General features: G+C 41.9%; 4 protein-coding genes, 1 long non-coding RNA gene and 1 pseudogene across 20 annotated transcripts; 2 read left to right on the top strand and 4 right to left on the bottom strand.

Moving 5' to 3' along the window:
- Positions 1 to 20051: 20051 nt before the first annotated feature.
- Positions 20052 to 122948, top strand: GLRA1 (glycine receptor alpha 1). 2 transcript variants are annotated; one of them, XM_005558329.5, is made up of 9 exons: positions 20052 to 20999; positions 53457 to 53584; positions 59100 to 59167; positions 85460 to 85683; positions 89076 to 89158; positions 90277 to 90414; positions 93893 to 94107; positions 116092 to 116238; positions 122212 to 122948. In XM_005558329.5, the coding sequence occupies exons 1-9, from the start codon at positions 20944 to 20946 to the stop codon at positions 122500 to 122502; spliced, it is 1350 nt and encodes a 449-aa protein (XP_005558386.1). In that variant the 5' UTR covers positions 20052 to 20943; the 3' UTR covers positions 122503 to 122948. The 2 variants fall into 2 exon arrangements, with proteins under 2 accessions (XP_005558386.1, XP_005558385.1); XM_005558328.5 differs by having other exon boundaries at positions 122188 to 122619.
- Positions 23742 to 129105, bottom strand: LOC141407091 (uncharacterized). 3 transcript variants are annotated; one of them, XR_012414299.1, is made up of 8 exons: positions 128991 to 129105; positions 128595 to 128709; positions 87566 to 87753; positions 41184 to 41226; positions 38374 to 38427; positions 33062 to 33100; positions 26279 to 26312; positions 23742 to 24845 (listed from the first exon to the last, which is right to left on the bottom strand). It is a non-coding gene; the product is annotated as an uncharacterized lncRNA (long non-coding RNA). The 3 variants fall into 3 exon arrangements; XR_012414300.1 differs by lacking the exons at positions 23742 to 24845; positions 26279 to 26312; positions 33062 to 33100; positions 38374 to 38427; positions 41184 to 41226 and adding exons at positions 77686 to 77754; positions 120033 to 120165; XR_012414301.1 differs by lacking the exons at positions 23742 to 24845; positions 26279 to 26312; positions 33062 to 33100; positions 38374 to 38427; positions 41184 to 41226 and adding an exon at positions 77686 to 77754.
- LOC102119761 (histone H2B type 1-K-like) lies at positions 45637 to 46507 on the bottom strand. Its single transcript, XM_005558327.4, has one exon. It carries the CDS (start codon positions 46444 to 46446, stop codon positions 46066 to 46068), a length of 381 nt encoding a protein of 126 aa, XP_005558384.3. The 5' UTR covers positions 46447 to 46507; the 3' UTR covers positions 45637 to 46065.
- Positions 94590 to 96563, bottom strand: LOC102120400 (glutamine synthetase-like; annotated as a pseudogene).
- Positions 129106 to 133791: 4686 nt separating the features above from the next.
- Positions 133792 to 174050, bottom strand: G3BP1 (G3BP stress granule assembly factor 1). Of its 10 annotated transcripts, none has more exons than XM_073994626.1 (13): positions 173972 to 174050; positions 158687 to 158830; positions 155037 to 155355; positions 154631 to 154712; positions 153999 to 154172; positions 150808 to 150898; positions 149475 to 149571; positions 147640 to 147841; positions 145794 to 145895; positions 145102 to 145213; positions 144751 to 144879; positions 144219 to 144328; positions 133792 to 141263 (listed from the first exon to the last, which is right to left on the bottom strand). In XM_073994626.1, exons 3-13 carry the CDS (start codon positions 155324 to 155326, stop codon positions 141057 to 141059), a joined length of 1596 nt encoding a protein of 531 aa, XP_073850727.1. In that variant the 5' UTR covers positions 155327 to 155355; positions 158687 to 158830; positions 173972 to 174050; the 3' UTR covers positions 133792 to 141056. The 10 variants fall into 10 exon arrangements, with proteins under 10 accessions (XP_073850727.1, XP_073850729.1, XP_065403057.1 ...); XM_073994628.1 differs by having other exon boundaries at positions 155041 to 155355; XM_065546985.1 differs by having other exon boundaries at positions 158687 to 158799.
- An 18871-nt stretch (positions 174051 to 192921) lies between these two features.
- On the top strand, positions 192922 to 222133 carry ATOX1 (antioxidant 1 copper chaperone). 4 transcript variants are annotated; one of them, XM_073994625.1, is made up of 4 exons: positions 192922 to 193008; positions 199377 to 199449; positions 205062 to 205232; positions 221799 to 222133. In XM_073994625.1, exons 1-3 carry the CDS (start codon positions 193003 to 193005, stop codon positions 205184 to 205186), a joined length of 204 nt encoding a protein of 67 aa, XP_073850726.1. In that variant the 5' UTR covers positions 192922 to 193002; the 3' UTR covers positions 205187 to 205232; positions 221799 to 222133. The 4 variants fall into 4 exon arrangements, with proteins under 4 accessions (XP_073850726.1, XP_045250360.1, XP_005558380.1 ...); XM_045394425.1 differs by having other exon boundaries at positions 199374 to 199449; XM_005558323.3 differs by lacking the exon at positions 221799 to 222133 and adding an exon at positions 208539 to 208678.
- The last annotated feature ends 29124 nt before the right edge of the window (positions 222134 to 251257 follow it).

Here is a 251257-nt window from a genome sequence, read left to right as displayed (position 1 = left end):
AGGAAACTAAGGCCAAAGAGTTAACCAACTTGGCTAAAGTCATACAGCTCACAAGGGACCAAATAGACACTTGAAAACATACTATCTGCCTCTGAAGATCCCTTAATCTCAACACCAAGCACTCCTCTTATCTCTAACAACCTGTTATTTACCTTTTCCCACCAGGGGTACCACTTTATGTTACCATAGCATCTATAAAACACAATTGGTTTGTGAGTGATGAGGTAGAATAGACACCTATGGGGAGAGAGATAAGGTGTGTAGAGGTGAACAGTAAAGCAGGATGACTGGTTTTCAGATGAACTCTTATGAACTCTTTTCTCTGCAATTGCCATGGTACCTGGCTTACAGCGTGTTAAGTGAATGAACACCTGGAAAGAAGAGACCCAAGAAATTACCAGATTGTAGATCCTGAGGAATCAAAAGAAACTTAATGACTGAAGGAATTGGGAAGCTGAGGCAGGACAAACAATGAAATGGAACAGGACCAAAGCTGAGCTTCATGTGAGAAGAGCTGGTTTTAACCCATCTTGCTCACTTGTCTCACTGTTGAACAGTAGGCAAACCCTAGCCTCAGGTCTCTCATTGCTAAAACAGGACACCAAAGACTTGACCTTCCAAGCTTGTTGGAACACTAAGAGACTCCAAGATTTCTGAAAGTGCTTTTTAAAAAGTTAAAAAGGCAAATTTTGAGGATGATATTTTAAATGTATTTCTTATAGAACTAAAACTGTGACATGGTAAAAAGTACCACATCAATTGTTCAAGAAGCAGGATTTGCGTCCTAGCTTTCCTTCCCTGGGCTAGTTTGCTTCCTGAGCAAACTCCTTAACCTCCTGGAGTCTTTTTCCCTATCTATAAGGCCAGGGACGTGAACATTAACTCCTCAGGGTTGGCCTGAGTGCTAAATATGAAGATGGATACAGTAGCTCATTCTATGTCTATGTTATCATATCTGGGATTGTCTGCAACTGTGTTTTGTTAATTTGTTAAGTTTATTCTATAAATAATAAATCCTTCCCTATTGCTCTCCTAACAGAAGACAGCATGATTTACCATAAATGGTCCAAACTTTAGGATCAGATAGAACTCCCTTGGGATCTCAACTCTAATCCTTCCTAGCTGGGTGCAGGCAAGTTACTGCCCCTCTGTGTCTCTTCATCTTTAAAGCAAAAATGATAACACTACCTCATTTCTCTTTTTTAAAATGGAGATGATATTAAGTGCACAAAACATATATTTATTAAGTATCGATCATGTGTAATAATTTCTTATCAAGGAGCTTATATAAAGAAAGAATTTATGTAAGTTTTTGATTAAGTTTTGTTCTATTGATAGTGAACCTCAAACCTTATAGAACGAAGAATTACTCTGGGAGCAACTTGGCTCTCCATCAAGGGTTGTGCTGGGGACTTGAGATCTTTCCTTGCCATTCTCTAAATGACCAAAAGACAAGAATGGATTTTCTATTCCCAGGAAACATGTTTTGTTGATGCACTAATAACCCAGCCACTGGAAATTCAGGTCAGGGATTTGGGGGAAAAACAGAAGCAACTACTATCAGCCTTTGGGGAACCCAATGTTAAACTCAAGCTTTTAAAACAGCTTCTGAAATCTAAAAGAAAACTGCCTTTAATGAGTGCCGGCAACCAGGATCCCAGAAGAGATTGGAGAAACGATATTGTGTTTTTATCTGCATTGTTGGCTTTGGAAAGTGGCCGGAGGCCTCAAAGGCTCAGATCGCCAGTCTCACAGTCAGCTGTCAACTATATGCTCAGAGGCACGAGCTCTAAGGTCTCTGGGGGACCTCCCTGACCTTTTCTGCCTGAAGCCTAAGATGCTACCAGGAAGGAAGGATTTTGGCAGCCCCAAGGAAGTGCAGGACACAGACAGAGTTTAGGGATCCTGGTAGGAGAGGAAGAGTAGACGTAGAGCCTCAGTAGTAACAACAGTTGAGTCATAATATAATAACAACTAGTAGTAATAACAATTGAGTACTTCCTCTGTGCCAGGCACTATGTTAAGTGTTCCTTGCGCATGACTACACAACATCCCAGTAGTGGTACTGTTACCATCATTTTACAGATAAGGAAAATAAAGTTTGGAGATGTTCAGTAACTTTGTCAAGGTCATACATTAGTAAGTAAGAAATCCAGAACTTTAATTCCAGAGCCCACATTCTTAGTCACTATGCACCACTGCCTATATGTTTATTAAATGAGTGAGGATTTACCTCTTGAGTATAAGTTTTGCTTCCATGAGCAAGCAAAAGCCAATTATACTGTAGATCTCTTAAATACTACTGTCTAAGTAGAAAGGGACCTGGAAGTTTGATCCGTCCTAAGATATTGAATCTCCTCTGAACTCTTCTTACCAAGTGATCACTCAATACTTGCTTTCATACATTTAATGACACAGACTTTAACTATCCTAGAAGATATCCCCTTCACCTTTCAACAGCTTTGGCTATAGGAATTCCTATATTAAGCTGAAATGTCTACCCACTGGTCATATATATCTGCCCTTTGGATGGCACATAACAAATTTAATCCTTCTTCACATAGCAGCCCTCTAAGTACTCTGGAAACAATCATTCTGGTCCCTTGAAATATATTACCTCTACCTTCCTCCACTAACCCCACCCCCCCAATAAAGAATTAAGGCATTTACTTACTTGTTCATGCTCTGAATAAACAATTATGAATCGCTCATGGTAGGTTTATCTGAGTATCTACCTAGTTATTCTAGGAGAGAAAATAAAAATACACACAAATGATTACATTATAAGGTAGAAACTTATAAAACTGTAAGGATACTGGAAAGAGTGCTATGCAAGTTCAGAAGATAGTGTTTTTTTAGCTGGGTGATATGTGCAGATGATATAGAAGAGATGCTGTTTGGGCTGTCTCTTAAAGTATGAGATATACATATTTTAGACATGGAGTGTTGCTATGTTCCCTAGGCTGGTTTCAAACTCCTGGCCTCAAGCAATCCTCAATCCTCCCACCTCAGCCTCTCAAAGTGCTGGGATTATAGGCATGAGCCACCATGCCTGGCCAAGCATTAGAAATATTACTGATCATCTGTTGTAGCAAATAACTGGATAATCATAGGGTTATGAGATGCTGTAATAATATGAGAGCACTGACCTTGGAGCGGATCTGCTATACTGTTGCTATATCTCACTGCCCCTCATTTTTCTCATCTGTAAAATAAAACTTGTAACATCTGTCCTGACCATCCCTGAGGTGCCATAAGGATGAAGTGCAAGATGACGATGAAAGGGAATTGCTACCAGGTGTGCAGGGAATTGTTAAACCCTGTTTTCCTAGGCTTGAAGATTAACCTGACACTTACACGACTTGGTGAGAGCTGGGGAATCAGAAGACACATGTTTGGTGAGAGCCTTCCAATCCAGCACAAGCAGAGGAAGAAGAAAAACAAATGCCAGAGCCAAGCAACATGGCCTAAGTGTGAGCCAAGACAACCAAATAACAGCCCCAGTTCCTCGGCACCATTTCATTCAGAATAATCCTATAAGACGTGATCAAAGAAAGGATCAACAGCTCAAACATATTACCAGCTACCTAAGCATTTAGAGGAGAAGGCCCACTGAGAGATTAAGACACTTAGGACATGTCTGAGAGGTTTTCCTGCAGTTACAGCTTCACTAATTGATATCCAAGCATCAGCAACTCTTCCATCTGGCTCGTTATTACCGCCACCTAACAAATAAGAGCTTGATCTCATCCAGAGTCAAGGGCCCAAAGCAGAGAGCTGGGGGAGGGGCATGGTGAGGTTTTTTTTTCAAGGTCATGCAAGACACCCTTTCACCTCTAATCAGGCTACACAGATACACTCTCGGGTTTGTACAAGTCACATGTCCACATAGTCAATCAACCATCAACAGGCATTTCTGAAGTACTGTATGAATCACAGCTATCTTGGGTGTAAGGGTGAGACAAATCCAACTAAAACTAGCTTAAGCACAAAATAAATTAATTGGTGCATTAAATCAAAAAGGCCAGATGAGATTGTGGTTTGAGGCTGACTGGATGTAGGCTCTGAAACAATCAAACAATATTATCTAGCATCTATTAATACCTCTCTCCAACTCCCAATTCTGAGTGCCTCAGTATTGGCTTTATCCTTTTTGTTTTGTTTACAGTGGGTGGGGGTATGGTTTATGAATAGTGGGCTCCCCTACTTACATCCTCAAAGTGGTAAGTCTTAAAAGAAAAATAAAGTGAACCTTTTTCCAACAAAAGACTCAGAATTAACTGTGATTGGATAGTTTCAGGTCACATGTTTATTCCTGAGCAATAAACATGTTTATTGGGTGTTTAGGGGGTGGAGTATATCGACTGAGCAGTCCTGTATTAGGCATGGGAGATCTTTGGCTAATCCTACCAACAGAGGATGAAAGAGGGGTGCTGTTCACGGAAAATCCAGATACTATTATCAGAAGAATGACAAGTGTATGCTAGGAGAAAAAAAAAAAAGCAAAACAAAAATCCAGATGTCAATTCTCAAAACTCTTGTGGTGGAAACCCAAAAAGGAAATCCACAATAAGATCATATTTTGTTATCAAGAAAATTATTCTTTAATTGAGAGGATTTGCCCCATGTAAAATTAATAGAAAACCTAATTATAACTAATGATCTAAAATGTACAATACAGATCAAAAGTCTAAAAACAATGATGTTAAGGATTAAAAGTGCAGGCTTGAGGTTAAGTCTTTTTTAAATTTTTTTTTATTTTTTATTATTATTATACTTTAAGTTCTAGGGTACATGTGCATAACGTGCAGGTTTGTTACATATGTATACTTGTGCCATGTTGCTGTGCTGCACCCATCAACTCGTCAGCATCCATCAACTCGTCATTTACATCAGGTAAAACTCCCAATGCAATCCCTCCCCCCGCCCCCTCCCCATGATAGGCCCCGGTGTGTGATGTCCCCCTTCCCGAGTCCAAGTGATCTCATTGTTCAGTTCCCACCTATGAGTGAGAACATGCGGTGTTTGGTTTTCTGTTCTTGTGATAGTTTGCTAAGAATGATGGTTTCCAGCTGCATCCATGTCCCTACAAAGGACACAAACTCATCCTTTTTGATGGCTGCATAGTATTCCATGGTGTATATCTGCCACATTTTCTTAATCCAGTCTGTCACTGATGTACATTTGGGTTGATTCCAAGTCTTTGCTATTGTGAATAGTGCAGCAATAAACATACATGTGCATGTGTCTTTATAGCACCATGATTTATAATCCTTTGGGTATATACCCAGTAATGGGATGGCTGGGTCATATGGTACATCTAGTTCTAGATCCTTGAGGAATCGCCATACTGTTTTCCATAATGGTTGAACTAGTTTATAATCCCACCAACAGTGTAAAAGTGTTCCTATTTCTCCACATCCTCTCCAGCACCTGTTGTTTCCTGACTTTTTAATGATCGCCATTCTAACTGGTGTGAGATGGTATCTCATTGTGGTTTTGATTTGCATTTCTCTGATGGCCAGTGATGATGAGCATTTTTTCATGTGTCTGTTGGCTGTATGAATGTCTTCTTTTGAGAAATGTCTGTTCATATCCTTTGCCCACTTTTTGATGGGGTTGTTTGTTTTTTTCTTGTAAATTTGTTTCAGTTCTTTGTAGGTTCTGGATATTAGCCCTTTGTCAGATGAGTAGATTGCAAAAATTTTCTCCCATTCTGTAGGTTGCCTGTTCACTCTGATGGTAGTTTCTTTTGCTGTGCAGAAGCTCTTTAGTTTAATGAGATCCCATGTGTCAATTTTGGCTTTTGCTGCCGTTGCTTTTGGTGTTTTAGACATGAAGTCTTTGCCCATGCCTATGTCCTGAATGGTACTACCTAGGTTTTCCTCTAGGGTTTTTATGGTATTAGGTCTAACATTTAAGTCTCTAATCCATCTTGAATTAATTTTTGTATAAGGAGTAAGGAAAGGATCTAGTTTCAGCTTTCTACTTATGGCTAGCCAATTTTCCCAGCACCATTTATTAAATAGGGAATCCTTTCCCCATTTCTTGTTTCTCTCAGGTTTGTCAAAGATCAGATGGCTGTAGATGTGTGGTATTATTTCTGAGGACTCTGTTCTGTTCCATTGGTCTATATCTCTGTTTTGGTACCAGTACCATGCTGTTTTGGTTACTGTAGCCTTGTAGTATAGTTTGAAGTCAGGTAGCGTGATGCCTCCAGCTTTGTTCTTTTGACTTAGGATTGTCTTGGAGATGCGGGCTCTATTTTGGTTCCATATGAACTTTAAAGCAGTTTTTTCCAATTCTGTGAAGAAACTCATTGGCAGCTTGATGGGGATGGCATTGAATCTATAAATTACCTTGGGCAGTATGGCCATTTTCACGATATTGATTCTTCCTATCCATGAGCATGGTATGTTCTTCCATTTGTTTGTGTCCTCTTTGATTTCACTGAGCAGTGGTTTGTAGTTCTCCTTGAAGAGGTCCTTTACATCCCTTGTCAGTTGGATTCCTAGGTATTTTATTCTCTTTGAAGCAATTGTGAATGGAAGTTCATTCCTGATTTGGCTCTCTGTTTGTCTGTTACTGGTGTATAAGAATGCTTGTGATTTTTGCACATTAATTTTGTATCCTGAGACTTTGCTGAAGTTGCTTATCAGCTTAAGGAGATTTTGGGCTGAGACAATGGGGTTTTCTAAATATACAATCATGTCATCTGCAAACAGGGACAATTTGACTTCTTCTTTTCCTAACTGAATACCCTTGATTTCTTTCTCTTGCCTAATTGCCCTAGCCAGAACTTCCAACACTATGTTGAATAGGAGTGGTGAGAGAGGGCATCCCTGTCTTGTGCCGGTTTTCAAAGGGAATTTTTCCAGTTTTTGCCCATTCAGTATGATATTGGCTGTGGGTCTGTCATAAATAGCTCTTATTATTTTGAGGTACGTTCCATCAATACCGAATTTATTGAGCGTTTTTAGCATGAAGGGCTGTTGAATTTTGTCAAAAGCCTTTTCTGCATCCATTGAGATAATCATGTGGTTCTTGTCTTTGGTTCTGTTTATATGCTGGATTATGTTTATTGATTTGCGAATGTTGAACCAGCCTTGCATCCCAGGGATGAAGCCCACTTGATCATGGTGGATAAGCTTTTTGATGTGCTTCTGAATCCGGTTTGCCAGTATTTTATTGAGGATTTTTGCATCAATGTTCATCAGGGATATTGGTCTAAAATTCTCTTTTTTTGTTGTGTCTCTGCCAGGCTTTGGTATGAGGATGATGTTGGCCTCCTAAAATGAGTTAGGGAGGATTCCCTCTTTTTCTATTGATTGGAATAGTTTCAGAAGGAATGGTACCAGCTCCTCCTTGTACCTCTGGTAGAATTCAGCTGGGAATCCATCTGGTCCTGGACTTTTTTTGGTTGGTAGGCTATTAATTATTGCCTCAATTTCAGAGCCTGCTATTGGTCTATTCAGGGATTCAACTTCTTCCTGGTTTAGTCTTGGAAGAGTGTAAGTGTCCAGGAAATTATCCATTTCTTCTAGATTTTCTAGTTTATTTGCGTAGAGGTGTTTATAGTATTCTCTGATGGTAGTTTGTATTTCTGTGGGGTCGGTGGTGATATCCCCTTTATCATTTTTAATTGCGTCGATTTGATTCTTCTCTCTTTTCTTCTTTATTAGTCTTGCTAGCGGTCTGTCAATTTTGTTAATCTTTTCAAAAAACCAACTCCTGGATTCATTGATTTTTTGGAGGTTTTTTTGTGTCTCTATCTCCTTCAGTTCTGCTCTGATCTTAGTTATTTCTTGCCTTCTGCTAGCTTTTGAATATGTTTGCTCTTGTTTCTCTAGTTCTTTTAATTGTGATGTTAGAGTGTCAATTTTAGATCTTTCCTGCTTTCTCTTGTGGGCATTTAGTGCTATAAATTTCCCTCTACACACTGCTTTAAATGTGTCCCAGAGATTCTGGTATGTTGTATCTTTGTTCTCATTGGTTTCAAAGAACATCTTTATTTCTGCCTTCATTTCGTTATGTACCCAGTAGTCATTCAGGAGCAGGTTGTTCAGTTTCCATGTAGTTGAGCGGTTTTGATTAAGTTTCTTAGTCCTGAGTTCTAGTTTGATTGCACTGTGGTCTGAGAGACAGTTTGTTATAATTTCTGTTCTTGTACATTTGCTGAGGAGTGCTTTACTTCCAATTATGTGGTCAATTTTGGAATAAGTGCGATGTGGTGCTGAGAAGAATGTATATTCTGTTGATTTGGGGTGGAGAGTTCTATAGATGTCTATCAGGTCTGCTTGCTGCAGAGATGAGTTCAATTCCTGGATATCCTTGTTAACTTTCTGTCTCGTTGATCTGTCTAATGTTGACAGTGGAATGTTGAAGTCTCCCATTATTATTGTATGGGAGTCTAAGTCTCTTTGTAAGTCTCTAAGGACTTGTTTTATGAATCTGGGTGCTCCTGTATTGGGTGCATATATATTTAGGATAGTTAGCTCTTCCTGTTGAATTGATCCCTTTACCATTATGTAATGGCCTTCTTTGTCTCTTTTGATCCTTGATGGTTTAAAGTCTGTTTTATCAGAGACTAGTATTGCAACCCCCACTTTTTTTTGTTCTCCATTTGCTTGGTAAATCTTCCTCCATTCCTTTATTTTGAGCCTATGTATGTCTCTGCGTGTGAGATGGGTCTCCTGAATACAGCAGACTGATGGGTCTTGACTCTTTATCCAATTTGCCAGTCTGTGTCTTTTAATTGGAGCATTTAGTCCATTTACATTTAAGGTTAAGATTGTTATGTGTGAACTTGATCCTGCCATTATGATATTAACTGGTTATTTTGCTCGTTAGTTGATGCAGTTTCTTCCTAGCCTCGATGGTCTTTACATTTTGGCATGCTTTTGCAATGGCTGGTACCGGTTGTTCCTTTCCACGTTTAGTGCTTCCTTCAGAGTCTCTTGTAAGGCAGGCCTAGTGGTGACAAAATCTCTAAGCATTTGCTTATCTGTAAAGGATTTTATTTCTCCTTCACTTATGAAACTTAGTTTGGCTGGATATGAAATTCTGGGTTTAAAATTCTTTTCTTTAAGAATGTTGAATATTGGCCCCCACTCTCTTCTGGCTTGGAGAGTTTCTGCCGAGAGATCTGCTGTTAGTCCTATGGGCTTCCCTTTGTGGGTAACCCAACCTTTCTCTCTGGCTGCCCTTAAGATTTTTTCCTTCATTTCAACTTTGGTGAATCTGGCAATTATGTGTCTTGGAGTTGCTCTTCTCGAGGAGTATCTTTGTGGCGTTCTCTGTATTTCCTGGATTTGAATCCTGGCCTGCCCTACTAGGTTGGGGAAGTTCTCCTGGATGATATCCTGAAGAGTGTTTTCCAACTTGGTTCCATTTTCCCCCTCACTTTCAGGCACCCCAATCAGACGTAGATTTGGTCTTTTTACATAATCTCATACTTCTTGCAGGCTTTGTTCATTTCTTTTTCTTTTTTTTTTTCTTTTGGTTTCTCTTCTTGCTTCATTTCGTTCATGTGATCCTCAATCACTGATACTCTTTCTTCCAGTTGATCGAGTCGGTTACCGAAGCTTGTGCATTTGTCACGTATTTCTCGTGTCATGGTTTTCATCTCTTTCATTTCGTTTATGACCTTCTCTGCATTAATTATTCTAGCCATCAATTCTTCCACTTTTTTTTCAAGATTTTTAGTTTCTTTGCGCTGGGTACGTAATTCCTCCTTTAGCTCTGAGAAGTTTGATGGACTGAAGCCTTCTTCTCTCATCTCGTCAAAGTCATTCCCCGTCAAGCTTTGATCCGTTGCTGGCGATGAGCTGCGCTCCTTTGCTGGGGGAGATGTGCTCTTATTTTTTGAATTTCCAGCTTTTCTGCCCTGCTTTTTCCCCATCTTTGTGGTTTTATCTGCCTCTGGTCTTTGATGATGATGGTGACGTACTGATGGGGTTTTGGTGTAGGTGTCCTTCCTGTTTGATAGTTTTCCTTCTAACATTCAGGACCCTCAGCTGTAGGTCTGTTGGAGCTTGCTTGAGGTCCACTCCAGACCCTGTTTGCCTGGGTGTCAGCAGCAGAGGCTGCAGAAGATAGAATATTGCTGAACAGCGAGTGTACCTGTCTGATTCTTGCTTTGGAGGCTTCCTCTCAGGGGTGTACTCCACCCTGTGAGGTGTGGGGTGTCAGACTGCCCCTAGTGGAGGATGTCTCCCAGTTAGGCTACTCAGGGGTCAGGGACCCACTTGAGCAGGCAGTCTGTCCCTTCTCAGATCTCAACCTCCGTGTTGGGAGATCCACTGCGCTCTTCAAAGCTGTCAGACAGAGTCGTTTGCGTCTGCAGAGGTTTCTGCTGCTTTTGTTGTTGTTTAGCTGTGCCCTGTCCCCAGAGGTGGAGTCTACAGAGACAGGCAGGTTTCCTTGAGCTGCTGTGAGCTCCACCCAGTTCGAGTTTCCCAGCGGCTTTGTTTACCTACTTAAGCCTCAGCAATGGCGGGCGCCCCTCCCCCAGCCTCGCTGCTGCCTTGGGGTTGATTGCAGACTGCTGTGCTAGCAATGAGGGAGGCTCCGTGGGCATGGGACCCTCCCGGCCAGGAGTGGGATATAATCTCCTGGTGTGCCTGTTTGCTTAAAGCACAGTACTGGGGTGGGAGTTACCCGATTTTCCAGGTGTTGTGTGTCTCAGTTCCCCTGGCTAGGAAAAGGGATTCCCTTTTCCCTTGCACTTCCCAGGTGAGGCGATGCCTTGCCCTGCTTCAGCTCTCGCTGGTCGGGCTGCAGCAGCTGACCAGCACCGATCGTCTGGCACTCCCTAGTGAGATGAACCCAGTACCTCAGTTGAAAATGCAGAAATCACCGGTCTTCTGTGTCGCTCGCGCTGGGAGTTGGAGACTGGAGCTGTTCCTATTCGGCCATCTTGCTCCGCCCCCCCCAAGGTTAAGTCTTAATACCACCAGTTACCTGCTGTAACTGAACAAGACAATCTCTCTCTGTGCCTAAAGCATTATTCCTCTATAAACTGGGGACAATAATAGACTCTACTCCATAGAGTTATTGTGATAATTTCATGAGAGAGTGTATCAGAAGCATGAAATACAGTGCAACTCACAGTGTAAATAAATCTTGTAAAATTTTATTCATTCATTAATGCTTACTATGTGCCAAGAACTACTACAGACACTAGTAATAGATTGGGGAAGAAGAAAGTCCCTGTTACTGTGCTGCTTATATTCTAAAATGAAAAAGTAAATACATAAATGAACAAAAATTAGGTAAGGATGATTGCTGTAAAGAAAAATTAAGCAGAATGAATAGTAGTGATGGGGAAAGTACTTCAGGAAGAAGAGTAAGAGGTTTTATCGAGGAGGTATCATTTTAACTGAGATCTGAATGACAAGAAGAACCAACTGTGTGAATATCTGTATCTGTAGCTTGGAAACAAGAATGAACAAAAGTCTATGGCTTGGTAAGAGATGGGGAGAATGGCAGGAAGTGTCGTCAGAGAGGGGGGTCAGGGCTGAACATATAAATCCTATGGGCAACTGTATTTCATTCTAAGTATAAAGACAATTCAATGCAAACACTAACTGTGTGAAGAATGAACTCTGGGTTGGATGTAAAACTAGAAGTGACAGCTAGAGAAAAAAAATTCTTGATGGAAGAAAAAGAATAGAAAGTAATAGCTGATCCCTGAAGAAAGCATAAGGTGAGACAGGCAAAAAGACCAAAAGTGAGCCAGTTGAGGGAATCCATGGGTATAGTGCAGAGTAATGGGGACCTTCCAGTGTCTCCTCATTGCCTCCTGGTTATGAAGGAGTAGTTTGGCTCTGACAAACATTGAGAACAACTATAACAATCGCATCAAAAATGAAATCAGATGTTTGAAGGCAATGGGGAGCAACCATAACTTGAAGAGCCACAGAGAAGGAAAATACATCAAAGTGGATCCTAAATTGGTGCTTTCTTCACTCAGGACATTTTCTGACCTCAGTACAGAGCAAAAGGGCAAAACAGAAAGCAGTGGCCTAGATCTCACAGCAGTTTCACTGGGATGGAAGACAAAAAATTAATTAAATGCAGCCAAAAATTGAGGAGCCAATATCCCCCCGCAAAACACACACAGACACACACACACACACACACACACACACACACACAGAAAAAGTGAGCTCAACATTCTGCATGCAATTCCTCATAATGCATTTGCCAAATTCTCAGCTGCACATACACGTTGTCAGAGGCCGAGGAGCCAAGCAAACATAGCTAATAACCTCCTCTAGGAGGTGGAGCTAATTTGCCTCTCCTTGAGTGTGAGCTGGACTTAATGGCTCAACCTCCAAAAGAACAGAATATGGGAATAGAAAAAACGTAACTTTGTTTATAGTAGAGAAACCTGGCAAACATACTACCTAAACCAAATGATCAAGTTTATCATCAATAGTGATAAGTTATGTTGATGTCAAGAATCCCCACAATATCACTTCATCTCTGTGATAGTCTTCCAAAAACTCATAACCTCAGTCTAGTCAAAAGAAAATCATCAGACAAAACCAAATTCAAAATTGAGTGTCATTCTATGAAATACCTGACCAGCACTCTTCAAAACTCTGAAGGTCATGAAAAACAAGGAAAGACTGATAATCTGTCACCATTTTTAGGAAGCCAAAGAGAAACAATGACTAAATGTAATGTGGTACCCTGCCTTTATTTGATCTTAAGACAGTAAGAAAAACAATAAGAAAAAAACTGTCCCAATATCGATTTTTTAATTTTGGCTAATGTACCACATTATATAAGATGTTAACATTAGGAGAAATTGGGTGAAGGATATATAAGAACTTTTCTGTACATCTAAAAATAAAACAAAATGAATGACAGTGATGGGAGGGATATTTCAGGGAGGAAGGTCAGAGACAGCTTCATTACAAGACATAATAAACATATTTTTTAAAAAGCAACTTCTAAGGATTGAAAAGCTTAGCAATGATTTTGGCAGTCTCACAGAGTTGAGGGAACAGAAATCGGAAGTCAGGGCCCACCAAAGAGAAAGGCAGAGAATTGGCTTTCAATTAAGACCCTAATAGGCTATGCTCATGGAATAAGGTAAATCAGAAAGAGACATCCTCAGGAAGCCTGAAACACAACTTAAAATCATCTTAATCCATGATTAAATCAAGGTGATCTGTCCATACTCTCTCTGCCAACCCAAAGGAAATTTAATCTTTCCCAGAAGATGACATGATCCAGTGCCACTATAATTTTTCATATACAATGTAAGGCAGTCACTCAAAAAATACCAACTATATCAGTAAACAGATACAAATGAACAAAATCTATGATAAAAAATCAAGCAATAGAAACATACCAATAGATGACCCATATTTTAGAATTACCAGACAGGAAATTTAATCAGGATTAATGCACTCCAGAAAATTGGTAAAAGATGAGGAATGTCACCAGAGAACAAGAATCCATTTTAAAGAGAAAAGAAAAGAAGAAGCAAGTGGTAACACTAGAGCTGGAAATTAAAACAATTGAAATTAATATTTAATTAATTTAATAATTAAAATTAATTTAACAAGTGTAAAATCAGATCAAACACAGCAAAAGAGAAGATTGGTAGAAAAAGTAGAGAAGATCGAGATTGGTGCAGAGAGAAGAAAAGAGAATAAAAAATGCAGAAAAGTGCATTAACAGCATACAAGACACAAGGAAAAAGCCTAACATATGTGCAATTGGAGTTCTAAGTGGAGAGGAGAGAATAAAGAAAAAGCAATAATGAAATGATGATTAGTGATGAAATACATCAAGGCATAAATTCAAAAAAGCTCTATAAGCCCCAAGTAAGATTTTGTAAAGAAAATCAAACGTAGGTATAGCACATAAAACTCATAAAAACCAAAGACATAAAAATCCTTAAAACCACCAGGGGGAAAAAATGAATAATTATCTTAAAAGGATCAAAAATAAGACTTACTGCTGACTTTTCAAAGATACGATGCCAGCCAGAAAACAATGGGATAACATTATTCAACAGTATACTTCTAAATACCTCTAAAATGAAAGAATAAAGCAGAGTGGATACCAGAAAATATTTTGAACTGAATAATATTGAAAATATATCTTATCACAATTTGTGGAATGCAGCTGAAACAAAGGTCAGAAAAAAAGATATATGAAAATAAGGAAGGTTGAAACTTAATTATCTAAGCATCCATCTCAAGAAGTCAGAAAAAGATAACCAAATTAAACCCCCAAAAAATGCATAAGTTGAGAGCAAAATAAATGGAATAGAAAACAAATTTATAATATAGAAAAGAATTTCTAAGTTGGTTACATGAAGTGACCAATACAATGGCTAATGACCTAGAAAAAGATAATCAATAAAAAAGGAAAAGTACACATTACCAATATAACAAAAAAGAATACATCACTGCAGATTCTGTAGACTAACAAAATAGGAGGATTATAAAAAATTTTATACAAATGTAAATTTTAAATAAAATGGACAAATGCCTACAAAAATACAACTTACTAAAACCAATACATGAACAAGTACAATCAGAATAGTTCTATATATATTAAATAAATTGCCTTAAAATATAAACCCTCCACTAAGAAATTTCCAGATGGCTTCACCAATGAACACTCCCAAACATTGAAAGAAGAAATAGCACAACTTTGCGTGGATGTTTGTAAAGAATAGAAAAGAAAAAACATTCACAACTTGAGGATGCCACCATAGTCTTTATACCAAAACCTGAAAAAGACATTTTTAAAAAAGGAAAGTTACAAGTCAATCCCCCCTCAAGAACAAAGATTATTTACTCCATTTAGTCATAAGCAAGCAAAATGAAAGTAACAGAAATCAGAATAATATTAATAGATATCTTTGGCAGATAATGACCGGGAGGAGATAAGAGGCAGGCCTCTAGAGTCCTCATAATGTTCTATGTGAGTGCTCATTTTGTAAATAATTTATCAAAATGTATGTATTTATGTGTATTTCAATATTAAAGGGTTTTTAAATATGCAGTACAGGAATCTCCTTTATCACCTCCTTCCTTCCAATGACACTGATTATGCTTTTCTTGTGCTACCATTTTCCAAAGTTCCTAACACACAGACAGTACTTAATAAATATTTATTTTAAAATGAATGAACAAATCTTTATTTAGACATGCAAAACTTCAGCACAGTGTCAGACACACAACCAGTGTTCAAGATATATGTGTTTTTTAAATAAATGAACAAGGCTTTGAGTGAATGAACAAACTCAGTAAAAGTGTGTCCTGTGTCAAGCCTTCTTAATCACAAAAGTCTTTGTGGACACAGTAGGAGATGAGAGACCCAATGAGAAAAATCTGACTGGGCTGGATGCAATGGCTCACACCGTAATCCCAACACTTCTGGAGGCCAAGGCAGGCAGATCACCTGAGGTCAGGAATTCGAGACTAGCCTGGCCAACATGTTGAAATCCCATCTCTACTAAAAATACAAAATTAGCCAGGCAAGGCGATGCACATCTATAATCCCAGCTACTTGGAGGCAGGAGAATCGCCTGAACCTTGTAGGTGGAGGTTGCAGTGAGCAGAGACCACGCCACTGCACTCCAGCCTGGGAAACAAGAGCGAAACTCCATCTCAGAAAAAAAAAAGAGAGAAAGAAAGAAAAACTAACTGAATAAAGATAAAATAACATGTAAGGGCAGATGAGAAGAAAGTAGAAAAAAGAGGCAGAGATAGTTTGAGAGAAAGATGGAAATGAAGCACAGGGAGATCGCTAAAAGTCTCTTACGAACAGTAAGCTGTTAGAGCACCAAGTACAAGTATAGGCTTGACTACAAAAGAAAACTGGGGAGTCTCTGGTCTCTGAGCAGGTCAGCTTTGATATGAAGCATTTTTCATCACAGATCGTACCTCCTCTTCTTTTATTTTAGGTCTCACAGAAAAAAAGGTAGGGAACCATGACCTGAAAGATTAAGAGTCCTCCAATCTAGATTCAGTTTTGTTGTGATATCTTAAGCCAGTCATTCCCCTTTCCTGGACCCTGAGTAGCTAGTAAAATGGGAGGAAAGGTCTCTTCGTATTTTATGCATCTATTCTTTACAACTAAAATTCTTCTGGTGTCACTGAGATCCCCTAAGTAGTTCTGGGGTCCCTTCTTTAAAGCATAAAGAACAGATAATTGCTTTGCAAAAAAAAAAGTAACAAGAGCACTCTGGATTAGGATTAGAAACAGCTGGCAGCAAGCCTCTAATTCTTTGGAGAAAAGACTCTTCCACAGTACCATTTTCAGGCCTTTATTCATCATACTACAACACAATTAGGTAAGCTGCTCAGTTGTTCCAAATATCTCTCTTTGCAAAGTATCATTCAGGTCTATCAAAGCAGTGTTGAAACATACAGCACTCTCCTCTGTGAATGTCATTATGGACAGAGGCTTGGCATTATATTAATTACATTAGCTGGCTCAGGACAACATAATCTCACCTGATTAACAATATTCCTTACTCTCTTTCTCCTGTATTTGTGTCCTCTGTCTGAATTTTTTTGTTCTTTTGTTTATTCACTCATTTATCCTTGCAATAAATATTTACTGAGCCCCTCGTATGTGCCAGACACTATATTATTTAGTATCTGATACCGATATGTGATATATATCAGTATATGTCAGTAACAAAAACAGGTAAAGTCTCTTCCCTCACAGACTTTCCTTTCTTTCTGCATGCCCTTTATCTTAGCTGAAATAAACAAAAAAAATAGTTGAAACACCCTTTAGCTATAATTAGGGTACTTGTGTTCTTGTCCCAGCTGTGCTATGAGTCTAAGGGGTAAGTCTATTAACCTCTCTGTATATAATTTTCCTCTTCTGTACACGAAAGTGTTGAACAAGACTATCCTAAGGAATTTCTCACGTGGACGTTTTCAGTAGCTCCTAACTAGTCTCTCTGCTTTCATTTTGCTCCTGCCATCCCTGAAATCTTTTCTTGGAGGTAGTACCTGCTCTAGTCCCCAACTTCCTCTCTAATCTCATCTTCTACCACTATTCCCTGCACTCACTCTGTCCAGGCACACTGGTCTCCATGCTGTTTCTTGTACACTGCAAATATACTCCCCTCTTGGGGCTTTTGCATTTGCTTTTCCCACTTCTTAGAAAGCTTTCCTTACCTCCACCGTCCCCCAAGGTTCACATGACTCATTCCTTCACTTCCTTCAATTACATAAATGCCTTTTCAGGAGCCATTCTCTGATCTGATCACCTTACATAAAATAGCACCTCCATGCCACTCTCTGACCTGCCTTTTTCTTTTTAATTCTTATGACTACCTAACTCACCATATATTTCCTTGTTTGTCTTCTGTCTCCCTCCAACAGAAGATGCATAACATTAGAATAGGGCTTTTGGCTTGTTTTGTTCCCTGCTATATCCCCAGTGCCAAAAATAGTACCAGATACACAGCAAATGCTCAATAAACATTTGTTGAATGAATAACATAATGAACCTTTTCTAGTAATAAAATAAGTTTCACTATGTGTCAAAATTTATTCATACTTAGTAGGGTTCAAATCCAGCTACTAGGACCTATAAGACACCAGTCAAGTATTAGAACTACACTGGAGTCAGACAACACAGAAAAGTTACCAATAGAAATGAATCATTAGCTGAAGCCAATCCATTCCATTCCTTGAAGATTTTTGTTTCATAGCATGGTAAGCTACAATAAGATTAGACTTAAATATTTATTCCATGCAGTTTCTTGCAATGAGAAAAGTGTCATTACTACCCTCATTTCACTTAGGCCTGGAGAAGTTTAGTCATTTATCCAACCTATCCAACCTTTTGAGGAAGAGATAAAATAAGGACATAAATCCCTGACTGCCAAGCCCACAGTTATTTATTTTCAATAGTGACCTATACAAGAACAAAAAGATCTGTCCTGGCATAAATATGTGATGTGTGTGATGTGTAGGGTAAAAAGTGTAGATTAACTAACCTGAAGGACTCTTCCCACTGAACTTCTGAAGTAACTGCATATTCCAAAAGTTTATCTTATTTACAGTTTATTTTATACACTATCAGTATATACTGTACTGTTTCTCTTATATACTGTCATATCCCCAATACTTGGCACATGCTCCTTTCATATGTGCTGATTAAATGAAAGTATCAGCCTCATAGTAAACAGAGGCCTATTAACAAACAGGTGCCCCTCAACCACCCCAGGTAATAATTACTCTCACTTCCTGCACAGGCCACAGCCTTGGAGCCACTCACACTCATGAACAGCCACACATGCACAGCACCCCTTGAAGGAAAAGAAAAACAGATTTCCACATGCTGCATCACACCTGGCTTTGCAGGTATTTCATAGTCAGATGAGGGACAAGGACAAAATTGCCAGCTTACAGCTTGTTTCAGTATTTCTAGGAGCACCACAAAGACACACATAGATACATACACATCTATGTGTATGTGGAGAAAGACCCATTTACAAACACAAATGTACAAATACACATAGGCATATCAAAATCACTTCAGAATTAGGCATGATACAAATCATAAATAAATTTATATATACAGTAACATACAAGCTGGTTTTGCCCAAGCATACTCACAAATGTACAAAAACACATACACAAAGATAATATTTACCTCAAGGTCTGACTGTGAAAAGTAAATGAGATTATATGAATTCACAGTAGCTCTTGACACACAGAAACCATGCTAATAAAGGTTAGCTCTTGATTATATATATAAAAATACATATATTATTTATTATATTTAAATTTGTATCCAACTCATATTAATATACACCTTCAAAACAAAATTTCCTTTTCAGTCACTACTCAGAATATCATGGAAATTCTAGATTGTGGGAGCCAATAACAGAACCGGTAGTGTGGGATGTGCTATTGTAGTGCAGGGGGAGGGGAGGGAAAATCCTGCTGGTAGGAGGCTAGTAAACAAGACTTTCCAGAAGTTTTTGCTTGGGAGAAGGCCTAGCCCTGGAGGGAACTGAGCTGATGAGTACTCTTGGGAGACCAACCAAAGGAGTTTCTAACGTTATTGGATAAGGAGAAGGGGTTGTCCTCTCTCAGTAGCCTTGGGAGGGAGAGTCCCCAGAGTGCCAGTGAGTTCAAATCAGCCAGAAAATCCTTTAAAGTATTTATCCTATAGTCCCATAGCTTGGAGAAAATCTGATTAACTCCATCTCCCCAGATGGGCTTTAGAGTGAAATGTATAGCTGGCTTCTAAGATTCAAATAAGGTGGGAAAACAGCGGAAGAAAAAACAGGGAATGTGAGTCATAACACAATCTCTGTGTGTACAACTTGGCTCTGCCATCAATTTGGAGCAAGCCACAGCTCTGTGAGGCTCACTTTCCCCAGCAAATAAAAGGCAAATAAAACTGTCTCCTGTCCAGTTGGAATAAGGTGTTTTTATTCCCTCTCAAAAGGGTGCCAGCCACAACACCTCCCACTCAGCCCTGGAAACTGCTCAAAGAATTTCTCTCGTATTTCCCTGCTGCGGTGACCCTTGAGGGGGTCTTTATCCACCAGACTTCTTTTTGGATATTCCTCCTTTCTTTCTGCGGCCAAATATTATAACTTCAGAGCTCTTTTTAAAAAATCAGGGATCTGCTTCAACTCTTCCTTTTTAAAAGGATAAATTGAGCCCAGAGCACGTCTTAACTAGGAACCATGTGTTTTACTCACATGCAACTGAATTCTTTAAAAATCAAGGCAACCTTTTGAGAGACCTAGAGTGATTAATTCCATAACCTCTCTTACCCTACCGCTTACACGGAAAGAAGCTTGGGGGTAGGAGGGGGATTGCGCAGATCTCGTCCAGCACTCCAAGCGTTAAATTCAACCCGGAGTCTAACAGGCTATTGGCCGAATACCGGGAGAAGATCTGGTTTTCGTAGCCGCGGGCCAATGAACACCTCGAGTGGGAGGGTTTGAAGATACTAAGGAGTTTCCCCCCTTTTTTTATCCTCTCAACCCCCTCCCATCGGCTGTCTCCGCTCCCATCCCCCACGCCTCCAGTTTGTTAAATTAATGCAGTAAGAAAGTCTGAAGATCTGTAGGAGCCTTGACCAAGGAAAGATGAGCGAGCTCAGAAAACCGAGATGCATCTGAGACATTGGGCTCCTGAGCCCCGCGGGGTAGCCATGGACCCCGGTAGCCCCTGAAACTTGCCCCGGGCTCTCTGACGCCTGCGGCCCCAAGCAATGGGACACCTTTTCTGCAGTGATCATAACTTATTCGGCGGGGACCGGGGACCAGGAAACAGGAATAGCAAGGCGACAGCAGAATAGCACCGAGGCAGGGGAATGAGATTCCGAGACTGGATTGCGATGCGCCAGCCTGGCATACTCTCCGAGATTTAACTGAAGGCAGCACCGTCAACCGCTTTCCCCTCGCCTCTAACCCCCTCAGCCGGCCCAGAGCCATACAGCTCTGTTCTCTTTACCCAAGATGCTCGCCCAATCCAACGGTCCGAGGCCAACGTTCTGATCTCCACAGAAGATTTTTTTCCTTGCATGGAGCTGGCCGTTTAAACAGAAAAACAGGGGTAAAAAAAAAAAAAAAAAAAAAAAAAGGAAATATACCCACCCCCAAACGTGCCTCCCCAGCGCCGCAGGGAGCCAACAGACACGCTGGAGTTTAACAAACAGCAATACTCTTCGCGCTCCTGAAAAGCAGGGCTGGACGCTCTCCGTGGTGCTGAAACGCCTCGCAGCAGCCGCTGTCCGTGGTATCCACAGCCCCCTCGCTCCGACTTCCCCTGGGGCTCTCCCTCCGAGCCCCTGTTCCCCGCCTCCCCTTAACATCTGGATTATTTTTTTCAATAGCGCTTTCTGGTTTTGTAAGTGCCAATTTGAAACATTTTTGCCCCCATAACTCGTGGACTACAAAGCACAAGGACCTGAAAAATGTACAGCTTCAATACTCTTCGACTCTACCTTTGGGAGACCATTGTATTCTTCAGGTATGCAATTTTCTACTGACCACATCGCTGTGATGGAAATGGGGGGAAAGAGTACAGAGGCTACCTTTGTCCGTGGTCCCATCATTTTGGGGAAGAGGGGTGCTGTATTCCACTGCAATCGGGTCCTTCCATCCCCCGTCTCCCTTCTCCCCCCTCCCGCCCCCCCGCCACCTCCCCCCACCCCCGCCCGCAGGGTGTCTGGCTTGTGCGTGGAGGTCTGAGACAGTCGCTGTTCTGGCAGCTGTTTGCCTGTTTCTTACGGTTTGTTTGTCCTTCTGTCTGCTACACCCCCCACCATTGGTCCCCAGCCCCACTGCATGTTGGCTTTCACTCGGCTGAGGACTTTAAGGGGAAGCTTTAGGAGTTACTCAGTTTAATTAGGACTGCATTCTCCCTAACCGCAGTGCCGAAAACCTCAGCTTTCCCGTCTGGGAGCCAAGTGACAACTAGTGGTGACGGGGAAGGTTGCACTCAAACTCGCTGGACACAGAGCATTTCATTTTCTCTCCTTTTTTGCTGTTGTTTTCTTTCTCTGCGAGGAGGGAGGGAGGTTACTAAGGCTGAGTGCTTGGAAACAATAGTATTATAACCTCAGTGTGTAAAGCCCTGAACTTGGGTGCAGAGTGGATCTATTCAGGAACATACTGGGAAACATTTCCCTTTTGAAACTTTGACTGCCTCTTTCCCCAACCCACCTTTCCAAACTCTGTTAGCTGCAGATCCTGAACTCATGAGCAATCCTCATTTGTTTTGTTCTTTAATTTGTGCTTATATTTGACTCAACAGCTGAGTTCTCCCATCCACTGTCTCTCAGGTTAAAATTTTCTGCCTGAAGGCTTGGCATTCTTATGTTAGTAGAAGTGAAAAGTGAAAAATCACCTCTTCAAGAAGGATTGAAACAGACAGTCCTTTTGTAAGTGGGTGAATCATACCACCTTCAGAGATGGCTATGAAAAATTCCACTTATATGAATTGAAAAAAATTATTCTTCTTCCATGACGTGCAGGGATCATTAATCTTCCTCATTTTAGATGCCTGCCTCTCATATTTTACTGTGGCATTGGATTAACAGTCATTTGAAAAACCCACTCCAAATTGTTTTTAAAAACAAGTGGTCACCAAATATTATCCTCTCCCAACATAAAACAGCAAATAATTTTTGTTTTATTACACTTCATAGGAATTGCTGGTTTGAGTAATCTCTTGGCTGGTTTATTAAATGAATGACACCTCCCCTTAAATAGTAAGTTTCTGTATTTCAGCCTCTTTTCATGTCTTTCTCCTGAGATGAAGAAAAGGCATGCCCCCTTCTCTGAGACACCCAATGCTAAAGCTTCTAATCTCCAGTTCAAATAATTATTTTGTAGGCCACAGAGTCCTGACCACAGATCAGAATGCAAATAGTCAGAGAGTCAGATAGAATGAAAAAGTACAACAATCCAGGACCTTACGAAACGTATCAAAATGTGGTTACTTTATGGGGGAAAGGGCAGGAAGTATTCTATTAATAATATCAGATCCTTTCTCCCCTGCCTATTTAATAGAACTACAAAATGTATGGAGGTTGGGTACTTTGTAACATTTGTATGCAAATTGATTCTCTGTTTGGTTTACAGGAGACAGAACTGAATCAGAGAGATTAAAGAGCAAATTAATAGAACCAAGCACATCTTTCTCCCCACACACACTCTCTTTTTTTCTTGATGAACAGTATACAGTGCTTGATTTTCCTCTCCCAGACATTGTCTTTCACAAAAGGGAGACTCAGTCTAAAAGGTCTGCATTGTAGTCATTTTGATAAGGTTATGAATCCACTGTGTTAATTCTTCAACTAAGCTGGTGGTGGCCTATCAGCAAGCATCATTCTACATCTCTTTCCCCTACGTGTGTGAATGCACACATGAGCTACAATGGATGTGAAATATAATTCCATGTGTTTATAAGGAAAGAAGAGTTATAACTGTGGAGAGCTGGAAAGGTGGGTGGCACCACTGCACTTTTAAAATATAGGAATGGCTACTTCATTAGAGGAGTAAATGTTGATTTTTGAAACATATTACAGATAATAATTGAACTCAGGAAATTCAGCAATTTTTCAGAGAGATTTTTTAAAAAGTCATGAGGAAGTAAAGTGAGTAGCTTGTATTTGTTCAATTGGTATTTTCATTTCTAACTCACTCATTTTTAAAATTCCAGGCGAAAATACAGAAGCATTATAATGTGAGGACTTACTAGAATGTATGTGGGGGTAAATGGAGGCTGGCAGCTCTCTAGCAGGTTCCATTTGAATAACCCCTTCTTCCCCAGGGGATAGATGGTGTGTTGGAAGGCCAATCCAATCATCTCAGGCTCTCAGGTACTCCTTAGAATAAGTGATGCCAGCTGCTCACCTTGTTGGGGAAATCGGGGACTAGGAAAGGCTCTCAATAATAGACATGCTGCATCAGCACATAATCAGTGAAACGGCAATAACAACAGCAAAACAAAACAAAAACAAAAACAAAAATCAAGTGAGTGAGGCAGAAATCCCATATGGTACCAACACAGAGGAGGAACTAAGGTCTTAGAAAGGGAGACATGGGGTCCTGGAAGACAAAAAACATTGCATGCTCATCAACTGTGTCTTCATAAGTAAGATCGGGCGATTTGGCTGTAGTTCCTGATCTGATATTTTTTAAACTTATGATTCTAAAATTCTGTAATTGGCATTCTGAGAGTCAATAACCTAAATATTTTCCCTTATTTTCAGTTAAGAATGGGGCCGTATATCCAGACTGGTCAAAAATAATAGGCAAATTTTTTTAATGGTAGAAGCACATTTCTTTCAAATGTCCTTTCAAGCCAAAGGGAACTTGGCTTTGATCCCCAGAGCCCTTACAGAGGCTTATGGCTGGGGTAGGCCCAGTATGACCCCAAAATTCTCTTGCCTTCTGAGCAACTCAAACAGACCCATGTTTCTCAAGCTCTGCACTACTGGCACTTTGAACTGGATAATTATTTGTTATGGAAGTTGTCCTGGGCATTGTTGGATGTTTAGCAGCATCCCTGCTGCTAGTAGCACTACCTCCCTGAGTCATGACCATCAAAAAATGTCTCCAGACATTGCCAAATATACATCGTGGGCAGAGGGGAGACAAAATTGTCCAAGGTTTCAAACCACAGTACAGAATGACCAAATTTTTAATCAGCTGCTCCAATGTACTAATTATAATGGGGAGGAAAGTCTAGCTTCCTTGAGAAAATGCCCCCCATGAAATACACAAAGCACCCTGATGAAACAAAAAGGGACCTAGCATGTGCTTGAGAAGGGAATAAAGGCAGGGAGATGAACCAGATCTAATCCCTGGGTGGTTTTCCCAAAAGATGAGCAACTTTTCTTTAATGTGCTACTTCCCTCTTCCATCCCAGTAGGTGCTTCCTTGCACTGGATTTTGTACTGAATATGCCACTCAGCTGCTAACAAAGGTCATCAAAACCTTGAAGGGAAAATGTTTCTATCCACATTAGGATCAAAAGGAAAATGACAAATACATTGTTTCATATCTCAGTCCTAAAGAAAAAACCTACCCAGTTGAAAGGTGAATGGGTTTTTCCTTGAGGTAGCCCCTGTGGCTTCTCCATCTCCAGGCTTGTCAAGAAGGGCAGATGACTGTCTTGATTTTTCCTTTCTGGAAAGACAGCTGTACTCTACCTTGAATCTTACCTGCTGCATTTTGGCACTGCAGAACTTGTCTAGGAGTTTCTGACATGGCCCAAGGACTTTTCCCCAACGAATGAAGTCCCTTGGGCAAGTTTGTATAAGCATCGAATTGCCAATTAGTCTACTCCCTTTATGGGCTTAGGAACCTTAAAAAACAAAAAAGAAAATGTTGTGATTTTGCTCCTGAAGGACAGGTGGGACAGGGACCCTAGGCTGGTAAGTGGAGTTATGAATCAGCACATGACTTCTGTATATTTGCCAAACTGGTAATGACCTAAGCAGAGGATATTTAGGAAATTGTTTTCTTTAGATTGCCTTATGAAAGAGGTTACGGCCATGTCCATGGTGCAGTGGAAAGAGAAGTTGGGCTATAAATTGAGAACTCCTGCCTCTAGAGTCAGCTTTGCTTCCATCCCACAGCATGGGCATAACAAGTCTCTCCCTCTAATGGGGACTCAATTTTCTTACCAATCAACTCAAATGACTGAATCTGACACTTCTACGCTCTCTCCAGCCCCTGATAAGATCTTTATCAAAGGCAGGGGTCCATACCCACAAAGCTTCAGGATGAATTGACAGGTGGTGACGCTGCCTTCATTTCTTCACTAGGAACTTGTTTATCATGTGCTTATGTGTTCAGTCTAAAACTAAGCACTCTGCAGGGACAGATGCCACAGTCCCTGTCCTTGCAGAAAGGGGAGACACTGCTCCCTTTAAAGGTGCATTAAAATCATTTTTTCATTCTTCAGAGGACCCACAGAGCTCCCCTCCAGGCAGCCTGTGTGTGCGTCCTGCGACAGCATCACATTTATGTGGGCGTCATTAACTTTATTTCCTTCATCAGCTGGCAGAAGCCAGCATGATTTTTAAGATGGATGGCACTGTCTCCCTGCCTGGCCATCTTGAAACTATTCTGCAGGTTTGCGTTAAACAAAGAGGCTTTGGCCTAAAGGGAAGGAGACCTAGGATCCAGAATTTAGCTAGTGGCATGACCTTGAGAGGGTTCTAAGACCTTCCTGGCTCTCAGTTTCCTCAGCTGTAAAATGAAGAGATTCGGCCAATCGCGTTCTAAAATCACTTTTAGCTGTGCCAGTTTAGGATATCTTCTCCCAATCTCTTCCATGATAGCACAGCTTTCGTTACAGCTATTGCAGTATATTTCAGCTATTATAAGAAATAGCCACATCAAGGTATAGTCAGGCTCAAAGGTCTGAAAGAATTGAGGACCTCACTAAGCAATTCACTTTTTGGAGAATTATCCTGACCCAGACACGATTATTGACAGATCCTATACATATGTCAGTTTCCGCGGGAAATGTTTATTGTGATGAGAAAACATGAGGCCTGATCGCTATACTCACAGATCTGAAAAATGGTGTGAGAAAGAGAGACCAAACATTTCTGTACTTTTTATCAATGATTCTGTTTGGCTCTTTTTCCCCTCACAAAGCCTATGTTTTTTGTTTTTGTTTTTGTTTTTTCAAAAAAAAATTTGTTTACCAGATACCATTCATCATTAACATATTTTTCCCATCTTTATTAATCAAAGGCATATGTAACTGCCAGAAATACTCAATACCTTGGGATAAGCAATGTTGCCACACTGAGTTGACCTAAGAAAAAACAAAAGTAAAGATCTGTGATTATTTTTAGTTAATCCAGAGAGCCTTGTCAGAAGTAAATATGCAATTTGTTAGAGCCTTTGAAATGTTTAAAATGCACTCTGAGTCCTCATTACTATTTCATGAATCTCCTATGTACCCAGGGACCCCATATTGGGAAACATTAGATTTGATTTATTCTATGTAGCTCCAAGAGAAAAATCAGAGTAAACTCATAGATTTTTTTTTGAAAGCACACATACAAATTCGGACTAAATATAAATCAGAACTTTCTGGTAGCTCTTTCAAATGGTACTGTGGGCTGCCTCAGTGGTAGTGATGGTATCTGTCAGTGGAAGTGTGCAAGGAGAGCCTGGACGTCCACCTCCCAGGAAAGACATAGAAGGAATTCAAGCTTCTTTTGCAAATTGAGATTTGTAATTTGCTGCAGAAGAGTGAATGAAATGCAAGTCAGAGACAATCCTTCGCAATTCTATATTCCCTCCTTTCCTGATTCCCAAATTGCCATCTAATCTTTGTAAGCTCTTCGAATCATGACATGAATACCCACTAACGGGGATATGTTTCTCCTTAAAATTGGATTGGATAATTAATAAATTGGACAAAGAACATATAAACACCATGCAACAAAGAATTATTGGAAGGAAATCACCTTGGTTATGTAAAAGCCTGGTTTTAAGAAATGAGAAGAGCCTCAGAATAAGCCAGAAAAAAACTACCAGAAAGTGCACTTGCCAACGGACAAGGCCACAGGCACCAATGGTGTTCACAGGACTGACGGCCTCTCAGCCTTGAACTCCAGCTGTCTCCCTGAACCAACTCTCCGTAAAGCCTAACACACAAAATGAAAATGCCATACAGCCAGCCAGCAAATTCATTCAGAAAGCACATTAGAAGGGAACAATGCCCAGAGATGCTGGGGAGAGGGGCTTATCCACACAGTGCCTATGTTTTGTAATGCAAGCTCTTATGAGGAGTACTGAGGCACCAAACTTTTGAAACTCCTTTCAAAGGATCCCTTTGTGGTTTTCTGAAGTGGATATTGTCCAAGCCTCCTGAGGCTAATTCAGTGCAATTAGATTACCACTCTCTGCCTTTGAATTGGGCTGGTTTTCAGTGTCCATTGCTAAATTAGTTTACCATCTTAACGGAGCTGCCGACAATCATTAATCCCAGCCGTGAAATGGGCAGCAGCTCTGGGCAGCATGCTCTCTTGCCTCATATTCTAGGCAACCCACAGGCACATGGAGAACAAGCCTCTGCTTCCTTTCTCACAAGTACATTCCCAGCTCTTCCAACCGTTCACCCTCAGAGATTCGTGTTTTCCTTCAGAGTGTCTTGAGTATCAGCAGAATCATGGAATCTTGGGGTAGATTCTTAGCTTTAGAATTCAACGGCTGTCAAAGTTAGCTGTGAGGTGCTTGTCAAAAAGACAGATTCTCAAACATTTGTTAAGAGGACAGATCTCATAGTAAGTATTCTTACTGCAAATAACAACAACAATATTAATAAACATATAAAAGAGCAAGAAGAAACCTTTGGGGGTGATGGATAGGTTTATGGCATAGATTATGGTGATGGTTTCATGAGCATATACTTGTCTCTAAACTCATCAAGTCCTAAATATGCACAGCTTTTTTATGTCAATCACACCTCAATAAGGTGGTTTTAAAAATTAAATTAAATAAAATACAGCTTCTCAAAATCAAACTACTGAAACAGAATCTCTCAGAATGCGGACCCAGAAACCCATAATGTCAACAAGAGTCTCTAATTCAGTGCTTTTCAAACTTCAGTGTCCAGGATCACCTGAGGATCTCCTAAGATGCAGATTCTGGCTCAGGAGTTCTGGGATAGGCCTGAGTGTCTGCATTTCTAAAGCGTCCAGAAGATTGATGCTGCTGCTTCCTTGGATCAAAGGTTTGCACAGCAAGGCTCTAGATCATTCTGACAGAGAACCCCTGACATAGATCAACCCTTTTATTTTGCAGATGTGGAGGGGATAAATAACTGCCTCAAGTTTATAGAGTGGGTAAGCTCCCAAAGCCATACGTAATCTCCAAACTTACTCCCCTACATGTCATCTATAGAGTCCATACACCCTACCTCTGCCACCACACTTTCTTTCCTTCAGTCCTCACACTCTGTCCTTTCTCATAAACACATTCACCCTTCCAGAGGGTTTCTCAGGGAGCTATCCCCAAACTGGTGGCCTGGTCTCTGAAGTCCTGGTGCACCAAAAGCTCTCATTCACACCGCTGGGAACTCTATGTGACACTAGATAAAGAGAAGGGGCACCCGGGCAATGAGTTTTAAATCCTGGCCCTGGGACACAGCAATGAGTGTGTCAGGATTGATAAAGGAGGTGAATCAAGATGGTCAGAAGGAGAGGGTATGTGGTTTCTTCCTCCAAAGATGATCTCACTTACTAGTCTTCCTGTGTACATTGAACTCTCAACTTTGTAAAGCTAGAGGCTTGCTTAGGACTCCCAGATGTTCACAGACCACTGCCACATTCCATCACCTGTCTGACCTCAGGACCATGATCTTCATTTTTCTCTATCCCTTTAACCTGTCAGCCTTTCTGCAAATCATGTTAGTATTTTATACGCCAAATAGAGTAACTACTATGATCTTCAGCCTTTTGAGAGCTGCGTGTTTATTGCTGTGTGCTCAGTTCTGCAACATTCGCCAGCTCCAGAGGAATGCGGCAAGGCTGCTGCAACCCTGGCTGCCAGGCAGATTTGCAGTACTGTCTTATAAAAAGCACTTCACAGGTTATAGCATGTTTTATATCCACGATCTCATATAAGCTGCCCAATCACCTTAAAAATTAGATACAGGACAATGGTTAGTAACTCCATTTTAGAGCTGAGAAAACTGAGGCTTAAAGAAAACAGGTGGTTTGCCTTTTGGTAACAGCAGGTAACCATGCTGTGATTCTCAGAGTAAAACCAGGATTCAAACACATATCTCCTTGCGCCTCACTCACCATACCGATATACAGAGATAGACAGATAGACAGAGATACATTCATGTAGCCCCTTTGAGCTGGTACAGCTGTCAGCCTAATAACCCTCTCCTTCTACCAGTGGATAACAGGGGTGGAAAGAAGCCTAGAAAAAAGAGCTGGAAATTTTTCACTGGCCTTTTGTTTGACAGAGCCTTATTCTTCCTACTCTTGGCCAGATAGGCATTTATTTCTCTGTCCTTGATCATGTTTAATTGTACAATGCATGCATACATTACCTTTTTAAGAAATTATAATACTACACCAAAGCCTGAGGTCCCCTTTGATAATGACCTCTAGGTCTCTTTCAACTGTTATCCTTTTTGATAATTTTTTATTCATACATATTATATATACATTATGTACACACATGTATATAACCATTAAAATATACAATCATTTCACGGAATCATATTTTCTATGCAATTTGCAGTTTGTTTTGTTCACATATTAACATGTCTTGGGAAGCCTTACTTGTTGAAGCATACAGTTCTACTTCATTCTTTTAACCACCACAGAGCATTTTATGTTATGGATGTCCCGTTGTTTTCTAGCCATCCCTTATTGATGGACACTTACACTTTTTCTAATTTTCCCACTGCAATCAGTGCTGCAATAATTACAGTGTACCTACAACTTTATGAACACATGTGGTATTTCTCCAGGTACATAATAAGAACTAGGAATGAAGTTGCTGGGGTACAGAGAAAATGCACCTTATATGTTAACAGATAACTGCAAACAGATATTCCTTTCTTCCTGAACCTTCCCTTCTGCCTTCCCTCATGATGCCCCATCTCAGCCCCAACTGCAATAACTCATTAAAAATAATCATTAGCATTTACCGAGTGTTTATTGAATGCTAGAGACTAAGCTAATAACATCATATGCCCTATCTCATAATTCTCAAAAAAATACTATTACGTTCTATTATAAAAAGTACTATTCTATCCCCATTTTACAGGAGACAAGACTGATACATAAACAGGTTATGTAACTTGCCAAAGGTAAGACAACTAGTAAAAGGCAGAGCTAGGATTCAAAATTGGGCGTGACTGTAGAAAACACTCCTTTCACCATTACCCTGCCACTATTACTCTAAGAAAGAACCAGGGAGGAGGAAGGAGGAGACTAGACTGGATGAGAGAGATGAAAGATATGAATTTGCCTCTCTAGAAAATCAAGAGCTAATCTCTTGCAGGTGGTTCTGGATAGTTAAAAAGTTATTAACATGCATCTGTAAGTAGATACAAGCTTTCAATCTCTATCCTTGACACACAAGAGAAATTGCACTAGCTCCCACCCCCATCATAAGGTGTGTGGTTAGAGCTCTGTCAAGGGGTAGAGATGGTCAGCCACTGAAGGTCCTTTCTCCTTTGTCCCACCTGCCTTGTGACCAAGATCATTTCATTGAGAAAGCTAGCCAGGATGGTGGGGGAGAATTTCTGACTGAGTCAGGAGGTCAAGAAGAAGGGCAGCATAGTCTCTGGCCCAGGAAAAGAATTTTTTAAAATCTTGGTCCCTTTTACTCAGACCAAAGACATTTTTAGCTGTGTTCTCTAACCCCCAGACAGAGAGGACTTTCCCCAGTCTCCCTTATCTTCTGTATGTGCTCAGCCTCATGCACTAAAGGTCTCACCACATGCCCCAGATGTATCACTCCCAAAGCAGACCTTCAAAGCAGGCTTTTCATAACATCTTTAAGCCAGGAAACTACATCCAGCCCAGACGAGGCAGGGGGAGCAGAAAGGGCCAGCCCTCCGTAATAGCCATTGGCATCACTCCTGACATGGCTTGTGGGAAACCCAGGCAATGCAGTCTCAGACATCTGTTTTCAATAGCTCTCTGGGTGACACCAGAGACATTTTCTAATGTGTCCCTACCAGCCTTATTGCTACTAGAGAAAAAGAATACAGTAGAAATAAAGTCCCCTACTACCAACTCTTAAAATAGACCTGCTGGTTTGTCATTTTGTTTTCCTTTATTTTGTTTTATACACTATAAAATGTATTTGTTGTAAAATATTAAACAGCATAAGGAGATGTGTTTGAAACTAAAATACACGTAAATCTTACTTCCTAGGATAAATCACTTAACAGCTTGATATTCATCCTCCTAAATGGTTTTAATAACATAACAATAACAAAAACATGAGTGCTTCCTATGTGCCTGACACCTTTCTAAGAGCTGGATAGAACTTAACCCATGTAACCTTCAGAACATTCCTATAAATCATATACTATTATTCATTTCATTGTACAGATGAGGTTAAATCATTTTCCTAGGATCACCCAGCTTGGAAGTGTCAGTGTGGGATTGGAATCCAGGAAGTGTGGCTTCAGATATCCCTTAGCTGCTGTGCTACCTTAGTAAGCTGCTTCTGTTTTACAAAAAATGGGATTATTCTAAACACCATATTTGGCAACTTCTCTTTTATCGCTCAGGAATACCTTGTCAGTGTGCATATGGATCTACCTCATGCATTTTTGCAGTTGTGCTGCCCTTCTCTTGAAAATGCCAGGTTTTAATATAATATGAAACTCTCAGCTTGCCGCACACAGCACCCACTGCTATTTCCAACTCCTTTATTTCACACAAACTGAATTCCAACCCAAAATGGATTTCTCATTGTTCATAAGCAGCACATCCATAAGTCTCATCTCTGTATTGTAACTCATGTTCTGCCCTATACTCTCCATAAATCTGGTAAAGCTCCCCCCTCACTCTGCCTTAAAAGATACACCAACCAGCTCTAGGTTCAAACTCATCTGATTTTGAATCCTGCCTATGTTACTTCCTTGCTGTATAGTCTTGGCAGTTTGCTCAATCTTCCTGAGCCTCAAGTTCCTCATCTTAAAAACTGAGAATAACAACTTCACTGATAGATACACGAAGTCCCACTTCAAACACATTTTCCTATCAGAGCACAATCCCTTAACAAATGGTAATTTCCTCTCCTCTCTGAGATGCTATCCATGCCTTAAAACCTATGTCTGGCGTCATTTCCTCCATGAATTGTCCCTGGATTGCGTCTATGCCTAGCCCCAACTGGGCATGGACTCTCCTTCCTAAATCCTCTTGGAAATATAGGCATTATCCTTAGCACTCAGTTTGTTTAAAGTGACCTTACATACATTTGGGTGCCCTTCTAGCTTTCCTGTTGGATTGTAAGCCCCTCAAAGATTAGCTCTTAATGAATTTCTTGATGCATATGAAAAGCAAACAAGAAGAAAAGGAAAACATCCCCTGGTGCTTTCCAGAGTTTTCAGCTAACTCCACTACCCCCTTATAGATGTCATCCCAGGGGTTTATGTATATCAGACACTCAGTGTTTGTTAAATCAAATTGCTTTGTCCCCATGTGTCTGTTCCCATCCTCCTTCTATTGGCTCTGCAGAAGCCCAGGACCTGAAAGATTCCAAACAACCAACCCTAAAGCACTGCTGTATCTCACCATGACCCCTTTCTGCTCCAAGAAATGAGTCACAGTGAGAGTGTGAGCTAGATATGGCCGCGCAGCTCTGGCTCCATAGTTGTTGCAGTGAGTTGCTTGTTCAACCTTACCCTTGCTCTCTGACAGGGCATGTCCAAACTCTGGGCCTCTCGAAACATCTGAGCCATTATAAACAAGGCTGCTCTTCACCATCACCAAGTCCTGTGGAGAAGCCCCTTCCATAAGACAAGGAAACCTTTCTAAAATAATTTTAAACATGAAGAAAGTATGGACTTACCTCAGTTAAAGGTAGTTTCCTCAATGTGACCTAAAACATCTAGTAGGAAAAAAGAAAAGAAAAACAGTCTTCACAGGAGCCAAGTAAAAGACTGCATCACGCCTAGAGAGAGGGTGCCTTGAATAAATGTATTGAATATGTCTTGGAGTGTAAAAAGCTATGCCTACTGAAAAAAGGAGGTGATACGGCCTAGTAAAAAATGTAATGCCTTATGCTGCCCAAAATTGGACAGCCTAGATATTACAGCAAGATTTTCCTTCCGCTGCAAATTCTGCTCTAACTTTGTAACTAGTCTCAGCTTTTCCATGCCTAAAATGAGATGGAACTATGTAAAGACTATGGGTCTTTCCAGTTGTCATTATCTAATTCTTAAATTAAGTTGGCATATTGAAGGCCCAGCAGTTAAAAACTCTAGCTTGGGAATCAATTATACATATTCCAAAATCCTAGTTATACTACTTGCTATGTGTATGCCTTGGAGCAAGATTATTTTTAAAATTGCTAAGTCTCAGTTTTCCTCATCTGTTAAATGGGAATTATAATTATCTCTTCCGGACAGATTATCATACATATTAAAAGGGAGAAGGCATATAGATAGTTGGCATTGCATATGGCACACAGCAACTGTACAAAGCAGGAAAACCACTATTACTATAATTAAAGTAAGATAGGTGCAAAGTGTTGCGGGAGCCTACGAAAGAGCCTGGTTAACTCTGTCTGGAGGTGGGAAACAGTATAAATTGAAGACATTTCACAGGACTCAGGATAATTAAACTGGGCCATAAAGAATGACTAATTTACCAGGTAGGCAAAGAGTATCAGGAGAGTGAAGCAAACAAAGGAAAAAGGCTTGCAGAACAGTCAAGCTGAATGCTGTTGAGCTCAAGGCCACTGGGTAGGCCAGGCATCCACCCTGTTAAGTTGGCTCATCCCATTCCTGCTCTACCCTATTCTCTCCCAATGGCCTTTCTATCAATTAGAAGTCCAGCTGAGAGAGGATAATTTGTTCATTATCCAAAAAATATTTATTAATTCCTACAATAACCAGGAGTTGTTCTAAGTTCTGGGGATAGATACATTGAGGAACAGAAGATTCATGGTCCCTGCTCTAACACACCTTAACTTCTAGTGGGGGGTACAAACAAATAACTAGTGGGGGGTACAAACAAATAGACAAATTGGAAAACTATAGAATTGCAGGACCTAGTAAGTGCTTTAAACCCAATAAAGCAGGAGAGGGTGACAGAGAACAGTCTACTATCAAATCCACCCTCAGGACACCTACACTTTCATACATCTCCATTATCTCCCTTAAGCCTTATATAATAGGAGATGGGCAGGTTGTAGAGGACTGTTTCTTCTTCTAGTTGAGGAAATTGAAACCCTGAGGGGAAAAATGATTCATTCAAAGTCACACAGCCAGTTAGTATCATGGGCAGGCAACCTCATTCCATGCAGAAAAGTCAAAAATGGCCAGGATGAATGATTACGAGAAGTGGAGAGAGAAGGGAAGGCAAATAGCAAAACCGTTTGTATAGCAGGATCCCATTTTTATTTTTTTATATGTATTAATGTTCTCTTATGGGGAAGAAATCTACAGAAATGGACTGAAAACTGATTATAGTTGTTATTATCTCTTGAGAATGAGACCATGGGGAACTTTTATTTCCTGCATTAAATATTCCTGTAATACTTGAATGTTTTACAACAATATATATTACTTTTGAAAAGCTGGAAAATATATTTTTTAATAAAAGAGGATTCCAGAGAGCATGGGCATTCAATCAAACTTAGTGCCCACCTTAACAAAAGGCAACCTGTACCAGGTAGGAAAGAAAGACATGTGGAGTCACCCAAACCAGTGCCGTGTCGATTGTGCTTTCTCTAAGTAAAAACCAGCCTAGAGGCTGAAACTATTTGGTGTATTTAGAAGAATTTTCTGAACAAATGGAAGTTGCTGTTCCCACAGAAGTAATTGTGCTGGAAGCAAAATGTCACTGGAAAATGGAAGGCTAGAGTTATATTATAGAATTAGGTGCTCAGAACAACGTGATTGATGGTACATACTCTCATCAGGGTGACTGGAGCCCTACACAATTCACTGTGCAATTTCATAAAATACTCATGACAAAAAAAAAAGTTAGAGATGGAAAGAATTATATGTCCCAATTCCTTTAGTTCTCAGGGAGGAACTGTGGCCAGAGGGAAAGGGACTTGTCCAAAGTCAACAGTAAATTAATGTCCAGCCTAGACAAGAACTGAGAATTCCAAGTCTCTTATCACCAAGACAACTTTCCCTAAAATCAAATCAGAGTTACACCAACAGTGTACAAGATACACTATAATGGTACAGGATAATGTTCTCTTATTTTATTTTACTAGGGACCAGAACTTACCAATTCCATTATGATATTGATAACATTTAAGACTAAAAATCAAACTAAAAATAAATTAAATAACAGTACATAAATTGGGCAAAACTCGTGATATGATATGCAAGTGATTTTGGTTTGGAGAATACAGCACTCTGTCGTCACATCTTAAACACTACCTGGGAGAAAATGGAAAGTATCAGAAGGACTTCTTAAACTGGGTCAGTTCTGAGCAAGGCCTAACTTTACTCTTAAGTTCCAAACAGCTTCTTCTCAGGGTAAGTCATGGACATGGGCTACAATTTGAATTCAAATAGTTGTAGAAAAGATGGTGCCTTTGGTTAAAAAGTGGACACATTCAGGAGGCAGAGCACAGCTGAGATCAGGTCACCCTTTGTGTAATTTGCCAAGTCTTTGAGCTATGTTCATAATTTTCTTTTCTCTCCTTATTTATTAGAATGACATCTGTGACTCTCAACCCTTCTCCTTAAGGACAGAAATCCCTCTAAATAATAATATTTATAATTAATAATACTAGCAGATATGAATAACATGTATTTAGAACCTACTATATGCCAGAAACTTTTCAAAAAACTTGATATGTATTAACTATTTCATCTTTATAGCAACACTATGAGGAAAGTACGATGATCATCCTCAGTTTGTAGATGAAGGGACTAAAGCAGTGACCTTACCAACCTAGGAACCCTTTAGGGCACCTTGGCAATTCAAGTTCAAAGTCTTCATACGGAGACAGTGGACAAACCCCTCCAAAGACGTGGCAGGGTAGGATGGAGAAAGTAGATAGAGACGCTGAGGAGGAAAATTGAGGGGCTCACCCCAAATCACAGCCACGATGGAAAGAACTTGACAACACACTTCTCTTTCAATTCTTCTACCCAAAGTCCTGATTTTCTTTCCATTTAACATTATGGGATTAAGAAGAAACAAAAGAGAAGAAAGAGTATTGAGCAAGATATAAAATGAACAATTAAAAAATAAAACAAGAAAGGGGAGAGAAATGTGGAGATAAGCAGAGTAATAAAGAGGGAAGAGCGCTCAACTCAGGTCTACTCTGGGTTCCACCAAGGACTCATTCTGTGAATCTCTTTCTCTCTTGGAAATGCATTCTTCTCATCTGTAAAATGAATTAGTACACTGTACTAGAGGACTTCTAAGATCGCTCTCAACTCCATTATCCCAGGATTCAGAAACAAATGAAGGAAAACGAAGAAGGTAGAGAAACCAGAAGGGAAAAAGAATGCAGGAGGGAAGAAGCAAAGGTTAAGGAGGAATGATGACAGGAGGAGGAAACAAGAGAGAGAAAGGAAGACATTTTCCAAAGCAGTTGGAATCTGCTTATCTTGTTGAAAGAAAAGGAAGGATCATCACATCACGAATTCCAACAATAAAAGCTTTCTCTTCATGCAACTAACTCCATGTTTCTTGCTGGTGGGACCCATGGTTGATGTTGGTAGGAGTCTAGACTGATGTCTACAGAATAGGAGCCTGAGTAGATACCTGGGAGGAGGCAGGATGCTGCCTTGTTCTCAAAGCCCAGGAAGGAAGGCTGCTGAGAGAGCCCTCAGAAGGGCGGCCCTTCCTCCTCTTCCTCACCTCTTCCTCCTTTTCCTCATCTACCTCTTCCTCCTCCAGGTCAGATAATGGACAACAATTATTAGCATATTCCCAGGCTCTGGGAAAGTCCTGGGGAAACGACTAGTGAATGTGCCCAAGGGAGCCGCAACTGCAACATTACAGCATTGTGCCTGCTAGAAAGAATCCTGGGAATCATCAAAAGGAGAAAATCCCAGGCAAGAAAGAGACCTTGCAAGGTCATCTTCTCCATCTCTTGCCTCTGAGCATCCCTTCCCTAATTGCCCAGGGGCTGCAATCCAAACCAAAAGATATAGCACAGAATAACACTCAGTCCTATCAGCTAATCTTTTCACAACTGTCTGAGCCATCCCAGGCCTTGCGACCTTTGTAGACAAAGACAGTGCCTCCAATTGATTGAACTCTAATGCACATGGCACAGTGCTGGGCATATAGTGGGCTCCTCGAACCCATCTGATATTTGATCCACAGGGTGACATGGTTTATTAGCTGTGTGGTTCTAATCTTTCCCCCAATAATGTCTATTCTATTGCTTAACATTTCAGTCTAAACATTCTTCCTTTTGTTTATTCCACTGCTCATGTTTTAAAGTCCAACCTGTCATTTGCCTAAGGGGACAGAAATTACCATGTACCTGCCACTGCAGAAATGAAGTAAAATACTCACCCAGGAGGTGACCTTTCCAAGTCTAAAATTTTTCCCAATGAAGAAGTGAGTAGGCAGTGTCACCAAATAAATGAGAGCCACAGATATAAATAGAAAGATTATAGATAATTTTTCACTTAATATATAAAGAGCAACTTCTGTATACCAGCTTCTTGGCTAAACAATTTATCTATAATTTTTTTGTAAGTCTTCTAAAATTAGGCCATATTCTCAGTTTATAGATGAAGAAACAGGCTCAGAGAAGTTAAGCAACTTTCAAGAACATCCAAGTAAGTAATAAAGTCACAGTTCCAGCCCACTCCTCAGCTGTCATCCTTACAGCATGCTACTGAGCAGAAGTTCAGCCTCTCCTTGAATACTTCCAGTGACAAGAAACTCATTATCTACTTAGGCAGCTTCTTCCATTATTGGGTGGCTCTAATGGTCTAAATATTCTTTCCTCACATGTATCAGGCAGCCACTTTGCTCTTTAAAATCCGACAGGCCTTCCCTAGTCACTTGGAACAAGTCAGTGGGCTGTAGAAGGTACTCAAACTGTAGAATTAGAAAGACCTGGCTCCATTCCTACCATTCCATCTATTAACCACATTAACTGTCAAGTCACTTCTGCCTCTGTGCCTGTTACTTCATCTGTACAATAGGAACACAAATACGTACCTCGTGTAGTGTTTTGGAGAAGAAAAAATAAATACTATTTGCAAAGCTAGATGTCTGGAAAATAAAAATACTCAAATCATTATTTTATTAAGTTGGGTCCCTCTTCTCCTAACAGCCCAACCGACCAATCCCTTCTGCCTAAGTCTTCTCTGAGCCAAACACCCACAGAGTCTTTAATTATTCCTTACAGGTCAATTTCAAGTTTGTTTACCAGCCCAATTGTTCCCTTTTGGACCTGCTCCAGCCTGTTAATGTCCCTCTTAAAATGCAGGACCTACAACTGAATATAATAAATTAGTCAAGATGTGAAGTATAGCCCACATCCGGTATTTCCTGCATTCCTGACTCAGTCTTCAGATTTTTCTGAAGCTCTTAAGAATTATTAGGTTAAACTTAGGTTGGCATAAGATTTTAGTGCAGATTATTTGAACCTTATTTTTCTTTGTAATAATTGCTAACATACTCAGTAGTTCCTCTGTGCCTGGCACTGCAATTCTCACTTGATACATATTTTCTTGCTTCGCCCAACAATTCTAGAAAGTATCCCTATTATTACCTTTATTTAACTGATAAGGAAACAAATTTGAAAGTGTTAAATGATCACACAGCTAATAAATCAGAACCAGCTAATAAATGGCAGAATCAGATTTGAGTCCACCATGCTATCCTACCCCCCATTTCGAGCATTTAGGGAATGCTTACAAAATGTAAGTACTTTGAGGGATTAAAAAAAAAATGAATATGACACAGGCAGAAGACATATGCAGGGCAATTTAACAGAAAAGGAAATGCAAAGCACGAAGCGATGTTGGGCTTCTGAACAATCTGTTACTAAGAGCTCTTTCTCCCCTCCAGCACGTTCCAATGTCTACAATTTCATGGGCAATGTGAGTCAGTGGAGAAAAAGGGAAAAAGTGGAAGCAGTCACCTCTCTTCTTTTCAACTTTTACTTACTCGCCGTTGCCTTCAGCCCTTGCCCCTAGCACACTGCCTTATGAAGAATTAATTTTCAATGAGAGCCAAGTTGCTGGTCCTGGGGGATGGGGAGGGGCTCCTTCACTCTGCTACAGCCTTTCTGTCTCAGAAATATTTCTAGCTTTGACTCAGCAATTTTGCTTCTAGGACATGAACAGAGGTTTGTGACCAAGGGGGTTTTTCCAGCATAATTTATGATAGCTAAAAATTGAAAATAATATAAATGCCTATCAACTGTGGGAGAGCAAAATGAATACTAATTTTAAATGACTGCATATGCCAGCCACACACTGGCATATGCACTCATTTAAAATTGTGTTTCTAAAGGTTTAATAGCAATAGAAAATGCTCATTTAGAATCTTCAGTCAAAAAATAAAAGAGGAAACAACACTGATTATAATCTGTAGAGGAAAAAAATCCTGGAAGAAATTTAGCAATATGTCAACAGTAGATATCTAGATAATGCGATTCCCAGGTGGGTTTTCATTTTTTTCCTTGAACCCCATTGTGTTTTTCCAATGTGCATTTTTTGCTTTAATCATCAGAGGAATTTTTTTTTTTTTTTTTTTAAGAATTGAAAGAATCTGGTCTGAGGGTAACCAGCCAACTTGTGAAAAATAGTTTTTGCCACTGGACAGTTTCCATATGTGCAGCAGCAATTACTACTCTGTTACCGTCGGCTCATCTTAGTCCTATTGATTGAAATGCCAAAGTAATGCTATTAATTTACTACATAACAGATAAATTACTAAGAGCATAGTAGAACTACCTGAGATTGCTGTGGTACTCTTCTAGGGTCAGAGTGGGTGGCCCTTCTAGATTCCAATATAAAGCACAAAAAGCTTCTGGAAGTTCATATATTCATCCCCCATCACATAGCCTAGATCCACCAACTCTCTTTGAAGCCATAAAAATTGTATTGAACATGTACACTGTGCCATGCACCAAAGTAAGCACTGTAAAAAAAATGCTTATTCCTTACAAAAACCTTATGAGCAACAACTACTATCACCCTCATTTTACAGATGCAGAAACAAAGATTTAGACAGAATAAGGAACTTGCCCAAGGTCACACAGCTAGTAAAAGCCAGAGCCTGGATTTGATGCCAGAGTCTATGTGCTTAGCCCTGGAGCATGCCGTTTCAGCCAGAAAACAAGTTCTTATGCTTTCTTCCACATTATTTTAAATAGTAATTTAAAAGTTAGAACAGGAGCTATCTACACGCTATGGATGAGGAAGCTGAAGGTTACATGTAATAAAGGACTTGCCCAAGATCATACAAGGAAGAATTGCAACAGGTAGAATTCTGCAAACCAGAATCTCTGACTCCACATCCACAGCTTGTTGCATTTCCAAGGTTGCTTCTCTTTGCCTCTGAGACATGCAACAAGTGGCAGAAGGCAGTGGGACTCAGGACCCCATTTGGTCCCCCTGTGCGTTAGAAAGAGGTGACCTGCTGGAGGATCTTGAAGGTACAGGGTAAAAAGGACAGAAATCCCAAGAAGAGAAGAAAACCTCAGCAAGGACCCTAGAGCTCCTTTATCCTGAAAGGGTAAAGGGGCATTGGCCACAAAGCCTTGTCGTTTCTTCGTCATCCATCACTCTTCCTTCCACCTCATTAAGTCCCACAGGGTGTCAATGATACTTTTCCTGAATTCTCCTAAGTGAATATTCCTTCTAGAAGGTTATACTAAACCACAGAAGAGTAGAAACTTAAAATCATGCATATTTGAATTGAGTGAGCTGTTTTAGCAGATTTGAACAGCAGCTCCAAAACCTATGCCAAAATTTCACCTCGATTAGATTTATGTATCAGCTCTGCCACTAACTCACCTTGATTAAGTCTATCAATCTCCCCAAGTCTCAGTTTTCTCATCTGAAAAATAGAAAAGGAAATGTTTGATGCTTCATAAAGTTGTTGGGAAGATTAGAACACCCGTATGGAACAGTTCTTAACTTGTGGATGGCACCTAGAAAGTATTTGGTCATTGGTAGTAGCCTTTGCTATTCTCAGTTAATCTCTGAGTCAGTTTTCTTATCTATAAAAAGGAGATGATAGTCTTGCAGGGGTATAATATACATTTATTAATTTATAGCAGGTGATCAGTGAATGTCTTTTTTAATGCACAGGATGACCAGGTCTCATAATTCTATGACTCTGCTACTCACTTCTTGCCCAAGACTTTGGAACCTGCTGAGTGAAACAAAGAAGTTTCACCCCGCTGAGCAAAGCTGCAGCTCTGACTCTGTCTTAATGGATTCAGGGGAATCAACAAAGGCTATTTAGAGAGCATTATTAGAGCCCTGGAGCGTCCCTAAAACTCTGTATTTACATGCAAATACCCACTTCAGCTAAACCCTATCAACTCACAGTTAAGTGTTCACTTTCTGAAGACCAGTCACTCCATTTATTAAAGGCGGCTTCAGGTTTTAATCCAAATTGCCCTTTCTACAATTTAAAATCATTTCTTCCTCAGTGCCTAGTAAGGATTGTTTATTTTCTGAACATCCTCCTTTGAATCATAGTCTTTGGATGCTTGAAGACCACACACATCCAAGCTCCACTCCTATGAAACCTCTGTTTTCTCTGGGATAAATACTACAGTTTTGCTGATGCATTTCCTATGGGTTCATTGCAACTTGGCTTTTTTTTTCCACTATGAGTTTGAACTAGTATAGACTTGGAAGGGAAAAGTGGTATGGTTTTTTCTAAAGGCCCTGGATATTAAAGCACTTATTTGTTCTCACATAAGTTTTCCTCTACTAGTTTGAGAGCCCCTGGAAAGCAACGGCTATTGCACATTCATCACTGATATAGTTAAGAGAGAAGTCTGTAAGGTCAGGTGAACCTGGATAAATTATTTAATCTCTATGGACCTCACTTTTCTCATCAGAAAAACAGAGGTAATTATACCCCAACTCAAAGGGTTATTTTGGGGATTAAGTATTGCAAATAAAGCTTTTGGTGTAATGCCTAGTACAGTACTTTATAGCCACTCAATTAGGGCTGGCTGTTATTATCTTATTTGCAACCTCCTCTAACACCTAGTACAATCTCTGACAATATAATAGGCACTTCCTAATTATTTTAAGTAAATAAGTAAATGAAATAATAAACTAATGTGATCTAAAATGAGATTATCAGTACCTAAAAGTACCTAATGAATAAAGTTGACTAACCTGAGAAATGAGAGTTTATTTCCACAGCATCTGTAAAAGTACTGTGGCCTTCTGCCATTCAAACACCTGCAGTTGGTAAAGGCAGGTACTATTTTCAAGATGAGTGAACTGAGAAAAAGGCAAAACAAAAGGCAAGTTGACTACAGATCAAGTGTGATAGAAATGATGTAATAAACAGTCGAGAAGGTTTTTCCATATCATGACTGGTTCTGGGGAATGGCCAAGGAGTCAAGCAGAGGATAACCCAGACCAGACCTGGAGCCCTCCAGTTATGTTATGGTTCTACCATCTGAGACTGAGCAGGCCTCCTACCTCTCAATTGAGCCTCGCTGTCATCACCTGGACATGGAGATGCTGTCACAGGGCAGATGTGAGGATCAAATGTAGTGATGTATTTAGAAGTGCCATAAAAACTGAAAGTGTTACATGTGTGCAAGTGATTATCAATTACATTGTTCCCAACCCATACTTTCCAATTCCCAGAGCTCTAAAATTCCTAGTTTTAATTCCAGAGTTATGAGGAAACAGTTATATCATGAACCAGAGAGGCTCCTCAGAGGGACTCTGCAAATCACTATCACTCGGAAGAGTCAATATATTATAGTGATTAATACCATGGGCTTCAGAGACCTGTTGTCTCATGGGGCTACCATTTACAAACTGCATAACCTCAGGTAAATTTTCTGAAAATGAAAGTGTCAGCTTCCTCATCTGTAAAATGGGGATAATGATGTCATCTTCATGGTATTGAGAAGAGATTAAATACAGTGAAATATGTGAAGTATCAATGAATGATAGCCATTACTGTCATTAGCTAATATCATGTCTTCATCTGTTTTTATCCTGTTGCTATGTCTCCTCATTATCTATACTCCCAGGCCTTTGCAACCTCAAATGACCAATGCCTGCTTATTAATGCAATCTTTTTTCCTAAAACTTTCTGTCCAGAAGCCTGGGCTCCATTCTGTACAAAGGCACATTTCTCCAGTGAGATTTATCTGATTTAAAAAAAGGCTGCATTGAAGGTAATGAGAGCCATTTGCTCTTCTGTCCAACTTGTGGGATGCATGCTGATTATGTAGGGCCTGCTAAGAGCTTTCCCTCAGTCAGAGTAAACCCAAAAGGCCTGTTCTTCCACACTCAAGCCTCTGAAGAATCCCCCTGGATTCTTCACACTGTAACTCATCTGAGGGCCACTTGATGCCCCCAGGCTTAAGCCAAGCATTCTTTCACCATAGGACCAGACTGCAGAATAACACTGAAAGTCAGAGGCACGGGAAAATTTTTCCGAGTAAGACACATAGACACAGTTGGGGCAAAGTGAGATGGTTGTGGTAGAATTATAAATAGGGACATAAGGAAGCAGGAATGTAGGGTTTATGTGTAAACATAGGTTTGACCTAGGCCAGTGGTCCAAGACATTTCGTGTGAATACCACTGAAAGAAATGACTTTTTCTCTTATTTTTCTGCCTTGTATTTTCCCTGAGGACATTAAATATTTTCCCAAGGGGCTGACTAAGAGTATCAGGGCCAGAGTTTAGAACTCTTTGGACTCCAGTCAAATCCTATCACTGATGCCAAATAATGCTGCACAGCTAAATTAAGCTTCCTCTGGAATTTCAGGTATAGATCATCCATTTAACAAATATTTATTGAGCTCTGACTGTGTGCCAGGCTCTTCATGAAAACCATGTTTATTGAGAGCCTGAAGAGACATTTGTGAAAATCATGATTTCAGGGTTTTGTCTATATAACACCTTGATGGCCCCAATTCTGAGAAAAAAGAAGGTTACAGAGCTGAAAGTTTGGCTTGAACCAGAAAAGACCAGGGCTGTCCTGACTCCAGGCTTCACACATGCGCATAGAGTAAGGAAGATGAGAAAAAAGAAAACGTCAATGTAATGTAAGCAAATACAGTGTGGAATGCCAGAGCTGGAGAGATCAAGTCACAAGCCACAAAATTGATTAAGCCTCACTTTTCTCACCTGTAAAATGGGGACAGGCATCCCTGCCTCTGTTTGGAGGCTGTTTGGAGGATTAAACGGGATAAAATATGTAATGTGCAATTCAGAGTCCACATTAGGAATAGCAGATGCTCAATTAATGTCATTTCTTGCCACCAAACAAGAAAAACAAGAAACTTTTTGAAAATAAAGTGGGATGCTGTAAGAGGTAAAGAGACCCCCTCATCAGGTGAATAGATTTGATAATCTACAGGAAATCCCACCCTATAGACCAGGCTGAGGGATTTAGGATGTTGTAGCAGGGCCAGGACCAGAGTGAAGCAGGTGAGGCACAAAATTTAAGGAGGTGCTCACTCTCTGGTTCCTGCAAGTGCAGGATTGGCACTTATGCAACCCTGGGATGGAGTGCCTCCTTAAATTTTGCTAGGTACCTCATTCACCTTTCTCTAGGTGGCCCTACTTTGTGGGGATACATACGATAAGGCAGGAGAGTTAGTGGATGGAAGGCTATCCAGAGGAAAACATGGAAACTGATGCTACATAGTATATGGGATCCCTAGAGGACCAGACTTCCTCAGGTGCAGAGGCAGAACCAGATGAGATTTTAAGGTTTAGTCCAGCTCCAAGAATCCAGGATTTTACATTGCTACAATAAGAAAATCATATGCAAATACATGTGCTTCTTATTCAGATAAGGGTTCCCTATAGGGGGCAGTAATAACTGTGGGAGGTAGGGCAGGAAGAGGGAGAGGTGTCTTGTTCCCTAAGACCCTGAGGTGAATTGGGCTCAGGGCATGCCAACTGTGACATTCTGTTCCCAGGGGTGCTTAGCAGATCATGAAGTGACAGTAATAAAATGTCAAGCACTCCCTGGCCAGCCTAAGCCCCTTACTGCAATCAAATAAAATCAGAATTGCACAGCTGGCTGGGGGAAGCCAGATGCTGACCTGATGATCCAACTCAGGCAAAGCTGAGGGTGACCAGCAGGGCCCAGGCTGTACGACAAGCCCCAAGTCCCTTGGGATCAGAGCCAGGGATAGGAAACTGGCTCAGCCTAGAAAGCCAAGGGTGCCAGCCCAGCTCAGCCCCACCTCTTCCCAGAAGACCAGGACACCCACCCACCCCTCCTCACCATCCACTATTTCTTTTTCTTTTTTTTTTTTTTTAAGAGAAAAGGCATACAAATTTATTAAGGTACAGGGCTGGGGACCACAGAATAACTACCTCAACCCCTCAGTGGGGTACAGAAGCTTATGTACCCTTTCTCAGAGGCAAAAGAGGAGATGGGTAATGTAGACAATTTTTTGAGGAACAGTAAATGATTATCAGGGAGAAGGAATGCACCAAGGAGAAAGAAATTAACTTGTAAATGATTCTCTTTGGAATCTGAATGAGATCAAGAGGCCAGCTTTATCTTGTGGGAAAGTTCATCTAGGTATAGTTGCATTCTTCAGTCTTCTTTTCTGCATGCAGTAGATAATGAGGTAACCGAAGGCAATTGTGCTTCTTTTGGTAAGAAGCTTTCTTGGTCATATCAGGAAATTCCAGAGAAAGTCCCTCCTTGGCAGGTTTACTTAGCGCTGGTGTACTTGGTGACGGCCTTGGTGCCCTCCGACACCGCGTGCTTGGCCAACTCCCCGAGCAGCAGCAGGCGCACGGCCGTCTGGATCTCCCTGGAGGTGATGGTCGAGCGCTTGTTGTAATGCGCCAGACGGGAAGCCTCACCCGCAATGCGCTCAAAGATGTCGTTGACGAAGGAGTTCATGATTCCCATGGCCTTAGAGGTGATGCCGGTGTCGGGGTGGACCTGCTTCAGCACCTTGTACACGTACACGGAGTAGCTCTCCTTGCGGCTGCGCTTGCGCTTCTTGCCGTCTTTCTTCTGGGCCTTAGTCACTGCCTTCTTCGAGCCCTTCTTGGGCGCAGGAGCGGACTTCGCTGGCTCCGGCATGTTGAGGGCGAACTACGAGTCGAGGCGGACTAACAGCAGATCGAGAAAACGGGAAGTAATCACTATTTCTTTTTCATTTAGAAAAAGACAGCCCACAGGCAATGGGGCAAGAGAAAGCTTTCTCCCCTGAATACACAATTTGAAAATGGCAAACGTTGGGTCTTTCTAAAAGCACACAGAGGCTACAATTAATAAAACTCAGACGAATTCTCTAATTAATCCCTGCCTTACCCCCAAATACTGCCTTCCACCACTAAGCCACCATAGCAGTCCAATTATGCCACCTAAGCAGAGTGGCAACCTCTTATAATTTCTTAAGTACCTAAACTATTCTATCTACTGGACAACAAATAATTAGAGGGCAAAGGCCAGTCAAATCGAATTTTTAATTACTACTACCTGCCAGGCACTGAACAAGACAGAGCCTACCCGCAAGTGTTTCATCTTCATTTCTCATCATTTCCCATTCTCTTCTCTCCCTCCCTCCTTCATACACACACTAAACTCTTCTTTCAGTTCTCCAAGTTGTCTCTCACTTCTAAACTACACATGCTGTTCCTTCTACCCCAAACACTCTTCCTCCTGTATTTTTCCAGGCCAACTCCATACCTAACCTTCAAGTTTTACTTAAAACGTCATTTTCTCCACAAAGCCTCTTGGAGACTTCTCATCCTCTCACCAAGTGTAGTTGGGTACCTGTCCACTGTGCTTACTGAATTCCTCAATTATAGTGCTGACCGTGCCTCAAACTCCTTCATTTTCACAGTGTCCTCTTCCTCTTCCACCTCCCACCTCCCTGTCCTCAATCTGCACCTCCAAGTTCCTCCTCCAGCTGTATGGGTCCTTCCCTTGGTTGCTCTCAGCCTCTTAGTCCCTCTTCTGCCCCTTTTCCATCCTGACCTCCTGGACTTCTCTGCTCATGGTGAACTGGAGAGAGGGAATCGACTAGGGGGATCCCCTCTGCTAACCCAGAGTGGTTCTTGGGGGTGTGGTACCATGTAAAATGTAGCTGAAATTGTTTCTCCCCAGTTTTACTGTCAACCCTAGCTCATTTGTAATTCAGATTGACAGTTTTACATTGATTCCCTATTTCCAATTGATGCTGCAACTGAAGAATGAGAATCTGAACATTCATCTGGCCTTTCTTCCAAGTAAACCTTGAGAAACAGATTGACCCTTTGGAGAAAAAAGTCTTGAGACTAGGTGAGGAAGAACCAAGATACAAAATCCCATTCCTCCAAAGAAGTCCAGACAAATCTGGATTCCCAGACCAGGTGTATGGAAAAAAAAAAAAGAAGGAATATTATAGACCCATAAAATGATGACTGAGGGATGGAAGGGCTCTTAGAGATCATCTTAATTTCATTGTATAACTGGGGAAACTGAAAGCCAACAAGGGAAGTGACTCACTGAAGGTCACACAGCCCCCAACTTCATTACATCACCCTGCCTCCAACCCCTCTGTTGAACTCTACTCCTGGAGCTTTGCATGGTCTCTGTCATTAGGAGTAACATCCGAGGTCCTTTAAGTACCAAAGTCTCTTAGTGTGACAAATCCCCTGACCAGAAGGTGGTGGAAAGTCTAGTGCATGCTCTAATCCCCACATAAATCCATAAACATCCATCTATTTGTATACATAACATACCTAATACATCATACCTAGAAACCTGCTCACATCACACAAACTCACCTACATCCATAGACACACAAAAAGAAACTAAAATATATTTGTTCCTCATCCTGTCCATCAAAACTAGCTCTTCAGGATGTAAGGATCTTCAGATTATTAAGCAGGAGTGTCTAAATAGTCCTAGAATACCCTATGAATTTTCAAAGCAACACCAGATTGCTTTCAGTATTTTTCATTTCTGTGTATAATAGTCTAATGTTTTGTATAGTCAGTGCATCTATCGTAATAAGCCTTCTCAGTAAGGAATAGAAAACTTGGTCTCAGAAGACCTCACTGTCTTTCTGAAATTTACCATTAATCAAATCCGCCTAAACTGAGTCTGATTCACCCACCATATTTTAGTAATCCCTGAAAAAAACTGCATCATTTCCAAATACTGTCATAAGGTCAGAAAATTTTAACAATTGAGTGTTTTATTTCTCAGATTCATTCCCAGCTCTTCTGTCCAGCAGCTCATGGTCTATAAGCAAATGCTTAAGTTAACTGGGAATGGTGGTACTAAAAGAGCTCCCCAGTGCATATTTACTCTACACAGATGCACAGCACATCAGATTCACTGGGGTGGAGAGGGGGAGTTTTGAATAATCCTGTGCAAATTGTGCTATCTAAATATAGACAGAAATGTACAAGGATTATCAAGTGGAGGGAGGCATAGCTACTTTGGCATTAATATGGAGCCTTTGTATTTGGAAAAGAGTTGAGAATTTTTGGCCTAGGGCACAGTGAGGGAGGAGGAGGATTTGAAGTGATTGACACAATAACAATAAATCATTATTGAACCAATTCTCTTCCAATCGTTCTTATTATCTCCAGAAGTCTCGTTAGGTGTTAATATGCCTCTAACGCCTGTCCTACACTTGCTGCACTTCCTTTGTAACTTAGAGGAGGCCTTGGGCTCAGAACATTGGCAAGCAGCAGATCACTAGAATTGTAAACTCTTCTCTTTTTGTCTTGTTGTCATTGTATTTGCTATTATGGTTCTCTTCCATTATGGCAAGTAATATTAGTTTTCTATTTGTGAGTAGTGAAATATAGTTTCCTTTTAAGTAAGTTTAAGCTTGAAAGAAGTGAGGCAATTTAATGAAAATAATTAAGTGAATGATAGAGGTAGTAAACAAACAGGGCAAAAATTATGAAAGTGCTAACAGGAAACAGCTGGTAAACAATATATGGGAGAGGCTGGACTAGAGATTCTCAGAATATGCTATTGTGAATCACTCGACAAAACAGAGGATCACTGGGTAGTTCACAACGATTTCCTCTCCATTTTTCAGTGTGGCAAATTCAGAGCAGTGTATATACAGATTGCTAGAATTCAGACACATGTTTTGACTTGCTTGGATATAACAGGGCAGAACAAGCTTCAGAAACAAATCATAATAATAGCATGACTATCATGATTTTATACTCTTCACAATTTACGAAGGACTTTCCCTTACGTTGTAGCATTTGGATAAGTCAACACTTGAAAATGTAAGTTCTAATTCCTTCTGTCTTTGAAGTGCTGTGTGACCCGAGGCCAGTAACTTAACCTCCCCCCAGGGGAGTCTTCATTCCCTCCACTTCGGCTCAGTGCCAAGGTTTTAAGTGAGCCAGTGGCTGGGTGACCAGACTGCAAATACCTTATTCCAGACATGCAAGTTAGAATAACCAGAAGACTCTTCAGCTTTGGGGAGGATTCTGGTATTAAATGGCATGTTATGGCAATAGCAAATGGTATGGGATAATTTGGGGCAAATTCATTCTCCCACTTTACTGCCTAATAGGATTGAGGCTTATGAGAGAGACCTAAGGGCCAAGAGATCACTTGTGCTCCAGGAACTGCTGGAAGGGAGTACTACGTTCCCAAATCTTATTATCAGAGAGGAGGGGTTGGAGAGAGTAAGGGAGCTTATGAAAGCTTCATAACTGCCACTTCTAGAGAGGTTCTGGAAGTGAATTATAACAGCAGAAAAGTCATAAATCACTAATTGCATGCCTGTGGTCCCCTCTGCCCACACCAGAGGCACACAGCAGCCATGAGTCCAGTGCTGAATGGACTGTGGCCCCAACTGTGGGCCATGGGAAGCATCTGGGGGGGCTTTCCAGCCATGTGGGCTCCATGGTGCAGCTGAAAGCACTGTGAGACAAGGAGCAGCCCCAGACCCGCTCTGAACTGCTTCAAACACACACACACACACACACACACACACACACCATGCCACAAAGAGAAAAACAATGTTTCGAGCGCTTGCTGTGTTCTAAGAACAGTCCTAGGTATTTTTAACTATGCTACCTCAGTTATTCCTCATGCAAAACTCATTTGACAGGTAAGAAAACTAAAGCTCCTCAGACAGGTTAAGTAACTTTCCCAAGGTAGCACAGCTAATAAATGACTAAAACAGGATGAATTCCAAATCATCTGTTCTTTTCACTCTCTTGCATTATTCTATATTATGTTTCACAGTACATTTCAAAAACAAACACATGCAATATGCACATCACAGACATACATCTACAGAAGCATTTTACACATTCACAGCCTGTATCCCATGTATATATACAGCTCATATACAGACACCTCACATATACACACAAAAAATGCCCATACTAAATGTGATACTTGACATACATACACATGAACACAGAAATTCACATTTTGCAGATATCTATGTGACCCAATTCACTATGCATCTGCAAACACCACCATGCACACTCTAGTCTCCACATACATCCATACACATCCATCCATCTGTATACATAACACGTCTATACAGTCATACCTAGAAACCTGCCCACATCACACAAACTCACCTACATCCATAGACACACACAAAGAAACTAAAGCGCATTTGTTCCTTACCTGTCCATCAAAATTAGCTCCCCAGGATATGAGTAAGGATCTTCAGATTATTAAGCAAGAGTAAGAGTGTCTAGAGAGTCCTAGAATACCCTCTGAATCTTCAAAGCAATGCCAGATTGCTTTCAGTATTTTCCATTACTGTGTATAATAGTCTAATTATTTTAAAATTGTTAATCCATGTATAAATATTTATGAACACTTTTTACTAGCCAGGATATTTGATTAATTAAAGTAGCACATTATTCATTCATTCATTCACTGTGCAATTACTGAGCACCAATTAAGTATGAGACACCATGGTAGACACAGTGGGGAATGAAAGAACAAACAAACAAATAATAAATAAAACCACCATGACTCCTGCTCTTAAAACACAAACACAGATAACTACATCAGCACCTGGTGAGTGAGTTTATGGGTGTTGAGGGGGTGGAGGAGCAAGGAGACAAGACGGCTCTGAGGCTTCTAATCATAGAGAGCGGAAGTATATTGATGTCATCTGGGGAAACTGATTTAAAGGAGCAAGTCTGGGAAGGAAGCTGTAGAGTTCAGTTTAGGAGATGAATTTGAGACACTGGCAGAACATTGAGATAAATGTGTCCCACAGGTGTTTTCAAATTAGGAAGGGGGTTTTAAAGAAGAGGCCAGGGTGGTGACAGATTTGAGAGCCATCCATTATTAACTGATTGCTTAAACAGTTACAACTGATGAGACCAGAAAAGAAGCCGAGAGGAAGAACAAGACAGGTTGGGTACAAATCCTTGGGGAACGTTATGCACTGCTTGGCTAGGTGACAGAAGCTTCCACCTTACACACACACACACACACACACACATTCATATCTCTATGCATTTCCTCCAACATCCCAGTCCCACAAGCACATGTCAGTGCTGCTCATGGCTCCTAACTATCTCCTGGATATAATTTCACTACTAGGAAAGCTCAGTTGCCCAAAGCAACCCAAATTAGTGTTCTTCAACCTTTGAGACTCCAACATTGACTCTTATTGAAATCTATATGCTTTAAGAGTTTAGTATGGCAATTCTTCAAGGATCTAGAACCAGAAATACCATTTGACCCAGCAATACATTACTGGGTATACATACCCCAAAGGATTATAAATCATTCTACTACAAAGACACATGCACATGTATGTTTACTGCAGCACTATTTACAATAGCAAAGACTTGGAACCAACCCAAATGTCCATCAATGATAGACTGGATAAAGAAAATGTGGCACATATACCCCATGGAATACTATGCAGACATAAAAAAGAATGAGTTCATGTCCTTTGCAGGGACATGGATGAAGCTGGAAACCATCATTCTCAGCAAACTAACACAGGAACAGAAAACCAAACACTGCATGTTCTCACTCATAAGTGGGAGTTGAACAATGAGAACACATGGGCACAGGGAAGGGAACATCACACACCAGGGCCTGTAGGGTGGTGGAGGGCAAGGGAAGGGAGAGCATTAGGACAAATACCTAATGCAAGAGGGGCTTAAAACCTAGATGACAGGTTGATAGGTGCAGCAAACCACCATGGCAAATGTATACCTATGTAACAAACCTGCACATTCTGCACATGTATCCCAGAACTTAAAATTAAATAAATAAATAAAGAGTTTGGCAGAGGGAGGGTCACGTTCTTAATACATGAGTAATTCATACTGTGGTATGAATGGGGCCCTAAAGCCACTTTGTTGAATGGGTGTGGGGTGGGAGAGGGGTGACAGAAACAGTGTGATGCATCCCCACAGTCTGATTTCTAATCACCTAACTCTCGATACAGTGAAGTAGGCTACTACCGATTTACTCTGGGTCCTACATCAGTCCCTTCTGCTAACTGGGCCTCAATTTCCCAAGTGAGATTTTCTGAAGTATATGTTTCTTGAGACAGTGATCCCATAAGTACAAGCACATAAGCTTGTCAAAGCTTCTGAGGAGACTTGAGGTAAAAATGCCTGATAAAATTTGTGTTCCAGAATGCATCTGACTTTGCAACTTTTTAAAAAATTGGTGACTCTGATTCTGAAAATAAACCTTGAGGAAACGGTAAATTATTTGATCTCTAACATCCTTTCTGTCTGTGTGTCTCCATGGACCTATGAGAGTGCAGTTGCCCAACACAGGGTTAGGTCTACCAAAAGACTCACCCTCCACTCTTCTCTCCCAGGGACACCCAGCTGCCAAGTGTGGTTACTCAAAATCCCAGAGATGAAGCCCTAAAAATGTCAGTGACTTCTCAGCATCAATCAGACACTTGGCTGCCTGCCAGGATACCATGCTGGCTGATATTTGGGCTGGGTAAACAATTTAACTGGGGCCTTACCTCATTAAGGACCCATATTACCCATTTCTCCAGCTAAGAACACTCTTGTGGTTCTACAGAGGTTGGACAAGGCTGGGATCTGATCACAGTGTGAGAAAGAGCCATCATTAACCTTTTGCTTTCCTCTCTTCCTCCTTAGCCTTGCTGCTTCTAAGGAGGCTGAAGCTGCTCGCTCCGCACCCAAGCCTATGTCACCCTCGGATTTCCTGGATAAGTTAATGGGGAGAACCTCCGGATATGACGCCAGGATCAGGCCCAATTTTAAAGGTAGAGAAAACATTCCTTCCAGACCCACAGGGAAATGCTTTCCCACATTAAAGCAGCAAGCTGCATGGTATTGCACGCAGATAGTAAATACACAGTGTGAATCTCATGACTCTTTCCTCTACCCAAGGCAGATATTCTTAATCAATTCAGTCTTTTCTCCCGCCAAGCCCAGACAAAGCCTCAGAGGACTCAATTTAACAGCACCTCTGGTTTCCAGGAGTCCAAAAGTGAATTAAAAACTATCTGCTACCTCTTGTATAATGGGAAGAAGGATAAACATGGAACGTGGAGAAATGGGTTCAAGTTTGGGCTCGAGTTTATTCTCTGAGCTTAGATGATGAGTCTCTCCCTTTCTTTGGGCATCAGTTTCTTCATCTGCGCAGTGATGGGCTTGGTTACTTCGGCAGCTTTTAAACATACGCTTCCCGGAGCTTTCAGGCTTCCATCAGGTGCCCCCAAAGGAGAAGCAGAGGGCATGATGAGCAAGCCCACGCTGCTCCTCCCCAAGCAGCTCCACTTTTATTTTCAATAATGGGGTCCCAACTAAAATTCTTCAGCTGAAAGTTTCCCATGGGCTAACAAATAATTTTGAAAAATTTTAGTCTAAATCAGAGTCATAATTTCAAATGCCTACCAGGGTTGATAACTTAAATCAGTGAGGCAAACCAAGAGTAAGACAATAGGGAGTGGTAGAGACTATGAATAAATAGAGGTACAGGCTCCTCTACAGGGGCAGCCTCTCCTTAGCCCCAGTCTCTAGTTGCCCTGCAGAAATGTAGGCCCCATGTTGCCAGAACATCAAGTATTCCAAGAAGAGCCAGATACTGAGATCTCTGTGAGACTACCTAATTCCTAAAACATGTAAATTCAAATAAAACATGTTTGTGACCCACATATGCCCTATGGGTTGCCAGTTCACAAACTCCACTCCAGATGATCTGAAAAGGTTCTTTTACCTCTCACAATCCTATGGGAACTTAGTGTCTATAACCAAGAGACTAGTTCCCTTTGTTTACTGATGCCTCAGGAGGTTGCAGCCATCTCAAACTGCCAAGCAGAACCCTGCAGGTGCAGTCTTAAGGACCTCCTTGGCAGCCTATGCACTCTGACCTTCCTCCCAGCACCCTAGCAAAAATCTTATTCCAAGGACCTGCAGCCAGCCTCCTAGACAAGCCTTGATTTCAGGTGCCCTTCCTCACTGTTCCTTTAGCTCACGTTCAAGACTAAACAAGGCATGTGACAGGTGGTAACAGCTTCCTAATATTTGCTCACTTTGCCCCCTGCTCTCAGTCCCCTTCTCAGAGTGCTTGCTCCGCACAACTCTGCAAATAGAAAATGTTCTGGGAGATGCACCCAGGTCTCTGTTTGGGCCCACTCTCCCCCGTTTACCTCAAGGCTCCTTCACTCCCCCTGCACCTTGTTCCTGAGGCCATAGCTTCCAGCATTGTTAGCATAACCCCAAGGACAGGTAAGTCAAGAACAACGTTGCTGCCCCCAGCACACTCAGCTCAAGCCTTCACCAGGGTCACAATCTCTGATACCTAGAGGGGCAAGACAACTATAGTATATGAATGAAGCGGGGTGGAGACAAGAAAATAAAACCAGAAAACATAGGGCTTATCTAAGGGTAGCCACTTCTCAGCTCTTGTTGATAGCTGTCAGGCAGGAATGCAGACCCTGTACAGCCAGGCCTTCCAATACAAGACTTGAGTCTGAGGTTTTATCTGAAATCTTGCAAATTGACAACTAAGTCGTCTCTTTTAAAAACCTTGTCGGCCAAATCAAACACTTCCAAGAACTGGTTAGGGCCCTTGACAACCAGGTTGCATCCTCTGTCCCTCGCTGCTTTTAGGAATTCTAGTCCACCACGCCCCCTGGTGGGCTCTCTCAGAACTCCATCCTATGTAGAGGCGCCATGGTCTTGCTCTGAAAGAGGAACTCATTCAACTGTTGAATGTGGGTGCATCCAGAGCTTATGTATTATTCTTTGTGCATACCACTGTACTTGACACATAGAAAAGCCCCAGTAAACCTTCATAAAGGAATGAATAAATAAATAAATGAGCCCACAAATATGCTAGGGCTTAGAGTAGTTAAGTGAATTTTTCAAGTCATGCTGTCAAAACCAGAGACTTGAACCCAGTTACTCTAACTTAATTCTTTTTCTAATAATAGTGATTTATTTATTTATTTGTTCATTTATTTATTTACTTACTTAGAAGTGGACATTTTTAAGAAATAAAATTTTATCCTGACCACTGAATCAAGGCCCTTCCAACCTTCCCACTCTGAGAACCTTACTCAGAACACTTGGGCCCAATATCTACAGAACCAGTTCATCTTTTAGGCACCTCCCAACCCTGCACTAGCCTTCACTCCCTCAACCCCCACCTGACTGAGAATGAGGTGCAGCTTCCTGGAGCCCCACCGCAGGAGCTAAGAAGTTTTCTCTGCCCTCCTTTGTGCTGAGGCCTGAAGAATTGCCAAGAGGATTTTCTGCCCCTGAGCCCTTTGATGCCTTTCCTGCTTCCACCGACACAAATCAGATTCCCCAAAACCCCATACAAACCATAGAACTCCTGAAAAGGCCATTGAGGATCAGGGCCCCTATGACTCCAACATGATAGAAAGAGGTCGGTATCGTTTAAAAACTCTACGGAGGGATCCATCACGCAGCAGCTGCCTTAAGTGCTAGAAATTTTCCCTGCTCCTGACCCTCGTGAAAACACAGGTAGCCAGGAATACCAAGCACACTCTGCAGAGTACAATGGCAAAGACACTGTGAGGTGGAAGTAAAGGGCACTAAAACAGCATTCCAGTCCTCCCTCTACTTACCTGACAGGCATGACCCCAAATGAGACACTTACTGTATCTCAGCCTCTGTTTCTGCATCTGTAAAATGATCCAGCAGGACTATGCCATTCCAGCTCTGTTACTCTGTGTCTTCTTTATGACTTTGTGTATTATAATGGCTCCTAGGATCAGGGGCACAGCCCAATGCAAATACATACCAAAAAAAAGCAAAATTAAACTTTAATATTTAATGAAATATATACATTATCCTGCTGCCAAAGGCAGCTGAATTGTAATTTTCTCAAGGATAATTTAATTTCAGATTTATTTCAATGAACCACACCTCCCCATAGGATCCTTTTGGCTGGCGCCCTCTCACACACATAAATCAGAAACTAATTTATAATTGGAGTCACAGTGCCAGACACTTGCAGGGACTGGATGGGAACTCTGTGCACATCATTTCAAGGCATAGGCAGTAACTCCTTGGGGTATCTTAATGGCATGAGGCAACAACAACCAAAAAAACCTGGGTCTGAGTCTAAATGAAGGAGAAAAATCCTGACCATTCAGGTTTTTTCCACCTGACCTTTGTTTAGGTGGAAGTGACAAGGAGGCAGACTTCCACTCAGCACAAGGAAAAAAATTTTTGCAGACAGAGCTATCCAACTATGGAAAGGGCTGCTCAAGAAAAAATGAGTTCCCCACTGCTGGAAGTATTCAGGCGCTCAGCCTTGAATGGGTAGCTGGTCTACAGCAGTGGTCCCCAAACCTGGCTGTACATGAGACTCACCCAGGTAGCTCTCTGAACACTAGACTCTTGGGCTAACCTCAGAGATTTGGTTTCACCTAGTATGGGGTTGGGCCAAAGAATCTGTAGTTTAACAGGTTCCCAGATGATTCTACTGCAGATAAACCTGTCTGCACTTCAGTTTGAGGAGAAATTGATGAGGTGACCTTTAAGAAACCTTCCAGCCCTAAAATCTTACAACCCTGAAATGCAAATGGATAGCTTCCATAAAGGAATTCCACATCACTGAAGCTGAGACTGACTGCCTAGATCAAGAGCTACTCTCTCTCCAGATTGATGAGGAAATTGAGGCCCAGGACAGAGAAAAGGCATTGCCAAGCTCAACCAACCAGTGAGTGCTGGAGTTATGTCCAAAACCCAGAGATACTGATAATCCCTTGAAGGAAAAACCTAGATTCTCATCCCAAGACTGAGTCCCCTCCTATATGCCAAGACTTCTGATCCTAGCTTAATTTGAGCAAAATGCTTAGGCTACTTTTTCAAGAGGGACAGAATGCAATGGGTTCCAGAGGGCATAAGGACATATCTACTTTCTTCTTTCCACAATGAGAAAACTTTGGTTCAAGTCCTGGTTCTACCACTTGTTAGTTGAATGAGCCTAGGTGAGTTACTAAAATTCTTGGTGCTACCTTTGTCAAGTAGGAACAAGAATTCTGCCCTGCCTACCTCAGTAACTCATAGGAATCAAGAAAGTAGATCTGAAAAGAAAATCACAAATTGCAAATTACAATCTTCATGTGAAGGGCTGTGACCATTTATCCAAGTCCTATTCACCTTCAAAGTCATCTCCAGGTCATCACCTTTCTGAGGTCTTTCCTGCCTCATTCTCCAGAACTTCTCTTGCCTGGACTCCTGCTGCTTTTACCACTCTTACCCATAGTCTCACATTTTTCTTTGGTTATTTTATGTCAGCCCTTTTTGTCAGCTTATTTGGAAACCCCTTGCTGAAAATTCTGGACTCTGCCACTGTCTGTGTCATCGGGACCATGCCCCTTCCTTCCTCTAAACCTGTTTCCTGCAGAATAGCCATTAAGATGAGCACCCTTGGAGTTAGACAAATCTGAACTCAAACTCTGACTCACCCATTTACTAGTTATGTAGCCATGAACAAATAACCTCTCTGAGCCTCTGTTTTCTCTTCTGTAAAATGAAGGTAATAACCATACCTTCTCCTGGAGTTGCTGAAAGGATGAAATGAAATGATGTTAATAATACTCTCAGCACAGCAGTAACCCCCCTAATGTTTAGTAAATGGCAACTGCTATAATTAATAGTATAAAGTGAAGAGATTGGGCTTCAGTGAGACAACATTTCCTCTAGCAATGAGATAGCAAAGCAGTAAATAAGCCTGCATTTCTTTCCTACGCTTTGCAGTAGGATTCAGAAGACTTGCTCGGAAAGTATTTAACAAAGTCTGTGGACTTCCCCGGAGGTTCCTTCTGAATTCCTCAGCTGGTAATTCCCATCAATGCCTTTCAGACAATCATTCTTGGTTCATAAGTTCAAGGCAAGGAGCTTGCTGTTCCTTGTAATTCCCAAGATGGCCTCCAAATGTTGTAGCCATAAATATATTTCAGCCACTAATTTGTGGCTGAAAGGCAGCCGATGGGACTTGGGGAAGGAATTTCAACCATATGGCGGATGATGAATTATCCTGTGTTAATGAAAGTACATTTCAGCTCAGCCTCTGGTGTTCTGTACCTGGTGCTCACTTGGGGACCAGGAAATCTGGCATAGAGATGTTAAATGGTAGCTGGGAATCCCAGGTGTTTGGGGGTGGGGTGGAGAGTAAGCAAGGATCTCCTCCACCAAAGGCGATCCATTCCAGAAGTCAGTGTTCTGGGAATGAGTCCTACCCTGTGGGTTCTTCCATGGCCATGGGGTTAAGCAGGAATCTCTCTTGATTGGCAGGTCCCCCAGTGAACGTGAGCTGCAACATTTTCATCAACAGCTTTGGTTCCATTGCTGAGACAACCATGGTGAGTAGTCAAAACACAAGCTGTTAGTTCCTGCTGGGGATATCTCTCCATGAAATACTTATCCTCTGCATTGGTCTCCATCAAGGAAGTGGGGAATCAGCTGGGTTTTTTTCAAGTCTCCAGTGGTATACCATGAGGCTCAGATGTTTTTACTGTCACATTAAACGTTTTGAATGAATACATAACATCTGAAAATTGCCAAAGAGCTAGCAGGGTAAGCACCTGCCAAACGCCCAGGATTACAAGAACAAAATTACACAAGTCAAATTTTTAGAGTAAAAGAAAATGTGAAGACCTGTTTTTAAGTTTAACATTCAACTGCAGAATGGCAGAAGACTGCTGGTTATAGAAGCTGAAGTGGGTATATTGGGTTAATTGTACATTTCCTCTACTGTTGAATATGTTTAAAACTTTTCACAGTAAAAAAGTTTAAAATAAATCCATTACACTAGAAGAAATGCCTAGGAAAAAAATACCAAAATTGTGACAGTGATTATCTCTGAATTATAAACTTATGAATAATTTTTATTTTCTTCCTACAGTATTTATATATTTTTCAAATGTCTGCAAGGGGTGAATATTAAATTAGTAATTATGAATAAGTATAATGGTATTTTTAAACTTTTCTCAGACTTTTTTGCTTTTTCAACAGAAAAGTCAATTGTATTTATGTTAAGGAAGTGATCTAGCTTGTGAAAAAAAATAATCAGGGCAGCCTAAAGTTAACTCTAACCTATCAATTTCTGGACATCCACCCGCCCCTAATCTAGTTCAGGCTTCCATCGTGGCTTGCTTACATGACTGCAAAGGGTTCTCGCTGGCTTCCAACTTGCCCCCTTCCAGTCTACCTTTTCCCATACTAGCCTTTCCAAAACACAAATCTAACCACTCCACTGCCCCGATTTAAATCCTTCCTATGGCTCCCCCATCACCCTCAGTGTTAAACCCAAATTCTTTTGCAAAGTTGAGGAAGCTCCCTGTGAATAACCCTGCTTCATCTCCTCCCTCTCCCGCTGCATCCTCTAGCTGCACCGATTGCTTACAGCTCTCTAGCCAGGTTGTCCCTCACTCCCTGCTTTACAGGCTTCTGGTGATTGCTGCTAGGCCACTGCCCAAAGCACCCACTCCAGCCTCCTTTCCCTTGCCAATTCCTATTCTCCTTTAAGACTCAGCTTAGAATTATTTCCACAGAAAGCCTCCCCATTCTAACATGCACGTCATGTGTGTGAGTTCACGTGTGCTCTTCACCCAAGGCTGGCATGGGTCCCTTCTGTCCATTCTCATGACACATTTTACAGTTTCCACAATAGCACTTGCCACTTACAATTACCACTGTACCAACCTGCTTATGTGTCCCTCCTGTCACTCTACTGTAAGTTATATGGGGGCTGGTTTCTTGTCTCATTTCCTGTGGGAACCTCAGCAGCTAGCACAGTGATTGAATAACAGATACTCAACAGTTTTTTTTAAATAAATAAACCAAATCAATTATATTGCTTATCAATTAAAACCAGTATTTGGTTCTAACCCTTTATGGGGATTACATCCAACCTTTCAGTCCCAGACTGGCAAAAATCACTGAGTTCAAGATGAGGTGGCAAATGGTCTAGAAGCTGTCCTTTTGCAAACAGGCCTGTCTTGATATGGTCAAGAAGATCATGCCCACATTCAAAGGACAACTGGTGAAACTCCCTAAAGTAACAGGCCTCTTATCTCCAAATGGAGATGGTTCCACTTGTTAGCTAGGAACAAACATGGGTGCTTTTCACTGGATATCCAGGTCAAATAAATAGCCACTTTTTTTCCACCTTTGAATGGATATCTTACAAGCACTCTTAATGAACCCCTCTGCTTTTCCTCCCCTCCTCCAAGATCAGAAGCATGTTGACATTTGTATTAATCATAATATGTACAGTAAATGTTGACACTTCCACTCTTTTTCCTCAATGGTAAATGGTTATCAAGCCAAGTCAGGGAGTGGACCACCTGGTTCTGTAAAGGACCTGGTTATTTGAGGACAAGTGCACATATCTGCACTCATTTCCCAATAATGACCAAACACAGACCTAATTCCTTCAAACAGATTCCTAAAAAAGAAAGATATAGCCTTACTTCCTGTGGTGACTAAAAGCCCAGCTCTGGAGTCACATACACTGAGCTCACTCTGTCTGCGAGGAGCTTATTTGCTTCACGTCTTTAAGCCTCAGTTTCTTCATCTGTAAAATCCCAATGGTAATTAACATACTGATATCATTAAGTTATTATGTGTAGTGTGTAGAGAAAAATTGTTTTGTTTTGTTTTGTTTTGTTTTGAGACAGAGTTTCACCCTGTTGCCCAGGCTGGAGTGCAGTGGTACGATCTCGGCTCACTGCAACCTCCGCCTCCCGGGTTCAAGCAATTCTTGTGCCTCAGCCTCCCAAGTAGCTAGGATTACAGACATGCACCACCAGGCCCAGCTAATTTTTGTATTTTTAATAGAGATGGAGTTTTGCCATGTCATCCAGGCTGGTCTCGAACTCCTGGCCTCATGTGATCCACCCACCTCGGCCTCCCAAAGTGTTGGGATTGCAGATGTGAGCCACCATTCCCAGCCTAGAAAAATGGTTATCATTGTATATGCTTTGTAAAGGCTCACGAAACATTTTTGATGATGGTGATGATGATGGAGACTCTGGACACTGCAGTCCCAACATTATCATTGATGATTTCCTGTGTAATCTTGAACAATCCTTAGACTTCTCTGAGCCTTGGTTTCTTCCTCCTCTCCTCTCCACCCCCACCCCCACAACCCTCACCCCCCATTTCCCACCCCACGTCTTCTGACTGCCTTTCCAGACTTCACTTCTGCTGCATTTTGCTTTCTACAGAAACAGTGTAGCAGAGTAATTAGACACAGTCTTCAATGCCCAGACAAAATTTGAGGCTCAGCTCTGTGATCTTGGCCAAGGTATTTTAAAGTTGGCTTTCTCATCTGTTAAAAATAGGGATGCCGGTAGCATCCACCTTATGGCCTGCTGTGAGTATTAAGAGATAAAGCATGGAAAGTGCGAAGCACAGTGCCTGACACAAAGTACACATGCAATGAGCCAGCTATTGTTACATGCCATTTATCATTTTCAGCACATTTTCACTTTCACACTTTCACGTGATTCCTTCACCAAATATGTAGTCTTACAACCACTCTGTAAAGTAGGCATGCTATGTTCCCCATTTTACAACTGAGGAAATGGAGATCTGTACAGATCCTATCACAAAGCTACTTAGTGACTGTGCAAGGATTAAGATCCAGTTCTCATAACCTATAGATAAGTGTTTGTGCCGTGCCACACTGCTGTAACTCCAAAGAGCACCAACTAAAGAAACTGGAGTACCAGGACCTACAAAGTACACGTAAGCAACAGTCTAAGTGCATCAAAAGTGGAAACCCAACCCAATATCATGCCATGCCCCGCTCCCCTTAAGAGAAAATAGTAAGTAATGATAATGGAGATAATCAACAAAGGACCCTAGAGGAGATGGTCCTCTGGAGTAGAAATAATCTTCTGACAGGAAATGAAGGATCAGTTATGATGTGCTGCCTTGAAGGTAGACCATAAATGACACAGTTTTCTCCCTATTTATTACAGTTAAACCAAAGTAGGGCAGAGGGTGCTATTTCCAAGCTTGCACATTTCATAATCTAGTAAGATCTCACTTAACATCACCAATAGGTTCTTACAACCTGCAACTTTCAACGAAATGACTATAACAAGACCAATTTTCTCGTCAACCTTATAACAAAACAACATTATTTGATAAACTGCTGTATGTCATTTCACTAAAAGTCTGTTCCCAATAACCTGTTGATGATGTTAAATGAAGGCTTATGTACTATGATTTTTTTCCATTGGCTTCTTAATTATTTGTGTGTTTAACTTACTTTACAGATGATATGGGGAAAAAGTCTCAGATTTAAAAAAAAACTTAAGAAATTGTCCAGTCTGGCTCTCTATTTTCTGGAGAGAGAATCTGGTGGTTAGAATGGTAAGGTCATTTGAGCAAGGTCACACAGCATGAAACACGTGTGATAGAAACACGGGTCTGACGCTGTCTGCAGTGGTCACTAGTTCCCCTCCCTTCAGCTTCTTTTCCCTCTGGATTCCACCAATCAAAACTTTTGGATGCCTGTCCCATCCAAGCCTCTTTTCTTGTCACTCAAAGTATCTTTCGGAAACTGGTATTAGCATGAAAACAAGAAAAACAACTTGTTCTTGAAGAACTTATTATATGCTGCTACACACCAGACAGTGAACAGAGCACTTCTGTATCCACCACCTAATTTAGGCTTGATAACAACCCCCATAAAGTGGGAAAGGTTATCTCCAGTTTACAGATGAGAAAGCTGAGGATCAGAAAAGTTAAGTTATCTTCCTAATACGTAGCAAGGGTAGAACTTGAACTCAATGCATGGTCTCCTAAGCCAAATGTAAATATTTAATTCCTGAATGTTTGGGACTACTTAGGCCTTCCTTGTCTCCTTTCATCACAGAGAATTAGATAAAAGGGAACTTGAGCTTGAACAGACATAGAAACTGGAGGCCAGAGAGAGGATTGCACTTGCCCATAGACACACACACGCAGCTAATTAGTGGCACGGTCAGCCCAGGCTCCCTGACTTCCAGCCTGGGCTCTGCCTCTCCAACCACACAAAGAGCTAGTGTGTACCACGGGTCCAAGGTAATATGGACATCGTCCTGGTGTCAGAAACTTTCCAGGCTGTGTTTGTTCTCCAGAAACAGCAGGAGTGCATAGCAGCTCTATAAACAGCTGGAGTCCCCAGGCCTAACTGCCTGCCTCCCAGGATCTGGCTTTATTCACCGGAGCTAACAGACCTGAGAGCAGAGAGGCAGCCAGCAAAGCAACAGGGGTCTCTATCCAGTCCTGACAAGGAGAGGGCTGAGACTGCCTGTCCTTTATCTGACCTTCTCCAGGACTCTCTCTGAGTCTGTGCAGCAAGAGGAAGGTAAAAGTTGAAACAGAAATGTACAAGGGAGGCCACATACAGTGGCTCATACCTATAATCCCAGCACTTTGGGAGGCCGAGGTGGGCAGATTGCTTGAGCCCAGGAGTTCAAGACCAGCCTGAGCAAATGGTGAAACCCTGTCTCTACTAAAAAGAAAAAAAAAAATTAGCCGGGCATGGTGGCACATGCTTGTAGTCCCAGCTACTCCTGGAGCAGGGGCTGAGGCAGGAAGATCACCTGAGCCTTAGGAGGTCAAGGCTGCAGTGAGCTGTGATCATGCTGCTTCACTCAAGCCTGGGCAAGGTACCAAGGGTCCAAGACAGGGTGAGGCACTGCTTCAAAAAAAAAAAAAAAAAAGGAAAAAGAAAAAGAAAGAAATGTACAAAGGAAAAGAGGAAAGAGAGTCCTGATCTAGAGCAACCCCTCTGGTAGTCTACAAAGAGCTAAAACTCAGATGAAAACCTCTAGCTTGTCTGGACACGTGTGCATAAGTGTGTGCACTGGAGCATCTATGGATCTGTGTAGTGTGTATGTGGAGGTGTATATTGTGGGACTGTGGAATTGTGCAGTGGCATACATAGACGTGTGTATATGTGATGCTAATTTGAACATGTGTAGACATGTAACTTCAAAGAGAAATGTGTATGATCATCTATAGGTATGGATATAACTATGTGTATTTCTGTGGTTATATTTGTATATGTGGAAATCTGTACATATGAATACACATGTATCCGTGAGTTTGCATATATGTGGGAGATATGAAAGTACTTAAGAACGAATGTGCATGGAGTGTATTATTTTCTTTGGGTATTTGTATGTGGATATTTGTGAATATATAAAAAGATATTTAAGTATGTATCTGCATTTGAGTAGGCATGTTTACGTGTGTGTATGTGCATGTGCATGTGAATGTGAATGTGGGTGCATATGAATACAACTGAATAAGTAAAAGAGTGTTTAAATGTATCAGTACAGGAGTATGACTATACATGTGTGCACATTAAGGGACTTATATATTGCTGGAATTTGTGTAAAACTGTATATAAACACAAGAGAGAGAGACAGACAGAGAGAGAGAGAGAGTGTTGACATCCTTTGGGCATGAATCCTAGTATTTCCATTATTAGAACATGTGTTCCAGCCTCTCTTGCCAAGGAGCAGGCTAGCTTGGCACAAGACAGGTGCACGGTGGCCAGGACCCCTGCTGATTGATGACAGCCTGTGCAACTACAGTCCACAAGTTTGGCCTTATTTGACGTTAAGGGGCAATGGACAGAGACCTGAACCAGGAGTCAGGAGACCAGGGTTTGAGTTCTCACGCTGCCACCATGTAACACTTCTGAGATACAGTTCCCCCAGGTACCTGGCTCTATAAGAATGGTGTATAGGATCACACAGAGTAATAGGTATGCAAGTCATTAGTAAATGCTATAGAAATATAAAAGATTATTTACTACTAAACTAGTCAGCCAAAGCAGAGACTTTGCATTAGTCCATTTTCACACTGCTAATAAAGACATACCCAAGACCGGGCAATTTACAAAAGAAAAGGTTTAATTGGACTTACAGTTCTACATGGCTGGGGAAGCTTTACAATCATGGTGAAAGGCGAGGAAGAACAAGTCACATCTTACGTGGATGGCAGCAGGCAAAGAGAGAGCTTGTGCAGGAAAACTCTCCTTTATAATAAACATCAAATCTCATGAGACTTACTCACTGTCACAAGAACAGCTTGGGAAAGACCTGCCCCAACAATTCAATTACCTCCCACCAGGCCCCTCCCACAACACATGGAAATTCAAGATGAGATTTCAGTGGGGACACAGCCATATCATTCCGCTCCTGGCCCCTCTCAAATCTCATGTCCTCACATTTCAAAACCAATCATGCCTTCCCAACAGTCCCCCAAAGGCTTAACTCATTTCAGCATTAATTCAAAAGTTCACAGTCCAAAGTCTCATCCAAGACAAGGCAAGTCCCTTCCACCTATGAGCCTGTAAAATCAAAAGCAAGTTAGTTGGCCAGGCACAGTGGTTCATGCCTAGCCAACATGGTGAAACCTCATCTCTACTAAAAATACAAAAATTATCCAGACATGGTGATGTGAGCCTGTAGTCCCAGCTATTCGGAGGCTGAGGCAGGAGAATTGCTTGAATCCGGGAGGCAGAAGTTGCAGTGAGCCGAGATGGTGCCACTGCACTCCAGCCTGGGCAACAGAGTGAGACTCTGTCTAAAAGAAATAAGTAAATAAATAAAATAAAATCAAAAAAAAAAAAAAAGCAAGTTAGTTACTTCCTAGATACAATGGGGGTACAGGCTTTGGATAAATACAGCCATTCTAAATGGGAGACATTGGCCAAAACAAAGGGGTTACAGACCCTATGCAAATCTGAAATCCAGTGGGACAGTCAAGTCTTAAAGCTCCAAAATGATCTCTTTTGACTCCACGTCTCACATTCAGGTCACGCTGATGCAAGGGGTGGGTTCCCATGGTCTTGGGCAGCTATGCCCCTTTGACTTGCAGGGTATACCCTCCCTCCTGGCTGCTTTCATAGGCTGGCGTTGAGTGTCCGCAGCTTTTCCAGGCTCACAGTGCAAGTTGTCAGTGGATCTACCATTCTGGGGTCTGGAGTACAGTGGCGCTCTTCTCACAGCTCCACTAGGAGGTGCCCAAGTGGGGACTCTGTGTGGGGGGTTCAACCCCACATTTCCCTTTTGCACTGCCCTAGCAGAGGTTCTCCATGAGGGCCCCACCCCTGCAGCAGACTTTTGCCTGGGCATCCAGGCATTTCCATACATCTTCTGAAATCTAGGCAGAGGTTATCAAACCTCAATTCTTGACTTCTGTGCGCCCACAGACTCAATACCATGTGGAAGCCACCAAGGCTTGGGGCTTCCACCTTCTGAAGCAACAACCCGAGTTGTAGTTTGGCACCTTTTAGTCATGGCTGGAGTGGCTGGGACACAGGGCACCAAGTCTCTAGACTGCACACAGCACAGGGACCCTGGGCCTGGCCCATGAAACAATTTTCTCCTGGGCCTTTGGGCCTGTGATGGGAGGGGCTGCTGTGAAGACCTCTGACATGCTCTGGAGACATTTTCCCCATTGTCTTGGGGATTAACATTTGGCTCCTCGTTACTTATGCAAATTTCTTCAATTTCTCCTCAGAAAATAGGTTTTTCTTTTCTATCACATTGTCAGGCTGCAAATTTTCCAAACGTTTATGCTCGGCTTCCCTTATAAAACTGAGTGCCTTTAACAGCACCCAAGTAACTTCTTGAATGGTTTGCTGCTTAGAAATTTCTTCCACCAGAACCCTAAATCATCTCTCTGAAGTTCAAAGTTCCACAAATCTCTAGGGCAGGGGCAAAATGCTGCCAGTCTCTGTGCTCAAACATAACAAGCATCATCTTCGCTCCAGTTCCCAAAAAGTTCCTCATATCCATCTGAGACCACCTCAGCCTAGACTTTACTGTCCATATTACTATCAGCATTTTGGGCAAAGCCATTCAACAAGTCTCTAGGAAGTTCCAAACTTTCCCACATTTTCCTGTCTTCTTTTGAGTCCTCCAAACTGTTCTAACCTCTGCCTGTTACCTAATTTCACATTTTCGGGTATGTTTTCAGCAGTGCCCAAAGTCACTTCCACGTTTTCAAGTATCTTTTCAGTATCGCCCCACTCTACCGGTACCAATTTACTGTATTAGTCCATTTTCATGCTGCTGATAAATATATGCCCAAGACTGGCATTTACAAAAGAAAGAGCTTTATTGGACTTACAGTTCCATGTCACTGGGGAGGCCTTACAATCATGGTGGAAGGTAAAAGGCACGTCTCACATGGCAGCAGACAAGAGAAGAACTTGTGCAGGGAAACTCCTCTTTTTAAAACTATCAGATCTTTTAAGACTTATTCACTATCATGAGAACAGCATGGGAAAGACCCACCCCCATAATCCAATTACCTCCCAACAGGTCCCTCCCATAACACATGGGAATTCAAGATTAGATTTGGGTGGGGACACCAACACCCAAACATAAGGAAATGCCCTTCTGGGTTTTGGAATTTTTTGTTGTTGTTGTGTTTTCACTTTTGTTTTTTGCTTGTTTTTATTTTTACTGGTCTCTCTTCATTCATTTGTTCTTTCCACTGCATTTATTAATTAAGGTCTTACATTTGCTAAATTTGGCATTAGGCTCTAGAGATAGAGTTCTGTTTTAGTCCTATAAGCTAGGCTTTCCTGCAGTAACAAATCCCCAAAATCTTAACATCTTTAGACAATAATGTTTCATTTATCGCTCATCTAAAGTCTGCTGCAGATCTAGGGGCTCTCCAGGGCTGCTTTCCCTCAGGTAGTAGCTCAGCATTGCATTTCCATAACAATACACAATTTCACATTTGCCACACAAGAGAACAATACACCAAAGGGTTGAACACTGGTGTATTAGTGCATGCTACCATAACAAAGTACCACAGATTGGATGCCTTTAACAACAGAAAATTATTGTGTCACAGTTCTGGAGGCTAGAAGTTCAAGCTCAAGGTGCCACCAGAGTTGGTCTCTAATGAGGGCCCTTTTCCTGGCTTGTAGACAGCCTTCTTCTCACTGTGTCCTCACATGGCTTCTTCTCTATGCAAGGAGAGAGAGAGAGAGATCTGGTACCTCTTTCTCTCCTTATTAGGACATAAATACTACTGAATTAGGGCCCCACCCTCATGACCTCATTTAACCTTTATCACCTCCTTAAAGACTCCATCTTCAAATACAGTCACTCTGAGGGTTAAGGCTTCAACATATAAATTTCGGAGGGACACATTCAGTCCATAACAACTGGCAAGTAAATGTGTTCCACCTAGGAGTGACTTCTGCTTGCATTTCGCTATCCAAGGAAAGTCACATGGCACTGCCCAAAGAGAAGTATAATCCTCCCATGGTACCAGAAGTAAACAGGAACCAGACATCAGTGAGTAGGAGGTCTCTGCTTTCAAGGAGTCTATTTCAAGGAAAACAAGATAATACCACAGTAGGATGGGTGAGATTACAGAGCTATGCCAGGATGCTGTGGAACACAGAGGTTAATAATAATTCTCTGTAAATTATTAATAATAATTCTCTGAATATGTGTGTACCAGGCACTGTTGTATTGTGTGCTTTTGAGTTATTTTTCTTATTTTCTTTTTTCTAAACTGATCAGCGCCAAATTGCGTGATTTTTCTAAAGCAGCAATCTGGTCATGGTACTTCCCATGTTCAAACCTTCCAGGAGAGAACAGTTTCAAGGGATGAACCAAAGGATGAAAGGGTTTCAAAAAACTGTTGTGTGTCCAATAGTGCCAAAAGAGGAAAGAAAAGTCAAATAAGAAAAGAAAGTATCGTCTAGTAGTTTTGGCAGTGGGGGATAGGGGAAGGGAGGGTAAGTATATAGAATTAGGGAATGCAATTTCAGGGGCATGCAGAAAGCAAAGGATAAGTTGAAACAAAGACAGCATGAAGATAAGCCTTTCAAAAAGCTCTACTGTGAAAAGAATGTGAGGTTTTAGTATTGGTGTTTGTCATTTAGTGAGTACTTTTCTGAAAGTCAGGTAATTGTGGTTAGTGAATTATGGGAATTATTTTATGTACAACAATCCCATTTTATACGTAAGGAAACTGAGGCTTAGAGAAGCTTGATTCACTCAAATTTTTCCAGCCAATAACTGGCTGTGCCATTTATCATCCCCAGGCTGCCTGACTCCTGAGGGCCTGTTCTTGGCCTACTCCATGTGCTGAGCATAAAGAAAGAGGGCAGTGGGAAGTGGCAGAGCCAAGGGCACCAGGGCCATGTGAGGGCATGACCTCATCCTGGTCTTCTGCAGCATCGTTTGGTCATTAAGAAGCTCAGTAGGATTTGTGCAGTCCTTGTCTATGGCCATACAATCCTGAACACACCCAATCTCATCTAATCTCTGAAACTAAGCAGGGTCAGGCCTGGTTAGAACTTAGACGGCAGGATTTGTCCAGTCCTATAAGGACTTGTGTCACAAGAAAACCTTGGTCATCTATCATTTTGGATGTTTGCAAATAAGACCTCAAGATACAAGAAAACAGCTACCACACAGGGAGATCAAAAGCCCCTTATAGCCAAGTGTGGGAGTTCATGGCTATAATTCTAGCATTTTGGGAGGCTGAAGTGAGAGGATCACTTGAAGCTAAGAGTTCAAGACCAGCCTAGTCAACAAAGTGAGACCCTATCTCTACAAAAAAATTAAAGTATCAGCTGGGCATGCTGGCATGCACCTGTAGTCCCAGCTACTCAGGAGGCTGAGGAGAGAGGAGATCACTTGAGCCCAGGAGTTTAAGGATGCAGTGAGCTATCATTGTGCCACTGTACTCCAACCTGGGCAACAGAGCAAGATCCATCTTTAAAAAAATAATCCGTTTATACCCAACCATAAATATTAACACATTGGCTAGGGAGCAGTCATTTAGTCATAAGTCAAAGTCAACCCATCCTGGGATCAGTTGATTGAATGAGGCAGACATTTTGAATCACAAAAATAAAATTTAAATCCATCTACTTTTTTCCCACTTTGCTGCTCTCAACTCCTAGTTAAAATTGGCATAATCTCTCTCCTGCTTGACCAAATGGCCTCCTAACTGGTCTCCTTCCTTCCCCTCCTCGTGCCCCCTACCACTTCCCATAGTTGCTAGAAGAATCATTTTAAAACGCAAATCGGATCACAGAATTCTCCTACTTCCAATCCTGCAACAAGTTTCAAAGGTTCTTACCACATTCTGTTCCCTCTGCCCAGAAAGATCTTTGCATGCCTGGCTCCTTCTTACCCTTCCGGTCTTAGCTCAGACATTGCTTCAGGGGGTCCTTCTCCACCTCCCTACCTAAAATAATCCTCCTCTTCCAGTTACTCTCTATCACATCACCATGTTCTATTATCCTCAGAGCAATATCTAAAATGTAAAAGTTCACTTGTTTGTTTGTTGCCTTGTTGGCTTTTTCATCCAGAGTGGGGACCTTATTTCCCTCAATCACCTCTATATTTCCAGTTCCCACCACATTGCTTAAATCACAAGAGCCAGTCAGTATTTGTGAAAGGTTCTCTAAGCACACCCCCATCTGTTGCCATAAACATCGTGTCCAAGTATTTTTGCTCGCACACCTCCAGTGATGGGGAACCTACTACCTCCCAATTTTAGATTCAAGGGGTCATGCGGAGGTTTGTTACATGGATATATTGCGTAATGTTAGCATCTGGGTTTCTATTGAACCCATCACCCAAATAGTGAACATAATAACCAATAAGTAATTTATTTATTGGTCTTTCATCTCAAGATGGAACTCAACACACTGAGGAGAGCACCCTGATGGTAAAGGGACAGCCCATTTCATCTTTGGGCAGCTCTGAAATCTCCATTTACCCATGGCTTTAGTCCTGACCCTCGTGCCACACAGAACCAACCAACTCAACTGACAACCCTTCACATAATTGAGATCGGTTCTCCCTGTTCCTCCCCAAGCCTGGCTTCCTCAACCATTCTCTCTAGTTTTCAGTCCCTTCACCACCAGGGTGCTCTCCTCAAAGTGCACCCAGCGCTTGATTTCCATCTTGAGATGAAAGGTCAAGAAATAAACCACCTATAGGGTACTATGTTCACTATTTAACTGATGGGTTCAAAAGAAGCCCAAGCTCCAGCATTACACAATATACCCATGTAACAAGCCTGCACATGTACCCCCTGACTCTAAAATAACAATTTTTTTAAAAGAAAAAGAAATAGACCCAGTCTCACAAGGAGTGTTCCGAGCAGAGCAAAGTGGGGCCATCCTTATTCTGGGTTAGTGAATTTCAAAGCATTGTTTTTAATAGCAGTCCCACCTTAGTTCATTTCTAAGGTAAACTTTTTTTTTTTTTTTTTAGACAGAGTCTTGCTCTGTCACCCAGGCTGGAGTGGAGTGGTGCGATCTCAATCTTGGCTCACTGCAACCTCCACCTCCCAAGTTCAAGCAATTCTTGTGCCTCAGCCTCCCGAGTAGCTGGGATTACAGGTGTGCGCCACCACACCTAGCTAATTTTTGTATTTTTAGTAGAGATGGGGTTTCACCATATTGGCCAGGCTGGTCTCAAACTCCTGACCTCAAGCTATCCACCCTGTCAGCCTCCCCAAGTGCTGGAATTACAGGCATGAGCCACCGCGCCTGCCTGTAAGGTAAATCTTATGTAGCACTTTAATGAGCAGATTTTTTTAAATGGGTGGTTCTGGTTGAAGTGGAGAGAGAACCAAGAATCTCATTCTCTTGACCTCTCTCTCAACCTCTCCCTCCCCCAGGAAGCCCTTGGAAAACCTTCTCTAGGCTGTAAAATCCATTTCTACTCATTCCACCTCAAAGACCTTCCCATTTCGGGAGCCATGTCACAATGTTCACTTGCAGTATGCTTATGGACAGCAGCACCCTGGAATATTTTTAAAGCGCATTAGTAATATATGAAAACAAGCTTTTGTAATTAGTTCAATAAAAAGCAAAAATGAGAACGAGAAATAAGAATGCCCCTGTTTTGCCCTCCCCTCCAATTCCCTTTGTCCTATCCTGAGTTAACCATTACAAATAAAATTTAGTGTACACCATACTAGTCCCCTTTCCTTGATTGTCCATACATTCAGGTACATATACATGTATTTGTGTAAGTAGGATTGTGCAATACAATTTGCTTTTTCCACTCCACCACAGCTTGACGCCTCTCTCCACATGGCTACATATAGATCTGCCTCATTCTTTTTAACTCTCTACACAGTCCCAAATTTGGAAACATGGGAGAACAAATATATTGTTTATTAATATTACATTAAATATATGACAAAATTATACTATGTTTCCAGGCTTTATAACCTCCCGGTAAAATTCCATGGTATGGAGACACCATCATTTCACAGTATTTAACCACTTTCTCTTGACATGATTTTTGGTTTTTTCAGCTTTACACTATTGCAAACAATGCTACAATGAGCATTCTTGTACATAACTCTCTGTGTGCATTCCTTTAGGATATATTCCAGAAGTAGAATTGCTTTAATGAAAGAATATTCACTTTCTAAAAGTATTTTGCCCAATTCCTTTCCAAAAAAAAAGCTTCAATAATTTACATTCCCTACAATACTGTTTATTTCTCTTCATCCTTGCCAACCCAAGATATTATCAAGCTTTTTTATTTTCACCAAATGGGATTTTCAAAATGGTACCTCATTGTCATTTTCAATTTGCACTTCAGATTCCTAGTGAATTTGAGCATCTTTTAATACGTTGACTGGGCATTTTGAATAATATTATAGGTTTCTTTTTTTATATGCATCTCCTAAATCATTTGGAGTTTAATTTTATATGAAGAATTTGTTGGTTGCTTAACTCTATTTCTCTCTGATTGAGTTTCTATTATTCCAACACCATTTCTTAAATAGTTACTATTTTTCTACTGATTTGAAATGCTATCTTTTTCATAAACTAAATCCCCATGTATACATTTCTAGTCTCTAGTCTCAGTTTATTGCTCCATTGTTCTGTTTATCTGTTTCTGTACCAATATTACACTACTTTAATTTCTATGACGTATATTTCTATGTCTGGTAGAGAAAGCCCTCTGTTGTTCTTCATTTACAAGCTTTTCTTAACACTTTCAGCCCTTTCTTTCTTCCATGTGAACTTTAGAATCAGTGTATTGAGGCCTATAAAAATCGTCTCAGGGCCAGGCCCGGTGGTTCACACCTGTAATCCCGGCACTTTGGGAGGCCGAGGCAGGCGGATCACGAGGTCAGGAGATCGAGACCATCCTGGCTAACACAGTGAAACCCCGTCTCTACTAAAAATACAAAAAAAAATTAACCGGGCGTGGTGGCGGGTGCCTGTGACAAGAGAATGCCATGAACCCGGGAGGCGGAGCTTGCAGTGAGCCGAGATCGTGCCACTGCACTCCAACCTGGGTGACACAGCAAGACTCTCAAAACAAAAACAAAACAAAAAATCCTCTCAGGTTTTGATTAGGATTGCATTGAGTTTAAAGATTAATTTGGGAATAAAGTACATCTTTACAATATTTTATAAGTATAGTACATCTCTCCAATTATATGGGTATTCCTTCATGCCTTTCAGTAAGTTTTGTAGTTTTTTTTAATATATACAACTCACATATTTCATGTTAGCTTTATTCATAGATATTTTGTGGGGTTGGTTGCTATTATGCATAAGATCTGTTGTTGTTGTTGCTTTTTCCATTATACTTTTGTCTCTCTACACAGCTTATGCTAGGTCCCTTCTTATCTTCTTGGGTCTGGGGGATCCAAGAGAAAGTCTGTTCACTCTTATCCAATTAGATATGGTGCCACACTCAACAAAGCTTTGGTAAACAAAAGACTAAGAGAGGACCAAGGAGAAAGCCCTCAGAAATGCCATTAGAGTCTATCACGAGCAAAGCACGGGGTGATGAGCAGTCTTGGTACCATCTGCTGGATGATTCTCTCCCAGTACACCAGGGGAGGCATCACAGCAGTGAACTTATGACTACCCAGAGCGTGACTCTTCATCAGATCCAATTCCAGAAGGCTGACTCATGACCATCAAACCCACGAAAGACTGAAGTGGGGAAATCAAACTGCCAAATTGTTCCAATTTACAGTAAGACTTTCTATTGTAATAATAAGAATGCCGTGTCCACCAGGAGTGTGCTCCCTTGCCACTATCCTAATACCAGGAAAGCCAAGCAAAAGTTGCTTTTAACATAACTGGAATTGTAGAAAAGAGAGGTAGACAGTCTTGAGGGAAATTTCATCCAGGCCAGAGAGAGTTCTAAGAAGCCATCCTTGTGTCACCACACAGAAGCCCTCCTTCTAGTGGCAAGAAAGTTGGTGTTCCCCAAATATACATATGTAACAAACCTGCACGTTATGCACATGTACCCTACAACTTAAAGTATAGTAATAATAAATAAATAAATAAATAAATAAATAAAGACAACATAATTTGTCACAATTTGGATCTAATTACATATTCATATATTCATTTATTAGTTAAGTACTTGTATGTGTTCAAAGATACTCTTTTCCACTATTTTGAATTTAATAATATTGATTGGACTTTTAAATTCAAGTAAAATATAATGTAGGGAAGATATATATATATATATATAACTAAATACCCCTATATAAACTGAATAAATTAAATTGGAAATACCAAAGGAATACTCTGCTTGCAGATATTCAAAAGTAGTGGTTTGAGAGATGGGAAATGGGATATTTATTAAAGGTTGCCTGACTATAAAAAAAAAAAAAAAAAAAAAAAGAAAGTTGGTGTTCCCACAAATATAGTGATGGAGGATGCTAGATTACCAACTGCCAAATTCCTGCTACTTGAACTGCCCTTTCTTATGCTACAGAATGAATGTCCCACATATGTTTACAAAACAGATGCAATACAACAAATAAAACAAGATGCAACACAATAAATTAGAGTTCTTCTCATTACATTACAAGCACATGCCCATCCTAAGTCATTGAGATTACACACAGGTCATTCAGATTGATGCTGGGCCTCAGATTTGAACATGCAAATCCCTCCATTGCATATTCATCTCCTTTTTTTTTTTTTTTTTTTTTTTTTTTACTCTCAGAGGGTGACCTTAATTTCCATATTTCCAAGTTTGTTGGTGGCATGTCTCAGCATTGTGCCCTGCACTGCCAACTCTATCAGCTTTCCTCTTTCCAGGTTAACATCCACCCTTCCTTCCATTTGCACCCTATAGCAACCAGTCATAAATCTACTTCACTGCTTAATATCCCAATCCAAAATTCTTCACCTGATACTGATTATAAGGTTATTTATGCACCAACCCGTCACATGGGTGGGCTCAGCGGGGGCCTGGTATTCTACGTCTACTATATTTCCTTGATCTACCCCATAGATAGTCTAAAATATGATATTTAATATTTAATAAAAAGTTTAAATATATGTTTAACATATTTAATAATTTTAATAATAAATGTTTACTTTTAAAATATTTTAAATAGATGGTTTAAAATAAAGTAAATTGAACTTGGTTTAAAAATTTTTTTAAAAGGGGAAGATACAGCCTATAATTGTCAAAAGAGTGTGAAATTGGAAACCAGAAGTCCTGGATTCGTATCTCTGTTCCTAGCACCTACTAGCTATGTGATTTTGGGCAAGAAACATAACCTCCATTTAACCTCTCTAAATTTCGGTTTCCTCTCCTGTGAAATGAGTATAATAATACCCAGTATGCTAGGTTAATGAAAAGTTTTTTGTTGTTGTTGGTTGTTTTTGTTTGTTTGTTTTTTGAGGCAGAATCTCGCTCTGTCACCCAGGCTGGAGTGCAGTGGCATGATCTTGGCTCACTGCAACCACCACCTTCCAGGTTCAAGCAATTCTCCCGTCTCAGCCTCCCAAGTAGCTGGGATTACAGGCGCTTGCCAGCACGCCTTGCTAATTTTTATATTTTTAGTAGAGACGGGTTTTTGCCACATTGGCCAGGTTGGTCTCAAACTCCTGACCTCAGATGATCCACCTACTTTGGCCTCCCAAAGTGCTGGGATTACAGGCGCGAGCCACCGCACCCGGCCAAAAAGTTTAGCAAGTTCTATGCGGTGGCTCATGCCTGTAATCCCAGCACTTTGGGACGCCAAGGTGGGTGGATCACTTGAGGTCAGGAGTTTGAGACAAGCCTGGCCAACATGGTGAAACTGCGTCTCTACTAACAATACAAAAATTAGCCGGGCGTGGTGGTAGGTGCCTATAATCCCAGCTGCTCAGGAGGCTAAGGCAGGAGAACCCCTTGAACCTGCGAGGCAGAGGTTGCAGTGAGCAGATATCCCATCACTGCACTCCAGCCTGGGCGACAGAGCAAGAGTCCATCTCAAAAAAAAAAAAAAAAAAGTTTTAGCAAATGTTAGACACCCAATACACCCAATAAACAGAACTGCTATTCACATTTTTATGTAATTATTAAATGCACATTGATCTTTAGTGATCCCCTAAAGACAAATAAAGATGCTAATTTCCACTCGTCCAAACCATCTACAGTTCTTTACAACAAATGTAGCTTTGATTGTGTGATATCTAAATGAGAATGCACCAGGCAGCATGGTGACTTAGGAGAAATTCAAGACACAAAGCATCTGGGGCCAAGCAGGCAACAGACAGGGATCTGGACAGTCCACAAGCACTGGACTTGAGTGTAGAGCAGAGAGCAGATGAATTCCATGGCTTGAGGCAGAAATAAAGCACTAGCGGATTGCTAAATCTAGGGCAGAAGCTTTCTGTCCTTTGCCCTTTTCAATACTTCCTGTTAGTTGTGGGCATCTAAAATCCCACAGGTACGTCATAGCAGCCAGAGGCAGTACTGATGACACTGAGGTGTCATCAAACTGTCACTCAATGCATATCTGGGATATCATGGGTAGTGTAGTCTACTGGTTAAATGCTTGGGCTCTGACATTAACGTCCTGGGTTCAAATCCCAGCTTTGTCACTTACCAGTTGTGCAATGTCATGAGTGGAACATTAATCTCTCTGTACCTTGATTTCCCTGCAAAATGAGAATAACAATAGAACCTACATCACAGGGTTATTGTGAAGATAACACACATAAAGGTCTTAACACAGTTTCTTGCATGTGATAAAGTCTCAGTGTATTAGTATTATTTGCATTGTTATTATCAATTCTGAATTTACAAGTAACTAGCAGCAGGAACTTGAGCTTTTAGGGCTCCAGTTTTCACATCTGTCCAATAGGATTTCTGCATGCAGGTCCCACCTTAGTCAATTGAATTGTGGTATGCCCCTGAGGGAGAATCCCTTTCTATGAAATGAGAGAGTTGAGACTGAAGTCTCCAGAGTTCTTTCTAGCTGTAATATTTGATGATAAAAATAGTGATGATAAGAACGATGATTCTCTCATCTAGCTCCAATCTCCATTCTTGCTATCTTGGTTGAGAACCTTTATTACCTCCCAACTGGATTGTCACAACAGCCTTAAAACGGGTCTTTCTGTACCTGTTTTCTCCTGCTTCCAATTGTCTACAGTGGTTCCTACCATACTGATCTTCCTGAAATCAAACTGTGACATTACCCCACTGCTTAAGTCTTCAATGGTGCTAAATTGGCTACCAAATAAAATCCAAACACCTTGGTTTGGCAGTTAAAGATATCCACAGTCTCAAATTAATTCATTTTGCAGCCTTATTACAGTAGAGTAGTTAAGAGCATGAACTTTATGTAATCAGACAAACCAGATTTGAACTCCAGCCCCACTATTTCCTAACTGTGTAAATCCGGAAAAAGCACTTAATCTCCCTATATTTTCTTCATCTATAAAAATTAGGTTGAAAATGCCCAAGTCATAGGATTGTTTTAAAGATAAAATAAGCTGACATGTATGGCATGCTTACAACATAATGCCTGGTGTATAATAGGGCCTCAATAAGGGGCAATTGTTACTATTTATGCTGCTAATGGTTGAGCTAAACTCAACTGTTTGAATGCCCCTGCCTACACACCTCTGCTTGTGCTATCCCTTCTACATGAGATTCCTTTTACCCCCAATTATACATATTCTAATTCCAAATACTCTGAGGCTGCAGGCCTAGTCCTAATGTCTTACCCTTATCTCACAGATGTGAGAAATATAGGCTTGGAGCATATCACTGGCCTTGTTCCAGGTGAAACCAGATACTGTTCACATCTCAGAACAATACTAGATCTAGAGATGCTAACTTCTGGAGGATGGAACAAACTGAAAGGGGCCACCTCAAATGCTACCTTCTCCTCAAAAGCTTTTCCGGATTTGCCCAACTTGGCTGGAAATCATCTCTAATGGCAATTTGTTAAAAGTATTTATTTATTTATTTTGGAGACAGAGTGTTGCTCTGTCACCCAGGCCTGAGTGCAGTGGCACAATCATGGCTCACTACAGCCTAAACCTCATGGACTCAATTGATCCTCCCACCTCAGCTTCCCAGGTAGCTGGGACTACAGTCATGCACCACCATGCCCAGCTAATTTTTTTATTTTTACTTTTTTTGTAGAGACGGAGTTTTCCACATTGCCCAGTCTTGTCTCAAACTCCTGGGCTCAAGCAATCTGCCCATTTTGGCCTCCCAAAGTGCTGGTATTACAGGCATAAGCCACCACATGCAGCCATTAGAACTTCTTATGACCCTCTCACTTTCAATTTTGTGTGGTAGATATTTGTGTCCATGCCTTATCTTGCTTGCTAGATAAACTGAGTTCTTTAAGTATAGAAATGAAGACCCTGTGCCTCCATCCTCACTGTACTCCCAATCAGCCTCATAAATATTAATAGAGTTGGATTGAGTTTAGACATGAGATATCCCCTTGGGAACTGGAATGATGAGATGTTAAAAGGTATAAGGATCTGGTTCTTTTGTTTACCTCTTGATGCAATGTCTCTTGGTTCTGACTGCAATGGGCCCATCTCTTGCATTCCACATGCCCTTGCCAGCAACACTCTTGCACAAGCTCTTAGCTCTATCCTACTAAAACATTTCATGTTTCCTACTTCACCACCATACTGAGTTTAGAGGAGTTTATTAGGAGAGGTTAGACTCTGAAATGAGGCACAGTGTGGGTAGAGGTCGGGGACAGATCCAACTTCAGGTGGTACATAGGAAGCCCTCAATAAATGTCTATGGAATGAATGAATGAATAAATTAATGAGTTAATGCTCTACCTTAGTCTCATAAGCAGGGCAGCTAGTTGCCCAGTTACCAGAAATTAGATCATCAAGGAATCAGAGAGGCAGGATGGGTGAGTTGATGCTGAACACTGTTGAACCAGAGCTCTGGAAACCCCTTCTTCTTCAGGTTTGTGGGCTACCCTTGAGAGTTTGAGACCTAGAAACCAGCTCCCAGAGGTGGAACCTCAGGTTCTAGGGTGGAGAATTCAATTGCTGCTCCTCCAGTCCCTGAACTTGAACATGGCCCCCAGCATGTCGAACACCAACCCGCATATGTATAGCTATGGCCAAATAAGCAAAACAGCCTTTAGCTTTCGGCCTATTACACGACTTACATTGATCTTTTCTGAACTGCATTTCTCACTGCTGTTTGCCAATTTAAGGGAGGAAATCAATGGCAGCAACTTGTTTGGGTAGCAGCTGCTAGGGCAGGCGCTGCCAGTAGGAGTCAAGCTGCCTGAGGACACCAAGATACATTCTCCGTCTCCTGCTCAAACTTTTCATTAGTCATTTCATAATGAGAGGCTCATTATGAAATACAAAGAGATGGGTTTTATTTTGTTTTTCTTCTTTTAGATGATGTACGTTTATATTTTTTAACTGTCAACGTGCATTGCTTCTGAAATAACAGTTAAAACATTTTAAAATACTAGTAATAAAATGCAAATGTAATAATGTTCATCTTTACTTAAAATTCTTCAAACTCTCCACATTATTATCAGGAAAAAGTTCAAATTTCTCAGTACAGCTTGCAAGACCGTGCATGCGTCCTCCCACTCTTCTATTCATTCACTTGCTGTTCTTTCCAAAGTGCCCCACTCTTGCTTTGCCTCTAGGCCTTCACGTATGCACTTCCAGCTGCCCAAAAATGCTTTTCCTCTTTGACTCAACCATATTTGGTCTCACCTTAAATATCACTTCTACCTGGAGACTTCCTTGATCAGCACCCCCAAGTCCAGGTGGGAACCTGTCTTCTATATTCCCCAGAACCCTGCGCTTAACCCCTATCACAGCCCTTATCTCAGTGCGGTGTAAACGTTACACGGGAGGCTCTGGAGCTGAATAAATATATCTTTCTTGTCCTCAGTGGATTCCTCAGTGCCTAGAATAATATCTGGCACTTAAGAGAGTTCAGTTAAATGTTATTGGAAAAAATAAAACTAACCACAATTAGCTGTTAGATTTGGAAAAGTTCTTAGAGATCATCTAGCCTAACTTCTTTTAACAGTGAGGCTCAGAGAAGCAGAGTCAAGTTCTAATTCCAGATTCTTTACTGAATTGTTGTGCAATCTTAGGAAATACCTTTCCCCTCTGGGTCTCAGTCTTTCCAGATATAAAATAAGAAAAGCACATTCTGTTCCAGCTTTTTCTGACTTTGTCTCCTCTTCCTTCCCATAGGTACTAGGTAGCTCATAGATACACTGACTGGGTGACTAGGTGAGATGGTGCAGGAAAATATAAGGTCCGGTTCATCCGCTCAAATTGCTCCCAATCAAGCTGAGGACATAAGACATACACAGTGAAGAAGTGCTCAATTAAACGTTCCAGGTGATTCGGTCTTGCTAGGAATCAAAACGGAAGAGGTCAGGGAAGCCTGGGGCATCAAGGCTCCTGCAGGACATAAGCCTTAAGCTGAGAAAGCAGAATTTGCCTGAGCAATGAGGCTGACAGAGAGCGTCCCTCACACAGGATTGGCTGTCCACACCATGTGACGTAAATCACAAGTGCTCACTAGAGGCTCAGGCTGATGCTGATTCCAGTCCTAGCTCTGCCACTCACTGGCCCTGTGCCTTGGACACATTTCTCAGACCTGTTTTCTTACCCTCACTATGGGAATCTGAATGTCTAGCTTGCAGGGGTTTTGTGAGGATTAAATGTATGTGACAGTATCTAGAACGGTGCCTGCTGCCTAACAGACCATTTTAAGAAATGCCACTTTCTTTTCTTTCTGCTAGCCACATAAATGGACTTGACATGTCACTGGCAAGAACATCAAGAGTACAGCTGGGGCCTGGGGACTGAAGGCTTTTTCTGCCCAACCATTCATAGTCTGTTCACTCTGATGTGACTTGCCCAGTGCCTCATCATAACACACATACACACACACACACACACACACACACACACACTTCATGCAAAATCCAAGGGAGAAGGAGAAGGAGAGACTATTTCCAATCCCCTGATCAGATGGGACCAGATTGGGAGCTGTCCATTACCATCATCAGGACAAAGAGCCAACACTCAGGCCGGGCCTGGAGTTCTCCCACCACCATGGGACTTATAAGATATGAGATTATGAGGCCAAATGTCACTTTCTATGGGGCTGGAGAGAGAGGCTGCAATTAAATTATAGAAAAATCCTATAAAATACCTTAGAACATTTTATGAAGCTATTGATATTTCTATAGGCAAACAGACCAAGGCATGCACGGTAGGAGGAATTGAGCAGGGGTGAGGGTGAGGGTGGGGAGGAAGCTTGTTTGTTTTAGTTTATCTCTGCTGATAACAGATCAAGACTGATGAGGATTTACAAGCAGCATTACAAAAGAAAATATTGCATGACCTGTTTATCCAGCACCCTCAGGGAAAAAGCAATAGCAGGTCCTCATGTGTGGAGATTATTCCTTGGAGGAAAGCATTTAAAGCTGGACTTGAACTGAGGATATTAATCATTTGGGGAACTATAGACCCTTGTGGGAGATTCAACACAGAGAGCTATGCCCTTCCTGCTTGGGAAACACAAATATACCCTAAACTCTACTTGTAGTGTCATGCTATTCATGAACTCCAGGTTTACAATGTCTCTGTAACAAAATTTAAAACTTTCTTTTTCTGTTTTGTTTGTTTGTTTGTTTGTTTGAGACAGGGTCTCACTCTGTCACCCAGGCTGGAGTGCAGTGGCATGATCATGGTTCACTGCAGCCTGGACCTCCCTGGGTTCAGGTGATCCTCTGACCTCAGCCTCCTGAGTAACTGGGACTACAGGCTACTGTATAGGCCATCACATGCACCACCACACCCGGCTACCTTTTGTATTTTCTGGTAGAAACAAGGTCTCATCATGTTGGCCAGGCTGGTCTCAAACTACTGGGCTCAAGCAATCCTCCCAACTTGGCCTCCCAAAGTGCTGGGATTACAGGCATAAGCCATCGCTCCTGACTGAAAACTTTCTTAATGGAAATATTTCTTAACTGCATGACCCAGTTTTCTGCTATTGAGATCTACCCATATCATAACAGCTCCTCACGTTGTAAATATAAACTGAATGGACTCTTTCACTTCCTCTAGGAACAGCTGAGGCAATTGAGCAAACTCTCAGCTAGGAGTCAGAATACTTGGATTCTAGAATCAGCTCTGGACCTACATTTTCAGAGTGACAATGAGCCAGTCTCAATTCTCCCTGGACTTTAGTTTCTTCATCTGGAAAAAAAAAAAAAAAGGTGGGAGGTGGGGATGGAGTTTTGACTAGGACAGCCATTCCTAACCTATATTCTATAGAAGATACTCATCATGCACAAACATAAGAATTCCATGGCCAAAATAAATCATATTCTATTCCCTTCTTGAGATGCACACAACTCATCAGCATATTAAGGTCTCTGAGAAGTCCTGCAATAAAGAAACCTGTTGTATTTCATCTGGTCTAACATTTCCCTAATTGATTTGACTCATGAATTTCCTTTCAGTGGAATAACTACACTGCAGTCCCATCAGAGAAATATTAACTAAGCACTGAGTTTAGAAGCTAGTAAGATGTGACTCCATGACATCTATTAAACCTTTCCAAACAAATCAACATATGTCACAGTAAGTTATAGAAGGCTGAGATTAAAACAGAATGGGATGAACCCTAGGTACAGCAGGAACAATACAGAATTCTTCTGCCCATCCCTCCTTCACTTCTTGAGAATTAATTATTCTCTTTAGGCAGAATAGTTTGAATGCTCAGACATCAGCTTTGATTATATCCTTTCATTCTTTCAATTTGTCTAGACCAGTGACTCTCAAATCTTGGTGTGCCTAAGAAGTACTGTACTATTGGGGTTGAGGGGAAAAGGGGGACTTCAATTTATATGCAATGTATTTTTTCTCAGATGAGTAGATTGCAAAAATTTTCTCCCATTCTGTAGGTTGCCTGTTCACTCTGATGGTAGTTTCTTTTGCTGTGCAGAAGCTTTTTAGTTTAATTAGATCCCATTTGTCAATTTTGGCTTTTGCTGCCATTGCTTTTGGTGTTTTAGACATGAAGTCTTTGCCCATGCCTATGTCCTGAATGGTACTACCTAGGTTTTCCTCTAGGGTTTTTATGGTATTAGGTCTAACATTTAAGTCTCTAATCCATCTTGAATTAATTTTCGTATAAGGAGTAAGGAAAGGATCCAGTTTCAGCTTTCTACTTATGGCTAGCCAATTTTCCCAGCACCATTTATTAAATAGGGAATTAGAATGGCAATCATTAAAAAGTCAGGAAACAACAGGTGCTGGAGAGGATGTGGAGAAATAGGAACACTTTTACACTGTTGGTGGGATTGTAAACTAGTTCAACCATTATGGAAAACAGTATGGCGATTCCTCAAGGATCTAGAACTAGATGTACCATATGACCCAGCAATCCCATTACTGGGGATATACCCAAAGGATTATAAATCATGCTGCTATAAAGACACATGCACACGTATGTTCATTGCGGCACTATTCACAATAGCAAAGACTTGGAATCAACACAAATGTCCATCAGTGACAGACTGGATTAAGAAAATGTGGCACATATACACCATGGAATACTATGCAGCCATAAAAAAGGATGAGTTTGTGTCCTTTGTAGGGACATGGATGCAGCTGGAAACCATCATTCTTAGCAAACTATCACAAGAACAGAAAACCAAGCACCGCATGTTCTCACTCATAGGTGGGAACTGAACAATGAGATCACTTGGACTCGGGAAGGGGGACATCACACACCGGGGCCTATTATGGGGAGGGGGGAGCGGGGAGGGATTGTACTGGGAGTTATACCTGATGTAAATGACGAGTAGTTGGGTGCTGACGAGTTGATGGGTGCAGCACAGCAACATGGCACAAGTATACATATGTAACAAACCTGCACGTTATGCACATGTACCCTAGAACTTAAAGTATAATAATAATTTTTTAAAAAATGTATTTTTTCTCTTATTTAAAAAAAATGAAGCAAACATGAAAAAATATTGACAGGATGATGAAAACAAGTGTTTATTACACCCGTCTTTGAACTTTTCTTTAGTTTTATTTTTTCAAAATAAAGAATAACATTTACATAATCTCAGTTCAGGGTCGAATATACCTCATGGGGAATTTAGAGGATTTTCAGGGGTAATTATGACTCCCATGGTTTTTGCCTGATACACACCTTTTATGTCTCACTCCCATATAAGATGCAACCACACTTAATAACATCCTCCAGAAAAGGCTTTACTAACCAGAAATACCCAGGTTCTCCAAAAGTTGATGTCCTTGGGCCTAACACTGCCTTCACCTTGTTGTTTCCTGGCTGTAGGACTATAGGGTCAACATCTTCCTGCGTCAGCAATGGAACGACCCCCGCCTGGCCTATAACGAATACCCTGACGACTCTCTGGACCTGGACCCATCCATGCTGGACTCCATCTGGAAACCTGACCTGTTCTTTGCCAACGAGAAGGGGGCCCACTTCCATGAGATCACCACAGACAACAAATTGCTAAGGATCTCCCGGAATGGGAACGTCCTCTACAGCATCAGGTGAGCTCTGACCAGGTTCACCCACTCCTTCCTCAGAATGTGCCTTACCCGACTACCTTCTGGGCACAGACCCTAAAAGAGGGGCCTAAACAGAGGTGAACAGGCCCTGGTAACCCAACACCTTTGCAGAATAGGCAGACCCAGCTCTGTAACTTATACTCAGCAAGTAATAATAAAATACAATGGGTATTTTATTCTAGGAGCCAATGATTTATTATAACCAAGGAGACCAAGAAAGGCATCCTAGAGAAGGTGGGGTTTAAGTTACCCAGCATTTCAATCAAACAAGATAGGAAAGAGTATCCAAGCATGATTACCAATAGCAAGAGCTAAGCCTAGAAAATCACAGCAACTTCAAAGTAAATGAGCCTGCCAGGTGGATGGTGTTGCTCACGGTCAAGGCCAGGGTTACTCCATCCCTTCTACAAAATCTATCCCCCAAACTTTGCATTGGGTCTAGGAGTTTAGATTTCCCTCTCCAGATGTGGAGTATCCTTGAGATACTGGTTAGGGGCAAAGCCTTCAGAGTCTGCTGCCACCCCTCCGCACCAAGTCCTGATCTCCTCTCCTAAGGCATAAGGAAAATGACCAATGTCAAAGAGGTGAAAAAATACCTTACACATGTAATAATAATAGCTACCATTCATGAGAATTCACTAACTACGCTGGGTACTTTTCATGTGTTATATCTAGCCCTCCTAATAACCCCATGAGGCAGGTTTTACTATGCCCATTTTGCAGATTAGATAAATGAGAATCAGAAAAATTTAAGTAACCTGCCAAAGTTTCCAGTTTGTTAGTAGCAGAGCCTAGATTCTAATCTGTATTAGTGTGAATCTGATGCCCTCTCAAAGTCCTACAGCAGTGCATGGCATTCAATAGGCACTCAAATATTTGATCAATATATGAATATGTTCTTATTTCAAAGAACTTAAAAGGGCGCTGGCCCTAAATGTCTCCCCCTCCTGCTCCAGTCCTTCAGGGAAACACATTTTGTTTCCTTTGGGTGATGAGCCTTAACTTTCCCAGCCTGTGGGAGAGGCTGTACAGATCCTAACCCTCAGGTTTGACTGAACTCGGTCTCTCCCAAGAGCAGGTTGGGTAGGGGAGGGAGCTTAGGAACCTCACCATCAAGAGAAGGCTTGGAGGAACCCGCTGCTCATATGGCCTTCCTCGCTCAGGAGCCCACTTTCCCATCCCCCCAAGTAAACATCCAGACTAGAGGAGTGACAGGCTTAGGAAATGGCCACCCAGGCCCGGCTGGCTAGGGGGATGGTAAGGTCAGCCTGCTTGGATTTTGCTGCTGCCAAGCTAGTTTCCTATCTTTAGGAAGCTAAGTCCTGGTACAGCATGATAGAAGGACAAATCAGCAGAAAGTGATGTTTCCAAGGTCATTCGACTTCAGGAAATTAACCCAATGTGACAGCTGCCCCACTTTGGAGCTTTTATCTGCAGAAATTCAACTGCATTCACTTTCTCTTCACTGTCTCCCTCCTTCCACTCCCTTCTTTTCCCTCTTCTTCCTCTCCCTCTCCCTTCTATTTTTCCCCTTTTGCTTTAACCTTATGCTTAAAGGGGCCCAGATCCAGAGCTGTGGGTGTGAGCCGGAGGAAGGAAGTTCACAAAGTGCTGTGTACCTCATCACATGCAGCCAAAGTGCCAGTTCAGTTCCACTAGAACACCACCAATTATGTGTCTTAGGGTATTGGGGTTGGCTTTTCAGGAGAGCAGTGCTGCCAGCAAACACATAAGTCAACCTCACCCTGGGACTCAGAATCCAAAGGCCAGGACACATGGTTTTGAATCCTGGCTGATGTATCAGCTTGCTGTGTGACCTTAGATGACTCTCAGCCTATCCCTTTCTGTACCCTGGGTTTCTCACCTGTCACATGAGGGAGTTGGCTTGATGATCTAAGGCTCTTTGGGCTCTGAAAGCCTTTCTTCTCCGTCCCCTGCAGCAGGCACTCAGATGTTGGAAAAGCCTTTCAAGCTGGAGTCTTGTATCCCAGCTTGAGCTGCAGGCCTCGAATTCTGTTAAGGGGACTCCCTCTGGTTCTGAGTCTGTGGCCTCTGTAAGGGTTGAACAACCAAAATAAATAGCTGGCCCAGAATCCTTAGGAGCCCACCCCTTTCCGGTCGACCCCTAGCATGAGCCTACTGATGTGAGTCAACTGTGTTTGGACACCCAGAAGGCAGACGGCCTCTTTGAAATAACCTTTGATGAGCCCTGTGTGTGAAGAAGGTAGCCAAGAACCACTTGCAACATCTGCTGCAGGTGCACATGGGTGCTGCTCAACTTAAAATTTGAGCTCTGTCCCTACCTGAGGGCTATGCAGAAGAGTATGGAACGGGAGCAGCCCCTGGTCTCCAGGCAACTTGCTAAAGACAGGTCTCCAGAGGCCAGATAGACTCCAAAGAAACCCAGAAGTTCCCTGACTCTGTGTCACTTTAGGCAACCTACTTTTACCTCTCTAAGCCTCCATTTTTCAATCAGGAACTTGGAAATACACACATACTTATTTAATACACACAAGTTGTCCACACTCGCCACCACCCAAAGGTGCTGCATCCCAGTAGCCATCAGGAGCTTTGTCTAGGCTGGGCAAAGTTGGCTGGGAGACCAGATGGCCACCAGGTCCCTGAGGTGGGGTGGGAAAAGAGGTTTGTCACTACTTCAGGCCTGGGCCCAGCTGGTGGGAGCCACGGCAAGGGCTGTGGGAGCCTGGAGAACAGAGCCTGCCACCAGGCCGGAGCCCCCAGCTCATCTGCACCTCCAAGGTCAGAGGGCCTGCAGGTCCCCAAAGCATCTGGCTGCACTCTGCTTCCCACCGCGCTTCTTGCCAGAACTCCTGGTGGATTTTTTATCCTTCAGTTTTGCTAAATTCCATTATGTGCATTAACAGTTTGTATGTGTGTGTGTGTAATTTTCAGGGCTTTCTATATATATAAATCTTGTCACGGCCGGGAACAGTGGCTCACGCCTGTAATCCCAGCACTTTTGGAGTCTGATGTGGGAGGATTGCTTGAGCCTGGGAGTTCGAGACTAGCCTGGGTAACGTGGTGAGACCCCTGTATCTACAAAATAATTTTTAAAAATTAGCAGGCGTGGTGGCATGTGCCTATGGTCGCATCTACTCTAGAGGCTGAGGCAGGAGAATTGCTTGAGCCTAGAAAGTTGAGGCTGCAGTGAGCCGTTATTGCACCATTGCACTCCAGCCTGGTACACAAAGGGAGATCTCACCTCTCAAAAATAAATAAACAAACAAACAAACACAAGTTCCCTGACCTTCTTTCCCTACCCTGGACAACTGATTTTCTAACAATAACTACAATAGAGGCACAGCCTCCCTGATGTGTGGATCCTGCATCATTCAACTCCCTTCTCTTCCCAGAATCACCCTGACACTGGCCTGCCCCATGGACTTGAAGAATTTCCCCATGGATGTCCAGACATGTATCATGCAACTGGAAAGCTGTGAGTCTCTTGCATGAGTCCTCTAGAAAGAACCAGGCTCCCTTTTTTACCCATGGGACAGGCAGAAATTCCCACACAGCTGCTCCTAACCACTAGAGCCCAGGAGATTACTATAATAACCCAAAATATTCCATGAAGGACTTTGCTTTTAGAAAATGCATTAGAAATATAACTCCCCTTACATTGCCTGAGCACCACGTTTTGGAGCCAGCAGCGTTCTCCAAAGGGTCATTGTCCCATGTCTATGGTTAATGTGAATGGAGGAGAAATGACTTGAATGAGTCATGGTCTTTGAACCCACAAAATGTTCACTCCAGCAGGGGAAGTAACAACTGACTGCACAAATAACTCTAATAAAGGGTGGCAAGTGATTGTTGTGTTGTTAGAAGTACAAAGCACTGTGGCCTCATGGCAGAAAGAGTGCTTCCTTTTGATGGAGAAAGAGAGAGGGTATTGGAGTAGACTTTATGGAGGACCGGGATTTTAACAGATTGGAAAGCTGACTCCTGTGATTGCAAACAGAGAAACCAATCTGACTAACTTAAAAATACAGAAACCAAGGCAGAGCACTTAGACAACAGGAACTAATCGACCATTTCCTTGGAGTTCTACCTGTGAAGGGAATGAGCACAAACCAATTCTGAACCTCCTGTTACTTCACTCAATAGTTGCTGAAGTGCTGGGGCACAGTCTGGCCTAGCTTGAGTCACCATTTCACACTTTCTACCTTCTACCCCAGCCAGTGGTTAGTCCCACCAAGACAGCATGCAATAGAGTTGTTCCACAGAGGAATATCTGCTGTGAGCAAAAGAGGAGGCTGACAAGGATGGTGTGCAGGTGAAAATAGCAGATGTCAACAGCATTTCACCATGGGAGTAAGAGAGGGAACAACAGGACAAGCTAATGCAGAAGGTTGGGAAGAGAGGTGGAAGGGCTCTGAGGTAGATACAAATAACCTGTTTTTTACCTCTTTTGAGAGGAAAATAAAAAGCAACCTGGTCTCACAAGTTTCATCAAGTGTCTGATGTTTCTCTCAGTCTCTAACCCTAACCAACTTTGACATGCTTCAAACAAGTGCTTCTGAGTGGTGACTGCTCCTTCTTCTGATCCCATCCCAGTTGGATATACCATGAATGACCTCATCTTTGAGTGGCAGGAACAGGGAGCCGTGCAGGTGGCAGATGGACTAACTCTGCCCCAGTTTATCTTGAAGGAAGAGAAGGACTTGAGATACTGCACCAAGCACTACAACACAGGTAGGTACAAGGGCCATCCTCCTCAGATCCCACCCCCCAACCAGGACCAGAGGTCATTTCAAACACATTCAATCATTGATTCAACAGATCTTATGAAGTACCCATGATGGGCACAGCTCTATTACCTACTGGTTAAAAGAATAGGTTTTGAAACAAAAAAGTGGCTCTGACATTTTCTTCCTATGACTCCTGCAGTGAGTGACTGAAGCATGGGCCTTACCTAATTACCAGGGAAGCTGGTAAATACAGTCATTATTCCAGGTAGCAGAATGGATCCTATTTCTAAGGCAGAAGTGAAGAACTGATATTGGGAAGATACCTAGTAGTCTCTGTCACAGATGAACTGGCATTTCCAATAGAGCAAAAGTAGAGAGAATGCTCACAATAGACCTCAGCAAGAGGGAGCTGAGAGGTGTCACTGAAGGTTAGTAAATAGCTAGAAAAAGTTCACTAGCCTGTGAGCTATGAGACAGCAGAGAAGCCACGATGGTGTAGCTCAGCTCTCTGTCTCCCATGCCTTTGTCGGAAGATTGAATATCTGGATGACTAACTGGGGCCAGATCAAGACTGGCTTTGTGTATCCTGTCTCAGGCTGAGAACAAGCTCATAAAAGCACGGGAGAACAAAGTCAGTCAGTTGGTATAGCAGCTGGAAGGATGGGTAGGAAGCTGGGGTCTGAACCCAGAAGCACAGAGTAGAGAGGCATGGCAGGCCAGCAAGAGGAGGAGGTGAAAGAGAGGGATTGAGAGAAACCATCGTAGGCTCTGGTGTAATTAGACAGCCCAGTGAAGGTACAGGCAGCCTGGGCTGCAGTCTGTCTTGGGCAGCTGCCTCTTTCTGAGTCACCTCAGAGATGTTTCAGAACCTCCAAAGATACTCTCTTCATCCCTTGAGCCATAATGGCATTCCCATAGCAGCCATGAAAGCAATGACTCCCAAGTCAAATCACCACAACTGACCCTCACATACCAAGTCTTTTACTCTTTATGCAGCATTTTCTTTTCTTTTTTCTTTTTAGCTTTCTTAAGGTATAACTGACCAATAATAATTGTATATATGGAAGATATGCAACGTGATGTTCTGATATACATATGCATTGTGAAATAATTACCACACTCAAGCTAAGTAACATATCCATCAACTCACATACTTCTCATTGTGTGTGTATGTGTGTGTGTGTGTGTGTGTCTAGTAAGAACACTTAAGATCTACCCTCTTAAAGACCTAAATTTAAGATTAAGCTAAAATGATAAAACTTCTAGAAAGACATGAGGACAAATCTTCCTAATCTTAGATTTGGCAATAGATTCTTAGATATAATACCAAAAACACAAGCAATAATGAAAGAACAATAGATAGATTTGACTTCATAAATATTAAAAGTTCATCAAAGGACACTATCAAGATAGTGAAGATAAAGAACCCACAGAATGGGAGAAAATATTTGCAAATCATAAATCTGATAGGAGTCAAATATTCAAAATATATTTTAAAACTCTTAAAATGTGAGGGAAAAAAAAAAGGCCAGGCATGGTGGCTCATGCCTGTAATCCCAGCACTTTGGGTGGCCAAGGCAGGGGGATCACTTGAGGCCGGGAGTTTGAGACCAGCCTGATCAGCATGGTGAAACCCTGTCTCTACTAAAAATACAAAAAAAAAAAAAATTAGTTGGGCATGGTGGCACATACCTGTAATCCCAACTACTCTGGAGGCTAAGACAGGAGATCCCTTGAACCCAGGAGACGGAGGCTGCAGTGAGCTGAGATCGTGCCACTGCACTCCAGCCTGAGTGACAGAGTGAGACTCTATCTCAAAAAAGAAAAAGAAAAAAAAAAAAGTAAAAAGGAGATCTACCCTCTTAGCAAATTTCAAGCACACAGGACACCACTGTTAATTCTAGTCACATTGCTGTACATTAGATCCCCAGAACTTATTCATCTTGCATAACTGAAATTCTGTACCCTTTGACCAACATCTCCCAATTTCCCCCATCCCTCAGCCTCTAGCAACCACCATTCTACTTTCGGCTTCTATAAGTGTGACTATTTTAGATTTCACATACAAGTGAGATCACACAATATATGTCTTTCTGTGTCTGGCTTATTTCACTTAATATAAAAATGTCCTCCAGCTTCATCCACATTGTCACAAATGACAGAATTTCCTTCTTTTTTAAGGCTGAATAATGTTTCATTTTCTTTATCTATTCATCCATTGAGAAATATATCATGGTCCAGCAATCCCACTTCTAGATACAAAGATACATAGCCAAAGAAAGTAAAACCAGTATCTCAAAGGCATATCTGCACTCCCATGTTCACTGCAGTAATATTCACAATAGCCAAGATATGGAAACAACCTAAATGTACATAGCATATTCTCATTCGTTTCACTTGCTCTTCACCATTTTCATTTAAGTGAGAGCTGAACTCCGTGCTAGACCCTATGGATGCAAGGAGAAAAGACTGACAAGGCCCTGCCTACAGCTTACAGTCCAGGGAACTCCAGGAAATTCCCTATTGTGCTTCAGTAGACAGGAACTAAGGCCCCACCATTAGACTGGGCCCATCCCAGTTCCAGGGATACATAGACAGGGAGGAGACAAGCTGCCTAGTCTAGTGCAGAAGACAGAGAGAGAGACTGACTTGCCCGCTCACTCACTGTATTATGTCTTGAAGGCTCTGATGATCATGTGAACAGGGCTCAGGGAACACAGAAAAAGAGCAGCATTCTGCCTGGGAGAATGTTCACATTTACACTGCCATGGAGGAGAAGGAAGATTTCTTTGGCTGGTTGTGGGAAGGAATAAGGGCATTCTGGGCAAAGGGATAAGCAAGATCAAAAGCTCAGAAACATGAAAGTTCAGGGAATGCTCAAGGCAAGGGGTGGCATGTAGGGAGTCATGATTAGGGTGAAGAAAGACGGGGAAGTGGATAGAAAGACTGGTTAGAGCTTGGTTATAAAGGGCAGGCTAAAGAGTGAACTTTTTCCTGTAGGTAATGGGAACTGCCTTGCATGAGGAAAGAAGGAGGAGACCAAAGGTTTTAGAAGAGGAAATAACAGGATCAAGTCATGTTTTGGGAAGATAACTGGCAGAAAGGTAGAGAAAGTGCCACTTAGGCCCATTCTTAGCAACAAAATACTGATGATGATGATGATGATGATGATGATGATGATGATGATGGCAATTGACAATCCTGAACATTTACAACGTATGAGGACTGTGCTAAGTTTTTCATAGGCATCATCTCATTGTATCCTCACATTAATCATATAAGTAACTATATGATAGAGGTATTATTATTATTATCCCCAGTTTACTACACATGAGGAAACATATACAGAACAATTCAAATACTTGTCTAAGGACACAGGTAGTATGAGACTGAACCAGGACTCCAGTCGAGCTTGTTCTAAGCCTAGAGCCTTTTGTCCTATTCACCAGGCTACACTGCCTTCTCACTGCAATTTCTTGCAGGTAAATTCACCTGCATTGAGGCCCGGTTCCACCTGGAGCGGCAGATGGGTTACTACCTGATTCAGATGTATATTCCCAGTCTGCTCATTGTCATCCTCTCATGGATCTCCTTCTGGATCAACATGGATGCTGCACCTGCTCGTGTGGGCCTAGGCATCACCACGGTGCTCACCATGACCACCCAGAGCTCTGGCTCTCGAGCATCTCTGCCCAAGGTAAGTCCCATTGCTCAAGAGCACAGAGCACCTGGACAAATAAGGACAGCATCTACTTCCTTGTTCTGCCTAAAACATGGGGAGCAAAGGAATTATTCACTACTTATTTATCTACTATACTTTGCAGGATCCTGCAGATCTTTGCAGGTTCTACACTTTTCTGATCCATCAAACCTTCCACCAGACTCAACATTATGTTCAGTACGAGTTGCCAGACACCACATTCTGCTCCACTGTCTACCAACACCAGACACACATTCTGCTTCATTTACTGTTAACACTCAACTTCACATTCTCCTCCATTCACTTTCAGAGCTAAGTACAACATTCTGCTCTTTTCACCATTAATAGTAAAAACTGTGTGTCAGGGATCTCCAACACTAATCCCATATCTACAGATTTGATAGAAAGATTCATAGGACTCAGCATAAAGTTGTATTTGCAGCTAAGATTTATTTATTTTTTAATTTTTTGAATTTAAAAAGGCCTTTATATTCCACCCTTTGAGTTGCAATTGGGACAACTGGGAGATGGGGAAGAGTTGGAGTGGGATAAAGAACTAGGAGGGGCTCAATGGCTGGAGGTCTGGTCCACTTAGTTTTTGTACTGGAAGAGCTCACTGCCGGTTTCATTGGGAAGACACATGTGGATGAGGGCTTCTGTCACCGAAAAGGGTTCGCAGTTGGCAGAGTGGCGACGGTCTTCAAAGTAACCCTTCTTCTCCTGGCCAACAGTCCAGGGAATGCATATGTTGGCACTACAATTGGCTACACCAGCAGAAAAGTCATTGATGTTGGAGGTTTCGTGGAATCCAGCTACGTGCTGGGCTTTGTCCAGGCCTCCCTTGGGATCATAGGAACGGATGTGGTACTAGTGCCACTTGCTTAGTTTCTCGATGGCCTACTCAATGTACTTCAGACTATTCTCCTCCCACATGGCCTTGGTGCTAAAGTTGGTATGGCAGCCTGTACCCTTCCAGTTCCCAGGAATGGGCTTAGGATCAAAGGTTGCTATCACTCCAAAGTCTTCACATACATGATGCAAAATGAAACAGGCCACTCAGAAATGATCTCCCATGCTGATTCCTTCACAGCATCCGATTAGAAATTCCCACTGGGCAGGCGTGACCTCAGCATTAGTCCCCGCCATCTTGACTCCAGCATACAAGCAGGCCTGGTAATGGGCCTCCACAATGTCCGTACCATAGGCTTTGTCTGCTCCCACACTGCAGTAATACGGACCTGGGGTCCTGGGAAGCCATTGGAAGGCCAACCAAAGGGGTGCCCATCTGTCCCCATGAGGGGATATTCCTGGTCCATGCCAAACCAGGGGAAGTGGTTGCTCACCATGTCCATTATCCACTTACAGGTGTGCCTCAAATTGGTCTCTGCAGCCTTTTGGTTGTACTTGAAAACTTCACAGAACACCAGCTTGTAGGGTCTTTACTGAAGGTATCCCAAAACATGGCAGCAGGCATGAAATGCATGTCACTGTTGGTGCCTTCAGACTGTAAAATACTAGAGCCATCAAAATGCCAGGCCAGGCATGGTGGCTCATGCCTGTAATCCCAGCACTTTGGGAGGCCGAGGCAGGTGGATCACCTGAGGTCAGGAGTTGGAGACCAGCCTGGCCAACATAGTAAAACCCCGTCTCTACTAAAAATACAAAAAATTAGTTGGGGGTAGTCTCACACACCTGTAACCTAGTTACTTGGGAGGCTGAGGCAGGAGAATCACTTGAACCTGGGAGGCCGAGGTTGCAGCGAGCTGAAATTGTGCCATTGCACTCCAGCCTGGGCAACAAGAGTGAAAACTCTGTCAGAAAGAAAAGAAAGAGAGAAAGAGAGAAACAAAGAAAGAAAGAAAAGAAAGAGGAGGGAAGAAAGGAAGGAAGGAAGGAGGAAGGAAGGAAGGAAGGAAGGAAGGAAGGAAGGAAGGAAGGAAGGAAGGAAGGAAGGAAGGAAGGAAGGAAGGGAAGGAAGGGAGGTGGGGAGAGAGAGAGAGAGAAAGAAAGAAAAGAAAGAAAGAAAGAAAGAAAGAAAGAAAGAAAGAAAGAAAGAAAGAAAGAAAGAAAGAAAGAAAGAAAGAAAGAAAGAAAGAAAGAAAGAGAAAGAAAGAAAGAAAGGCAAGAAAGAAAAAAGAAAAGAAAGAGGGAGAAAGAAAGAAAGAAGAAAAGAAAAGAAAAGAAAGAAAAAAGACAAGACAAGACAGAGAAAGAAGAAATTCCACTCAGGCAACTAACTCTTCCACACACTTGGGCTCACTGTCCCGGGTCCGGGTCTTGCAGCGCAGTCCTTCTCCAGTAACATCGATCCAGATATACATGGCCTGGACTCTCTCACCCTGAGACAGGGACATGTACACATGCTTAATGACTTCGTTTAAGTGGAAACATGCTGAGGCAGTCATGGTGGAAGGTGTTCTGGGCGCCGAGCAGGCAGGCGGGTAAAGGTAGGCCGTGAGAGTGAAGTGAGGAGAGGACAGGAGGCCGCCGTGCTGCTCACACACTCCATTCTTCTCCCATTCTCAGCTCTCCACAGCTAATATTTATTGCAGCAACATATTCAGAAGATATGGCTAACTCATCAGGGGGAAAGAACATAGGCAGAGACTAGAGGAATCCATGTGCGGGCTTCCTTACTCTCCCCCTCCCATGAGGGGTCACACAGAATGCACTCTTACTCCAGCAACAACAATGCAGACATGTGTGTGCTATGTTTCTGCCCCAAAAGACAGAAAAACAGAAACTGTTAGCCAGGCATGGTGGCCTGCGCTTGTAATCCCAGCTACTTGGGAGGCTGAGGTTGAAGAATCACTTGAACCCGAGAGGCGGAGGTTGCAGTGATCCAAGATCATGCCACTGCACTCCAGCCTGGGCAACAGAGTGAGACTCCATCTTAAAAAAAAGAAAGAAAGAAAGAAAGAAAGAAAAACAGAGTCTGCCCTATGCTCTAAGATTCATTAGAGGCTCAGCGTTCCATGTTTTAACTGGGGGCTGGTCATGTCAGCACCCTCTGCCTAGCATGTGCCAAAATTCCAGACTCCCAAAAGGAAAGCAGATTGTTCAGCAGGAACCAGATTGTACAATCTAGGCACAGTGAGCCAGCCTTATCAGTTAGGGAAAGTAGGAATATTCCCAAAATCCAAGTTCTCAGATGCCATCCAAGAGGCAACCTTGCAAGCAGGCCCTTCCTAAGATAGCAGCCTCAGGCCTGTTTTGTTAACCCTTTTCTGATCACACTTCAATTTGATACTTATATTTCTAGTGTTAAACACCACATTTGGTGTTAACTCCTAAACCATATTCTGCTTCTTTCACTATCAACACTAGACACAACATTCTGCTCCATTCACTATTAATGTCAGATACACATTCTGCTCCATTCACCCTTATGCCAGACACAACACTCTGTTCCATTCACCTCTAACACCAGACACAGCATCTCCCTTCATCCATTACTAACACCAGGCACTATTTTTCTTTCAGTCACCCTTACGATCAATACAACCTTCTGTTCCCTTCACTGTCAACACTAGATCTTGCATTCTGCTTAATTCACTACTTTTTTTTTTTTTTAAGACGAAGTCTCACTCTGTTGTCCAAGCTGGAGCGCAGTGGCGCAATCTCAGCTCACTGCAACCTCCACCTCCCGGGTTCAAGCAATTCTCCCGCCTCAGCCTCCCGGGTAGCTGGGACTACAGGCATGTGCCACCATGCCTGGCTAATGTTTGTATTTTTAGTAGAGATGGGGTTTCACTATGTTGGCCAGGCTGGTCTTGAACTCCTGACTTCGTGATCCGCCCACCTTAGCCTCCCAAAGTGCTGGGATTACTTAATTCAGTTCTAACGCTAAACATAATGTTCCGTTTCACTTACTATTAATGCTAGACACCATATACTCCTACATTCACCCCTAGTTGAGGTACAACGTTCTGTGCTTTTCACTGTTAATGATTGATGCTTCATTCTACTCCACCCTCTTTTAATGCTACATGCTGCATTCTACCACATTCACTATTATTGTTTGAGTCGCATTCTGTTCTACTCACTCAAAAATAGACATGATATTCTGCTCTACTATTAATGCCAGACACCACATTCTGCTTCCTTTAGCCTTCTGCTAGAAACAATGTTTTGCACCATTTCCAATTAATGCTGCTTAACATTCTGTTTTGACATAGAAAAGTTGAAAGAATATACAATAAACACCCTCACACCCTTTACCCAGATTCACCAGTCATCATTTCCCACATACACTTTCTCAATATAGGTAGACAGATGGATAAATAGATAGATAGATGGGCAGGTAGGTAGGTAGATGCAATTTTTGCTGAATCAACAAAGACATGGCAATTCACCTCAAAATAAGGAAGGAGAATCACAATGACATTATCACATCTTTAAAAATTAACATTAATTCAATGGTGGTTATTGAATTAGAAATAATTCAATTTGAAATAATTCAATAATGTCATCTAATACAGGACCTTTATTTAAATTCTCCCAGTTGTCAAAAAAGTCATCAGAAAATATGATGAGGGATCCAATCAAGCATCCAATTCATATTGCACACAGTTGCTCTATTTTGTCTCTTTTAACCTAGAACAGTCTCCTAGCTGTTTTTTGTTTTTCATGACACTGACTGTTCCATTAACTTTTAATGTGAGACACAACATTCTGTTTCATCTGCCATCAGCAGTAGAACCACACTCTCCTCTATTCCCTTACAACAAAACTCAACAATATGCTCTCTGAAGCATTCACACCAGACCTCAAATTCTGCTACATTCACCACAAATGCTTGAATCCACATTCTCTGATCACTATTAACACCTGACAACACATTCTGCTGTGTGCTATTGTAACAGCAGACATAATGTTCTGCTTTCTTTTCCTTATGCTAGATTCAACATTCTGCTCCACTCACTATTAATAGTTGATGCCACATTCTTCTCTACTTATGGTTTACACTAGACTCAACATTCTGCTGCACTCATGGTTAACAATATTTGGCTCCATATGTTATTAACACTCAACTCCACCTTCCCCTTCATTCATACTTTTTATTTATTTGCCTTTTTAAGCATTAGATTTAGTTCATTTTAGTATATTCACAAAGTTGTACAACCCTATCTATACAACTTCCTACAGATAGTATCTAATTCCAGAACATTTTCATCACCCAGAAAGAAAATCCATACCCTCCAACAGTCACTCCTCATTCTCCACTCCCAAGAGCCTCTGGTAACGATAAATGGATATTTACTACCTGTATAAATCTGCCTTTTCTGGACGTCTCGTATAAATGTAATCATACAATATGCGGCCTTTTATGATTGGCTTTTTTCATTTAGTGTTTCAAGGTTCATCCATGCTGTAGAATGCATCAGTACTTCATTCCTTTATATGGCTGAATAATATTCCATAGTATAGATATATCACATTTTGTTATCCATTCAGCAGTTAGGCATTTGGTTTATTTTCACTTTGGCTATTATAAATACTGCTGCTGTGAACATCTGTGTACAAGTTTTTGTGTGCACATGTTTTTAATTCTCAAAGGTATATAACTAGAAGTGAAACTGTTGTGTCACATGTACTACATGCTTAACTTTTTGAGGAACTGCCAAACTGTTTTCCAAAGCAGCTATACCATTTTATGATCCCACCAGGGTTCCAATGTCTCCACATCTTCACAAACATATATTATTATCTGGTTTTTTTAACTGTAGCCATTTAGTGGGTGTGAAATGGTATTGCATTGTGATTTTGATTTGCCTTTTGCTAATGAATAATAATGCTGAGCATCATTTCATGTGCTTAGCGATCACTTCTATATCTTCTTTGGTGAAATGTCTGCATTTCTGCTCCACTCACTATTAAAATCTTTTGGTCACTTTTGTTATTTATCTTATTATTGAGTTGTAACAGTTCTTTATGTATTCTGGATTTTAGACCTTTTTAGATATATGATTTGCGCATATTTTCTCTCATTCTATGTGCTGTGGTTTAGATTCTTGTCTCTTCCAAACCTTGTATTAAAATTTAATCCCCAACATTGGAGGTGGGTCCTAATGGAGGTGTTTGTATCATAGGAGTGGATTCCTCATGAATAGATTAATGCCTTCTTTCAGGGGTGAGTTCTCACTATATTCATTGTTAAAAAGAGCCTGGCCACAGGTAATACACCTGTGTAACAAACCTGCATGTTCTGCACATGTATCCTAAAACTTAAAGTAAAATTAAAAAATAAATAAAATTTTTAAAAATGATTTTTAAAAAGAGCCTGGCATCTCCCATCCACTTCTTACTTCCTCTGTCACCATGTGATCTCTGTACATGGCTTCCCTTCACTTTCTACCATGAGTGGAAGCAGCCTGAGGCCCTCACCAGATGCCCAATCTTGAACTTTTCCAGACATCAGAATTGTGAGCCAAATAAACCTTTTTTTCTTTATAAATTATCCCATCTTAGATATTCTTTTGAAGTAACACAAAATGGACTAAGACTCTATGGGTTTTCTTTTCACTTGATTGATAGTATCATTTATGCACAAAGGTTTTTAATTTTGATAAATTCTAATTTATCTATTTTTTCTTTTGTTGCTTATACTTTTGGTGTCTTTTTTTTTTTTTTTTTTTTTTTTTTTTTTTTTGAGATGGAGTATTGCTCTGTCACCCTGTCACCCAGGCTGGAGTGCAGTGACACAGTCGCTGCTCACTGTAACCTCTCCCTCCCGAGTGCAAGCGATTCTCCAGCCTCAGCCTCCCAAGTAGCTGAAATTATAGACATGCACTACCACGCCTGGCTGATTTTTTTTTTTTTTTTTTTAAGAGACAGAGTCTCACTCTGTCTGTTGCCCAGGCTGGAGTGCAGTGGAACGATCTCGGCTTACTGCAAGCTCCGCCTCCCAGGTTCATGCCATTCTCCTGCCTCAGCCTCCCAAGTAGCTGGGACTACAGGCACCCGCCACCACGCCCGGCTAATTTTTGTATTTTTAGTAGAGACGGGGTTTCACCATGTTACGCAGGATGGTCTTGATCTCCTGACCTCATGATCTGCCCGCCTCGGCCTCCCAAAAGTGCTGGGATTACAGGCATGAGCCACCGCGCCCGGCCACAATGCCTGGCTAATTTTTATATTTTTAGTAGAGATGGGATTTTGTCATGTTGGCCAGCTTGGTCTCAAACTCCTGACCTCAAGCGATCTGCCTGCCTCAGCCTCCCAAAGTGCTGGGATTACAGGCGTGAGTCACTGCTCCTGGCCTCGGTGTCATTTTTTAGAAACTATTGCCTAATCCAAAGTCATGAAGATTCATACCTATATTTTCTTCTAAGAGTTTCATACTTTAGCTCTTATGTTTAGGTCTTTGGCACATTTAGATTTATTTATATATATGATTTATTTATATATGTGGGGGAAGAGGCCCAACTTCATTTTTTTTTTTTTTTTTTTTTTTTTTTTTTTTTTGAGACATAGTCTCACTCTGTCACCCAGGCTAGAGTGCAGTGGCATGATCTTGACTCACTGCAACCTCCACCTACTGGGTTCAAGCAATTCTTCTGCCTCAGCCTCCCGAGTAGCTGGGATTACAGGCATGTGCCACCACACCTGGCTAAGTTTTGTATTTTTACTAGAGATGGGGTTTCACCATGTTGGTCAGACTGGTCTCAAACTCCTGACCCCAGGTGATCCGCCTGCCTCAGCCTCCCAAAGTCCTAGGATTACAGGTGTGAGCCACCATGCCCAGCCCAACTTCATTCTTTGACATGTGAATATCCAGTTGTCCCAACACCATTTTTTGAGAAGAGTATTCTTTTCCCTGTTGAATTGATACCCTTCTCAAAAAAATAAATTGACCCATAAATGAACTGGCTTACTTCTGGACTCTCAGTTCTATTCCATTGATCTATATGTTGATCCTTTTGTCAGTACCACACTGTTCTGATTACAGTAGCTTTGGAGTAACTTTTAAAATCTGGAAGTGCGAGTCCTCCAACTTTGTTCTACTTTTTCAAGATTGTTTTGGCTACTCTCTGTCTTTTGCATTTGCACACAAATATAAATTTTAGAAGCAGCTTGTCAATTTTTGAAATGAAAAAAGTAGCTGGAGTTTTAATAAAGAATGCATTGAATCCATGGACTAATCAGGGGAGTATTGCCATCTTAACAATATTATGTCTTCCAATCCATCAACATGGGATTTCTTCCCATTTATTTAGGTCATCTTTAATTTCTTTCAAGAAAGATTTCTAGTTTTCAGTGTACAAGTCTTGCACCTATTTTGTTAAATTATATAACAGGTGTTGTAGAGATATATTCTTTTAAGCTATATAAATTGAATTGTTTTTAAGTTTAATTTTTAAATTCTAGTCCATAGAAATACAATTGATTTTTGTATGTTCATCTTGTATCCAATAACTTTGTTGAACTCATTTATTAACTCTAAGTCTTTTATACATCCTTAGGATTTTCTTTATACAAGACCATGTGATGTACAAATAGAGATTGCTTTACTTTTTCCTTTCTCACCTAGATGTCATTTATTTCTTTTTCTCACCTAATTTCCCTGGCTAGATCTCCCAGTACAATGAAGAACAGAACTGGTAAGAACAGATATTCCTGTCTCATTCCTGATCTTACATAGAAAGCTTTCCATTTTTCACTATTAAGCATGAGTTTAGCTGTGGGTTTTACATAGATGCCCTTTACAGTTTGAAGAAGTTTTCAATTATTAATTTGTTGAGTATTTTTACCATGAAAGGTGTTGAATTTTGTCAAATCCTGTTTCTGCATCTATTTAGAGAATCGTGTGATATTTTTCCTTTATTTTATTCATATGGTGACTGATTTTTGTGTGTTCAACCAACATTGCATTCCTGGGATACATCCCACTCACTCATAATGTGTAATTCTTTTTCATATGTCACTGGATTTGGTTTGCTAGTGTTTTCTTGAGTTTTTTTGTCTATATTCATAAGAAATATTGATATGTAGTTTTCTTTATTGTGATTTCTTTGGTTTTGTTGTCAGGGTAATACTAGCTTCTTAGAATGAGTTGGGAAATGTTCTATCCAATTCCACTTCTCTGAGAGAGTATAAGAAGGATTCGTGTTAATTCTTTAAATGTTTGGTGGAATTAATGAAGGAAGCCATCTGGTCCTGGACAATTCTTTGTCGAATTTTTATTACTAATTTAATCTCCTTACATGTTATGTGTGTATTCAAATTTTCTTTTTTTTTTTTAAGATGGAGTTTTGCTGTTGTCACCCAGGCTGGAGCGCAGTGGCACGATCTTGGCTCACGGCAACCTCTGCCTCCTGGGTTCAAGCAATTCTCCTGCCTCAGCCTCCCAAGTAGCTAGGTTTAAAGGTGCACGCCACCATGCTTGGCTAATTTTTGCATTTTTAGTAGAGATGGGGTTTCGCCATGTTGGCCAGGCTGGTCTCAAACTCCTGACCTCAGGTGATCCACCCATCTTGGCCTCCCAAAGTGCTGGGATTACAGGCAAGAGCCACCATCCCTGGCCTCTATTTCTTTTTGAGTCAGTGTCTTTTTAGAAATTTGACCACCTCATTTAGGTTATCAAATTTATTGGCATACAGTTGTTCAAAGTATTCCCTTATAATCCTTTTTATTTCTGTAAAGTCAATGATAATGCCCCCTCTTTCACTCTTTATTTTAGTAATTTGATTCTTCTCTCATTTTTTTTCTTGAACGGTATTGTTAGAAATTATTCAATTTTGCTAATTTTTTCAAAGAATCAACATTTGGTTTCACTGATTTTCTCTATTATTTTTCTACTATTTTACTTATTACCATTCCAATCTTTATTATTTTCTTCCTTCTGCTTGCTTTGACTTTAGTTTGCCTTCCTAGTTTCTTAAGGTGCAAAGTTAGGTTATTGATCTGGGACCTTTCTTCTCTTTAAAACAGATGTTTACAGCTATACACTTCCCTCTAAAAACGATTTTAGCTGCATCTTATTAGTTTTAGTATGTTGTGTTTTTAGTTCATCTCAGAGTATTCCTTAATTTATGTTTTATTTATTCTTTGATGCATTAATTCATTTTTGTGAGTTTTCCAACTTACTTTTGGTTATTTATTTTTAATATTTCATTGAAATCAGAAAACATATTTGGTATGATTTCAACTATTTTAAGTCTGAGACTTGTTCTATGCATAATACATGGTTTATTCTGAAAATACTCCATGTGCACTTCAGAAGAATGTATATTCTTCTGTTATTGGGTGGAGTGTTCTATAGGTGTTTCTTAGGTCTAGTTGGTTTACAGTGTCATTTAAAGTTTTCATTTCCTTGGCGATCTTCTAATTGTTCTATTCATTATAAAAAGCAGGGTTTTGAAGACTCCAAGTATTATTGTTGAATTATCTATTTATCGCTTCAATTCAGGCAATTTTGCTTCATACATTTTGGGACTCTGTTGTTAGATGCATAGATGTTTATAATTGTTATATTTCTTGATGTATTGACTCTCTTATTATCAAATGCTCTTCATCTCTTAATAACAATTTTTTTTCCTAAAGATTGGTTTGTTTGTGGGTTTTTTTCTGATATTGGTATAATCACCTACAGGCCTCTTTTGGTTAGTGTTTACATGGTACGTTTTTTTCCATTCTTCTACTTTTATCCTAGTTGTGTCTTTGAATCTAAAGTGTGTCTTTTATAGACAGTATGTAGTTGCATTTTATTTTTTAATCAAGTCTGACAATCTCTTTCAATTAGTTTGTTTAGCCTATTTCCACTTAATTTAATTAATGTAATAAAAAATGCAATTTAGTATCATTTACATCTGCCATTGTGTTGTTTTCTATATATATCTTATCTTTTTTGTGTCTTTGTTCCTCCGTTACTGCCTTTTTACATTAAATATGTATTTTTGTGAGTGCAGTTGCTCATGCCTATAATCCCAGCACTTTGGGTTGCTTGAGTTCAGGAGTCCAAGACCAGCCTGGCCAACATGGTGAAACCCCATCTTTGCAAAAGATACTTTTAAAAAAATAGCTGGATGGAATGGCATACAGCTGTAGTCCTAGCTACTTAGGAGGCTGAAGTGGCAGGATTGCTTGAACCTTGGAAATTGAGGCTGCAGTGAGCTATGCTTGCAACACTGCACTCCAGCCTGGGTAACAAAGCAAGACCTTGTCTCAAAAACAAACAAACAAACAAACAAAAAAACACTATTTTCTAGTGTGTCATCTTAATTCCCTGGTCATTTCTTTTACTTTTTTTTTTTTTTTTTTTTAGTTATTTTTTTCATGATTGCCCTGGGAATTACAATTTCATCTTATTTCAGAAACATCTAATTCAGATTATTAATACTAACTTAATCACAACAGTGTCTTAGTTTACTTGGACTACTAAAACAAATGCCACAGATTTGGTGGTTTAAACAATAAAAATTTATTTCTCATAGTTCTAAAACCTGGGAAGTCCAAAATCAAGGTAGCAGCTAATTCAGTTGCTAGTGAAGGTTCTCTTTCAGGTTTGCAGATGACCACTTTCTTGCTTTGTCCTAACATGGTAGAGACAGAGTTCTAATTTCTACTGAATTAAGGCCCCACCTGTAAGATCTCACCCTAAAGATCTCACCTCTAAGATCTAACCCTAACCCTAACCCTAACTCTAACCTAATCACTTCCTCGTAGGCCCTGTCTCCAAATACAGTCATATTGGGGGTAAGGACGTCAACATATGAATTTTAGGGGCACACAAACATTCAGTTCATAACAGTACACAAAAAACTTTGCTCCTATATAGCTCAATTACCTCCCCCTTTCTTTACACTATTATCATACAAATTACATCTTCATTATATGTTAATTAACACAGGTTTATAATCATTGCTTTACTCAGTTGTCCTTTAAATCAGATAGGAGAAAAAAGTTACAAACAAAAACTACATTTTTTCATATTGTCTTGAATATTTACCTATGCAGTTACTTTCACTAATACTCCTTATTTCTTCATATTAATTTGAGTTATGGTCTAGCATCCTTTTATTTCAGCCTAAAGGACGTCCTTTAGTATTTCTTGTAGGACAGATCTGCTAATGGAAGTAGTTCAGCTTTTGTTTACCTAAAAATATATTTTTCCTTTTTAAGGGATACAGAATTCTTGAGAAAAATTGGCAGTCTTTTCCTTTCAGCACTTTGAAAATGTTATCCCACTGTCTTCTGTACCCCATGGTATTAATGAGAATACAACTGTTAATCAAGAATCCCTTGTACAAAAGAAGTTGCTTCTCTTTTGCTGTTTTAAGATTCTGCCTTTGCAGGAGAATTTCTTGAACCTGGGAGGTGGAGATTGCAGTGAGAAGAGATCTAGCCATTGCACTCTAGCTTGGGCGACAGAGCGAGACTCCATCTGGAAAAAAAAAAAAAAGATTCTGACCTTGTCTTCTGACATTTTGATGAGGATGTGTGTAGGTGTGGATCTCTTTATCTTACTTGGAGTTCCCTGTGCTTCTTAGATGTATAGATTACTATTTTTCAACCCATTTGATAAGTTTTCAGGCACTATTTTTTAAAATATTCTTTCTCTTCCTGTTTCCACTGCAGATTCCTACTAAACATTATGTTGGTGCATTGGTTTCCCACAGGTTTCTGGGGCTGTTTATTTTTCTTCATACTGTTCCTCAGACCATATAATCTAAAATTCACTGATTCTTCTTTAAGCTTCCTGATTCTTCTGTCTTCGTAAATCTACTGTTGATTCCATCTCGTGAAGTTTTCATTTCAGTTATTTTACTTTTCAACTCCAGAATTTCTATTTTATCATTTCTTTTTTTGAGATGGACTCTCGCTCTGTTGCCCAGGCTAGAGTGTGGTGATACGATCTCAGCTCACTGCAGCCTCTGCCTCCTGTGTTCAAGCGATTCTCCAATCTCGGCCTCCCGAGTAAGCTGGCATTACAGGCAACCACCACCATGCCTGGATAATTTTTGTATTTTTAGTAGAGACGAGGTTTCACCATGTTGGCCGGGCTGGTCTCAAACTCCTGACCTGAGGTGATACACCCGCCTCAGCCTCCCAAAATGCTGGGATTACAGGCTATCATTTCTCTTTACTAATATGCTATAATTTGTGAGACACTGCTCTCATATTTTCCTTTAGTTGTTTAGACATAGTTTCCTTTAGTTTGTTGAACATACTTAAAATAACTGATTTAAAGTCTTTGTCTACTAAGTCCAGCATCTGGGCTTCCTCAGGGGCAGCTTCTTTTGACTACTTTTCACCCTATGTATGAGTCATACTTTCCCCTTTTTTGCATGTCTTAGAATTTTTGTTAAAACTGGACATTTTTTTTTTTAAGTTCTGGGATACATGTGCAGAACATGCAGGTTTGTTATATAGGTATACACATGTCATGGTGGTTTGCAGTACCCATCAACCCATCATCTACGTTAGGTATTTCTCCTAATGCTATCCCTCCACTAGCACCCCACCACCCAATAGGCCCTAGTGTGTGATGTTCCCTGCCCTGTGTCCATGTATTCTCACTGTTGAACTCCCACTTATAAGTGAGAACATGCAGTGTTTGGTTTTCTGTTCTTGTGTTAGTTTGTTGAGAATAATGGTTTCCAGTTTCGTCCATGTCCCTGCAAAGGACATGAACTCATCCTTTTTATGGCTGCATCATATTCCATAGTGTGTATGTGACACATTTTCTTTATCCAGTCTATCATTGATGGACATTTGGGTTGGCTCCAAGGCTTTGCTATTGTGAACAGTACTGCAATAAACATACACGTACATGTGTCTTTATAGTAGAATGATTTATAATCCTTTGGCTATATACCCAATAATGGGATTGTTGGTCAAATTCTAGTTCTAGATCCTTGAGGAATTGCCACACAGTCTTCCACAATGGTTGGACTAATTTACATTCTCACCAACAGTGTAAAAGCATTCCTATTTCTCCACATCCTCTCCAGCATCCGTTATTTCCTGACTTTTTAATGATGGCCATTCTAACTGGTGTGACATGGTGTCTCACTATGGTTTTGATTTGCATTTCTCTAATGACCAGTGATGATGAGCTTTTTTTCATGTTTGTTGGCCACATAAATGTCTTCTTTTGAGAAGTGTCTGTTCATATCCTTCACCCACTTTTCGATGGGGCTGCTTTTTCTTATAAATGTGTTTAAGTTCTTTATAGATTCTGGATATTAGCCCTTTGTCAGATGGAAAGATTGCAAAAATTTTCTCCCATTCTGTAGGTTGCCTGTTCACTCTGATGATAGTTTTTGTTGTTGTTGTGTTTTTGTTTGTTTGTTTTTTTGGGTTTTTTGCTGTGCAGAAGCTCTTTAGTTTAATTAGATCCCACTTGTCAATTTTGGCTTTTGTTGCCATTGCTTTTGGTGTTTTAGTCATGAAGTCTTTGCTCAGGCCTATGTCCTGAATGGTATTGCCTAGGTTTTCTTCTAGGGGTTTTTTGGTTTTAGGTCTTACATTTAAGTACTCAATCTATCTTAATTTTTGTATAAGGTGTAAGGAAGGGGTGCAGTTTCAGTTTTCTGCATATGGCTAGCCAGTTTTCCCAACACCATTTATTAAATAGGGACTCCTTTCCCCATTGCTTGTTTTTGTCAAGATCAGATGGTTGTAGATATATGGCATTATTTCTGAAGCCTCTGTTCTGTTCCGTTGGTCTATATATCAGTTTTGGTACCAGTACCATGCTGTTTTGGTTACTGTAGCCTTGTAGTATAGCTTGAAGTCTGGTAGTGTGATGCCTCCAGCTTTGTTCTTTTTGCTTAAGATTGTCTTGGCTATGCGGGCTCTTTTTTGGTTACATATGAAATTTGAAGTAGTTTTTTTCTACTTCTGTGAAGAAAGTCAGTGGTAGCTTGATGGGGATAGCACTGAATCTATAAATTACTTTGGGAAGTATAGCCATTTTCACAATATTGATTCTTCCTATCCATGAGCATGGAATGTTCTTCCATTTGTTTGTGTCCTCTCTTATTTCCTTGAGCAGTGGTTTGTAGTTCTCCTTGAAGAGTTCCTGCACATCCCTTGTAAGTTGTATTCTTAAGTATTTTATTCTCTTTGTAGCAGTTGTGAATGGGAGTTCACTCATTATTTGGGTCTTCTCTGTTTGTCTATTATTGGTGTATAGGAATACTTGTGATTTTTGCACATTGATTTTGTATCCTGAGACTTTGCTGAAGTTGCTTATCAGCTTAAAGAGATTTGGGGCTGAGACGATGGGGTTTTCTAAATATACAATCATGTCATCTGCAAACAGAGATAATTTGACTTCCTCTCTTCCTATTTGAATACGCTTTATTTCTTTCTCTTGCCTGACTGCCCTGACCAGCACTTCCAATACTATGTTGAATAGGAGTGGTGAGAGAGGGCAACCTTGTCTTGTGCCGGCTTTCCAGGGGAATGCTTCCAGCTTTTGCCCATTCCGTATGATATTGGCTGTAGGTTTGTCATAAGTAGCTCTTATTATTTTGAGATGCATCCCATCAATACCCAGTTTATTGAGAGTTTTTAGCATGAAGGGGCGTTGAATATTATCAAAGGCTTTTTCTACATCTATTGAGCTAATCATGGTTTTTTGTCATTGGTTCTGTTTTTGTGATGGATGATGTTTATTGATTTGCATATGTTGAACCAGCCTTGCATCCCAGGGATGAAGCTGAATTGATGGTCATGGATAAGCTTTTTGATGTGCTGCTGGATTTGGTTTGCCAGTATTTTATTGAGGATTTTCGCATCAATGTTCATCAGGGATATTGGCCTGCAATTCTCTTTTTTTGTTGTGTCTCTGCCAGGTTTTGGTATCAGGATGATATTGACCTCGTAAAATGAGTTGTGGTATCAGGATGACGCTGGCCTCATAAAATGAGTTAGGGAGGTGTCCTTCCTTTTCTATTGTTTGGAATAGTTTCAGATGAATGGCACCAGCTCCTCTTTGTACCTCTGGTAGAATTTGGCTGTGAATCCGTCTGGTCCTGGGCTTTTTATGGTTGGTAGGCTATTAATTACTGTCTCTATTTCAGAACTTGTTATTGGCCTGTTCCAGGATTCAACTTCTTCCTGGTTTAGTCTTGAGACGGTGTATGTGTCCAGGAATTTATCCATTTCTTCTAGATCTTCTAGTTTTTTGTATACAGGTGTTTATAATATTCTCTGATGGTAGTTTGTATTTCTGTGGGATCAGTGGTGATATCCCCTTTATCCTTTTTATTATGTCTATTTCATTCTTCTCTCTTATTATTCTGGCTAGCAGTCTATATATTTTGTTAATCTTCAAAAAGCCAGCCCCTGGATTCATTGATTTTTTGAAGGGTTTTTCATGTCTCTATCTCCTTCAGTTTTGCTCTGATCTTAGTTATTTCTTGTCTTCTGCTAGCTTTTGAATTTGTTTGCTCTTATTTTTCTAGTTCTTTTAATTCTGATGTTAGGGTGTCAATTTTAGATCTTTTCTGCTTTCTTCTGTGGGCATTTAGTGCTATAAATTTTCCTCTAAACACTGCTTTAGATGTGTCCCAGAGATTCTGGTATGTTGTGTCTTTGTTCTCATTGGTTTCAAATAAATTATTTATTTCTGCCTTAATTTTGTTATTTACCCAGTAGTTATTCAGGAGCAGGTTGTTTAGTTTCCATGGAATTGTGTGGTTTTGAGTGAGTTTCTTAATCCCGAGTTCCAGTTTGATTGCACTGTGGTCTGAGAGACTGTTTGTTATGATGTCCATTATTTTGCATTTGCTGAGGAATGTTTTACTTCCAATTATGTGGTCAATTTTAGAATAAGTGTGATGTGTTGCTAAGAAGAACATATATTTTGTTGATTTTGGGTGGAGAGTTCTGTAGATTTCTATTAGGTCTGCTTGGTCCAGAGCTGAGTTCACGTCCTGAATATCCTTGTCAATTTCTGTCTCGTTGATCTGTCTAATATTGACAGTGGGGTGCTAAAGTCTCCCACTATTATTGTTTGGGAGTCTATGTCTCTTTGTAGGTCTCTAAGAACTTGCCTTATGAATCTGGGTCTGTATGGGGTGCATATATATTTAGGATAGTTAGCTCTTCTTGTTGCATTGATCCCTTTACCATTATGTAATACCCTTCTTTGTCTTTTTTGATCTTTGTTGGTTTAAAGTCTGTTTTATCAGAAACTAGGATTGCAACCCCGGTTTTTTTTTTTTTTTTTTTGCTTTCCATTTCCTTGGTAAATATCCCCCCATCCTGCCAGACACGATTGCTCATGCCTGTAATCCCAGCACTTTCGGAGGCGGACGCAGGTGGATCACCTGAGGTCAGGAGTTGGAGACCAGCCTGACCAACCTGAAGAAACCCCATCTCTACTAAAAATACAAAATTAGCCGTGCATGGTGGCACATGCCTGTAATCCCAGTTACTTGGGAGGCTGAGGCAGGAGAATGGCTTGAACCCAGGAGGCGGAGGATGTGGTGAGCTGAGATCGTGCCATTGCACTCCACCTTGGGCAACAAGAGCAGAACTCTGTCTCAATAAAAAATATACATATTATACATACACACACACACACACACACACACACACACACACATTCCTCCATCCCTTTATTTTGAGCCTATGTGTGTCTTTGCACGTGAGACTGGTCTTCTAAATACAGCACACTGCTGAGTCTTGACTCTTTATCCAATTTGCCAGTCTGTGTCTTTTAACTGGGGCATTTAGCCTGTTTACATTTAAGATTAACATTGTTATGTGTGAATTTGATCCTGTCATTATGATGCCAGCTGGTTATTGTTCCCGTTAGTTGATGTGGTTTCTTCATAGTGTAAATGGTCTTTACAATTTGGTATGTTTTTGCAGTGGCTGGTACCAGCTGTTCCTTTCCATGTTTAGTGCTTCCTTCAGGAGCTCTTGTACGACAGGCCTGGTGGAGATGAAATCTCTCAGCATTTGCTTGTCTGTAAAGGATTTTAGTTCTCCTTTGTTTATGAAGCTCTCCTTTGCTTATGAAGCTTAGTTTGGCTGGATATGAAATTCTGGGTTGAAAATTTTTTTCTTTAAGATTGTTGAATATTGGCCCCCAGTCTCTTCTGGCTTATAGGGTTTCTGCCAAGAGATCTGCTGTTAGTCTGATGGGCTTCCCTTTGTGGGTAACCCGACCTTTCCCTCTGGCTGCCCCTAACATTTTTTCCTTCATTTCAACCTTTGTGAATCTGACAATTATGTGTCTTGGGGTTGCTCTTCTCAAGGAGTATCTTTGTGGCGTTCTCTGTATTTCCTGAATTTGAATGTTGGCCTGTCTTGCTAGGTTGGGGAAGTTCTCCTGGATATCCTGAAGAGTGTTTTCCAACTTGGTTCCATTCTCCCTGTCACTTTCAGGTACACCAATTGAACGTAGGTTTGGTCTTGTCACATAGTCCCATATTTCTTGGAAGTTTTCTTTGTTCCTTTTCATTCTTTTTTCTCTAATCTTGTCTTCATGCTTTGTTTCACTAAATTGATCTTCAATCTCTGATATCCTTTCTTCCACTTGATCGATTCAGCTATTGATACTTGTGTATGCTTCACGACGTTCTCATGCTATGTTTTTCAGTTCCATCAGGTCATTTATGTTCTTCTCTAAACTTGTTATTCCAGTTAGCAATTCTTCTAACCTCTTTTCAAGGTTCTTAGCTTCCTTGCCTTGTATTAGAACATGCTCCTTTAGCTCAGAGGAGTTTGTTATTCTCCACCTTCTGAAGCCTACTTCTGTGACTTTGTCGAACTCGTTCTCTGTCCAGTTTTGTTCCCTTGCTGGCAAGGAGTTGTGATCCTTTGGAGGAGAAAAGGCATTCCAGTTTTTGGAATTTTCAGCCTTTTTGTGCTGGTTTTTCCTCTTCTTCGTGGATTTATCTACCTTTGGTCTTTGATGCTGGTGACCTTCAGATGGGATTTCTGTATGGCTGTCCTTTCTGTTGATTTTGATGCTATTCCTTTCTGTTTGTTAGTTTTCCTTCTAACAGTCAGGCCCCTCAGCTGCAGGTCTGCTGGAGTTTGCTGGAGATCCACTCCAGACCCTGTTTTCCTGGTTATCACCAGTGGAGACTGCAGAACAGCAAAGATTGCTGCCTGTTCCTTCCTCTGGAAACTTCATCCCAGAGGGGCAGCTGCCAGATGCCAGCTGGAGCTCTCCTCTATGAGGTGTCTTTCAACCCCTGCTGGGAGGTGTTTCTCTGTCAGGAGGCATGGGGGTCAGGGACCCACTTGAGGAGGCAGTCTGTCCCTTAGCAGAGCTCGAGTGCTGTGCTGGGAGATCCACTACTCTCTTCAGAACTGGCAGGCAGGAACGTTTAAGTCTGCTGAAGCTGCTCCCACAGCTACGCCTTCCCCCCAGGTGCTTTGTCCCAGGGAGATGGTAGTTTTATCTATAAGCCCCTGACTGGGGCTGCTCCTTTTCTTTCAGAGATGCCCTGCCCAGAGAGGAGGGATCTAGAGAGGCAGCCTGGCTACAGAGGCTTTGCTGAGCTGTGGTGTGCTCCACCCAGTTCGAACTTCCCGGCAGCTTTGTTTACACTGTGAGGGGAAAACCACCTACTCAATCCTCAGTAATGGTGGACACTTCTCCCCTCACCAAGCTCAAGGGTTCCAGGTCGACTTCAGACTGCTGTGCTGGCAGCGAGAATTTCAAGCCAGTGGATCTTAGCTTGCTGGGCTCCATGGGGATGGGATCTGCTGAGCTAAACCACTTGGCTCGCTGGCTTCAGCCTCCTTTCCAGGGGAGTGAACGGTTCTGTCTTGCTGGGGTTCCAGGTGCCACTGGAGTATGAAAAAAAAAAAAAAAAAAAAAAAAAACTCCCGCAGCTAGCTCCGTGTCTGTCCAAATGGCTGCCCAGTTTTGTGCTTGAAAACCAGGGCCCTGGTGGCATAGGCACCCGAGGGAATCTCCTTGTCTGCAGGTTGCAAAGACCCTGGGAAAAGAGTAGTATCTGGGGCCAGAGTGCATCATCCCTCACGACACAGTCCCTCAAGGCTTTCCTTGGCTAGGGGAGGGAAATCCCCAACCCCTTGCGCTTCCTGGGTGAGGCGACACCCTACTCTGCTTCAGCTCACCTTCTGTGGGCTGCACCCACTGTCTAACCAGTCCCAGTGAGATAAGCTGGGTACCCCAGTTGGAAATGCAGAAATCACCCGCCTTCTGCATTGATCTTGCTGGGAGCTGCAGACCAGAGTTGTTCCTATTTGGCCATCTTGCCAACCAATTTTAGACATTTTAATAATATAATGTGGCAACTTTGAAAATCAAATTCTCCCCTCTCTTCAGGATTTGTTGCTGTTGCTATTCAGTAACTTTTCTGAACTAATTCCGTAAAGTTTGTATTATTTATTTTGTAGGACCACTGAAGTCTCTGCTCAGTTAGGTTGGTAGTCAGCTTAAAATCAGACAAAGGTTTCTTAAATGGCCGGAACCTATAAGTCTCCTAGCCTTCACCAAGGGGCTCTCTATCTTAAACATTCTGCAAGGCAGTTTACAACTTTGACTCAGGCTCCACTTCCTGCTTGCTCAGACTATCAAGGTTAGCCAAAGGTGAGTGCCTAGAGCCATCTCAGGTCTTCCCGGGAATGCACACAGCTCTAAGTTTGCACACAGTTTCCCAAGAATATGTCAGAGCTTTCCAAAGCCCCTATAAACATCTCATTACCCAGCTTTTCCTTTTCAGCTTTTTGATTAACTTATTATTTTGCCCCAACTGCCTCAGGTAGCAATTACTGTTGATTGCTTTTGATGAATGCCCTCAAAGAAAAGTTTGTTCACATGGGGACAGCTCCAAATCAGGTCAAATAAAGACAGCCTTATGAGTGGCATTTTTGAGGGAACCATGAAGTATGTCAAACGATGATAACTCTCTGGGAATGAGGCATTGAAGAAGCTCCAATTGTGTTCTGCTCCATCCAATGGCTTCCAGACAGCTGTTGGTTTTTAAGGCTACCATGGAGCTGGATAGATTAGGATAGGAATATGGCAAAACACCACAAAGCTCCAAGGGGAATGAAAATACATGTCAGTGCAGAAACTTGTACTTGGTTGTTTATAGCAGCATTACTCACAGTAGCTAAAAAGTAGAAAACTTAAATATCCATTAACTGATTAACGGATAAACAAAATGTTGTATATCCATAAAACAGGGTATTATTCAGCCATAAAAAGGAATGAAATACTGATACATGTTACAGTGTGAATGAACCTTGAAAATATTACGCTAAGTGAAAGAGGCCGATCATAAAAGGCCACATATTGTATTATTTCATTCATATAAGATATGGATTAGTGGTTGTTTATGGTTAGGGGAATAGAGAGGTGATAGCTAAAAGGTAACAGATTTATTTTTGAGGTAATGAAAACGTTCTAAAATTGACTGATGATGATGGTTGCACACGTGTGAATATTCTAAAAATCGTTAAGCTGTACATTTTAAATGTAAGAATTATATGGTATGTGAATTATATCTCAATAACACTTTTAAACAATGCCACAAAACTTGTGTTCTTATTAAGATTCAGCTGATTTTCTTGAATAAATGTTGACAGGACTGATATAAGCCTTTGGTAATTAGTGGAGGTCTGAAAAGTTGGCACTGACAATTTTTTCCAGTGTTCCCATTAATTTTTTGGAGAAATTTTCAGGTCCTTACGATGACATTTTTGCTGACATCCTTCATTCACTTTTAATGCTCAGTACAACAGTTTGTTCCGATCACCCTTAAACAAAACACAGCATTCTGTTCTAAGTGATAATGCTAAATATACCACCGTCCTCTCTTTAGTACTCTCATAGGTACTATAATCTATTTACCCCGATATTCTTTCCAGTCTGTTTGATGTATTTCTCTTCTGTTTTCCTCTCTACCTCCACCCTAATAACCTAGCTGAGGAGCAGACAGCAGTGGGTGATGTGGGGAACTACTGAAGAGCTTAATATTTTACACTCCCCTGCTCTCACCTCCCTGTGTTTCTCCTCCACCCCCACTCTAGGTGTCCTATGTGAAAGCCATTGACATTTGGATGGCAGTTTGCCTGCTCTTTGTGTTCTCAGCCCTACTAGAATATGCTGCCGTTAACTTTGTGTCTCGGCAACATAAAGAGCTGCTCCGATTCAGGAGGAAGCGGAGACATCACAAGGTAGGCCTTTGGGTCACTGCCTAAGGAGGGATAGCTGGTAGTGAACAAAAGATTTCTAAGCAGTCTTGTCTGTGTTATTTGTTTCAATGGTCCACCCTTCTCAATGTGCAAGGCAGGTTAGAAACAGAAATTAAACACCTAGAGGTCTCAGCTTTCCCTCCCATAAATAATGCCCTAGAGTTGGGTCTATAGGCAGTCACTCTTCGAATCGTAACAGTAACACTACAGAAATTATCAAGTTATACCTAAAGGCAGAACTAATTAATTAAAAGCTGATGGGGTCAAGAAAATAACTAACTATAAATCTAAAAGATTGGGAGATGTCCATTGGCTTTTTTCTGCAAGCCTGCATTGTTTTAATAGGCTTGATTCCAGAAGACAATTGCACCACAAAAGGTGAGATCTTAAAGTAGAATGCCCAGGTTCAGGCCTTTGCTTCCTGCCTCCAGGAAAGAGGCAACAAGCAAGATCTCCGCCAGAGTGGGTTCTCTCTCCATATGAGGGATTGAAAAAAGGAGTATTTGACATGGCACCTCTGAAAAGTTACCAACCTCTGTTCACAAACTGCTCCATACCCTGGGTCCATAACTAGTTCCCAGAAGATCCAACCACCCTGGCTTTTTCCTTAGTTCTTCAAACATACACACAGGACTTTTAATATCTTGTTCTCTTTCCCTGTACTGCTCTTCCAGTACACTGTGTGTCCTAGCAAATGCCATGTTCCAATTGAACTCAATTTCTAAACTTCTAAAAATGTATCCCGATTTAAAAGCGTAAATTCAATGATGTGATTTTTTAAAGCCAATCTCTTCCACCAAATCGCAAGCTCCATAAAAGCAGAGACCGTGTTTGTTTTTGCTCCAAGGTCTATCTCTGGTGCCTAACACAATGCCTAACATACAGTGAGCATGCAATAAGTATTTGTTAAACAAATGAACAAAGGGATAAACAAACGATTAGGTTGATGCAAAAATAATTGCAGTTTTGGCCATTAAAAGCAATAAAGAAGAAGCCTCCAGACAGAGAGTCTGAAGTTTTTCCAGTGACAGATTAGGGCAACCAGGGACCCTGTCATAGCGTTGCAGGTCACAGCACGTACCTGCAATGTGCCAGGTCCCACAAGCTTTAGACTGACCTATATAAAATCGTTGTCTATTAGTCAGTAAAGCTCAAAAATAAAATAAAACAAAACAAAATAGTTGTCTGCCCAAGCACAATGTGCTGTGACAAAGGACCCTGCCTCTTAGTTTTCTTTAGTATGTGACTTCGAGCTAGCCTATTCTTGGGCCCAGGTTCTCCATGTGCAAAGTGCATATAAAGGGAAACTCTGGTGAGAATTAAATCAGGGGATGCCAAAGTAGCTTTAAGTTTTGTTCCTGCCACACAAGTGCCAAGGATTTAAATGATTACATATACACACATTTCCATCAGTATGTTTCTTAAACATCAGCAATCTGACTCAATTAACTTCTGGCAGTTTACCACAGGGAGGAGGCCGACATTCCAAGACAGAAGACGTTCATGGGAATTAAGATATCACCATCCTTCTAAACTACATTAAGGAGGAAATTGTCTTGGGTTCAGCAAGCCAGATAGAACTTCTTAAATGACCCCTGGTTTTAGTTACTCTATGTTGTCCATTTAATACCTAACCTCTGATGCTTTAAAAAAAAAAAAAAAAAAAAAAAAAAAAGTCTAATTAAGAAACTGGCACGATGGTTTGTGCCTATAATCCCAACTATTAGGAAGGCTGAGGTGAGAGGATTGCTTTAGCCCAGGAGTTCCAAACCAATGTGGGCAACATAGTGACTTTGTCAAAAAAAAAAAAAAAAAAAGAGAGAGAGAAAGAAAAGAAAAGAAAGAAAGGAAAGAAAGGAAGGAAAGAAAGGAAAGAAAAAAAAGAAAGAACTAAAGAAAGAAACTGACCAAACATAACTATCCCTGGGATTTTATTTTTCCTTTTCTCCCCCCGCCCCCATAGACTAGCTGCTTTTTGTAATTTCGTCTGCTAGAGACAGTTGTTGTAAACACTAATTTGAAAAGACTATGTCCAAGATATTTTACTAGCACCAGCCCTTTTGATTGGGCACTGCACAGCTCCAGTAGATGCTGTTTGCATGGACTAAAATGAGAATGGAGCCTCCTAAAGATATATAGTATGGTGGGCCTATGGTACTTTCAAAGGCTGCTTCTACCTTCCCCAAATATCTACCAGTTTGACACACTAGAAGAAAACAAACACTATCTCTCTGGCCAGATAAAGTGTGAATAAGGCCACTAGCTAGATTTGATCAGATTCTCCTGCTCAGTTCCCTCCTGGAAGATACCTCAGCAATCACCCCATCCACTCCTTCCATGCAACTGATGAGGGAGACCCACAATAGCAAGGCCAAGTCACCAGTATCATGAGGCACTACTGGCAAAGGCAGGAGAGGTGCTGAAAGACCCGAGACTCTCCACCAAACGTTAACCATATCACCGTGAGTTCTTATCTGTTCATCAGTGTGTCCATCCTGAAGCAGATAAAAATGGCCCTGCATTTACTAGATCTTAAATAAAAACTAAGCCTCATCACAAGGCAGAGGTCAAAAACTAGTAGCCAGAAGGCCAAATTTGGTGTGCAAATATCTTTACTTTGGCCTGGAGTGTTTTTAAAATCTGGACTAAGGGGTCAGCATTTAAAAATCACACTTCTGGCTTCACTAGAAAAAAATCACAGCATCCAGCCACACTGGATGTGCTTCCCATAAGGTACTGGTACACTGGAACTGCCTTTAGGTAGGGAATGCATTTTCCAATTAATACCATCCCTTCTAACCAGGGACATTTCTCAGCCCCAACTCACTTTACCACTCACATTTCTCCTGCCTGCCTCCCTGTATGCATTTGAATTAATGTAATCTCATTCATAAGGGCTCTTAAGTTGGCCCAAATATCAGAAATTACAATGATGCAGAATTAAGCTCACCATAAAGAATAGTTTCCTTTAGAGTAAGCCACTCTGGAAGTGATTTGTACACTAGAGGTGTACCAGTTTGTTCTGCAGAAACCTCTCTTTAACAGGAAGTTTGCAGACGGGATTTTAAGTCCCAGATGGTGAGTGGAGAAGAACTAGCTACATGCCTGAATTTCTCAGAGCCTGTGATCTTGGCCAGCTTTCCCAACTCCCACCATCTTCCCATGTTGTCTCATTTATTGTGCAGAAAGCATCTGGTTCTCGAATTCTCTGGCCGGCCTCCTTAGGCAAATTATTAGGAAACCATATCTGTGAGCACCAGACTCAGCAGGCATACTACTAGCAACCTCCCTGAGTTCCAGAGTACACTACCAGATTTCCCCTGCTCCAGCTCCAAGCCGCTCTAGATGCAGTTGGGCATGCATTTCCTGCCACCTGCTGGTTCCAATAAGAATAGCAAGCCTTTTACCAGTCATTCCTAGGGAATTTTTCTCCCAGACACAGTATGAAATTGATAATCCTCCAGCTAGATGGGGTCTTCAATCCAAACCTCTACTCCTTCCATTCCCATGTTTAACAGATGAAAGGCAAAGAGTAATTCACCCAAAGCAGCATAAAAAGTTAATTTGGTACTTCCTCCTACCTAACTAGGTCCCAGTTTAAAATAAAAAATAAAATAAAACACCACCCCAGCTCCAGCAAGGGGAGATTTTCATTGAAATGCAATAGTGTCAGACTTACACCCCCTTCTAAGTACTTGGCCGGCTCCCCCCGGCTCCTCTCCTTGGCCCTGGCATTGAATCTTCTACTGTTGCCCTATTCATAGACAAGTACTTACTGAACACCTGATTGCCAGGCACTGTATGTAGCACATCCTCTTCCTCCTCACTTTTGCAATGGTGTTGGACAGGATTCATTCATTTTCCAAGGATTTCTTGAGCATTTACCATATGTCTCAAACCTTTCTGGTGCTAAAAATACAACTCCATTTGAACAAACAAACAACAACAAAAAAAAGCAGCTAAAGCTGGTGAAGATATACAAGTAAACATTTGCTCAACAAACATATACCAAATTTTGAGCTTATGAACCAGGGACTATGTTCATATGTTCAGTGTTGAGAGTGCAGTGAACATGACAGACTTTGCCTCTACTTTCATGGAGTTTATAATCTAATAAGAGACAGATGTTAATGAAGAAATTACCAACAATGTGATAAGAGCTTTAAAAAAAGACGGAGATATGTACAGAGAGCTTATGGAGCACACAGCAGGAACGGCTAGCCTATACTTGGGAGCTCAGAGAAGGCTTCTGAGGAAAAATTAGGTGAAAGAGGAGTTGGAGCCAAGAGATGGGGTTGTGAGTGTGTTCTAGGCAGGGAGAACAACTTGCACAAAGGCAAGAAAGGAATTCAAGAAAAGAACCATGACATTTTCAAATATAAGGAAATATTTCGGTGACTAAAGACACCAGATAGAAATGGCACAAGATGAGACTGGAAAAGCAGGCAGCGTCCAGGTTCTAAGGCCTTGTTTATCGTGTTCAGGATTTTAATTAACCTGAAGTCAGTGGCAGCCTATTAAAAGGTTCTAAGCAAAAGATGACCAAGATCTGTGTTGTAAAGACTCAGATGGGTTGGGTGGTGGGGGCAGATTGGAGGCTGTTGCAATGGTGGGCTGGACACAGTGGCTCACACCTGTAATCCCAGAACTTTGGGAAGCCGAGGCAGGAGGATCTCTTGAGGCCAGGAGTTCAAGATCAGACTGGGCAACATAGTGAGACCCCCATCTCTACAAACAAAATAAAACAAACAAACTGGAAGGTGGCCTGTCCTACAGTAGAGATGGAGAGGCACCAGTGGATCCTATACTGAGTTTCTTGTTCTCTGTTGGCCAGGTCCTGCACGGGAACAAGCAGAAGATGGTGTTCCTTTCCTTAAAGCGTTATCTAGGTGGGCAATGTGAGCTGATAAAACTTCCCAGTGCCAACATTGAATCAACAGCTCAGTTGAGACCAAAACATTAGACTCTCAATTCCTCCTCAGAGCTCACATGCAAAGATAACAAAGCTGGACATGAGGAGAGCAGACAATAGGGCCTCCATGATTCAGACCAGGGCAAGACCACTATGACCTGGGAAAGGGATGAACTAGAAGGATCAGGGCAGCAGGCATTTTGGTAGTGAGCATAAGGAAGGGACATGAGAATGCACAAGAGAAAATGTACAAACAAAGCTGGAGGGGTGCAAAGTATCTGGTGGCGGAGAAGGAAGGCCTAGAAAGGTAAGTTGGAGCCAAATGATGAAAGGTCTTGAAAGAAAACTTAGTAAAAATCCAGAGGTCTGTCTGAAGTTACAACTGCCAGGGATATGGGAACATGGAGGCAGGAAGAAGCTGTGGCTTCCCTGGCTTGTAGAATGGAAGTGAGGCCCAGAGCTCCTGCTCCATCCTGGCCTATAGCCATCCCCCTTACCAATCACTCCTGGGAGCTATTAATTGGGGAATGGGATGGGGAAGAGGGCAAGGAAGCAACAGAGGCAAAGCAGGGGATCTCTCCAAATTGTCCTCCGAATTTCTAAGTAAAACCCAGTACAACCTTGAATATGTTCTTAATTATAACCTCTGATGGTCAAAAGAAACTTGTGGAGTAGTGGGGAGAATCTTATCCCCCAGCTAGAAGAAAAAATGAAATAAAAATTCCCGAGACTCACAGAAGGAAATTACTTGCCTATGGTCATACAGCCAGCAATTTATACAGCTGAGACTTGAACACAGGTCTCCAGACTCTGAACCACATTCCTATCCCCTGTTCTGCACCTGTTTCAGCAGGCAAGTGGCGCCCCTCTATAAGGCAGAACTCCCCAGCCAGCCAAAAAGCCTCCAAAAACCTAGAGTGATGCAGTCTGGAAAGCAGGGAGAACCAGATGGGCATGGCCTGGCCCCCAAAGGAGTGCCTTGCAGGGAGGGTGCCTAGCCCTTGTCTTATTTTAAGTAGAGCCCCATGTTGAATCTATTCCAGGAGGATGAAGCTGGAGAAGGCCGCTTTAACTTCTCTGCCTATGGGATGGGCCCAGCCTGTCTGCAGGCCAAGGATGGCATCTCAGTCAAGGGCGCCAACAACAATAACACCACCAACCCCCCTCCTGCACCATCTAAGTCCCCAGAGGAGATGCGAAAACTCTTCATCCAGAGGGCTAAGAAGATCGACAAAATATCCCGCATTGGCTTCCCCATGGCCTTTCTCATTTTCAACATGTTCTACTGGATCATCTACAAGATTGTCCGTAGAGAGGATGTCCACAACCAGTGAAGGGTCTGAAAGGTTGGGGGAGGCTGGGAGAGGAGAACGTGGGAATAGCACAGGAATCTGAGAGACTAAGGAAGAGAAGGGGAAGAGAGGGAGGGGGCACACTTACACAACTCTCTCTGCAATATGTGCAATAGCAAAATGCAGTGATGCATGAATTTTACAATGTGGCACTATTTAACCTCGGGTGGGCTGTGGGCGGGGGGTCAGGAGGGACTTTTCTAATATAGGAACTGAGGGCTGGGAGGAAGGGAGGGGGTAAAGGCAGGGGTGGGGATTGGGGAAATAATAGCTTTCAAAAATCTCAGTCCATGGCTGTGCAGTTTTCCTGTTGGGAAGGAGAGCGCAGTCTGCCCCAGAGCAGAAAGAAAGCAATGTAATATATGATATATATTCATGCTTAATATTAATGCAAAACCACAAAAACAAAAGATTTGTTTCTTAACCTATCAGCCTAGTAACTGCTTAAATTTTTAAAGTCACAGAAGTAATGGACAAATTTTCCCAGAGTGGAAACAGTCACAAATAAGCTTGCTCTGGTGTATGTCCCACATCATACCCCTCCAAATGCCATACCCGTCTTCAAACTGACCCAGGCAGACACATGCCAAAAAGCCATTTTGCCTCTGCTTCAAGAGGGCTGTGTGGTATGGGAAGGGGTAGTGGAAACGGGGACAGGTGGAGAGACGAGAAGGGAGTGACTAAAGAGACAGACATTTCAGAGGCCAAGGATTGAGAATGTAGGTAACCCCAGCTCAACCCTCACATCTCAAGGCCACAACTGTACCTCTCTGAGCCCTCTTGCTTCTGTGCTTCAACAATGTCCCACTCACCCTCCACCACCACCCAGAAATGGCCAACGTGGTTTTCTCATTATATTGCCAATATGCAACCTTTTTTTATGGTTAAAAAAAAAATCTTGAAAAATAATATGCAGATAGACCGAGTGTAAACAGATACTTTTTTCAAATGTCTATTTTTTTGGAGAGTCTCTTTGGAACTGCAACTCAGTGCATGTTTGGGAAGGTGGGGTCAGTGGTGTGAGATACAATTATTCTCTAGTGGTCCTACAGAGTAAAGTTTTAAGAGGTGAAACAGCAGTGTTGAGTCTGCTGCCGATTAGACATAAATGGGTGGGGAGAGATAGTAATGTTTAGAAAATGTTTGTTATATTTTGACATATCATATATCACAATGTGCAAAGTTTGGGGGGCTGACCCCGTTATATTTTTGTAAGTCTGTTTTTTTCCTTTTAGGTGCTTTAACATTTAGGAAAGTTAGACAAATATTTTTCTTTCAATTCTGAAGTGCCAGAATTGTCCTGGGACAGCTAGGGCACTCCAGAAAAAAGAAGCACCAGGAGATGAATTTAGTTTGGGGGATGGGGTGGGCATGGTCCTGCTGACAGAAATGGATATCAGAGATGGGAAGTCTGCAAGGTGGAGACAGCAGGCCTCTGTCCACTGTCAACAGCACTATGCCTGAAATAATGGCACCATTGTCTGAAGCATTTTCCCTGCTTTGGCCCATGGCCAGAGTATGGGGGTTCCATTTCTTTCTTTGCACTTTAGTGTCTGAGCTTTGGATCAAAGGTGTAGGTAGAATGTTGAGATAGCTGACAATCAGTTTGTCCTGAGGCCTGGGGTTTCAAATGTGTCTTTTAAAAATCTCCAACTTGAGGCAGGATGGAGGAGGAGTGGTAAGCAGAGAAGACACACTGGAAGCCTAACTTTTCCCTAAAGCACCTTCCCCTAGGGGATTTTCTCCCATTCCCTCAGCACAATAACTAATACAGTCCTAAAGTAGCAGGTCAAGACAAAGATCTAAAGAGATTTACATAAGGAAAATGCACTATGCAGTCAAAAAAGGATTTGGCTTTGAGGCTTGAATGGTAAAGGTGATTACATCCAGGTCCAGGGAAAATAAATTATTGCCTTCCCTTCTCTTGGCCTGTGTAGACCAAAAAGCTAAACTGTATTACAGCTTTGGATGATATGATAGAACCTGTAATCTTATTTTTCTAAGAAAACTTGGGAGATGGGAGCCAAGTGGGTAGAAGTCTCTCATCGAAGACCACTCTTTCTCCCATCACAAACATGTGTCCAACGGAGGAAAAGTTTAAAAGAGGGACTTGAACGACTACACTTCAAGATGAGAACATCAGTCTTCGAGCTGCTGTCAGCACCTTTCATTAGCACTATATTCTCAAGTGGTGCATGAGTCTTTGGAGAGGCCCTTTCACTAGCACTTTATTCACTTTATTTAGGGAAAATCATTTCTTAATCTAAAAAAATTAAGCCCTTCTTCCAACTTTACTCATTACTGGACTAAATTCAGAATGTCTGAAGTCTCGGTGAATCAGGCAACAATCGTGCTAGAGCTCCAGCAGAAACTAAAGACAACGCCATTGTTCTAAGACATTCTGCCTCCACTCAAAACAGATAATCCGCAGATTCCAAACCAGCCTCCTTATAAGTAGTGTCTGGAATCCATCTGAGAGAGAGAAATCACTGGGCCATTTGCCCAACCTCTGCTGGGTCCTTGAACTTCTGCCACCATATTCAGCTTGTGGGCCCACTGGGAGCTGCCAGGTTGACAGTAGCCAACAAACAATTGAATAATCTCTTTGAGACACAGAGGGGGAATGTCACTGAAATCTTCTCTCAGACTATTTCAAACTAGTGTCCCTTATGGAAAATCAACATGAGTGGAGTGATTATAGCAATGAAAAGAACCTGGATTTTAGTCCTGCCACTACAATAGGCTGAGTGACCTTGGGTAAAGGACTAGGCTTTAGTTTCTCTAAATACACAATATGAAGAGTAGTATAGTATCTAAACTCCCTCTTAGCTCTAAGTGCTCTATGACTCTGTGTTTAAGCTAGTCTACAGGAAATTCACATGACCAAAAATTTAATGTCACTTTGATTTCTAAACCCTCCAAGGTGGATGTGTGGATACGCATGCATAAACACATGGACCCACACATTATTGCCTTTGGAAAATTTGCAGATTTCTTTTTTCTTTGCCCCTCTTGGCGAACGGTGGTGAGGAAAGGACATGAATCATTACAAAGTCAGAAATATCATCATGAATTAAGAATGGAAGCATATTCAAGGAAAAGACATTATCATCAACGTATAATGTAGTAAGAATTTAACAAATTACATGAATTTCATCTTTATGGAAAAATCAAACCAGATAAGCTAAGCCAATTACTTTAAGTGGCTCCAATGAACAGGGCAATACTTTCTTAATTTCCTCTTCAGTTTGAGCACAGGGGATACTATGCTTTGGGATTACAGATGCCAAGTGGTATGGTGGCCAAAAAACTGATTTAGGTACAATGAACGGTTTACCAGTTTTCAAACTCTTTGCTTATCCAGACCACACCAGTATTTATACATGGTGTGAGAACTGGACACTGGCATAGAGGATTGGTGATTTCACCCTCCAAAACTACAGCTAATTCTAGGAGCCAAATCTAGGAGGTACCAATTAAGCAGACCAAATTTCTGCTTAATTGATTCTCACTTATTAGCTTATAATGTATCTCATTCATTTCAAGAATAGTCAAAATAAATGGCTGAACTTTGACACCCTCTAGTCCTTTCAAACACTGTTAGCTAAGACTCTAAGGAATGAACAAGAACAGGCATGAACAGAAAGGAAAAAAAAAAAATGTATGTCCGTGTGTATGTGGATATGTAATATCTTGATTTTAACTCTATTTTTAGTTTGAGTCTAAAAAACAAGAGGATTGGTCTTTTGACCCAAATTATTCCTTCTAAACTGTCAATAAATAAGAAATGAATCCCTCTCAAAAGCTCACCAATCTTTTTCATAGGCTATTTTGTTCATACTGGGGAGAAAAATAAATACGAGACATGGTTCCTTTCCCTCAAAGTACACATCTTTATGAGCATCATAAAATATAGAGATGGTGTTTTTTGAGGCTGCATTAGATTACAGAGTGGGCTGATGCCCCACCTAAACTGGTACCATCACTGATAACAGTCTTCTGTGAAAATTAGATTCCTTAGTTAATTGCAACACACTGAAATAGAAGGGGTGATTATTATGTCTGGAGTAACTGCCTCCTTACTAGAAGAATCTGGCAAGCACAAGGCTTGGTGGTGGTACAATCTGTATCAGCTTTAGGACAGAAGTCAAGATCTAAGATTTGTAGCTGTTTCCTAGTCTGGCTGGAATCCCAGTTAAGGAGCCATGAATACCACTCCAGAAAGCATCTTATTCAACGAGCACCTTTTGCACATTCTACCCACCCTCCACACCGACTCTGAAAAGGCAGACAAGATTTTCTCTGTGAGCTATGTTTCCTGGGTTGGCTAGGTGGCTTGTACTCTGAGGGGCTGGTAAGGTATGTTGAGAAAGAGTGAATCGACCTCTTCCCTTGATATATGGCATCATTCCTTCTTGAACCAACCAACCCCAAAATTCTCTAAATAGGCAAGCAGACAGCGTGTTTTTAAAATATAATTTAGCTTCTTTTCTACCACTGAGCTCCTCCTCTCAGAAATCAACTCCAGAAATTTGAATTAAGAACCTTCCCTGGCTGGGTGAGGTAGCTCATGCCTGTAATCCCAGCACTTTGGGAGGCTGAGGTGGGCAGATTACCCGAGGTCAGGAGTTCCAGACCACCCTGGTCAACATGGTGAAGTCCCATCTCTACTAAAAATACAAAAATTAGCCGGGCGTGGTGGCGGGTGCCTGTAATCCCAGCTATTCGGGAGGCTGAGGCAGGAGAATCACATGAACCCAGGAGGCAGAGGTTGCAGTGAGCCGACATCACACCATTGCACTCCAGGCTGGGTGAAAAGAGACTCTGTCTTAAAAAATAAAAATAAATAAAAATTTAAAAAAAAAACCTTCCTATTTTCCTGCAGTTCTGTGAAGCCAGAGACAAGTGCTAATCCTGACCAAAGGGAGGAGTAGGAGAAATATGACTTGTTTTAATTGAGCTGCCTTGCTCTTGAGAACTACTTGCATCAGTATGAGGGAAATCATGTACGTTGGTAAGGCTTTGGCCTTATTGTATCCTGAAATCCCAATGCAGAGGGAGAACATCCTTGGTAAGCTGAAATCCCTATAGAATAACTTAAAAAAAACAAAAAAAAAGATCCTGAAATGAAGCCCTCCTCAACCAAGCCCAGTATTAAGAGAATGAAACCAATAACTTTTTTCTGATTGTCTTAGCTGAGGATCCCAGAATGTCAAAGGTTTCCTACAAATATCTCACCCAGGTCTGAGTAACCTAGATTTGCAAGGGCCCATACTAGATGACACCTCTACCAATTATCATCCTGTTGTTTCCTAAGGATTTCTCAAGTCGTAGAGACACTAAATAGGTTTGCTCATACGTTGGTGCTATTTCATGTTGTTTTGATGGAGCTATGTGGTTATTTAAAGCAGTAACTAAGGTGCTTTGTCATTCATTAGAACAGCAAAATGAGTTCCAAAGTAGAAAAGTATTGGGCAGTAGAAACTGCCCAATAATTTTTAATACTAAGGCTCCTTCAGCTAACAGACCATTACTTCTCCTTCCTTTGCTTTCCCCCTACTCCTCCCACTGCCTCTCTTCTGTCAGCATCCCGTTTCATCAGTTTGTGCCTCTTATTTTATGAAACTGAACTATTAAAAGATGCTGATTTATTTCCAAGAGAAGTAGGGTAGACTAGAATGGACGTAACAACTCCTGTCTTATTTGCTTTAAGGCTGCAATTTCTGTTCATTGTCTTGCCCATGCACTTTGAAATTTCATTGCTCTGCTTTGGAACATTGGGTCGAGAAGTCAAAATGCAGAGAATAGCAAACCAAGAATATACTCTTCAGAGAGCCCAGTGATGGAAATTATATACTACATAGGCCATTAACCAGCTACAAAGCAGTAGCAGCTAACTAACCTGGGAATAAGAGACATCTGCTGGCTGCATACTGACTCCAAGCATAATGGGTCTCCCCTTCCCACCTCCACCTGGCTCCACAATTCCCTGCATTGTCTTTTAACCTCCTCTTCTTCAGACTTAACTGTTTCCTTATGCAACTCCAGAAACCCAGTATCTTATTTAAACACACCTGCCATTTGAAGTAGACAGGTCAGGGAGCGGTGTGGGTCCTTCTTCTGGTATAACCTCAGGTTCATCATGGGAATATAGATAAGCTGTTTCACTTTCTTGGCCTATTTACTCTCCTGTAAAAAGAGGAAGTTGCAGGAGATTCTTCAAAACCAAACTGAATATTTTGATGGGTTGAAGAAAAGAAGAGCTTTAGGGTGTGTTGTAAAAGGTTTCATTGTATTCTAGTATCAGGCTTGGCACCCCATCTCAGGCCTTCTGGTGAGTAGGTAGGGAAACATTTAAAAAAAGAGAAGTGAGTCTTGGCCCTTGAAGAGATTATAATCTTAATCCTTTTCCTTGAAAGTCAAGGTATTTCACAACACTGGATGACTTGCCTCTAAGACTAGCTTCTCACCTGAGAATCCCATCACTCATCAGGACATTCCACTCTGGTGTTTTAGCACGTGTATCCTATGAAGGCTGTAACCCACTTCCCATGGCAGTTGTCTGAATTCTCTGCCAAAGCCTCTGCAAGAATCAGAAATCAGAGCAGAACTTGTGAAATATCCTTAGAGAAATAACTGTAATGACTCCTCCCTGCTCCCCCCTCCCCCACCCCCAATGTAATCATAGTGAGAAACTTCCAGCAAGATTTAACAATGTATTCCCTGGTGTGTTCCTGTTACTCTAAGTGCACCTAAAGCAGAAAACATGGGACCATTCCAGACCATTGGAGGGTTTGTCTAAATTCATACCATTGACTTACTAATAAAAAGCAATTTATAGCTGATGTGACTGGAGTTGAGCCAGCTCTCACCATATTCACCCTCAAACAAGACCTCATCCTGGAAACGTTTCTGAAATGCTTCTGCACTCCTATAGTTTCAACACTTCTTATAATCAGAACACTCTCTTTCTCAACAGGGATATTATGTATGCTTTATATCAATGGAATCCGAGACAATCAATCCAAAGTCTCTTGGAGGATGGGACATTTGAGCTCAGATTCTAAACAAAAGTTCTTTTCCATAGCAGTTCACTATCTGGATTTATGTAATTGTGGTCTCATTCCAGCAGAGCAGTTTCTAACGGCCCTTTACTCCCACCCAAGCTCTGGACATGAAGTAGGAAAATGAAATTACAAGGGAAGCGTGTCAACAGAGCTGCCCCTCTCCAAAAAAGTTAAGTAGATGCTCCTGCTTGTGTTGAAGTCCTTTTGTCTGTGCAAACTAGCCAGATGAGTTCATTGGACAAGGCCTCCATGACTGTGCTTCATAGAATCCACTTGGCCTCACCTGTCTCTTCAGTTGCATCTAGCTTGGTCTTTGGCACAACAGGACCATGAGCTACAGCAGTGATGTCAGGAATGTCTTAGCTACTGCTCTAAGGGCCAGCACAGTACCCCTTCTGGTCAGCTCTGGATGTTGTTCAGAAAAGTGGCACTCTTTGAATGGTCCCTATTTAGTGACCCCAAGTCTGTCTGGTTTAGTGGGTCTCCAGGTCCACGCACATGTCTTTGGATGACTTTTGAAATGTTTCCTTAGCCAGGAGAAAGCATTTTAATCTTCTTTCAAAGTGTAAGTTACAATGGGCTCAGGAAGAACTAGAACATATTTTATTACATAAAACATCACATGCATACATAATCTCCAGTTTTTCTATTCAGATTTTTAACTTCCCTATACCTGTCTTTCCACCTGCTATATATTAAATCTATTATGGAAAATCGGTATACCATGAAAGCAGGGCATCAGAGTAAAAACACAGCCCCTTTTCCTACAATATAGAAGGGGATAATAAAAGCACCAATATCACTACTAAAAGTGGGATGTAGTAACAGGAGCAGGAGGAGAGTCCCATGGAGAGGGCAAAAATTAAATAATGGAATGTGAGCAGTAATCTAAATAGATGAGATTTTGAGAGATGAGGACAAGATTCCAGAGAGAGGGAACAGTATGAACAAAAATATGGAGATTAAAAATAGACAGCACATTTCAGGTTATTATCCATTTGGATAAAGTGTAATCAATGGGAGACACATTTGGGAAGATAGATTTAGACTACATCGAAAGCTTAAAGGGTCAGGATTCATTTAGTATAGCAGTTCTCAAAGGCAAACCAAAATGGTGCTCCTTCACAAACAGAGCGGCTTTCTATCTTCTTTCCATTAGCTGACACCTTCAGTCCAGCTCAGATTTTCCTGTACTTATTTTGAGCAAACTTAACTTTTCCTTTGTCTCAGAAGTAGAGTACCCACTAGAAATTCACATCTTCAAGAGTGTCAGTTTGAACCAGTAAGTACTATGCATTTAGTGTGTCCTAGGTACCCACTAGAAAGGGGATAGATAGGTATGGTAAAGTCATGGTTTTACTATGAGCTCACTATACTGATTCTGAACAAATTATTTCTATGCGTTATCAAGGCAATACTTAGTACAATGAAGGTATTTCTAAAGGAGAGCTTTTGATCCAAATTAGTACCTTTTATTGATCTAACTGAAATAGTAAACAGACCTGAAGAAAACATAGTCTAGCATGTCCTTTTTTACACCCTCAGTTGCATCTGAAATTACTTCTCCCAACAAACATCTCTATTCAAAGCATGAAAATCAGGTCCACAAAGAAAAAAGGTATAGAGAGGGGAAAAGAAGTCAAATATGAGTAGAAAAAATAAAGACAAACATGTAATTGACTGGTATTAAGTCATTGCTAGTCCAAGCACAGAAAAGGAATAGTTTCTTTCACAAAGCTACATTTCTTAAGCAAATTCTTTAGAACACGATTGCCTCAAATCTTTTTTAAAACTGGTGTTTATATATCAAATCATCAGTTTGCTAAACTCAACTTTTTCCACATTAGATGCATCTGTACCTCATCTAAAAGCATACCATACTCAACATGTCAATTTAGCCTGAATGGTATAGAAAAGGCTAAAAAATTGAGTTCCCACTAGGTACTTCAGAGCATTTTAAATTCATATTACTTCATATTCTAATGGTTCAATCTTCCAATACTTAAGCCATTATATTTTCAGCACTAACAACAGTTAAAATGGTATGAGTAAATTAAATCCCGAGGGGGTCCCACCTGCTTATTATATTGAATGGATATAGATAAAATACCTACTCAATGTGATCCTTGTGCTTGTTAGACAAAAGGTTAGTGCAATGTTTAAAAAAAGAAAAAACAGCTTGAGTTTTACTTTCAATTCAAAACAAACATAGCAGGGACCTCAGTGGCCTCCAAGTATGTCTGATAAACTGGATAAAACATGTCTTCAACTGCTTTGGACTTGAAATGGACAAAGTGAACCACAAAGTGACCAATACAAAAACCTAATACTTTTTAAGCCCTCTTGATATTCTAAGACTGCCAAAGGGTATTCCACTCTCATTGTCTAGATCAGCATCACAGTAGACCTGTTCATTAAAAATCACCCTATCTAGAATTGATGCAAGTTACTGCAATGAATAATTTGTAGTGCATTTAGGGTGAAGAGTGCTTGGTGCATGATTAGAATACTCAGTGACCGTTAACTTGGCAAGTGTTCAGACATACGATAGTGCTTCCAAATCACAAATCACTTGGTCCTCTCCCCCAGGAGAGGCCATAGGGAGACCTCATACTCAAACTCGACTGGCCTAGGGAAGCTATAGAAAGAGACCAAGTTACCTTGCAGCCATAGTTGTGAACACACTGGAGACATACTTGAAAACTGGCAATGAACAGGACAACAGAGAGAATTCATTGCTAAGACAACATTAATGGCAAAGTTGTCTTTAATTTAAAACATTCCAAAATGAGTTTAAGATTACAAAATAAATGCAGTCACTGGAGGAAGGGGTTATTTTATTTATACACTCGATCTCAGATTTAGCAACTTTTAGTTTTGAGTCAGAATTCATTGACTAACTTAAGATGGGCTAGTTTCTGCCAACAGGGCAAGAGTGTGCAATCTCAGAGTCCCACCCAACCTTGCCAAAGCAAATGACTTCTGCATTAACTGGAAGTCATCCCCAAAGGACTTGCCCTTCATGTTTTCCCCATTTTGCCCACTTACTTGCACAAAAGGTGTACACTTTGTCTTAAAAGTTCCCTAGTTTGATGTTTAGGCAGAAGAGCAAATCCTCGGTTATTATTCTGCAAATAATTTTACATTTCCTTTATTCCAAAAATGTAGCTACTAAGTTAAATGTATCATGACCCACAAGGGGTAAAAGTTAGATACGAACTTCCAATAGCTAGGGCATGTTTCCTGAAACACTATGGTTCATTAGGTTCATTAGTACATTATTCAAGAAGTTATCGTAACCCCAAAGAATCTAAGAAGGGCACTGTGTAATTCTTCAGGTCACAATGCCAGCACGACTGTGGAGTCTGTTACAGGTAAGACAACCACAAGTAACAATTCTGTGATTCCAAATACTTTGGGGATGCAGAAAATGTGCTTAACTGGGCAGCGTGAATTAGCTAAGCAACACAGTGCTATGATGGAAGAGGTTCAAGATGATTCATACTTTCATTCCAGACCAGAAGTCACAAGCCCACATAGCAGCAACTCTGACAGCTAGCCAAAGTAGAAAGTATTTCTAAAAAGCAGCCTGGGGACATTTTAATTAATTGGCCTGGAAAATTAGGTCAGAATTACAAAGTTCCTCATCCTCATGAAGAAGAAAATGTGATAGTATGTCTTTTATATGGAAATTTCTTTGTATATATGTATAAACTTGGTATGGCCTTAATGCTGCAGTTAAGGATTTGTTTGGCTACCACCTTAAGCAGCGTGTTAAGCAATCGCTTCCTTAATGTAACATTTTTACTTCTTACTGGACACTCAACCTTCAACAACTAATTCCCTTTTGCCCCTTACTCTTCCCCTTCTTTTTTTGCATGAAGTCATAAAAGTTATGGCAGTTATTTTTTGGCTTGTAAAAAAAGAAATCTATTTCTGCAGTCTGAAGATGGAATGTAAAATTTCTGTGAAACATGTATATAACAGTATATTTATTGAACCATCCATATACACATATCCATGCTGATTCCAATGGAAAAAAATTAAAGTTTTCTGAAATTTTCTGTGGTTAACTCATAATTATTACTATTTAACCAACTTTATATGCAAGAACTTTCACTTACCCCAGGGAGAAACCTATGTATAACCTGGAAAATATCTCACTTTAGACAACGTTTTATGTCGAGAAATGAGAATTCATTGGTTCATTCAAGAAGTATTTATTGATAGGTGCTAGGCAAGATACAAAGATGACTCAGACACAGATCCTGCCCATAAGGAGCTTACAGTCTAATAGGGGAGAGAGAACACATACATGGGATACATGGTCAGAGCTATGTTTCAGTAAGATGAATCTAACATTGTGTATAAAGTAGGCTGGAGTAAGAAGAGGTTAAGTGAAGCTGAGAGTACTGAAATTACATAGGTGAGGAAGACAGACGTGAAAGACTTGAGGTAGAACTGACAGGACTTAGCTGAAGACTGGATATTGGGAATAACAAAAATGGAAGCAGATGACTCAGACTTTAGCATGGATGATGTCATGAACTGAAAGAAGGAACAAGTTTTGGCAAAGAAATGAAAATTTCATATAAAATTCTTCTGCACAGAAACAAACTGCCTGGGATATACCAGGCACAATCAGGAAGAAATGGCTAGTTACCCAGACCAATGGAAGCACCTCAAAATGGCCAGTGACTTCCTCCCCCTTCTATACCCATCCCCCCAAATTTCCCAACAATTTCCTCCACTAAAATGGTATAGTGCCTAACATTTATTAAATTCAAGGTCTATCTCCAGACATGCCTCCCTTAGGAATGAAAACAGAAATATATTAAGTTATTCAACTCAGTAAGTTATCATCTAAAGACTCTAGTTGTGAGTCACTGTACCTTCTGGTGGAATACAGAGATTAACTCCCTAGTCCTTATCTTCTAGGAGCTTACAGTCTAGTAAAAATAATGTAATTCTAATTCTAGATTGAAGGGGTAAGTTATGAACTATGAGAAAGACAAAGTGCTCTAGAACAGTTTTAGAAATGAAGGTCGGAACAGGACCTCAAACAAGAGGGACAATGTGGAAAGCAGATGAGAATGGATTTGTTCCTCGGACAGATCAGCCCCAAAAAGGGCTACTCCCCATTCCTGTTGCCAATTTTTTCTTAGGAAAAAACATAGCTCTTGTACTGATCTTTTAAAAAAAACTACTTACATGGCAAGAGATAGGAGGAAAGGGGAGAGTGTAGATCTCAGTGGACCTTCAGGGAAGAGAGAAGGCACTTGAAGCCAAGGAATCACAATGCCTGGCTTATCAGGAGGACCCTAAGTGTTTTAGCAAGGCTGGAGCATCACTTCCATGAAGAGTGGGAAAAATAACTGAAAAGTAGTATTAAGACCTTGATATAAACATGGCATTGCCAGGCACTAAACAGGGTACACGCCTAAGACCAAATTGCTGCCCCCTAGGAGCTTACAATTACAACAATACAAGGTGGAAAAAGCACCACAATGTACAGAATGCAAAATGCTGAAGTATTTAGGAGAAATTACAGCTGAGTTTCAGCTATTAACACATTAGGATACCCAATAGCTTTCTGACAGCTAGTAGTAAACCCATCCCTGAGGGGAGCACAAGTTAATGTCCTTAGACAACAAGCCCTGGTAGAGCTGAGCCATTAAAGACAGTTCTAAGAAAATAGAGAAAACAGGGGTATGAAAACTACAGAAGCAACTGGGTGAACATACAAAAAGTGATACCTTCCCTTTTCCTCCTGACAAACTTTAACAGTGCTGGCCTTCCTACAGTGAATCTAAACTGATGATCACCGTATTACTTCTAGAAGCAGATCTGGGACTCTACTAGCCAATTATCTGATCATTTGTAAAATGAAGGGGTTGTACAGGTCACTTCCTAGTCCTTTCCAGCACTAACATTCTATGATTCAAAGAATTCTGAGAGTTTCTCTGTTCTTTGTGGTAATAATCAAAATAGAAGAAAAAAAATTTAAGTCTGATGCTTCTCACTCAAAAATATAATTATTTTCTATATAAATGACAAATGATCCCTATGCTATCAGCTAAATTTTACTTCCACCCTATCCTTCTTCAAAATTCATAGATTTTTTAAAACCACATGTCCTACAAGATACCTTAGCATGCATCAAATGGTTTTTCAAAAAGTTTTCTCCTCTCCTACTTCCTTATACCAGCTTCTTGGTATAATGTCATTTAAAGGGCCAAATCAGTGTACATCCAATCTTCGTAACAAAATTTTAAAATTTAGGAGAACAACTGACATCAAAACATAAGGACAACGAGTAACCAAAGTGGTTTTTGTTTTGTTTTCCGATTTTTTGTTTTTTAGAGACAGGGTCTCACTCTGTCACCCAGGTTAGAGTGCAGTGGCACGATCATAACTCACTGCAGCCTCCAACTCCTGGGCTCAAGCAATATCCTGCCTCAGCCTCCCGAGAGACCGAGACTACAGGAATGCGCCACCACGTCTGCCTCATTTTTCAATTATCTGTAGAGAGAGGGTCTTGCTGTGTTGCCCAAGCTGGTCTCAAATCCCTGGCCTCAAGCAATCCTCTGGCCTCAGTCTCTCAAAGCACTAGGATTACAGGCATGAGCCACCCAACCCACCCCAAAGTGATTTTAACTTCAGCAATAGTTAAAACTGTTTCTATCCAGGTTAAACAGGATTTAATCTTCCCTCTAATTACTACGAAAAATATAGGCAACCTTCCCCATAAGTGAGCTCCTGAGAATACTTGATTCAGCAAATCAATAATTTCTGGTAAACATCCTTAATTCACTTAAAAAAAAAAAATCCTAAGACACACTGTATGCATTGTATGCACACTGTAGCTTACAAATCTGGGACACTGGCCACATTTCAAAATACTAAACACATATGAATTTCTGTAATTGCCCAAGTCACATGATTTATTAAAGAAATAGTTGATCAGATTCCCTATATTATCTTCCTCTTACTTACAGGGAATTAAAAGAAGCTACTAGGTTTAAGTAGGAACTGTGGAGAGAAGATGAATCCAATGTTCTCAAACTAAGTCACATAAACAGAAACTAAAAACCTAATTCCAAGTCAACGCATATGCATAATCAAAAACCAAAACTGGTTAAGGGTTTTAGGTAACCTCTAATCATCTTTTTACTCATTCAGGCCTTGATTTGAGACATGAAAGCATGAACAAGGCAGTTTAATTTCAGGGTTGTTCTGAGGTGGTATCTATCCACTAGTAAGAATGTAAATATAAACAAGTTTTTTTCTCACATGTGCCACCATCTCTCCTTTACTATAGTCTGTTAAGAGTTGACAGGCCCACCTATGGTCCCCAGAACCTCAACATTAAACAAATATAAATCCCAAATATAAATCCCCTTAGAACCAGAAATTCTTAGTTATCATTTTGTGCCACATAGCCATTACTTGATTAGCAACTTTAACTCAACCCCTCATCCCACGTAAGACATTGCAAAGTTTTTTTGGTACATTAGGCAGTTAGCTAAAAAACCTGATACTCAAATAAATGTTGATGTTACTTCTTTTGCAAGTTTAAAAACGGCTCAACTAAAAAGGTCAACAATTATCTCATCTGTATGCAATACTGCAAAGATTCCTTTAAGTAGCACAAGAAGAAAACTGCAATATAAAAGACATCTTTATAGATTTGACAAATGCAACCATTTAAAAGAAACGTCACTCAGCAAAAACAGTGGTCTACAAATCTAAGCTCTTCAGAAAGGTTACCTATAAGTTCTAAAATGGCTTTCTATAAAGTGCAACATTTTCCATTAAATTGTTAAATTCTACAAGGGTTTTTCAAATAGAAGGATGAAGAAAAGTATCAGAAGGTGACAGTTTATAAGCACAAAACATAAATTCTATAAACTCACCTGGATTATGCTCTAATAAAAATACTGTTATCCACATCCAGATTTGAAGTTTGCACTAAATTATCAAATCAGATGAGAAAAAAACTTAAAAACAAACCACTACTATTGTGTTACCATATATAATCTGCAAATCAAAAAGACTCACAAAATCCAACTTTAATTATCTTGTTTGCCCTAAAGGAAATTAAGAAATGTAATGTTAACCTTGTTCTGAATGTATTCCAGACTCAAGTCTCCCTACAGTAGGAAGCTCATTGCGGTCTATGTTACTGAAATGTAATTAGGGGGGCATGATGGTTCCAGAGAAAAATCATCAGTTTGGGAGGCAAATGCACTCCTTGCTACATGGATGACTTGGAAGCCTGTCATTTAACTGCTCTGATTCAGTTTCTTCCTCCTCTATTGTGCTGAGGACAATATCACCCAATCCGCAGCACAGATGTGAAAATTAACTTTTCTAACCTAAAGTGCAAATCATCTAACACTGTGGTAATGACACACTCATCCAAAGTCAAATTATTATTTTTGGATTATCGATCTCACTGGTCCCTAGCAATATCTGACAAAGTTGAGAACACTGGAATATACAAAGTAAAGCCCAACCTCACCACTAACACAAAAATACAGTTTAAGGCCCAAGATCTCTAATTATAAATCAATAGGTCTTAAAAAACTAAGACCCACTGAACCAAACAAATCTTATCTAGCTAAAATACTCATGAGGCCAGGTGCAATGGTGCACACCCGTAGTTCCGGCTACTTGGAAGGCAGGAGAACTGACCAGGCCAGGAGCTTGAGACCAGCCTGACAACATAGCAAGACCTTGCCTCTATAAAAATAAAAATTAAAAAAAAAAAAAAAACCCTCATGGGTCAAGAGTTCTAAGTTCAGTAGCTAATAACTATACATTGGGCCATTCCTATGGATGAAAATTTTCATTTTAAAATCTGAAAATGTTCAATGTGATGAGCTCCTACTGCTGCCACCTATAGAAAATGTTGCCCTAACATTATCATTTTCCAGCAGTGGAAATGTATACATCTCTGAGCTCTCATGTTTACATGCAATAATGTACATAATTGTACAAGGATTCTCAACAGTGCTGATCATGATGCTAATCCTATTTCTTAGGTCCAATACTATCATTCTAAACCTCACAATCATCCCAACTCTGATGACTGAAAGTACTGGGGAAGCCTTGTATTTTCTGAGATTGTGCAGTAATTCCCTGCAACAAATCACAAGCAGCATCAGCATGAATTGCTACCACCTCTCCACATTTACACACACATACACAACACACACATACATTTGGTACAGATAATAAAAAGTGAAATTACTAATTCCTTAGAGTAGACGTTACTGTAATTCTTGAAACAGATTTCCATTTCCTAGTTTATTTATCTGAGGCTGAGTTTCAAAAGAATGAGTCTTCATTCCAGTTCTTCTAATCCCACAGCTCCACCCACCCACAGGAATAGGGACTATCAGTATTCTCAGTGGAGTTGCTTCATATTTACACATTTGGTATCCTTAGACCCCACCCAATAAATGCCAGATGCATGTCTCTCCAATAAACCTTCCAAATTTCACACATTTCTAAATGTCCTCTAGGATGTGATAACGCCAAGCTGAGGACCGCTGCATCTAGTTAATGCCGTTAAGTCTCCAAGTAGGAAGAACTCGTTTTGAAATGTGTAATTTAGTATTCACCTGTGAAGGATAATTTCTAGGCTATCCATAATTTACTACCTTGAAGTTACCACAAAGTAATTTTTTTTTTCCAAACTAACTCAGACTAAACTTTTCTTTCCACCCACCACACGCTTAATATAAGCTACACAAGTATAAGTTGTATTTCTTCCTATTATCACTGATCTGGGCCAAAAGTGGTTACCAAAGTTACTTAAACTAACCCTACAAAAAACCCATGTGATTCAGTTACATTAAGTTTATGTAAAGGAGATGCTGCCAATTTTCAAATATTTGAGGAACTGGAACCAAACTGGTAATACCAACTTCAATGTGGTCTTAACCATCACAGCAAACCTAGAGTTTCTCAGTAACGCAAACCAAATATTCCTATGCTATCTTCAAACGACAGTCCTAAAGATGAATACTGTTAAGAAAATAAATACGTTGAATTTTACAACCTGGTTGCCCTTCAATTAGTAATGACAAATAATCAAACAAAATTTGTTTCACACGTGTAAACAAAACCTTCACCCATCTCACACACAGCACTCAACAAATAACACATATGTGAAACGAGTATTAGTCTATATTGCCAGATTAAATTTTCTTCCAGAAATATTTTAATAAAAATTGGCCATTTCCAAGTAACACCCACTGCATGCCCATCAATAAAAGAACCATAACAAAATAGAAAATTTACCATATGGCTATGATTTTAAGAAAAAAAATGCGGACACGAGCACATGAGCAAAGTCCAATATTAAAGTAACATTCCTTCTTACGGGCTATGATTAGGAATCTGATTAGATACCAGAATAAAAATACAAATGCTGAACTATTTAGGTCAAAGAACCTCTATAGAAGCATCTGTCTTCGAAGGCATTCCAGTTTGAGACTCAATTTTAGAATAAGGCATAACAAACACGTTAACAAAAGACATACACAAAGTGATGAAAGAGGGATTCTGTAATTCCCCACATACTCTGGACCTAATAAAACAAATCTAGATTTTTTTTTAATTATTTTTGTTTAAACAATTGCCAAGACTGAAATCAAAGATAAATAGAAGGCACAACAGTTTTGCTCTGGTTGTTATCTAAGTTTTGGGAATTTTTTTGCTTTTTGTTTTTTTACAAATACAAATTAAACATGAAAAAACTACTTTAAAAAACAACAGTTCAAGAAAAGCCTATCAGTTGCATTCTAGACATTTAAAACCTATTATCACAATTTAAATTTCAATGGTAAAAACAGGTTTTAGAATTGTTTTGTGATCCTTTATCAAAAGAAAATTTCTATTCCTTTTATTCAGTTTTTAAACATACCAGTGAGAATCAAAATTGTCAAATTTTCCAATGGCAATTTCTCCACACTAGAAGGTAGTCATGACTCTCAAAGAAGAAACAATTTGGGTTTTTCCTGCCTTCAAAATATTATCAAATCCTGTATTTCTTACAGGCTTTTGAAACACATAGAAAATAAGAAATATTCCAATGAAGGAAACATACCAAATGTCAGTAATACACAAGACATTCCTTTGGGGAAATGGCTGTTAAAAAAAAAATCCAGTCTGTATATGCAAAGTAAGCAAGGAAATTCAGTTTTTTTTTTCTTCTTTAAAAGTCCGTTATTCCTAAAATATCATTCCACAAAATTGGAAGTGAAAGACTAAAGGTCAGGAAAGGGAAGAGAGGGAAAGGGAGCACACACCATTAACACACAAAAAAAGTAAAATTATACAAACTTAAGCAGTTTATAACAGACTGGGGTCATACTCCAAGATACCAAAGGCTGGTCGAAGATTTCACCATTCTGTTGGAACTAGGGTTTGTATGACTGCGTGAAGATCCATGAAGATTCACTGCCGTGGCGCAAGCCCCCTTCCCACTCCAAATCCTGGTTTCTGCACCATGCCTCCACGGGGAGGGCCTCTCATTCCACCACCCAGCCCACCTCGAGGGCCTCCAGGTCCCCGAAGGCGATTATCTCGTCGGTCGCCTTCCCTGGCAGCTCGAGTCTTCTTCTCTTCGACATTCAGACGGACCTCACCTCTGAACATGATAGGCTGTAAGAATCAAGGTGACCAGACTTAAGAGTAGTGATGAGCTATCACTATCAAAGAAAGCTATAATAATGAACCAGCAGAGGCTGGGCAATGGCTCATGCCTGTAATCCCAGCACTTTGGGAGGCTGAGGCAAGTGGATCACGAGGTCAGGAGTTCAAGACCAGCCTGACCAACATGGTGAAATACCATCTCTACTAAAAAAATACAAAAATTAGCCAGGCATGATGGCACACGCCTGTAGTCCCAGCTACTCAGGAGGCTGAGGCAGGAGAATCACTTGAATCTGGGAGGCAGAGGTTGCAGTGAGCCAAGATCGCACCATTGCACTCCAGTCTGGGAAACAGAGCAAGACACCGTCTCAGAAAAAAAAAAGAACCAGCAGATTATAAATCAGCTAAATTCTCACAGTTCAGTTTTTTGTTTGTTTGTTTTTTTAATGCGACAGAGTTTCACTCGTCACCCAGACTGGAGTGTAATGGCACGATCTTGGCTCACCGCATCTTCTGCCTCCCGGGTTCAAGCGATTTTCCCTGCCCCAGCCTCCAGAGTAGCTGGGATTAGAGGCGCCCACCACCACACCTGGCTAATTTTTGTATTTTTAGTAGAGACAGGGCTTTGCCATGTTGGCTAGGCTGGTCTCAAACTCCTGACCTCAAGTGATCCGCCCGCCTCAGCCTCCCAAAGTGCTGGGATTACAACAGTTCAGTTTTTAACTGAGAACATACAATTTACCATTAACAAATACCTGGAAAGGTGATTAGGTAGGCAGGCCAGTTTTAAAAAGCCATTTTAAATAGCACAGCAGCACAAGTTAACTCTCATCGTACTTATTTTTTCTCATATAATTATGTAAATTGAATAAAGAATTGCCACCTTCTCCATAGATTTGGAGGCTTAGAATAAAACCTCATCACCGCCAATGCGAAAAGATGGTACTGTACATATTTATGCAAAGTACGTATATATTTAAAATAAAAACTTCATTAATCTGACATAAACTTTAACTTGTTCTTCACCTCCTGAGAAGTTTGGATAGTCTTGGGCTTCATTTGCTAACAGAGCCAAAGTTACCAAACATTTCAATATATTCAATTATGCTCTTCACCAGCAATATAATTTTCTAATTTCTTAAAATAAGCATCTAACAGTACTTACTATGTGTCAGGGAAGTGTTCTATTCAAATTTATTAACTCACTTAACCTTTACAACAACCCTCTGAAGGTAGATACTTACTTTAAGGACTAGCAAACTAAGGACTGGGGAGGTTAAGTAACTTGTCCCATGGGTCACAACACTAATGAGTGATGAAAGGAGAATGTAAATCAAGGCCTCCAAACTGGGAAAAATAAGCTTTGAACCACTAATGTACACTACAGTATGTCATACACCAGGGCAGTCAGTCTTACATAAGCTACTTCTGCTCACACAAAAAATTACTGAAGGAAGCATAGTAGACTTCTATCAATATCATGAAATGAAGGGTGGCCACTAGGCCTAACAATGTGCTGAATGATGGATTTATCTACAAAGCCTACTGGACATTTCTGAGTTCTTCAGTGGCTTTGGTGAGATGAACCACTGTTCTCTCATTTCTCAAACAGTATTTTGCAGGAGATGCTTCACAAAAATATGTGGTAAAATAATTTGAAAGATAATGTATATGTGCATACTCAGGTTGACATAATGTTAGGACCACAACACTAAACTATGCAGTATGGCCAGGTGCACTGGCTCACACCTATAATCCCAGCACTTTTAGGGAGGCCAAGGTCAGTGGATCACCTGAGGTCAGGAGTTCGAGACCAGCCTGGCCAACATGGGGAAACCCCGTGTCTACTAAAAATACAAAAAAATCAGCTGGGCATGGTGAGGGGCACCTGTAATCCCAGCTACTCAGGAGGCTGAGGCAGGAGAACTGCTTGAACCTGGGAGGTGGAGGTTGCAGTGAGCCGAGATCACACCATTGTACCCCAACCTGGGCAGCAGAGCGAGACTCTGTCTCAAACAAACAAAAAAACCCTTGCAGTATGCCCATTAGCATTCTAGAGAATATCACTGATCTGCAATATTTCTATTACATGGTTTAAAGTACACAATTTTAATCCACAGGGACAGAAAGCGGATTAGTGGCTGCAAGGGGTTGGGGAGACAGGTACAAGGAATGACTGCTTAGTGAGTAAAGAGCTTATGGCTTTTAGTAAAAAACTTTTGGAATTAAAGGTAATGGTTGCACAATATGTGTTCTAAATGCAATTAAGTTGTACATTTTTAAATGGTTAATAGTGTTATGTAAATTTCACCTCAATAAAAAAGTATAGCTTAGTAAATTAATATTATTTATACCCTTGTTCTTCTCCACTACTACAAAAAGCAGTTTTTTGCTAGGGGAGGGGAAGCTTTCTTTGGGGCTACCACAGTAAGATTTCCTTTCTACAAATTCTTCTATTATTAGAATTTACAGGGTAAGAGTACTGTTAGTAAGGGTGGTTCCAAGTAGTCTGACTATATAATTTATCTTCCAAACCCAATTTATTGACTTATAGGAGAAGTTCTTAATAGTTAGTCTCTACAAAACAGCAGTACCCCAAAACAGCCCTGGGCAAACTGGCTCTTATCTAATAGTTAAAAGTAGGTTTGTATTTCACCTCCTGTACACCAAAAGCCAATACCAAGGAAAGGTAGTTACGTAAATCTCAGTGCACTGATAACTATTCATTTTCTCATTCTCACAATTCATGTTTTCAAAAACTAAGTTATTTAAACATAAGTTTCATTTTTCTAAACCCCCAGGCAGGTCTTTTAACAATAGTTGAAAATAATGGAATAAATTACCTGAATATGTTGGAATAAACTGCACTTTACATAAAGACCCAGCTGTAAAGATAAATATATTCTAAAGAACCAAAACCTTTAAAAAAAAAAAAAAAAAAAATCAAGATGAAAAGCTGCTTACCCTGTTGCTAAGGACCTTCTGAACAGGCTCAGAATCATCAAACACAACAAAACCAAAATTGGGTAATTTCCCACCACTGTTAATGCGCAACTCCACCACGTTCCCATAATCTGCAAGTGAAACAGATTCTCAGATAACTACTTAGACCATTCCCTTTAAACATTCCATGTACACAGTCCAATACAGTAGCCACTGGATGCATGTGACTACTGAGCACTTGAAATATAAATACAGCTGGTCTGAATTGAGATGTGCCTCTCATAAGTGTAAAATTATGGGAGGCACATTTGGATTTCAAAGATTTATTATGAAAAAGTGTAAAATATCTCTCACAATATTCTTACATGTTGAAATGACAATGCCTTAAGAGTTAAATGTTATTAAAATTATCCAGTTTCTTTTTACCTTTTTTTTTCTTTTTACCATGACTACTAAAAAATTTATAATTACGTATGTGGCTCATTTTCTATTTCTACTGTACAGTGCTAGAGAGACACTAGATGAATTTAGTGTTCAAAACTCAATAACCTACTTTGAAAGAAATCTTTAAGCTCTGATTTGTCCACTTCATGAGGCAGGTTGCCAATGAAGAGTTGGTGACTGTCAGGGTGTCTCACCATTCTTCGGGGTTCAATGTCACCTTGCTCACCAGCCTCACGGACTTAAAAGGAGACAAAAACATCAATTAAAGGTAAGAGAAAGAAGACATCTTTCAGTGACTGCTCACATTCAATAGTTTTCCCTCTACCGTAAAAACAGGCAATTCCATCAACCCTACAATATTTTTATTTTATTTTAAAGTATATAAATATCAACTGCCCTCCCAAAATAAGCTCTCACCTCAAAATCCCCCAAACGAGAAATCGCCCTTCTGAGCTCTTACTTGGTCTGGGTCCCCTTTGGGGAGGAATATTTATTCGCTGTTCTCGCACTCTTTGATCCCTTTGAGGTCTCTGTGGTGGAATCTGAGATTCAGGCTTAGACTCTGGACGGGGCTGAAAAATTTTAAGTTAACTTTTGTGTTAAAACAAAGCAGGCTTATCCTTTTTCTTAATGAAGTTTCTTAGCTAACAAGTTTTAAACTAGAAAATGGACAATTCCCTAACAAGAAAAATCATTAAAAACCACCTTATACCCTTCTCTTCTGTCTTATATATCAGTTTTGTTTCTACATTGATTTGGGTTGTTTTTTTTTTTTTTTTTTGAGCCAGAGTCTCACTGTGTTGCCCATGATGCAGTCCAGTGGCACAATCATGACTCACTGCAGCCTCAACCTCCTGAACTCAAGCAATCCTCCCACCTCAGCTTCCTAATTAACTAGGACTACAAATGCATGCCACAAGGCCCGGCTAATTTCTTATTTTTTGTAGAGACAGGGTCTCACTATGTTGCCTGAATTGGTTTCAAACTCCTAGGCTCCAGTGATCAGCTGGCTTCAGCCTCCTAAAGTGCTGGGATTGCAGGCATGAGCCACACTGCACCTGACCAGTTTTCACACTCTCTAAACCTCTGTTGAATCAAATTACCAAAATATAAGTACACTTGCCTAATGTACAAGTTTTATTAAGACCTTACCTGTGAAGCTGGTACTTTAACAACATGAGGTGGTATCCCAGTAACTGGAACAGCTCCACTGGGTGGAAGGTTCTTACTGGTCACAGATGCCCAAGAAAACGTCTAAGGGAGCAATACCAACATTACATAATTATACCATGTATCAAAACAATATAAAAGCTACTAACTCTTGATTTCCTGTACAAAACAAATGGTAACACATTCTCACAGGCAGGATGGAGTTTATACATATATTAAGATTCTTCTCTTTCAGCTATTCAAAATTTAGTGTTGAAATTCCTTGGGACTGATGATCAGGCAAATCTGAGAGGCTTAGGTTCAAGAAACTACTCACTTTTTTTTTTTTTTGGAATGCAGTGGCATGTACACAGCTCGCGGCAGCCTCCATCTCCTGTGCTCAAGTGATCCTCCCACCTGTTTCCCAAGCAGCTGAAACTACAGGCATGTGCCACCATATCCAGCTATTTTTTCTTTTTAGCAGAGATGAAGTCTCACTGTATTGACCAGGCTGGTCTTTAACTCCTGAACTCAAGCAATCCTCCTGGCCTCTGCCTCCCAAAGTGCTGGGATTAAATGCGTGAGCCACAACGCCTGGCCCAAGGAAAGCTACTTTCATTCAAATTTGTGAATCAAACAAAATTCCCTCTCCTCCAAAATCAGCTCAGCTCTTCCTGCTGTCATTCAATCCAATCCATGGTACAAACATTGACTCAATTATATCAACTGTAGAATCATCATGAACACCTTTCTCACACATTTAAAAATTGTCACAACCTGTTATTCTACCTAATTATTTCTTTTCCATTTCCACTGCCACAACTCTAATTCAAACCATCATCCTCTCTTACTAGGTTTACTATAATAACCAACTAAGTGGTCATCTGGTCCAGTCAAACTACTTTCCCACTTGCTTCTTATTGTTTTGTTCTTGTGACAAGGTCTTACTCTGTCTCCCAAGCTGGAATGCAGTGACATAATCACAGCTCACTGCAGCCTTGACTTCCCAGGCTAAGCAATCCTCCTCCCTCAGCCTCCCAAGCAGCTGGGATCACACATAGGCATCACCATGACCAGCTAATTTTTTCCACTTGCAAGCTAAAGTCATTTCAACATTGCTCTTTCCTACTCACCTATTAGCTGCCAGAGAGCAAGAACCCCTATCTGTTTTGCCAATACCTACACTTTGAACAATGCCTAACACACAGCAGGAATTTGAATTAATTGTTGAACAAACAAATGACATAACCCTGAGCCTATCAATACAGCACTAAAAATTATATTCCTTCTCAGAGTGCCAAATGTAAAGGTTTCATGAGTTCAGTTAACAACACCCTAATAAGACTCAGGAGGACAAACTGAAAACTTCCGAAATCAGGTATGCCAACTAGCAAAGAAATCTTACTTCAGCAGTTCATTCCTACTTCCACTATAAAGTTATCTTCAAAAAAATTTCATAGAAAAAGTATATTCTGCCATGTTGTTTTCCTTAAAAAGATGTTATAAATTTGTAGTAACAAGCATGTAATAATTTATAGTGTAAAAGCTTGAATATTAAAAAGATAAGGAATCACTGACACGGTGCTACAGTGGCACCTAAACTTTCTAGTCTAACAGGCATTCAAGTTACCTAGGGGAAGGGAGTGGTTTTTTTTGATGAAATAAACTAATACACATCTTACCTCTCTCTTATCAAAGGCATGGCTCAATATCTAAGAAATTTCCCTGAAATGAACCACCAATATGAAAATGTATCTACAAAAGTCAACCGAACAGCAATACAGAACAGAGATTTCTCTTTTTTAAAAAATAACTAGAAATAGAATAAAAATGAAGACATGTTTCATACCCTCAAGTCTTCCTGTACTGTCTGAGCTATGTCTGCAGGTGCTGGAGAAGAACTCTTCTGAGTATCCTCAGGAGCAGTTTCTTCTAATACTGGCTCAGGCTTTTCCTCTTGGATTTCAGATACAGGTTCTTGTTCTGGTTCTGGTTCAGGATCAGGCTCTGGTTCAGCAACAGGCTCCTCTAAATGTTCTTCCATGTCATTACTTTGATGGAAAAATTTGAGAAATATCATTCTGCCACCATTTATTTCGCAAAAAATTCCCCATCATTTATTAACCAGAAACCAGAACATAGAGTTAGCTCCCTCTATTCAAAAAAAAAAAAAAAAAGCTAAGAATTGTATATCTGAGTTTTTAAAAAGTAATTTTTAAAATGCCACTCAATAACTTCACTGGAATCCATTTGGGCAAATTCTGATAAGCAAATGAATCAGGACATCAAAATGAACCAAACCACTTTATGGCTGGAATCCCACAATCATTACAATTCATTTAGCATACAACATCAGAAAAACTCTCAAAATAGGCTGGGGGAGGGGGGAAAGAAAGTTGCCATTCAATAGGTACAGTCTGTTTGTAAGGTATATGAAGTTATCTTCAATAAGATTTGTAAGGTGAAAAGTCCTAGAGATCTGTCATACAACCGTATCTATACAGTTAACACTACTATACTTTATACTTAAAAATGGTTAAGACAAAAAAAAGGTTAAGATGGCAAATTTTATGATATGTGGCTTTTAACACAAACACACAAAAACTTTCAAATACGTAAAGAATTTGGGGGAGAAAATATATTAGTTATGATTCAGAATACAATTCTTAAAATTCCACATAAATCAAACCAGGAATGCTGTTAAAACTGCAGAGGGGCTGGGCACACACCTGTAATCCTAGCACTTTGCGAGGCCAAGGTGGGCAGATCACCTGAGATTAGGAGTTCCAGACCAGCCTGGCTATGGCGAAACCTCATCTCTACAAAAATACAAAAATTAGCCAGGCATGGTGGTATGCGCCTGTAGTCTTAGCTACTCAGGAGGCTGAGGCAGGGGGATTGCTTGAACCCAGGAAGCAGAGGTTGCAGTCAGCCAAGATCATGCCACTGCACTCCAGCCTGGGTAAGAGAGCGAGACTGTCTCAAAAGAACAAAAACAAAACTGCAGATGTTTTGCCTCCTGAAAGTCTAATTCAGTAGGTTTGCAGTGGGACCATGAATCTTCATTTTCAACCAGCAATCCAAGTGAGTAACCTGATTAGTTCATCACACCTTGAAAAACACTTGAAAACACCCTTCAGGCACTGATATTAACATTCAGTGTCACATGGTAACAAGTAAATATGGATTTCTTTTGCTATCAAATACATTTCTGTTCCAATCACAAGGGGGGAAAAAACCCAAAGGTACAATGATGCACTTACAAAGGTAATGAAATTCTTTATTGCTACTTAACTCACATATTGGTATTTATATCAATTTATGCCCAATCTCTAATAGGTGTCTGTCCACTTCATATTCCGTCAAAGCATTTAATACCTCAATACATCCAACTCTTGATAAACAATATGCAAGTTTTCACTTAACACCAAGAAAAAATTGAACCAAAAAGAAACCGATATTATTTAAACTAAGCAATAGTAGATTGCCTTCACAGTACAATTTATTATTAACAATAAGCTACATATTTTTGTTTACTCAAAATTACCAGAAACAAAACCATTCTTCTAAGAAATTATTATTTTGAGGTAATTCTCAGAATATGTAAATGCCCTCCAACAAAGGGAAAGACTAGACAATGCAAGTTCTTATGCAGCCGCAGACATGTGAACAAAATTTTCTTACCTGACAACTGCCTGATCATAGAAAGTTCCAGAATCATCAGGTACCACCTCAGGTGTTTGCTGTCTTTCTTCAGGTTCCTCTACTTCTTCTTCAGATTCTAAGTGAGAAAAAGATATTTAAAATAATTTGTACTTACTGAATTCACATATACATTCACTTTCACAATGTTCACAAAACAACAGTGAAGAAAAACACATATAAATAAAGTAGGGCAATTTGGTAAAAATCATGGCATTGACTTTAAGGACAGAACTAAGGCTTTTAAGGATAGACCTTTTTTTGGTTTGTTTTTTTTGTTTTTTTTTTTTTTTTTGAGACGGAGTCTCGCTCTGTCGCCCAGGCTAGAGTGCAATGGCGCAATCTCGGCTCACTGGAAGTTCCACCTCCCGGGTTCACACCATTCTCCTGCCTCAGTCTCCCAAGTAGCTAGGCGTCCGCCACCACGCCTGGCTAATTTTTTCTATTTTTAGTAGAGACAGGGTTTCACCATGTTAGCGAGGATGGTCTCGATCTCCTGACCTCGTGATCCGCCTGCCTTGGCCTCCCAAAGTGCTGGGATTACAGGCGTAAGCCACCACGCTCGGCCTTAAGGATAGACTTTAAGGCTACTGTAGTGTCTTGGTTTTTAAGAGCATGGAGCCTAATGCAGGCTTTCACATAACTGGCTACATTAGCCAAATTACATTAGGCAGTTATCTAATGCAGGCTCTACCACTTTACTAGCTAGGCAAATGACTGCTTATCTGTAAAACTATATTACAAATTAAATATACTCTCAGCCAAATAAACAACATGCAAATTCTATTATTTTGGAGAAAATTTTCCATGAGTCTCTGTGTCTACACATCTTCCATGCCTACCCTTTCTTCTAGACTGTCTTTCAAGAACATTTATAGAGCAAACAGCTTTGAAAGCGTATCTCCCCCCAGCACAAAGAGTAGGCATGTTTACTGCCTGTTGTAATAGATCTGTGTTCCCTAAACTCAGTGTCCCATGCCTTTAACACAACCCACTGCAGTAGAAGTATCATCTAGCCTTCTTCATGACATCCTGTTGGTAAATGTGGCAAAAATGCTACTACCGTTGCTGTGAGGTAACCTGTCTCCTTCTGACCTAAGAGTCTTTTATCTTCTACTAACATCCACGATATAAGCTAACCTGTTAGCAGCTTCAAGTAGGGTAAAACCTCAGATTCTTCATATGCCATGATAATTAGTTATTAATGAAGAACAGAGTGTAATGAAAACAGTAAAGAAACGCATGGTCTCTTAAGGGCAATCTGATGCCATTAAAAAAAATGTAGACAAGTAATTTAAAATATTTCACTACTTACCCTCCTGAGGCTCAGTGACAAACCCACCAAAGACCTCATCTTGGTATCTGAAGATATCATTGTGAACATAGAATTTATTTGCAACAGACCCCTGCAATGCCAACAGAAAGTTTTAATTTATTCAACAGACTTTTAGAAAGTCAAATCACTCCACACCATTGGTGACTGAGACAAGTCTGCTTCCATGAGACATCTGGCAATGTCTGGAGACATTTCAGTTTTTGTTGTTGTGGGGTTTTCAGACAGGGTCTTGCTGTCACCCAGGTGGGGGTGCAGTGGGCCATCACAGCTCACTGCAGCCTTGAAATCCCAGGCTCAAGGGATCTTCCTGCCTCAGCCTCCTAAGTAGCTAGGACTACAGTGGCGCGCCACCTTGAAAGGTTAATTTCTCTTTTTTCTTTTCTTTTTTGAGACAGGATCTTGTTAAACTGCCCTGATTGGTCTTTAATTCCTGGGCTCAAGTGGTCCTCCTGCCTCAGTCTCCCAAAGTTCTGAATTATGGGTATGAGCCAGCATGCCCTGCCGACATTTCAGTATTCACTACAGGGAATGCTACTGACAACTTATAAGGTTAGGGATGCTGCTAAATTCCTGCAATGCACAGGACAGGCTCCCACAACAAAGAATTAGTTGATCCAAAATGTCAACAGTGCCAAGACTGAAAATGCCCACTCGACAATAGCTGGTAACAAGACTACACTCACATATTTGCTCAAAACACTTTACCTCACCATAAGATAAATACGCAGAAACTGACAAAGTTCTAAGTATGTAAGATGCCACAGTTCACACCTCAAATCATTATAAGGCAATCATATTCTGGATGGGCGCAGTGGCTCATGCCTGTAATCCCAGCACTTTGGGAGGCCAAGGCGGGCAGATCACCTAAGGTCAGGAGTTCAAGACCACCCTGGCCAATATGGTGAAATCCCATCTCTACTAAAAATACAAAAATGAGATAGGCATAAAGGGCCACGCCTGTAGTCCCAGCTGCTAGGGAGGCTGAGGTGGGAGGATCACTTGAACCTGGGAGGTGGAGGGTGCAGTGAACCCAGACTGCACCTCTGCGCTCCAGCCTGGGCAACAGAGCGAGACCTTGTCTCAAAAAAAAAAAGGCAATCATATTCCTAACTTCAGCAGGTATTCCCCCAAGTCTGTATCCAAAAATATTGATATAAACACTCGAGAGTAATGTAGCCTGAAAAAGATTGCTCGCACTAGGTATAAGACACACCTGAGTGCAGATCCAATTATATAATTTATGAGTTATTCAGTTCCTAAGGCTGTTACTCCTCTGTGAAAAGAGAGGTATCAGCTAGGCACAGTGGCTCGCTCAACTCCTGAAATCCCAACACTTTGGACGGCTGAGGTAGGAGAACTGCTTAAGCCCAGGAGTTTGAGACTAGCCTGGGCAACATACTTTTTGTAGAGTGTGTCTCTACAAAAACAAAAACAAAAATTAGCCAGGAATGGTAGCCTGTGCTTGCGGTCCCTGCTACTTGGGAAGCTCAGGTGGGATTATCATTTCAGCCCAGGCAGTCAAGGTTGCAGTATGTCATGATCCTACCACTGCACTCTAGCCTGGCTAACACAGGGAGACTCTTATCTCAAAAAACAGAAAGGAAAGATATAAACGTATGCTTCAATACTCTGTGTACTAAATGAGACAGTTTACATAACAGTGTATTATACTAACGAGAAGTTAGATACTTCCTTTAAAAGAAAAAAAAAACTATAATTAAACCTATAATTGACAATCATACTCCATGTGATTCTTTGCATATTTAGAAGTCTACCACATCTTTACATTTTAATCTAAGCCTTCCTCTAAAAATTATGACGGTAATGGCTTCGTGTAATTTTGCACAGACAAAAAGTTATCTCATATTCAAAGGTTAAAAGATTTTAGGTGTTTTTAGGTTTGCTATCCTAAAAAGAAAATTTAAGATTAATGCTAGAAGAAACAATGATTTAATCAACAAGTTCATACTGTGCCATTTCTATATACATGCTTAAGCAGACTGGATTCCTAACCTTGTTCAGTCTAGACCAATCCGGAAGAAAACACAAATGCAATCATTCAACATAAACTTGTCATCCTTTCGTAAGTATAACTAAAAAGAACCAGGCCTCCTTGAAGGAACAGGTGATTCAAGAATAGGGGCTGGGCCAGGAACAGTGCAAGATGAACCTGAAACATCTTATGCCGTAAGTGTTCAAAAAAGATAAAAAGAGAATCTCCCATCCTTTATTTACAAATCAAAAAGAGAAAAAATAAGGCTGGGCACAGTGGCTCACACCTGTAATCCCTGTACTTTGGGAAGCTGAGGCAGGTGGATCACTTGAGGTCAGGAGTTAGAGACCAGCCTGACAAACATGGTGAAACCTCATCTTCTACTAAAAATACCAAAATCAGTCAAGTGTGGTGGCACGCTCCTAGTCCCAGCTATTCGGGAGGCTGAGGCAGGAGAACAGCCTGAACCCAGGAGGCGGAGGTTGCAGTGAGCAGAGATGGAGCCACTGAACTCCAGCCTGGACGACAGAGTGAGACTCCGTCTCCAAAAAAAAGAGAGAGAGAGAGAGAAAACATATTTAACTTTACAGTGGCAAAACTTAACTAATCAAAATTCATATCACAACTTAATGACATAATGTGCCTCTCTAACGTGAGGCAATGAATGACACACATAAAGCATCCTACAAAAAAAAGTGATTATGCTCTTCAAAAATGTCAATGCAATAAAAAAAAAACCAAAAGATTAAGGAACAACTGCAGATTAGAAAAGACTAGAGACATGATAGCTAAATGCAATGTGCAATTATAGATTCCATGTTGGACAAGGAAAAAAAATAACTCTAAGACATTATTGGGATAATTTCCAAATTTTAAATATGGATTATAGAATAATTATACTGCATCAACATTTCCTGAATTTGATAACTGTACTATAGAATGGAAGAGAATTCTTTATTCTTAGGAAATGCCCACTGGAGTATTTTAGAGAAAGAATTACACACATGTGGGCAAGTGGTGACAGCTGCTCTAGGTAAGGTGTATAGGAGTTATTGTACCATTATTCCAAGTTTTCTGTAAGTCTGAAATTTCAAGTGTTATTAAAGATATGCACAACCGTTCATTGTTTTTTTTTTCCATGTTTCGATCATTACAAAATAATCATCCCTATACATACCTCAGGAGCAAGGACAAACGTTTGCATGAATCTCCTCAAAGCCTGGTTGTTGTTAGAGAGAAGCCCCATCACCTGGACTACCACACCATCATTTAGCGTGGCATGAGCATCAACATGGCGAATCTTGGTGTGGCAGTTGGTGAAATTTTGTGACATCACTTTCCTGTGGATTTCCTTAAAAAAAAAAAAAAAATCAACTGTGAATGCCTTAAAATTTAAATAACCTCCAACTAAAAAAAAACTTTCAACAAAACACAGGTAAAGAGAATGTACATATTTAAATTATAGGAAACGCAGACTGGATTTTGATGTTTCTTTGTATACCCTATTCCCAGTGACCACACTTGAGTTTTTTAAATAACTGTTCTGAATTAACACAAAGATGACCCCCATGCTAAAGCCAATTATCTTCCAACACACACAAGCTTTGTATCATGCAAAATTAACAAATCTGACATCACATAAATATTTCAACAAATATATTAATCAAATAGTAATAAAACACATCAACTTTTACTAAAAAGTTGAGAAATTTGATCCTCATCACCAAAACCTATTAAGTATGATCCACTTCAATTTTATGAGTTATTTTCTACCTGCTTAACAGCCTAAATAAGGCTTGAAATGCTTACTTTCTGTCCGTAGACTGCATCTGCTGGCTTTCCATTTGAATCCAATCCCCCATGGACATAAGAAGAGTTCTTTCCATAAAATCTGTAAAATGGGAAGATGATTTACTTGTCATCTTCAAGTATCTTAAGTTTTTTTTTTTTTTTTTCATGTTTGATACTGGCAAATTTCTTTTTTTGGAGATGGGGTCTCAATCTGTCACCCAGGCTGGATTGCAGTGATGCGATCATACCTCACTGCAGCTTCTATGTGCCACGGCCAAGTGATCCTCTAGCCTCAGCTTCCCAAAGTAGCTGGAACTACAGGCACATGCCACCATGCCTGGCTGATTATTTTTATTTAAGTAAAAATAAGGTCTCACTACGTTGCCCAGGCTGGTCTCGAACTCACAAACTCAAACAATCCTACCTGCCTTGGCTTCCCAAAGTGCTGGAATTATAGGCGTCAGTCACCGCGCCTGGCCCTGGCAGAAATGTGTTTTCTTTTTCATCTTTGTATGCAATCATCTCTCTATCCCCTACATGCCACTTGATCAACATCTGCTGAATGGGAATGGATTTGGTTCCAGGTTTCGGCGTAGGATGATACTGTTGGGAAGGATCTTGTAGTTGCATGTCAAGATGGCCACCAATACATAAGTTCCTATTTTCACTCAGGAAGAAAATATGCAGTAAGGCTGGAACAGCTATATTCTCCATAGACTTCAAGTGTCCTTTAATTAATGTATCTGAGAATAAATGTGAGCAGTTTCCCTTAAACACCTAGTTCATGCAAGTGGTTTTAAAAGCACTTTTTAATCATTTTTGCTGATGCAATTAAGAATGTCAAAGTCAATTCCTCATAGTTTTCACCCATCTATGTCCTTCTTTGATCCATTTTCATTAAAACAATATTCCATCAAGAAAGCAACACACCAAAATGCTCTAACCCAGGGACAACCACTATTAAGATTTGACATTTGTCTTCCATCTTCCAGGTAAACACCGTTTTTTTTTTTTTTTTTTTTTTTTTTTTGAGACAGAGTCTCATGCTGTTGCTCATTCTGGAGTGCCGTGGCGCAGTCTCAGCTCACTGCAACCTCCGCCTTTTTTTGTATTTTTAGTACAGAGAGAGGGTTTCGCCATATTGGCCAGGCTGGTCTTGAACTCCTGACCTCAAGTGATCCACCCACCTCAGCCTCTCAGTCCACCTCAGCCTCTCAGCACACCTCAGCTTCTCAAAGTGCTGGGATTACAGGCATGAGCCACCATGCCTGGCCTATACTTCTTTCTTGTTGTCATGTTTTATGTCAGTTTTATTCTATGGGGTTGAAATAAATTAACCAAATGTAAAAACACAAAAAAAGGCTGGACGCAATGGCTCACGCCTGTAATCCCAACACTTTGGGAGGCCAAGGTGGGCGGATCACCTGAAGTCAGAAGTTCGAGACCAGCCTGACCAACATAGGGAAACCCTGTCTCCACCAAAAATACAAAATTAGCCAGGCGTGGTGGCGCATGCCTGTAATCCCAGCTACTCGGGAGGCTAAGGCAGGAGTACCACTTAAACATGGGAGACACAGGTTGCGGTGAGCCAAGATAGCGCCATTGCACTCCAACCTGGGCAACAAGAACGAAACTCCATCTCGGGAAAAAAAAAAAAAAAAAAAGAGCCAGGCATGGTGGTAGTGTGCACCCGTAGTCCCAACTACTCAGGAGGCTGAGGCAGGAGGATCACTGGAACCCGGGAGGCAGAGGCTACAGTGAGCTGAGATCTCACCATGGCATTCCAGGCTGGGTGACAGAGCAAGACTCCACCAAAAAAAAAAAAAATATACACACACACACACACACACACACACACACACACAAACTTAGCTGGGCATGGTAGTGCATGCCTGTAGTCCTAGCTATGTAGGAAACTGAGGCAAGAGGATCACTTGAGCCCAGGAGGTCAAGCTATGATCGCACCATTGCACTTCAGCCTGGGCAACAGAGTAAGACTGTCTCAAAAAAAAAAGAAAAAAGAAAAAAGAAAAGGAAGGAAGGGTAAAAACTGCTTAGAGACTTGTTCTACCACTTAACAGTCATGTGCATATGTACTAGCAAATTTTTAAACACTCTGAGTGTATCTGCAAAATGAAGTTAACTCTCTTACAATGCCTTACCCTTCACTAAAGATTTTTGTAATGATCAGGAGGAAATGAGAAAAAATGTTCTGGAAATTTTAAACCCTTAACAAAAAACCCAAGGGTGGTGGTTCACACCTGTAATCCCAGGATTTTGGAAGGCTGAAGCAAGCGAATTGCTTGAGTCCAGGAGTTCGAGATCAGCTTGGGCAAAATGGTAAAACCGTCTCTACAAAAAAAATTAGCTGAGTGTGGTGGATTGTACCTCAGTCCCAGCTACTCAGGAGGCTGAGGTGGGAGGACAGTCTGAGCCCAAGAGTTCAAGGCTGCAGTGAGCTGTGACCTTGCCACTGCACTCCAGCCCAGGAGAGAGATGAGACTGACTCACTCTCACTCCCTCTCTCTCTCTCCCTCCCTCTCTCTCTCTCACACACACGACACACACACACTCTCACACACCTCACACACACACACGAGATACATTCCATTGTCAGAGCAATGTCAAAACCAGCATTGAAAACATTCGTAAATTTTATTTTATACCTGATAATCATGTGGTATCCAATATGTAAGCTGGTCAAGGTATAAGGGAAAAAATAGTTCTGGTCCAGCGAATACACATTTTGAAACTATGAAATTATTCTAACAAAGCCACATAAATAGACAGTTTTGTATAAAGTGACATTGTAAGAGAAAATAATAGAAGCAATCTATAGATCCATCACTAGGAGATTAAAGTACACCATATCTCCATAAAAAACTTTGTAGCCACTAAAATTAATGGGATACAAATATTACCCTGAAAACATGATTCCAGATTATCAAGTAAGAAAGTTAAGACAGTATATTAAAACATGTTTCTTTTTTGTTTGTTTGTTTTTTTTTTGTTTTTTTTTTTTTGAGACGGAGTCTCGCTCTGTCGCCCAGGCTGGAGTGCAGTGGCCGGATCTCAGCTCACTGCAAGCTCCGCCTCCTGGGTTCACGCCATTCTCCTGCCTCAGCCTCCCGAGTAGCTGGGACTACAGGCGCCCGCCACCTCGCCCGGCTAGTTTTTTGTATTTTTTTTAGTAGAGACGGGGTTTCACCGTGTTAGTCAGGATGGTCTCGATCTCCTGACCTCGTGATCCGCCTGTCTCGGCCTCCCAAAGTGCTGGGATTACAGGCTTGAGCCACCGCGCCCGGCCACATGTTTCTATATATACAGAAAAACTGTTCCTGTGGTTTTACTGCTTTCATAATTTGTTTTAATTTTCAATAAGCATGCATCATTTTCTACTAAAGACACTGTAATTTTTTAAAGCACATCAACACAAAAGTATGGTATTACAGAAACAGTCACGGATTGTCTTCAATACATTCTTATTTTTTACATCCACCTCAGCTCCAGCAATCTTTATACTTTCTTAGCCAATAATGCATAACTATACCTTTACATTTCAACTGTTATTTTCCAATAATGTACAAGTTTGGGTAACTTAGTTTAACTTTTAAAAATTATTTTTTGGGGCTAGGAGCAGTGGCTCACGCCTGTAATCCCAGGACTTTCGGAGGCCGAGGCGGATCAATCACCTGAGGTTAGGAGTTCAAGACCAGCCTGGCCAACATGGTGAAACCCCATTGCTACTAACAAAAAAAAAAATACAAAAATTAGTCGGACATGGGTGTGGGCGCCTGCAGTCCCAGCTACTCAGGAGGCTGGGGCAGAAGAATCACTTAAACTAGGCAGGTGGAGGTTGCGGTCAGTCGAGATCGCACCACTGCACTCCAGTCTAGGCAACAGAGTGAGACTCTGTCTCAAAAAAAAAAAAAAAATTGGGGGACATTTATATGCAAATAAGTATTATGCAACAACCCTACAAAGTATATGATGATGAGTGGGAGAATCTCAAAGATAAGTACCACATACTAAAAGACAGCATTAGATGATGCAGCAGAAAAATGTCTTACTTACCTATGCAGCATGTCTGGGGCCTGGTTCAGCAGTGTGTAATATTGTCTCACAAATTCCCGCCCGACCAGCAGGGGACTAGGCTTCTCCATCACCATTGCTTTGGTCAATTCAACCTGGGGGGAAAAGAGTCAAATATGTCCAAACCTGAAGGATCAAACACAGGGGAAAAGACCGAATCATTTAGCTGAAACCAACTCAGAGACAAGATCACTTCAGCAAGTCGTTTAAAACACTAACAAACATCATAAAAACAAACAGAACCCAGAGACCAGTTGAGATTTTATACAAAGGTATTGCAATCGTAAATACAAAAGGGGGAAATCATTATGAAAAATTCATCATTATCTCTAATATTCAATATATAAGAACCTCAAAGGTATGTATTTCCAACCTACATCCCACTATAATTTTCTTGTTTTGTTTTTGAGGCAGAGTCTCACTCTGTTGCCCAGGCTGGAGTGCAGTGGCATGATCTCAGCTCACCACAACCTCCACATCCCAGGGTCAAGCGATTCTCCTGCCTCGGCCTCCCGAGTAGCAGGGACTACAGGCGCACGCCACCATGCCCGGCTAATTTTTGTATTTTCCGTAGAGACAACGGGGTTTTAGTATGTTAGTCAGGCTGGTCTCAAACTCCTGACCTCATGATCTGCCCGCCTCGGCCTCCCAAAGTGCTGGGATTACAGATGTGAGCCACAGCACCCGGCAATTTTCTTAAGTTATTAAACCCAAATAACAGTGTTCCAGTTATAAAGTTATAAGCACATTCTTACTTGAGGCAATATTAGACTCAAAGGCAATAATCTTAAACAACACAGCTTTGACATCCAGAGACAAACGATCACATTTTCTGGCCCATCTAAATCAGATAAACTTTTAGAACAGCATCTTTTAAAAAGAAACTACAAAACTAAAAATTCTCAAATGCTTACTTCATTCTATAATGTAATAAAAAAAAATTTCAAAATAAAATGGGGAAGTTAGCAAACAAAAATGCTTACACTCAAAATAATTCCTACTGTATCAAAATTGTGATAATTTAAAGTTAACACCTTTGAGTGCCAAGAAAGGCACCTGTCCCATAAGAAGTCCAATTATTGTCAGCTCTTACCAAAAAACACTTTTTGAATTAAAACCCTGAAATGAGATCATTCCAGCTTTTCATTCATGGGAGAAGAGATAAAATTATCCCAAACTTAAACATAAAGGCAAACAGAGATAACGTACAGATTTAATTACCACAGAAAAGAAAAATTTTAGCTTTTTTTTTTTAAACAGGGTAGACAAAATAGATTGATCCATTTCTAAACAAGCAATTTGTGAAGATATATTTACTCTCACCTAGTTCATCTTTGCATTATTCTTGAATATCTATTCCAATTAGTATTTGTTTCACCAATGCCTGTTATTGTCCCCAAAACTACAGCCACTAAGATCAATATGAAGGTTCCCAGTCATACTAGGAGTATTTCGCCTTCAGGCATGTGTATTGAGGATATCAGTAAGAAGAATCTGGATCCTAAGTCTTAGACTAATGTACTTTAAAAGTTAGCTGGCCACGGTGGCTCACGCCTGTAATCCCAGCACCTTGGGAGGCTGAGGCAGGCGGATCACTTTGTCATTAACTTAACATTTTAACAGTTTATATCATTCTGCAAACTAGGGTCTCAATTAGCATTTAATTTAATTGAGCTGAGACTGTCAACTTCAGAAACATGCAACATGTTAGTCAAACATGCAAACATGCAACAGCTGTTAGTCAAACCAAATTTTCAATACTCTCGTACTGAAGATTTGCCTCAAATACCCTTATAGTTTCCCATTTACACTGTAAACAGTTCCATTTGAGTGGCAGCTGGCTCCTAAAGTCACTCCTTTAATGTAAATAAATATATTATCTATTGATAATAAATATCCACCAAAGAGCTCAAGGGAAACAGCAGCAGTATTTTTTTTTAATTCCACATGACTAAATATGTATTTCCTTTTAGTAAAAAAATGAAACTATACTGCTTCACTGCTTTAAAAAAATATATGTCCTAAATTAAAATAGTCAAAGGCTTCACAAACTCTACATTAGTCATGGTCAGATAAAACATACTGAATAAAGAATACAAACTTTTTCCCAAATATTAAGTTTTTTAAAAGCAGAGACCATTTCTTACCCAACCTTTTGGCCCCAAAACTTAATGTCTGACACATAATAGACACAATTTTTTTATTCAACCTTCTCATACAAAGAGGTTAGAATTTTATACTAGCAGAGCTTATTTCTGACCATCTAACTAACAAAACTGACTTACCAGATTTTCCAGCATTTAGATAACATAACACTGTTTCTTTTTTTTTTTTTTTTTTTTTTTTGAGACGGAGTCTCGCTCTGTCGCCCAGGCTGGAGTGCAGTGGCCTGATCTCAGCTTACTGCAAGCTCCGCCTCCCGGGTTCACGCCATTCTCCTGCCTCAGCCTCCCGAGTAGCTGGGACTACAGGCGCCCGCCACCTCGCCCGGCTAGTTTTTTTTGTAGTTTTAGTAGAGACGGGGTTTCACTGTGTTCACCAGGATGGTCTCCATCTCCTGACCTCGTGATCCACCCGTCTCGGCCTCCCAAAGTGCTGGGATTACAGGCTTGAGCCACCGCGCCCGGCCCAACACTGTTTCTTTAATTATTAAAAAATGTTTGAGATTAGTCTGGGCAACAACAAAGCAAGACCCTATCTCTGAAAAAATGAAGAAGAATATATTAGTTAACTGTAGTGGCACATTCCTGTAAGTCTCAGCTACTCAGGTGGCTGGGGCAGGAGGAATGCTAGGGCCCAGAAGTTTGAGGCTGCAGTGAGCTATCATCATGCCACTGCACTTCGGCCTGGGTGCCAGAGCAAGACTCCATCTCAAAAAAATAAAGTATAAAAATAAACATAAATATAAGAACACTGGCCAGACACAGTGGCTCACGCCTGTAATTCCAGCACTTTCAGAGGCTGAGGTGAGCAGATCACAGAATCGAGAGATTGAGACCATCCTGGCCAACATGGTGAAGCACTATTTCTACTAAAAATACAAAAATTAGTCAACCGTGGTGGTATGCACCTATAATTCCAGCTATTCGGGTGGCTGAGGCAGGAAAACTGCTTGAACCCAGGAGGCGGAGGCTGCAGTGAGCCGAGATCGCACTACTGCACTCCAACCTGGGCGACAGAGCATGACTCCGTATCAAAAAAAAAAAAGAATGTTTAGGTAAGTTCTTCACTGATCAAAGACCACACGCTGAAAGTTTAGTGAATAATTTTGTTATTCTCCGTTAAAAAAAATCTGGGCTGGACTTAGTGGCTCACGCCTATAATCCCAGCACTATGGGAGGCCAACACAGACAGATCACTTGAGGCCAGGAGTTCGAGATGAGCCTGGCCAACATAGTGAAACCCTGTCTCTCCTAAAAATACAAAAATTAGCCAGGCATGGTGGCAAACTCAGGAGGCTGAAGCACAAGAATCACTTGAACCTGTGAGGCAGAGGTTGCAGTGAGCCAAGATCACACCACTGCACTCCAGCCTGGGTGACAGAGCAAGACTCCGCCTTTTAAAAAAATAAATAAATAAAATAAAATAAAATAAAATAAAAACCTGTTTCTTTGATCATTCACAGCAAAAAAAAAAAGAAGGAAAATGTAAATTTTGGCAATTTGAATCTATATAGTGTAATAAATCCTAAAAAATTGTAAACCATCTCTCTGAAATCTTCATCTTTTCTGGCCCAAAAATAAAATACAAGCTATGAGAAATGTGAACTAATACCTCTTGAGAAAGAATTCTCACTCTTGTTCATCAACTCTCAATTCTATCAAATCTAAAAATAATTAAGCAAATTTAAACAGATTAGTCACAGAAAGGCCGGGCGAGGTGGCTCACGCCTGTAACACCAGCACTTTGGGAGACCAAAGCAGGCAGATCACGAGGTCAGGAGTTCGAGACCAGCCTGACCAACATGGCAAAACCCTGCCTCCACTAAAATTACAAAAAAATTAGCCAAGCATGGTGGCGTGCGTCCATAATCTCAGCTACTTGGGAGGCTGAGGCAGGAGAATCACCTGAACCCAGCAGACGGAGGCTGCAGTGAGCCGAGATCACGCCACTACACTCCAGCCTGGGCAACAGAGCGAGACTCCATTAAAAAAAAAAAAAAGATTAGTCACAGAAAAGACAGTTTTGCCAGTGACTAATCTGCTGTTACAGACATTTTATGAAATCTATGAATTACCTCTAGGGGGGAATAATTTTTAAATAAAAATGTATCCATTATCAATGAAAACACATGCTAGTATCAGAAGGGGAAAAAAGAAAATATATGCTAAAAATGTCCAAGATTCTCCCTCATTTATAAATACTCTCAGCACATTAAGTCCTTTTCTACAGAGGTTTTGAAAATTTCTACAACTATGGACTTTGGCTGTTCCTAATGTAATGGCATACACCAATGCATGTTGAAATATAAATAATATTCTTAAGAATGATATACACTGATACCATTAAGATCTACAAAGATCATGACCTTGAGTTTACCAGTTCCAACTGAACCATCCAAATTTAAGACAAAGTTTAAGAGTTGTCAAAGGCTACCTTTAACATGAGTAAAATATGACAAAATAACTTTGAAATTGAGTGTTATTTTTAAATAGTGAATAAACATTTCAAAGACAACAAAAGGAAACCCCCAAAATTTATTTAACCAATTCTCACTAGGGAAAATTCTCCAACACCATTCACTTGCTGTGACCTTGAGCTAGTAACTTAATCTCTCTGCACCTCAATTCTAACGTCTGTAAAATTAAAATCAGAATTATAGCAATTAAGTGCCTGACAGTAAGCACGAAATGTTAGCTATTATTACTATCAGTATTAAAATTATTAACTATAATGAAGAAAACCATTTCTACATCCCACTCTCTTGTGTCACCTGGATGGGTATTTTCCTTATTCTCCTAGAGATTAAAATGGAAGAGTATTTCCTAAAGGAGTTAAAAAAAATCCCAAGCATCTAACATAAAACTTTATCTACCTTTTGGGTGAACTACAGCTGATCCTTCAACAAGGTGAGAATTAGGGGCATGGAGAGCCCAGAATTGAAAATCTGTGTACGACCTGACTCCTCAAAATTTTAACTACTAATGGCACGTTGGTGACCAGAAGCCTTACCAATAACATAACGAGTCATTTAACTATTTGTAGGTTATATTATATACTGTATTCTTATAATGAAGCTAAAGAAAATAAGAAAATCATATGCAAAATACATTTACAGTACTGTATATGTTTATGCTGTCTGTTTAAAAGACAAATCACCTCTCTGAAATGGCAGGTAACCACAGCTGCAGACCTCAACCTATGGTACAAATCAAGCAATTTAGTATTTCCTTGTAATGTCATAATTTTTCTGTTTCTTGGGAGTGCTTTCAGAATCATTAGTGATACGTCGTATGGGTCCCATGGTGTTATTCAAGGCTTTCAGTATTGTATTAAACATGATGAGATATACTCAACGAAAAGAAATCACTTTTTACTGCATTCAAATTTACCGGAGAAAAGAACTGCTCGCATAAAGATGATTAGCATCACACAGTGCTGTAAGCAAATTGCAGTATTTACAGGAGGTGGCTAGGGAAAAAAATTATAGTACAGTATATACTAAGGTTAATTTTATGCAGTTATAACTTAATACTGTATCTTTACATTTGTTGACATTTCTCTTGACTGCAAATGGTGCCCTGAATGGTCTCCAAGTGTTTGTGTGGGTTCATTTTGATACATTTTAACTCTGTAATAGATCTGTAATAGACTTGTGTATATTTATGGTAGTAAATAACAGCATCCACATATATTTTATGCATTCATGACAAACCTTTTTCTCAATTTTTTTTTATTATTTCTAGGCTATTCAGTTTGTGAGCTTTTTCAAATTGTTACAAATCTCCAAAAAACAATTTCCAAAATATTCATTGAAAAAAATCTGCTCAAGTGGACCTGAGCAGTTCATACCCATGTTTGTTCATGGTTCAACTGTACTACATGAACTTTCAAATTTTCCACTTGATCCCAAGTTTCCAGATTGCATAGTAACTTTAAAGAAACTCCCCGGCCGGGCGCGGTGGCTCAAGCCTGTAATCCCAGCACTTTGGGAGGCCGAGGTGGGCGGATCACAAAGTCAGGAGATCGAGACCACAGTGAAACCCCGTCTCTACTAAAAATACAAAAAATTAGCCGGGCGCGGTGGCGGGCGCCTGTAGTCCCAGCTACTCAGGAGGCTGAGGCAGGAGAATGGCGGGAACCCGGGAGGCGGAGCTTGCAGTGAGCCGAGATCGCGCCACTGCACTCCAGCCTGGGCGACAGCGTGAGACTCCGTCTCAAAAAAAAAAAAAAAAAAAAAAAAAAAAAGGAAACTCCCCATCAATAATTGTGCTGAAGTTAACATAAAAACGTTAAGGGTCTAAAGAACTATGAGCATTATCAGTCAGGCGCCATGGCTCACGCCTGTAATCCCATCACTTTGGGAGGCAGAGGCAGGCGATCACGAAGCCAGGAGATAGAGATCATCCTGGCTAACGCCCGTCTCTACTAAAAATACAAAAAAACTGGCTGGGCATGGTGGCGGGCACCTGTAGTACCAGCTACTCAGGAGGTTGAGGCGGGAGAATGGCGTGAATCTGGGAGGCGGAGCTTGCAGTGAGCCAAGACCGCGCCACTGCACTCCAGCCTGGGTTACAAAGAGCTGGGCAGGCAGGGGGAGAGGATTATCTATCTATGAGCATTATCTTCCAATTTTTAACAGACAGATGGGCAGGGAAACATGAAGGCAGACAATACTCCACCTGCATTTTTAATGGCAAAGCTCACTCTATCTATAAAGTAGCCAAATGCCTTCATAGCCCATTTTTAGTGCCAGTTTTATAAGAAAATATAATATATAATAAAAGATTAGTATCTAGAATGTATATAAAACTGCATACAAATCATTAAAAGAATAACCCAAGAGAAAAATAGGTAAATGAAATGGAGTTGCCAATTCTCAGGAAAGTACTAAATGGACAGCAAACAAAACAGAGTAAGTAACCAGGAAAATGCAATTAATAAATTCTCTCACTTCTCACAGGAGATACCTTACAAGACATGCGCCAAAGTATTAAAATCTCAGTCAACACCAAACATTGGCAACTAAGTAAAAAAAGAGCCTGCAGGACTGCTGAAGATGAAGTCTCAAATGGTACAACCACAGTGGAGAACAATTTTGCCGTTATTTAATAAAATCAAAAACACTCTGATGAAAATCTTGCAGTTCTCTTCTAGGTACGTATACAAAAGAAACTCACCCAAGACAAAACAAAGTCACACAAGACAAAAACAAGTAACTGTCACCTTATTTCTAAAGTATAACACTGGTAACAATCGACATGTCCATCAAATAAGGAATGGATATTAAGTTGTGGTTTACTGGCATTAGGGAAACCTCTATATCTAAGACAACCATATGAGAGCACTTTTAAGATTGAAAACAACTCCTATTAATTATGTCAGGTTAACTGAAGTGAATCAGGAGTGTCCCTGGCAAACTAAGACATATGTCACCCTATTTATGCCTGCCAGAAAGTGAGCACAGAACTCAAAAACATTATTAAAAAGAAAAATCAGTTCCCAAATATGTACTGTGTGATAACATTACATATATTTAAAAGTGTTTTTAGTATACGGAAATACCAGGTATCGTACACAGATACACAGGCTGGACATAAAAAGACAAATGGATCCATGAAACAGAATGGAGTTCACTAACATATCCACACGGACAACTGTATTTCAAAAATTGCAAAGACAACTCAGTGGAAAAAGTACACTCTTTTCAACAACTGGTATTGAAACAATTAGATATCATATGGAAAAAACAAAAACAAACACCAGAACCTCAATTCATGCCTCACACCACATACAAAATTTAACACAAAATGATTCAGTGTAATAAAAGTGAAACCCAAAACTAAATTTCTAGGGAAAACTTGCATGACACTAAGCAAAGATTTTAGACACACCAAAAGCAAATGAAGAAAGCAAAATGATCATGTAGACTGCCTCAAAATTAAAACCATCTGCTCTGCAAAGACCCCATTAAAAGAATGAAATGGCAAGCAGGCAAGCCACAAATTAGGAGTAAATATTTGCAAAGCATTTATCTGATTTATTTATTTATTTATTTATTTATTTATTTATTTTAGAGGGACTCTTCCACTGTCACCCGGGCTGGAGTGCAGTGGTGCTCACCGTAACCTCCACCTCCCAGATTCAAGCAATTCTCATGCCTCAGCTTCTCAAGCAGCTGGGATTACAGGCACACACTACCACGCCCAACTAATTTTTGTATTTTTAGTAGAGATGAGGTTTCACCATGTTGCCCAGGCTGGTCTCGAACCCCTGGTCTCAAGAGATCCACCTGCCTCAGCCTCCCAAAGTGCTGGGATTACAGGTGTGAGCCACCACGCCCAACCCATATCTCTAATTTTTAAAAAACTCCTATCCAGAATATATAAAGTACTCTCATGACTGTAATCCCAGCACTTTGGGAGGCCAAGGCGGGCAGATCACCTGAAGTCAGCAGTTCGAGACTAGCCTGCCCAACATGGTGAAACCCCGTCTCTACTAAAAATACAAAACTTAGCCGGGTATGGTGGTGGATGCCTGTAATCCCAGCTAACTCAGGAGGCTGAGACAGAAGAATCACCTGAACCCAGGAGGCAGAGGATGCAGTGGGCAGAGATGGCACCATTGCACTCAAGCCCGAGCAACAAGAGCGAAAGTCTGTCTCAAAAAAAATTAGTTATTAAGTAACCAGTCCCATAAAATATGAGCAAAAGATTTAAAGATATTTCACCAAAGAAATTATATAAATGCCAAATGAAAAATGCTGATCACTAGCAATTACAGAAATGCAAATTAAAACCTGTGAGGTACCACTAAACACCTGTCACAATGACTAAAATTAAAAAGACTGACCATACACACTGTTAGCCAACATACTGGCAGAACCGGAACCCTCCAAACATCGCCGGCAGCAATGTAAAATGGTACAACCACTTTAGAAAACAGCGAGTTTCTTTAAAAGTTGGGCATACATCTACTACATGATCTAAACATTCCCCTATTAAGCATTTACCCAAGAGAAATAAAGGCATATACCCATACAAAGACTTGTACACAAAGTTCAGAAGCTTTATTCATAATAGTCAAAAAGCTGGAAATACAGCTTTTGTGTTTCAATGCCCACCAACAGGTAAACCAATAAATTGTGATATACCTACACAACAGACTAGCACTGAGCAATTAAAAAAAGAACATAAGGTATTTACACAAAAATTCTAAAAAATACAAAGTAATCTACAGTGATAGAAAGATCAAGGATTTCCTGCAGGGAGAAAGAAGGGTGGGAGCAACAAGCAAGAAAGAGGGAAAAGGAACATGAGAAAACTTTTGGGGGTAATGGATAGGTTCACAATCTTGATTGTGGTGATGGTTTCATGGGTATACGTTTTTTTAAGAGTCTGCTATGTCGCCCAGGCTGGAGTGCAGTGGCAAGACCATAGGTCACTGCAGCCTCAAACATCTGGGCTCAAGTAATCCTCTCTGCCACCTCAGTCTTTCGAGAAGCTGTGATTACAAAAGGTGTCTGAAATTATCAGGCAGTACATTTTAAAAACATGCAGTTTATGTCAATTATACCTCAATAAAGCTATTTTTAAAAATTACCCCATCAATAAAACAGCCTGGAAAGATGTGAAGAAGATCCCTGGAAGGAAGGGAATGGAAACCCATGTAGAAAAAAAAGGAGTCTTAAAGGGCAATGCAAAATGTCAAATGTTAATTCTGAGTACAATAGTATTTAAGTGGTCTTTTTACTTTAATGAAGTTGTCAAAAACACCAAGGAAAACAGCAAGTGTTTGTGTGTACCAACTTGAGCATATATTAAATTTTTGTAAACTTTGTTTCAGGATTATGCTATGTATTCAAAAATTTGATATTTGGTTCTCTAAATCACAGGAATTTAGAAACAAAATATTTTCCCAGAACCAGAGTAATGTGAATACAGAAGCCAATGTCTGTGCTTAGAGTGAGAGAAGTATCAATATCACTGGGCCTACTGTCAATCTATTTTTCCAAACTCTTTGCATTTACCACCTGTCACCGTCCTTCAAAATTCTTCCTGACAGCTCCCTGGAGAAATGGTTAATTCTGGACCTGAGATAGGCAAAATACAAGATAAGCCTGAAATAACTGGTAATTAATGAAAGAAAAAACATGCTTTCAAAAAATAGAAAAGACAGGGAAGTGTCAAAAGGACAAAAGAGCCAAAAAAAAAAAAAGCTGGAACAACATGAACAACAAAATAATCTGTGGCCCGCACAATGGCTCACACCTGTAATCCCAGCACTTTAGAGGCCAAGACAAGAGGATTGTTTGAGCCCAAGAGTTCGAGACCAGCCTGGACGATATTTTATAAAAATATAAAATAAATAATCAAAAATAAGTAAATATCAGCAAGGATAATTGTGGATTACAACCCAAAGAATAAAATTAATACCGATGGTCTATAGTGATATAAATGAAAAAAAGAAAAAATATGAAGAATACACAAATCTTCCTTACAGGAAATTTATACTGTAGAAGGAATGAGGGAAATAAAAAAAAAAAAATCACCATTAGAACTCAACAGTAATAATAGCAGTAATAATAATGGATCTTGTCTAAAATCCATTAAAATGGTAAAATTAATGAGGGGAACTTTATTTGCTTGGCTTCGAAGCATCTCCCCCAAAATACTAACAGTAGCTTCAATATATGTCCACAAATTCACATTCTCCTCCCTTTAGAAAGTAGAGCCTAATTCCCTTCTCTCCTTGAGAGTGAGCTGGACTTGGTGACTAGCATCTAAGGAATAGTATGTGAAGGGGAAAAAATACTAACCTGACAGATTAACCAAATCATCAGGTTAAATTCATTCAACCAGTTATATATTATGGACACCCAATATGTGATAAAAGTAATTTCTGTGGTATTCTTCCCCCAAAAATCCATAACTTCAGTCTAATCATAACATCAAATCCAAATGAGATCAAGTGTCATGGTCATGAAAGACAAGAGGCAAGACAAACTGACACAGATCAGGAGACTACATACAATGTGGCATCTTGAACTGGATCCTAGAACAGAAAAAGGACATTACTAGAAAAACTAAGGAAATCCAAATAAAATCTTTCATTAACAGTATTTTATCTATGTCAATTTCTCAGTTCTGCTAAATGTACCTTGATTATGTAAGATGTTAACACTGGATAATGGGTATGTTAAGACCTCTCTATGACAACTCTTCCAGAAATCTTATTTTATCTCAAAAATACCATTTTCCTGAAAGAAAAAAAACTTCAGGAATCAGAATACTTAACAACTATCTTTTATCTCAGTGTATCCCTTTCCCACTCCGAAGTTAAAACCTACTCAGGTTCATAAAGAAAAACCTTCATTCTTTCTCATCAAGTGAAAATCTATGTTACAGTTAATACTAATGCTCATCGGCAAAATTCTTAAACCGATGATCAAGACAGGTGGATACACTCCAGGGAAATCTAGGCGACCTCAGAGTGCAGAAACAAGGGTGTACTTAAGGCACAGCCTATAGCTTTGCATAAACAGCATATGGGAGAAGCCTGCAAGAGCAGGTAGGTGTCACATTCATACATTCCAGATTCAAAATCCCTCTAAGTTTTTTAAATTAAGGAAATAAGCTGACTATAGTACCCTATTAGGTACCACATGCTTTTCAAAACAGTTTTGACAATTCGGTTTCAGAGCGTCAATTCACTTCTTAGTATAAGTATGGTAATACCACAGGTGTGAAAGCACTTTCAAAATACGCAAAGGGTTACACAAATACATAATGATGCTTTATATAGCCAATGAAGTTAATAGCCACCAAAGATTACACGCCGACAAAGTAGATGTGTATACCATCCAGGGAGCCAAATTTATCTCAATCATCTTTAATCTTTACTTTTTATTAAGTACCTAAGATACAACACACATACCAAAAACGTATTACATGACAGACTGGCCATCTGACAGAAGAGGGACTCTATCACAAAGTCGCCTGAAGACCTTATTTACTAAGCTACAGGCTGTGAGGGCAATTTTTTTGAAATTGCTTTCCACCTTGTAAGACAGAATATTAAGACACTATTCATGTGTTAAGACATTATTCATGTGGATGAATTATTCCTACTCTTAACCTTATCACCTGGTTTGCAATTTGGCCTTCCCAACTAAAGACAGACAGGATGTCCAAGAATACTCAAAAAAAAAAAAAAAAAAAAAGTAAATAGCTGATTTCTGAGATGTAAAATTATAAACCTAGTTTGCCACCACATTGTGATCACCAACTACATGTAAGATAACAGTTGCTGAATCTAAATTTAACTCCAGGGCTTGGAAGGGCAGTACTGCACTACCAAAGGTTTTTCCCACTTGGTGTGGACAAATTACTGGGGGGGCGGACGAGGCTTCCTTTCTTTTTCTTTTTTTTTTTTTTTGTGACCTACCTACTTCCACAATTATTCATTCTTCTTCCTAAAGTCAGTAATAGTTTTGTCCAAGGAAGCCAAAGCACAATATAATTAAACAAACAACATACAATGCATATTTGAATTCTGAAACAAAAAAAATCAATTTGCAAACTGTTAAAAGACCAAGTGGGTACTTTTATCAGACTGACAAAAATAAAAAATTGTAAAATTGGCTTTAGTCACAAATGTAAGCTTTATGTTAAATTTTGTCTTTTAACACTAACCCCATCAGTCCTAAGGACGATATAAAATTCACAAACTTTTACAAAAACTTAAAACTGCCTTCTGCCGTTCACTTTCTATGCAAAATACTAGAACGAGTGGGGAAAAAAAAGAAAAACCATAAGTTACAAAAGAAAAACTGCTCTAAGTAGGTCACAAACCAACATAACCAAAATCTCCTAATGTTCCCTGGTGGACTGTCAGCTGAGAACAGCAAACTGAGTTAAACAAAGAACTGTCTACTTTTCTACCTGTAAGAGGTACAAAAGCTAGACTTTTCTACCGGTAAGCAGCTCCAATGGTAGGGATGTAGGGCGGCCGTGCCAAGCCTTACATTACCACAATTTGCTTCAACTCACTAGTTCCTGATAAAGGAATGCACAAGTGATCAGCTGGAGCACCGGTCTGTGAAATAATCACGTAATTTGCATATTCCTGCCCAAGTGATAACCATTTGCCTGAGGCCAAGAACTGTATTTTTTTTTTTAATATTTTAAGTAGAAACTAACAAAATTTTCCCTCAATAATGCGTAAGGTAATTTCATTCTATTTTGCCTCAAGCTGTAATAAAATTAGCTGGACTCAAGCTTTAACAGTTTAAATGCAGATCATTCTAGTGTTTTTCCATTTGACAACTTAAATTGCTCGTCTTTAAGTCTAAGTTAAAATGCTAATTCAATAGTTAACCAGTCCGTAAGGGCAGGTAACCGGAATTGCTACACCAGGAAAGTTCCAAGTAAATGTTACTTGGAACATTGTTACATTATAACGCATAACAGCTTCTCTAGAAAGAGTTTCTAGAACATGTTTATAGAAACGTTTATGTTTATAGAAGCGTTTCTATAACATAGGAAGATTTATTTCACTAAGCCAAGGAGTATGCTGGCTTTTAAATAACCTAAAATATGGTAACTCTACTAGAAAAATATAATCTCAAGTGTCTGAAGAAAAGCATCCTGTTTCTGCATATACACAGGAACCCAGCAGAGTAAATGCTAAATAAACGGAGTGTGTACACAAACTTTCATCCACTGATCTCGACTGTCACAGTTGTTTTTTCCAAGACATCTCCAACACCAGTAATTCGGCCAGGGTGACACGCGCCACAGAGATCAAATGTATATCGTAACTGGGCGCCATCCTTTCCATTCCAATTCCGTATTTTAACCCACAGATGCTAGTGAGATCTGAAACTCGTTGCTTTGCACCTCACTTCCTTCAACTATAAAGTTAATCTTCTCAAGGTCTTTCTCCAAAAGCCTCCTCCAATTAAAAAAAAAAATAGAGAGAAAAAAAAATTCAACGTCTAAAACCGGAGCCTAACTTCCCGCTGGCGGGAATTTCCCATCACCAATCTGAGTTTCAAACCCGATGAGGAACACAGTCGATGTTCTTTTGCACTTACTCATCATTTTCCCTACTTTTTTCCAGAAGTTACTGTGGCGGCACATCTACCCACGGCCTGTACGAATACACGTAGAAAAGCAGCCCAAACCCTTTTCCTTTGTCACATTCCCACTACCAACCCTTGTCTCCCTGGAAGCCCAGAACTAGCCCAAGTACAAATGCCGCTGCAGCCTGCTCGGCAGGTGGCCTTTTGAGGCTGATGCTGTCCCGAGGGACAAGTGCTCTGGGGGCAAAGAATAAAACAGGCTTGGGAAGCGGGGGACTCGGAGTCAGAGGGACCGGCGTCAGCAAATCCCCGCCCTTCCCGTGCGTGCCTGTGACCCCGCTCTCCAGACCCTTGCCTTGGGCCGCTACGGAAGGAGGACAGCCGTACCCACCTCGCCGGTTCACTGCGACAATCAAATCAAAGGCAGAAAAGCGGCTCCGCACAGTGCCGGGCACATAGCGAGAGCGTGGAAAGAACACTGGTTGTTACTATCACTCCGTGCACTCGCTGCTCCCTTTCCTCCCTGCAAAACTGAAGGCACTTCTGCGGCGCGCGGACCACAAGACTCTAGACTTTAGTGCTGCACCCACCCTTAAACGAAAGCTTCCTTCTGGTCCGAACCGACTGGATCTCTTGGCCAGGGGACGAAAAGACTCCGCAGGCGCGTGGCGGAGTGGGTGGCGGGCGGGAAACGCTGGGCGCAGAGCCCCTAGTCCTCGAGGCCGCCCTGGGGCCCGGGCGGCGGCCGCGACTCACTCCCGCCCCGCGTGGCCGTTGAACGCAGCACGCGCACGCGGCGGACACGGCCACGCGCCCCAGTCGGGAGGGGAGGGGGAGCGGGGAGCCGCCGCGCTCCCGTCCGTCCGCCGCGCGCGCCTGCGGCCGTTGGGGCTGGGGTGGGGGTGGGGGACGCGCCTGGCGCGGCCGCCGCGAGCGCCACTCAGACTTCTCCCTCTCACAATTGCCGCGGCTCAGCTTAGTCCTCTGGCTGCCCTGCCCCGCCCACACCCCTGCATACCTACCTGATTGAGCTGGAGAGGAACTAGCTCTGCTCCACAGCACCAAGGATAACAGAAACCCCTCACGCAACTGCGTCCGCACACACGCGTGCTCCGCCGCCGGTCTATATAGCTGCCACTCACCCTAACTTGTTGCGGCCAGGTCGGGCGACGGGATGACCAATCCCGACCGCGTCCTCCGGGCTCTTCGAACAGCAATTGGGCACTTACTGGGGATGAAGGCGTGGCTCTTGATTGGCTTTGACTCATGCCTATGAGACTGTGAGGATCTCGTTTCCCTAGTAACAGATCGGCACTAAGAGAGACCAATAACCGAAAAGTACAATAGAAAGGCGGGTGAGCAGTTCTTTGACTGATACCCAGAGTAGCCAATAAATATGCGGAGCTGCTCTTATTCGTTAACACGTCTTCCCCTGGGCGGAGATCCGTTTTCCATGCAGGAGCGGTTGCGCCACAAGGTGGGGCCCGTGTACTTTGGGGAAGTAAACCCCTAGCAACTAGGAGGCGGGCGCCCGAGAGGCCAAGACAGCCTGTGGCCAATCGCAATGCCGGAAGGAGTTGATAGACACGGAGGTTACGCTGCTCGGAAGAGACCGAGCCCCAGGGCGACCGTGCCCTCTGGGCGGTTGTGAGGTTATGCAGGCTGCGGCTTCTGCTCTCTTTCCTTTCTTTCTCTGACTTGCTGGGTCCCGGCTCTGAGGCGTGCACACCGCCTTTTCTGCACAGTTTGGTACCTGTGGGGAACTAAGTGGCAAAGTTTCCCGGGTGGTTTTGTTTTTATTACAACTTTTTTTTTTTTACATACGACGGCCAAGGGCCTTGCTGCCCTCACCATTACTCAGCACTGCTGTGGGGCACGGGAAGGAAAGTCGCTCCTGCGCCGCCTACGGGCTCCCGCCGGAAGGTAGCCAGTGGAAGTGCCTGGGAGCGCGCCCTTCCGCCAGGCGCTTCCGGGCGGGTGCTGCGAGGCGGCCGCGGGCGTGTGGCGAGGCTCCCTTTGTGGCGGCTGAGGCACGGTGGTCCGCGCGTGCTCCAGTGTAGTTTGGGCCCTCGCACCACGTCTCGAGCCGCGGCACTATTGTTCAGCCTCCAATTGCCGCGGATGGGGGCTTATTCTCGTCGCTACGCCTTTAAAGGGCAACTCATCCCCTCCTCCTGGCGTCTCAGGCACTGGCGGGGCTATAACTCATGGCTGGGCGGCCGTGCGTGGGTCGCCGTGGGCATTTTCTGTGGAAATAGCTTTGGTTCCCAGCCGTCAGGCACAGACACGACCCGGTTTGTTTTCGTTCGGGCATGTGACCAGGCGGGAGGGTCTCCCGCGGAGTGTCGCTGAAAATTTTGGAAATGAAGCACATGGAGCACCTATGTAGGGGTAGAGAGGCCGAGCTGAAAGGAGCACGGGCGCCGGCCTCAACCTGTGGGGAGCCGGGCCCGCTCGCCTGCCTGCGCCTGGCTAACCCGAGCCTGGAACTCGGGAAGCCCAGGAGCGAAGTGAAAGCCCCTTCTGGTCTTTCAGGGCTCCACTCCCGCAGCAGCCCAGCTCCGTCGGAGTCAGTGGAGCCCCAGGCCTGGGTCCGAGTTGAGCGAGACGCTGCCCTGGCTCGCGATTGCCCGGGCGCTCCCAAAACCAGGGAACAGTGCCCAGGAGAGAAGCCCCTGAAGTTTCCTGGAGCAGGGAATCTCCAAGATCCTGTTCTGCAAAGGAATCTGGACTTTATTCTGAGGGCCGTGGAGAACCCCTGCAAAGTTTTTTAAAAGGTGGACTAAGATTGGCATTTCACAACATGACTCTTCAAATTGAAACACTGGCCGGGCGCGGTGCCTCAAGCCTGTAATCCCAGCACTTTGGGAGGCCGAGACGGGCGGATCACGAGGTCAGGAGATCGAGACCATCCTGGTTAACACGGTGAAACCCCGTCTCTACTAAAAAATACAAAAAACTAGCCGGCCGAGGTGGCGGACGCCTGTAGTACCAGCTACTCGGGAGGCGGAGGCAGGAGAATGGCGTGAACCCGGGAGGCGGAGCTTGCAGTGAGCCGAGATCCGGCCACTGCACTCCAGCCTGGGTGACAGCGCGAGACTCCGTCTCAAAAAAAAAAAAAATTGAAACACTAAGAAGATTGGCGAAACTTAACATTTACAGATTAGTAATTTAACCCAGGTGACCCGCGATGAGGGACATGGCTACCCTTCATTTTTGGAGGGAATTTTAAGTGATACAGATCTTTCTGCCAAGCAATTTTTTTTTTTTTTTTTTTGAGATGGATTCTCACTCTGTCGCCCAGGCTGGAGTGCAATGATGTGGTCTCGGCTCTCTGCGACCTCCGCCTCCCGAGTTCAAGCGATTCTGCTGCCTCAGCCTCCCGAGTAGCTGGGATTAAGGGAGGAGACTACCCCTCATATCGTCTGATGCCCAATTTCTGCCTCCAAAGAAAGAAGTAAAAACTAAAAGGCAGAAAGAAATCCACAGGCAGCCAGCCCGGTGCAGCACCCTGAGCCTGGTAAAGATTGACCACTGACCTAATTGATTTTGTTATCTATAGATTACAGACATTGTATAGGAATACACTGTGAAAATCCCTATCTTGTTTTGTTCCCATTTAATTACCAGTGAATGCAGCCCCCAGTCACATACCCCCTGCTTGCTTAATCAATCACGACCCTCTCACGTGCACCCCCTTAGAGTTGTGAGCCCTTAAAAGGGACAGGAATTGCTCACTCCGAGAGCTTGGCTCTTGAGACAGAAGTCTTACTGATGCCCCTGGGCGAATAAACCCTTTCCTTTTTTTAACTCGGTGTCTGAGGAGTTTTGTCTGCCGCTCGTCCTGTTACATTTCTCGGTTCCCTGACCGGGAAGCGAGGTGAATGGTGGATGGTCAAGGCAGCTCCTTAGGCGGCTTAAGCCTGCCCTGTGGAACATCCCTGCGGGGGGACTCCAACCAGCCGGAGAGCTGAGAGCGCTCCCGGGTAGGCATTTGCCCTGGTGGTACGCTTCGCCAGAGCAGTGTGTGGCAGGCTCCCGTGGAGGATCAACACAGTGGCTGAACACCAGAAAGGAACAGGCACTTGGAGTCTGGACATCTAAAATTTGGTGAGACTAGTCTTTGAAACTTGCACACTCCCTTTGAGTGGAAGCGTGGCCTGATCACCCATGGTGTGCCTTTATTGGCACTTTGGTTTTGATTTTGATTTGGTTTGAGTTGCTTGACAGGACCGGTCTTGGGAACTTGTCCACTCTATTTGAGGGGAAGCGTGGGCTGATCACCCACGGTGTGCCTGTACCGGCACTTTGGTTTTTGTTTTTGAGTTGATATTTTGGTGTTCGTTTTGACCTGGCTTGGATTCCTGGATACTCTGATTTTGGTTTTTATTTTGGTTTGGTGTAAACTACAAAAGTGTGTGTGTGCCCTTTTTACCCGTTCTTTTGTGGTGTGCGTGTGGTGTTAGCATGGTGTTTTGTCTAGAGGAAACATGGGTAAGGCACAAAGTAAGCCCACTCCACTAGGAACTATGTTGAAAAATTTCAAAAAAAAAAAAAAGGATTTAAGGGAGACTATAGAGTACTATGACACCAGGAACACTTAAAACTTTGTGTAAGATAGACTGGCCAGCATTAGAGGTAGGTTTGCCATTAGAAGGAAGCCTGGACAGGTCCCATGTTTCAAAGGTATAGCACAAGGTAACATGTAAGCCAGGGAACCCAGACCAGTTCTTGTACATAGACACTTGGTTACAGCTGGTTTTAGACCCCTGCCCCCAACGCACAGTGGTTGAGAGAACAGCAGCGTAAGCGGCTGGCAGAGGCAAGGAAAGACCAGCAGAGAGAGAGAAAGGAAAGAGTGGGAAAGAGGCAAAGACAGAGAGAGAGGAAGAGACAGACAAAGAGGGAGTCAAGGAGAGAGAGAGAGAGGGAGAGAGAAAGAGGCAAAAAGAGAGAGGAAGAGACAGAGGCAAAAGGAAAGTCAAAGAGAGAAAGAAGGAGAGAAGTAGTTAAGAAAAAAGAAAAAAAAAGTACCCTATTCCTTTAAAAGCCATCATACCAATTCTAATTTGGACAAAACAAGGTCTTATGAATAGCAAAGGATAATTAAAATCCCAAACTTACAAGGTTTTCAACAAAAGTAAAGTTTGCTAAAAGTTAACAATGTAACATGTATTATAGTAACTTATATTCTTGTGGCCTTAGACAGTCTAGTCCACAGACATAAAAAAAGGTTCACTTTGGAAAAGAATGGTTATCATCTTCGGGAAAAAAAGGGGAAAAAAGGGGGGGGGGCGGAATTTATATAAAAGGAGTGTCTTATGGTAAATTCTTGTCCTGAAATAAATTAACTGGTTATTTAAAGAAATAAATGTTTGTAATAAGTCAGAAAGTTAAGGCATGTCGAAAAATTGCCTGTAAAAGTCGTGAAGGAGAAAAAAAAGTTATTTTAAAAAGTGTGTTAAAAAAGAATTTATGCAAAAAATGTTTTATAATTTAAAAGTAACTAGGCCTCCTGAATGTAAAACTATTGGGGAAAAAAAACAGTTTATGTGCAAGGTGTATAAGAAAAGCAAAATATACCTTTGGTAAAAGGATTATAAGGAGGCATAAGACTGTACATTTTTACCTACATTAAAAAGTTTAAAAAAAATTTTTTTTTTGTTTTGAAGGTTTAAGCAAGTTTGAAAACGTTAATTGTAAAGAACATTCTGTGTGTAAGCATATTAGCTAAAGTTAAAGAAGTATCATCCAGTTTTTCTGTGAACTGGACATTAAAGTAAAAGCATAACAGGTTTTTCTTAAAGCACCAACCTGTTCTTTAGGAAAAATTATAAAAGATTAAAAAGAGTCTATAAAATCTTACCTTATGGTCAAACATTAAAAATTAAATAAATATATCTACAAGGTTTTATTAAAATTAGGTTTAACATTAATGGCACACTAATATAAAGATAACCTTTAGCTTATCTGGTGTAAAAATCATACAAGAAGCATTGTTAAATGTAAAATGGTGTTTGGCTTTCTTTGGTTTAAAAACTAATAAAAATAGGTGCTAAAGGAAATTTCTCAGTAAAAAGGCACTAAGGACTATAAAGTCCACTCCCAAGGTCCCCACATTTAAAACAAAAGGTCAATTTCTCAAAAATTATATACTTGGTTTATCTTCCACTTTCCTTTCTTGCAAAAAAAACCCAAAAAAACAAAAAACTAAAAGTCTTTTAGCACATGTACCACCCCTAGAATTTCCAGTAAACCAGCACCAGCCTGAAGATCACATTCTCATCAAAAGGTGGAAAGAAGAAAAACTCGAGCCAGCCTGGGAAGGACCCTACCTTGTGCTGCTAACCACCAAGACTGCTGTTCGTACAGCAAAAAAAGGATGGACTCATCACACCCGAGTCAAGAAAGCGCCGCCCCCTCCAGAGTTGTGGGCCATAGTCCCAGGGGAAAACCCTACCAAACTAAAGCTAAGAAAAATTTAATTATTTTAGTGTATTCTATTACTCTTTCTTCTTTCCTCATTCTATTGCTGACCGTCTAGTTATTAATATAACCAAGTCAATTTCGCCACGAACTATTGCATTTAATGCTTGCCTTGTTATACCCTGCGAGGACTTGCCAAGTCAAAAACAGCTTTCTACTTCAGAAAAGTACTTCTGTCCCTCCTGACTCTCCCCAGACTAGGCATTAGTAAACTAGGACCATTTAATCTGAGGAGATTTTGATAAAGACCCCAGTGCCAACCATGAGTGTTGCCCCCTGATGTACAGCTTTCATGCCATAGTTGGTCCAACATTCTGTGGACCACTAAAGAGCAAGGATGGACTGCCCCGACTGGTTTTTGTAATTTCCCTAAAACCATACATTCATTTTACTAGAGGATCATAGAAGTTAAAGACTTAAACTTTAGCAATTAAGACAGGATACCAAGATGCAAATGCCTGGTTAAAATGGATCAAATATTCCATCTGCATGTTAAACAAAAGCAATTGTTATGCTTGTGCACATGGCAGGCCAGAGGCCCAGATTGTCCCCTTTCCACTAAGGTGGTCCTCCAGTCGACCAGGTGTGGGCTGCATGGTAGCTCTTTTCCAGGATTCTACAGCCTGGGGTAATAAGTCATGCCAAGCTCTCTCTCTGCTATATCTCAAAGTCCGGCACACAGCGTTTCAGCCCCTGAGGGCCATCCAACTTCCGTCTCCCAATATTAAGTTCACTTCGTGTCTCTCACGACAGGGAGGAAACAGCATTCCTTGGAGACCTGAAAGGATGCAGTGAGCTTAAGAATTTTCAAGAGCGGGGCCAGGCGCGGTGGCTCAAGCCTGTAATCCCAGCACTTTGGGAGGCCGAGACGGGTGGATCACGAGGTCAGGAGATCGAGACCATCCTGGCTAACACAGTGAAACCCCATCTCTACTAAAAAATACAAAAAAAACTAGCCGGGCAAGGTGGTGGGCGCCTGTAGTTCCCGCTACTCGGGAGGCTGAGGCGGGAGAATGGCGTGAACACGGGAGGCAGAGTTTGCAGTGAGCTGAGATCCGGCCACTGCACTCCAGCTTGGGCGACAGAGCCAGCCTCCGTCTCAAAAAAAAAAAAAAAAAAAAAGAATTTTCAAGAGCTTATCAATCAGTCAGCCCTTGTTCATCCCTAAGCAGATGTGTGGTGGTATTGTGGTGGACCTTTACTGGGCACTCTGCTGAATAACTGTAGTGGCACTGTGCTTTAGTCCAATTGGCTATCCCTTTCACCCTGGCATTTCATCAACCAGAAGAAGAAAATAATAATAAGACATCATAAAGCGAGGGAAGCCCCTTATGGGTCTTTCGACTCTCATGTCTATTTAGATGCAACTGGAGTCCCACGAGGAATACCAGATCAATTTAAAGCTTGAAATCAAATAGCTGCAGGATTTGAGTCAATATTTTAGTAGGTGACAGTTAATAAAAATGTAGATTAGATAAACTACATCTATTTACAACCAACAGCAATGAGCTTTTCATGAGTTAAAAGAAAAACTCATGTCGGCCCCAGCCCTGAGACTACCTGACCCGACAAAACTCTTTACACTCTGTGTGTCAGAAAGAGAAAAAATGGCAGTTGGAGTTTTAACCCAGACTGTGGGGTCCTGGCCAAGGCCAGTGGCCTATCTTTCAAAAACAACTAGACAAGGTTTCCAAAGGCTGGCCTAGCAGCAAAGGCCCTGTTAGCACAAGAAGCAGATAAACTAACCCTTAGGCAAAACCTGAATATAAAGACCTCCCTCCCATGCTGTGGTAACTTTAATAAACACCAAAGGACATCATTGGTTAACAAATGCTAGATTAACCAAGTACCAAAGCTTGCTATGTGAAAATTCCCACACAACCACTGAAGTTTGCAACACCCTAAACCCCGCCACCTTGCTCCCAGTATCAGAGAGCCCAGTTGAACATAACTGTGTAGAGGTGCTGGACTCAGTTTATTCTAGCAGGCCCAACCTCCGACACCATCCTTAAACATCAGTAGACTGTGAGCGGTATGTGGACGGGAGCAGCTTCGCCAACCCCTGCAAAGTGACTCTGAAGAAGACGACAAGCCCTGCTCCAGTCACACCCGGAAGCTGACTGGTCCATGCACGGCCGAAGCATGAGGAAACTCATCACAGGTCTCATTTTCCTTAAAATTTGGACTTGTACAGTAAGGACTTCAACTGACCTTCCTCAGACTGAGGGCTGTTCCCTGTGTATACGTCAAGTCACTGAGGGTAGGACAAAAGGTTGCTATGGTCCTATTATTTTACGGTTATAAGTGTACTGGAACTCTAAAAAGAACTTGTTTGTATAATATTATTCTATACAAGGTATGTAACCCAGGAACTGACCAACCTGATGTGTGTTATGACCCATCTGAGCCTCCCATGACCACAGTTTTTAAAATAAGATTAAGAACTGAAGACTGGTAGGGGCTCATAAACGATATGAGTACAGTGTTAGCCAAAACAGGAAAAAAAAAAAAAAGGGGGGGTGCCCAAACAAGTCACCTGAAAATTTGATGCCTGTGCTGTCATTAATAGTAATAAGTTAGGAATAAGGTGTGGTTCTCTTAATTAGAAAAGAGGCTATATGGCAGAAAATAAGTACATCTGTCATAAATTAGGACTGTGTGGAAATAAATGTAAATACTGGTCTTGTGTCATTTAGGCCACTTGGATTAAAAAAAAAGATGAAAAGGATCCAGTCCACCTTCAGAAAGGAAAAAAATGACCCTTCCTGTACTAAGGGTCAATGTAACCCCTTAGAGCTAGTAATAACCAATCCCCTTGATCCTCACTGGAAAAAAAGAGGAGCGTGTGACCTTAGGAATTGATGGGGCCAGACAGGGTCCTCCAGTAAGTATCTTGGTTCAAGGAGAAGTTTACAAATGCTCTCCTGAGCCAGTGTTTCAAACTTTCTATGATGAACTAAATGTGCCAGTACCAGAAATTCCAGGAAAAACAAGAAATTTGTTTTTGCAATTAGCCAAGCATGTAGCACAGTCTCTCAATGTCGCTTCATGTTATGCATGTGGAGGAACTGTAATAAGAGATCAATGGCCATAGGAAGTCTGAGAATTACTACCTACAGACCCAGTTCCTGATGAATTCCCAGCTCAAAAGAATCACCCTGATAATTTCTGGGTCCTAAAATCCTCAATTATAGGACAATATTGCATAGCTAGAGAAGAAAAAGAATTAACTCACCCTGTAGGATGACTTAGTTGTCCAAGACAGAAACCGTATAATGGTACCACAAAAACAGTCACTTGGTGGAGTTAAAAATCACACAGAGAGAAGTCAATTTAGTAAATTCCCAAAGTTGCAAACCGTGTGGACCCACCCGGAGTCCCATCGGGACTGGATAGTCCCCACTGGATTGTACTGGGTATGTGGGCATAGAGCTCATGCCAAATTACCTGACCAGTGGGCAGGTAGTTGTGTTATTGGCACTATTAAACCATCTTTCTTCCTATTGCCCATAAAAACAGGTGAACTCCTGGGCTTCCCTGTCTAGCTTCCCACAAAAAGAGAAGCATAGCTATAAGAAATTGAAAAAAATAAATAAATAAATGGCCCCCTGAGAGAATCATACAATATTATAGGCCTGCTACTTAGGCACAAGATGGCTCGTGGGGATACTGGACCCGCATTTACATGATTAACTGAATCATACGGTTACAAGCTATCTTAAAAATAATCACTAATAAAACTGGCAGAACCTTGACTATTCTGGTCCAGCAAGAAACTCAGATGAGAAATGCTATCTATCAAAATAGATTAGCTCTCGACTACTTGCTAGCTGCTGAAGAAGAGATCTGTAGGAAATTTAACCTTACACATAGATAATCAAGGGCAAGTAGTTGAAAACATAGTTAGAGATATGACAAAACTGACACATGTGCCCATGCAAGTGTGGCATAGATTTGATCCTGAGGCCATGTTTAGAAAATGACTCCCAGCGCTAGGAGGATTTAAAACCCTTATAATAAGAGTTATAATAGTAATAGGAACCTACTTACTGCTCCCTTGTTTGCTACCTGTACTTCTTCGAATGATAAAAAGCTTCATCGCTACCTTAGTTCACTATAATGCACAAGTGTGCTATATGAATCACTATCAATCTGTCTTGCAAGAAGACATGGGTAGTGAAAATGAAAGTGAGAACTCCCACTAATAAAATGAATGAGAGTCTCAAAAGGGAGGATTAAGGGAAGAGACTACCCCTCATATCATCTTATGCCCAATTTCTGCCTCCAAAGAAAGAAGAAGTAAAAACCAAAAGGCAGAAATGAAATCCACAGGCAGACAGCCAGGCACTGCACCCTGGGCCTGGTAGTTAAAGATCGACCCCCTGACCTAATTGGTTCTGTTATCTATAGATTACAGACATTGTATAGGAATACACTGTGAAAATCCCTATCTTGTTTTGTTCCCATCTAATTACTGGTGCATGCAGCCCCTAGTCACATACCCCCTGCTAGCTCAATCACAACCCTCTCATGTGCACCCCCTTAGAGTTGTGAGCCCTTAAAAGGGACAGGAATTGCTCACTCGGGAAGCTCGGCTCTTGAGACAGAAGTCTTGCCAATGCCCTCAGCCAAATAAACCCCTTTTTTAACTTGGTGTCTGAGGAGTTTTGTCTGCTGCTCTTCTTGCTACAGGATTACAGGCACGCGCCACCCAGGCCCGGCTAATTTTTTTGTATTTTTAGTAGAGACGGGGTTTCACTATGTTGGCCAGGCTGGTCTTGAACTCCTGATCTCAGGTGATCCGCCTGCCTCGACCTTGCAAAGTGCTGAGATTAACAGGTGTGAGCCACCGTGCCCAGCAGCAATTTAAAGATCTAATAAAATTGTGTATATCCCCCAAAACAATAATGTCACTTCTTGGTTGATAGCCATGTTTGGTTACAAAGGCATGTGCCAAGATTTTCACTGCAGGTTTGTCAGCATTGCTGGAATATTTAAAACCCGAATGTTCATCATGTTAACTGATGTTAACATTAACTGTTAACATCAGTTAATGTTCATCAACTGATAAGATGCTTAACAGTGATATACACGTAATACAGAATGTTATGCAGCATGCCGGATGTGGTGGCTCACGCCTGTAATCCCAGCATTTTGGGAGGCCGAGGTGGGTGGATCACCTGAGGTCAGGAGTTTGCGCGACCAGCCTGAGCAACATGCGAAACCCCATCTCTACAAAAAAAATTCAAAAACTAGCCGGACGTGGTGGTACACGCCTGTGATCCCAGCACTTTGGGAAGCTGAGGTGGGAAAATCACTTGAGCTCAGAAGGCAGAGGTTGCAGCGAGTGGAGATCTGCACTCCAGCTTGGGCACCAAAGTAAGACTGTCTCAAAAAAAGGAAAACGAAAAGAATTTCTTCTTAAAAAAAAAATACTCTGCAAACGAAGAGTTACTAATAGTCATTGCAGAATTGTTTGTAGTAGAAAGAGGCAGAAAACAACCAAAATATCTGGCTGTATGATACTGGCTACAGTACTACAAAACAGTATACTTACAGTAGACTGTCATGCAGCCATACAGAAAATGGGGTAGATCTACTTGTATAATTACAGAGCAGTCATCAAGAGGTATCAGTAAATGAAGGAAGCAAAGTACAGAATAATGGGAAAAGTATGCTTGGGTTGGTATAATAAAGGAAGAGGGATAGCATGGGGTGATTATGTCCATTAAGACATACGTATTCCTTTAGTTATCTGCACTACACATTTGTTCCCATATGTTTTTGCTGTTATACATGCACAGGTTATGTCTGGAAGGAGTCACAAGAAAATGTTAATGAATATTAATGATTGCTAAGGGAGACGAACTTTGTCTAGGGCAGCAGAGAGTCTTAGTTTTCTCTGTGTACCCTATAGTACTGTGTGATTTTTTTTTTTTTTTTTTTTGAGACAGGGTCTCGCTCCATCATGCAGCAGGAGTTCAGTGGCACAATCATAGCTCACTGTGACCCCGAACTGCTGGGCTCCAGCAATTCTCTCGCTTCAGCCTCCCCAGTAGCTACAGGTATGCATCATTGTACATAGCTAATTTTTTTTGTAGAGACAGGGTCTCAGTTTGTTGCCCAGGTTGATCTCAAACTCCTGGCCTCAAGTAGTGCTCCTGCCTCAGCCTCCCAAAGTGCTGGGATTACAGGTGTGAGCCACCATGCCTGGCTGTGTGATTTTTTCAAAAAAAAAAAAATGCCTGTATTATTATTTTAATTAGTATTAGGTGTAGATTTTAATAGTGATATGAGGAACTATAATACAGAAATTTTGATCTTTAAAACAAAAGGGATGTAATACATTAGCCGTTGTAGGTAGGTATATGAGAGGGGTGTTTTTGGCGGGGAGGTTCTTGTTTTTGAGACAAGGTCTCGCTCTGTCACCCAGGCTGAAGTGCACTAGCAAGATCACAGCTTACTTCAGTCTCAAGTGATCCTCCTACCTCAGCTTCCCAAGTAGCCAGGACCACAGGTATGTATCATCAAGCCCAGCTAATTTTTTTAAATTTTTGTAGAGATAAGGTATCACTGTGTTGCCCAGACTGGTCTTAAACTCCTGGGCTCAAGCAATCCTCCCACCTCAACCTCCCAAAGTGCTGGGATTACAGGCGTGAGCCACTTCACCCAGCCTTACAAGAGGTTTTGAAAATGAGGCATCCACGTTTTAATTCACCTCCCCAAAAACTGCTAACCTCTTTGCCTTTTGCTCCTTACCATGCAAAGATCATACAAAGATCCAGGCCAGGTGTGTTGGCTCATGCCTGTAATCCCAGCAGTTTGGGAGGCTGATGCGGATGGATCACTTGAGGCCAGGAGTTTGAGACCAGCCTGCCCAACATGGTGAAACCCCACCTCTACTAAAAATACAAAAATTAGCCAGGTGCCTGTAATCACAGCTATTCGGGAGGCTGAGGCAGGAGAATCGCTGAAACCCGGGAGGCAGAGGTTGCAGTGAGCCAAGATCATGCCACTGCACTCCAGCCTGGGTGACAGAGCAAGACTCCGGATCAAAAAAATAAAAAAAAAAAAGATCATACAGAGATCCAAAGAGGCCCTCTACTGGCTTAGAAAGACATGCCTAATTGCATTCCTCCCTTCTTTGACATTGTATCTTGAAAAGTATCTCACCTCCTCAGACTCTGTGGAGCACTGACCATGGGCCAGGTAACTTGCTAATATTCTTTCCAAGAACGATCTCATTTAATATTCACGACATCCCTATTTCCTGTTTCTCAACTACGAAAACAGGCTCAGAGAGGTAAACAACTCGCCCTTGGTCACATAGCTAGGGCTAGAAGCTAGGACTCTGACTTCAAGTCCATATTCTTTTACCCACTGTCGATACTGCCCAGAGAAGGAAGATACAGTTATGAATACAGAAAACAGGCATAGTCTTCTCAGAAACCCCTGAAAGGCTGGGGCTTTTTCTTCAATATCTCAGGCATGACACCAGATAATGCTGCAGAGACAAATTTCCAAGTGATTTGAGAGTTCTGGAGTCCATGGCAAATCCTGATCATCTGCAGCCAGAGCTCTTTGCAAAAGGTTCTTTGCTGCACACTCTGGTACCACATACTAAAAGTCCTCACCTCCTGTGGCTTAGAAGAGGAATAACTAACATAGCATTTATATCAAGCACCTATTATGTGACAGTCACAGTGCTAGTTACAGTTTTTCAAGACATCCTTACAAAAACTCTATGAAGTATCAACTCTTTTACAGATGTAGAAACTATGACTCGGAAAGGCTAAATGACTGGCCCATAGCTGGAAAGGGGCAGAGCTCAGAATCAGACTCAGGTTTATATCACTTGAAATTCAAAGCCCAATAAGGAAAAAAGAAACAAGAATAAAATATACATAAGACCTAATCGAAGGCCAGGCCCAGTGGCTCAGGCCTGTAATCCCAGCATTTTGGGAGGCTGAGTTGGACAGATCACTTGAGGCCAGGAGTTCGACACCAGCCTGTCCAACATGGTAAAACCCCGTCTCTACTAAAAATACAAAAAATAGCCGGATGCAGTGATGCATGCCTGTAATCCCAGCTACTCAGGAGGCTGAGGCAGGAGAATCGCTTGAACCCAAGGGGTGAAAGTTACAGTGAGCTGAGATTGTGCCACTGCACTCCAGCCTGGGTGACAGAGTGAATAAGACTCTGTCTTTAAAAAAAAACCACACAAACAAAAACAAAAAAACTCATCTCATCTTCAAACGGCTCATTTCAACAGATAGGGATACCCCTGAGCTGAATATTTTGAGTGTTGTCTTATTGCTCACCACAGCACGATGAGCTACATCTAATTATTATCTTTATTTTACAAGAGAAGAGACAGGGTCAGAGAGATTAAATGCCTGAAACAGCGAGGAACTGAACACAGGTTTGTCTGGGTTGTCTCATTAAACACATCTTTAGAAACCTGAAGCCCCAGGGGTACAGAGAACAAAGGAGGAAGAGGACAGCATGGCAAATGTTCCCTGACCATTGGCTGCTATTTTGGGAGTCCATAAAGAGTGCTGGGGACTATGATGGCTTCTATAATGATCACTGTCCCCTCACATGGCAGAAGGGCAAAAAGGGCTTACAGTACTCCGTTCAACATCTTTTATAAATTCTCTAATCCCATCCATGAGGGTTCTTCCCCCATTACTTAATCACTTCCAAAAGGCCCCACTTCTTAATACTATCACATTGGCAGTTAGGTTTCAACATATGAATTTTGGCGGGACACTTTCAGATCAGTGCCATTCTATACGGTGACTCTCTCTCAAACCAGGTCCTTGAGCAAAAGCAATTTGCACAGAGCCACTCCTCCAACTTCAACCCACTCAGCCAGTTATGGGCATATCACATGAGAAATAAATCTTTGTTGTTTTAAGCCATTGAGGTTTTGGGATTGTTTGTTACTACACTATTACTTGGCCTATCCTGCCAGTTATAGACATGTTTCCAGATCTTTCAGTTTTTCAGGAGATATTAAAAATCTAGGTTATGTGACTCAGTGTTCTTTTTTTAAAAACATTTACTAATAGTACAAAAACTTTTTGGTCTCACTTAAAAAATACAATGTAAATATTCTGAGGACTTTAGTTGTATAATAGGTTTCACCCTTTTTATTAATATTATTATTATTGAGATGGAGTCTCCCTTTGTTGCCCAGGCTTGAATGCAGTGGTGCGATCTCAGCTCACTGCAACCTCCACCTCCAGGGTTCAAGTGATTTTCCTGCCTCAGCCTCCCAAGTAGCTGGGATTACAGGTGCCCACCACAACTCCCAGCTAATTTTTGTACTTTTACTAGAGACGGGGTTTTGCCATGTTGGCCAGGCTGGTCTTGAACTCCTGACCTCAAGTGATCTGCCTGCCTCTGCCTCTCAAAGTCCTGGGATTACAGGTGTGAGCCACCCACCGCACCTGGCCATCACCCTTTTTAAAAACTTCTTTAGGCCAGGTGCAGTGGCTCACGCCTGTAATCCCAACACTTAGGGAAGGCCAAGGCAGGAGGATTGCTTATGAGACCAACCTGGTCAACATGCCAAGACCCCCATCTCTACAAAAATACAAAAAAAAAAAAATTAGCTGGGTGTGGTGGCATGCACCTGTGGTCCCAGCTACTCAGGAGGCTGAGGTCGGGGGATCGCTTGAGCCCAGGAGGTCACAGCTGCAGTGTGCCATGTTCACGCTACCACATACCAGCCTAGGTGACAGAGCAAGACCCTGTCTCAAAAAATAAAAATTAAAAACTAGAATTTTTATTTTTAAAAATGCTTTTCCTAGGCTTGTAATAAGAAAGCAACTAATTTTACATGTCAGTCTAGAAGTAAATTTATTTTTATATTGAGACAGGGTCTTGCTCTGTCGCATAGACTATAGTGGCATGATCACGGCTCAGTGCAGCCTTGACCTCCTGGGCTCAAGTGATCCTCCCACCTCAGCCTCCCAAGTAGCTGGGACTACAGGCACACAACACCATGTCCAGCTAAATTTTAAATTTTTCGTGGAGATGGAGTCTCACCATGTTGCCGGGCTGGTCTTGAACCCCTGGACTCAAGCAATTCTCCTGCCTGGGACTCTCAAAGTGTTGGGATTACAGGCGTGAGCCACCATGCCCTATTTTTTTTTTTGAGACGGAGCCTCGCTCTGTCGCCCAGGCTAGAGTGCAGTGGCCGGATCTCAGCTCACTGCAAGCTCCGCCTCCCGGGTTTACGCCATTCTCCCGCCTCAGCCTCCTGAGTAGCTGGGACTACAGGCGCCCGCCACCTCGCCCGGCTAGTTTTTTGGTTTTTTTTAGTAGAGACGGGGTTTCATTGTGTTAGCCAGGATGGTCTTGATCTCCTGACCTTGTGATCCGCCCGTCTCGGCCTCCCAAAGTGCTGGGATTACAGGCTTGAGCCACCGCGCCCGGCCCCTATTTTTTAATTGTGGTAAAACGTACAGAACATAAAATTCCTCTATAATTCAGTGGCATTAAGTATATTCACAATGTTGTACAAGCATACTCAGGGTTCTTAACTGTTGTCAACTAATCAAAAAATACTTTGAATACTTTAGGAACTGAATGAAATGTGTCTGTAGACCCAGTTCTGCCAGCATGCGGCTCTGCAGGACACCATGCTGCCTCTCCCAAGCCTGCAGTCCATGCTCCCTCAGCTTCCACTTCATAGCCCTTCTCTTCTCATGCATGACTTGGCTGCTCTGAGGGCCCTTTCAGCTCAGAATCTTTGGTCCTAGATAAAGGGGTTCCTTGATGGATAAAGCAGTGAGGCAAATAGTGTATACCTGCGTTATCATACAACAAACAGACACTTGGTTTCCTGCGGTGGGGAAAGCAGGGAGCAGACAAGCAGCTACAAAACCTTTCTTTGCAAAGAATTAAACTCCCCAGCATCTGTCAAAGAAAGAGTCATCCCAGGAGGCTGGGTCTAGAGGTAGATGATACCAGGAGGAACCCACCATCTATACATACCTACAGTGCGTACATTCCTATCGTCACAACAACACTGTCAGCCAGAAAGGGCAGGGATTCTATATGCCCATTTGCCAGGCTCATTGGCTTAGAGATGGCTCATTGCCTATAATCCCAGCACTTTGGGAGGCCAAGGTGGGCGGATCACAAGGTCTGGCCAACAAGGTCAGGCTGGTTCGAGACCAGCCTGGCCAACATGGTGAAACCTTGTCTCTACTAAAAATACAAAAATTAGCCGGGCAGGGTGGTGCACGCCTATCATCCCAGCTACTTGGGAGGCTGAAGCAGGAGAATTGCTTGAACCCAGGAGGCAGACGTTTCAGTGAGCAAAGATCGCGTCACTGCACTCCAGCCTGGGCGACAGAGCAAGACTCCATCTCGAAGAGGAAAAAAAAAAAAAAAGGCAAGAAAGAAAAGGATTGATATGTACTGTTAAGGAATAATCTTTTTTTTCTTTTTCTTTTCTTTTCTTTTTTTAAAATACAGGGTCACATTCTGTCACCCAGGCTGGAGTGCAGTGGTGTAATTATAGCTCAGTGCAGCCTTGACCTCCTAAGCTCAAGTGATGCTCCCACCTCAGTCTCCTGAGTAGCTGGGACCACAGGCATATGCCACCACACCTGGCTAATTTTTGTGTTTTTTGTAGAGCTGGGGTTTCACCATGTTGCTAGTCTGGTCTTAAACTCCTGGGGTTAAGTGATCCTCCCACCTGGGCCTCTTAAAGCAATGGGATTAGAAGTATGAGCCACTGCACCTGGCCCAGGAATAACCTCTAAGATATTTTATAAAGTGAGAAAAGCAGGGTGCAAAACTGCATATAGTATGCCTTTTGTTTAAGAAGGAGAGGTCAGGGTAGGAGGGAGACCTACTTTTCACTGTATGCTACTTTGTGTTATTTGAAAATTAAACAGTAGGCACATTGGGATTCCACCTGCAAATCCTACACTTATCCAAGATAACTTCTAGTAACATTGGCTGTAGTTGATTTCAGGCTTATTTTTATGTAAATACACGGAATGTATGTATATCTTTATGCAGGAACTACAGTCTGGCATATTTTCTTCTCTTTAATAGGCCTTTATTTGCGATCTTTAACAGATCTTCATAAAGCTGTCTTCTCTTTAAATTGCTGTCTCTAGGCTTAGCCATACCCCCAACTCCTACCCCTAATTCTCTAAAACATGCCGTGGGTGGCTCGCCCTGTGCACTGTTGCCTTTGGGAAGGATTTCGTTCCCTCATGGCCACCCTCCACCTTCCCTCATGGCAATCTGGCTATCCCTAGCCCCAGTGTAAAGTTGCACCCAGGACTACCAAGATGCTAAGCCTTGCCTCTACAGGACCTAATGTGCCAGCACCCTCCTTCCCTCTCCTCCTCGCCCCCATCCCTTCCATCTTTAGGGAATTCCTGGCAGGCTGGGTAGGGGATGAATGGTTAAGGGGTATTTTGTGAGCAGGGGAAAACCCAGTGCCAGGGAGGCCAACCGAGGGCCTAGCAATTAGAGAATACTTATATATTTTGGTGCCTACCATGTGCCAAGCAATGTGCTTAGAAGTCTGCATACATTACACGTATTCCAACAATACCACAAAGTAGGTTTCCTGGAGGGAACCATGTGTCCTTGTTTGCCTGAAACAGTCATGGTGTTTGCCTGTTGTCCTGGCAAAATTATTAATAGCATCTCCTTTCTCTAGCAAAAGGTTTAGATAAAAAAAATTGTATAGTCACCTTAACTGTCCCCATCTTATACGTGAGGATATTGAGGCTTAGAGAGGTAAGTTCATCTGCCCAGGGTCACACGGCTGGTAAATGATAGAGCTGAGATTAAAACTCTAGTCAGTATGGCTCTGTTAGGGACTGAACTCTGACATGGACATGAATGGTGTCCCCCAAAATTCCTATGTTGATACCCTAACCCCCAATGCGACTGCATTTAGAGACAGAGCCTGTAATAGGGCGATAAAGGCTAACTGAGGTCCAGATTATTGCCTCCTCCCCAGGCCGCCTCTCTTCCACAACCACCCCCACCCCACTGCAGTCAGGGCCCTTCCTCCTCTGCCACGACAGCTCTGCTAACCCGGCACTATCACTGCTTGCGTCCTTCGCAGCCTCCTGCTACATCTTTTACACCGCTGCGTCCTCGTTGGCTGGCGCTCAATAGACATTGACTCGGTGAATAAATGAGTGAAACTGTCCTTTTAGGGATGGATGAATCTGTCCTATTCAAGGCGGTGCCCTTTTCTGGTATTCCCTAACACAAGCTTGACCCGAAGTAGGCGTTCTGAAAAAGGCCGACAGTCGATGGAGGCCAACGCAGCGCTCCTCTCACCTCCTCTCTCCGTCCAGGCCGGGTGACCATAAGCGCGGCCAGCGGAAAGGAGGCGGTGCGGCCGGCAGGGTTGAGGCCCGGAGGGGGCGGGGCCTCCCTCGCGACCTGGCCCGGAGAGGGTGGGGCTTCCGGGAAGGTGCCTCTAGCACGCACTCTCGGAAGCGCAGCCGAACCCGCCCTCCGAGCCCAGAGGCGCTGCTGCCACCGCCGCCCCGCTGCCGCTGCCTTAGTTATGCCGGTGAGTGGTTGCGCCGTGCCCGCCACGCACACTTGCAGTCCCCGGGTTCCTCCTTGGCTGCACAACAGCTTGACCGGATGCTTCTCTTGAAGGGCTCAGCTTACCCCACCCAGCCCCCAGCTTTTGCGACCCTTCAGAAAATGGGATCCGAAGGGAGTTTAATCTAGGAGCCAGGCTTCAAAACGTCGGAGCTGGAAGGCCTCCAGGGGCGACAAGCCCACACCTTTCCTGCGTACACGGAGAAACAGACCCAGAGAGGGGGCAGGGGGTCGCTCAGCAGGACGCGGGGAGTTGGTGGCCAGCGGGAACTGAGACGCCTACTCCCTGAGCCTTCCTCTTGGCTGCCCCGCCCGCTTAGCTGGCCTGAAGGAGGGCGGTGGGGAGGCTCTGGGCATGGGGATGGACCCGGTTATTCCCTCACGGATCGGGCAGGTTTTCAGAGGTTCATGATTTTTTCTAAATTTTCCTGCCACTATGGCTTACTTTTCAAATCAGCTCTGGGCGACTCTGAATGGAGACACTTTGTCAGCCTGAACCCATAAGCCCCAGAGAGGTTCAGGAACCCCCCTCAAAGTCACCAGTTGCTCAGTGGCAAGAGTCTGGGAAGTCAGTCTGAGCCTGCCTTTGCAGATCACTCAGTATATTGTTGCTCGTGGTCTCGTTTTTTATATAAAAAAGAATTGAGGGCTTTGACAGATAAAAATATAAAAAACCCAGTAACTTATTCCAGGTCGTGTTGAAGTTGGCAGAGCCAGGATTCAGCTCCTTATCCTTAGGCTCCCCATCTCTCCAGGCCTGACCACATCGGAGGTGCCTGGCAAAAGCAGTCATACCGGCTTGGGAAGATGCTCTGATCTCAGTTGCATCTTGGTTAGGGTCATGTGGTGTTTAGCATTTTCTTCGAGGTGCGTAATTCATGGCTCTGGGCCAGGTGGATATCAAGAGGTATCCCACAGATGCCATGTGTCTTAGCAGCCTGTCCTTTGGGAGCTGACAGGTGAGCCTGACGCCCCCTGGGCAGAGCCACTAACATCTCAGGTGTCATTTCCCTTGGACCTTGCCAGGTGCCTTGAGACAAATCCTCCAACAACAAAGTATGGATAAGGAATCTGACAGAATCAGCCCTACCAGTTGAGCAAGTCAGCCTGTGGCAATGGTAGAAGACAGTATTAATCTCCCTGGGACTTAGAGAGTGAAGGTCACCAGGATTTTTTGTGGGGGGTGGCAGTGAGGAAAAGTCCAGCTTGATCATCAGTGTATTCTGTATCTTCTGGGGATTTTGACAAAAGACCCTCTGGAGCAAATGATGGGAATGAGGAGGGCGCTTGGCACCATGTACCACAAGATGAGCAGCTGAAGGAAGGAGGGTGTTAGTCAAGGGACTGCCTTAAAACTGGAAAGGGAAGAAAAAAACATATATATATGTTAATATGTATATATACTGGGAGACAATGCGAGACTCCGTCTCAAAAAAAGAAAAAAAAATCGTCCCACTTACTTCGCCCAGGCTGATCTTGGCTCACTGCAAGCTCCGCCTCCCGGGTTCACGTCATGCTGCCTCAGCCTCCTGAGTAGCTGGGACTACAGGCACCCGCCACCACGCCCAGCTAATTTTTTTTTGTATTTTTGGTACTGACGGGTTTCACCATGTTAGCCAGGATGGTCTTGATCTCCTGACCTTGTGATCTGCCTGCCTCGGCCTCCCAAGGTGCTGGGATTACAGGCATGAGCCACTGTGCCCGGCCCCCACTTACTGACTTTTAAAATCTACCCATTTTATAAGTCTTTATGAAAGACCCCAGAGGCCTTGAGGAACCAGAACTACCCAGTTATGCATCCGGTGGTAGAGCCAATCTTGAGCTTCTCCTATAAAGAAGTGATTACTCTGTCCATGAAATAGTTTTTCCATCACCCTCAAATTTATTTTTGCCCCTCAGAGGTGGAGGAGGAGAGCACTGAACTGTAATGTTTATACCCAGCAGCTGATTTCTGACTTCTGACCTTTATACTGTAGGGGATGGGACCTACTCCCTATAATCAGCAACTGAAAGTTTCAGGTATTTGTTGACTTCAGGTCCTTGGGCAGCAAAAAACTGTGCTCCCTAAAAATGTATTTCTAGTTTCGGAGCTTCTGCTGAGAGTCACGGTTATGAGAGCTGGTGGTGTACTTTGCTATTCCAGAACGAGCAGGATTTCCCTGGAGCGAAGAAAGCCTAGGTTCATATTCCATACTCAGTAGGTATTTGCCACATGACTGCAGGCCACTTAGTGAACTCTTGGGAACTTCACTTTCCTCCTGAGTGAAATAAGATAAATAGCTTTCTTTCCAGGCTCAGTGAGGACTAGCTTAGATACTGTATAAAGACAATTTGACATATAATAGACAATCAGTAGATTTAGCTCTTAGGTTGATCTTGCAAACCCTTCCAAACTTTGGCTCAGTATATAAGTGCAAACCATTGATTAATCAATTTTCTGCTGGTTATCCTAGAGCAAGACTCAGCAAATTTTTTTTTACAAGGCCCAGATAGTAAACATTTTAGTCTTCACAAACCACAGGATCTCTGGTACAACTACTCAACCCTGCCATTCTAGTGCAAAAGTAAACAAGTGAGTTTGGCTATGGTTTTTTGTTTTTGATTCTTTTTTTTTTTTTTTTTTTTTTGAGACAGAGTGTTGCTCTCTCGCCAGGCTGGAGTGCAGTGGCATGATCTCGGCTCACTGTAACCTCCGCCTCCCAGGTCAAGTGATTCTCCTGCCTCAGCCTCCTGAGTAGCTGAGATTACAGGCGCACGCCACCGCTACCAGCTAATTTTTGTATTTTTAGTAGAGACGGGGTTTCACCATGTTGGCCAGAATGGTCTCGATCTCTTGACCTCATGATCCTCCTGCCTCTGCCTCCCAAAGTGCTGGGATTACAGGCATGAGCCACCACACCTGGCCTCAGTTTGGCTATGTTTTAACAAAACCTTTTACCTTGTAAAACAGGTAGCTTGTATTGTGCCAATCCATGTTCTAGAGCATCATCATTTTTTTTTTTTTTTTGCAAAACATTTTTTTTTGTTTTAAATTAAATGGAGCCATGATCTCACTGTATTGCCCAGGCTAGTCTCAAAATCCTGGGTTCAAGTGATCCTCCCATTTCAGCCTCCCAAAGTGTTGGGATTACAGGTGTAAGCCACTGCACCCAGCCTTTAGATTTTTATTTATTTATTTATTTTGAGACAGAGTCCTGCTCTGTTGCCCAGGCTGGAGTGCAGTGGCATGATCTTGGCTCACTGCAGCCTCCGCCTTCTGGGTTCCAGCTATTCTCCTGCCTCAGCCTCCCAAGTAGCTGGGATTACAGGCACCTGCCACTATGCCTGGCTAATTTTTTTCTATTTTTAGTAGAGAGACAGGTTTTACCATGTTGGCCTGACTGGTCTCGAACTCCTGACCTCAGGTGATCTGCCTGCCTCAGCCTCCCAAAGTGTTGAGATTATAGGCATGAGCCACATTGCCCTGCCTAAAAAATTTTTTAATAGAGGAGAGCATCATCTCAACTGTAATGTGGGCAGGAATGACTTGGGTGTCTTGTTAAAATGAGGATTCTGATTCCGGACTTCTGGGAAGGGACCTGAGATTGTGCATTTCTGGCAGGCTGTCAGGTGATGATCGTATTGTTCGGTTGAGGACCACATTTTAAACACAAGATTTTGTAATACCTACTACAAATCATTCTTTCCAGAATTTGTTATTGTTGCTGTCTTTGAATAGTCATGAAACGATGAAAAAATCAGAGATGTTTAGAAGAAAGGAAAGACTGACCATTTTCTTTAAGGCAGACTTTGCAGATTTGGCCTTAATAAAAGTAGTAGTTTACTAGTCACAAAGGTCATACAGTCTACACTGGAAAATCGAGCTGCTTAACTCTTGGTCTTGGTTTCCTCTGTAGAGCACAATGACAATCCAGACTCAGAGGTGTTTAGAGACTTAGAAAGAGTTTGAGAAGCCACTTAGTCACTTTATTTTCAGGTTTGTAGTTTTGCCTCCCTGTCTCTCCCCAGTAGGTTAAAAATGGGGAGTGGCAGGGCCTGCTCCACATCCACAGAGCCAGTTGAGGCAGGTGTCTGGGAGCTGCACTTTACACAAGGTCCCCAGATTCTTCCTATGCATGCTGAAGTTGAAAAAAAACTGAGTTAGCTAATACCCTTTTGGTATAGATTAGGGAACTAGAGCCCTTCTGGAGCAGAGATTTTGCCTGTGATTTTCTAGCAAGATATATCGCTACACCCAGAATTCCAATTGAGGTAATAGACTTGAAATATTTTGAAGTGCTCCGTGAAAAATGTAGCCATTGATTTTTGAAGGGAAACAGGAGAGACAAATGGAAGAAATTAATAATAACTCAATAGCTAATTTTTTTTTTTTTTTTTGAGACGGAGTCTCCTGCTGTCACCCAGGCTGGAGTGCAGTGGCCGGATCTCAGCTCACTGCAAGCTCCGCCTCCCGGGTTCACGCCATTCTCCTGCCTCCGCCTCCCGAGTAGCTGGGACTACAGGCGCCCGCCACCTCGGCCGGCTAGTTTTTTGTATTTTTTAGTAGAGACGGGGTTTCACCGTGTTAACCAGGATGGTCTCGATCTCCTGACCTTGTGATCCGCCCGTCTCGGCCTCCCAAAGTGCTGGGATTACAGGCCTGAGCCACCGCGCCCGGCCCAACCCAATAGCTAATTTTTTACCCAATGGAACCTAGTACTAGGCTCTAATTTCCTTAATGTATTAGTTATCTATTTCTCCTTAGTAATTATCCCAAAACTTTGTAGTAAACAACAAATATATTTATAGTAATTCACACAGTTTCTGAGACTCAGGAATTTGGGAACAGCTTGGCCTAGTGGCTCCAGCTCAGAGGCTCTCATAAAGTTGGAGTGAGATGTTAGCTGGAGCTGCATTCATCTGAAGACTTGACTGGAGCTGCAGAATCCAGTTTCGAGATGGCTCACTCACATGCTTGTTAGCTTGAGGGTTGGGTCTCTCACTTTGTGGACCTCTCCTTATGGTTACTTGAATATCTTTATGATTTGGTAGCTGACTTCCTCTAGTGCAAGTGACCCCTGAAAGAGAGCAAGACAGAAGTCACAGTGTCTTTTATGACATTGTGATATCTTCAGAAGGCACATAACCTCACTTCAAGCCATATTCTATAAGACACACAGACTAACCCGAGACATTTGGAATGGGATTACTCAAGGGCATAAATACCAGAGGCAGAGATCATTGAGGCCATCTTGGATGCTGGCTACCACACTTAAAATCCTGTGTTCATCCCATTCACAAATCTAGAGAGGGACTCTTACCCCCAATGTTCAGATGTGGAAACTAAGGCACAGAGAAGTAACTTATTGATGATCATGCAATTAGTAGTGTCAGAACTGGTATCTGAAGCCAGATTTATCTAATTTGAGATTGTCTCATTTCCAGAGATTTTAAAATAAAGTATTGGTTTATGTAATCTTTGTGTGAAAGCAAAGGAAAAGACCCAGAAGTTCAAACCAGCCATGTCAATTATCCATTGACTCAAAAATATGTTTTAAGCACCTACTCTGTCCAGGCACTGTTCCAAGTATTAGGAATCCAGCAGTGAACTGAACAAAACTTTGTCTGTCTTCTGGGTGCTTACCTTCAGACCCTTGATCTGTTAGATATCCTGGAGACTGTAGAATGTAGAGCTTACATGAAGACTAGGAGCCGGGGATCCCTTCCTGCCTGGCCTCCAACCCACTGGGGAGCCCAGGCAATCCTTTCTCTTCCCTGGACCCAGATGCTGCCTCTGAGAATGCGGCCCTTGGATGAAAGCAGAATCACCTGGGATAATGACTAGACATAACAGATTCCCCAGCCCAGACCTGCTGACCAGAACCTGTAGTTTTTGCAAGCTGCAGGTGACTCTAGTGCAGAAAATAATTTTCTAGTTCATAAGTGGGCCCACCAGAACAGCATTGTTAGAAGTATGGGGGCCCATCCCTGTCAGAGTTATTGGTGGCCCTGAGACAAAGCTCATAGCTCAAGAATCAGTGCTTTGAAGGTAGGACTGGGAAAAAGCATTTTAAACTAGATCTCCAGGTGATTCTATTCACTGTGTGCCAGACACTGCTAAAGGATTTATGGGGATGATTCCATTGAATACCACCTATGAGGTAGAAACTCTTAGCTGCTCTATAGTTGAAGAGACTGGGGCTCAGAAACAGGCTCCTGATGAGTCTGATGCCAACCAGGTCCTACCCAGTCTCTCTGCCTTCTCTTTTGACCCTGAGTGGGCCTGTCTGCTGGCACTGTGTGTGGGTCACTCTGCAGGGCTCGGGTCATGCTCCCCCTTTGTTTCAGAAGCACGTGTTCTCTGTGGACATGACCTGTGGAAGCTGTGCTGAAGCTGTCTCTCGGGTCCTTGATAAGCTTGGAGGTGAGTGAGTGGCCCTCAGTTAGGGGTGGGATAGAGGAGACAGATGCACTTATGCCATGTTCAGATGCATGCAGATGTTGCAGGAGAGGCTTTGGGTTAAGCTGATCATAACAGTAAAACTAAAATGTATTGAGTACTTAGCACGTACCAACTACTCTTGTTAGTTTCTTATGTGGATCACATCATTTAATCCTAACCACAGCCATTTCAGATAGCTTGTTTGACTAGCTCCATGTTAAACAGGAGACAGCTGAAATTCAGAGACGTTAACTTATCTGGGATCACATGGTCAGTAAATGGTGGAGCTGGGATTTAGCCAAATTAACTAGAACTGCCAGGACTAGCTCTGGAACCATGGCAGTACTAGTGAATATGTTGGTCATCTCCAGTGTATACTGCATGACACATCTGAGTGTCATTTTCTGTTAAAAAAAATTTTTTTTTTGAGACGGAGTTTTGCTCTTCTTGCTCAGCCTGGAGTGCAGTGGTGCGATCTTGGCTCATCGCAACCTCTGCCTCCTAGGTTCAAGCAATTCTCTTGCCAGAGTCTCCCGAGTAGCTGGGATTACAGGCATGCGCCACCATTCCTGGCTTATTTTGTATTTTTAGTATAGACGGGGTTTCTCCATATTGGTCGGCTGGTCTCGAACCCCTGACCTCAGGTGATCTGCCTGCCTCGGCCCCCCAGAGTGCTGGGATTACAGGTGTGAGCCACCCTGCCCAGCCTCTATTAAGATTTTTTAAATGGGGCTGGGCACGGTGGCTCACACCTGTGTTCCCAGCATTTTGGAAGGCTGAGGTGGGCGGATTGCCTGAGCTCAGGAGTTCTTGAGACCAGCCTGGGCAACATGGTAAAACCCTATTTCTACAAAACGTACCAAAAAAATTAGCCAGGCATGGTGGCACATGCCTGTACTCCCAGCTACTTTGGGGGGCTGAGGTGGGAAGATCGTTTGAGCCCAGGAGGTTGAGGCTGCAGTGAGCCTAGATCATGCCACTGCACTGCAGTGGAGGCAACAGAGCAACACCCTGTCTCAAAAAAAATAAATAAATAAGAAAAAAAAAGAAAGATTTTTAAAAAGTAACAATTTGAAAAAATTTTGTCTTTTTCTATTTCTTTGCTTCAAAAAATTTTTTTAAGTAATTTTGAATCGCTCACATGCAGGGTTTTTTGTTTGTTTGTTTTGTTTTTTGAGATGGAGTCTCACTCTGTCGCTCAGGCTGGAGTGCAGTGGCACATGATCTCAGCTCGCTGCAACCTCTGCCTCCTGGGTTCAAGCAATTTCTGGCAAATTTTTTGTATTTTTCATAAAGATGGGGTTTCACCATGTTGGCCAGGCTGGTCTTGAACGCCTGACCTCAAGTAATCTGCCCACTTTGGCCTCCCAACGTGATAGGGTTACAGGCATGAGCCACTGCACCTGGCCACACGTAGATATCCTTAAAGCACCTCTTTTCAACAATCAGTCTCATCCAGCCTTGTCATTTCACATCTGGGGAAACTGAGGCCCAGAGAGGGCTGGGATCTGGTCCTGGGACTGAATGAGGTAATAACTGAGTTGTGATCAGAGTTTTGGCGATGCCAGTCAGCCTTCTAAGACTTTTTCTTTTCTTGTTCCCCTACATGAACTGTCACACAATCTTCTAAAATTTTCTGTTTTAAAACCCTAAATAATAATGACATTAAGTTTTCAAATGGCTTCCACATGGACGTGATCTCATTAGCAGTCCTCTGAGCTGTACTTTTCATCTTTGGAATGAGGATGTTGATGCCAGTACCCAGGAGGTTAAGTGACTTGCCCAGAGTCCCGCAGCAAGTCAGTGGCTGACCTCTGGCCCTGTAAACTGGAATCTTAATCTGAGAGAAACTGAAACAGTGGAAAGAACCTGGCTGCTGACTTTCCATATGACTGTGGGCCCTTGTTTCTCAGGCCTGGGTTTCCCCAGCTGTGGTATAGGAATGTATATCTTGTGTATCTGTATCAACTTCTACTGTTGATGCTTTTTTTTTTTTTTTTTTTTGAGATGGGGTTTCCCTGTTTTGCCCAGGCTGGAGTGAAGTGGCATGATCTCTGCTCACTACAACCTGCTTCACGTGCCCTCCACTGGATTCAAGTGATTCTCCTGCCTTAGCCTCCCGAGTAGCTGGGATTATAGGTGCCTGCCACCGTGCCTGGCTAATTTTTTTTTTTTTTTTTTTTTTTTTTCCCCTGAGATGGAGTTTCACTCTTGTTGCCCAGGCCAGAATGCAATGTCGTGATCTCAGCTCACCGCAACCTCCGCCTCCCGGGTTCCAGCAGTTCTCCTGCCTCAGTCTCCCGAGTAGCTGGGATTACAGGCGCGGGCCACCACACCCAGCTAATTTTGTATTTTTAGTAGAGACGGGGTTTCTCCATGTTGGACAGACTGGTCTCAAACTCCTGATGTCAGGTGATCCTCTCTCCTTGGCCCCCCAGAATGCTGGGATTACAGGCATGAGCCACTGCGCCCGGCCTGTTGACGCTTTAAAAATGAAACTGCACAGGAGCCCCTCAAATAAAGCAGCAGGCTCTGGATGAAGTGGGAACGGGCCTAATTTTGTTTGACAGCTCAAGGACACCTACCCACCCCAGGAACTTCATCCAGGCCAGAGTGTAGTGGCGCGACCTCAGCTCACTGCAGCCTCAACCTCCCAGGCTCAAGTGATCCTCCCACCTCAGCCTTCTGAATAGCTGGGACTACAGGATCACACCGGGCTATTTTTTTTTTTTTTTTTGTAGAGACAAGATCTCACTTTGTTGCCCAGGCTGGGAAACCATATGATTTTTGGTTTTGTTTTTGGTTTTGGTTTTGGTTTTTTTGAGACGGAGTCTTGCTCTGTCACCCAGGCTGGACTGTCGCCCAGGCTGGAGTGCAGTGGCCGAATCTCAGCTCACTACAAGCTCCGCCTCCTGAGTTTATGCCATTCTCCTGCCTCAGCCTCCCGAGTAGCTGGGACTACAGGCGCCTGCCACCTCGCCCGGCTAGTTTTTTGTATTTTTTAGTAGAGGCGGGGTTTCACCGTGTTAGCCAGGATGCTCTCGATCTCCTGACCTCGTGATCTGCCCGTCTGGGCCTCCCAATGTGCTGGGATTACAGGCTTGAGCCACCGCGCCCAGCCTGTTTTTGTTTTTGAGAAGGAGTCTCACTCTGTCTCCCAGGCTGGAGTGCAGTGGTGTGATCTCGGCTCTCTGCAACCTCTGCCTCCCAGGTTCAAGCACTTCTCCTGCCCCAGCCTCCCAAGTAGTTGGGATTACAGGCACATGCCACCACACTGAGCTAATTTTTATATTTTTATATATTTTATTAAAATATAAAATTATTTTTTTATATTTTTTATATATGGAGTTTCACTATGTTAGCCAGGCTGGTCTCGAACTCCTGACCTCAAGTGATCCACTCGCCTCAGCCTCCCAAAGTGCTGGGATTACAGGCATGAGCCACCACGCCCAGCCAACCATATGATTTTTAAGGCCCCTTGCTGGAGGATCTGCCTTTGAGCTTTGGCAGGTTTCTCCCCATCTTTTCCTACTGTCCCTGCTTGGATGGCCTCTTGAGAAAGTCAGGAGGGTTTTTTGAGTTGCTTAGGGCCCTAAAAGAAGAGTGCGAGGGCTGAGGAATCACAGATTAATAGCATTCTTGAGCTGGAAAGACCACAGGAGCTGGCCAGCCCTGAATCCTTCATGTACAGATGAGGTAACTGAGGCCTATGAGAAACAGGACCCCACCCCTGCCATCCATGGTCACCCAGCAAGTCAATGGTGAGGCCAGGCCTAGAACCTCTCAAGACTTTTCCTTTCTTTCTGTGTGCTCTTTTGTCAGAGTAAAACTCTGGGTCCTCTCATGTGCTGCTGGGGGGCTATAAATTGGCATAGTCATTTAGGAGGGCAATTTTGCAATGTCTATTAAACATTCAAAATGTGTCAAACATCTGTCGCCCCACAATTTCCATTCTGTGAATTCACTGTATAAAAATATTTTTATAAGTTTTTTTAAGACAAGTTCAAGTATGTTTGCTATAACATTGTGATAGTGGTGAAAAATTAGAAGCATCCTCAATGACCTTTAACATGGATTAATTAAGTGGATGTGTGGTACGTTCACACTATGGAAGATTGTAGCTTTTAAAAAAAGAATAGGGCCAGGCACTGTGGCTCACGCCTGTAATCCTAACACTTTGGGAGACTGAGGCAGGTGGATCACCTGAGGTCAGGAATTCAAGACCAACCTGGCCAACATGGCAAGACCCCATCTCTACTAAAAATACAAAAATTAGCCAGGCATGGTGGCTTATGCCTGTAATCCCAGCTACTCGGGAGGCTGAGGCAGAAGAATCGCTTGAACCCAGGAGGCAGAGGCTACAGTGAGCTGAGATCACATCACTGCACTCCAGCCTGGGAGACAGAGCAAGACTCTGTCTCAAAAAAAAAAAAAAAAAAAAAAAAAAAATGGGCTGGGTGCAGTGGCTCACACCTGTAGTCCTAGCACTTTGGGAAGCCAAGGCAGGCAGATCGCTTGAGCCCAGAAGTTCAAGACCAGCCTGGGCAATATGCAAAAGCCTGTCTCTACATAAAATACAAAACTTAACCAGGCATGGTGGCATGTGCCTGCAGTCACAGCAACATGGGAGGCTGAGATGGGAGGATCACCTGAGCCTGGGTGTTCAAGGATACAGTGATTTGTGATTGTGCCACTGCACTCCAGCCTGGATAACACAATGAGACCGTGTCTCTAAATAAATAAATAAATAAAAGTAATAAATAAAGAAAAAAGTAAAATATTAGCAAGACCTGTTTATGTAGTGTGATGCCATTTGGAGAAATTATTTTTCATTTGTCTATCTGGGACAAAGTCTGGATAGAAGCCGGACTGTTCACAGTGATCTCAAGGGGTAGGATCAATAGGGGGCCTTACTGCTTCTACTTTTATTTAGAAATGTTTGCTTTTTTGGAAAAAAAAAATGTCTATATTACCTTTGCAATTAAAAAAAAAAAAACGTGGCTGGGCGCAGTGCCTCATGCCTGTAATCCCAGCACTTTGGGAGGCCAACGCGGGCAGATCACTTGAGATTAGGAGTTTGAGACCAACCTGGCCAACATGACAAAACCCTGTCTCTACTAAAAATACAAAAATTAGCCAGATGTGGTGGCGTATGGCTGTAATCCCAGCTATTCTGGAGGCTGAGGCATGAGAATCACTTGAACCCCGGAGGTGGAGGTTGCAGTGAGCTGAGATTGTGCCACTGCACTCCAGCCTGGGCAACAGAGTGAGTCTCTGTCTCAAAAAGCCCTAGTATAGAGCAGGGATCAGCACACTACAGCCCATGGACCAAATCCTGCTCACAGCCTATTTTTGTATGTTCAAGAATAGAGTTATAAAAAAATATGCAGAATATACAACAGAGTCCATATGTGGCCCACAGTGCCTACAACATTTACTTTCTGGCCCATTACAGAAGAAGTTCGCCAATCCCTGCTCTACAGGAAAGGGCAAGGGTGGTTGTGAGTAGTAATTTAGAGCCTGAACTCTTTCTTGCTATATAACTGGGAGGGTCTGTGCTTCCTTTCCCCATACCCCATTTCCTCTTCCTGCAGGAGTTAAGTATGACATTGACCTGCCCAACAAGAAGATCTGCATTGAATCTGAGCACAGCGTGGACACTCTGCTTGCAACCCTGAAGAAAACAGGAAAGACTGTTTCCTACCTTGGCCTCGAGTAGTAGGCACCTGGTCCCCACAGCCCACAGGATGGACCAAAGTGGGCAGGTGGGTAAGGCCCCATCACTTGCTGAACAAACCTGCTGCTCACACCTCTCATCAGAGCTAACACCTTGGCCTTTGAGAGCTTGAGTGGAGCAGAAGAGCCCCCTGGGTTCTTTTCAATCCACTGTCTACCTTCTTTGAAGTGGTTACAAATATTTTATTATTGTCTAATGCAAATCACAAGTTCAGGGAATTCTTACAGCCCCTGTGAGTGGACAGAGCACTGTAAAGTCTCCCAGAGTCCTCTTTCGGACTTGGGGGTTGCAGTTCATGGATAGCAGGGTTTAAGTTTACAGTCTATGACCCTAAGCAGTGCATTTTGGCTCCTTTGTTTGTTCGTTTGTTTGAGACGGTGTTTCACTATGTGGCCCAGGCTGGAGGGTAGTAACTCTTCATAGGTGTGATCATAGTGCACTATAGCCTTTAACTCCGGGGCTCAAGTGATCCTCCTGCCTCAGCCTTCTAAGTAGCTGGAGCTGTAGGCACATATCACCACACATGGCTCTGGCTTTGATAAACTGACTGTCTCATCAGAGTTGACACTTATGCCTTGGGCCTTATTCTCCTGTGCCCTGACCAAGTGAGTTAATACAGACTGTGCCGCCCTCTCTACTTGAAACTGTTAGCTTCCTGAGCATGCCCTCTGTCCAGACTGGTACAAAAACAATAGCATGTTTGAGCTAGATGTTCCCTTCACTTTTATGTAATCCAGTGAGGCAGTAAGGGGCACTGTGCCACCAGTCTTCACTCTGGAACCAGGCAGACCTTACTCATTGATCCAGCCAGTCTCAGCAGGGCACTTCTGGCTGCCATTGCCCATGTAGCACATTTGACTCGTGAATTACAATGATCACCACATCTCTGATGTGGTTTGGTGCCCTGACTGTGACTGAGAAAAATGAGGCCAAGAGAGGGGAAGCGATTCAACCAAAGTCCCACCCAGGTGAGTGGCAGAGGCAGGAAGAAAGTCAGATATCCTGAATCGGGGTTCTGTAACTGTTACTGGTGGCATTGTCCCTGTGAATGGGCCCACGGAGACCCCGCAGACAGAGGCCAGCCACAACTGACTGGTAGGTCCTCTTCGAGGATAGCCTCCTTCCCAAAGGCGTACATTTGGAACCTGAGCCATGGCAGTGTTCTGTGTATGTGGTAACATCACATGCAAGTCACAAGATGTCAGATGCATCTGTTTTCGTCATGCACTTTCCATCCATAGATAGAATGCATATTCAGGAATGAGCCCAGGATGAATAACGAGGAATCTGGGATTCTGATTCCAACTCTGTCCTCATTTCACACTGACTTTGGGGACTTTTTACATTACAGAGATTTGGTCTTCCCATCGGTAAAATGGGGCTAACACCTCCAACCTGCTTTCCTGCCTTGTGGGGATTGGTGTGCAATCTCTCCACATATGAAGGCTTATCCTCTAGGGAAGTAAAACATCAGCTGTTTCCAGCATGTTGAAGAATAGTGTTTCTTACATCATTCCTCTACCCCTAGGGTTTCGTAGGGAGGGTGAGTGGATGGGGGCTCTGGACCTTCCATAGCTCCCAAACAGCCCTGTGTCATATTGGGCTTCCTGTAAGATTGTATTTTATGAAAATGCTCTGTAACAAGAAGGAATGGAGGGAGAGAAGAAAAAAAAAAACTCTTCCTGAACTAGCTATATACATGGGGGAGCCCTAATGCACACATCTTGGATTAGAAACTCCAGGCCTCGGCATATGAATTTTTTTAACTAAAAAAGTAATATCTGTTGGATGTAAACCATGTGTAGCTTAATGTGTTTTTCTCATAGAAAACATGTTTTCTCATGTTATTTTATTGAGATGAAATTCACAAGACATAATAATTAACTATTTTAACCCATTTATGCTGAATATTGCAAAGTTTTTTATGTGAAAAATCAAACCTTGGTGATGACCTTGAGCAGTAGGATATAAATAACTCCCACAAGCTTAGCATTCCAATAATGGAACACTAGGCATAAATGGGCTAAAGTCTATCATTTAGTGGCATTTGTTGCATTCACAATGTATGACCACCACCTCTCTCTAGTTTCAAAACTTTTTCATCATGTCAGAAACACACCCTATATCCATTAAGAAGTCACTCCCCACTACCCATTTCTCCATCCCCTGGCAGCCACTAATTTGCTTTCTACTACTACTCTGGATTTGCCTACCCTGGACAGATCATATAAAAGGCATTACATTATATGTGACCTTTTTGTGTCTGCCTTTTTCCATGTAGCATAATGTTTTCAAGATTCATTCAGGTCATATCATGTATCTGTAAATCATTCCTTCCTATGGCTTAGTAATTTTCATGGCACTTTTTATTTATTTTAGATTTTTTATGATAGGAAGTTTCAAACACATGTAAGTAGAGTGATAGAATGAATCCCCAAGTACCCGTCACCCAGATCCAACAATTAGTGTTTATTTCACCAAGGCCTGTTATTTTTTGATAAAAGCACTCTGTGACAAGAAGGAATGAAGGGAGAGAAGGAAAAAAACTCTTCCGGAGCTATCTATATCCATGTGGGGGAGCCCTAATGCACACATCTTGAATTAGAAACTCCACTGTCCTCATTGTTTCATCTGGGTAACGAAACACCCAGATTATTTTGAAGCAAATTCTAGACATCATGCCCACTCCCTCCTGCCCAGATTGTTTTGAAGCAACTTCTAGACATCATACAATCTTATCTGTACATATTTCAGTAACCATGTATTGTATGGAAAGGCTCCTGGAAATTCAGATGCACAGTACTCAGTAAGAATCACCTAAATAAGCCAGCTTTAGTCCACGTGCTCAGGCAACATGTCTTTGAAGTCTGCTCTAAGAGGTTCCTCAGTGACCCACTTGAAGCCAGGCTTGGGAACCTCAAAGATAGAGTGTTTATTGGTTTTGAAGTCACCTTAATCATCTGACTCTTGGCAGATTTATTTGCTCAAGCTTTTGTTCATTGCCTTTCCAACATAAACTGTAACAGGACAGGGAGTGCTGTTGACTGAGTATCCTGGCAGCCCTGGAAATTCCCCACAAGAGGGCTTTGGCAGTGATTGGCTTAGCAAGGTTAATGCGTTCCAGCCAACCTGAGTATAACAGGTTCATGGGAGTATAACAGACTTCATGGGAGCAGTGTGCAGGGCTGGACATTGGGGTTCTAGTCCTGCCCCTGCATCTGCACCCTAGGTTTTCCCCTCACCCCTGCCTCTTTGTGCATTTATTGCCTTTGCAATATCGCTATGTCCACAGCAGATGGCGCCTTTGTTCCACCTAACTTTCCGTCTTTCCTAGGATGCTGATCCTCCTCCCCTGGCTTCCAGACAGACCTGGGACTTGGCAGTCATGCTGGGCAATGGTGTTCCTGTGGAGACCCTCAGTTGTCCTATTCCTTCCTAGCTTCCCCGCAATAAAATCAAGCTGCTTTTGTTGGAGATGTTGTCTTGCCTAGTCTTGGTGTTGCTTGCTCACATGTAGGTGGTTACGCTTACTCGGGTTGGAGTTTTGAGAGTTCCCACCTGGAAGTCAGACACCCTGTAGATTCTGATTCTTTGCTGTGTGATCTTTAGCAAATCACTTCCCCTCTCTGGGCCTCATTTTTTCCTCACTATAAAGTAAAGGCATTGACCCAGAACAGTGATCCCCTTTCTTTTCACCGGTTTCGTAGATTTCATATTTTGAAAAACTTTTGTCTATCAGGTGAATTGCACAAAAGGTTATCAAATGTTAAGGCAAGTGGAATAGTGGGAAGAGGCTGTGGAGACAAACTGCCTGGGATAGAGTTCAAGCTCCAGTACCTCCCAGCTGGGCCACTTAACCTCTCAGTGTCCACAGACATAAAATGTGATGATAGCATCTACTGCAAATGGTGGTTGTGGGGATTAAATGAAGTGATACGTATAAATCAATTAGAGCAGTGATTGCTGGTTAAAAATCACTCAGAAAATATTAGTGATTCATTTTTGGCTTTTTGTTTGTTTTGAGATGGGATTTCTCTCTGTCACCCAGGCTGGAGTGCAGTGGTGCAATCAGGGCTTACTGCAGCTTTGACCTCCCGGGCTCAAGCAATACTCCCACTCTTGCCTCCCAAGTAGCTGGGACTACAGGCACATGTCATCATGCCCAGTTCACCTTTTTTTTTTTTTTTAGTTTTTTTCTAGAAATGGGGTCTTGCTATGTTGCCCAGGTTGATCTTGAACTCCTGAGCTCAAGCAATCCTCCTGCCTTGGCCTCCCAAAGTGCCTTGAACTCCTGCCCTCAGGTGATACACCCGCCTCAGCCTCCCGTAGTGCTGGGATTATGGGTATGAACCACTGCACCTGGCTGCCACTCATTTTTAAAATATTTCATTAGTCAAAAATCTGTCACAATGGCAATTTGAATTCCAGTCAGGCTGAGTCAGGTTGAAACTAGTCAGGTTGGAGTGCAGTGGCATGATCATAGCTCCCTGTAACCTCTAACTTCTGGGGTCAAGCAATCCTCCTGCTACAGCCTCCTGAGTAGATCTTATATACTCTTAAAAATTATTGAGGATCTTGGCCAGGTGCAGTGGCTCACACCTGTAATCCTAGCACTTTGGGAGACTGAGGCGGGTGGATCACTTCAGGTCAAGAGTTTGGGACCAGCCTGGCCAATATGGTGAAACCCCGTCTCTACTAAAAATACAAAAATTAGTCGGGCGTGGTGGCACATGCCTGTAATCCCATGTACTCTGGAGGCTGAGGCAGGAGAATCGCTTGAACCCAGGGGGCGGAGGTTGCAGTGAACTGATATTGCATCACTTCACTCTAGCCTGGGCGAAAGAGCGAAACTCCGTCTCAAAAAAAAAAAAAATTAAAAATTTATCAAACAGTTTTGGTTATGTGGGTTATACTACATTAGAAATTACAACAGGAATTTTTAAAACAAAAATACCCAGGCACACATCCCATTAGCCATTGGGACTAGATGAAGTCACTGCATTCATTTAGACTCTGGAAAACTTTACCGTACAATTGTTAAGGAGGAAAAGGCATCTTACAGAAGCTTTTAAATTTAACCTCATGTGCCTTCTGAAAGGCTCTTGTGGGTCACATGTTGAGAATCACCACTTTAACCATTTATTGGGCACTTACTGGGGACCCAGGTCTGCTGGAGACTGGAATAAGACCTGGCTCTGCACTTGACCAGCTCAGACATGGGACCAGCCACCTCATCTATCTCATGGGCAGTTTCCTCATCTGCGCAATGCATAATGCCTGCACCTCGGGGAATTTAGTAGCCAGAAATAACATTTTATTTCAACTCTAAACTGATTGCAAGCATAATTTCCATCCCATTATGAAAGTACTAAACAAATCTCAGGGCCATTTCTGCCTTTGTGGCCCCTCGAGTTCAGGGACTCCTTCCCAGCCCACAAGGTAAATGTGTTTCTTGACCACCAGATGGCAGTGTCTCCTGGACTTGACCATCCACAAAGAAGTTTAAGACAGTTTCTTTTTAAAGAACAGTTTCTCTGGGCTCTGAGAGAACAAACTTGATTTTTTCCATTTTTAGTTGCCCTGGAGGTCTGGTGCAGACCGGCTGGCCCATTGGGAACGCCCAAGAGTTGAGACACTGGTGCTTCTTAGAGTGAGTGCTTCTCAGAGGGGTTCATTTCCTTTGAGTTCTCTCTACACCACTCCCAGCTGAAATCCAAGTTTCTAGCTGAGGCACTTGGCTCTGTTCTTCCAAGGCCACAGAGGCATTAGGGAAGCTCCCACGCCTGCCAGCAGCCCAGCTGGCTGTCCACGGAATGAATGAATCACACAGCGGAGCTCAGGCTTCTGCAGGAGTGGGGATGGGGAGCAGATGTGTCCACATATTTCTCTGGGGCTTCCCCGAGCACTTGGCCCTAGCCCACCCTTCTAGGCTTTCTCACTCCTCACTGCAGCCAGCCAGCCCGCTTCTCAGGTGGCTTGCTTTTGTTCATGCTGCCCCCTGTAAGTAGAATGATCTCTACTAGCCTCCCTTGTCCCCATATACAAATTCCTTTCCCTCCCTTACATACCACAGCCTCCATGAAACCTCTCCACAGCTGGAAGTAATTTATGTCTCCTCTTGGCCCTCAAAGCATTTATCTCACAAACTTCGGTGTTGTGGCAAAGCTTTCTGTCCACGTATCTTTCCTGGCCTCGAGGATCAGCCCAAGCATCTGTTCCCTCTGTACCCAGAGCAAGCACTTAGGGAATATTTGATGAGTCATGGCTACCATTTGGGGGATGCCTATTTAGTGTGTCATGCCCTTGCATTGATCTCATCCCATCCTTACCTAGATTCCATAAGAGAGCGAGCTAAGGCAGACCCTCACACGTGGTAGGTGCTCAGTAGGTGTTGGCCCAGGTAATTTGACGGAGGAAGAGATTGTCTCTTCTAATCCTTCTAGCAGGTTTCTATTTTTGTCAAAGATCCCTGGTTGTGAGTACAGCCTCCCCTAGGGTGTTCCCAGTAACCAACCCTTGTTTCTGGGCTTGATGGGGTGAAGCTCCCACCAACTTTGCTTTGTTGACCTACCCATTTGCCTGGTGACCAGAGCCTTGGCTTGTCCAGTACCCACGTTACCATGACTGGAGAGAAACTACCCTGGCCCTCAGTATGGGGTGAAGCCTGGGGGCTGTATTTGGGGGAGGCTCCCTTCCTCACATAGGTGTGAGCCACAGGGGGAGCTCTGGCCTGGCCTGGCTCCCCATCAGCATGCTGAGTGAGCTTGAGCAAGTCTTTTGAATTTTGAAGTGGTGTGTGTGTGTGTGTGTGTGTGTGTGTGTCGTTTTTCTTTTTCTGAGACAGGATCTCTGTTACTCAGGCTGGAGTGCAGTGGCACACTCTCCGCTCACTGCAACCTCCATCTCCCAGGCTCAAGCAATCCTCCCACCTTAGCCTCCCAAGTAACTGGGACCACAGGCACACACCACCATGCCCAACTAATTTTTACATATATATATTTTTTAGAGACAAGGTTTCACCATGTTGCCAGGCTGGTCTCGAACTCCTGGGCTCAAGCAATCTGCCCGCCTCAGCCTCCCAAAGTGTTGGGATTACAGGCATGAGCCACCACACCCAGCTGAAGTTTTTTTTAACTGCTTTTTTGAGGTATAATTTCATTCAATAAACTGCACATATTTAAAGTGTAAACTTTTTTTGCTATCTCCTACCTAAGGAATAAAGTGTATAATTAAGATACATATATATCTAACACATACACATACATACACACACACTCATGAAACCATCACCACAATCAAGATAGTGACCATATTAATCACCTAAAAAGTTTCCTGGCACCTCTTGGTAATCCCTCCCACCCTCTCCTTGCCCCCAAGTAACCACTGATCTGCTTACTGTCACTATTGATTAGTTTGCATTTTCTAGAGTTATATAAATGCAATCACACAGTATGCTCTCATTTTTGTCTAGCTTCTTCATTCAGCATAATTATTTTGAAATGTTATCTTTTTATCACTGAGTAGTAGGTATTCCACTGAATGAATATACCAGAAGGTGTGATTCATTCCTCTGTTGAAGGACATTTGTTTCCAGTTTTTTTTAACTGCTTTTGTGCTATCAAGGTTTCCAAGGGTCCTACAGGGCACAAGGGAAAGTCTCAGTGAGCTGGCCTCTTCCAACCTAACACACCCAAACTCAAACCAGAGCAGCTCAACTCATAATTTTATTTGTATCTTTTAATTTATTTATTTATTTATTTATTTTTTTTTTTGAGATGGAGTCTCGCTGTGTCACCCAGGCTGGAGTGCAGTGGCCGGATCTCAGCTCACTGCAAGCTCCGCTTCCTGGGTTTACGCTATTCTCCTGTCTCAGCCTCCTGAGTAGCTGGGACTACAGGTGCCCGCCACCTCGCCCGGCTAGTTTTTTGTATTTTTAGTAGAGACGGGGTTTCACCGCGTTAGCCAGGATGGTCTCGATCTCCTGACCTCGTGATCCGCCCGTCTCGGCCTCCCAAAGTGCTGGGATTACAGGCTTGAGCCACCGCGCCCGGCAATTTATTGTTTAGAGATGGAGCCTTGCTGTGTGGCCCAGGCTGGAATGCAGCAGTACAATTACGGCTCACTGCAGCCTTGAACTCCTGGGTTCAAGTCATCATCCTATGTTGGCCTCCCAAAGTGCTGGGATTATAGACATGAGCCACTGTGCCTGCCCCAACTCACAATTTTATCTACTGGGCTTCCGCCTACAGCCCCAGTGGTACTAAGCCATGTTCTGGACTTCAGCAGATCCGGCTTTAAATTTCTTCACCACTTAAAAACTGTGTGACCTTGGGAAAGCTCCTGATTCTTTTGTGCAACTCAGTTTCCTATTCTGGAAAACGGGGGTCATAACTACTCTGACCATTGTGAGAATTAAAGATCTTCATGTGCCTCATTCTTGATAATGGCATTCCACACATAAAACTTTATGTCTGGCCAAAAAGTTTCACAATTATACGACTTGAAGTTTGAAAACTGAAGTCTGAAAAATTTCAGATCTAGATTATTTCACCTTCGGCAGATTATGAAAAGTAAAATGGAACCTCAAGATTGTGCCGTGTGGGAGGTGAATGGTTGTTCAGGTCACCGCCCTCTCCATGACATTCGCCTTTAATTAGTGCCAGTCTCTAAAAGACTCAAGTCTGTAATTTCTTGGGAGTGTCCATCGGAGCTTCTTTTAGATTTCCATGGCTTTGAGGGCTGTGGCCGCTTAGTTTAAGAAGACAAGTTTTCTAATCTTCTTCCTCAGAGAAGGAAAGTCTTCATGTCCCTAGGTGAATCTCATGACTACTGACTAGGGCCTTGCAATAAAATCAAAGCCTCTAAAAATAAGGATGTTACCTTCCATTGGTCTGTTTATCATGGGCTCCAAGGATCTTAATCCTTTTAGAATCGTAAATCCCTTGATGCCTAGAAGTAAGCTGTATCTTGGATAAGAATGCTGGCTCTGCAGATAAACAGACTGTTTACCAGATGTGTAAGCTCAAGCAAATAGCTTAACTGTCCAGGACAAATGAGCTGGGCACGGTGGTAAGTGCCTCTAGTCTCAGCTGCTTGGGAGGCTGAGGCAGGAGGATCACTTGAGCCCAGGAGGTCATAGCTGCAGTGAACTACGATCACGCCACTGCATTCCAGCCTGTGTGACAGAGCAAGACACCATCTCTGAAAAATAAATACATAGAACTGTCCAGGACCTCGGTTTTCACACCTGTAAGGTGAGAGTAATACCTTCTTAGGGTGAAGTGAGAGGACACGTGTACATAGAAGGAGCTCAGTTTTGCTGTTGTTATTATCATTGTAGGATCTTAGGAACAGATGTCCACATGCCCTCCTTCTGATGGGTGGTCCATGAGCCTTCCTTCACCTGCACGGCAGCCCTGCCCCTGAAAGGGAGCACTGTGAGCTGCTGGCTCTGCTCTGGACAGCTCTGCCAGGGGAAGTTCTGATGTGGAACCCACCCTTATCTATATCCCTGGCAGTTCTCTGGACTGGAACTGGGTTTGTCTTGATATGTGGGGCATCAGCCTAGCCCTTCCCTGTGGTCATTCCTCAGAAGCAGGTCTTTCCTTTGTCCTCCCTACTACTCCCTTTCTGCTCCACCTCCCAAGGCAGATCCCAAATTCCCTCCTCAGCCATTCCTTGGAGAAAGAGTTTTGAATGAGCATGACCGCCTGGTCACTAGTCCCTTTGTTGATGCCTTTTTGAGAGTAGAAGCTGAGAAAACATGGAAAAGCCAAACCATTCTGGGCCTCCGCTGATCCTCTGCCAGCTCACAGGGTTCCTGACTCCTAAGGAGAGAGCTTACTGGGGGAAGTTACTGACGGATGGCTGGAGGTGAAAGGTTAAGGCTGGGAGCACAGCCTGGAATCACACAGAAGGAACCCAGGTGGGCTACTCCCTCTGTTCTTATCTGGGGAATGTGGCTCTGGATGGTACCTACATTGGAAATAATGCATATAAAGCACCCAGCATGGTAGGGGCTCATCGAAGCCTGGCTTCTGTGTTGTGTTTTTGTTTTGAGACAGGGTCCCACCCTGTCACCCAGGCTGGAGTGCAATGGTGTGATCATGGCTCACTCATTACATGCTTGACCTCCTGGGCTCAAGTGATCTTCCTATCTCAACCTCCCAAATAGCTGGGACCATAGGTGCATGCCATCACACCTAGCTAATTTTAAAATTTGTTTATAGATATAGAGTCTTACTTATGTTATCTAGGCTGGTCTCAGACTCCTGGGCTCAGCAATCCTCCCACCTCAGCTTCTCAAAGTGCTAGGATTACAGGCGTCAGCCACCGCACCTGGCCTGGCTTCTCCATTTTACACCTTTGAAAACGTGTCCCTGGATCTTACAACTTTGTAAAAGGACTGAGCCTGCTAGGTCAGCCTACTTCCAACATCAAGCCTGGCCCCTACGCTTTCCTCAGACCCCTTCCAGAGTCCAATTTGGTGACAACCCTCACTGAAGCACTGGTTTGTGGGTATATGACTTCTTTTTTTACCAAAACAGAAGCTGTGCTTCTCCCTGTGTTCCTAGTAATTAGAGAGGCCACTAAAGCTGTTGAGATGGCAAGGAGGGCTGGAGGTGGAAGGTTAAGGCTAGAAGCACAGCCCAGAGTCTCCAAAAGCTCAAATTCACCACACCCCACCACCCACCACCCTGAGAGCTGAGAAGTCCCCCTACTGCCATCTCAAGCCTCTGCCTCTGCCTCAGACCAAACCTCCAGAGATGTCAGGGGCCTTGGATATTCTAAAGTGTTAGAACTGGAAAGTCCTTTTGAAACCAAAAGTCCTACTGCCTCATTTTTTGTTGTTATTAATGCAAATACCTACTATGATATTACAGGATAACTGTAAAAAACTAAAATAATTTTATTTATGTGACACCCTCCCCCATAGTCTCCATATGACAAAGAAAATTCTCTCTTACAGTTTGGAGTATATCCTTTTTAGGCTTCTGTAAATATATACAATATAAGTAAAGCTAAATGGTGATATATGGTAGTGTTTCATATAACTCAGGTTCCAGAGTTAGACTAACACCATATTTTATTGACAAGTTATGTAAACCATCTAGCCCATTGTTTCCCTAACAGTAAATTGAGGATAATAGCATTGACCTCATAGGGTGGTTCTCAGAATTAAATGAGATAATCCACAGAAATCATTTTGCACAGAGGGTGGCATGCTATAAGCACTCAATAAGTGCTAACTAACCATTTTATTAGTATTGATGGTTTATTACCTGCTTCTTTCACTAACCGAATAGTTAATGGACGCATTTTCATATCAAGTTTTATTTTCATTTCAGAGCAACATTGATCTCCTTTTCTTAACAAAATAACTTTTAATAATTTTTTTTTTTTGGTAGCGATAAGGGGTCTCTCACCATGTTGCCCAGGCCAGTCTTGAGCTCCTGGGCTCAGGCAATCCTCCCACTGTGTCCTCCCAAAGTGCTGAGATTACAGGTGTGAGCCACTGCACCCAGCAAATTTTATTTTGGAATAATTTTAGATTTATAGAAAACTTGGAAAGATAGTACAGAGAGTTTCCATATATCCTTCACTTAGCTTCCTCTGATGTTAATGTCTTACATAACTATGACACATTTGTCAAAACTAAGATCTAATTGGTACATTGGTACCAAAGCTCCTTGGCACATTGTTTTTTGAGATGGAGTCTCACTCTGTTGCCCAGGCTGGGGTGCAGTACAGTGATCATGGCTCACTGCAACCTCTGCCTCCCAGGTTCAAGCAATTCTCCTGCCTCAGCCTGCCTGGCTAATTTTTTTTTTTTTTTTTTTTTGAGACTGGGTCTTGCTTTGTCTCCAGGCTGGAGTGCAGTGGTGCCATCTCGGCTCACTGCAACCTCCGCCCCCCGGGTTCAGGCTATTCTCCTGCCTCAGCCTCCCGAGTAGATGGGATTATAGGCACGCACCACCATGCTCGGCTAATTTGTGTATTTTTAGTAGAGACAAGGTTTCACCATGTTGGTCAGGATGGTCTTGGTCTCCTGACCTCGTGATCCGCTCACTTCGGCCTCCCAAAGTGCTGGGATTACAGGCGTGAGCCACTGCGCCCAACCTAATTTTTGAATTTTTAGTAGAGATGGGGCTTTGCCATGTTTGCCAGGCTTGTCTCAAACTCCTGACCTCAGGTGATCCACCCATCTCGGCCTCCCAAAGTGCTGGGATGACAGGTATGAGCCACTGTTTGGCTGGTACAGTGTTAACTGGACTCCAGATGTTATTTGGATTTCACCAGCTTTCTCATAAGTGCTCTCTTTCTGGACACAGATCCAATCCAGCGTACCACATTGCCCTTAGTCATCAGGTCTCCTTCATCTCCTCTGATCTTTAAGAGTTTAGCAATCATTTCTTGTTTTTCATGACTTTAATGGTTGTGAAGACTATTGGCCAAATATGATATAGCCTGTCCCTCTCATTTGGTTTGTCTGGGATTTTTCTCATGATTAAACTGCGGTTGGGGGAAGAATATACACAGAGGTAAAGTCTCCATCTTATTTCATTATCTCAGGGGGTACATAGATATTGACATGATCTATTACTGATGATGTTAGGGTTCCTGGCAAACTCCTGGCCGTGAGGTTCCTGGAAAACTCTCAAAGATCAGAGAAGATTAAGAAGACCTGATGACTAAACCTGATGTGGTACACTGGATTGGATCTGTGTCCAGAAAGTTACGATTTTGACCTTCTCATTCTCTATTCTCAGGAAGTAAGTCCAGCCACATTCAAGGTTGCATATGGAAATAAACCCCACTCCCTGAAGGGACAAATATGTTGTCTGGAATTCTAAGATTTGTCCCTTCTTGCCCATTTAAGTGACTGGAAAGTATTTACTGGCTAAAAAAAATACTGATTTTCATGGCTGGAAAGCATTCCACTGTGCGAATGCACCTTAATTTGTTTAGCTAAGTTATACAGAGTGGTGCATGCATATAGTTCACCGGCACTACACGTCAGTTCCAACCTCTTTCCTGTGTGCTTTCCCACATGTGAGGCTGGAAGGCCAAGCCCCACGTGAACCTAACTTCCTGGTAGTTACGTTTCTCATTGAAAATTAGGTTTCATTGGCTGGGTGCGGTGACTGACGCCTGTAATCCTAGCACTTTGGGAGGCCAAGGAGGGTGGATTGCTTGAGTTCAGGAGTTCGAGACCAGCCTGGGCAACATGGTGAAACCCATCTCTACTAAAATACGAAAAATTAGCCAGGCATGGGGGCATGAGCCTGTAATCCCAGCTACTTGGGAGGCTGAGACAGGAGAATCACTTGAACCCAGGAGACGGAGGTTGCAGCGAGCCGAGATTGTGCCACTGCACTCCAGCCTGGCATGCAGAGCGGAACTCCATCTCAAAAAAAAAAAAAAAAAAATTAGGTTTCATTGATTAGGTTCACTCCTGCTCCATTCGGAAGGTGGAAATCAGGAAGAGCCATTGTCCCACAGATTTTGGCTATTCCCGCCCAGCATGGAGACATTGGGTTATTTGGCAGCAGTGTTCCTGTGTCTAGTCACTAGTTTCATAGGTGTTGAGAGGCACTGGTGGCTATGGCTTCCTGACCCCTTGGATCATAGCCATGGCAGTACACACTTGAACTTCATAGTCCAGCAGCCACCCTCTGCTTCCCTGCCCTCCTGATGGGGCAATGTGGCTGCCCCTCTGGTAGCCAGTTCACCTGCACTGTTCTGAGAGTCATAATGCTGGAAGCTCAGCCTCAGCCCCTTCCTCCAGCCCTTCCAATCCTTTTGTAAGCACCTGATGAAGTCCCTTTCTGAGCTCGGGTGGTGGCTGTGCCCCACAACTGAACTCAGATGGATAGAATGATCTATTAATACGTTGTTTCCAGAACTTATTAAAGTGTATATTGTCTGGTATCAGGTAACTCAGTATTTCCTAGGAATAAAATCCTACAAGTGGAACTGTTAGAGTCCTTTCACTGTGCATATGGCTAAAGTGAAGCAACAAAGAAGTGCAGGTACTTGTCTGAGTTCACATAGGGAAATGGGAGCAGCTTGGGGTGCTCTTTCCATTAATTCAGGCTGCTTTGTCATGGTCATTAAACACCCCGGGCCTGGAGTTTTTCAGGTGAAAAGGAGCAACTCACATCTATTCAAATAACTTGTGACAGAGACTGCCAATTTTCTATTCAAAAGTCTTTTGGCCAGGCACAGTGGCTCATGCCTGTAATCCTAGCACTTTGGGAAGCTGAGGTGGGCAGATCACCTGAGGTTGGGAGTTCGAGACCAGCCTGACCAACATGGAGAAACCCCGTCTCTACTAAAAATACAAAATTAGCTGGGTGTGGTGGTGCATGCCTATAATCCCCGCTACTTGGGAGGTGAGGCAGGAGAATTGCTTGAACCTGGGAGGCGGAAGTTGTGGTGAACCGTGATCGCGCCATTGCACTCCAGCCTGGGCAACAAGAGCGAGACTCCATCTCAAAAAAAAAAAAAAAAAAAGCCTTTCATCCCCTTTTCCTTAGTAATAGAACCTAATTTATGGCTGGGCACGTTGCAACCTAAAATAAAGATGACATTCCCTAGGTTCCTTTGCCGCTAAGTGTGACATATAACTAAGTTCTGGCTAATTGAGATGCAAAGAAATTCCAGAAAGACTCCTTAAAATGAGCTGATGCAATTAGAAGGCCCTCACCATTCTTTATTCTTCCTCCTGCCTGAAAGAAGGATGTAATCTAGTAGCCATATCGGGCCATGATGTCACTTTCCTTAGCGCTTGAAGCCATGAGCTAAGGATAGTACCTGGGTCTCCAGAGATTATTATTATTATTATTAATTTATTATTTTTTAGAGGTGGGGGTCTCACTCTGTTGTCCAGGCCAAAGTGCAGTGCCTCAAACTCTTGGGCTCAAGCGATCCTCCTGCCTCAGCCTTTAGAGTAGCTGAGACTACAGGCATGCACCATGGCGCTTAGCTAGAAGATGATGGATTCTATACATGAGCCTTAAACTGTCTATTTCCAGACTTTGTTTCTATGTGAGAATGAAATAACCTTCATTTTTGTTACAGCTACTGTTATTTTGAGCTTACTGGTATATACATACAGCTGAACCTAACACTAACTGATACATAAGCTTGTGTTCCCTGATTTCTTCTGCCCACCCACCATATGCTTGCTTTCATTTGCCCATAATACCAAGATACGCAGGCCTAAAGTCAAGACTGGGATCTGCAGCAGTTGCTCTCACAAGGTCCTGTTTTTTTTTGGGGTGTGTGTGTGTGTGTGTGTGTGTGTGTGTGTGTGTGTGTGCAATCTTGAGCCACTTTAACCCTCTGGGTCTCAGTTTCCACAACTTTAAAAGGAAGGGGTTAGGCTGGACATGATGGCTGATACCTGTAATCCCAACACTTGGGAGGCCAAGGCAAAGGATTGCTTGAGGCCAGGAGTTCAAGATCAGCCTGGGCAACATAGTGGGACCCCCCCAACGCTAAAAAAAATTTTTTAAATTAGCCAGGTGGTGGCACTTGCCTGTAGTCCTAGCTACTCAGGAGGCTGAGGTGAGAGGATTGCTTGAACCCAGGAGATTGAGGCTGCGGGAAGCTATGATCGCACCACTGCACTCAGCCTGGATGACAGGGTGAGATCTTTTCTTAATAATAATAACAATAATAATAATAATAATAAAACAAATAAAAGGAAAGGGTTGGTCTACGTCAAAGATTGGCACACAACAGCCTGCAGGCCAAATCGAGCCACCATCTGTTTTTGTAAATAAAGTTTTATTAAAATACAGTCATACTCATTTATGTATTATCTATGGCTGCTTCCACACTGTAACAGCTGAGTTGGAGAATGGCAACGAAGACCATATGGCCCACTTAGCCTAGAATGTTTACTATTTTGCCCTTTTCAGAAGAAAATTGTCTATCCATTGTTGTGGGAAGTCAGGGAGCCTGAACGGAGAGATTGGCTGAAGCCACAGCAGAAGAACATAAATTATGAAGATTTAATGGATATTTATCAGTTCCCAAAATTAATACTTTTATAATTTCTTATGCCTGTCTTTACTGCAATCTCTGAACATAAGTTTTGAAGATTTCATGGACATTTATCACTTCCCCAATCAATACTCTTATAATGTCTTATGCCTGTCTTTAATCTCTTAATCCTGTCATCTTCGTAAGCTGAGAATGTACGTCACCTCAGGACCCTGTGATGATTGCGTTAACTGTACAAATTGTTTGTAAAACATGTGTGTTTGAAAAATATGAAATCAGTGCACCCTGAAAATGAACAGAATAACAGTGATTTTCAGGGAACAAGGGAGATAACCATAAGGTCTGACTGCCTGCAGGGTCGGGCAGAATAGAGCCATATTTTTCTTCTCACAGAAAGCCTACAGACGGATGTGCGAGTAGAAGAAATATCGCTGAATTCTTTCCCCAGCAAGGAATATTAATAATTAATAGCCCTGGGGAAGGAATGCATTCCAAGGGGGAGGTCTATGAACAGCTGCTCTGGGAGTGTCTGTCTTATGCGGTTGAGATAAGGACTGAAATATGCTCTGGTCTCCTGCAGTGCCCTTAGGCTTCCTAGGATTGGGAAATTCCAGCCTGGTGAATTCTAGTCAGACCGGTTGTCTGCTGTCAAACCCTGTTTCCTGTTAGGATGTTTATCAAGACAATGTGTGCACAGCGGGACATGGACCCTCATCAATAATTCTAATTTTGCCCTTGCCTTGTGATCTTTTATTGCCCTTTGAAGCACGTGATCCTTGTGACCTACTCCTTGTTTGTACATCCCCTCCCCTTCTAAAATCTCTAATAAAAACTTGCTGGTTTTGCGGCTCAGGGTCGCCATCACAGTCCTACCAATATGTGATAGCACCCCCAGAGGCCCAGCTGTAAAATTTCTCTCTTTGTACTCTTTTTATTTCTCAGACTGGCCGACCCTTAGAGAAAATAGAAAAAACCTACGTTGAAATATTGGGGGCTGGTTCCCCCAATAATCCATGGTCTAGATCAGTGATTTCAAACTGTTCTACAGAGACCTAAGGTTCTGTGAACGTACCTCAGGGAAAAGGGAGGAACTGAGAGTGGGGCTCCAACCCCTGGCATCTTCCTACCAAGACTACACCTCTTATTTGTCAAAGTTAACTAGTTGAGGCCAGGCGTGGTGGCCCACGCCTGTAATCCCAGCACTTTGGGAGGCCAAGGTGGCGGATCACCTGAGGTCAAGAGTTCAAGACTAGCCTGGCCAACATGATGAAACCCCGTCTCTACTAAAAATACAAAAATTAGCCAGATGTGGTGGCATGCGCCTGTAATCCCAGCTACTCCAGAGGCTGAGACAGGAGAATAACTTGAACCCGGGAGGGCAGAGGATGCAGTGAGCCAAGATCGCACCACTGCACTCTGGCCTGGGCAACAAAGAGTGAAACTCCATCTCAAAAAAAAAAAAAAAAAAAGAAATTACCTAGCTGCATTTTATTTAAACATGTTATTATGGAAGTTTCCAAAAATATCTGAAAGTAAAGTGAATAATATCATGAACCCCATACACTCATCTCCCAGCTTTAAGAACTACCAACTCATAGCCGGTTTTAGTGCATCTTCCACTGCCTGCCTCCATCCCCCACAGGGTTATTCTGAAACAAACACCAGCATCATTTCATTTTATTATTGTATTTCTTTTTTCTTTTCTTTTCTTTTTTTTTTGAGACGGAGTCTCGCTCTGTTGCTCAGACTGGAGTGCAGTGGTGTGATCTTGGCTCACTGCAACCTCTGCCTCCCAGGTTCAAGCAATTCTCCTGCCTCAACCTCCTGAGTAGCTGGGGCTACTGGTGTGCACCACCACACCTGGCTAATTTTTGTATTATTGTATTTCTTCTAAGATATAGGATTAAAAAAAACAAAAAAACTATTCATCATGACACCTAAAAGTTAATACAAATCTCTTAATATCATAAAATATCCAGTGTTCAAATTTCCTCTATTGTTATTTATTTATTCTTTTCTTAAGCCCTTGGTTTGTTCAAATCAGGATGCAAACAAAGTCCATACATTGCATTTGGTTGATGTTTCTTAAGTCTTTTAGTCTGTAGCAACCCTACTCCTGCCCTTTTTTGTTTTTCTCCTTGCAAATTATCTGTTGAGGAAGTTGGGTCTTCTGTGCAGGAGGGTCTTCTGTAATTCTAGATTTTACTGAGTGCACCCCATAGTGCAATGTGTTCCTCAGTCCCCTGAAGTTCCTGTAAAATGGTGGTTAGGTTTATGCTTCATCAGAACCACCTTTGATTTTTGCCGACAATCTTTCATAGATGGTGCTGTGAAATCCTTTTATATCACATCAGGCAGCACACAACATCTGCTTGTCTTTCTGTGTGTAATATCAAGATGGATGGATGGATTCAGATGTTGTCAGCCTAGTCCATCCATTATAAACTCCCCGTCAGCTTTCAACTCATGGTTTTAGCAGACATTGATGATTATTGTTGCACCCATTATTTTTTTAATCACAAAAGTCATACATGTAGGCCGAGCATGGTGGCTCACACCTTTAATCCCAGCACTTTGGGAGGCTGAGATGGGTGGATCACTTGAGGCCAGGAGTTCGAGACCAGCCTGGTCAACATGGTGAAACCCCATCTCTACTAAAAATACAAATATTAGCTGGGTGTAGTGGCACATGCCTGTAATCCCAGCTACTTGAGAGGCTGAGGCACAAGAATCTCTTGAACCTGAGAGGGAGAGGCTGCAGTGAGCCAAGACTGTGCCATTGCACTCCAGCCTTTGTGACACAGCAAGTCTCTGTCTCAAAAAAAAAAAAAAAAAAAAAGGCATACATATAAAATTGTAAAAAAAAAAAAAAAAAAAAAAACTAAATATCCATCCAAAGGAGACTGAAAAGATAAAAGCAGTAATTATATCACACTATATTTATACATCAGGCAATATAGCAGTCAGAATCTAAAATCTAAATATATCATTTAGGGGAGGCATACATATGTGTTAAAAGTACAAAAATATGTATAGGAATGATAAACTCCAAATGTAAGGTATTGTTTACTTCTTTTTGTATGGGAGAATGAGGAATAGGACTGGGTTTCAATTATACATATAATTCAATTATATATATATACACAATTCAATTATATATATATATATATATATATACACACACACATTTTGTTTATTAACAGAGAGAGGTCTGTCTGAACTATTTATTGCAAAATGTTAAGATTTGTCAAAGGCAGGAGGTATTAACTTTGTTCTCTCTATAGTTTCTTTGTATGTTTAAAATATTTTATAATTTTTTTAAAAAGGACTTGATATATAAACATGGAAAATATTGCTAACTCAAAAGGATGCATAATAAAAAATACATTCTGTTCATCTCAGACCCGTGGTCCTCGTCCTCAGAGACACTGATTATTACCCATTTCATATGCATCTTTTGGGAATTGTCTATGCAAATGAAAGACTTAATACCCAAAAGAGCTGCTTCTCTCAGAAGAACCACTTTAAAACATTTTTTATTTTTTGGGACTTGCTCCATTGCCTAGGTGCGGTGATATGATCATAGCTCACTGCAGCCTCAAACTCCTGGGCTCAAGTGATCCTCCCATCTCAGCCTTGTGTGTATATGGGACTACAGGTACATACCATGCCGAGCTAATTCAGAAAAACCATGAGCCATCTTTACACACATGGACATCTGACTGCACCCACCCATGTGGGAGGCAGCCTATAAACTGAGGCCTTCCATTTGGAGAGTCCACTTTGTGAGCTTTTATTTTGGAGACTCACTGGAAACCAGTCTTTGTTTTCCCTGTCAGTGGACCTGAAGCTATCTGGTTAGTCTTGTCTTTTCTTGTTTAAGATGGAGTCTCGCTCTGTCACTCAGGCTGGAGTGCAGTGGTGCGATCTCGGCTCACTGCAATCTCCATCTCCTGGGTTCAAGCCTCCCAAACAGCTGGGATTACAGGTGCCTGCCATCATGCTTGGCTAATTTTTGTATTTTTTTATTTTTATTTTTTTTTTTTTAGTAGAGATGGGGTTTCACCATGTTAGCCAGACTGGTCTCAAACTCCTTACCTCAGGTGATCTGCCCACCTCGGCCTCTCAAAGTACTGGGATTACAAGCATGAGCCACCACGTCCGGCCTGGTTAGTCTTTTCTGATTGGTGATCTCATAGGCCTCGTCTGTTAAACTAGTGTCGGCTTTGGGGAGTGGCTGCTTATCTCTTCAAGTTTCCTCTCCAGAAGGAAGGGTTACTGGGATCAATTTTCATATGCCAAACAATCTGTATTTAAGTCAGACCACCCCAAACATATCCTCAAAGTTTGGTGAAAATCAGCCCAGCCATTTTCTTATGATGGAGTACGTAAATAGACAAGTCATAAACTTCATTTTATTATATGGACAAATTCCCCCTGCTCCCCTGCTCTGACCTTTGGGGGTGGGGGAAAGAGAGAGAAAATAACTTAAGAAATGAGAGTATACTCAGTTCACTGTTCTGTACTTGCCGTTTCCCCCTGCTTTTTACTGCACCTTGAGATAGTTTCATGTTTCGTATCAGTTCATATGGTTTTGCCCTTGTATTTAAAGTACAAATACCGGCCGGATGCGGTGGCTCACACCCATAATCCCAGCACTTTGGGAGGCCGAGGCAGGTGGATCATGAGGTCAGGAGTTCGAGACCATCCTGGCCAACACGGTGAAACCCCATGTCAACTAAAAATACAAAAATTAGCCGGGCGTGGCGGCGGGCGCCTGTAATCCCAGCTACTCAGGAGGCTGAGGCAGGAGAATAGCTTGAACCCGGGAGGCAGAGGTTGCAGTGAGTCGAGATCGCACCATTGCACTCCAGCCTGGGCAACAGAGTGAGACTCTGTCTCAAAAATAAATAAATAAATAAAAATAAATAAATAAAGTACAAATACTGGTTCAGTTTTATTTGTGAATATATTGGCTTATTAACATGGGCTAAAATTAGTAATAATAATCTACCTATTCTTTCTAAAGTAACGTGTTGACTTCTGTTAAGTATAGGGTGACCAACTCATTCCTTTGCCTGGAATTTTCTGTTTTAGTACTTAAAGTCCTATATCCCAGGAAACCCTTCAGTTCTAAGCAAACTGGGATATTTGGTCACCATATTTAAGTTCCAAATAAACATTAGACAAGTTTGAACAGGAGGTGGTAAATTTTAACAAAACAAGTAGTAATCTTGGTCTTTGCCCTAAAATGGAACTGTTAACCAAATACTGTCCATATAAAGTAAAGATTTTCTCAGAACTTGTGCTATTATTGTTGGGAGGTGCCTCATGCTTTTAGGTGGCAGAATAGTATTCCATTGTATGACTTCACCATAATCTTATTAAATCTGTTCCTTACTGATGGACTTTTTGTGTCTTTCCAGTGTTGTGCTACAATAAACAAGTCTGACATAAATGTCTTTATTCATCTGTTCTGTAAACTGGCAAATTCTGCGTAACAATTTGTTTTGAAAATAAGGTCTTCCTGCTAAAAACAAAACTCAAAAAGCCACAGGATTAAAGAGTCTTTCATCTTGGGCCTTCTGTGAGTCTCCTTTTCTTCAGGTGACTGACTGGGCTTCGTATGGGTGTAAAATGGGTTGGGAGCCAAGGCCCTGGGAAGAAAGCCCAGGCAAAGAGGAGAGGCTTCCTGGGGTGTATGGGGGAGAAAAACAGTCCACTGCTGTGGTTCCCAGCATGGAGGGGTTGTTTATCAAGGTGCTGGAAGAGGAGTTGGCCAGACTTTGAGAGGTCCAGTGTTGGCCAGGAGCAGTACTAAGAGACTGGAACCATTCAGCTGTGTTCTAAAAGGAGGAGGGAAAGGAAGGAAAAACAAGTCAAGACACACACTGGGTGGCTGCCGGCTGGCCAGGGCTCTTGGTACAATAAGTCTGGTGCCAGGCAGTGGGGCTCAGCCAGCTCTCCCTGGGGAACCCACCCCAGACGGGTTTAGATCATTTCTGCAGTGGCTTCTTGGGGCTATTAGAAATGGATTTTTACAGAAACGGAGATAATGCAGTACTTTTCCAGAGGGATGGCTACCTGGGCCAGAAGGGTGATTTTCCAGCCATGTTGTCTATCCTGTGTGTATGAATACATCCTTTATCCACCAAAGAGGTGGCAGTATCATTTGCCAAACTGTTTCGTGCAGAATGCTATTAGTGAAACATGAGGTCCCAAAGCCAAAAATGTTTGAAAAATGCCAGGCCCATCAAAATCAAGCAAAATAGTTTACCATGGAAATTTGTAGATCCTTCAACATACTAATACTGTACTTGAGACTTTTCAAGAAGGAGATAAAGTATGCACCTGTTTCCCAAATTTTTAGTCCTGGAACACCTTTTTCTCCCCCACAGAACACATAGTCACATCTTTGCTAATGTTGTCTGCTAATTCTAACCTATAGGAAAAGGAAAAAGCCAATAGGCCTGACCCAAAAACCTCCAAGAATCAGAGGCAAAGAAGGCTATGGAATCTGGCCAGTGAGCCATCTTGGACACTGCCATGTCCTCACAAAAGCATGATGCACATCTGTCATAATATAAAATAATTGACTTTTGGCCAGGCGCGGTGGCTCACACCTGTTATCCCAGCACTTTGGGAGGCCGAGGCTGGTGAATCACTTGAGGTCAGGAGTTTGAGACCGGCCTAGCCAGTATGGCCAAACCCCATCTCTACTAAAAATACAAAAAAATTAGCTGGGCATGGTGGCGGGCGTCAATAGTCCCAGCTACTCAGAGGCTAAGGTGGGAGAATGGCTTGAACCTGGGAGGTGGAGGTTGCAGTGAGCCGAGATTGTGCCACTGCACTCCAGCCTGGGCAATAGAGCGAGACTCTGTCTTAAAAATAAATAAATAATTGGCTTTCATGAGCAGGAAGGATTCTCCAGAAATTGAGTTAGAAGCAGCTACATGCTGGTCAGAACAGTCTAGCAAAGACGGCAAAGAGAGCTGGGGCTTGCCTGCATCTCTGCATTTCACACCTCTGCTCGAGACTCAGCATCACCCTTGGCCCCAGTGATCTCCAAGGGCCCCTGTGTGTCAGGTTCAGTGCACACAGTACCTATGGGGGAGATGCCCTGGTGCTGGGTTCTGAGGAGGCCTGCGAAGATCACTTCATCCAATCAGCATCCCCACTGTGTCACTCCGTATCTGATCGCATCTTTGCCGACGTGTTTGTGTTAAAATGCAAAGCCATCTGGGAAGAACCATTGTCAGAGTCCTTGGTAGCATCTTTCCCCTGAGATTTGGGTGGAAAGAGGCAGGTTTTGTGTTTGTTGAAGATAAAATGTCCTGTACTAGAGACTGTATTTGCAAGTCTTTCCCATCCTTGAGTCATTGCACAAAGCTGGTACCTTGTATCTAGGATTGCTTCCCTGGAAATGGATTGGAAAATAAAATGTTAAAAAGTCAGAGAGAACATGAGTTCTAGTACACTCTAACTCTTATTTGCTGGTTGACATTAGAAAGTCCTTTTGCATATATGCATACATATATACATACATCAAAACATCATGTTGTACACCATAAATATGTACAGTTTTTATTTGTCAGTTTTAAAACAAGAGAGTTCTTTCCCCTCTCTGACTTCATGTTCTTCCTCTGTGAAATGAAGGGGTCAGACTATTTCAGTTATTGGCCAACTTTTTTATTAGAAGAAGCCTTCTGTCAAGCAAAGTCTTAAGGAGCATCTCAAATAAAACAGATAAAAGTAGTCTCTGACCAAAATGTTTTTAAGGAAATGTTGTGTCATTACTGTATAACAGGATATGTTTACTATACAAATTGGGACAGAGATTGCTTTTAGAAGCAAGGAGGTAGTTGTGATTGGGACAGGGCACACAGAGGGCTTGTGGGGTGGCTGCAAAATGTTATTTTTTGACCTTAGTGGTTTCCTTGACCTGAGTGGTTTTCCTTAGGGTTATTCAGTAAGCTATTTTTATGTTTATATTATGAATGCATTATAAAATCAATTACTGAGAACACCAATGTGTCAATTAGATTTAGCTGCAAAAGGCAGAAAACCCCAAATAGAAGTGGCCTCAATAAGACAGAATTGTATGTCTCTTTTATGTAAATGAAATCTGGAGGTGAGCAGGCCAGGGCGCTCACTGTAAGAAAGTGAGTCAGCAAGTGACTCAGTGATCATCAGGACCAAGCCTCCTTCTCTCTGTCAATTCAAAGTCCAAGATGACTGATTGAGTTCCACCATCATGTCCATATTAGAGCTAGTCAGAAGAGGAATGAGAAGAGCATCCCATTCACTTGAAGAAAACTCCCAGAAGTCACACTCACAACCTTTGCTTACATCCCACTGACTAAAGCTTAATTGCATTGCCTTACCTATCTGTAAGGAAGGCTAGGAGATGTAGTTTAATCAGGGCAGTATGGCTCCACTCAAGTATAGTTTCTACAACAAAGGAAGAGGGGACCACTAGCAGAATCTGCCACAATGTATAAATGAATTTTGGTCTCTGATGTGTTCACATCTGACAGACGACTGATTTAGGTGTCTTTGTTGTTTTTCAGCCACGATTTTAAATGCAGTTTCTGGTATACAAAATAAGGTGAATATTAATAGTTTGTGGAACTGCAGAAGTACAGAAAGTGACTTAAAAACCCCTAACTAGAAACTCCCTAAGAGCTTTTCCAGCTTTGACATTCCAGAATTCTGTGGAAGTCCTGCCCACATATATGAGCTTACAGAGGGTTTTCTCTCTGGAGACTGGCAGGGTGTTCTTGTTACCCTCAGGACTGAGAACTGTGCTCATTGTTTAGGTTAGCACAGCCCGAGCCAAGTATCATGAAAAGTGCTCTGTCATTCAGCAGTCTTCCCCCTTGGGCTGGGAGTTCCCCAGAGGTGGTATAGTTTACTGAGGCACTGAAAACTCAGGCATCCATGCAGTAACAGCTTCTTAGTGGGGAGTGGCTCAGACTTTCCCTCCACGGGGATTTCAGAGATTGTCATAGTAGAAGAGTCTACCCTTGATTCAACCTTTTTCATTTTTCAGAGGAGGAAGCATGGATCCAGAGAGGCTGAGAGATTTAATTGATGTGACCAGCAACTTATAGCAGGAACAAGTACTAACTTGTTCTGATACTTTCTTTTTTGTCATTTTACAGATGAAACTGCAACCTGGAAGGGTAGCTTGCCCAGAGCCACACTGTTACTCAGAATGGATCAGAATTTGAATGCAGACAATGCACTGCAGAGACTACACTTTAGCCTCTATGCTAAGAACCACTGCCTCCCACTGTGTGAGGACAGACTTTACTATGGGAGCAGGAACACTTCACACCACTTAGATGTCACATCCCTTCAGATCACCCTTTGCTCCAATTCTGTACTCCTTCGTCAACCTCTCGATGTCTAATTCACACCTTGGCATAGGGAATAATATGCCTCTAGGTGTAGCAACAAACTTTCTGCTCGTGCAAAAGTTCGTGCTCCAGATGAGGGGGATGGGACATGTTGGTATTTTCCAGGAGCATCTGTCTTTCTTTGTGCAGCAATCCCCCAACACTGCAAACTGATCAGATGGAGTTCAAAACCTGCAAAGGTTATCACCCTAGGTAGTGGGGACCACAACCTGTGGAGTCCTAATTAGGGAAAAGGAGTCAGGCTGGTGGGAGCAGGAGAAAGAAGAAAGAAAAGCAGGTAAACTATACGTCTGCCTTTCTTCATGGTCCAGGACACACAATCCTCCTGTGCAAATAACTCACAGTCTTCCTGTGCCCAACTATCACCAGACACCTCAGCTGATAGAATAATGTACATTAGCTCACTGCAACCTTGGCATTATCTGTACTGTACAAAGCCCTCTTCAGCACACAGCACAAGCACCACCCTAAAAAATCCCCAGCAAGACTTTGTCTCCTTGCAGTCAGCTCCTTTCTTGCTAACTTGCCCATTGCACCCTTGCAACATACTTTCATACTTCCTCTAACAAATCTGCTTTGCTGACCTACAACTGTCTTGGTAAATTCTTTTTACCACCTGCATAGCACCGGCCCCGGATAGTCACTACCTGAGATACAACTTCCCTGAAAAGCAGTGCCATCTGCGGGAGCTGCTCAAGCAACTTACAAGTCTCCATTTACTGCAACTTTCTAGGTTGTGCATGGTGGCACGACAGCAGCAGGGCCTTCCTGACTGCTATCACTTACTTTTTCATAGGCAGAGGGGCTGGGAAAACCATCCATTGGGCCTCATGGACAACAGGAAAGTCTCAGGATGAGAGGCACGTTGGAGAATCACTGGAGCAACTCTAGCAGTTCAGCTAACTGAATCCTCTTCAGGATTCTCCTTGTCCTCCAGCACAGAAGGGTTTTAATCCAGCCAGAGGTGGAGGGAGGGTGGGATGAGCTAATGGGGCTCAGAGGAGACTTGTATCTTAGAAGACACTCCAGAAGGACCTAGAAACAGAGGGTGTTGTTTTTGTCCTTATCCCAACAACTCTTCTGAGAGGATAGTTGGGGCTGGAGGATCTGTGCAGCCTGTTTAGAGGGCAGATAAGTTGGAACAGTGTGAGGGAACCGGTAGAGCTGACCTCCTGCCTCTGTGAAGAACATGACCCTGGGGAATCCCAAAGCTTCACATGGCCCAGTCTGTGAAGAGCCACATTGAAGAAAACAAAGTGTTACAGTTACAAATCATTTAAAAGTGCTACAGTCTTCATTTTTATATCTCTAAGAGTATTAAAAGGGATATAATTAAAAATTCATAGAAAACTCTGTTTCAGCCTGGGCATAGTGGTTCATGCCTATAATCCCAGCACTTTGGGAGGCCAAGGCAGGAGGACTGCTTGAGCCCAGGAGTTAGAGACCAGCCTGGGCAACAGGCTCTATTTAAAAAAATTTAAAAATTAGCTGGCATGGTGGTGCACACCTATAGTCCCAGCTACTAGGGGGAGCTGAGGTGGAAGAATCACTTGACCCTGGGAGGTTGAGGCTGCAGTGAGCCATGTTCATGCCACTGCACTTCAGCCTGGGCAACAGAACAAGACCCCTGTCTCAAAAACAAAACAAAAATCTCCGTTTTGACCAGACACTGGTTCATGCCCGTAATCTCAGCACTTTGGGAGGCCAAGGCAGGAGGATGGCTTGTGCCCAGGAGTTCAAAACGAGCCCTGGCAAGATAGTGAGACCCTGTCTCTAGAAAAAATTTAAAAATTAGCTGAGCGTGGTGACATGTGCCTGTAGTCCCACCTACTTGGGAGGCTGAGGCAGGACCATCACATAAGCTCAGGAGTTCAAAGTTATAGTGAGCTATGATTGTGCCACTGCATTCCAGCCTGGGTGATAGGGCAAGACTCTGTCTCAAAAAACAAAAAGGCTGAAATCTTACTGACTCCAGAGTTTGCTCATGCTCACACTGATCCTTAATCTTTCCCCCACTTGCCTCCCTGGCCCTCTCCAGGAAAGAGAAAGAGTCTTGAAGAGGCCCAGCCCCCAGAAGAATGTAGTTCTTCACATGCCTCAAAAGAGTAAGGGCCAACTACACTTTGCTGAAAGTTGGAGGAGCTTCCCCTACATAGCTTGGCTATAGAGTCATCAAAATTATTTTTGTGACCCAGACAGCAGCCCCAGACACTGCATCAGCTCCGTTCTGAAGCCAGAAGAAACTTTCTGCTCCCCATAAGGCTCCTCTTCACCCCCATTACATTCCTTTCCTCTCTCCACCTCCTGCTTTGATGTTCCCCCGCAGCCACACGTAAGGAATATCATCTTCTTTCTCTTAAAGGGACAATTATTGTTCACCTTCTCTCACAGATGTGAGACATTTACCTGTTGAGTAAACAGGATGTCTTCTCCGAGTCAAAAATGGATTTTTTCTGTTGAAAGTGATAAAAAACCCAACCCAAACCAGTATAAGCAAAAAGGGGAGTTATTGGCTCATGGAAAGGAAAATTCCAGGAACAGGGCTGTATATCACATACGACTACACTCTGCTGTGTGTCAGAGAAACCTGATTCCAGCAGCTTTTATGCCATTTTGCAAGCAATCTGGCCATCTGAGGATGATGCTGGGTCCATGCCATCACCAGGCTGCAGTTAGCCTTTCCTTGTGGATTCCATTCTCCGTGGCTCCACTTTGTCTCACATATGCCATCCAAGAAGGAAGAAGAGGGACAAAAAGCAAAGTCTCCCTCTTTCACAAGCTTCCCCAGAAGCTCCATGCACTGATTTCTGCTTATAAGTTCACTGGTGAGAAGCATGTCCCATGGCATCTCTGCACTGCAAAGGAATCTAGAAAGATTAGTATTTTGAGGTGGACACAGAGCTCCATAAGAAGAATTGAGGGTCTGTTGATTAGGCAGAAGAGGAGAATGGATGCTGAACAGACAAATAACAGTGTCTGCCCCAGGTTAGCTTAGGGACTTGAACCAGTGTTCCATGAGTATCTTTCTGTGTCTCTGTCTCTGTCTTTGTCTTTCTTTCAATCTCTCTCTCTCTCTCTTTGTCTCTCTTTCTCTGTCTCTCTTTGTCTGTCTGCCCTTTTCTGTCTGGCTCTGTTTCTCTGTCTCTTTCTCTCTCTCTTTTTCTGTTTCTCTGTTGTCTCTGTTTCTGTCTGTCTGTCTGTCTCTCTCTCCACTCTACTGTCTTTCCTGTTGGCTTCATGTTCATGCAGCCCCCCACTGTGGTCTCAGGGAGGCTCCTGCTACTCAGGATCTCACGTGCATTTCTAGTCAAGCCAAGGAGAAGGCCAGATTCTCTGTTGCGGCCCTATATCCCACCTCATGTCCGTCCCTGAAAGAGTTACTGTGGCCCTGGGAAAGGCATGGCGTAGCCTAGTCACATGCCCTTTCTCTAAGTGGGGCTAAGAGTGTAGGAGAGGGTATTGCCCAAGAGGAAAATCAAGGCATAGTTCCCGAGAAGGGGAAATGGATGCTGGTGGCCCCAAATCAAACCCAATAAATCATAAACATCTGCTACAGAATCTTAGACATCATCCTATTAAGAGACGTTTAAGTCGCTGAAAGTGTGTCAGAGCTTCCCTAAACATTTGATTAAAATAAGTTTTTTTGTTTTGTTTTGTTTTTTGAGACACAGTTTCACTCTTATTGCCCAGGCTGGAATGCAATGGCACGATCTTGGCCCAATGCAACCTCCGCCTCCCCGGGTTCCAGCAATTCTCGTGCCTCAGCCTCCCAAGTAGCTGGGATTACAGGCGCCTGCCATCATGCCCAGCTAATTTTTTTGTATTTTTAGTAGAGACGGGGTTTCACCATGTTGGCCAGGCAGGTCTTGAACACCCAACCTCAGGTGATCCACCTGCCTCGGCCTCCTAAAGTGCGGGGATTACAGGTGTGAGCCACCATGCCCAGACTTGTTTTTGTTTTGAGACGGAGTCTCACTCTGTCGCCCAGGCTGAAATGCAGTGGCGCGATCTCGGCTCACTACAACCTCCACCTCCCAGGTTCAAGCGTTTCTCCTGCCTCAGTTTCCCAAGTGGCTGGGGCTACAGGCATGCACCACCATGCCTGGCTAATTTTTGTATTTTTAGTAGACACAGGGTTTCACTGTGTTGGCCAGGATGGTCTCGATCGCCTGACCTCGTGATTCTCCCGCCTTGGCCTCCTAAAGTGCTGGGATTACAAATGTGAGCCACTGCGCCTGGCCTTATTCTCTGTTTAATTGCCAATGCATTAAATATTGACAGATAAAAACTACTAAATAAAAGTTTATCGGAATTAATAATAATTTTTAAGGAAATAAAGGGACCCTGAGACCAAAAGTTTAAGAACTACTGTTTTAGATATGAGGTTTGCTTGGAAATTTTAAATAAGGAGAAACAGACACACTTATAAATGTTACATATCAAATTTTAACATACTTGGCTAGACAAGGTGGCTCATGCCTGTAATCTCAGCATTTTGGGAGGCCAAGGTGGGAGGATTGCTTCATGCCAGAAGTTCAAGACCAGTCTCGTCAAAACAGTGGGAGCCTGTCTCCAAAAAAATAAAAAATAGTAGGTGTGGTGACACAAGCCCGTAGTCCCAGCTACTCAGGAGGGTGAAGCAAGAGGATCGCTTGAGCTCAGAGGTTTGAGGCTGCAGTGAGCTATGATCACCATTGCACTCCAGCGTGGGCAACAGAGAGAGACTCTTAAAAAAAAAAAAAGTATCTGAAAGCTTCATCAGTTTAGCTTTTCTGTCAGTCAGGTTCAGCAGTAAGTGACAGAAAACAAAACAGCAACGTCTTCAACAATACAGAAATTTGTTTTGGCCTCACACAAATAAAATTTGGATGCAAATAATCAAGGGCTGAGATTGTGGTTCTGGGTTCATGAGAGACCTAGACTGATTATATTTTGTGACTTTGCCACATTCAACATGAGGTTTAAACCTCATGTTCCAAATGGCTATTCAAACTCCAACCATCTCAGTTGCATTCTGTCAGCAGGACATTTCCCAAAAATTGCATATAACACTACAGCTTATATTCTTTTGGCCAGACTTAGTTAAATGACCACACCTAACTGCAAAGCAGATTGGGGAATGCTATTTTAAAATTATGTTTTTCATGCACCCAATTAAAAATCAGGATTTCTATTGCTGGGAAAGAAACGTGTATAAAATATGAGAGGTTAGGGGTCAACGACTCTGTCATCTTTGTGCTATCAGCTTAACACATGTTTGTGCAGATCTTGGAATAAACTTTTTCTTTTATTCTGTTTAAATGCAAAACATGCTGTGTTGCAAGGTGAGCTATTTGTAAACAGTGACCATTTACAACTGCATATCTATAAGTTGGTGTTTTGTCAGTATCATCTAAGAAAATAATTCTTGTGCAATAAATCAGCTGCCGAGGCTGATTCAATCTATAATTGTCATCCAAACTCTGGTTTCAATTCAAGTTTTTGTGATCATTCTTCTTATTGACTTGTTTTAAATATATATATAAAATCATGTGTTTTTGGCCAGGTGCAGTGGCTCACATCTATAATCTAAGCATGTTGGGATGCCAAGGTGGGAGGATCACTTGAGGCGAGGAGTTTGAGACCAGGCTGGCCAACATGGCAAAACCGCATCTCTACTAAAAAATACAAAAATTAGCCAGGTATGGTAGCGCACCCCTGTAATCCCAGCTACTCGAGAGGCTGAGGCAGGAGAATCACTTGAACCTGGGAGGCAGAGGTTGCAGTGAGCAGAGATCACACCACTGCACTCTAGTCTGGGTGACAGAGTGAGACTTTGCCTCAAAAACAAAAACAAAAACAAAAAACTAGAAAAGCAAGAGCCAACCAAATCCAAAATTAGTAGAAGAAGAGAAATAATAAAGATCAGAACATAAGTAAATAAAATTGAAATGAAGAAAACAATACAAACGAACAAAAAAACAAAAAGTTGGCTTTTCGAAAAGATAAACAAAATTGATAAACCTTCAACCAGACTAAGAAAAGAAAAGAGAAGACCCAAATAAATAAAATCAAAGATGAAAAAGGTTATATTACAAGTATTACTGCAGAAATTCAAAGGATCATTAGTGGTTACTATGAACAACAATTCACCAATAAATTGGAAAATCTAGAAGAAATGGATAAATTCATAGACACATACAACTTACCAAGATTGAAACATGAAGAAATCCAAAACCTGAATAGACCAATAACAAGTAATGAGATCAAAGCCATAATAAAATGTCTCCCAACAAAGAAAAGCCCAAGATCTGAAGACTTCACTGCTGAATTCTACCAACCATTTAAAGAACTAATAACAATCCTACTCAAACTATTCCAAAAAATAGGGGAGGAGGGAATACTTCCAAACTCATTCTGAGGCCAAGCATGATCCTGAGAGCAAAATCAGACAAAGACATAGCAAAAAAGAAAAGTAGGGCCCAATATTCCTGATGAATATTAATGCAAAAACCCTCAACAAAATACTAGCAAACTAAATTCAACAACACATTAAAAAGATCATTCATTATGACCAAATGAGATTTATCCCAGGAATGCAAGGATGGTTCAACATATGCAAATCAATCAATGTGATACATTATATCAACAAAATGAAGGGCAAAAACAATATAATCATTTTATAAATTTCAACATTTCTTTGTGATGAACACCCTCAAAAAATTGGGCATAGAAGGAACAAACCTCAAAATAACAAAAACCATATTTGATAGATCCACAACTAATATACTGAATGGGGAAAAACTGAAAGCTTTTTCTGTAAGATTTGGAACATGACAAGGATGCCCACTGTCACTACTGTTATTCAACATAGTACCAGAAGTCCTAGCTAGACCAATCGGACAAAAGAAAGAAAGGGTATCCAAATTGGAAAGGAAGAAGTCAAATTATCCTTGTTTGCAGATGACATGATCTTGTATTTGGAAAAACATAAAGACTCCACAAAAAAACTATTAAAACTGATAAATTCAATAAAGATGCAGGACACAAAATCAACACACAAAAGTCAACAGCATTTCTATATGCCAGCAGTGAACAATCTGAAAAGAAATCAATACAGTAATCCCATTTACAGTAGCTACAAATAAAATAAGATACCTAGGAATTAACCAATAAAGTGAAAAATCTCTACAATGGAAACTATAAAACACTGATCCAAGAAATTGAAGAGGACACCAAAATAATTGAAAGATATTCCATGTTCGTGCATTAGGAGAATCAATATTGTTAAGATGTTCATACTATGCAAAGCAATCTAGAGATTTAATGCAATTCCTATCAAAATACCAATGACATTCTTCACAGAAATAGAAAAAAAAAATCCTAAAACTTATATGGAACTACAAAAGACCCAGAATAGCCAAAGCTATCTTAAGAAAAAGAACAAAACTGGAGCTCTACAGTATAATTATAATTATAGCTCTATAGTATACTTCAAACTGACTTTAAATTATACTATAGAGCTATAGTTACCAAAATGGCATGGTAATGGCATCAAAACAGACACATAGACCAATGGAATAAAACAGAGAATCCAGAAATAAATCCATACATCTACAGTAAATTCATTTTCAACAAAGGTACCAAAAACATACATTGGGAAAAGGACAGTCTCTTCAATAAATGGTGCTGGGAAAACTGGATATCCATATGCAGAAAAATGAAACTAGACCCCTATCTCCCACATTACACAAAATTCAAATCAAAATAGATTAAACACTTAAATTTAAGACCTCAAACTATGAAACTACTACAAGAAAATATTGGGGAAACTCTCCAGGTCATTGGAGTAGGCAAAGATTTCTTGAGTAATACTCAACAAGCACAGGCAACCAAAGCAAAAATGGACAAACGGGATACCATCAAAATTAAAACACTTCTGCACAGCAAAGGAAACAATCAACAGAGTGAAGAGAAAACCCACAGAATGGGGTAAAACACTTGCAAACTACCCATCTGACAAGGGATTAATAACCAGAATATATATGGAGCTCAAACAACCCTATAGGAAAAAAATCTAACAATATGATTTAAAAATGTGTAAAACAGGCTGGGTGCAGTGGCTCACACCTGTAATTCCAGCACTTTGGGAGGCCAAGGCGGGCAAATCACGAGGTCAGGAGTTTGAGACCAGCTTGATCAACATGGTGAAACCCCCGTCTCTACCAAAAATACAAAAAAATTAGCTGGGTGTGGTGGCAGGTGCCTTTAATCACAGCTACTCAGGAGGCTGAGGCAGGAGAATCGCTTGAACATGGGAGGCGGAGGTTGTGGTGAGCCAAGATCCTGCCACTGCACTCCAGCCTGGGCGACAGGGTGAGACTCCGTCTCAAAAAAGCAAAAAATAAAAAATAAAAAAATAAAAGATCTGAATAGCCATTTCTCAAAAGATGACATACAAATGGCAAACAGGTACATGAAAAGGTGCTCAGCGTCATTGCTCATCAGAGAAATGCAAATCAAAACTACTATGAGATATCATCTCACCCCAGTTAAAATGACTTTCATCCAAAAGACAAACAATAGTAAATGCTGGTGAGGATGTGGAGAAAAGAGAACCCTCATATACTGTTGAAGGAAACGTAAATTAATACAACCACTATGGAGAACAGTTTGGAGGTGCCTCAAAAAATGAAAACTAGAGCTACTATAAGGTCCAGCAATCCTACTCCTAGGTATATACCCAAAAGAGAGGACGTTAGTATATGGAAAAGATATCTGCACTCCCATGTTTACTGCAACACTATTCACAATAGGCAAGATTTGGAAGCAACCTAAGTGTCCATCAACAGACATGTGGATATTAAAAAATGTGGTATATATACACAATGGAGTACTATTCATCTATAACCAAGAATGAGATCCTGTCATTTGCAGCAACACAGATGGAACTGAAGGTCATTATGTTACGTGAAACAAGTGAAGCATAGGAAGACAAACTTTGTATGTTATCACTTATTTGTGGGAGCTAAAAATTAAAACAATTGAACTCATTGAGATAGAGAAGGATGGTTACCAGAAGCTGGGAAGGGTAGTGAGGGAATTAGGGGGAAGTGGAGATGGTGAATGGGTTGAAAAAAAAGAAGTCAGAAAGAATGAATAAAATGTAATATCTGCTGGCACAACTGGTGACTATAGTAAAAAATAGTGTCATTGTACGTTTGAAAATGGCTAAAAGAGTATAATTGGATTGTTTGCAACACAAAGGATAAATGTTTAAGGTGATGGATACTCCAGGTACCCTGATGTGATTATTATGTATTGCGTACCTATATCAAAATATTTCATGTAACCCATAAATATATACACCTAATATGTACCCACAAAAGTTAACTATTAAACCTCTCCTTTCTACTATTTTGCTATCCTGGTGATCTTTTGGATGGCAATATAAACATATATACACTTACATACATTTTAAGTAAATTTTAAAACACATAAAATATTTTAGAAAGCATATAAACATAACAAAATAAATCTAAATTGATAAAATATGACTACCTTTAAAAATGGGAGTCTGTATAATTTCATTTGGAATTGGGGAACTATTATTAAAGAGTTTGATAGCTGTGATCCTCTTCAGGTCTCAGACTAATAGATGTGTTTTGTTTGGATGTCACTTTATTGTTAAACATTCTGAATTTGAATGTCTGTAGACAGGGCTGCTACTCTTCAGCTTACCACAGGCTCTACTTTACCCTTTTTTTTCCTTTCCCTTTTATTGATATATAATAATTTTCATATTTGTGAGGTACCTGTGGGTGTTTGTTACATGCAAAGAATGTGTAATGATCAACTCAGGGTAACTGGGGTCTCATCACCTTGTGTGTTTATCATTTTTATGTGTTGGTATTATTTCAAGTCCTTTCTTCTAGTTGCTTTGAAATATACATAATATTGTTGCCAAGTATAGTCAACCCAGCCTGCTATCAAACATTATAATTTGTCTCTTCCATCTAACTCTGTTTGTACCCAGAACCAACCTCAATTTATCCCCCACCCCCCGCCACCCCCACTCTTCCCAGTCTCTGGTATCTATCTTCTCCATCCTCTTGTGTTAAACTAGGTTACATTACCAAATCTTAATGAAGTGGCATCATTTTTCTGGGGTAAACACCTGAGGTTCAGCGTCTCACACCAAGGAAATTGAGTACATGGACACACACAAGAAGCAGGTTTAGGAGCTGAGATGTAATAGGCAAAAGTAAGAGAAAGGAGAATAGCTCTCTCTCCTGTGAAGGAGAGAGGTGCCCCAGTGGAACTTTAGCTGCGCGGAGTGCACCAGATTTTATAGACTGGCTTAAGGAGGCAGTGCCTGATTTACATATTGCCCACAGATTGGTTGGATTCACCAGGAAGCTGTCCACCCGACCTTAATCTTGCTTATTATGCAAATGAGTTTGCCACTTGGTGAGCACCATGTTGTTTGCTCCTTACTGCATGCGTGGTTGGCAAGGAAAAGGAAAGATGGAGTTGTCATTTTGAACATGCCTAGTCCCCAGATAGACCTTTCCTGCTGACACAACTGCGGGCATTCACTCGCGCAAGCTTCTAGCTTGTCTTTGTATGTCTGCAGCTCGATTTTATAGGCTGCTCTCTGTTAGAAAAGAAAATGATTTGGGGGACTGCTTTTCATTAAAAGGGTGAGAGCGTGAGGAGGACTTCCATACCCTCGCTATCTGCCTAAAATAATTTATTCTTAACTCCTATATCATTAACATCTGCCTAATCCCTGGAGACACCTGAAATTTCTATCAAATTATACAGAGAGAAAAAAACTTGTCTAAAGCCCAAAAAGTATTCGTTAACTTGAAAAAAAATCAAGGTGGCTATGTGCTCTTATAGAGAATAATCTCTAAAGTGAGAATCAAGTACAGGCTGATCATGGTGGAAGTTGAGATCAGATGTTGGAGAGTCTTAGAGGTGAGCTGATAATTCTGGCTTTGACCACATGGGGAATGGGAAACCACTGAATGTTGAATTGTAAAGGATTTAGAATTGTTGGGGAGGTTCTAGGAAGTGCCTCCTTAAAACCAAAGGTAAAATAATTTGTTCTAGATGAGATTAGGAGAACTAGGGCAGGTTGAAACAAGGCAGATAAGTATGCCCTATGGTTAGCATTAATGGAGAGAAGCACTGCGTGTGTCTGCCAAGGGAATTTGGGAAAGTCTTCAAGGAAAACTATGGGTTAGATCCATTCTAGCATGTTAACTGTGTTTTGTTGTTGTTGTTGTTGTTGTTGTTTGTTTTTTTAGTGGTCATTAGTATTCCAAAGAACATTCATAAGCAAGAATTTAACTGGTTTCTTGGGAGCCCCAAGCAAGCCCCAAGCATGGGCCATTCAACCCAGAGAATGACTCATAGGCCACAAGCTAAATGACCAGGGCCAAGGTTGGGTTTGCTGGGTTCCATGGGGAGGATAAAAGCAGGAGCCACAGACAATCAACAGGAAGGTCACACTCCAGGATGCTTGGGCAAGTCAGGAAGTTGCTTAATTGGGTTGAGTGGACAAGAGGTAATAAAATCACTGGTATTTATTGAGGCTTTTTTATGTGCCAGGCATTGTGCTAAACCTTTCATAGGAATTTCTCTTCCTGAATCTTCTCGCTACTGTATAAGTATAGGCACCATTGTGCCCATTCTAAGAAGGAGAAAACTGGGATAGAGAAGTTAAAACCATTTGTTCTTTGAACTGGTTCCTGTTGATGGGATGAATTGAAAAGTATAATTGGATTTTTAATGTTCTCTCTCCTCAGAGGAAATGAGGAAGTTTGGTGTCTTTATTCTAGTATGCACTTTCAGTGAGATAATGAGATAAGAAAGGTAATGTGCTGGTGCCTTTTGTCCCTTGGCATCCATTGATCCTTCCTCCAGTAACAGCACCTGGGTTTCCCTCTGCAGGACCACTCCTCCCATGCTCAGGGCCTGTGTGTGTCTCGAATGACTCTACCCCCAGCTTCAGGGATAAGAATGTCCTGCAGCCTGGACAGTTCGTGCACTGCATTCTGTGTCCCAGGGAGGCAACAGCTGTTCCTCCCAGCTGTTCTAAAACACAGATGGCCTGTGGAGGAAGAGTCAGGACATTTAAATAGGCACGAGATCTGGGAGAAAACAGCTCCTCATTTTTTCCAAAATGTGCTACTAGGCCAGTATCTATTTTTCTGAATAGCTAACGTTCTCTTAGAAATGGTACATTTACTGTAATCCCAGCACTTTGGGAAGCCGAGGTGGGTGGATCACTTGAGGTCAGGAGTTCAAGACCATCCTGGCCAATGTGGTGAAACCCCGTCTCTACTAAAAATACAAAAATTAGCTGGGTGTGGTGGCACATGCCTGTAGTCCCAGCTACTTGGGAGGCTGAGGCAGGAGAATAGCTTGAACCTGGGAAGTGAAGGTTGCAGTGAGCCAAGATTGCGCCACTGCACTCTAGCCTGGCAACAGAGTGAGATTCGGTCTCAAAAATAAATAAATAAATAAATAAATAAATAAATAAAAAGAAATGGTACATTTATAGCTAGACCATAAGCTCTGTGCAGGCAGGGAGCATGTCCAGCTGCATCCCAGCACCCAGCACAGTAAATGGTAGGTGTTTCATAAACGATTGTTGGATAATTGAATGAGTCAAACACTTATTCATTATTTACTGAATCACAGCTTGAGAGGGAGGGACCTAGACGTCTTTTAGCCTAACTATTCCCGCTTTACAGAAGAAGGAACCAGGGCGAGGTGACTCCTATCGAGATCATAACTGAGTGAGAATTAAATTCCATGTCTCCCCCCCCAATCCCTGGGTTGACTTTACGATACCAGGCTTCCTAAGGTAGAATGCTTAGCATGTTTTTGTTGTGAAGATTATTTCAGCATTAAATAACACTGAATTCACATAGCAAGCAAACTGTTTCCTTTTAAAGTCTTTTTCTTTTCACAGTCACAGATTGAACTCCTTGTTCTACTCTTTCCACACTTCTCACTACTGCACTTGACTAGTCTTTTTTTTTTTTTTTTGAGACAGAGTCTCTCTCTGTCGCCTAGGCTGGAGTGCAGTGGCACGATCTCGGCTCACGGCAACCTCCACCTCCCAGGTTCAAGCGATTCTCTGCCACAGCCTCCCAAGTAGCTGGGATTACAGGCGCCCACCACCACGCCCAGCTAATTTTTGTATTTTCAGTAGAGACGGGGTTTCACCATCTTGGTCAGGCTGGTCTTGAACTCCTGACCTTGTGATCCACCTCCCTCGGCCTTTAGGATTACAGGCGTGAGCCACTGCGCCTGGCCAAGTCTTCTTTTTTTTTAGACAAGGTCTTACTCTGTCACCTAGGCTGGAGTGCAGTGAATGGCTCGTCGCAGCCTCCAACTCCTGAGCTTAAGGGATTCTCCTACCAGAGCCTCCACAGTAGCTGGGACTACAAGCGTGCACCACCAGACTTGGCTAATTTTATTATTTTTTTGCAGAGACAGGCTCTCACTGTATTGCCCAGGCTGGTCTTGAACTCCTGATATCAAGCAATCCTCCTGCCTTGGCCTCCCAAAGTGCTAGGATGACAGGGGTGAGCCACCATGCCTGGCCTGCACTTGCACTTGACTAGTCAAAAAAAAAAAAAAGAAGAAGAAGAAAGAATAAAGTATTTTCCAAGGCTTCTGAGCATAATGAGGAGGAAGTCTTAGTTTGGAGCTAATATGTTGCTAACACCTTTCTAGGACTTGCTAATCTTTCCTAGAGTCCTCACAACTAACAGAATTAATTAATTTATTTTATTTTATTATTATATTTTGAGATGGAGTCTCTTTCTCTCACCCAGGCTGGAGTGTGGTGGGTGTGATCTCAGCTCACTGCAGCCTCCACCTCTCAGGTTCCAGGGATTCTCCTATCTCAGCCTCCCAAGTAGCTGGGATTACAGTTGCCTGCCACCACGCCCAGCTAATTTTTTGTATTTTTAGTAGAGACAGGGTTTTGCCATGTTGGCCAGGCATGTCTTAAACTCCTGACCTCAAGTGATCCGCCTGCCTCAAGCCTCCCAAAGTGCTAGGGTTACAGGCATAAGCCACCATGGCTGGCCCTAATAGCATTAATTTAATTTGATGTTGTTATATTGTTTTATGAATATTTTCCAGCACACGCCAAAGAGAATAATATAATTAAGCTTCCATGTACCATCAGCTAGCTTGAATTACTATCAACCTTCTCTCAGTTTATTTTACATACCCACCCCCATCACATACTTTTTCCCAGGAGTAATTCAAAACAATATGTATAATATCATATATTATATCATGATACCCATAAAAATTTCAGTATCTGTAAGCTAACAGATAAGGTCTTTCTTTTCAACGTAGCCACACCTCCCTCATCTCATCTAACTAAATTAAAGTAATTCCTTAATTAGCCATCTGCGGTGGTGCACACCTGTAGTCCTAGCCATGGAAGACTGAGACAGGAGGATTGCTTGAGCCCAGGAGTTTGAGGTCAGCCTGGGCAATATTACAAGGCAAGGTCTCTAAAAGAAAAAATAGGAGAAAAAAGTAATTCCCTAATATCATTCAATACTCAGTCTGTGTTCAAATTTTCAGTTTTCTGAAAAATGCTTATTTAATTAGTTGCTTTGAATCAGGCTACAAAGAAGCTCATGCTTTACACTTTATTCTTTTTTTTTTTTTTTTTTTTTAATTTGAGACAGAGTTTCACTCTTGTTGCCCAGGCTGGAGTGCAATGACACGATCTCGGCTCACTGCGACCTCCGCCTCCCGGGTTCAAGGGATTCTCCTGCCTCAGCCTCCCGAGTAGCTGGGATTACAGGCACCAGCCACCACACCCAGCTAATTTTTGTATTTTTTAGTAGAGGCAGGATTTCATCATGTTGGTCAGGATGGTCTCGAACTCCTGACCTCAGGTGATCCACCCGCCTTGGCCTCCCAAAGTGCTGGGATTACAGGCTTCAGCCACCGTGCCTGGCCTACACTTTATTCTTGTGGCTCATTTTATCTATTAGAGTTCCTCCCTTCACTCCCCACCTTTTGTCATGGCATTCATTTATTGAATAAATCATGTTATTTGTCTTGCAAAATTTATCATACTTTGGTTTGGCTGATTTCGTTCTTCTGTTTTTAGACACATTTCTCTATTCCTTTGTATTTCCCATAAACTGGTAGTTACACTCAGTTTAATTTCTTTTGCCATAAGTACTTACTAGGTCATGGTATACACATTTTATTACATCACAAAATGAAGAACAAGATTTCTCTTTGTCCCACTCTTAGTGATGTTAAGATTATTGAATTCGGATGTATAGACGATCTGGCTATGATATGTGTCACCTCATTGACCGCCAGGGTTGATTTGGCTGCTCTGGCTGGCTAGGCGGGTGTCCCCGTCCTTCCTCACCACTCCATGCATGTCCCCGCTGAAGCAGAGTGCTAGGTCTGAGAGGATGACCATCCCAGACAGAGCAGGACCGGTCTTCAGTCAAGGGTGTACAAAACAGCTGCACTCCTCTGCTAGAACCTCCAAACAAGCTATCAAGATTATTGAATTGGTTCAAGTACTGTTGTCCTGGCCCATCCATTACATGGTTCCTCATCAACCTCTCATTCATTAATCATTACTTTGACCCATTACTATTAGGGGCTGCAAAATGTTGATCTTCAATTTCTAACAATGCTTTCTCAATGTTTTAAGGAAGAACTTCCCCTTGAGAAAGAAAACTAGCTCAGAGCTGTCCCAAGAATGTGAAGTATGCAAAATTTATCAGGCTCTGAGAGACATAAGTATGAGACAGTCTTGATATCCACCCCCTTCTACTCCCCTTTTCCAGGGACAATTGTTTAAAGGCATTTTTTTCTTTCTTTCCTTCACCAAAGCTTCCAGACTAGTTGATAAATTACCTAAACTGTTACCATAAGTTGCACTATGTGACCTTCACCCATTAGCTTTATGTTCCTGGAATTTGTGGTGCAAAAGAACATTGTATAGCCAATCAATAGCTTATGTTATTTTAATGTAAATTTAATTATATAAAACACTTAATAGTTCCAAAGTTAAAACCATATAACAAAGTAATCAAAGAACTCTTGCTTTTGATCAACAACATTTTCCCTCTCCCTAAGGTAACCATCTCTATTAATTTTTAGTTTTACCTTTCAATTGCTTCTTTTTGGGTATGTGAGCAAATGCACATGTACATGTTTCTATTTTTCTCTCCCTTGCAGTCTAAACATTGCTCTGCATTTTGGTTTTTATGGTTTGTTCACTTTTTACTAATATGCTCTGAAGCTCATTCTATAGCATTATGTAAAAATTATTCATCCCTTTTTACATTTGGTCAGAATTTAATAGCATAATTGCATTATCACTATCAATTACTTTCTCTTTATGACAACTATATCAGCCAGATTCCTGGCAGAAAACAGATGGCACTTTCAAAATGGGTAATCTGAGAATTTCATCAAGGGACTATTTATAAAGATGTAGGCCCCGTGTATGTAAATCACAAGGACAGTGCAGTCCTCTAGGGACAGCTGCAGCAAGGTGCCTGAGGGGTAAGGGAGAGTGGGTACTAGAACCAGAGAGAGGGCCAAGGAACAGGAGCTCAGCCCTTGGGTTGAAGAACACAGCTAGTCTGCTGTGATCCTCTAGTGAAGGGGGTGGGGAAAGAAAGCTTCTAACTTCGCTCTTGTTTCTCCCTCTTCCCAATCTCCTACTAACGCTCCCCACTAGCCAATCCCAGATGGAAACAGAGGCCATGGGAGCTCCTGGGTGTGGGCCATAAGGTCAGCCCCTCTGCCCTAGAGCAGATGAGGAGGGGCAGAGAGTGGATCTGAGAGGATAAGGTGGACACACCTGGCAAATTATACTCTTTTTTCAGTATTGTGATGTAAAGTTTTAAGTTAAATTTATTTAGATTTTTTTTTAAAAGTTGAAATAAAGTAAATAATTCTGTAGGTGTTATGAGGATATGGCAACAAAGGTGAAGATGGTACCCGATGACTGAAGTCTCAGAAGTCCTGCTCTGGACCACTACTCCTTGTGTTTTAGATATTGGCTTCCCCTCCCTCCTGCCTCCTCCCTGGCTGCCTTTCCCGTGGCCCTCTGAGAGCCTCTGAGAAACATTAGGGAAATGATATATATATATATATATATATTTTTTTTTTTTTTTTTTTTTTGAGACGGAGTCTCGCTCTGTCGCCCAGGCTGGAGTGCAGTGGCCGGATCTCAGCTCACTGCAAGCTCCGCCTCCCGGGTTTACGCCATTCTTCTGCCTCAGCCTCCCTAGCAGCTGGGACTACAGGCGCCCACCACCTCGCCCGGCTAGTTTTTTGTGTTTTTAGTAGAGACGGGGGTTTCACAGTGTTAGCCAGGATAGTCTCGATTTCCTGACCTCCTGATCCGCCCGTCTCGGCCTCCCAAAGTGCTGGGATTACAGGCTTGAGCCACAGCGCCCGGCCGGAAATGATATTTTTAATTGGAAAGCACAGGAGAGGCCCAGAAGAGTCCCTGGGTGAAGAGGTTGGCGAGCCTCTGAAATGGATCTATACACTCCTGGGCATCCCACAGCACTGGGCCCCACCCAGACCCACTCCCGTGGCTGCCCTCCCATGAGCACGAGGTGGCTTTCTTATTTTTTGGCCAGCTAAGCAGCTGAGGGAAGCTGGATGCTGCCTGTCTTTGGGGCCAAAACTCTGGGCTGGAAACTGAAAAGGACCTTAAGGGGTAGAAAGTCCCAGGCCTGGATTCAGTCCAAGCTGCACTTGGCCCTCATAAGCCAGTCATAGCCTGAGGGGCTAAGAATGATCTCAGAGAGCCAAGCGCAGTGGCTCATGCCTGTAATCCCAGCACTTTGGGATGCTGAGGCGGGTGGATCACGAGGTCAGGAGTTCAAGATCAGCCTGGTCAACATGGTGAAACCCTGTCTCCACTAAAAATACAACAACAACAACAAAAAAAAAGTTAGCTGAGCATGGTGGTGCTCGCCTGTAGTCCTCGCTACTTGGGAGGCTGAGGCAGGAGAATCGCTTGAACCCAGGAGGTGGAGGTTTTGGTGAGCCAAGATCGTGCCACTGGACTCCAGCCTGGGTGACAGAGCGAGACTCTGTCTGAGAGAAAAAAAAAGAAATTGTCTTGTGTGTTTATTTATGGGCCTATTTTCTTATTGCCTTCTCCCCAGAATGTAAGTCCCATGAAAGCAGGGACCTAGTCTGTCTTTGCCACCACTGTAGCCCTTGTGCCTCACACAATGCCTACATTTGTTTCACAGTGATGATGTTTCCATTATCAAGAACTCATCATATGAATTTTATATTTGTTTTACCATGATTTTAAAAATCAGCCTTAATAGTTACAAAACTTAGAAAGTTTAAGAAAAAACGTCACAGTTAATTTTCAAGAATTTTACTTACTCTCAAAGCGCGCTTGGATTAACAGATAACAGCTGGTGTACCTGTCCTTGCTTTTCTTGATGTTTTCTCTCTCTAGTGATTTTGCTTCTTTCACAGTCTCTCTTTGCCTTTCCCTCTATGCCTATTTTAAAAATGTAAAATGGGCTGAGTATGGTGGTTCACGCCTGTAATCCCAGCACTTTGGGGGACGGAGATGGGAGGATTGCTCGAGCCCAGGAGTTCAAGAGCAGCCTACGCAACATAGTGAGACCCCCTCCCCCGCATCTCTATAAAAGTAAAAAAATAGCTGGGCGTAGTGGCGTGCACCTGTAGTCCCAGCTACACTGGAGACTGAGGCAGGAGGATCACTTCAGCCTGGGAAGTCAAGGCTGCAGTGAGCCATGATCACACACCACAGATCTCTAGCCTGGGCGACAGAGTGAGACACTGTCTCAAAAAGATAAAAATTAAAATAAAAGTATAAAATAACACATGATCATATTCTCATAAGAAATTAAAGTGCCTGCACAGTGGCCTGTAATCCCAGCACTTTGGGAGGTTGCAGCAAGAGGATCACTTGAGCCCAGGAGTTCAAGACCAGCCTGAGCAACATAGAGAGACTCTGTCTCTAATTTAAAAAAAAAAAAAGAAAAAAGAAAAGAAAAGAAAGAAATTCAAGATAGAAGTATAAATAAATAAATAAATATAAAAGTCCCTCCCCTTCACCTCCATTTTCACTCCAATGTATCCCTTCCCCAGAGGCTAACATTACTTCTGGTGTTTTGTGCGTGCATGGCTGACCTTGATCTCTGCTGCTAGCCTTTTTTCTCTCTGACTCTGTGCATGAATTCACAGGGTCTCAGTCCCTCTAACCTTTGTTTCTTCTGTTTGTCTGTGTATCTCTTTCTCTGGCCTCTCTCAGTGTTCCTATGTCTCTTTCCCTTTCTGTCTCTGCCTCTGCCTCTCGCTCTCTCTCTTTCTTCATCTCTGTCTCATTCTATATCTGCCTCTCTTATCAGAATACAGTTTTTAATAGTTAAAAACATGACTCTCATAAAAAATGAATAAAAATGAATTAAAAATGAGCACATGTTAATGATTTATTTAACCCATTAATGAGGGAATAAGCAGGATGGTAAAGCTGGTTCAAAGAGAATTCCAAAAGAGATTATACAGCTACTGCATTGAAAGAATGCTGGAAAAGGACTGCTGGGTAATATACAAAACTGGTTAATGCCCTACAAGGCAATTGCACTGTCAGCTCTGGGGTTCTTTTTTTTTTTTTTTTTTTTTTTTTAATGGACAGAAAGCTGCAAGTTAGCATGTAACTTCAAAGTCAGAGCCCTCATCAATAGTAAGTAGCAAGCCAAATCAAGATATATCCCCTAGAGAAGATGATCCCTGGATGGACTTGTCAGACCGTGTTCCAGTCTAACATTGAGAGGACATGCAGTCGCCCTTTTGCTTTGTTGCTAAGTTGCAGGTAAGTTTTCTTCACATTTGTTTCTGTGTCTCTCTCGTCTCTGTTTCTCTGTCTCCCACCTCTGTCTCTCTCTCTCTTTTTTTTTTTTTTTTTGAGACAGAGTCACTCCGTTGCCAGACTGGAGTGCAGTGGCGCAATCTTGACTCACTGCGACCTCCACCACCTGGGTTCAAGCGATTCTGCTGCCTTAGCCTCCTGAGTAGCTGGGGCTATGGGCGTGCTCCACCATGCCCAGCTAATTTCATTTTTTGTGTTTTTAGTAAAGATGGGATTTCACCATGTTGACCAGGATGGTTTCAGTCTCTTGACCTCGTGATCTGCCCACCTCCACCTCCCAAAGTGCGTGAGCCACTGCGCCCGACCATTCTTTTTTTTTTGAGATGGAGTCTCGCTCTTTCACCCAGGTTGGAGTACAGTGGCGTGGTCTCGGTTCACTCTGGCCCTCAGGTTAAAGTGATTCTCATGCCTTAGCCTCCCAAGTAGCTGGGATTACAGGCACGTGCCACCACACCCAGCTAAGTTTTGTATTTTTAGTAGAGACAGGGTTTTGACATGTTGGCCTGGCTTGTCTCAAACTCCTGACCTCAGGTGATCCACCCACCTTGGCCTCCCCAAGTGCTAGGATTACAGGCATGAGCCACCATGCTTGGCCTCTGTCTCTCTCTTGATCATGGCAGACTCTCAGTGTCTGTCTCTCCCTTCCACTGTCTGATTCTGTCTGTCTTC

This window comes from Macaca fascicularis, chromosome 6, assembly GCF_037993035.2.
Source record: "Macaca fascicularis isolate 582-1 chromosome 6, T2T-MFA8v1.1".
In the NCBI taxonomy this organism is placed as follows: domain Eukaryota; kingdom Metazoa; phylum Chordata; class Mammalia; order Primates; family Cercopithecidae; genus Macaca; species Macaca fascicularis.
Note: the sequence above shows the minus strand (reverse complement) of the source record. Positions and strands in the feature narration are given on the sequence as shown.

What these genes read in the sequence shown, in the direction of transcription:
- GLRA1 (XM_005558328.5), top strand. Translation starts at nt 20,944, where the DNA reads ATGTACAGCTTCAATACTCTTCGACTCTACCTTTGGGAGACCATTGTA. An exon ending in CTCGAGCATCTCTGCCCAAG is followed by an intron (nt 94,108 to 116,091) that starts GTAAGTCCCATT and finishes CCCCCACTCTAG; the next exon opens with GTGTCCTATGTGAAAGCCAT. An exon ending in GGAAGCGGAGACATCACAAG is followed by an intron (nt 116,239 to 122,187) that starts GTAGGCCTTTGG and finishes TATTTTAAGTAG; the next exon opens with AGCCCCATGTTGAATCTATT.
- LOC102119761 (XM_005558327.4), bottom strand. Translation starts at nt 46,446, where the DNA reads ATGCCGGAGCCAGCGAAGTCCGCTCCTGCGCCCAAGAAGGGCTCGAAG.
- G3BP1 (XM_073994626.1), bottom strand. Translation starts at nt 155,326, where the DNA reads ATGGAGAATATAGCTGTTCCAGCCTTACTGCATATTTTCTTCCTGAGT. An exon ending in CGTTTGTCCTTGCTCCTGAG is followed by an intron (nt 150,899 to 153,998) that starts GTATGTATAGGG and finishes TTGGCATTGCAG; the next exon opens with GGGTCTGTTGCAAATAAATT. An exon ending in CAGTACAGGAAGACTTGAGG is followed by an intron (nt 145,896 to 147,639) that starts GTATGAAACATG and finishes TTGCTCCCTTAG; the next exon opens with ACGTTTTCTTGGGCATCTGT.
- ATOX1 (XM_045394425.1), top strand. An exon ending in GGTCCTTGATAAGCTTGGAG is followed by an intron (nt 199,450 to 205,061) that starts GTGAGTGAGTGG and finishes CTCTTCCTGCAG; the next exon opens with GAGTTAAGTATGACATTGAC.